The 244133-nt window shown below is 39.2% G+C and overlaps 3 protein-coding genes across 4 annotated transcripts in view; all 3 read right to left on the bottom strand.

Moving 5' to 3' along the window:
• Positions 1–28097: 28097 nt before the first annotated feature.
• fgfrl1a (fibroblast growth factor receptor like 1a) lies at positions 28098–130405 on the bottom strand. The gene is made up of 7 exons (XM_079839804.1): positions 129921–130405; positions 129603–129699; positions 91956–92228; positions 46427–46504; positions 37637–37921; positions 30471–30824; positions 28098–29946 (listed from the first exon to the last, which is right to left on the bottom strand). Exons 2-7 carry the CDS (start codon positions 129664–129666, stop codon positions 29540–29542), a joined length of 1461 nt encoding a protein of 486 aa, XP_079695930.1. The 5' UTR covers positions 129667–129699; positions 129921–130405; the 3' UTR covers positions 28098–29539.
• Positions 130406–133711: 3306 nt separating this feature from the next.
• On the bottom strand, positions 133712–231176 carry rnf4 (ring finger protein 4). 2 transcript variants are annotated; one of them, XM_079839751.1, is made up of 8 exons: positions 231125–231155; positions 230545–230616; positions 230284–230410; positions 207009–207085; positions 206867–206879; positions 206494–206617; positions 139547–139598; positions 133712–134841 (listed from the first exon to the last, which is right to left on the bottom strand). In XM_079839751.1, exons 2-8 carry the CDS (start codon positions 230554–230556, stop codon positions 134692–134694), a joined length of 555 nt encoding a protein of 184 aa, XP_079695877.1. In that variant the 5' UTR covers positions 230557–230616; positions 231125–231155; the 3' UTR covers positions 133712–134691. The 2 variants fall into 2 exon arrangements, with proteins under 2 accessions (XP_079695877.1, XP_079695878.1); XM_079839752.1 differs by lacking the exon at positions 206867–206879 and having other exon boundaries at positions 207005–207085; positions 231125–231176.
• A 4083-nt stretch (positions 231177–235259) lies between these two features.
• The window catches only part of selenot2 (selenoprotein T, 2), a 25663-nt gene continuing 16789 nt past the window's right edge, over positions 235260–244133 (bottom strand). Inside the window, exons 4-6 of the mRNA XM_079839233.1 lie at positions 240648–240735; positions 240399–240545; positions 235260–236193 (exon numbers count right to left, since the gene is read on the bottom strand). Of these exons, the coding sequence (XP_079695359.1) occupies positions 240424–240545; positions 240648–240735 (210 nt within the window). The 3' untranslated portion in view covers positions 235260–236193; positions 240399–240423. The remainder of the gene's footprint in view (positions 236194–240398; positions 240546–240647; positions 240736–244133) is intronic.

Raw genomic sequence — 244133 nt, forward strand, 5'->3', positions numbered from 1 at the left:
CCCATGCGAATAGGGCTAAAGAGAGTCGAGAAATAAGCAGATCTAGCAGTTTTTACGGCCTTTCTGAATGCGATCATGCGCTCTTTCCACAAATTACGAAAGACCTCTTGTTTTGTTTTCTTCCAGCTGCGCTCCATTTTTCTGGCTACTGTTTTAAGGGCCCGAGTGTGCTCATTGTACCACGGCGTTGGACTTTTTTCTTTAATCTTCTTTAAGCGCAGGGGAGCAACTGTGTTTAAAGTGCTGGAAAAGAGAGAGTCAATAGTTTCTGTTGCAACATCGAGTTCTTCTAAGCTATCTGGGATGCTGAGGAGATGATACTGATGAGGAAGATTATTTAAAAAGCAATCTTTAGTGGCGGCAGTGATTGTCCTGCCATTTTTTAAACGAGGGGGCGGCTTTGCAGCCTTAGCTAAATTAAGTATACATGATACTAGGTAATGATCTGAGATGTCATCGCTCTGCTGCAGAATTTCAACGGTATCAACATTTATTCCATGTGACAATATTAGGTCTAAAGTATGATTATGGCGATGAGTGGGTCCTGACACATGTTGCCTAACTCCAATAGAGTTTAGAATGTCTTTAAATGCTAATCCCAATGCGTCGTTGTCTACATGGATATTAAAATCACTAACAATTAGTCATTTATCTACGGCCAATACTAACTCTGATAGAAAATCAGCAAATTCTTTGATAAAGTCTGTATTGTGCCCTGGTGGCCTGTATACAGTAGCTAACACAAATGTTAAACGGGTTTTATCATGTACACTACATAACTTTACATAAAGCACCAAAACTTCGAAGGAATTATATTTGAAACTAGACTTCTGAGTAATACTGAAGATATTATTATAAATTACAGCAACCCCTCCCCCTTTACCTTTCAGACGCGGCTCGTGTTTATAACAATAATCTAATTGTGGACTCATTTAAAGTAATGTAGTCGTCAGGTTTTAGCCAGGTTTCTGTCAAACAGCACATCGAGATTATTATCTGTAATTATATCATTAACAATAAGCGCTTTTTAACAAATCTGTGATTTGTTAATTCTCTTGAACCTTTATTTAATTGACAAATGTACAAAGAAAATATTTCCAATGCTTTCACTGACCAACTTAATAGTATTTTGTAAATATAATTTTTTTTTTGATGGCTGCAACACACTCCAGAAAAGTTGGGACAGAGGCATGTTTACCACCGTGTCACATCACTTTTCTTTTTAATTACACTTTTTTATCATTTGCAAGTGGATTTATTTACCCAGTCTTGCCTGATATCTGCTCAATAGTCTTTGGTCATCATTGTCTGATTCTCCGTTTCATGATGGGCTGTACATTTTCAAAAAGAGACAGATCTGGACTGCAGGCAGGCAGTCAAACACATCCCTTATACGATGTTTTAGCATGTGCACAATGAGGCCTGACATTGTCTTGCTTCCCAGAAAGGTTGTCATCATTTTTATTGCAGTTTATGTCTCTGTTCAATCCCAATATACACCTCCATGTCAATGGTACCTTCACACACATGCAAAGCACCCGCGTCAAGTTAAGTCACCTTTATTTATATAGCACTTTTTACAATACAGATTGTTTCAAAGCAGCTTTACAGTTAAAAGTTCAGCGGTGGTTCATTTCTATTGTAAAAAAGGTATTAATTTGTTAATTTATCTATACAGCCGCTCTGGAGAAAACAGTGATGTCATTGTCCAGCTCAGTTCAGTTCTCATTCAATGGTGTCAATGCAGGCAGGTCAATCATTTTGTTGAATATGAATGGAAAGTGTCCCAAACTAAGCAAGCCAAAACCCATGGTATATGACAGATGTTTGCTTTTCCACATGTTGCTGATGAAAGTCTGGATGGTCCCTTTCATTTAAGGACTGAGAACTCAATGTCCGTTTTTTCCAAAAACAAGCTGAAACATGGACTCATCTGACCACAGCACACATTTCCACTGTCTTTTAGACCATCTGAGATGAGAGAACTCGGCAGCATCTCTGCATTGATCAGATGTATAGCTTCTCCTTGCGTTACAGAGATTGAAGTTGTATTTCTTGATGCAGCATCAGACTGTGTTAAGTGAAAACGGTCTTCCAAAGTACTCCTGAGCACATTTGGCTTCATTTAACACCGTAGCATGATGGTTTCTCATGCAGTGCCATCTGGGGGCTCAAAGGTCAAGCACATTCAACGGAGGTCTCCTGCCTACTGTCGTTGGGCAGTTTAACTGGTCAGGACAAAGAGACTCATGAACAACCATTACAAAACAAAAAAGCAGCCGTGGATCATCCAGGTAATGACACCGAATTAAGAATCACAGAAACTTTTGAACGGGTCATTTTTATAAATTTCAGGGGGGTTTTTTGGCTATGTACAATATCTTATACTAAATTAAAAAAGAATGCATTTTGTATGATCCCTCTTATTTTGTTAAAATTATGCATGCAGATTCTGCTAGGGGTGTGTAAACTTTTGAGCAAGACTGTTTTGTTAATAAAAAAATAAATTAAAAAAATATATATATTAGGGGTGTAACAGTACACGTATTCGTACCGAACCGTTTCGGTACAGGGCTTTCGGTTCGGTGCACGCGTGTACCGAACGGTTTCCGAATACAGTCTTTAACAGTTAACAGTAGGCTTGTTTTAAGCGCGGAACACACTTCAATCCGAGTTCCCACACGAACATATTAAGTATTTGTAAAATCCATTTTATCACGAAATACAAACGATAAATGCTGTTTTGATGCTCTTTAATGTGGCGTGACTGATCAGTCACTGATCACAGTTCAAGCGGCCACGCGGCGTGCGCGCGTGAACGCGATCATCTGTGAATGCTTGATCATCTCTTCCTAAAGAATAAACATGAATGAACATCTGAAGGTATGTTGAGACATTACTGTCACGTATCATATGTGGTGTAATCGCTCAACCAGTGTTTCCATGATGTGACCAGCGGCTTCATAAACAAACACCCCGACGCTGCTTTCATCGTCGCGGGTGATTTTAACAAAGCAAACCTAAAGAAAGTATTGCCAAACTTTCACCAGCATGTCTCCTGTCCCACACGAGGAGCAAACACACTGGATCATTGCTACTCTCCGTTTAAGAACGCCTACAAAGCTCGTTCACAGCCAGCTTTTGGCAAATCGGACCATGCCGCCATTTTCCTCACACCGGAATATAAACAAAGGCTCGTTCAAGAGCCCCCGGTGAGGAGGGAAGTCAAACGCTGGTCATCCCATTCAGAGATCACGCTACAGGCAGCTCTTGATGACGTCGACTGGGACATGTTCCGCGCGAGTTCTGAAGACGTCAGCGAGTTCACAGAAGTGGCGCTCTGCTTTATTAACACACTGACAGAGCAAGCCACACAAACAATAACTATAACGTCCTTCCCTAATCAGAAACCGTGGGTGGACAGTTCAATTCGCACTGCAGTAAACTCGCGCACCACCGCTTACAATGCCGGTCTCCTAACGGGGGATATGAGGGAGTACAAAGCTTCATGTTACGCCCTCCGGCGCGCCGTTAAAGCCGCAAAACTCCGCTATAAAGACCGAGTGGAATCTCATTTCCAACTCAACGACTCCCGGCGGATGTGGCAGGGACTGAGAACCATCTGTGCTTTTGGAACTAAATCCTCTGCAGAGGTGAGAGCTGATCCGTTACTGGTGAACGAGTTAAACTCTTTCTACGCTCGCTTTGATGGTAATCGCGGCAGCGCGACTCCGGCGAGTGACGCGTCAGAGAGAGTCCCTCAGAGCAGCAACGGTCACGTGATCTCTGTCTCGGAGGACGAGGTTCGGAGGGCACTCAAACGTGTGGATGTCAGGAAAGCTGCTGGGCCGGATGGTATTTCAGGTCGTGTTCTGCGGTCCTGTGCTGATCAGCTCGCAGGGCTCTTTACATCCATATTTAACGAGTCCCTTGCTACATCTGTTGTCCCCACCTCCTTCAAACGATCCTCCATCATCCCTGTACCTAAGATCAGTAAACCCTCTTGCCTAAATGACTATCGTCCAGTGGCTCTCACATCTTTAGTCATGAAGGTCTTTGAGAGACTCATTAAAAACAACATTTGCTCCTCCATTCCTGACACTTTGGACCCTCTTCAGTTTGCCTATCGTCCCAATAGATCGACTGAAGATGCCATTTCTCACGTCCTTCACTCCTGCCTCACTCACATCGACAGCAAAAGTGGGAACTATGTCAGGCTGCTATTTATTGACTATAGCTCAGCCTTTAACACCATAGTTCCCATTAAGCTAACACACAAACTCCTGGATCTAGGCCTGAATTCTTCTCTCTGCCTCTGGATTGAAGATTTCCTCACTGGCAGACCCCAGGCGGTGAGAGTAGGCCAGTTCACCTCCACCTCCATCACCCTGAGTGTTGGAGCTCCACAGGGCTGTGTGCTGAGTCCCCTGCTCTACTCTCTCTACACCCATGACTGTTTGTCCACACACAGCTCCACCTCGATCATCAAGTTTGCTGATGATACTGTTGTCCTGGGTCTCATCTCCAACAACAATGAGACGGCATACTTGGACGAAGTGGAGCAACTGACATCATGGTGCCAGGACAACTGTCTCTCTCTGAATGTTAACAAGACCAAAGAACTGATTGTGGACTTCAGGAAGAGACAGCATCGGTCATACTCCCCTCTCATGATCAGCGGGACACCGGTAGAGAGAGTGAGCAGCTTCAAATACCTGGGTGTGAACATCTCCGAGGATCTGACCTGGACTACACACATCCAGACACAGGTGAAAAAAGCCAGGCAAAGACTGTACCACCTGCGCCAGCTGAGGAAATTCAGGGTTTCACCAGCCATCCTGAAAACTTTCTATCGAGGGGCGATAGAAAGTGTCCTGACTCAGTGCATCACAGCGTGGTACGGGAACAGCACCAGTCACGACTGCAAAGCCCTGCAAAGAGTGGTGCGCTTATCCGAGCGCATCTCAGGCTCAGCTCTCCCGTCTCTGCAGGACATCTACACCAAACGCTGCAGAGGTAGAGCTACTAAAATCATCAGAGACATTAATCACCCTGCAAACTCTCACTTCACCCTGCTGCCATCTGGTAAGCGCTTCCGTAGCCTGATGGCAAAGACTGAAAGATTCAGGAGGAGTTTCTTCCCCCAGGCCATCAGACTCCTGAACTCAGTCACGTGACTTCACTTCACCCCCGCACACACATAAACATACAGTTTTTTAACATTAACATCCACATACTGCAATTGCACTGCACTTTACGTTCCTATTGTTACTGCGTAACAACCTGTAATAAACCTTGCACATTATACTTCTTTATATATACATATTATATATTTTATGTTAACCACTTATTTTTAAGTCTACAGTTTATCTCACTTATCATATCCACATATTTTTTATATTTTTTTTTATCTTATTTCCTATTTTTATCTTTTACTTGATTTATTTATAATTCTACTTATGTTAATACTTTTTATTCTAATTTTATTCTATTTCTATTTAATTTCTTGTAACTGTTATTTGCACTGTCCATGGAGCGGACCTGTTTACATTTCACTGCCAGTTGTATATTGTGTATATAACTGTGTATGTGACAAATAAAACTCTTGAATCTTGAAATCTTGAATCAACGGCGGAAAGACCTCAATATAACTGCTTGTAAACTAAACAATGTCATGTAGCATCACATTTACCTCAGGCAGTCATTCAGTGTCCACGGAATTTTATTCACTAAATATAGTGCATATATTTATATAATATTCATAATACATTTATACATAATATTCATTATATTCTACTTAACCTGTTAGTGATGTCTTGATTATTTCATGTATGTTTAAATAAACCTGTCATGAAAATGACAGACACTGTGTATAATTTATTAGCCTATATTTCAACAACGAATTGGATAAAAAACTATTTTATTATTAGATTTAGAAGTTATTGCAAAAACTGCCTTATGTGAAGTTTACATGTTTGTGTACTATGTTATTTGAGTGTTGATTATTATACCTAAAAATAAATAGCAACTGAATTTAGGCAAATAGTTTGGGCTCTGTTGTTAAACTTGAATAGTAATGTGCAAGTAAGGGCTCCCTATATAGTTTACAGCAATATCTTCAATAAATGTTTAGTTATAATTTAATAATTGAATTAATTTAAGGATAGACACTTTTTTTCCAGTAAATCACTGTTTAATAAAAATAAATAAAAAGCAATTTTGTAAAACTGCTGTACCGAACTCATACCGAACCGTGGCTTCAAAACCGAGGTACGTACCGAACCGTCAGTTTTGTGTACCGTTACACCCCTAATATATATATTTGTGTATATATATATATATATATATATATATATATATATATATATATATATATATATATATATATATATATATATATATATATATATAAATGTATAATACCGGTAGTAGTATAGTAATATAGTAGCAATACACTATAATATATACCGGTAGCCTACATTTCTGTTGTATGGGAATTTAACTCAATGGAATTGAGTAATGACAGAAGTTTTTGGTGAACTATCCCCTTAAAAAATGAGAACAAACCCTTAAGGACAACCAGTATGAACAATAGTAACAGTGATGATTGACTTGGCAAACGTTAGTCACTGCCTGATCTGTTTTCTGGCCTCACAGCTAGTGTATAAGATAATCTACTGAAACATAACATAAACTAGCCATAATGCCCCGTAGAACAGCAAGTAAATGAGGAATATTTACAGTTGCTGTGCATTTAAATTATGCTGCAGCCGCTGCAGTCCCACAGCTCTTATTACTTATGGAAAACCACAAGAGTTAAATGGGTTCCAGCACCTTCAAATATCAAACGCCTCCAGGTACTCAAAGTATTTTATATTGTCTAAAAAAAAATCCTCATAAATCTAATAGCTGCATACAGTGGAGTAGAATATGAACACTTTAGCAACATCTGAAGAGCTGGCCTTATGGAAAACAAGTACTTCAAGTTAATTTTATTAAGTAGCCTATACTTTACTAAAGTTCCAGTAGATTTGTAAGTATACTTTATGTAATAAGTATACCTGTAAGTGTACTGTTTCTATACTTCATGGGACTAAATTGGCCCACTTTTTAGTGTGTAAAAGTATACCTTTAAATATACTTTGTGTAACAGTAGTAAACTTTGAGTAAACAACAAGTTTACAATTAAACAGTGTTTAATTTATACTGCAACTACAAGTTAACTTATAGGTATACTAATACTCTATATTGCCAAAAGTTTTGGGATGCCTGTCTTTACATGCACATGAACTTTAATGATATCCTATTCTTAATCTGTCGGGTTTAATATGGTGTTGGCCCTTTGCAGCTAAAACAGCTTCAGATCTTCTGGGAAGGCTTTCCACAAGGAGTTTGTTTATGGGAATTTTTTACCGTTCTTATAGAAGTGCATTTGTGAGGTCAGGCACTGATGTTGGACGAGAAGGCCTGTCTCACAGTCTCCGCTCTAATTCATCCCAAAGGTTGAAATTGTGTTGAGGTCAGGACTCTGAGCAGGCTAGTCAATTTCCTCCACACCAAACTCACTCATCCATGTCTTTATTGACCTTGCTTTCTGCACTGGTGCAGGTTGTGCACATGTTGAAACAGTAAGGGGCCATCCCCAAACTGTTCCCACAAAGTTGGGACCATGAAATTGTCCAAAATGTCTTGGTATGCTGAAGCATTAAGAGTTCCTTTCACTGGAACTAAGGGGCAACAGCCAAACCCAGACTCGTCCATCAGATTGCCAGACAGAGAAGTGTGATTGGTCACTCCAGAGAACACGTCTCCACTGCTCTAGAGTCCTGGACAGCGTGCTTTACACCACTGCATCCCACGCTTTGCATTGCACTTGGTGATGTAAGGCTTGGATGAGCTGCTTGGCCATGGAAACCCATTCCATGAAGCTCTCTACACACTGTTCTTGAGCTAATCTGAAGGCCACACGAAGTTTGGAGGTCTGTAGCTATTGACTCTGCAGAAAGTTGGCGATTTCTAGTTTAGTTTTATACTGCAAGTACTAAGTTTTCTTTAAGGAACATAACATCATACTTATAGTTTATTATTTATATAATATTTCCTTTAATATTTTACTTTAAGTATACTACTATGTTCCTATTTAAGTATACATTTTTTAAAATTGAAATATACCTTTAACTCTTTCTATTTTAAAAACATTTCATGCATCCTTTTTTATCAACACTTGAATGTGGGTAAGTTTAATTTTAAAAAAAGCAAAATTTTAAACAAAAACCTGAGAAAATAACAGATTCAGAATAATCAACAAAACACAGATGGAGTAGATCAAGTCCATCAACACCCCCACAGCTTCATAGTCGTTAACCCTTCCTGGTTTGACATTTCAACATTAGACAGTTTTGATTTACATGCTGTTTGATGATCATGTTATTTTACATTTGCGTAAGCAATCTTCAATCGCTTGTTTAAACCATATGTTTTGATACAGATTCTTTAGGCCTACTATTTCAGAAGAACAGTGAAAACATGGATCAGTGGTGGGGAAGTAGATTTAAACTAAATTCCCATGTACACGTACAACGTAAAAACAGATACGTTCCTAATTCTGAGTATCTGAATTTTTATACTCAGAATTAGGAACACATCTGTTTTCTTTATAAATCCATATTTTCAAACAATATAAGTTTATAAGACAGTATGTAAAACTATGTGAAAAAATTTTTGAATAGGCTACTCAATCAAAAGATTGAACAATTAGAAGCCAAGTATACCTAGAATACTTAATTATACTTTTAAGTATAAGATCAAAAGATTGAGTCCAACTATACTTAGACCTTCCTGTAAGTCAAGTTTAATTAAGTGCACTTTTAAGTATATTTCTGAGAAGTACATAAAAAGTAGGCTGAAAGTATTAAGTATAAAGTGTTTAAAAGAAGTATACTATTAGCACACTTGAATAAACTTGTATTCAAACTTTTAAACATTTATTAATAAGGGTGTGACAGCGTAAAGTGTGCAGTGAAAGAAGAGACGGTTATAGCTTGAGGGCCTCAAAAGACAGTAGAGATTGTTCCAATGTGTCATATCTGGCATGTTACATAAGCTGCTGAGAAAGATGGCACAATTAAGCTGAGTACAGCTCCTTAAACGTTTGTCTTTGATTTGTTTAGGAAAGTTAATGTCTCAAGGGAACATGGCAGCATGACAGTCAAATGTTTTTTAAACCGCAGTTGCAGGTGGCCTGTAGTTTTATCACATTTAAACCAACAGTTACGTTAATAATGATGTTTCTTATGTCCCTATTTTTCATACTTATGTTTAAGGATTTGCATATGGGTCATTGACAAATAAAGCTTCAAGAAACGTTTTTTTTTAAATCTTTTCAAAACTGATGTAATGCATATTTTTGAGTCTTGAACAATGTTTTTAAACGTTTTAGTTGTTAAATAACAAAAAATTTGTAGTTGTTAAATAACATTTCAGTGTTTAAATTCATTGTTTGACTGTTCTTGACAGTCAATTAGACTCCCCCTGAAATTACGGCACGGCATCCTCAATAAACGTTGATGACTCCGATCGTTCGAATATTCCTATTTAATAATTATTAAATCGATATGTCATCCTCAATAAACCCGTCTCCGGCGTGTTGCCTCCGATCTTCGAATATTCCGATCTATTATGAACTCTGACCTGTAAAGTTGCCAGAATAATAATCATACACTGTTTGTTAATTGGCCAGAGGAGAACCGGCACCCCGACTGAGCCTGTTTTTTCCCAAGGTTTATTTTTCTCCATTAGGTCACCTAATGGGGTTTTGGTTTCCTTGCCACTGTCGCCTTTGGCTTGGCTTGCTCAGTTGGGGACAATACATTTTTCAACTAAATATCCAAATTATTTAATTAATAATATATTAATAATTATTTAATTATTTATTAATATCTAATTAGTAAACTAAATTAACCATATAAACTAAATTACTGATCTAATTACTGATCTAATGCCCACATTGTCACTGTATGATAATTGAAATGAGCTAGATGACATCACCATTTTCTCTGGAACGGATATACGGCTGAATAAAATTCACAAAACAAAAAAACAGCCATGGATCATCCAGGTAATGACACACAGTACTAAGAATCAATAGTTCATAAACTTTTGATCAGGGTCATTTTAATAAATTCAGCAGTTTTTTTTTTGTCTTGTGGACTACATGTAAACATTTTTTTATGTAAAATATTAAAGTAAATAGAAAATAACATGCATTTTGTATGATCCCTCTTATTAAGTTTAAATTATTCCCATTTTCACAGATTCTGCAAGCGGCTCACATACTTTTTCTTCCCACTGTATATATACACTGGCATAATATTATGACCACTGACAGGTGAAGTGAATAACACTGATTATCTCTTCATCACGGCACCTGTTAGTGGGTGCCGTGTGCAAGTGAACATTTTGTCCTCAAGGTTGCTGTGTTAGAAGCAGGAAAAATGGGCAAGCGTAAGAATTTGAGCAAGTTTTACAAGTGCCAAATGGTCCCACTTTATATTAGGCATATTATATTAGGTGGCCTTAACTACTTTGTACTCACATCAAAAATTAAGTACAATGTACTTATTGTGTTCATATTGTATTGTAAAATACTTTTGCTGATATTAAGGTGGGGTACGGGTAAAGTTAGGGACATGTGTGGTGGTATATAGGTTTAAGGGTAGGGTTAGGTGTAAGGGAAGTGTCAATATTATACATTTAATTAGATGTAATTACATGCAGGTATTTTTTTAAATGTAAGTACAATGTAAAAACATGTACACAATACGTGCATTGTTTCAAATTATGGTAACACTTTACAATAAGGTTCATTAGTTATAACATTAGTTAACTACATTAGTTAACATGAACAGATAATGAACTGCGCTTATAAAGCATTTATTTATCTATATTTATGTTGATTTTAACATTTACTAATGCATTATTAAAATCTTGTTAACATTAGTTAATGCACTGTGAACTAACATGAACAAACGATACTCGGTTACTTAACGTAACCTCGGTTCTCTCTAGAAGAGGGAACGAGTATTGCGTAAGTTCCTTACGCTACGGGAAAGTATTCTTTCTTCGAGATTTCTGAAAAACCCAAAATTATCCTTAATTTTGTAACATTGTCAACGCAGTGCGGCAGCCTGGCAGACCATAGCAGGCTATTCCAGCGTGCTATTGGCTGCTCTGCTGGCAACTGCAGCAGCCTATCGGTGAGCCCGCGTGACGTGGCGACCAATGAGGGCGCTTCGCGCCCACCTGGCTTCATTTGCCTACAGGTGGGGCGTGGCCACGTGTATATAAGCGGGGCTCACGGGCTGCATATTCGGTTTTCGTAGTTCTGAAGCGTAAAAGCCCGCGGGGCGCACGGCAAGGAACGCAATACTCGTTCCCTCTTCTAGAGAGAACCGAGGTTACGTTAAGTAACCGAGTATCGTTCTCTTACGAGAGGTTCTCTCGTATTGCGTAAGTTCCTTACGCTACGGGAACATATTGTCAACGCCGTGCGCGCCTCGCATACAGCATATGTATCCCAGGGAACCGGGGAAAAAACACTGCTCGGGCAGGGTGGCCGGTAAAGGAAACGGGCCACCACATATACGGACACTTCATTTGAACTGACGGGTGGTTACAACAGGTGGTTACAACACCCTGTCCAATGAATGAGGGAACGGCACCTGCCGGTCTCCTTCAAATTCACCACACCTTGTCTCATGAATGAGGGAACGGCAACGCCAGTCGCCTTCAAATTCACAATATCTTGTTATATGAGTGAGGTAACGGCACCGCCGGTCACCTTCAAACTCACAACAGCTCGTCTCGTAAATGAGGGAACGGCACCGCCGGTCTCCTTCAAATTCACATGAGCCTAGTACCGAACTTACTACCAGTATGTGAGCTATGTCTGCGCAGAATCACTGGGCAGAACCAACAGCCCTATTGAACTGATAACACTTTCGCCTGTAAGGCAGGAACTTCCAGATTGTAAAATCTCACGAACGTAGACGGGGAGGCCCAGCCTGCCGCCATACAGATATCGTGGATGGAAATCCCTCTGGCCCAAGCCCACGAAGAGGCTATGCCTCTGGTGGAGTGTGCTCTGACACCTAGCGGGCACTGCAGGTGTTTGGAAGCGTATGCAGTTGCAATCGCGTCCACTATCCACCTGGACAGGGTCTGTTTCGAGGAGGCGAGACCTTTAGCGCGCCCTCCAAACGAAACAAATAGCTGCTCAGAACGCCTGAAGGCGGCGGAGCGTGTGACATAAACCCTCAATGCCCTGACAGGGCAGAGGATATTGCCACCGTCCCCCTCGTCGGATGCTGGCAGAGCCGAGAGGGAGATAATCTGCGCCCTGAAGGGAGTGCCGATCGCTTTGGGGACATAACCATGCCTCGGTCTGAGAATGACCTTAGAGTCATTAGGACCGAACTCCATACACGTCGGGCTCACTGAGAGCGCGTGTAGATCCCCCACGCGTTTCACTGAAACCAGAGCTATCAGGAACGCGGTTTTTAGCGAAAGGAACCTTGGTTCCACAGTCTCGAGCGGTTCAAAGGGATGAGCCTTCAGGGCCTCTAGGACCAAGGCCAGATCCCATATAGGAACCAAAGGGGGCCGCGGGGGATTCATCCGTCTGGCTCCTCTGAGGAAACGGATGATGAGCTCGTTCCTTCCTAGCGTGCTACCTAGCGTCGTCTGAGCGAACGCTGCTATAGCCGCCACATACACTTTGAGCGTGGAAGGGGACCTGCCCAGTTCCAAAAGCTCTTGGAGGAAGGAGAGCACCCGCTGGACCCCACATTGCTGTGGGTCCAATCCCTTGGAAACACACCACTCAGTGAACACCGACCACTTAGAACTATATAACCGCCTCGTCGAGGGGGCTCTAGAGTGTGAAATCGTGTTCATAACCCCTTCGGGCAGGTCAACGGGTATCCGTTGGTCACCCATACATGCAGAGACCATCGCTCTGGATGGGGATGCCAAACTGACCCTCCTGCTTGAGAGAGGAGGTCTGCTCTCAGCGGAACTGGCCAGGGGGGTGAGTGCGACAGCTTCACCAGCTCTGGGTACCAAATCTGGTTCTCCCAGCGCGGCGCTATAAGGAGCACCGGGCGGCGCGTCTCCCTGATTTTCGCTATGACCTGGGGCAATAGGGAAATCGGCGGGAAAGCATACAGCGGGAGGCTGGGCCAAGGTTGGGACAGCGCATCCTCGCTTTTGGACAGAAACGTCGGGCAGCGGGCGTTCTCTTTTGTTGCAAAGAGGTCAAGCTCCGCTCTGCCGAATAGGCGCCATACCAGCTGGACTGTCTGGGGGTGCAGGGACCATTCTCCTGAGAGAATGAGGCCCCTGGACAGCTTGTCCGGGCCCACATTGAGGTGGCCCGGTATGTGCGCAGCTCTCAGCGAGCGCAGCGAGCTGTCTGCCCACACGAGCAGGCGTTCTGTCAGATTGCCCAGACACCTGGACCTGACACCGCCCTGCCGGTTCACGTAGGACACCACTGTGGTATTGTCCGACCGGACCAACACGTGGTGTCCTCGTATAAGCGGGAGAAACTGCTTGAGCGCGTTCTCTACCGCTATCATCTCCAAACAGTTTATGTGTAGGAGTTTTTCGTCGCTCGACCAGAGGCCCGAGGCTGATCTGCCCTCGAAAACGGCGCCCCAACCCGTGGTGGAGGCGTCCGTCGAGATGACCTTGCGGTGTGAGATGGCTCCCATCGTCACTCCCCTCTGGTACCAGTCGGCTACTAACCAGGGCTCTAGGCTGAAACACAGCTCTGAGTCACTCTGATCCTGAAGCCTCCGGACGCCCAGGCTCTGTGAGGCACTCGGGCGTTTAACCAGCATTGCAGCGGGCGCATGCGCATTAAGCCCAGCTGGAGCACAGCTGCAGCTGAGGCCATACGTTCCAGCATCCTCTGAAAGAGCTTGAGAGGTGCGATTTTGCCCGGCCGGAAGTACTCAGCCATGCGCTGAACTTGGCGCGCGCGTTGGGGTGACAGGCGGGCTGACATTGCCACAGTGTCCAGATTCAAACCCAGAAATGAGGTTGATTGCGTGGGCACTAATGAGCTCTTGGTCCAATTGACCGTGAGCCCCAGGCTGTCCAGATGGCTGAGCAGCATTGCCCTGTGGGCGAGGAGCTCGGCCTCTGACTGCACCAGGATGAGCCAATCGTCCAGATAGTTCAACACTCGCATCCCTCTTTTTCTCAGAGGAGCGAGGGCCGCGTCCATGCACTTCGTAAATGTACGGGGTGCTAGTGACAGGCCGAACGGAAGGACGGTGTATTGATAAGCCTGGCCGTCGAAGGCGAATCGTAAGAATGGCCTGTGACGTGGCGTTATCTTGATTTGAAAATATGCATCTTTCAAATCTAGGGAGATTAGCCAGTCTCTCGGGCGAGTATGCGCGAGGATCTGCTTGGTCGTGAGCATCTTGAACGATCTTCTCATAAGAGCTTTGTTCAGACGCCTCAGATCCAGAATCGGTCTGAGCGACCCATCCCTTTTTGGCACGAGAAAATACCGGCTGTAAAAGCCTGACTCGCTCATAGAATGGGGAACCGGTTCTATAGCCCCTTTGCACAGCAGCGTGGCTATTTCTGCTCGAAGTAGATGTGCTACTTCCTCGCTCACTCTCGTCTCTGTACGCGCACAGAAGCGCGGAGGGTGGCGAGCGAACTGCAGAGTGTAGCCGTGCTTCACTGTTTTCAGCACCCATTCTGATACACCTGGAATGGCTTCCTACGCTCTCGCGTGTGCCACACGGGATAGAACGGCCTCCGGGCTCAAAACGCCGCGCTTCGCGGGTTTGACGGCCTGTATAGGAGGGGCGGGCGCCGTGCGCGCGCTCTCTGTGCTGTGGGCCAGCCGATCGCTCTCGATGGCTGGCCGCCTTACACACTGTATCTCTGCCGCTTCGAGCGGGGAGTGGCTTGTGTGTGGCCCTACACTCGTCGTTCCGGCCACCTTGGGCGGAGAACAAATGGTGTGTGGCGCGGCGCATGGCGCCGGGGGCAGAATGTTCGCAAAAATGTGTGAGCGCGTTTGAGCGGGCACAACTCTTACGCGTGGAACATGACCGGTTAAGAGTGGCTGTGTGACAGCGCGTGTGGTGATTAGGCGTGGGCGCAAATAAGCGGACACGTGACCTAACTCTAGCACTCGAGCGGCCGGTGGCCGCTTTATGTGAGTGAGAGACACGGGATTTGTGGTGCTTGGGTGCAGGGGTGAACACAAAAGTGGGCACGTTTACTGCATTTGAAAACACATACGGCGTGAGCCGTGCAACCAGAAATAAAAGCAACTTCGTGATTTCTCTGGTTCGTCGTAAAACGGCGGTTGTAGACAGGCGAGAGGGCAGTTTTGCCGGCTCGTTGGCTGCATGAGAGCCATCTGCAGCAGCCACAGGAGTGGGGGCTGACAGGAAGAAGAGTTTTGACGGTGGTCCGGCCACGGCGGGACTTAACCGTCACTTCCCCCTTCTGCTAGGAGGACTTTGGAGGGGCTTCAGTTGGAAACAGACGAGAGGGCGAGTCCGCCGGCTCGTAGGCTGTGTGGAAAACATCTGCAGTAGCCACAGGAGTGGGGACTGACAGGAAAACAGAGTTTTAACGGTGGTCCGGCCGCAGCGGGACTTAACCGTCTATTCTCTCCTTATGTATAGACGCCCAAAAATACTCGAGCGCCACGTGGTGCAAGTTAGCTTTCTGTATGTAAGAAAAGCTGGCCGCGAGCCCGGGGAAGCGGACAGTAAACATTTTTATCTGCCGCGAGAGCTGGGCTCGAACTCGGGTCTCCGGCGTTTCAGCCGCTGATTTTGCCGCTGTGCTACCGGGAGGGACACAATAGCGTTCAGTTAGCGCGAGCATACGGCAGTACGTCCTCGTGCTTATTGGCAGTCGTGCGTGCATAAAAGACAGGCTCGTTACTGCAATAGTAATATTTCCAGCCGCCTGAACTGGAGAGGGGGCTGAGAAATGCTAGAGAAAGGCGGTTCGTCCGGCCACAGCGGGACGAAAACACCCTCTGTTAATTTTCTGGTGAGTGCGGCGCGCACACGCGCGCTGAACATGCTCGTGACCGTGCGCACTCTCATTCCTTGCGAACGGCGCAATCTGCGCGGTCCAACAGGGGGGAGTGCGGGTTCGTTGGAGAGCATATGTCAGCGTCATGTCTCATGACGGCGTTTGTTCGCTGGCGTGCGTGTCTTAACAGGCTCGTGTACAGCAATATGAACAATTCCAGTCGCCTGAACTCATGAGGGGACTGAGAAATGTGCGCGAGGGTGGAACAGCTCTCTTGTAACGTAAAGAGAGCTGCAGGACCGTCCGTTTCTGCCATCCCTTGTATGTAAGCGGCGCATTAGCGCGGCATGAACAGAGGGGGGAGGAGGCTCGCTCCGAGACCGTTCATTTCTACCATCCCTTGCAAGCGGCGCGGTGGCGCGGCTTGAACAGAGGGGGAAGAGGCTCGCTCCGAGACCGTTCATTTCTACCATCCCTTGCAAGCGGCGCGGTGGCGCGGCTTGAACAGAGGGGGAAGAGGCTCGCTCCGAGACCGTTCATTTCTACCATCCCTTGCAAGCGGCGCGGTGGCGCGGCTTGAACAGAGGGGGAGGAGGCTCGCTCCGAGACTGTTCATTTCTACCATCCCTCGCAAGCGGCGCGGTGGCGCGGCTTGAACAGAGGGGGAGGAGGCTCGCTCCGAGACCGTTCATTTCAACCATCCCTTATAAGCGGCGCGGTGGCGCGGCTTGAACAGAGGGGGGGAACAGCGGAGTGATGTCATCATAAAACTGCTCGAGTCGAGCCCGCAGGGTCGACATAGAGAGTTCCTCGCACTCGGGGCAATCGCCCGCGAGGAGTGCGGCGGCGGCGTGGTCACGGCCCAGACAGAGAGCGCAGACACATGGCGGTCTCTGGTGCTGAGCTGCACGTGGCACGAGCCGCAGGTGGAACGAGGCGTTTTGATAAAAACGCTCGTGCTCTTTTATGAAACGTGTGACGCAACGGCGAGAACACGTGCAATGAAAGGATATAATGCTGCCGGATAGCAGAGCAGGCACGGATGGCTGAAGGTGGCGCGATGCTGCCGGCTTCTTCAGGCGCTGTCCTCTGCTTGCTCGTCTGCACGTTCAACGGCGGCGGGTTCCAGATCCAGCGATGCGAAGGGCTTCGCTGAATAAAAGAAAATCGAATATGCAGCCCGTGAGCCCCGCTTATATACACGTGGCCACGCCCCACCTGTAGGCAAATGAAGCCAGGTGGGCGCGAAGCGCCCTCATTGGTCGCCACGTCACGCGGGCTCACCGATAGGCTGCTGCAGTTGCCAGCAGAGCAGCCAATAGCACGCTGGAATAGCCTGCTATGGTCTGCCAGGCTGCCGCACTGCGTTGACAATGTTACAAAATTAAGGATAATTTTGGGTTTTTCAGAAATCTCGAAGAAAGAATACTTTCCCGTAGCGTAAGGAACTTACGCAATACGAGAGAACCTCTCGTAAGAGAACCACGAACAGCTGTATTTATATTAACTAATGTTAACAAAGATTAACTAATGCTGAACAGAGGTGTTGTTCATGGTTAGTACATGTTAACTAATGCATTAACTAATGTTAACTAATATATCCTTATTGTAAAGTGTTACCCAAATTATTAATTTAAATGTTAGTACATAAGACCACCTAATATAAAGTGGGTCTGGCCAAATTGTGATGGCTAGACGACTGGGTCAGAGCATCTCCAAAACGCCAGCTCTTGTGGGGTGTTCCAAGTCTTCAGTGGTCAGTATCTATCAAAAGTGGTCCAAGGAAGGAACAGTGGTGAACCAGCGACAGGGTCATGGGCGGCCAAGGCTCATTGATGCACGTGGGGAGCGAAGGTGGTCCGTGTGGAGTTTGAGGTGTTGACTTGGCCTCCAAATTCCTGTGGGATGTGCTGAACAAATAAGTCCGATCTATGGAGGCCCCACCTCATAACTTACAGGACTTAAAGGATCTGCTGCTAACATCTTGGTGCCACAGCACACCTTCAGGGCCACTGACAGTGGAGTCCATGCCTCGACGGGTCAGGGCTGTTTTGGCAGCAAAAGGAGGATAATAGGTCATAATGTTATGCCCGATCGGTGTATATAGTTAATTTAAAACTTTGGGTATATAATGTATATGAAATGTAATGTTTTGCCGTGCACTTACGCATCACTTAATATTGCACATCTTTTCACTCTACCTTTAATAGTCTGTATTTCCTCTGGTCATTCTACTAACAGCACATCTGGTTGCCGTTTTCTCCTGATGTGGTGGTGTACATTCATATGGGGCACTGTAAGTGAGTGTGCGTGTGTTTACAATAATCACTTCCCACAATTACAACAACAGAAGGAAAAAAAACTTGTTGGAGGTAGTTAAGTTTCCAGGCTGCTCACCTCTTTGGAATGCAATGGAAAAACACACAAACACACACACACACACGCATATGCGCACACGCACACACTGTACCGTTGAGCAAAATAATGAAGATGGAACTAAATTAGGGTCATCTTGTGCGTCTTAAAGTGCCGTATTTTAATCCAGTAGGGCTGTGCGTATGAAAGTATGAAAGTTATAATAGGTTAATCTGAGACACTGGCACGCACAGCTGGAACTCATTAGTCGTCCATATGCAGAGAAACATGCTATCATGAGGGCTCACCTCTCCTTAACTCCATCTCTGGTAATGCAGCACTAAATCTGTTACCCTCAGTGTTCAAGGTCTCAACAGAATGAAACGTTCTCTGAAATGCTGGTGTTATGTGCATTTCACTGCATCACCGCAAATCAAGTCGTGGTTAGGCATAAAGTTTCACATGAGTAACTACAGCTTGACAAAGCCTTGAAATGGCTGTAACCGAATGCCTGGTTACATATGTTTGCCTTATGAAGCTTGTTAAATGGTGGCCAGATTGAACAGTGGCTTAATTGTTTTGTACAGACGTTGAGGATGCATTATGCGCTTCATTAAAAGACGTGCAGTTGTGTAATTCCACCATTAGGATGAAGATGACAGTAAATGTGACGGACAGTGTGGAAAAGACTTGTTAGGTTGGGAATATCAAACTTCCATAGCTCTACTGATATTGTTTATACTGTGCAGGTTTTGTGCGGCATCTTCAATAAACCCGTCTCCGGCGTGATGACTCAGATCTTTCGAATATTGCAATTTAATAATTGGTTAATCAATACGTCATCCTCAATAAACCCGTCTCTGGCGTGATGACTCAGATCTTTTGAATATGGCAATTTAATAATTGGTTAATCGATACGTCATTCTCAATAAACCCGTCTCCGGCGTGTTGCGTCCGATCATTCGAAATATTCCGATCTAATATGACCCCTGACCTTTAAAGTTGCCCGAATAATAATCATACACTGTTTGTTAATTGGCCACAGGAGAACTGGCACCCCGACTGAGCCTGGTTTCTCCCAAAGTTTATTTTTCTCCATTAGGCTACCTGATAGAGTTTTGGTTTCCTTGCCACTGTCGCCTTTGGCTTGGCTTGCTCAGTTGGGGACACTACATTTTCAACTAAATATCGAAATAAATCTAATTGGTAAACTAAATTAACCATATAAACTAAATTACTGATCTAATGCCCACATTGTCACTGTATGATAATTGAAATGAGCTAGATGACAGCACCGTTTTCTCCGGAGCGGCTGTACGGCCGAATAAAAATCTGTAGCATTATTTTCCTGTTTAAGACTGTGAAGCTGCTTTGAAACAATCTGCATTGTAAAAAGCGCTTTATAAATAAAGTTGACTTGACTTGACTTTTTTGTGAATATACTGTTAGTGTTCAGTCTATAGCTGCGTTGTTTCTTTACAAAGTGACATCTACTGGTCTGGCATGCAGCAGTTTATGCTGATCCCCGTTAACAGGGATCGTTTTAATAATGCTGTTGTCTGTACATGAAACTTTTCAAAATAACAAAAGAAAAACTTTTCAGTTTTTAGTATATCGTTGTTGTGTAAACAAGTAGGCTACTTTATACAGAAATAATGTAATTTCAGCTTTTTTTATAAGTTAAACAAGATTCAACTCATTATTTAAGTCAGTTTAATTTAAGTACTTAAAAGTTTAAGGCAGCAATTTTTTTTTACAGTATACTTTAAAATAATATACAGAAGTGTGAACTAAATGTACTTTTTTTTGACAATTAATTACTAAATGCAATTAAAATAAATTTTGACCCACAGTAGGACTAAAGTACATCTTTTGTAATTTTTAATTATGTCTTTGAACTATGGTTAAAGTGTACTGCCAAATCTACTGTAAGATGTGACACTTTAAGTGTAACACACTACAGTTTAATTATTGTCTTAGTAGTTAATTTAATTAGTTAGTTAAATCAAAATAAGTGACGACATAAGCACGGCAACAGATTATTAAAAGATAACAATTTAAAATGTACTTTAAAGTAAAACTTGAATATGTTTTTTTTTGTTACATTTTATTTTAAGGAGTTTTTGTTACATTGTAATTATATATTTAAGTATATAATTAACAACATGCTATAGAGTTAGGGTACTAAGGTTTGGTTAAGGGTTAGTTGCATGTAATTATGCTTAATTTACTGTTATTACTATGGTAAATGCATGTAACATGTTTAACAAGGACACTGTAAAATGAAGCGTTGACACTCTTTTTAATTTTAAATTATTACAAAGTGAAATTTTTAAAAGTGAACTTAAGGGTGTTAAGCGTATAGTCATACTGTCTTTAGTTAATATTATTACTTGTAAGATTTGCAGGACACTTCTTTTTTTTTCACGGGATATCCTGTTCAGTATACAGTAAGCTGTAAAATCTCATTCCAAACACATACTGATACTGAGATACTGTCTACTGAGATACACATATACAAAAAAGTACACTGAATTATTATTTTTTTATTTATTTTGTGCATGTTTTTGCATGCATGTTGTTTAAGTAAATTTTACATATGGAATTAAGTAAACTCTTCTTAAATAAGTTGAACAAGTAAAAATAAAAATAAATGAACAAAGAAAATAAGCAATTTTAACTTGGCCAGTAAAAGGTCAATTACTTTAACAAAGTAATTTCTACTTTGTTAAAGTTTCCTTTGCAATACTTTTTACTCAAACAATATAACCCTGAATTAAACCAAGTAGCCTATAATAAAGTGTATGCTTTACTTAGAAACACAAGTAAATAATACAGTAAATACAGTGAATAATACCATATCTACATAAACTCACTACCCACCCGAACACAGAAATCTCAATACTTGGTACATAATACAGTGACGTAACATTCAATGGATCTTTTTTGAGTAGGATGAATGTGTCATTTTGAGTAGAAAAGGAACTCAAAATGTCACAAAAGTTATTAAACCTAACAACAAAACCAGTGATAAAACAGTGTAAATACAGCTGGAAAATCCACCTTATTATTTATTCAAACCCCAGTGCATAATGGAAACACCAGTATCAGAAAAGTTGAGTAGTTTTAATTTGATATTTACGCTTTAATTTATACAAGCTTGAATTGGGTACTTAATGCACTTTTTTTCCTTCTTGTCTGAACTAACTTTTCATGTAGAAATTACATTCATTTTTATTTACTTCACAAAATAATTTTTATCAGGTAAATTGCTCATTGTAAGCTTGAAAACATGTTCATTACATTGGCCTGGTCTCAAGCAGTCTTGAGATTTTTGTAGAAAGCAAATGAGGTGTAAGGAAATTAATATAGTGTTAATATAGTGAAGAAATAGAGAAATTTTCAAAAACATACCACACAAAAGCGCAAAGTGAAAAAATAAATAAAATGAAACTGTCATTCGGCAACCACACAAGAAATAACATGATCAGGGCAGTATGTTAGCAAACACGACACAAGCACCACATCAAAGACTCACACATGCAGCGAATCACCAGACGGACATACAACATGGTAGCACCAGCCAGAATAAAAGCAGTGACATCAGGCCCTAATTACAGTGTTATTCTAGCTGAAACACCACGAAAATACGCACAAAGTTGGGATGACAGTGATGTTGAGTTATTTGCACTGAGCCAGGGAAAACGGAGGGGAATATTTAGATGTAATGCCTGTCAAGAGGCAAATACATTACCAACAGGAACATTAGGATATGTGTCAGACGCCTGAATCATTTAATCCTCCAAAGCTTGACACAAACACATGAAACCACATGATGAGCCTCATATTTCATACCACACATATAAATCAAATACTCCACTTGGATGGCAGGTAGAAAATCAGTCCATGAAAAGACTATTTGTCAATCCTCTTTAAACATCAATAAACAGATAACAGAATAACAGAAACATAGCATGGTATTAAAACTATATATATATAAAACTATTCGCACCAAGATAATACCATGGTAAGTATCTCATGCATCATTAAAATACCATGATATTTGGTTTGTAAGATGTGAGGAAGAAATTATTACATTACATTGTTTATTCATTTATTAATTAATTAAATAACTATTAAATATATTTATTTAATACATTATAAATACATTTAAAATAATCCATAAAAAAATATATATTTTAAATACATTACTATTACAAATGACAAAAACAAAACAAAATTGCTAAAACTTATGCTATGAGGTTTAAAATATGATATACAAACTTGTGATAATAAAATTACACTTGTTATTAGCTTTAGTTTTTTAATATTTCTATTTAGCTTTAATTTATTTGTATTTAATTTTTAGTTGTTTTAGTTATAACAGCACTAATAACTTAAAATAAAAGATGATATCCATCCATCCATTCTCCAAACCACTTATCCTTATAATCATATAATATAATAATACAAATATAAACATAACAAGAAATTATTAATAACTCCAACAATTATTAGTAATTTATATATTTCTCTATTTTATTTGTACTATTAGGTTTTCTTATTAATAACTCCAATAATGATTAGTAATCGATACATTTATCTATTTTATTACTGTTAGGTATTCCTTTATCTCTGTTAGGGATTTCAAAATAAGAAATTATTAATAATTCCAATAATTATTAGTAATTGATACATGTATCTATTTTATTAGTACTATTACGTATTTATTTATCTATGTTAGGGATTGCATGCTTCATATAGAACATGGCAGGTGACAGATGAATGTGAATGTTGAGAGATTATCATCACTCGGCCTGTCGTGATCTGCCCGGACTGGTAATTTACCGCCTCGTGTGTATCTTGAGTTGCCCCGTGCGACCGTTTCCAATAGTACGTCTGTTTTGTCAAGACATCCCTCTAAGAGGGGCGAGGTGTGAACAGACAGTATTGTACATGTGAAATGTGTCTGAACTCTGGGGCTTCAGAGGGATTTAGGGTAATTTCCTGTACTGGGTCCAGCGAGAGTGAAATTCAGCCCTCTTGTAGGCTGTCATTGTATCATGCAGCCTGAGAAAAATATAAATCAGACTTCCTTTGTTCAGCCCCAGGGTGTACAAATGAGTTGTGCTGCTTCAGTGAGATAAAGAAAACAGTTTGAGAGTTGGCATAAGTGATTGTCCAATGTTAAAACAGAGAGAGTCTTTGTGCTTTCAGCTGTAATTTATTGATTTATGCTTGACACTTCTGACCCCAACATCTTGAAACACTTTACCCAAAGCAGGTATAATTTATTTATTTGCATTGCTCTTTTGCATTTCAAATGAAGTTATGTGTCATTTGTTTTAAACAATACAACGTTAAGCATCTTTACAGTCAGAGTAAACACAGAAGCAATTTTCTTGTGGAATTGCTGAATTAAAGTTTGTAAAGATATATACATTAGCTTTAAACAACAATAAAAAGTGTCAAAATGTTAAGATTAATCTTTGATTCTGTACATGTTTAAGAAATATCTGTGTTATATGACTGTATGTTGTTTAGAGATTGTCTGTAGATTGTGATTTAGTTTTTTTTTTCTTGTGCTCTGCTCTGACAACGTTTGGCGGCCATCGTTGTAAGCGGCACAAAATCCAGCTGTTACAGCGGTAAGTCATTTTATGGAGAACTTAACACTGTAATGTAACAACGTGACTGTTTTATTACCTTTATTAGTATTTTGAAATTATGTTTTGTCTGGGTTGGTCATGTAAAAAATTAGCAAATCTTTGTTTGATATCGTTCACTATACACATATTGCCAAAAGTTTTGGGACAGCTACCTTTACATGCACATGAACTTTAATGACATCCCATTCTTAATCCGTAGGGTTTAATATGGAGTTGGCCCACCCGTTGCAGCTATAACAGCTTCAACTCTTCTGGGAAGGCTTTCCACAAGGCTTTCTTTCTTTCTTTCTTTCTTTCTTTCTTTCTTTCTTTCTTTCTTTCTTTCTTTCTTTCTTTCTTTCTTTCTTTCTTTCTTTCTTTCTTTCTTTCTTTCTTTCTTTCTTTCTTTCTTTATTTCTTTCTTTATTTATTTATTTACAGGGACAGTGCATATTAATGAACATTTCTGTCAATATGCCAGAGTTAGCCAAAAGGCTATTTTTCACCTGCAGTTTTCCATAAGTGTGCTTATTTTGGACCATTCTTCTAGAAGTGCATTTGTGAGGTCAGGCACTGATGTTGGACGAGAAGGTCTGGCTCGCAGCTCCGTTCTAATTCATCCCAAAGGTGTTCTATCGGGTTGAGGTTAGGACTCTGTGCAGCCTAGTCAAGTTCCTCCACACCGAACTCGTTCATCCATGTCTTTTATGGACCTTGCTTTGTGCACTGGTGCGCAGTCATGTTGGAACAGGAAGTGGCCTTCTCCAAATTGTTCCCACAAAGTTGGGAGCATGAAATTGTCCAAAATGTCTTGGTAGGCTGAAGCATAGTTCCTTTCACTGGAACTAAGGGGCAACCGCCAAACCCAGACCCATGGGATTGCCAGACAGAGAAGAGTTATTGGTCACTCCAGAGAACACGTCTCCACTGCTCTAGAGTCCAGTGGTGGCGTGCTTTACACCACTGCATCTGACGCTTTACATTGCACTTGGTGATGTAAGACTTGGATGCAGCTGTTCGGCCATGGAAACCCATTCCATGATGCACTGTTCTTGAGCTAATGTGAAGGCCACACGAAGTTTGGAGGTCTGTAGCTATTGACTCTGCAGAAAATTGGCGACTTCTGCACACCTCAGCATGCGCTGACCCTGCTCTGTGAATTTACGTGGATTTTGAGTTGCTGTTTTTCCCAATTGCTTCCACTTTGTTATAAATTAATGGTAAATAACAGTTGACCGTGGGAAGTGGAGACCATGGAGTAGTGAGGAAATTTCACGAATGGACTTTTTGCACAGGTGGCAACCTATCACGTTAACATGCTTGAATTCACTGAGCTCCTGAGAGCGACTCATTCTTTTTATACACCTGTGGCCATGAAGTGATTGGAACGCCTGAATTCAATGATGTGGAGGGGTGTCCCAATACTTTTGGCAATATAGAGTATATCACTATTAAATTTTGAACAACAAATAGTCCTATGTTGTTTTTAAAAATATTTTATTTTATTTTTGATACTCATTTTTTTTGTTTGTTGCTGTTCTGAGGTAAAATCATCCTTATTATCAACTCATGTCATGAATTGGTCCCACATCAACCATATTCGTGCCCCAGCTGTGATTAATGATAATGTAATTTTACAAGTGCAGACAATGTGTGACCTGCAGTCCTGTGAGTAATTACAGGAAATAAGTTAAACGATGAGGAGCCCTTGGATGGTCGAATTTAATGCAAACAATGTGTCACAACACCTGCCGAACACAATGACGACACTTCCTTCGCACTTCCTTCTGAATCCTCTGGTTTCTTTCAAGGTGCTAAAGAGGATTTTATCAGTGTGAATGGCTATATGGAACTTCCTGTTTAATTGTCAGCGTGCTTCTCCCGAATGGCTCACCTTGAACGATAAGCATCTGTGTTATAGTTTGAGGTATTTTGGATGTCTGTTGAGGCTTCAGAGGTGGTCCGAAGGAAAAGATTAACAGGTAAGGGTTGTAAAAGCACAGCCCTCGTGTTTTTCCACAGATGTCCAACATGTGAATAGCTTTGATGACCCTGATTTCATCCCGGGCTTTCATGATGTCAGCGGGGCTGTAGAAAGATTCCTTTCCTCTAAGGCAGCTTGGCAGGATGTGTAAAGAAAGGCTGAAAGACAACACCGAGATTAAGCTGCTTTTGTCATGGTTCTGTTGCGGACTTTAAAGGCTTTGGCTCAGGTCCCATCTCGTAGACACTTTTTTTGTCCCTCCACTCACTCTCTGCATCTTTCTCTTTTTGTACGCGAGGTAAACATGTAAGGAAAGCCACTGGCAACCAGTTTTCAGACGGGGTGTTTTTATCAAATGACGGGGTGCTCTTTCAAATGGCGGCTTTGTTGTCAATCGGGCCATTATGACTGTTTGAAAAAGGAGGAAAGCAAACAGAGGGTTCATTCTTTGAAAGGAACAGCCAGGTATTCCCAGGTGTTGGCCTTATAGACGCTTATGCTTTCTGTGTCTCATTGAAGGCGCTAACTCGTTGCTACATGAAGAAAAGCAAGAGCAGAATGAAGCGGTTGAGCCGCACCGGTAGTGCTTTGAAAGCTGTTTGGTACTGTAGCTTCCTGATTACACCAGGAGTTCTACTTCACTTTTAGACATGCTCACGAACTTCCCTAAGCACTTCCCCTCGGAGGAATCCCTGCCACCGTTTTGAAGTGAGCTTCACTTCACTGTCAAATGGGCGAGGGAAGTTTATGTGGATAAAGTTCCCTCGCCCACTTGAAAACCCCCGTCCCCTCGATTTTGACAGTCTACTCCAACGTACACATATCCCACAATTCAACTTGACAGATCGCGCTTAAGTGTAGTGTATGATATGTGACCCTGGACCACAAAACCAGTCATACGGGTCAATTTTTTTAAAAATTGAGATTTATACATCATCTGAATGCTGAAATAAGCTTTCCATTGATATATGGTTTGTTAGGATAGGACAATATTTGGCCGACAACTATTTGAAAATCTGGAATCTGAGGGTGTAAAAACATTTTTTTTTTGAGAAAATCACCTTTAAAGTTGTCCAGATAACAATTTTAATAATAATAAATGTTTGATATATTTAAATTGGGAAATTTACAAAATATCTTCATGGAACATGATCACATTAATATCCTAATGATTTCTGGCATAAAAGAAAAATCAACAATTTTGACCCATACAATGTGTGGGCTATTGCCACAAATATACCCGTGCGACTTATGACTGGCCAGTTTTGTGGTCCAGGGTCACACATATTATTTATTTTGAGAAGGAATTAGGGCTGGGACAATAAATCGATGCTTCGTGAATCGAGAAATTATTCTGAGATTTTCCAAATGCATTGCGATTCTCTCTCAAATCGATTTTTTTGCACCCTCAGATTCCAGTTGTAATAGTTGCACCGCGGCCAAATATTGTCCTATCCAAACAAACCATACATCAATGGAAAGCTTATTCCATTGACGTGACACTGAAGACTGGAGTAATGATGCTGAAAATTCAGCTTTGATCATAGTAATTTGCATTTTAAAATATAATAGAAAACAATTGCTTTAAATATTTCACACTATTGATGTTCTTACTGTATTTTTGATTAAATAAATGCAGCCTTAGTGGTGCTTCTTTAAAAAAAAACATGCAAAAATCTTACTGACCCTGATGTAGTTACACCATTAAACAATATATTATTTTAGCATCTGCTACAGTATTTATATGATTTATTTCACGTCTTTCATATTACACTGAATTATAAAAAAAAGTCTGCATATAAATGGTTTAAAAATTATCTCATACATTTTGTACTAATTGTAATATAATTGTATATAGTTGATAAGAAATTTGTAAATTAGTTGTAAGGTTATAATAATATTTTGCCACTTCAAAAAGTGGGTATAAAATTAGAAACATTTTATGGAATTCCAAATAAAAGATATACAGACTAAGTTTGTATCCACATAAATATGACATTCAGAAAATGACACACTCGGCATATTTTCATACCTGGTGAACAAGAGCTTTATCATTTTATGATAATGATAAAATGATTTTAATGTTTCAATGTGACAAACATATATTTTTTAAACATAAAAACAGGCCAGACTGTACAAGATTGTCCATACAAAGATAATTATGACCGTTGTGTTATTTTTTTCAACAGCGCATATAAATATTTAACACATGATATATGCTACAGTACATAGCTTACACTGCAGCTAAGGGAAGACAATGCTAGGTATACTCCATATTTGGTTTAAAATATCTAGATTATTCCCAATTCAAAGCATCAAGACATTGCTTACAAATAAATTAACTATTTTAGAATCACTTTCCGATGTTAAAACAACAGGGGCAATGGATTTAATTTTTGTCTGGGTTAAGTGCATTCCTGTATTACCGCAGTCATTTCAGCATTGACTCATTACCATGAACATCACAGTAAACACATGCACAGACAATGCACAATATGTCTGAGTTTCAGTCTTTTTGTTTTCGAAACTCTGACTCACTTCTGTAAATATTAAAAGGGCAGTCATTACATGAGCAGTCAAAGGCATTTTACACAGTATTCATTATAGTGGTCAAGCTTATAAAAATACAACTTCCCTCCCACACACACACAAAAAACAAAGCCATAGAGCAACTATGGGATTGCAGTACCTCAGGTTATTCAGAGCAGGCCCTGAAAAGAAAAGTACAAAGTTAATGAGAAACACAAGGCACCCCTTGCCAGAACGTACAATGGCAAAATCTCATTGTATCTTTAGTTACGATATAACCATAGCTCATTAATATTCTCTTTTTCCATTAAAGATACCCAAAACTAGATTGACTGAACCTACACCATTTCTTAAAATCGAAAACTACAAAGTAGACCATACCTGCAAAAACAACATCAACGTAGGCTCTCATGCATTCAATCGGATGTAACTAAATACACTGTAATTGGATCTTTCAATACCTGCAAACAATTTTCTTATGCATGCAAACGAACGTTTCACTGAGATTTGGTGCTAATCCAAAAAAAAAAAAAAAAATCCTTTTGGCCCCGTCCACAAGATTAGTCAATGGACAATTAAAATATTGTAGTGTTTCACAGTTTGAAAGCAGATACGTATCGAAGAGACAATACATTGTGGACAAATATGTGGAAGTGTTTGCTCTGTCAGCAGTGTTTACATGAAACTTTTCTCCATTTGATGACTCAAATGTCATCATTTTTTTGTTAGCCTTACCCTTTTCCACCCCACTGTTCATAAAGGGACTGGTTAGACTGCAACAACATGGCTCAATTGTCTTTCCGTTCTCAACAATTTGAGTAGAAATGTTTGTTTGAGGCAGTGGCTAACACGCTGCCGTATTTTGCCAACAACATTTTGGGTCCAAAGACTGAAGAAATATGTGAAGAAAAAACAGCAGACTGTAAGCATGAAGTACATGCTAGCATTGGTAGTGGATGTGTTGGTGCTGGTGAATTTTGCCGTCCACATGCGAGTGGGTATGTGTGTGAATGTCTGAGTAGATCTTTGGATAGACTTTGGGAGCAGCTTGGGCCAGCAGAAGCTGTTGTTGCTGCTGCTGAGCCAAATACTCCTCGTAGGTGACGGAGCCAATGTAGTCTTTGTCGGCAGCCGCGAGCGCCCGGTCTCTCGGGGGCTGCCGGTGGCCGTTGGGTAAGGTCTGGGCTGAGATTATAGCTCCTGAAGAACAGTGCTTTCTGGACTGGCAGAACCAGAGCAGGACAGTACCGAGAATAAAGACCACTCCTGCGGGAATGCCGATGATGACGGGCCAGGGAAGACTGGGAGGCAGAACAGACGGGATTGGAGAGAATGGCGGTTTTGGATCTGGATGAAGACAAAGACGTAAAAACCACAATGAGACAATGAGAAATTAAAATAAAGAATACTTTCAATTATATTTTAAACGATATTATCAATAATATTAAATAGAACTCAGAGTTAAACTGTGTCAGAACAAATTCATCTTGATAATGTCAGATAACTTTGATAGAAAGGGATGTAATTGATTACAATCAACCAATCAGCTGTCAGCTGTTAAATTTAAGCACACAATTAGATAATACCAATTTAGGTCAACCAATGACCAAGCAATGCTTCATTTTGTTCAGTCTGTGGTGTAAAAGGTCACATTAGCAATAAAGAAAAAACACTGAAGCAAAACATGGTCAGGTCAAAGTGTTTGAATAATTTTGCTCCCACATTTTTATCAATTTTACTGGTAGTCACTGTATGAAGAATTTTTGGGTATAATATGTCACAGTTTACTTTATTTTGCTATCCTCACTTACATAAATGAAAAATTGAAATGCTACAGAAGTCTAAAATGTGTCCCAGAGAATGATACTCACCAGGCAGCACAGTAAGGAAGGCACTGCGGAAGCTGTAGCCCATGGTATTGGCCCCCAGGCAGATGTACATGCCAGCGTCCTCCTCTTTGGCTCGAGTGATAAGTAGCTTGTTCAAATAGGAGCCGTCTGGCCGTGACCATACTTCACCCGTGGGCAACACAACGAAGCGATGGTCTCCGACTTCAATAGTGGAGTTGTACTTGCTCTCACCGCCTGGTTCGACCCTCTTCAACCATTGGATAACCGGCTTCACGTCACTGCGTACTTTACATTGGAAGGATGTGGTGCCACCGTAGTCTACTGTAGTGTTTACTGGATGAGTGCCCGTCAAGATGGGCTTGGAATTTGTGCGCTCTGTAATGAAATAAGGAAGATTTTATTTATAAATCAGTATTTAAACCAAGTGTGGGTCTATGCCTTTCGGATTGGTCTTTCTATTTTCTGTTCTAAAAATAGTTTTATGTTATTATGAGTGAGGAAAAAATGTCACACATTACTCTACCGAGAGCAAGATTAATAAACACCCCACTGCTAGGATGTGGTTGTAACGTCAACAGGTATAGTCACGATTTAATCTAGAGCAAATAGCAATTGAACTGGATAAAATCTTTACTACTAAATGTCACACTAGTCTTTACCAAACCAAACTAACCACTCAAACTTTAAACTCTACTTTACAACACTCCTATTCCACTCAGGAATGTATTTAAAGTAGAGATTGACCGATATAGCGTTTTCCCATAATCGGGTATCGGTTTTATAATATCAGATTCACCGATAAATGGTCGAATTGCGCATAAGACCGCCATTAAAGCAATGCGTCTGAGGGGAGATGAATCAACAACAGTGTTCAATGGTAAAATAACTTTCATTCCTTATAGTCGGGGAGCCAAAGTCTCAAAAATGGGTTGAACCTGACATGGTCTGCCATACTTTTTATTTGTGTTTTTTCTGTTAACGTTGACCCTAAGAACCAATAATTGGAGGGTCTGCTCTGCCCGAAATATCGCAAAAAAAAATTGTGGCCATTTTAGTGTATGCACCCTTTATTTTTTATCTGAAAAATTTGAAAAATGAATTTTGTCCTCAAATCCTCAGTTGGGTTGGGTAGGCTGTTAATAAATGCATTCCAGATACACAGAACACATGTGCTGACAACATCCACTGAAAAAATAACTCTTAAAAAACATTTCTAGATGATTTTGCATCAATTGAATGCAAAAAAATAGGCGTTTTCTCACTTTTTTTCCAGTATTTTCATCTTTACTTCATTGGCAATCAACTATTCCCCCAAGTTATGACATCTGTCAATATGCCATTCTTTTCACCAAATAGTATACTCATTCCACAGAAAAAAATATAATAATCCAACCAAAATCAATGGATCTGTGATGATTTCACTACTATTTGGCGATCAACAAGCTCAGAACCTCAATAGAATTTTAGGCTACTCTGGATATACTGGATATTTAACATGGTTGTTAATGTCCACATTATTAAACATCATGGCCTAGGCATCTTTTTAATTTCAACATAACCCTGTTCTCCCAATGGAAGAGTGTTGGGATCTTGGCATCTGCTTGGCAGACATCCTGGGCAAGAACTTGTTCTTGCTGCTTAGGACTGACTTTCACCCGGTCGTCCTCGCCTAACTGTGGAGTTGCATCTGTTATCATCCATGCCAGGTGGTTATACAGGTTAGAGCTCACTCTTCGGGATGTGTCCAGGTATGATATCTCTAGCTGCAGTGACGGGTCTTAAGTCATACTTCCAGGCATCCGCTGACTTCCACTGGCTTGAGCTGTTCTGGCTTCTCTTGCTTCCTTCAGGATCTGCTTACGTTGGTTCTGGAGGTCCTTCCATATTCTCTTTGCAGTGTTGTAGGAAGAGACTATGGTATCATCTGGTGTCAACTCTATATCTATTTGCATCATCTGAGGATTTTTTCCAGAAATAAAATGCATAATTCTCTCGTCTCAGGGGGATATGAGGGGGGAAAGTACCATAATTTGAATATACTACTGGGTTTCTACTGATACAAAGCTTAATGCTAAATCACTGAAGTAACCCTGAAAGTTCCTTCAAATTTGAGAGCATGCAGCCAACATTAATTTCTGCTGGAACATTCAGGATGGAACATCTTTTCTGTGGAACAACCATTATTTTACAATTGCCACCTACTTCATTGTGCCTTCTAAGGCGGGCAATCAAGAACTGACATCTGTATGAGGTAACATTCTGAACTCCAAGGCTTTCCAAGTATTTACAGAATTCATCCCTCAAAGCTGTAACTAAGTCTATGGGTCTTTGAAAAAGGGCTCATCTATCCGAGATATGAGTTGGTTCAGTGCAGCATCATTTGGAGTGGTGGCAGTACTAGTCCTTCCCTGTGAACGAAGACGCTTTGTCAGGTAGTTGGTCATGCATTCCTTGTGGTACCGGAACACCTCAGCAATCATATCAGAACACTTGTTTCCATCAGGACCACAAGTCTTGTGTAGTATCTCTTCATCTTCAAGTTTGTTTGCTTTTTCCCAAACTGCATTCTGTCTGTCATAAGTGGCGATCAAAATGAGGGATCTATTCCCCCTGGTCGTGCATGCTCTACTGATCTGCCCGCATTGTCACCATGGAATAATTGAAATGAGCTGGATGAAAGAGCTTGACTTCTGGCTTTTCAACTTTTTTCCTCGTCTGGTCAACAGTTTTAAGATCTGTGTACCTCGCACAACATTGTGTGTGCCACAAAGTATTCCTCCTCAGAAAGTCACATTGAGGTTTCAGCCCATTGTCAAGTCTGTATGAGACATCATCCTTTCTGTTGGTTACAGCATATAGGAGGGAAGGGTAGCCTTGATTTGTCAGTTTCTGAAGAGGACCAGCGTCACTGTCTGTTTTCTGACATATTATGCAAGCAGTATAGTTGGGACTGAGCAGCTTTCTTTTCAGCTGTTTGGTTAAGAACTCAGGCTTCATCCTTCATTCTTCTCCAATTCACATCACTCCTCTCCTGTTCTCTCCTGTTCACTCCTCTCCTCCACGCTTCTCCTCTTTTGTTTAATCCTCTCCTCTTCTCTTCTCCCCTCTCCACTCCTATTCCATCCACTCCTCTCCACTCTTCTCTCTTGTTCAATCCACTCCTGTACTCTTCACTCTCTAGTCTCCTCTCCTCTCCAATCCACTCCACTTCTCACCACTCTTCTCTTCTCTCCTCTCCTATCCTCTCCAATCTTCTCCTCTTCCACTCCTCTCCACTATTCTCCTCTTCCCTCTTCTCCTCTCCATACCTCTCCACTCTTCTTTCTTGGTCAATTCACTCCTCTTTTTCCTCCACTATTCTTATATCTCTCGTTCATTCCACCCCTATCCTCTTCACTCTTCTCTCCTCATTCCACGCTTCTCTTCCATTCAATCCTCCACTCTCCTCTCCACTCCCCTCCTCTTTACTGTCCCAATCCTCTGCTGCCTTCTCTTCTCACTATCTTTTCCTCCACAGCAAACCCAATAAGATCAGAACCAAATCTGCAAATGGGAAATATTGTGCATTCAGGTGAAAGAAATCATCTTGGGTTACGACTGTAACCCTTGTTCCCTGAAAAGGGAACGAGACACTGCATCTAACGACACTTTGGGGACGCTCCCTAAGCATAGCGATCAAGCAGACGCTCCATGCATCTCGTTCCCTTCTCAGGGAACAAGGGTTACAGTTGTAACCCGAGACGTTCCCTTTCGAGGGAACTCGCACTGCATCTAACAACACTTTGGGGAACGAATACCCACTAGGCCACACGAGAATCACGCCCAACCAAGTGTGAAGCTGGAACCCAGGCACACTTAGGACGCGAGCACCCTAGCGCCAGCGAGGAAGCGAGATTCCAGAAAGGAGGGCCACAGAGGATGCCATGTCTCTGGAATGAGCCCTCACGGCTATCATTGAAGGCAAATTACGCACCTGATAAGTCATGGCTATAGCCTGGACAATCCACTTACTGATTGTCTGTTTTGACGCAGGAAGCCCTTTCTTGGGTGAGCCAAAGCACACCAACAACTGGTCTGACTTCCTCCACAGTGAAGACTTCTCCAGATAAACTCTTTTTTCCAGAACTCTGCTCTGACAGGGCAGAGCAGGTGAAGTCTCCTTTCTTCCGCCGTCACGTGAGGTGGAGGATGGAAGCCCTAAAGAACCACTGACCGTGCCTCACTCGATGGCACCTTGGGCACATAGCCCGGCCTTGGAAGTAAGATGGCCTTAACTCCGCCAGGGGCAAACTCCAGGCAAGTTGGCGTAACCGACCCCGGTCCTCCACCCTCCTCAGTAAGTGATAGCAAGAAGAGAGGCCATCTTAAAAGGTCAGGTTCTTTGCCTCAGCCGACACGGTTCGAAGGGAGCCGCAGACAACCCTTCCAGAACCACTGCCGGATCCCAAGTTGGGACTCTGGACCGAGTCGCAGTCCTCATCCTCCGAGCTCCATGGAGGAAACGTACAACCAAAGGGTGCTTACCCAGAGGCCCATCACCTACAGGTGAGTGGAAAGCTGCAATGGAAGCCACGTACACCTTAAGTGTGGATGGGGTAAGACCGGCGGAGAAACGATCTTGGACGATCTCCAGCACTGAAGCCACTGGGTTGACTGGGTCCACCTAACGCTCTCTACACCAAGTGGAAAACACATTCCACTTCATGCTGTACTATCTCCTCGTGGAAGGAGCCCTGGAGCTGAGTAAAGTCTCAACTACACCTGCCGATAGGCCCGCCTCTAGGTACCAGGCCCCCTCAGGGGCCAGACCCAAAGGTTCCACAGCTCTGGCCGGGGGTGAAATATTGTGCCCCCTGCCTGAGACGGGAGGCCTGCTAGCTGTGCTACGATGTTCGAGAACCATACCTGGGTCGGCCAGCAGGGTGCTATTAAAAGTAGGCTGATCCCTTCTTGGTGGACCCGCTCCAAGACTCCCGGGAGCAGAGTGAACGGGGGAAATGCATAGATGCAGCAGCCATGTCTGTACTTGAGAGAAAACCACAAAGGGCAGTGGGATGGGTGTCGAGACGCGAACAGATCCACTTCCACTGGGCCGAACCTCTCGCACATGGCTTCTACCACCTCTGGGTAAAGTCGCTACTCCCCAGGCCTCAGCCCCTGCCTTGACAGGACGTCTGCTCCCTTTTTGCCCCCCGAGGACATATATACCAACTAGTAGTGAAATCATCACAGATCCATTGATTTTGTTTGGATTTTTATAATTTTTTCTGTGGAATGAGTAAACTATTTGGTGAAAAGAATGGCATATTGACTGATGTCATAACTTGATATGAATGAAGAAGCCAATGAAGTAAAGATTGAAATATTGGAAAAAAGTGAGAAAATGCCTATTTTTTGCATTAAATTGATGCAAAATCATGTAGAAATGTGTTTTAAGAGTTATTTTTTTCAGTGGATGTTGTCAGCACATGTGTTCTGTGTATCTGGAATGCATTTATTGACAGCCTACCCAACCCACTGAGGATTTGAGGAAAAAAAAAATTTTTCACATTTTTCTGATAAAAAATTAAGGGTGCATACATGAAAATGGCCACAATTTTTTTTTGCGATATTTCCGGCAGAGCAGACCCTCCAATTATTGGTTCCTAGGGTCAAAGTTAACAGAAAAAACACAAATAAAAAGTATGGCAGACCATGTCAGGTTCAACCCATTTTATTGAGCTTTTGAGACTTTGGCTCCCAGACTATTAATTAATAAACTTTATTTAACATAACAGCCATTTAATACACAAATTAGATATGCTACATAAATGCGTGTTATGTAGTTTAAACTTGGATCAAAAAAATAACTGAACATGAATTAAATATAACAGCCAGGAATGAGCACATGTTGGAAATAAAAGCTGACTTTAATTCTCTCTCTCTGTTGTCGATGCTCATCATTAGTCTCGTGAAGTCGCGTTCATACTACTACAAACAAATATCAGTTCTATAACATGCAAATAATTAGTATCGATATAAATAAATCTATATCGGTCGATCTTTAATTGAAAGTTTATTCAGTTATTTAGTATTTGTGAAGCCATAATATACAGTCAAACCAAAATTTATTCAGACACCTTCAACATTTTCTCACATTATCACAGTTTATTTGCCATAGTTTATAAAATGGTAATAAAATATGACAAAGATCTCTTTCAGAACAAATTTATCTTGATAATGTCAGATAACTTTGATAGAAAGGTATGTAATGGATTACAATCAACCAATCAGCTGTCAGCTGTTAAATTTAAGCACACAATTAGATAATTCCAATTTAGGTCAACCAATGACAAAGCAATGCTTCATTTTGTTCAGTCTGTGGTGTAAAAGGTCGCATTAGCAATTAAAGAAAAAACACACAAACAAAACATGGTCAGATCAAAGTGATCAAATTTTGCTCCCACATGTTTATCAATTTTACTGGTAGTCATACTGGTAGTCACTGTATGAAGAATTTTTGGGTATAATATATCATACATTACTTTATTTTGCTATCCTCACTTACATAAATGAACTATAGTGTCCTGCACCCACAAGTAAAAAATTATATCTGGTGTCTGAATAATAATCATTTTTAAATATCATGCATTCCTAATGATAAGCCATTAATTGATTGAGACAGTTTAGCTGGTGCTGCAGTGCATTAGTGCTGCTAATGGAGAATGCTAATGTTGTTTGTTAGGAATGATTAGGTAAATTCTTCCCAACACTAAACTGACAGCATGCCAGACAGCTGTTAAACCCCCCTGAACAGCATCCAGCTCCGAGACAAGTAATGTTGGTAACACTTTACAATAAGGTTTCATTAGTTAACATTAGTAAATGTATTAACTAACATGAACTAATCATGAGCAGTACATTTGTTACTTAATATAAATCCAGCTGTTCATAGTTTGTTCATGTTAGTTCACAGTACATTAACTAATGTTAACACGATTTTAATAAAGTATTAGTAAATGTTGAAATTAACATTAACAAAGATAAATAAATGCTTTAAAAGTGCAGTTAACTTATGTAGTTAATTAATGTTAACTAATGAACCTTATTGTAAAGTGTTACCGTAATGTTTAACTGTTGCTGCATGTTCATGCTTTCAGTCGACACTTTATAAGAGAATCATCAAAGAGATCAGGTGAATTACTCACGGATGACTTCCACTTTATAGGTAGCGTTGATCTCCCCGGCACGGTTGGACACGTGACACGTGTATTTGCCGCTGTGTTCAGGCGTGAGGTTCTTCAGGCTGAGAGTCCACTTCTTCTTCCGGCCCTCGCCCACCTCCTCGGGCGTCAGAGGCCTGCTGTCCTTCAGCCAGATGATGTCCGGTCTGGGGTTGCCACTCGCGGTGCACTTAAGCCTTACTGAGCTCCCCACCGGCCGGGCAATTACGCGCTTTCTCATTTTGGCCGGCTGTGTGAAGCGGGGCCGCACTATACAAAGAAAGAAAAAAGGAAAGATAAGGTTAGACAGCACCTTTCTTTTTTTGGACTAGAGCAACTTAAAACCTGACTGGAACAGGTTTCTAGCAGTTTTGTCAGGTTTACAGCCAACTTTAGTAAAACTTTTAAGTTGTGAATTTGTCGAATCTGTCATTTTTTTACTTCAAAACTGAAAAAGTAAGAAATGATTAAGAATGTATAAGAAAATCTTTCGTTTTTTTTAAATATAAGATTAAAAACTATTCAAACTGGTATTTTTGCAGTATGTTATGATAGCATATGTGTAATGCCTTTATCCTTAATTAAAAACGTCTCGGTTACGGATGTAACCCTCGTTCCCTGAGGAGGGAACGGAGACGTAACGTTAGTGACTAACGAATGGGGGTTTCGCTTAGAAGCCTATCAACTTCGAGTTTTGAGAAAACGCCCAATGGCGTGCCAATGCCATGGGGCATGCGGAATTTGCATACGTAGCTCCGCCTCACTGCGTGAGTATATAAGGAAGTACGAGGCAATATCGCATTATGTTACCTGCTTGAGGAGCCAAGACTGAACTCCTGCGTTCCAGGCAACACAGCTGATGTGGCAAGGGGACGTTACGTCTCCGTTCCCTCCTCAGGGAACGAGGGTTACATCCGTAACCGAGACGTTCCCTTTCGTTCAGTCACTACGACGTAACGTTAGTGACTAACGAATGGGGGTCCCAATATAATCCCGCCACTCAGCCGTCTTCCAGCGCCCTGCGTAAGTGTGAGTTCCCTGTCGTAAGACTAGTACGGACGAAGGACTCCCACTTAACACAGGATTACCAAGGTACACTGGGAAGCATATCCCAGTGAGGGAATGCCAAGATGCCTACCCGTGGGGAGGACTTAAGAGACACATATGACCCGGAGAGGGCTGCATATGGAAGATCTCTAGGGTACCAGCCGAAGGTGGATTTTTAACCCTAGGGGTGGCGGGGACACGCCAAGGGAAGAAACCCGCTCACTGCGGAGACTTACGGTGAAATACACATGTGGGGGTCGCCGGAGGGAACCATGCACATGGGGCACCTGGCCGGACATGAGGGTCTGGGCTCGAGAGGGCAGACTGAACTGATGTCGGCGTCGACAGTGCTGGAGGAGCTCAGGGCTCTCGGGGAGCTCACCTGAGGAAAATATCGCACGTATCCAGTCCGTGGAGTGGAGTGGCGAGCAAGCGAAGACACCTGAGCCTGGCCCATCACCGGCCCCTCGGGGGGGCGAGTACATAGTCGGACACTGGCTCCACTCGGAGATTGTAGAATCTGGCGAATGTGTTGGGTGTCGCCCAGCCTGCAGCTCTGCAGATGTCTGCTAGCGAGGCGCCATGCGCTAGAGCCCAAGAGGAAGCCACACTCCGGGTGGAGTGTGCCCTCACACCAAGGGGACATGGTCGGCCTTGCTGCTGGTAAGCCAAAGCAACGGTGTCCACTATCCAGTGAGACAGCCTTTGCTTTGAGAGAGCACTTCCCTTCCGCTCTCCACCATAACAGACAAAGAGCTGGTCTGAGGTCCTGAAACACTGCGTCATGTCTACGTAGGCGCGGAGAGCGCGTACTGGACAGAGCAATGCCAAGGCTGGGTCTGCCTCCTCCAAAGGCAGCGCTTGCAGGTTCACCACCTGGTCCTTGAACGGAGTGGTGGGAACCTTGGGCACATATCCAGGCCGGGGTCTCAGGATCACGTGAGAGTTAGCCGGCCCGAACTCCAGGCACGCTTCGTCAACCGAAAATGCCTGCAGGTCCCCGACCCTCTTGACTGAGGCCAATGCGGTCAGCAGAGCCGTCTTCATAGACAGAAACTTAATATCGACCGACCGCAAAGGCTCAAAGGGAGGTCTCTGCAGAGCAGTTAGTACTACTGCGAGGTCCCAAGAGGGTACGAGAGGAGAGCGAGGAGGATTCAGTCTCCTAGCTCCCCTCAGGAACCTGATGACCAGGTCGTGCTGACTTACCTTTTTGTTCTCCAAGAGATCGTGGTGGGCAGATATTGCGGCCACATATACCTTGAGGGTGGAGGGAGACAGCCTTCGCTCCAGCCCCTCTTGGAGAAACTCAAGCACGGACCCGATCGGACATTTCCAGGGGTCTTCTTGGCGGGAAGAGCACCAGGTGACGAAGAGGTTCCACTTCAACGCATAGGCATGCCGAGTGGACTCTGCCCTAGCGGAAGTGATGGTGGCGACCACCGTAGGTGGTAGGCCACTCAAACCTGCCGGGTCCCGTCTAGGAGCCACACGTGGAGGTTCCAAAGGTCGGGACGCGGGTGCCAATGGGTGCCCCGTCTCTGAGTAAGGAGGTCCGGTCTCAGAGGAATAGGCCAGGGAGGGGCTGTCGCAAGGAGAATGAGTTCGGGGAACCAGGTCCGGCCGTGCCAGTACGGGGCGACCAAAAGGACCTGCTCTTTGTCCTCCCTGATCTTGCACAGAAGCTGTGCGAGTAGGCTCACTGGGGGAAACGCATATTTGCGTAGGCCCCGCGGCCAGCTGTGCGCCAGTGCATCCGTGCCGAGCATGCCCTCGGTCAGGGAATAATACAGGCTGCAGTGGGAAGAGTCGTGGGAGGCAAACAGGTCTACCTGTGCGTCGCCGAACTGTTCCCAAATCAGCTGAACCGTCCGGGGATGGAGTCTCCATTCTCCCGGGAGAGGCTGAAACCGCGAGAGCTCGTCGGCTGCGTGGTTCAGGACTCCCGGAATATGGACAGCACGAAGGGACCTCAGGCGCTTCTGACTCCATAAGACGAGATGGCGGGCGAGTTGAGACATGCGGCGGGAGCGTAGACCGCCCTGGTGGTTGATGTACGCTACTACGGCCGTGTTGTCTGTCCGGACGAGCACATGTTGACCCTTCAGCAACGCTCGGAAGCGGTGCAGGGCGAACCGTACTGCCAGCAACTCGAGGCAATTGACATGCAGGAGGCGCTGGGGTCCTGTCCAGGAGCCCGCGGCTGCTTGTCCATTGCACATGGCACCCCAGCCCGTGGCAGAGGCATCCGTCGATACGACAACATGCCTGGAAACTCATTCTAAGGGCACACCGGCCCGTAGAAAGCTGAGGTTCGACCACGGGGTGAGTGTCTGTAAGCAGGCCCGAGTCACTTGGATCCGGAGCGTGCCAGACTGCCATGCCCATCTCGGGACTCGATCGCGAAGCCAGTGCTGAAGCGGTCTCATATGAAGCAATCCGAGCGGCGTTACCGCGGCTGCAGATGCCATATGCCCCAGGAGCCTCTGAAAAAGTTTCAGTGGAACCGCATTCTTGCTCTCGATTTGTCGGAGGCAAGTCAGCAGAGACTGCGCGCGCTCGCTCGAAAGCTGCGCGTACATGGCGACCGAGTCGATCTCCATACCGAGAAAAGAGATCCTCTGCACTGGGCAGAGTTTGCTCTTCTCCCAGTTGACCCGAAGGCCCAGACGGGTTAAGTGGTGGAGAACCAGATCTCTGTGTCCGCAAACCTGCTCTCGAGAGTGGCCTAGTATGAGCCAGTCGTCGAGGTAGTTCAGGATGCGGACCCTGTGCTGCCAAAGGGGCGCAAGGGCTGCCTCGGCGATCTTCGTGAAGACGCGAGGGGACAGAGATAACCCGAATGGGAGAACTGCGTACTGGTATGCCCGCCCCTCGAAAGCAAACCGTAGGAACGGTCTGTGTCGAGGAAGGATGGAGACATGGAAGTAGGCGTCCTTCAGGTCGATCGCTGCAAACCAATCGTCCGGACGAACGCATTCGAAAAGGCGTTTCGCAGTCAACATCTTGAACGGAAGCCGGTGAAGGGATCGGTTCAAGATGCGAAGGTCCAGGATTGGCCGTAACCCACCGGTTTTCTTGGGTACAATGAAGTAGGGGCTGTAGAACCCCGACCTCATTTCGGCTGGAGGGACAGGCTCGATCGCACCCTTCGCCAGTAGAGTGGCAATCTCCGCACGCATGACGGGGGCATGGGCCCCGGTCACGGTATAGCGGACTCCCCTGTAACGGGGAGGAGCCTGCGCGAACTGAATCGCGTAGCCGAGCCTGACGGTCCGGGCAACCCAGCGGGACAGCCCCGGAAGCTGAAGCCAGGCTTCCAGAGACTGCACCAACGGGGTCATACGGACAGTAGGCGTACCCCGGGTGGGGCAGCGAGGCAGCGTTACCGGCGCGGACAGGGGAGGCTGTTGGGCGTCCCCGGGTCGGAGCACGGTTAACGGCTGCGCCCTGACAGAGGAGACCAGGGAAGGACTCGCGTTCCACGGGGGTCTGCTCTGCCAGGGGGCTGGCGACAGAGAGGGACGAGAGTGGCGTGACCCGAGGGTGGCGCGCACTGCCGTCACCGATCTCTGGGGGCTCAGGGATGGGTTTGTCAGTTCTTTCTTTAACCACATTAGGGTGCTGCTGACCCGGGGGCCAGCAGCTGAACAAAAGATTCTCCCCCGGCCCTCCACCGGGGGAAGGAGCGGCCCTGCCGCCGTCTCCTGGAAAGAACTGCCCATCCCTGAGCCGTCCGCATCAGGAGCGCCGCTTAGCCTGGCGTTTCTTCGCGGGCTGCGGGGCTGGAGCGGACTGGGACGCCTTCCTGCGGCTGCCTCTGCGCGGCCCGGGTGGAGGCTGCTGCTTGGGTGGCGCAGAGGCGGAGGAAGCCGCGGGAGGACGTCCTCGGCGGCGAGCAGGCTGAGGCACCTGCGCGGGCGGTGGGGTGGAGGCAGCAGCTGACCGCCGGGGCAGGATGTATTTTATTGCCTCAGTCTGCTTCTGAGCGGCCGAGAACTGTTGGGCGAAGCTCTCGACCGCTCCGCCGAATAGCCCATCCTGTGATATGGGGGCGTCGAGGAAACGTGTTCGCTCGGCGTCGCGCATATCAGACAGGGTGAGCCATAAGTGTCTCTCCTGGACCACATTTGTGGACATCACCTGACCCAGGGAGCGCGCGGTCACCTTCGTCGCCCGGAGAGCGAGGTCGGTGGCGGCACGCAACTCATTGCTGAGCCCTGGATCAGCCCCTCTCTCGTGCATATCGCACAGCAACTTGGCTTGGTAAGCCTGAAGAGTTGCCATGGTATGCAAAGAAGCGGCGGCCTGCGCCGCAGCTCTATAGGACTTCGCCACCAGAGATGACGAAAACCTACAGGCCTTGGAGGGGTGCTTTGGGTCACCACGCCAGGACGAAGCGCTCTGTGGACACAGTTGCATCGCAACAGAACGTTCGACTGGGGGGACCCCAGTGTACCCATGAGCCGCGGCTCCATCGAGAGAGGTGAAGGCGGAAGAGGCCGCCAAACGTTCACGGGAAGACAACGGGGCCTTCCAGGAACGCGCGACCTCTTCATGCACCTCGGGGAAGAAAGGTATTGGAGGAGCGGCCGGACGGGTGTCCGAACGCGCCGCCCCCAAAAACCAATCATCCAACCGCGAACGCTCGGGCTGAGGCGGAGGGTTCCACTCCAGTCCAAGCGCTGCGGCGGCCCGAGAGAGCATGGCTGTCAACTCTGGGTCCGACTCGGGCAATGCTGGGACACCCGAAGGTGGCAGCACAGCCGAATCCTCATCCTCAGATGACTCCAGCCCACCTTGTGATGCGGCGATAGACATCACTTCCTCCTCCGCCGCGCCAAACGCCACAGTCGGGACAGCAGGAGCCGGCCCCGATGTAGACGCCTGAGCGCGGGCCGGGTCAAGTGCCTGAGAGGGGGGTGTGGGCCGAGGAACTAGCGTCGGAGCTTTATTCCACACCGTCACCCTCAGATCACCCTGGTCACCAGCCAAAGTGCCGCCTCCAGAGGAGACCGCAGATTGGGGGGGGACGGAGGGGACTCTCGTTCCGGCATCAGCAAGGAATTCACGGAGTCTCGATCGTAGCACTGAGATGGCCAGGTTCCCGCAGAGAGAACATGAGTCATCCACGAGCGCTGCCTGAGCGTGCTGAAAGCCCAAACACGTCACACAGCGCTCGTGCCCGTCGAAAGAAAAAAGCGATCTACCGCACCCAGAAGTGCACGGACGAAACATCCTGAAAAGGACGCGTCACGTGCAAGCTCTTTTGTGAGAGGAAACTTCACAGTCGATGCCGAAGCGCCCAGGGAAACACACACCAGCTGGATGCAGACCACTGCACAGATCAGCAGGCAGGAAGTATGCGATCACTGGAACGCGCCGTCACACCAACACCGACTGGAAAGCTGCTCGTCTCGAAGAAGCTGACAGAGTCTCAGAAGGCTGTAGGAGTGAAGAGGTAGGTACTCTTGGCTCCGAAAGCAGAAACATAATGCGATATTGCCTCGTACTTCCTTATATACTCACGCAGTGAGGCGGAGCTACGTATGCAAATTCCGCATGCCCCATGGCATTGGCACGCCATTGGGCGTTTTCTCAAAACTCGAAGTTGATAGGCTTCTAAGCGAAACCCCCATTCGTTAGTCACTAACGTTACGTCGTAGTGACTGAACGAAAGGGAACAGCATTTTTTTTACTGTAATACAGTAAGAAATACTAATCAGAATCTAAAAAGACTTTTCATCAAGAATAATAATAGTTGCAAATACCCAAAATATCTGGAAACATCACAGTAATGAGAATTTGGGGGAATAAAAATAGTCACATCTTAAAAATCCGTCTTTAGATTTTTGGGGGTAAAAATATTCCCCATTTTCATGACACTTGTCCAATTTAGATTTCAGAAATCTGATACCTAAATAAAAAAAATGCATACTGCTTTTCCACACTTAAGAGCTTTAAATTAATACAGGGAGAAAGGTGGAATACTGATTCATCATCAGAATTTACACAACACCGCTAACATTACAAAGAAAATAAATCTTTAAAAGAGCGGACATGAAGTTCTTGTGTGGGCAAATTTACTGAGCAAAGCACCACACCATGAATGCAATCAGACAAAGCAAACAGTAGCTCCTCTGTAGTTTCACTCTATAGTTCCCTGCTGACTGTTACTGCTCATAGCAGACTCTGAACAAACACCACAAAAGCAAACACAATGGTGAACTAAGCATCTCCCTCCCACTAGCAGCCATCAAAACTGCTACGCTCCACAGTACAAAAACAAGCAGGTCAGGCCCTGTTTGAACACTGCCGTGTTCAGCGGTGCTCCAATATCAAATCAGATGGTGGCCGTCAGAGAGGAATGGAATGCTTCCCCCCTCACACTTCACATAAATAGCCTGCTCTTTGGCTTGTCAAACGCAATTATCAAAGCAAACACTGGGCTCCAGAGGTAGGAGTGTGTGACTCCAGGGAGTAGTGGGCCATGGGAAATAGTGTGGGGACCGTCCAATCCCAGACCACAGGGCTACCTGTCAGTTCTGGGAAGATTCAGCCACATGTGTGCCAGCTTGGAGACGGGGTTTGATTGGGAAAAATAGGGGTGACAGACTGTGTGCATTCTGTCCAAAAACTTGGTGACAGGCTCAGTTTCCATTCAGTTGGTCACCACTACTATGCTACAAGAAAATGTCACTGCCCACTATAATAGAAGAAAACGTCAGCTGCTATGTTCCTATAAAACATCACTATACTACAAGAAAATAGCAATGCTTCTGTCACTATAAAATGTCACCGCTACTATACTACAAGAAAACACCAGCGCTGCTGTTATTAGAAAATGTCACCGCTACAAGAAAACATCACCACTAATAAGTATATTACTTGTAGTATCAAGACAAAAGCAGTGCTGCTACATTACTATAAAACGCCACCACTTCTAAACTACAAGAAAATGTCACTACAAGAAAATACCATCGCTGCTACGCTACAAGAAAATGTCACCGCTTTTAAACTACAAGAAAACAGCAGCACTGAAATGCTACAAGAAAATGTTACCACTCCTATACTACAAGAAAACAGCAGTGCTGAAATGCTACAAGAAAATGTCACTGCTACTATACTACAAGAAAACACCAGTGCTGCTATGTTACCACAAATGCTGTCATTGCTACAGATCACTGCTTTATGACCTTTTCAAAGACAAATAGAAGACAAATACTAAATTTAGAAAAACAATTTTTCAACTAAATATCCAAATAAATCTAATAGCAAACTAAATTAACCATATAAACTAAATTACTGATCGAATTACTAATCTAATGCTCACATTGTTACTGTATGATAATTTAAATGAGCTAGATGACATCACCGTTTTCTCCGGAGCGGCTGTACGGCTGAATAAAATTCTGCTGCATTATTTTCCTGTTTAACACCGTGAAGCTGCTTTGAAACAATCTGCATTGTAAAAAGCGCTATATAAATAAAGTTGACTTGACAAATAGGAAATAGAAGAGCTCAGCCCACCAAAATGTTTCAAAGTTCTAGTTTTTCATGTTTCTAATTTTCTAATACAATGTAAAACATAAAGTTACAATTCATGAAAAGCAGCGTATGAAACATCTTGGCAGCTGCAGTGAATATTTCCGTTGACTTCCTGCGCAGCAATTATAAATACCACGAATGAAGGAGATCAAAGGGGATCAGAGAACTGTAGCACCTTACCCAGTTTTCCTGTCAGGTCAGTGGAGTACTCGGTTTCACCAGCTGGTCTGGCACCTTCCCTCCCAGCACTGGAGTCATCTAGAGAGAAAAAGAATTGAGTATTTACATATAAAAATAGCCGCATGCATCTCTGATACTTTGATGAATATGACAATGAACTCTGAGATTGGCACACATATTTGTGTTCAATAAGATTACTATAATTCTTCCGTCAAATCACTGCAATCCTTCAACCACCTAAACCAAAATATAAAACTGTCTCCTGACCAGCTGACTCGAGTGCAAACATGATACTGTAGCTTAAAGACTTCAAATATCGACAAATATCGAGTGTCAGAATAAGGCCAGAAACATGGTTTACTCAAGTATGCTAAAGTAGATATGGCCATCACATTGCAGGGATGCAGTCTTGCTGAACATGCTTACGGTGCACTCTTGCATGGCTGGGGTGGTAACAAGCATCAGTACTCAAGGGGGTGATATAGTTTCCTTCAGATGTTTCTGTCATTAATCTGGATGTGTTCTTATTCAAGTTAACTAGCTATAAACAAGCCGACAAGATTCTTTTCAAAATGCTGGCATTTTAAAGCACAGCAACATGCAAAACTCATGTACATGTACACTGAGATATCATCAGCATTCACACAAAAAGTTTACAAAGGTGCAAATTTATGGACATTAACAAATTAATTACATTGATTACAAAAGCTGAAGATGTTACAATACATTTGAGGAACAAAAACCTTTAAAAACAGAAGAAAGGCAAAGGCAAAGATTCGCTTGGGTTTTCAATTTACTAAAATCTTAACCCTTGTGCATTGTTCAAATTCACTACCCTTTCGTTATGTTCGTGGACGAAAACATCCACTAAATTAAACTGCTTTAAAAATGTATCAGATAAAACAAATTTTCAATTTTTTTTTGCATAAATCTATGAATCAACCTCAGTCTTGATCAAAACTACTAAATGTTAAAAAAAAACAACAACAGGATTTTAACTCTTTAATTGCCAAGTTCATAAATGATGTCACTGATTTGGGGGGGGAAACTATTATTACTACTATTTTCAATATAAAATTTGATTGTGGACTGGATTTTTTTTAACCTTTTATCACAGTCTTGGACATGTCAAAGATTAGAAACAACATTGGCTTTGATGCATTGTTAGTTTTTGTGCAGTATCAGATTTAAATTTTTTGGTGCCACCTGGTTATTAACTGTAAAAATTACACATTTTACCTCTTCCCAACAGGGAAAACCATCAACAATCAAAAATGCATGATTATATGGTGTCATGGCTTTGCAATCAAAAAATGTGGTTATAATGGAAGTCAATGGGGCAAAAACAGCCACAAACAGTAAATGAGGGAGAAAAAATTAAAATCTGATGCTGCACAAAAACTAACAATGCATCAAAGCCAATGTGGTTTCTAATCTTTGACATGTCCAAGACTGTGATAAAAGGTAAAAGAAAATCCAGTCCACAATCACATTTTATATTGAAAATAAGTCATTTTGTGTAATTTTGTGCTCTTCAATATAATAGCAGTGAATAATGTCCAGCAATCAAGCTTTTTTAAAAAGAGGCAAAAGTATCACAGATGTATCCAATGTGACATGTGGAGTTTATTCCATGTTCTGGGGGAATTCAATAGGGTTTGGTGAAAAACAACCTAAAAACTAAATTCTTGCACGTTGGTCTTGGCCGATGTGCACGCTCGTGAGACTTGTGCATTTTCTTCATCGAGTCAAATATCACTGGACCAGAACTCTGTCTGATGACAGTCAGAATGACAGTTGACAGATGTAAACGCAATAACTTCTTGTTACAACGAACACAACAGATGCATTCACTTCAGAGAAGAAGGTACATGGGTTGTTTTTCCTGTCGCATTTTTGTTGATCTTGATTTCAACTTGTGTGCTTATCTGGGCGAGATGGAGAGAACTGCATGTCGCTAAAAGAATATGCACGTTGTAAGAAGAAGAAGTCCAGAGAAGACCAGTGGCCAAGGTCAAGAATTTCGCTACATAATACACTAAATTTCAGTTTATTTTCACCAAACCCTATTGTATACCTCCAGAACACTTGGAATATATGGCATGTGTTGCATGGGATCATTCTGTGATAATTTTGCATCTTTAAAAAAAAAAAAATCGCTATTCACTATTATACTGTATGGACGAGCATGTTTGAGACATTTGTTTAAAAAAAAAAAATCTTCTTTTGTGGTTCATAAAAGAAAGAAGGGCATACGGCATTAGAACAACACCAGGGTGAGTAAACAATGACTTAATTTTCATTTTAGTGTGAACTTTTCCTTTTAAGTTCTACTGAAGCTTCTCATCAGAGAAGATTTGTTCAAAATTCAAGGCAAACATTTAAAGTCACGTGTGGTGAAGAGTGAAAACTATGGCTGGAAATCTGTGGCCCTTCTGCTCTAGTTACAGCCCCAACTCATCCGTTCAGCACATGACTGGCATTTTCAGGCCTGTCAGCTCTTTGAAGCTGTCGGCGGGATGGTTTGATCTGAGAGTGTACACAGTTTAACACTCCTGCAGGAGAGGTTCCAGTCTGGGCAAAGGAAAACAGCTAATTGCTGGGCTATCAGCTTAATTACTATGGCTCTTACCCTTCACCGAGCCCCTCAAGTACGGTCACTCTACACATAGCTCATTTGTTCATGTCGGACTCATGCTCATTGCAACCATTGCGCATACAGTACATTTTCATTGGCACCTTAACAGCGGTTTCAGGATTACCTTTAGGTTTGTCATGTTAGTATAATTCATGAATGTAGTTCAAAGCGCTTTCATATAGCGCTTTGTCAGCTTATAAACCATGCACACATACTTCAAGACTTCACAATGTCTATAAAGGTGTCTGAGGGAAAAAACGAGTTTGATTCGTGGAAAGTCAACAAAACTTGGAAGAATGAGGGATGTCAGGTTTCTAAACCAAACAAACTCCTGTTTCCCTTTCATTAAAGCAAAGTGACACCGTAGCGTGCTGCATTTCACACGTTGACCATCTAGGCGTGTTCATAATTTCGAACAAGCTCAAAAGGACTTCAGTATGTTTGCTTTCATGTCTGCAGTGGAGACTGCAGTAGAAAACAGGGTCTTTTTTCCATAGGAAATCTGAGCGCAGGGCTCTGCTCCACTGGGTTTTCACCAGGCTGTGGCCTTCTAGATGTAATGTTCATTGGTGAGGTTGCGGACCAGGTACCCTCTTTTGCAAGAGTTTCGGTGGACTTTGGCGAGAGCTGCTAGGCATTAAACATCCAACTTGTGTCAGGACTTCTGAAACTGAGGACCCAGATGCAGAGTGAACAATGAAGACTTTATTAACAAGACTCTAGACAGGGCACAACAAGGAAGTGACAAGGTGTGAGTTCAAACAGCAGGGCAGGGGACAGACACCACAGGCAGGGAGGATGACCACTGAGGATGGCTTGGGAGGCAACACCAGGCAGGGCGATGGGGGGAAAACCCAGGCAGGAACACCAGGAACCTGAGACTTGATGTCCTCTCATGATGTCAGAATCAGCTCCAGTCTTGACTGCCAGGGATAAAGAGACAGTGGCCAAGGGAGACTCAGGACAGGAACCAACACAAGAGACACACAAGACAAGACAACAAGAGATAACAGACAAGAGCAAAAATAAAAACTAAGAATAGGGAAAAATGCAAACTAAGTATCAGAAATCTAAAAAGAAAATGAGAGATAAATATATAATGCAAAATAAACTATAACAAACAAGGAGCTAAATGAATACTAGAAATAAAAGACTGGAACTAGAAACAAAGAAAAATTAAAAACAAAACCCTAGCAGGAAACTAGAGAGAGAAAAATAAGACCACTAAACTAGAAAGAAACAAAATCAAAACTAGAGAAAACCAAAAAAATAAGGCTAGGGAAAATAAAGCTAAGAACTATAACTTGGCAAGATCAACAGCTATCACAAGGACAAGTTAAGCCAGACAACGAATGCACACAAATGCAAAGAACCAGCAAGGGCATGAGGGAAAGTAGCACAATATAAAGGGACCAGAGCACATGAGGATCAGGTGAGCACAATTAGTGAAACGAGGGCTAGACAAGAGGCTTGTTTGAGATGCGCCTCACCTCGCCTGCCGTTCAGCCGAGACTAGGCGGCTGCAGTGAGGGGAGGAGTGAAAAAAGTGCAGGCAAGACGGACAGTTCTCTCTTCTCGTAGTGGATCCGACACCTGCGAGATCAAAGGCGGATATCGCGGGATTCACACTCATGCGCTTTGTTGCTGATAAACTGGATGTAATTTAAGTTCTGTTACTTTTATATGAAAATAAATATTATGAACAAGACACCCAAAGTTTGTGTTATTTATTTCTATTCGAAAGACGTGTTTATCAATCATTTTGACTTTAATTAGGCCTTCATACATGTTTGTATATAAATATATATGTTTTATAAATATAACAACAATCACATAACCCACAGAGAGATCGCCTTTGTTAGAGAGTTTGGGAATATTCACACATAAAAACATGATATCAGAGTTTTAAAATCAAACATTTTTAAAAAGAACCATACATCACGGTTGTTTAAACCAATAAGCATTAAGCTGTGTCGCCAGCAAGTCGTTTCCCATCATGCTTTTGCTCAGCGCAGTCGGTGGAGAGCAACTGCGCTCAACTGCAGAATCCGACACATCCGCCTTTCGCTCGCGAGAGTTTTTTGACATAGGTCGGCATGGCATCAGAGCAAGGCGGACCGCCCTCGGACACATTTCTAACCGGCATGCATCTCCTGCTGATCACCGGTGATCGGTTCTGCGCAGATTTTGCTCATCTCAAACAAGCCTAAGGACTAAACAAGGGGGCGTGGTAAAGGGAAACAAGGAGGCGGGACAAGAGGAACACGCGGCACACACAAACAAACACAGCCATGTGCTCAAGCACAAGACAAACAAAGAAACACTAAACAAGGACAAAACAGACAAGACTGTCAGGGCAGGATCCTGACAACTTGGCTGTACCATGCCTTTCAGGGGTAGCAAAAAGCATCTGGTGTCCAAGATTTATTGTGCTTGCATGTTCGGTTTATGACCTCCAGTGCTGTCAAAAAAATCTGAATCGCTGCATCGATGAAGTTGAACAATCACCACGTTTTTCTGGAAGCAAAGCAACCACCTTCGCTCAAAGCAAAACTGTTTCCGAACACAACTTGCTAATTATGCTGTCATCCTCTACGTTTTAGATGAAGTCAGCTATGAAACTGGAGAGGGTTTGGAGACAACCCTCATGAGTGAAATCTTGACAGGAGAGACAATATGGGTGCTAGCTTTTAGGATTTACCTTGGCTTTGATTTACTGAATTCCAGCACTGGCTTATGGAAACCATTACCAACTCTACTGCTACACAGCTCTATATTAACAGCCAGCTCTAAACTGTGAAAATTTATGGTCCGTGGTCACAGCAGAGACGTTACTACATTACTGACTACAGACTAACCCGAGAATGAATAACACTAAGAAGTTGACAGATTAACTGCCTGCCGAGCATATTTATGTTCGATCGCACCAATGTATCTTTTGGCCACTGCGTATTTGGGGGTAAAAGAACATTGCTTGTGGATATTTCACAATATGAAAAACTGTGACCTGGCTCAAACGTCGCTGTTTTTATATCAATGAACCTTTTGAATTCCACCAACATTAGCTCAACATTAACTTTTTCATTTGAACATCATGAACAGCTTGATGTTAAAGCAGCTGTATTATGGTCTTAGCATCTATGAACATGAAATCACAATGGAATCTGTTTGCTTTCAAAAAATAAAAAGTTTTATTTTAAATGATTCATTATTCCAATTCATTATTCCCAAAAGTGTGTCTTTATCACTCTGTTTACTTTACAGAAAAAAAATGGGTTAGTGCAGTCAATCGATAAAAACCCCCCCAAAAAAACCCACATATTTTTCTGTAATTAATCGCAATTAATCACACCTAACATTAAAGTTTTGAATATGTTTTATATTGTAATAATTTCACATTTAATCTCCAAATTAATATAGATATTTTAAATATTTGTTTAATGGCAACTTTTTATAAAAAGGCATCACTGATACCAATACTGCTTCTGACGTCTATTGAAATTGATTTTCCCCCCTCAAGTTTAGCCATTAATTATAGCCATTACAGTATAATGGAAAGCTATATATTTTAAATTTAAGTGAACTCAAAACAATCTTCACATAAGTCCATTATAATAAATGTCACATTTGCCTGCCCTTCAATATATCAGGCATAAAAATTTCTATTGGCCCAGTCAGACCAGTTTTTTACTTGCCCTGTCAAAATGCAAAAAAGGTTATTGTTTTCATTGTTTTTGATCCTGTCTAACAGGATATAAATAAATTAAATAAAGCTTTCAAACACTTTGCAGTCTTCACTTAATAAATTAAATATAGATTAATCCTTATTAAAGCTGCAAAAGTTATTCAGTTATTCACTCTTTGTCTTTTGTTCTTTGATTAACATTAATGACAGTATCACATCTTTGATTAGCATTAATGACAGTATGACATTAGGCTGCTGCCATTTTAAGACCTGACGCACATGACCCGGATCTGGCACACTCTTCTCACAACTCTTTACGTTCATTTAAGACTTCATTTAACTAATTAAAGACAGTGCTTCCGAGTATACTCAACAAAACTGGCATTTTGGCATAATTTTGACCCCTCAAGCACTGTCTGAAGCGGCTTTCTGTGCATATGAGTGTGTCACATAGACAGGAGATTCACAGATGCGCGGCAGTAATGCACTGCATTCTCTTTTGCCTTATTGCGCTTGAATGGTTTAAAAGCATTTGCATGAATATGAGCTTAATCATATAATGTAACGTTGGCCAAAGAATAATGGTAAAAAATAGATGCTGTGTTAATTGCGTTAAATATTTTTAACACGTTAAACGTAAAAAATTATTTGCATACGTTAACGATTAATCACATGCATTAACGACAGCCCTAATATAGGGATGTCGTTAACGCATGGAAATAATTTTTTTATGTTTTATATAAACTAATATTTGAATTTATTAGTCACAAATGGTTAAACAATTACATAACAGCATCTGGAGTTTCCAGAAGGTACAAAGACTGTTGAGATCATTCTCTGATTTGCTCTAGCGGCTTCAACGTTGACCTGTTCCAAACGTCAACTTCTGAGTCCGCCTGATCACCTACAATCATTCCTACTTTGGCACAATCCCAAACAATCCTGCGGCTGAATCCGTTCTTCAGCTGTGGAGCACCAGGCAGATTTAGAAATGCCTTCTTTCCCGGAGCTGAGGACTGACCCTGCATTAAGTGTTTCCGTTTCTCTTTTAAGGATTACCGGAGCAGAGCAGAGGGAAAAGCGAAGAGCCTTGATGAAACTGTGTCTACCCTAAGGGCTTTCATGAATACCAGCTGAATTCACATTACGAAAGGAAAATGTCAAGGAAGACCTGGACAATCTGTGGAATTAAATATATGACAGAAATATAAATAACAAGACAATCTCTGTTCACTGACTAAATCCATAAAACCTTCTGGTGTGCTATAAAAACGGTTGTCAAAATTACACTCAACTATACCCTAAAATAAAATCTTGAAAAGGGGTTTCCACATCAAGTTTTAAGTTTAAGGATACATTTTTACATTAATTTCAGAAATCAAAATGTTATGAGTGTCCAGACATTGTAAATCTCTAATGCACAACAAAGTGAAACTTTTGTCTTGAAATTAATTTCTTTGGATTTTAGTGAAAGTTATGATATAAAGGCACAATATGTAAGATTTTTTGATTAATATATCCAAAAACCACTAGAACAATGTTATACTATATTTAGTTGACTTGTGTACTTACATTATACCAAACATTTCTAACAATGTTTAAATCCAGAGAAATCAGATATTTTAACCACGTCACAGCTCTGTCATTGTGTTGCCTGTCAATGACATCATATACGCGTACCATGGAATCACTAAAGATACTTTAATATATTATTAAACAGGTGAGCAACTGTTTGGAAATTTACAATTTATTTTAAATCATTTAGTATCATCCAGTTTTAATATTAATATGATATTCTAATATCGATCTAGATCAGTGCAAAAAGTGTCTCATACCAGCCACTGAGAAAACGCACAGAGTAATGTTATAACATATCTTTCATCACACTCAAATGTATTTAGAATTATTGTTTTTTTAATAATGTAAAACAGCACTGCGTTACCCCACACACGCAACGAAAAGAGCGGAAGCATAATAAAAGTAGGTGTCTCTCATTAGCATTCGCTCCAGCTGCCTCGGCTTCTGATCATTTAGGCATTCATCCGGATAGATTTGAAAACTGAGTTTTCATTTCAAAACGCTCTCCGTCCAAACTACGGTTTTCCAAAAGTTTCTCATCCCCACTGAAACGTCAGAAAACGCCAAATTCACCTTACTGCGCCTTTTACTTTTATGGAGTAAAACCCCATAAAAGCTCACAGAGATGATACAGACGTCAGACATCATAAAGTTATCACGCAATTATTCTGGCAGGATAATTTTATTTAGCAAAATATCTCACCATTCACTAATGCGTCCAGGTCGCACTTACTCGCCATTATTATGTTTGGTCTAAAATGCAACTCATCTCATGTTTCACCGCAGGACAGCAAATGTGAGTACATTTTCTGTCATCCTTGCAGGTGTGATATGAAGTGTGCAAAGTAACATATTTTAGCAACTGTGTGAAAATGAATGGCACATAACTAGCACAATAGCGGTATAAACATACAAATCTATTGGTACAATATGCGTCACATGACTAAACATGCATCATCGTTTTCAAATACCTCCGTCTTCACAGTCCACACTACAATGCGAAAAACAGCGTTTTTAAATGTATCCACTTTGGAACTTTTATTCACTTTTTTGTGAATAAAAATGCTGTCTCAGTGTGGACGGAAGGCCAAAACAGAGAGAAAAGGATGCGTTTCAAACGAAAACGTATTAGTGTGGACATGGCCTAACTCATCTATGAAGATCTATGAAGTCCGTCGGATTCCTTTCCATCAGCCAAGGTGAAGACGACAACTCCCATGAACTCATGCTCATTCACTTTGTCATCAAGCTACACCTTTGGTTTGAATAAGCGACTAGTGGCAGAAATAACATATTGTGCCTTTAATTAGCTTGCTAACTAAGATTATAGTGTGTGTGTGTTTGTTTGTTTTTGTGAGGAAAGATCACATTTGAAATGCCTTTAAAATGTATACTTTATAAGTGCAAGTCTTCCGTTTTAAATGTAGTCAAGTACAAATTTCCCACAAATAATAGTCACAATATGTAATTTTTCGCCGTTAGAGGCCGCTTAGCTTAATGACGCCTTGATTTCTCAGAGCTTTTATTCTGCCGCAGTTGTCTCTTCCGCTCATGCGTATGTGGGTTTATCATATTAAATACATTATTTGAGTGTATTGAAAGTTATGTACTAACGTTACTCTGTGCGTTCGCTTGGCGGCTACTATGATACATTTTTCACACTGCAGTGAGCTAGATCAATATTAGGCATGGTAAAACATGGTACTCGTGGTAAATCAAGAAAACCAGATTTAAACAATAAGACTGTGTTGAGCTATATAATGATTTGTTTTCTGTCGATGAATGTATCCAAACAGTTGCTCACCTGTCTAATAAAACACATAGTATATTAAAGTTTTGATGTTTTCATGGTTTCTATCAAATAAAACACCCGGTATACCCGGAATTCAAGGGTAACGCGGGTATGATGTCACTGATAGGCTACGCACGGACACGGTCCGCGTCCTGGTTAAAAATGCTTATTTCTCAGGATTTAAACATTCTTTGAAACATTTGGGATAATGCAAGTACACAAGTCAACAAAATGTATAACATTGTTCTAGTGGTTTTTGGATATTTTAATCCATATATATATATATCTCCAAGTATATTACTGAAGTAATTTTACCCATTTAAAACAAGAAAACTGTGGAACTGTCATAAGTAATTTGTACATTGTCCAACGTACTTTGCCATTATTCATAATGCTTTGGATTAAAAGCAATGCAGTTGCACAAACACTGTAACTGAACACTATGAAAGAAATACTTGAAACAGTTCAATTGTGGTTTATTTGCTCTCTCTGCACAAAACCAGATAATCAGATCTGTCAAGCTAAAACATTTGAGCAAATGAGAGAATGTTTGGAAACTAAGGTCTGAACTAACAAATCTTCCACACTTTCTGTGATTACTTCACAATGTCAAGAGCAAACTGAAACCTCAATTTCTGTGCGTGCTTGTGTGTCACGATGGATATTTGTTCAAACTGTAAATGTGTGCAGAGCTCTAGAGCGGCTTGTAACAACAGGAGTTTGATGGCATACGATTGGTGGGCTCAGTGGTAATTGCGGCCATCTGTGATAGATAAAGAGAACAAACAGAGCTCAAAAAGGTGCTTGTGCCCTGGCTGGAAACATGATTGTGAACTTAAAAACATTTAAAATAAAAAACATAAAAATCTCTAAAATGTGTTATTTTGAATTTTTCATTAAAGTGTGTGTAACTTTTGGGAGTCAATTCAGATAATCAAAATCAAATAATCCTGTTTCACCTGGAAACATGGAAGAAAAATGGTTTGCAAATATAAACTTTTTACATAAATTTACATAAATAAATAGTAGTAATAATTAGGAGATTAATCAAAATCTTAATAAAATCGCAATGTGAGCAAGTGCACTTTCTAAACCACAGAAAGCATGATTTGTCCACCAGTCATCTCAGTGTGCAATCTGAATGCACTCATGACATGCAAAAATGCACAGAAGGGAAAGTGAATTAAGGGCAGGATAAGGATAAAAACACTAACACACTAATCGTCTAGATTTCTAGGCTAATATTGCACGGCTACGAGTGTGATATTGCATTTATACAACAAGTCAAAATGTGTAAATAAATCAGAAACAACAACAGAGTGTCTTAAAACCCTCTTTTATGCAACACTTCCTTCCGCCACAGATTCAAATCTCAAGTCGAGCCCAAGCCTCCGTTGCTAATTCTAAAACAAGTAACGCAATTACAATTACTGAAATTTAAATGAGTTTGTTACTCACGTTACTCTCTTTTGTGAAAAATTTACGCAAGAACGCAGACAATAAGCTCAAATCTAGGCCCTAGCCCAGCCCATGTCTGACAGCTTATCAAAATTCTTGGCCCGAGTCTGACTGGAGCCTGTGTTTTTTTGTTGTTGTTATCCTCCCTGTTACACATTGTTGCAGCCATTGAAATAGTTCAGTTTTGTTTTTAATGTCAAAGTAGTTATATTTTATTTAGTTTCTTTATTAAGTACATTTTTTGGTTTGTTAAATTAAATTTTTATTTTTTAAAGTGACGACTAAGCGGCCGACAGTGAGTTAACCCAACGCTTTAGCCTCTCAAAACAACAATTGACTTGCCTTCCCTATGATAAAATAGTTTAACCGTTTAGCCTACTACCACCATTACCACCACCACCACCAACACAGTAAAAAGGCATTTTTGATAAGTTGAGGTAGGCTGATCGTAGGTGCTTGCATATGAAACGGGCTACACAAAAAAACATGCAGGTTGTCTTACCTCTCCGCAAAATGAATATAAATCCGATCTTCAATTCCCAAGCTATATGCACATTTAATGGAGTTCACGTCAATGAAAGCAACAGATATGAGCTGCATTTTATTCTTCAGCTTATTTCAAGATCAAAGACCTCAATATGAGAAAGAGCGACCTAAGCACTGGTGAGATCATTTAGTCTCATTAGTTTTAATGAAGATGATTGTGTTTTTGAGCATCTGAGACTTACTTCACTTGCGGCAGTTTGCGTGTTGGCTTGCTACTCATTTGCGGTGATGCGTGTTGCAGTAGCGCCTTTAAATTTGACTACAAGTTAGAACCTCTAACACGTTTATTTTTAACAATTTTCCAGGAGTGAAATTTACATATGTGGTTTAAACCAGTGTTTCCCAACCGGGGTGCCGTGTGATGAGAGCAGGGGTGCCGTGTAAAAGTCCTTCAAATATATATAAAAAAAAATGTTTTCACATTTTTCAAATAATGATCTCTTTGTAAACTTTGTTCAATGCATGCGAGTGCTGCCGTATGTTCGAATATGACCAGTAATTTTCGCCGTCATCACCCGGGTGTAGTGCCAGAAGACGCGAATGAGAAGACTCGCGCACTGTGAGAAAATTTGTCTCTGTGCACTCAGCATACACGTCTCACAGCGCGCAAATATTGAGTTCTCTTTCAAGTCTTGTTCTTGAACGGACAAACTCACACAAAAAGTATGTCAACATGTCCATCTTGATGAGTATTCTAGCAGACATAGTCTGTATATGCCTTAAGTAAACTTTATACAGTCGAGAAAGATGACGCATATCCATGCTTTAGGTCTTAAAGGGGCAGTAGCCTTTACTGCTGTCTGTTTAATGTCAAACAACAAAAGGCAAGGACATCACTCACTGCTCTTGATTGAATAGCTTTTGTAAGTTTAATAGGATTAATCTTTAATTTATACACTCAATATGCAATGCTATTTTACATTCAATCAATTTCTGTATCTGAAAACTAATGTTAGACATACCTGAAAAACCTGAAAAGCATAGTTTATTTTATTAGTATCTTTACTCAACAGTATTTATTTGTGCTGCTGCTTGTATTTAAAATATTTGTTCTTATTAGTTTTTTTATTTTTTATTTGACATTAGTCCCTTTTTTCCCTGAACATAGCAAATACTGAACCGTACCGAAACCGTGAACCTAAAACCGTGATACAAACCCAACCGTGAGCAATCTGTACCGTTACACCCCTAGCGTAACGTATGATAGGGGGTGCCACAAAATGGAGAACATTTTCAAAGGGTGCCATGACCGAAAAAAGGTTGGGAAACACTGGTTTAAACAACCAGATGCATTTACACTTGTCCAGTTTCGCCTGAAATGTTGAATGAAAAATTATGTTTATTGTGTTTGACTGTTCAGTACTGTTCATATTTACATTTAAAAAGCAGACATAAAAGTAACTTAAAAGTTACTTAAAAGTTACTTTTCCAAGTAACTAATTACTTTTAAAAGAAGTAACTAGTAACTGTAACTAATTACTAACATGCCCAACACTGAGAGTAGAGTATTATGAGAGAGAGATCGACTAAACGAGTGTATTACCTGCATCTGATATAGCATTCATTTTTCAGGTCGATGTCCATAATATCCATTATAAAAAATCAGTTTGAATGACCGCTGAGGAAAGCAATATTTTTGTCTTTTTAAAAGATTTCCAAAGACAGCGCTAAAACATCCTTGTTTACAACCAGTCACTCATAAAGACGTTCTTTGCCACCATCTAGTGGTTTAATAATGTAATTGTCGAAATCACAATCACCAACGGACCCTTTCTCAATAACAAATACAGCATATTATTTATATAAAATAATATTTATTGAACAAGAATGCGTTTTTCAGGTTCGAAAACGCCAGGAGCACTGCACTGCCTTTTATTGGTCGATGCTTTTCAATTTAGATAATTACAGTGCGCTGCGTTTTTTTTATGTTGCTAGGAAACCCCGAACCAGCTGTCCTGTCAGTCTCATCAAGGTAATGGTCACCACAACAGAAGGCCCGCCTCTCCATTCATTCGATTGGACAATAGAAAAAAAACACGATGACATCGGGCGCTTTTCCGCTCAGAGTTTATTTTTTTTCAACTTCAGGCGCTCAGAACGCTCCTTCTAAAACGCGAGACGCCCGGGGCATAAGCAGCGCGCATAACGCTCTCTGCCAACAGAAATATATTAAAAAAAGGCACCTCTCACTGCAAAAACGCATTCTCTGATCTGTCTAAGACTAAAGATTGCTTGTTTGATATTCCCCAAATGAATTCTCATGTTTACGTTGAGGAACGTTGAGTTTTTGAGGTTGAGTTGAGTTCCGTTGAGTTGAGGAACGTTAAGCTTATTGTATTATGTAGAGTAGAGTATTATGAGAGAGAGAGAGAAAAAGAGAGAGAGAAAAAGAGAGAGAGAGAGAGAGAGAGAGAGAGAGAGAGAGAGAGAGAGAGAGAGAGAGAGAGAGAGAGAGAGAGAGAGAGAGAGAGAGAGAGAGAGAGATCGACTAAATTACCTGCATCTGTTATAGCATTCATTCTTCAGGTCGGTGTAAAAGATTTCCAAAGACAGCGCTAAAACGTCCTTGTTTAGAACCCGTCACTCATAAAGACGGTCTTTGCCACCATCTAGTGGTTTAATAATGCAATTGTCACTGAAGTCAAAATCACAATCACTGACGGACCCTTTCGCAATACCAAATACAGCATATTATTTATATAAAATAATATTTATTGAACAATGTTTAACCGCTATATACATACAGTAAGAGCCAGCGGCAAATTCCCGAAGGACTGGCCGAGGTGAAGCCGTTCTCTGTCTATTTTACACATTGTAAAATAGGTTCCATGTTTATTTATGAGTCACATATTTGAGGTCTAAATAACTACATTCTCGCCTAAAAAACTGTTAAAACTACATAACGTGACACAACAACAATAATTTTGAAAACTTATGGTGAATTTGCATGACAGTCGCCGCAAACGGAGTGATACAAACAGTGAAACGGTTTGAGTGTCATTACTATGTGAATATCGCACAGCTGGAAAAGACTCTGAGCCAATCAGATTCGAGAAACTGAAAGAACTGTTGTATAACATTTTATATAACAGCATCTGGAGAGTTGATTAAAAAAAAAAATCACATTTGGTTCAATCATCACTAATGAAATGGAAGAGGACGTCAAGTGCACTGCATTGTGGTAAACAGTATTTCTGCTATGTCCCTATTCTAAATGAACTTTAATAATATTATTACACACATTACTAATATAATTTTAGAAACAATGCATTAAATGTGTGTTTTGTACTTCAGTGTATCTGTAGTAACTGATTCACTCTTTGCCAGCCTCAGCACGCCACACCAGTTAGACAGCACATTCTCCTCGTGTCTGCATTCAGCGTCTGCTTTATATCATGTTCACACTTCATTTATATGCCACGGAATATGAAAGCCGAAAAAAGTTCAGCTTTCTATCGGTATGGATGGACTGCTGAACTATGTGGGATGGTTATGGCATGAGCTGTAGGAGGACTAGCTAAGACGAGCGTACAGCCCATTCAAAGAAGCATTCATTGTTACTCCTTACAGAACAAGCTTTTAGCAACAAGAAAGCCTCCACTGTGGCATGCTGGGAGAGATAAAGACGTCCCATCTCAAGTCCAAAGCTCTGGTGTTTGTACACTAATTTAGCGGGGGAACTAAAAGTACTTAAGAAACTTTAGAATGGCTCTAAAACACATCCATAAAACATCCCTTTGAAATGACAGGAGCAAGCTGGCATCCATTCTCCGCAGTGCCAGGTTGAAAGCCGCTTAATGGCTTCTCTCCATGCTGAGCTGTCAAGACAAAAACAAGTTTGTATGGAAGACGCTGAAGAGGATTCGCGGTATGTTTCCAGGGGGTTGGCACAGGATCTCGCTTCCACTGTCCACCCTCTGCGCTCCAGCTGCCTGCCTGTAACTCTAGCAAACATCAAGGACAGGACGGAGCTTTACCGAATTAACATATCTCACATATTGATAGCACGGTGCTCCCTTTGAAACCGACACCTCCTCTCCTGCACTTTGAACCAGCCTCCGTTCTGCACAAATTATTTTGAAATAAAAAAGGCCCTTAAAAGGACCAAGACATGGGGTGTCAGTTACTCGTCGGCTAAATTAAAATCAAACAAACAGGAAACTAAAAGATTTGCATTTGACTGATAAAGCAAGGAAAATCTTAAAGTACATGGTTGTTTGATCTGTTTCCAGGAAAATGGCTGAATATGCTCTTAGTAGTAATATTATGCTATACAGGCCTGAGGTAAAATAAAGTTTTGGAATTGCATTTAGAAAGCCACTCCATCCCCTGATTTCATTTCATACAAATTCTTCCTCCAATACCTATATTCAAGTCAACGTGAAAACTTGAAAATGCTGTTTCATGCATGTAAAATGCCAGAAATAGTATTGCTTGATGCTGTCAGTCAACACATACTTTCAGCGTTAGGCTGCAGCAACACCTCGTCACATTTGAGGCTGTCAGGAGGAGTTGATAGATAAAGATATGGTGCCAAAACTGTGGAGTTTCTCCCTATCAACAATATATGTCCGGAGTTTTTTTCCAACCCCTCCTCTCTTTTTCTTTCTCGAGCTGTTTGCAGACTTGTACTGTGAGTTGCAGTGCAATCACACTTAGAGCGAACATAATACAGTGAGGGTTTTCAAAAAAGGAAATGTTGGCGACACTGGATTCATTCCACCAACGGTAAATTTAACTACACAAGTCTCTTTTTGTTAACACATTTAAAGAATCCTTTGAGTAAACTGTCAGTGTGTTGGTTATGGACTAGAGACAAAAAGAGTGTGAAAAACTACCTTTTATCCAAACTTAATTACGGCCATCCATCAAACTTACTGCAGGCGTCCGTCTCAGGTTGCTAACGTCAGTGACAGGTTTGATTGATTTAAATGTTTAAATATGACTTTTAAACTGATTTTCACTGGCACTGAGATTGAAACAACTGCATGTCATTTGAATGTTAAAGCCAAGGGCTCAGGGTTGTGTTGCTAAGCAAACTTTATTTGTTCAGCTTTAGCTGAAAATAGTTTTTTGGTCTCGCTGTACATACAATAATGACAATACCTATACTTCTACATCAAACACAAAAAGACAATATTCCAACTAATATATAATTTATGACCTACAATCAAACCAAAATGTATTCAGACATTCTTCAGTTCATCAACATTTCTCACATTATCAAAGTTTATTCGCTATAGTTTAGAAAATGGTAATAAAATATGACAAGAACTCAGAGTTAAACTGTCAGAACAAATTAATCTAGATAATGTCAGATAACTTTGATAGAAAGGTATGTAATGGATTACAATAATCCAATCAGCTGTTCAATTTAAGTACACAATTAGATAATACCAATTTAGTTCAACCAATGACCAAGCAATGTTTCATTTTGTTCAGTCTGTGGTGTAAAAGGTCACATTAGCAATTCAAGAAAAAACACTTAAGCTAAACATGGTCAGATCAAAGTGTCTGAATAATTTTGGTCCCAAATTTGTATCAATTTAACTGGTATTCCACTGCAAGAAGAATTTTTGGGAATAATATGTCACAGTTTACTTTATTTTGCTATCATCACTTACATAAATCAACTATAGTGTCCTGCACCCACTAGTAAAAATTATATCTGGTGTCTGAATAATTTTTTTGTTTGACTGTACATCACTTCATGTCCTACCCCTTGTTCAAAAGACCTATAACATATAATACAAATATTTGTTTATATATTGATTTAGTTGCTTTTGGTGTTCTATAACAATGACCAGAGGTAATAATCCAAAGACATAATTAAGTAGGTGAGTGTCTTTACTTGTAACAAGTGCATTACTGTAGACTGCCATGTCATATAATTGATAATTAAATTTAGCTTGGATCCCCCAATTTTACCTGACGTCATTTTAATTCTACTTATTTTTACTGGCAAAAAGCACCAAGATTTAATATTGTGTATTTGCCTTGTGCCGGTAAAAGGGTTTAAATGGGCACAATATAAAGCGTAGCAGTACATAGTTAATACGTAAATACAAAAAAAAAAAAAAAAAAACATTCATATTAGGAATTTATACCAGAAAATGTTTGGCAATTATGATAATTACATTTCACCACCTGTTAACGTAAAAACTAGAAGTACTTTACAGGAACAGCAAATGCAAAGTAACAAAACGTTACAAAAAGTCGTCATGTTCTACTTCACGATCAAAGCGTAAGCATCATTACGATATTTCTAAAGGCACAAACATACAACGATCAAAACATTACCAAAAAGCAGCGCACTCCACTGGAAGAGTGGAACAAACACAACAAAAGATTAATCGACTTCAAAGGGACTCGTCTACATGCCGTGTCCTCTCCTCAAACACATCTAAACTAATTGGTGCATCTATTCTCTCTGACCTCACTCTACTTGTTTCATTTCTTACAGGTTGCACGACTATGGAGGCGAGGCCCAGCATTCAGCAGCCGGACTCACAAAAGCCCACAAGCAAGCGGATAAAGACTTTGTCTAATGAGAGAGGATTCTTCCACTACACTAGCTACCAACCATAGTGGGGGAAAAAAAGCTATTATGGATCTGTAAAAGAGTGGAAACTCTGGATAGGTGTGCAGACATACCCTCAAAGGAGTAAGGCACCTCCTTCTGTGACAGACCTTTGCTTCCTTCTCTGGGAACAATGGAGGAACAAGCTTAATCCCTGCCAGATCATAATGAGCTATAAGCTTTCTTTTCACAGCAAAAATGTCCTTCTTTACTTTGGTGCTAATCAGGGACAAATGCCCCGGTCCTTTTCAGGTCTCCCGGACCTCATTCCTTTGCTGCCGCTTTCCCCTCTTGTCCTGCATTTTCAAGTGTCCTAGGTCGAAGATGAGATGGTTTTGAGATCCATGAGAATTGTATGGCTTTGGCGCAACGTATGGAAGCTGTACGTTCAAGAGGCCCCATTCCCGACTCGTCTTTCCAATTGCAGAGTGTTTGCAATTGTGCATTTGGGAAAATTAAGCAGAAAAAGGGGCTGCAGCTGCTCTTTAAAGCTAAAAAAATCAAAAGCAAGTTTTTTTGGTTGTAGCTCTAGGATGCTAGCGTGCCGGTTTCAGCACATAAATGCCTTCGTGTTCTGCAGCGGACCAGAAAAACAACAAAGAGCCCAAACCCCATTCACGGTGTGAAAGGACAAGCATCAAGACCACCGATGAAGCATGTAGCACACAGGCTTTCTTCTTTCCCTCCACTGCACAAGAAGCGAGAGACGTCTATGAGGAATCTATTAAAGCAAAATGACACATAATCGGCTTATGAAGCCAGGCGAAATGAAGAGTTGTGGGCCCCAAACCTCACATTACAGTTCAACTCCTACTGGTGTTTCCAGATACCTCCAGGGATACAAAATCTAATTTCAGCAATGAGAGATCTACAAAACGTTACAAATGAATAAGCCCTCAAATTTTACGGGCGCTTTATTATAAGCAGCACAACAAGAAACACAAAACAACCCAAAACAAGTGTTTGAAAACGTTTCCAATTCTTTAGCTTATGATCATGAGGCACTGATTCAGTCCAATCCGATACAATTACTCTGAAAAGATTCAACATTATTTCCAAAAATATACTGAAGATATAAATTTAACCTCCTTAGGGACTTGGCCTACCCAAATCCCTAAGAGGAAAAACATTTTTTTTATTTAATTTTTGTTATAAATTGATTTTTGAAAGTGTGAAACTCAGGCCCTGTGTGCTCTAGCACCCTGCAGACAGTTTTGGATGTTTCCACCAGATGGCAGCAAATACTGGAAAAAAATATTTTGTCTGTATCATGTATGCAAGATTTATTCAAATGGATCAGAAGGGAGGAATATTACCTTTTTTATGTAATTTCTGCCTACCCAAATCTCTCCAATAGTCTCCCCATATACAGTGGTAAATGCAATATCCAATATATAATGCAATATATAATTTTTTTTCAGTGTTTGCTGACATACAGTGGGGAGAACAAGCATTTGATACACTGCCGATTTTGCAGGTTTGCCCACTTACAAAGCATGTAGAAGTCTGTAATTTTTATCATAGGTACTCTTCAACAATCCAGAAAATGACATTGTATGATTTTTAAGTAATTAATTTGCATTTTATTGCATGACATAAGTATTTGATACATCAGAAAAGCAGAACTTTGTATTTGGAACAGAAACCTTTGTTTGCAATTACAGAGATCATACGTTTCCTGTAGTTCTTGACCAGGTTTGCACACACTGCAGCAGAGATTTTGGCCCACTGCAGATCCTTCTGACCTTCTCCAGATCCTTCAGGTTTTCGGGGCTGTCGCTGGGCAATACGGACTTTCAGCTCCCTCCAAAGATTTTCTATTGGGTACAGGTCTAGAGACTGGCTAGGCCACTCCAGGACCTTGAGATGCTTCTTACGGAGCCACTCCTTAGTTGCCCTGGCTGTGTATTTCGGGTCGTTTTCATGCTGGAAGACCCAGCCACGACCCATCTTCAATGCTCTTACTGAGGGAAGGAGGAGCGAGCGAGAACGGTACGCGTGATTGAGAATGACTGGTGTGCCAGTCTCAAGTCCTCTCATAAGGGAGCACGGAGGCATATAAGGACGAGCAACAAGCTTATGTTGTTTTGTTTATGTTTTGGTATGTGTGTGCACGCGCGCGGCAGTCGTCCGTGTTAGGGATGCACCGAATCCAGATTTTTGGGGTTCGGCCGAATACCGAATCCACTGGTTAAGATTCGGCCGAATCCGAAACCGAATACCGAATCCTACTCCCGTCCGCAGTCCATTATCACAGTAAACACATTAATGAAGTTAACAACGTCCACAGCAGTGTAGGGATCCTATTGACCAGTTTTGGTCAAGTTTACTAAAGGAAACATTGTCGTGTATGTTCTTCTGGCCGCTATTTCATGATGGTTTATAGAAAAATTACCCCGAGTCGTCCTCTGTCGTTTCAAAGAACAACCCAACGGAGAGCAGGAGGCGCGCGCTAGGGTTGTGCCGACATCAAGATGGAGCGCCACCATCGTGATGCCACGCCCCCGTTGCGAGTCTGCGACACACACTAATCCACTTCTATAGTATTAGTTAAACTAAAAACTTAGCAGGAATTGCTCTGTAAATTAAATTGAGAATGTAACTAATGCATATGCGATTTTAAATACTGTAGTCTATGCCAGATAGCCTATATAGCCTACATTTTGAAATCATTTGAGGCTGAAACATCCATAAGCATGCGTGTTTATTTTAGCACTTCCGTCAGTGAAACAACACAGCCTATAAAACATTTAAACGATTTTCAGTAAATAATGGTAACCTCAAGAATATATGAAAATTAAATATTAGTTAGAAAAATATTTGATTCATACTATTTCCCCGCAAAGATGCAAGATGCAAAGAAGTCATATAGCCTACCGCTCTGCGCTTTGAGAGGAATGGGACACTGAATAGACACCTTCTCGAATATCTTCGTCTTCATATGTTCTACTGATGTTGCAAAGCAACACTTGCTGTAAAAGGTCTGAAGAGCGGATTTTATCTTCCACAGGGTCAAGACATTTAGGCAATGTGATTATTCACTGCCAGAGAAAACGAAACTAAAATCACCGGCGTGTGTGTGTGAAATGCGCTATTCAAATAAACCAAACTTGACGCGCCTTACCAAGTTTAATAACAAGAACAAACTGTGTTAAATAACATTTGAAGTAAAAAGGTATTCGTCCTACAGTGTTTTTTATACTTTCCCACAGTAAAGGATGTGAATAGTTATAATAGACTTAATTATAAGCAAACGAAGGAAGAAACGTTTATAATCCCCTGCGAACATGGGTGCGACGCGAGTGAAGAGTTGGGAAAAGAAACGAGATGTCCATGTCCATTGGGATAAAATGGACTGGGCCTATTGTTCAAATTCACGGAAAATCGAGTGACCATATCCAGATAGCAAAACAGAATGAAAAAGTGCTCTCTGACCATTATTTCCTTTCTAGGCTAAAGAAAGCTTTGTGCTTCACTCCTGTGGTTATATTCACTTGAAACAGCATTCACATACAAAACACTGGGTTAGTAAAATAACGAAGTTATTTTTTTTTAAAGTAGAAAATAGTATTTATGTAAAGAGATATAGCCTATTGAAATAAAAAGAGCTCAACTCTTAAGTGGAAGGAACCTATTTTTTCCCCCTCACGTGCAACCTAGCGGATGAATCATTATTTGGGTTAATAAAAATAAAGAAATTATGGTTTTAAGAGAATAGTATGCTATATATGTAAAGATATATAGTATATTATTTACCTATTTACCTAATTCCGGTTCTTCAAAGCTAACGGATTCAGTGTATTTTCGTTTTGTCATCTTAATTTGGTAATTATTTAAGTATATATAGGCCTATTTTATTAATTTTATTTATATTTTATCTGATCTATAGATCTATAGGCTGTTTGCACGGTAAAATAAAATACTTTTTGGCTGCTGTCTGTAGATTCCTTCATGCACAACTCGTATTCTCTCGGATGTTTCATATGCAAATGTTTTAACAGCGGCTGTTGTTTAGGGTCCTTGTCATCACGAGACAAATCGGCATTGCAAATTGAACGCGTAGCTCAACTCGAATCGCCTTCTTTTGACTTAAAGTATACTGCCACGTTTTCTGTTCATGAGTTCCATTTTCACTTTCAACAGCGGCGTCATTAAGTTCGACCAGCGGGGCGCGCATAGTGCAAGCCTAGGGTTCGGGTTCGGTGGAAATAAATTCTGAGGTTCGGCAGAAACCGAACCCAGTCAAAAAGCCCAATATTCGGCCGAATCCGAACCCGAACCCTGGATTCGGTGCATCCCTAGTCCGTGTGCTTTTACTTTCATTTTGTTTATTTATTTGATTAAACTCTTTTAAATATTCGCCGGTTCCCGCCTCCTTCTTCTGAAATGCAGAAGGGTTAAATTCTACTTCTGCCTTGCATTTCCATTGTTGACTGGCTCAGTGGTTTCCCAGTTCATAGAACTCTGTACAGCTTTCTTCCAGCGAGCATATCGCAGTTCACTCTCCTCTGGGTTGATCTGAGGTTCAAATTTTTCTGAAGTGACCTCAGTGAGATCTTCTGGGTTCAGGCTCCACACACGGACCCCCTCAGTTGCTGCCATGGCAGCACCCAGAGCTGTGGTTTCAGGCATGGACGGCTTTACAACTGGGATACATAGTATGTCGTCCTGCAGCTGCATCAGTAACTGGTTAGCTGTCATGCCTCCATCAACTTGGAGCTGAGATAGATGAATACCACTGTCCAGGTTCATTGCATCCAGAATCTCTTGCGTCATGCTTCTCGCTTGCAGTGTTAGATTGGGTTTCAAGCCTTTCTTGCATGGAAATTAAAGTAAAAGCAGCCCCTCCTGGACGACTGCCGCGCGCACACACATACCAAAACATAAACAGAACAACGTAAAGTCCAGGCCTGGTCCTCTCTCGTCCTTCACCAGTGTCGCTCGTCCTTATATGCCTCCCTCATGAGAGGACTCGAGACCGGTGTGCCTCGCAGGTGACGCTCATTCTCAATCACGCTCACCGATCTCGCTCACTCCTACCACATCTCTCGCTCGTCTACCTCGCCACAGTCTCTTTTTTGGGGTGTTTATTACAGCTCAGACAATATATACTTAAATGTTTATCACTTTTAGCAGTGTTTTGTTACTTCAAAGGGTTTCCTGTAAAATTACACCAAAATTATCAACTATAATAATCCCAAATCTTTAATGCAGAAATCAGAACAAAATGTTGTTCATTTAAAGTCTCCTCAATTTTGTGAGGGCCTATGTAACACGCTGCGTATTATTATAGTCATCATAATTAAATATTAAGCTCTGTAATTTATGCAATTTTTATTACTGGACTGATGCATCATACAGTAGAAGCACCACTATTTAGTACTGAATGATTTGAGAACAATACATTCAGCATGCTTTTGAATTGCGTCAAAATGTAGCAAAACTCATCACGATTTATTCTTCACCGAGGGTTCCTCTACATCAGAGATCCCTCATCCATGACTCCTTGGAGTCCATCATCTCTCTCATTCCTATGTGACTCATATATCTGGCACACCTATCTGAGGCATGTCTCATGAATCCTCAACCCTGCAGATCGGAATGCGCCTCCTCTTTCTTCTCTTTCTGGTGTCTGTCTTCCACAGAAGGTGAAGCGATGCAGAACACCAGTGCAAGCTGGACAGAGGCCCCATTAGACTCACCCGCCTTCTCAGGACCTTCATAAACAAGGGGGTGTGAAATGTTATCCCAAGCCTCGTGCATTCAAGCAGCCTGGCTGCTTCAAAGTTTTATTTGTGTTTTTCCTTTTCCGGCTCTTTGAGTGTCTCCCTCTACCAGTGCCTTTGAAACCCAAGCTCACCCCACCTGTAACAGGACAGGCGGCATGTTTTCATAATCGTGTGTTTAAAAAGGCATCTTTATTTCCTGAGCACTATTTCCGGAGGAGTCGCTCAAAAACAATGAGAAAGGGGAGGATCCACTTGACTTGCAGTGTTGCTTTGACTATAAAGAGATTTGAGGGTTCAACATTGAATTTATCTTGACTTGCCTTGAATGAAATGTTGATGCAAGGCCAAATATTGTGGATAAGAATGTAGCAAGGTTCTTTTGAGGGCAAATAAAAGATAATCTCTTCCTCTGATTTTTTTTTTGGATGGTTTGCAAGGTCACAAATGTTTGGTTATGATAAACACATCCTATAAACTACGATCAAACAAAGAGATGTTTTGTATCACATTGTAACAATCAAGACTCGTAACTCAATCGGTATCATCGTTGTAAATTCATAGACTTGAAATCTGGACGTCAGCCAGATTTTTCTTTCCTCCATGTTTTCATAAGCCACTATTTCTCATTCTCTCTCTCCTTTGAACCATGACTGCCATTACAACAAAGCCTGTTTTTCATCTTGATGAAACAGCGTTGGGCAAAATCAGGAGGACATTTAAGGGAATGTGTGGCTCCAACTCCACACCAGTTGCTCTTCTAAAGGCTTGAACCACCTTATTTTGCCATGCATGTCACATGGCAATTGAGGCTTAGCGAAGTACAAGAAAAATATACCAAGTTTATAATATAGTCTAGAACAGGGTTTCCCAAATGGGGTTTGTGAGTTGATGAAAAGCTAATAATGAATTATATCAAATGTAAAATTGAAATAAATTATCAAAAATCAAAGGCTGCGATTAAATAACTATATAGTCTGATGCGCTGCTTGTTTCAGAGTGAAATGCAGCACTGTGTTCATTTACATGTCAACAGCTTATGATAGTGTGTTCAGTGTTTTCAGTTGCTCAGTTCACAATAAATGCAGCAAACTCCATCTCCGCATGTGCTGAGGGTTTAATGTGCATTTGAAAACACAACATGCACTAGAGTTTACTGTATTTATATATATATATATATATATATATATATATATATATATATATATATATATATATATATATATATATATATATATATATATATATATATATATATATATTCACACGATTTTATTATGCCCTTTTACGAAGTCTTGATTTTGTTTTTGGGGTGTAAAAGAATATGCTTGCATTCTTGATTGCTCAAAAAACACAATATTAAACAGTCTGGCCTGAACGCGATGAAGCCCCTACTTCCAAAATACAAAAAATGCCGTGATTGGTTAGCTTGCCCAGTGTCTTGTGATTGGCACTGCATAGCACGTGTTTGGGAAATGTCATACCCTTTTATCATAACCGCGAGTTTCATCTGCTCAGGTGTAAATATTAAGGATGCCGTCAATTTCAAAACAATTCTGATTCAAAACAAGCCTGATTCAGACTTAATAATGTTAAGAAACAAGATGATCATGTAAAATGGATTTCTTGCATGGACTTTGCAAGCACGGATTTCACAGGACGTTTCACAGTGGTATGGTTTTTTTTGGTGTATTTTTCTTATACATTTTAGATACAATATTATACACCATCATATACTTGTCCAGAAAATGTGGGGTTCAGCTGGCAAAAACATTTGTGAATCCCTGGTCTAGAAACCACATGAAACGAGGCAGGAGTGCTCCATCTTTCCATGCATGTCTCTCCACTTACATTCATTCCGATGACACCCCTTCCACCGTGAAATAACAGCTATATACCGTAACGGCAGGCTTCTGGAAGTAAAATTTCCATTCAAAATCTCCACAGACAAATAGATTTTTAGCGATAACATTTCAACTCAAGAACTAGCATGAGCTCTGACATTGTAAAGTGATTTTGCGTGCTTTTGTAGAAGCTAAATTATTTTTACAGTATATGATCACAAATTAAAAGACAAATTCTTTGAAGTAATATAACACATGCTAGCTATCAGAGTAATATTAGTTACAGGAGAGGCAACTTTAAGCATAAAAACATACTGGCATCCCATGACAAGAAATTATATTAAGGACTTTTCAAGCACTACTTTTTTGGTTTTCAAGGACTACAATCAGATATCTCAGTTATCAAACAATATCATTATTATCTTTCAAATTCTAAAAAAGGTAAATAGATAAATAAAAATAAAAAAATAAAACAAAATGAATCCAGAAATCATAATGTATGATTTTTTTACTATTTATTTGTATGATACAGCTGCAAATAAGTATTTGAACCCCTGTCTATCAGCTAGAATTCTGACCCTCAAAGACCTGTTAGTCTGCCTTTAAAATGTCCACCTCCACTCCATTTATTATCCTAAATTAGATGCACCTGTTTGAGGTCGTTAGCTGCATAAAGACACCTGTCCACCCCATACAATCAGTAAGAATCCAACTACTAACATGGCCAAGACCAAAGAGCTGTCCAAAGACACTAGAGACAAAATTGTACACCTCCACAAGGCTGGAAAGGGCTACGGGGAAATTGCCAAGCAGCTTGGTGAAAAAAGGTCCACTGTTGGAGCAATCATTAGAAAATGGAAGAAGCTAAACATGACTGTCAATCTCCCTCGGACTGGGGCTCCATACAAGATCTCACCACGTGGGGTCTCAATGATCCTAAGAAAGGTGAGAAATCAGCCCAGAACTACATGGGAGGAGCTGGTCAATGACCTGAAAAGAGCTGGGACCATCGTTTCCAAGGTTACTGTTGCTAATACACTAAGACGTCATGGTTTGAAATCATGCATGGCACGGAAGGTTCCCCTGCTTAAACCAGCACATGTCCAGGCCCGTCTTAAGTTTGCTAATGACCATTTGGATGATCCAGAGGAGTCATGGGAGAAAGTCATGTGGTCAGATGAGACCAAAATAGAACTTTTTGGTCATAATTCCACTAAACGTGTTTGGAGGAAGAAGAATGATGAGTACCATCCCAAGAACACCATCCCTACTGTGAAGCATGGGGGTGGTAGCATCATGCTTTGGGGGTGTTTTTCTGCACATGGGACAGGGCGACTGCACTGTATTAAGGAGAGGATGACCGGGGCCATGTATTGCGAGATTTTGGGGAACGACCTCCTTCTCTCAGTTAGAGCATTGAAGATGGGTCGAGGCTGGGTCTTCCAACATGACAATGACCCGAAGCACACAGCCAGGATAACCAAGGAGTGGCTCTGTAAGAAGCATATCAAGGTTCTGGCGTGGCCTAGCCAGTCTCCAGACCTAAACCCAATAGAGAATCTTTGAAGGGAGCTCAAACTAAGTGTTTCTCAGTGACAGGCCAGAAACCTGACTGATCTAGAGAAGATCAGTGTGGAGGAGTGGGCCAAAATCCCTCCTGCAGTGTGTGCAAAACTACAGGAAACGTTTGACCTCTGTAATTGCAAAAAAAGGCAACTGTACCAAATATTAACATTGATTTTCTCAGGTGTTCAAATACTTATTTGCAGCTGTATCATACAAATAAATAGTTAAAAAATCAAACATTGTGATTTCTGGAATTTTTTTTTTTAGATTATGTCTCTCACAGTGGACATGCACCTACGATGACAATTTCAGACCCCTCCATGATTTCTAAGTGGGAGAACTTGCAAAATAGCAGGGTGTTCAAATACTTATTTTCCTCACTGTATATGATTTACCTGAAGAATGAAAGCTGTATCATATATTTTGATATTTATATGTGCAATATCATGCTCATAGCCATGCGAAAGGGCTCTATATTTATATGATATGGGCTGCAGCATTAATTTGGCATGAAAAGATTGTTTTATCAATGAAATTAAACACTAATTTTACACATATTGTCTTTCAATAATTCAAGCACTTTTCAAATACCTTTTCATAAATATGTCTGTTTTCAATGGTTTTCAAGGACTTAAATTTAAAAAAGTCACATTCATGTACTTGAGTAAGGCTTTATGGAATGAGATCATAATTCACTCACAAATCCTGTACGTTTTTAGATATTCAGATAGTATTTTGCTTCGACTTGTTGTAATATATATGATTTTGTAGATCTTTGGTTTGATTTAAGATTTACAGCTCTTTATTTAATTTTTTTTTTAAATGCCAATAGAGAAAATGAATGGGAAAACCGTTCCTGAAATCATCTATTTCTTCTCAGTCTCTCAGCAATTACCCAGCCCATAATTCAAGCATCGTAATATAAGATGGACATTCATTCTCTGCTTTTATTTTACAACGATTAGAAAGCAGTACCATTAAACCGGTCATTCAGATTTTTCAGTAGAGTAACTGAGACTTGTCACACAAACCTAATCTGAAAGATACAGTACCTGTTGTCGAGAAACATAACACAGCTAGAGTACATTCTTTAAAATGGGTGATTAAGGAGGAGACAAGATTTCTCAATTAAGCTGATGAAAACAGATATGTCTTTGAATTTCAATCAATATCTAAAAAGTTATTTCAGATGGACTCTATGAAGGATGCTATCAGAGTGAGAGTGGTACTGTATTTTTAATACTGACTTGTCTAATCGAAGTCATGGCTTCAGGTTCACCTGACCCGATCAGACACAATCTTTAGAGGGCGTTTACATGTTCTTGTGGATGGAGTGTAAAGGCCTGTTCACAACAAGGATGATAACTATAAAGATAACAATAAAGATGTAGTTCTAAAAATCGTTCTCAATATTAAATAAAAGCCTAGTTCACACCAGAGCTATAACGATAATGGCACAGAGAAACAATATCGTTGGAATCACTATTAGAATGATTTTATCCAACTGATGAACGGTTAAAACATTGACAGCCAATCAAAATCCATCCTGCTGTAACGAGATTGAGCATTTAAAGTGACAGACAAGCATGTGCTTAGAATAAACAGAATGATATTGTCTGATATCGCTAATATATAGTAGTTATCTTTATAGTCTCAGGATCCCTTTTCAAAAGCTGAACTACAATATTTGTGGCAGCCAAAGATGCCTAAAACCAATACCATTAAAAATTGTGTCTCTTATACTCACCAAGGCTGCATTTATTGGAACAAATATACACTATATTGCCAAAAGTTTTGGGACGTCTGCCTTTACATGCACATGAACTTTAATGACATCCCATGCATGATCGCCAGCGCTAGGGCTATTGTCTGCTATATTTGCTTCTTATTAAATAAGAAGTAAATATATTAAAAACATTGATTAAAATTAAGATACAATTTATACAAAACAAAATTCACTTTAAAGAACGACTTTCTACAAAACAAAACTCAAATTAAAAAAATAATATTAGGCTATAATATTTAAGCATCAATATGAAGCAAAATACGTTTGACTGGTACATCTGAGCAGACATTTGCGAATAAAAGCTTTATTGATGTGACACTAGGCTCTTTTACAATAAACATGTTATAATCTGTCCAAAACAGGCCAAATAAATATTGTCTAAACATATTGTCTTGCGTCTATGACATTTTATGTTGCAGCAGGATTCATAGTTAAACAGTCTTTTTACGTTTAATATTCACAGATGCTAACAGAATAAACTTAGCCTACCACAATCAGCGGCTGAATCCGTTGCTTTGAACAGAACATGAACAGCTTTTCATGAGGAAAATTATTATAGGATTACTCCTCAACGCATCTCAAAACGATGTAGATGAATAATAGCACTACTTGATGTGTTTATTTGAGTTGATGTGTGGGCGTTGACGCATGGATCATCAGTATTTAAATCTCAAAGAACGCACGCTCTGTGGGCGTGGTCGCATTAGCGGATAATGAGACGCTCAGGAACGACGGACATGTCTCTCTTTTCAAACAGATTACATAAACACAGAATATTTGTTTTCGATTTGGTTTACATAATTTAAAACCTGACATTTCAACGTTTCTTTAGACATATGTCTCGTGTTTGTGTGATAAGTTTTCACTAAGCTACAGGTCATTTTCTGAAGAGAATCAGATTAGACATCATTGAGAGAGAGGCTGCAGATTGTGCATCATGTTTGTTTTCTTTATTTTACAAAAAGCACAACATTTTGTTTTTATTGTGACTGTACATAAAAAAATAGAAACTTAACAGACTATAATGATGTATAACACTTGCCTGAATGCTAAAAAACGAAAATTTGTTAATTTGAGTCTCTTTGGCACTGATAAGAAAAAAGGGAGTCGATCGCGCCGGCGCGACCGCCGACTCGAAGGGGTTAAAGGGATAGTTCACCCAAAAATGAAAATTCTGTCATCATTTAATCACCCTCAAGTTGTTCCAAGCCTGTATGAGTTTCTTTGTTCTGCTGAACGCAAAAGAATATATGTTGAAGAATGTTTGTAACCAAGCAGAGAGAGCAACCATTGACTACCCTAGAGAAAAAAATACTATGGTAGTCAATGGTTGCTCTATCTGATTGGTTACAAACATTCTTCTAAATATCTTCTTTTGTGTTCAGCAGAACAAAGAAACTCATACAGGTTTGGAACAACTTGAGGGTGAGTAAATGATGACAGAATTTTTATTTTTGGGTGAACTATCCCTTTAATCCGTAGTGTTTAATATGGAGTTGGCCCACCCTTTGCAGCTATAAGAGCTTCAACTCTTCTGGGAAGGCTTTTCACAAGGTTTAGGGAAGGTCAAGGGAATTTTTTACCATTCTTCTAGAAAAGCATTTGTGAGGTCAGGCACTGGCTTGGCTCGCAGTATCCGCTCTAATTCATCCCAAAGGTGTTATATCGGGTTGAGGTCAGGACTCTGTGCAGGCCAGTCAAGTTCCTCCACACCAAACTCGCTCATCCATGTCTTTAAGGACCTTGCTTTGTGCACTGGTGCACAGTGATGTTGGAACAGGAAGGGGCCATCCCCAAACTGCTCCCACAAAGTTGGGAACATGACATTGTCCAAAATGTCTTGGTGTGCTGAAGCATTAAGAGTTCCTTTCACTAGGAACCAAGCCCAACCCCTGAAAAAAATTAAAAACACACCATAATCCCCACTCCACCAAATTTTACACTTGGCACAATGCAGTCAGGCAAGTACCTCTCTCCTGGCAAACGCCAAACCCAGACTCGGCCATCAGATTGTCAGACAGAGAAGCGTGATTGGTCACTCCAGAGAACACGTCTCCACTGCTCTAGAGTCCAGTGGCAGCATGCTTTACACCACTTGGGCTTGGATGCAGCTGTTCGGTCATGGGAACCCATTCCATGAAGCTGTCTACGCACTGTTCTTGAGCTAATCTGAAGGCCACACAAAGTTTAGAGGCCTGTATCTATTGACTCAAAGTTGGCGACTTCTGTGCATTGTGTGCCTCAGCATGCGCTGACCCCACTCTGTGATTTTACGTGGCCCACCACTTCGTGGCTGAGTTGCTGTTGTTCCCAATTGCTTCCACTTTGTTATAATACCACTAACAGTTGATCGCGGAATATTTAGTAGTGAGGAAATTTCACGAATAGACTTATTGCACAGGTGGCAACCTATTATGGTACCACGCTTGAATTCACTGAGCTCCTGAGAGCGACCCATTCCTTCACAAATGTTTGTAGAAGCGTCTGCATGCCTAGGTGCTTGATTTTATACACATGCAGCCATGGAAGTGATTCGAACACCTGAATTCAATTATTTGAAGCAGTGTCCCAATATACTTTTGGCAATATAGTGTAGAATTGAAACAATAAAATTGTGAAATATTATTACCATTTAAACTGTTTGCAATTTTAATGTGCTTTAAAATGTAATTAATTCCTGTGATCAAAGCTGATTTTTCAGCATCATTACTCCAGTCTTCAGTGTCCTGTCCTGTCCTGTCCTGTCCTGTCCTTTCATCCTTGCTGAATGAAAGTAAATTAAAAGTAAAATGTTTGGTTAGTTGTTGAACAGACGTGGAAAAAAATCAATTCTCAATATCCTGGGGAATATGTATAGGGATTATATGTAGGGAATATGAATGTGAAACAATGCTCAAAAATCATAATGTTCTAATAATGTAAAAATACCAAGAATAATCACTCATTCTATTCATCTTGACAATTTTCACAATAAAATGGCATTGAAAGTAGGCTGTCTAACTTGGAAACTCAAGTGGAAATGTTCAACTCTGACTTTGTTGAGATGCAGGTACATGATGTCACACGAATGCCATCAGAGTCACAGAAAATTATCCTGTCTGTTGATAATAAACACCTGCAAAACAAATGCCAGCATTGCTATCTTGTTTATTCACATGTATTTTATTTGTATTCTCTATAATGCCATAGTTAAGACAATAGAGCGTTTCATGGTCGGAAGTCTGAGATATCCAGATCTGACCTTGAATGGAACAAAGCCTAAACCCACAAACAAAACAAGCAATGACCAGAACTCATCTGATTGTCTCCTCAATATTTTTAACAAACAACTCAATTTAATTTAATACACAAAGGTGAATAAAGAGTAAGATAAAACTGAACAAAGATGCGAGTGTTACTCATGATTTTTCATGTTCAGTAGAGCTTCACGCACCCAATGCTAGTTTGACCGTGATAGGGCCTCTTGAAGTCCAGAGGGAAACCCTGCATAGAGATCAGTAGATATCTCAAGCTCCAGTTTTCCTGCATCACGATCATTACCAGATGTTGGCTGAACGGCAGCTTCTAGGGCCCGAGCAAACTCCACAAATCGCTATAAATCACCAGGCACTTCCCAGCAGCTTCCTGCACGTCTCAATTCCACAATCATGTCTGCACTGCCATCACAAATGGACGGTAAATCTAATCTTGATCTTGTTTTTCTAGCGATAGTCAGTTTATGCAGGTGAGGGCCAACAAACACAACAACCGGGAACAGAGAACTGAAACAAAATATGAAATCTGCTCTTTCAATCTGTCTTTTCCCCCTCCATCACTCCTTTTCTTCCGCTGGTTGCTCTGAAAGCCACCTTTCTGCTCATTATCTCTGCCAATGACGCATCTGGTGCAATGATACAAATGTTAACAAAAAAGCTAATAAATAAGGCAAGGAGATGGCAGTGAATGAGTAGGTGTAGGCATTCAGGGAGTAAAAAGAAACATAGCAGCCCCAGCAGACTGGGAACATGCTTGGAGTTGGTAAGAAGAGAGAGCTGCTTAAAGCCAGAGCGGCCAATGATAAATGGACAGTAATGTCTTTCCCATCTGGTTTGAGAAAGGGCAAAGCCACTAATGAGTCCTATCAACACAGGTCTCCTGTCCTCATAGGGACATTCGATCACGAAACCACACAGGACAGAAACACTACACATGCTATTCTACTACGCAAAAGAGCCCAGATAAATGGACCTGATGTTAGGATACAAGGGCTAAGATGAAGATAACGGTTAGATGTGGACAGGCAGCATAATGCTCTTTGTGATCACCTTTGGTACGTACCATATATCAGTCCAGCACCATACACTCTTAAAAATACAGGTTCTTTATTGGCATCTACCGCTTTTCCACCGCCGGGCCGAGTTCTAAGAACAGTTTCAGTTATATTTCCATTTAAGCTCGGTTCGGCATGCCACGATTACAAATTGCTCTCGGCTTGTAATTCTCAGAGCGGTTAACCGTGCTGGTAAAATGCATGTAGTAACGTTGCCACTCAGGATTGGTCACTTGTCTGTTGCCTGTCTAACAGTTTCTCTGTAGCTGGCCAAGTGCGCTATTCGAGCGAAGTTAACAGGAAGTTAATAATAAAATGAACCAATCTAGCTATTTAGATCTTATACCATCTGTATGTTGATGGTACCATCAACTCTTGTGTTAACAAAGCAAAGACTGGCTTGCTTGAATTACATTCAAACAAGCTCTGTTATCAGCTTCACAGTGGAAAATGAAACCATATCCCTACTGGCTGTGCCGGATCAGCATGGAAAGCAATGATAACGGTTTGGCGCGATGTTGGAAAACCGGCTTATGGTTCCACAAAGAACCTTAACATCCATGGAACCTTTCCATTGAATATCAGGTTCTTTATAGTGGAAAAAGGTTAAATTATTATAATGTTCTTTACACTAAGAAAAAATTGTGATAACTGAAAGGTTCTTTGGGAAACCTAAAATGGTTCTTCTATGAAATCATGTGCATTATACCAACTGCAATCACTTTAATTCTTAGGCACAGGACTGAGAGGGCAGAAAACAATGGGCAAATGAAGGAAATGTGATCTGAAATCATGAAACTGTTTTTGAACCTGCGTTATCCACATGAGCACACAGATTTAAAATATTACCAATACATCACAGTTCCAACTCCAAAAGTATTGGTTTTGACGCTAAGTGGAAATGCGTATTACACATGGGAGGGTCTGATCTTGACATGCTTTGCATACACATGCCACATGGGTATTTTTATGGTTTAGAACCATTAACTAACAGGACAGGATTTGGAAGTGGAGGATGAATTAGTGCTTTCAAAAGTTGTCTTGTGAGTTGATGTTGTCCTGAAAACAAGGTTTCAAATGGAGTTAAAAAGGGGCTGTGGAAACCAAAAAAGCGAACGTAAAAAAAATCAGTTGAAGAGAGCAAGACAAATATCAGGAACGTCTTCTTTTTTCTTGCAGCTCGTGGTATAATGCAGTTCTGGCTTCTGTGCAGATATGTGCTTTAATTCCATGAAATATAACAAAGATGGAAAGGAAAACTGTGAAAATATTTATACAAATGAAACACGGTCTGCGTTAGAGGAGTAGGTGGGGTGTGAAGAAGAAGCCATAATAAGAAAAAGGTGTCAATATTCATCACTGAATTCAAAAGTGCGTATATAGAATAATAAACAAAAGTTCAGATGGCTTGGGCTAATTATTGAAACCACATCTTGAGAAATGAATAGATCACTTTCATGGTTCTCACTCCACAGAAGGAAACATGGATGTACCACATGGAAAACCATATAAAAGCATAACTTGGATGTTATGACATCTTATAAAAGTATTCCACCAGGGGGAATTACCTTTAAAAGCCAAAGCAAATCCTGTAACAATCTGACATCTACAAATATAAAAATGCTTTATTTTAAATGCAATACCAACATTTTGGTGTTGGAATTTCATAGAACCATGACAAAAGATGTTTTCGATATTTTAATACCAAAGCAACACCTATCAAACTACACCTCGGCCTTCACTGGCACAACTTGAATTATGTTGAAGGTGGGATGTTCCAGGGATTAGGGATTAACAAACAAGTCCAAGTTCAAGGGCCCTGACTAAACAGCATGGCGGAGACGGTTGCGGTTCATCAAAGCCATCCTGGCACATCTTGGCTGTCCAAGCACAGTGGGTGCAGCTGCTCAACTGAGGTCATCTTGGCAGCTGCCCCTGCCTCCCCCCTCCCTACCCACCCTAAGTTCAGGGGTTCGCTTTTTGCCTTCAGCTGCAAAGAAACTTCTCATTCATCCTTAATTATGAGAAGACTTTTTATACACGCTTGTTTTCTTATTCTCCTATTGCCTGCTTTGATTCTCCTTGCATGTTTCATGCTGTTTCATACTCGTTTCTTTACCTGGAGTGGGGAGGGAACAGGTAGATTTCATGTATTATATTTATTTATTTTCCTTTCTAAAATAGCTTTGATTCATTTATTTCCCCTCACTTTTTCTTCAAATTTTATGACAACTGCATTAACCTAACTGCATTAACCTGCATTAGCCAACGTTTTACATTTGCAGATTTAGGGCCAAATGTACTAAAAAGGGCAAATTAGCCTGAGAGCGCAATTCCAAAAAAGCGCAGATGGGAGTGGAAAGTTCGACATGTGATCTACTGAGGACGCACAAATTCAAGAACACAGACGCAGCCGGATCATTTCCAACACAGTGATCAATGCAATCTACCAAGCCGCAGCGCAAATTAACGTCTAGTTTAAGACATGCTTTTTTGGGGGCGGTAAATAATGGCGCAAATATCAGTAAATTGACAAGTGCAAACATTAGTTAATAACCCTGTCCATGCCTTTTCAGCGCAAATTTTCCCCTGCGTGTCTTTAGTAAATCCTGACAGTAGTTTTTTAACGGCAAAAGAGGGTTTGCGCTGGCGCAAGCTGTTAGTAAATCTGGCCCTTAATTGGTTTGGTTTGTGGAAATTTTGCAGTTTTTTAAAGCATTAATGATATTAGACATCTTGCAGTGAAATTGCATTTTGCAATAAAAAAAGAGAAATCCCTCAAGAGAAAAAAAATAAAATAAAAAAACTTTTATGGTGTTATAAATCTGTCAGAGATTGAGTGTCATTTATTATTATTATTAGTATTATTAATAATAATTTAGTATTACCTTTTATAAAGTACAAATTAATGAATCAATGAATTAATGAATTCACACGATTCCAGCATGGATATAATGCTGAGCTGCGCAATGCGATGTGACAAAAGCAAATATAACGCATTACAATCAGTGATGCTGTCTACACCGGATGCGGCATGACACAACATGACACAACATGACATATCCCCCACAGTAAACTGATGCCTTGTTCTATTCCTGATGTACTTCAAATGCTCGCGATACATCTGACATGATGAACAAAATAATTTATAACTGTCACTTTTTCTTGTCAGGTGTAGACACGGTGTAATTTGGGCCGCATATAAGCCCTACCATACAACACACGACACCCAAGCACATACAATACCCACCCGGCATTATCTCAAAAAAAAAAAGTGTATTAATATTATTTTAATTGAACTAAAAAAACAGGCAATAATAACTATAATTATCGTATGATTCATTCCTATCTTACTGCTATAATTTTCACTGTTTAATGTCATGAGAGTGGCAATATAGGCTATCCAATACAGTACATTTTTGTGATTAGTTGTATTTTGCATAAATTATATGGATGCCCAAAGTAAATTTTACTTTCATTGACAAGGCTTGTTGTGTCACTTATTGTGAAAAGGTCTCTTGACTTGATTTAGCATCAGCTTCACTTTGTCTGTTTTTTATAAATCAGACAGATATTAAATCACAGGAGATTATAAATTAGCACGCACACTTTGACACACATTATACATAGTCCTTTAACAGGAAAATGCAATAATTAACAGGGCAAAGGAAAATTATTTCCTACGCCCAGTTATCAGTAGGGCGACTGGGATACAGCAAGTTTATGTAGATGCACATGCAGGGGTCAAGATCACTAATGACCCACTGTACGCTAGAACAAACAGCCTATTCACTGCTGGGGATGATCTCAATTCCTGTAATTTAGTGCCATTGTCTTGCATTACATGGGCTCATCTAAGAGGCAAATAAAAGGATCATTAACTTAGTCCAGCTAATATACAACTCCCCCTGAAAGAGGCACTCCACCAGGGCCTCCATTTAGACTTGGCATTGCTTTAGATGGATGCTTTTGCAGTCCCAAATTACCCCACTGGTGAACATTATCATCCTTGAAGTTTAAAGTGACTACACGCTGAAGGTCCTTGGTGATCACTGCTGCACTATTAGAAGTTATGGCAGTGATTTGCCATTTCGATGGTAGACCATCTCTGATGAATGTACTTGGAGCAGGGTTCATGTCCTCAGAAAGTCAGTACAGGGTTGGTGAGATCACAAGACCGGCTCAGAGCCCCTCCTCACATAAGTGGACGGATCACACATGGAACACGGCCAAATTAGGGCCTGATTAACTTGGCGAGTGGCCAACGTGCTCATTCAGCCCTCTAAACTTTACACACAGCAGAACAAAGGTCCATCTACTGGATGACAGGTCTGAGAAAAGGCCATCGAAAACCCAGAATGATCAGAGAGTTGAGGATTAAGTATTTTACGGTTCCTTGTGCTCATTTTGAGTCGCCCATTTCTGGTCGACTGAACAAACGAAGTTGCTGTTCATGGCTATACACGTCATATTTTATTTTATTGTGTGTGGAAAGAATGATTAAAAAACTGGGTCAACTATTTAAACATCATTATGGATTTTTAGGCCATTTCTGGTCGTTGCCTTTGTGTACTGTCAATGCTTCTATTGAAAACTATTGAAAATTTTCAGATTAGGAGATAATGGGTCTCATAAATGTGTGTGGAAAATCTGCATTGAAATGTTTTCACAAACAAATCATGATTTGACTAATAACTTTAATAAATTAATTCTAAATTCATGAATAACCAGGGCATAAATGTAACACTTGCCAAGTGCCAAATGCGAGTAAAAATTGGCATATTAGAGTATATGAAATTTTGTCAGTCGCCAGTTGGCGGGTAATTTTTTTTAAAAATTCTAACAATGCAATGAACATGAACAAATCTGAACGACACTCTGTACAGTTGACGGGTCAGTGCTGCATCATCACGAAAGCTTCAGCCTTTCCAATCAAGCGCAGGAACACACAAAAGGGAATTTGTTACTCACATGCTCTGTGTGGGATGTTTAAGCATTCGAAGCGCACGCCCTGAAAGGTGCATCTCAGACAGCGAACAAAGTTGAGCTCTCTTTCATGCCTTCCTGCTCTTGAACGGACAAATTCATTCAAAATTAAAAATGCCTGTCTCTGCGAGTATCCTTAGTCGGTTATGACTTGAGTGAACGCAAACAAAAAACACATGATCCGTGCTAGCATTCGGTCTTAAAGGTCCCATGGCATGGCATTTTTCTATTATTTTATAATGTTTCCTGAGGTGTACTTATATTGTTAGTATGATTTTTACATCATAAAATGTCATAATTTAGAAATAAAAGGCATTTTTTCTATACTGATGTTTGCCCTCTGGCTGAATGCCCTGTTTCAAGAGGCGTGTCTGCTGTGAGACTTCAGTAAAAACGCCCACTGTTGTGATTGGCTGACATCATTACATTTGAATGAGTATCAGATATTGTAGTGGAGGGGGCACGTTTTAACGAGGTCTACCAGGCACGAGCCTGCTGCCAGAGAGATGGATGGACCTGAGTTCACTTCTCATCAGTTCTGTCAGTACGTCTCAGTTCAGTGAACTGTTTTAGTTACTAGAATATACTACAGGTTATTCGTCTATTTCTAGTCGGAGGGGCTGTCACTCATGTCAGAAAGTTAGTAACTCTAGTAAATTATGGATCAGCGCTGACTGGAGACGTGAACCGTTTAGAACGATTCAGTCCGATTTGGTGAACTGGTTCGGTTCACTAAAAAGAACTGGTTCAAAAGAATGATTCGTTCGCGAACCGGACATCACGGAGACGGAGCGATTGCTAACAAAGTTATTTATAGTAACTACTGAGTATTGAGAGCGCTGTCAGTCAGCGCAAGTTTTTTTTGTTTGTATCTGAGAGTTCTGAGTCCCAGTCATGGCGAGTCCGTCTTCATCCTTATTCTACAAACTTTGTAACACATGCAATGAACCATTACAGCTGTCAAGATGAACGAGTTACGAGTAAGTGTTGATTATAGCATTATTTTTAGATATTTTCCTATCACATGAAAAGCGTCAGTAACACGCATTGAGTACACAGCGCAAACAAAGACACAACAGCAGTAATCGAATGTAATCCAGTTTATTGTGGGGCAAGGCTGGCTAGCCCGGATACGCTCACACTTACCCCCCTTCTGCTTAATCTCGCGCCGCGTATGGCGCCTCCGCTGTGGGCCAGATGCAGTACTGGGGGTCGGTGATGTTGAAGGCCGACCGGCCAGTGCAGCCCGAGCTTCGGCGTGTGTGAGGTTTATCTCTAAAGAGATGTGACTCTGCCGATGTTGAGCAGAAACTCATGACTGTGCACATTTTAGAACAAATAGACGCGATGAGGACGTACAAAAACACTGACTCACAAGATAGAAAACACCGTTCTGTCGGGAGAGAGAGAAGCCGCAGCGTGTGCACGAATAATATAGTTCTGAGTGAACTTGAATAATAAGCTACACATCAGAAATCACTGATCACTGATCAGAAGGAACTGAAAAAAGACTTCTGTTTTCATTTATACATCCAAACACTGAGAAACTGCCAGCATTCACTCATTCACAAGTCATGATCTCTCGAGGACAAATATGGCGCTTGCATGGGCGTACCAAAATCTCTGGGCGGAGGAAAGGGAGGTAACCTTTCCTGTTTTGACTTCATAACAGGAGACTTCAAGATTGGCTAGTCTGGCCTGTCATTTTCTCAAAGGCAGAGAAAGACAGCCAGAACTCGGTTTACAACGATCAAAATTTCTAGCCACTTGGGGACAATATTCAGGCTAGGGGAACTCATATTAATGTTGAAAAACCTCATAAAATTACAATTTCATGCCATGGGACCTTTAAAATGACAGCATCCTAATAATCCTTCTACGGCCTGCGTTTTTAAAGCAGCAGTCCATAAGTTTTGCCTCTTTGTTGCCATCTATGTTTGAGACCTGCAATTGCAGTTATTTGTGGAGTTATCATTTATGTGGGCTGTGCATCGGCACGGCTCCTCAGCACGGATTAATCTAATGTTTCGAGGAGTTTGTGTGGCTGTCCTTCAGTCACCACACTGGTGTGGGTACTGTGCTTCAGAATCACAGATTCTACGTCTTGAAGTATGACCAAAATAATAATTTTAATAATAAGTAACATGTCTACCTCTTTTGTTCTGACCAACTGAGAAAAAACACAATAAATTGTTTATTTAATTTATATATAGAATCGTGAATTTTCCCTTTTGTGGAATGACTGGTAAAAGTTCCATTGGCAGGTTTAGTTAGTTTTAGGCCCTGTGAATAACTGTACTGAAAAAAACTGAAATCTACGCAAACATTTGCATACTCTGGGTGGCCTTATAATCGTGTTAAGATTAATTTTTAATACACATAAATGCACAGGGCAAACAAAGAGAGCTAAATGAAATGCAGGTGAAACTAACCAGTAACTATGGAAATAAAGTAGGCCATGATCGAAACCAAACATTGTTTTTTTTTTTTATGCGTACAGACCACAACGTTGTCAAAACGATCCCTGTTCACATGGATCTGTGAAAATGAGTATAAACGCTGTATTATGCTGATGCTGATATTATGCTGTAGTTGGTGACGTCACTTTGTAAAGAAACACATTGGGTCCTATAATAAACTTGGCGCAATGTGACACCAGGCGCAACGCAAGAGTTTTTTGCTAGTTTCAGCCTGACGCAGTTATCATTTTCACGTCCAGCGCCAGTTGTCCACGTCCAGTTGTTTAACCCCTTAAACCCGAAGTGTACCGGCCCCGGTACATCCCCCCGCGAAAAAAAATCATAATCAAATTACTAAGCAACCCCTCAATGTAATAACACAAAATAGATATCAGTTTAAAGTTTAGAATCTCAGCTTTTCAATGAATCTATCCCCTTTGATCAAACCACGCTGAGTTATTCCTCTAAAACGGAGTGTACTGCCGCCGGGCGCCACCTAGCTGCAAAAAAATTATTGTCATATTTTCCAAAAATCCTGCATGGATCAACATAAAATTTTATTATTATGTATTGCAAAGTGTCAAACACATCATACAGCTCAGATAGTCATGTGTCATATGTCATTTGAAAGGTCTCAAGGAGTAGAACATAATAAGCCTAATTTAGAACATTATAAGCCTAAAGCCTGTTTTCGGCTTTGACTAAACTTGAGCGAGTTTTTTGTAAGTTAAGTCCTGCAAGACCCATATGTAAATAATATACTGATGCAGTATTCATGTGGGGTTTTTCACTCTTAACTTCATGAAACGTGGAAAATGGCACATCGTTATTTACAGCAGATTCTCACGATTAAAAAGAGCCCAAAGTCACCACAATCTGTCTTTTAGATCTAAAGATATTCCTTGTTAAATTATAACACAAAAAAAGCAGCACAGATGCACATGAGCGGAGTACAAAAATAACAGTTGCTTATATTTGCCATTTTCGCTGTTAACTTCATGAAACATGCTCCGATCGTTAAAAATGGCACATCCTTATTTTCAGCAGACTCTATCGTCATTTTGCGTCATCTGAGGATTTTTTGGCCAGAGGCTAGAGACTACAGCCAATAGTAGGAGCTAGTTCCACATATTATCAACCTGCCCATAGGGGTGGGATCCCACTCACAGAATATAAATGCGCACGGCCGCTCGGCTCAGGCATTCATAACGGAGCAGTGCGGAGCAAAGTGAGCGTTTACATTTTTCAATGAATTCCTGTTAAAGTTAAGCTTCCATAGGCATGATCTGAAAACGCACCAGACTGCACACACGCTAAGAATAAATGCCGCGCTTACCTCAGCTCTGCTCAGCTCTTCGCTCTCGTGATGAATGAAATCCTGCTGCGTTTGTGCCGTGACTTTCGTTCGGCTCACTCACACTTTATTGAAAAGACAAGTTCAGTTTTTAGGTGTAGTGTAACTGAACAAAATTATTTTATTACTATGAAAATCAAAACGACGGTGGGGGCGGTGTCATGGTGGGCAAGTGATAGCCAGTGGCCGTGGCTTTGGGAGTGGCCTTGTTGGGCAGCGAAGCAATTACATTCTGGGAGTTGTTGTCTTTCATCATGAGATGATCCAGTTTAAATACACATTCATCTTCCCAGCGCTGAAGTACCCCTTTAAGAGTTGATCAAAATGGTGTTATTATATAATATCTATAATATGATATAAATAATATCGTAATAATATCATGTCTTTTATCAGCAGTTTCTCAGCATTAGATTGTCCAAATGTAATAATTTATATTTTCAAAAAATATAAAAAGTGTTCTAACAAATGATACATACTTTTTTTATAGTTTGAGTTATGAGTCTTTAAATTTGTGTATGTCACTCTGAAAACAAAAGTTTTATAAATGTCACGGACTGAACAAAAAGGCTACCTTTGTAACAAATGCTGTAACTTTTGATTACTTTATGATACCACCACAAAATATTGATGCAGGCCACATATAGGGGAAAATCACCAAAAAAGAATTTTTATGCTACCTTATTTCCTTCCTGAGTTATTGCATGTCAAATAAGAAATATTTGTAAAATAATAAAATAAATAATAATGTTTGTCTTTTATCAGCAGTTTCTCAGCATTAGATTGTCCAAATGTAATAAAAATAGAAAAGTGTTCTAACAAATGATACCTACCATTTGACTCTCCTTGCTATAGTTTTGGAGTTGAGCCTTTAAATTTGTGTATGTCACTCAGAAAACAACAGTTTTATCAATTATTTCTGGGTGTCAAGGATTGAACAAAAAGGCTACCTTTGTTCTAAATGCTGTAACTTTTGATTACTTTATGCTATCACCACAAAATTTAATGGCACAGTCCAACATCACCAAAAAAAAATTTTCTGCTGCCCTATTTCCTTACTGAGTTATTGAATGTTAAATAAGAAAAAAAAAAAAAAAAGTAGGGATGCTCCGATACTGATTTTTGCAGCCGATACGAGTACTGATTCCTTGTCACGGTGATCGGCCGATACCTATCCCGATTCCAATGCTTCACTGATTTGTAAGCTCTCTGATCACTGTTAACCTTTTTTCAGATAAAAAAAAAAAATACTATAGATGTTGCGTTTATTATATTTTTGTTAAATCTTTATGGTAATTATGTAATGTAATGTAACTATCGTTTTAATAGGGTACAAAATAAATAAATAAAAATCATTCATTATACAGTGAACATTTTAATATGCCTTTAAAATGGGGTTTCTGCATAATACTATGCATTTCAGGATACTTAATAGGGCTGGGCGATATGGCCAAAAATCATATCTCTGTATTTTTTGGTTGAATGGCGATACATGGTATATATCCTGGTATTTTCTAAATTTTTCTATTTGGATAAAAAAAATCTGTATTTTAATAATAATTTTATTTCCCATCCTGCCCAATGATGTCCTAAAAACTATGTTGATATTGAAGGCTATAAACAAATACAGTGAATGTAATGTAGGCATGCATTAATAATTTTGTTTTTTAATTCACTAAACTAAACATGAAAATAAAAACAAAAGCATATTAGCCTATATTTGATTACCCAATTATAATGGTCACTTTCATTAAAAAATTTACTTACTTGTAGGTTTAAAATTCCACATATGGCACATTTATTGTCCAACAACAAATATTTTAGAAATATGTATATTTTAGTCTCCGTCTGTTTGGCACGTGCATGCGGCGGTGCTCTTAAGGGAGTTTTAGCGGAGATTCACATGCAGAAGTCTCGTCCTCTCCTGACAGCAAAATGGACATGTTTGTATGACTTCTAACATTTACAGATGGAGAATATACCTGTGAAATGTAAGTTATGCACAGAGAAAAGCACCACATCAATCTACTGTATATCGATACTTCCCTTCTATACTACCGAACCCTTCTCCACTTCGGCCTTCAAAGCTCTCGTTTGAATATTCGCTACTACCCCACGCGCCATGTATGTCCTCACGCGCTGACGTCATCAAATTGCGATCGGTTCGTGAGATTGGCCAAGTTTAGTGAGTACCGATCGAGTCATAAAATATGATTATCGGCCGGCCGATCGATCAGAGCATCCCTATTTAAAATTATAATTATACAACAGCACATTTTTACATTTAAAAAATAAAATTAATCCTATCTGGAGAAGTGTTTAGTCTTTCCGCTCTCAAATTCCACCATGTAAATAGCGAATCCGCCATGGCGCAAGCGCAACTAGCTTTTAAAGGGAATGGGAGATGAGACTCTGATTGGTTTATTGCACGTTACGCCCAAAACACACCCATGACTCATTAAGAGACTAGATACAACCATTTTTGACCATGCGCCTGTCGCACCGGCTGTTTTTTCCGTCGTTAAACTAGCAAAAGTGGATTCGGACACACCCTAAGTGCACCTGTGCCGTGCGCTTCAGACCATGTTCTCAGATTGTTAAAATAGGGCCCTATATTCCTATTATAGACTGAATACTTAATATCCATGAGCATGATGTCACCGTTTTCACAAATGTGCGTTTTAGTTGTTTACACGATAATATAGCTTTATATAAACTTCACTTTGAAACCCATTTTTAAAAGCTTGCGTTTTCAGGCCCCCAAAATGCCATTGTTGGCCAAAAAAAAATCTATTTTTAGTTTTCGGCCCCTAAAACACAAAGAAACTGAATATAAACCTGACACTGAAAGAGTAAGAAAAGCTCATTATAGCGCGAGCAAGTTTCACTGCAGTTGTTGTCCTCTCAAAAGAAAGTTTAGAGAGTCTTTAGAGAGTCTCATGTTTGCTGAGAGCCCTTATATGAGACAGTTTGGGATGTTTTATACATTTACGCAAATGACTAACCTTGTACACACGGTCACTCATTTAAAATACTCCAAATGCATTAACATTAGAAAAAGGCTAAGAACAAATGTTTACACCTTTAGATAGAAATATTTTGTGAGAATTTCACCTGTCAGTACAAATATGACATAATGCAAACAATTACTGTATGAGACCCACTGTTCTCAAGATAAACTGCTATTTTGAGAGGTTTCGAAAAAGTAGCAAAAAACATGCTTACCAATGACAATGAGGGTGTAGTTAATGTTGACGCTGCCAAAGCCATTGGTGGCTTTACAAATGAACGTCCCAGCATCCTCTGCCTCCACCTCTTTGATGCGAAGGGCTTGCTGAAGGACCCTGAAGCGCATCCAACCGCTGTGGATGTTTCGTCCGTCTTTGGTCCACATGATGAGGGGTGGCGGATCTCCCTCCACAGGACACTGAAGTTTCATGGTGCGTCCAATTCTGATGGTCTGCCGTTGGGCTATCTTCTCTGCTACACGTGGAGGACCTACAGAAAACAAGATGATGGTAATTACTAGAGGTCGACCGATTCATCGGTTTTGCCAATTAATCGGCACCGATAGCTTATTGGTGGAACAATCGGTTATCGGCAAAAATCCACACCGATAGTTTTTCAGAGTTGCGTCCGTTGCTGGAGTGGCTGAGACGGATGCGCTGTTATTACACAGTACGAGAGCGTTGAGAATGGTCTGCTGGCATTATAAAGCACGAGAGCGGCCTCTAGAGGCCAAATAAAAACTATCACTGATGCCTTGTGTTTACATTCACACGTGAGGCTGCTCGCTGCACGGAAAGCACATGCTGCACGGAGATCGCTGACACATCAGATGCGCGTTAAAAACACGACAGCGAAACGGTATGAATACAGAGCACTACAGTACTTGTTGCCAAATAATTATAAAGTAATTAATTTCTTGACTAGATGCTCTATTAACAGGTAAATAACAGTAGTGTGTATTGTCGTCGAGACTGAGAGGACGCTAATATTAGCAGTACCTCAAGCAGTTAAAACAATGTGATAACACGCAAGTCCGACCCAAATGTTGCATATATAAAATTTGTGATGTGAGAAAGCAAACTGTATCATCATGCTGCCGACAAAAATATAAACAAAGCAGAACCGCATTCTCTTTCTAAAAAAGCAGACTGTTTAGATGTATATGAAATGGTAATGCTACAATAAGATCCCATTGTAACATTAACTAAGGTTAATAAATGCTGAGGAAGTATTGTTAATTGTTAGTATGTTCATTTCAACATTAAATTGAGTTTGAATTTTTATCTGTTAACCTTGGTTAATGCACTATGAACTAACATGAATGATCAAGGTACAATTGTATTGCTCATATTAATACATGCTGTAAAAATGTATGCATAATGCATATAGTTCATGTAAGCTAATACATCCTTGTTGCATAGGGACTTGTATAGTGTTACCTATGAAATGTACATGCATGTTTCTAGGTTATAGGTAAAGAAACAAATTTGACCTGTAGTATTTTAATGTTAAAAGAATTTGTTCTGTTAGAACTTCTCATTTTAATATTCATATATATACGTTTTTAATTTAGCACATTTCCATGGATCAGTGCTGTTTTTTTTATTTCTTGTTATAAAGTTCAGCACTGGTTTACTTATGTTTTTTTTATTTTATCCAGTATCCATTTTAAAAACTATCGGTCGATTAATCGGTTATCGGCAAGTGTGGTCCAACCTAGTTATCGGTATCAGTAAATTCCACAATCGGTCCACCTCTAGTAATTACGCTCATTGTAGGCGCAGTCTTAATATACATGGCACAAATTAAAACCCTTTTCCCTATTAAATGACTAATAAAATGGCGGGAGGAACATGTGTTGCTGGAGATGAACACTGGTAAACCAAAGAGCTTTGCTAGCGGGTTGATTAGCGCATCCCATATAGCCTTGTTATGAGATTAATCACCTATATTTCCTACATAACGCTTCAGTTACTTACGTAACCTCGGTTCCCTGAGAGGAGGGAACGAGTATTGCGTTTAGCTAAACGCTAGGGGAATTTCCTTTCCTCGAGATTTTGAAGCAAATTTTTATCCTAAAAATACCATGTAAAACGTAGTGCAGCTGCACAGCTCTCAGCAGGAAGCAGCTGCGTGCTGATTGGCTGTGCCGCTGCAACTGCAGGAACCTATGGCGAGACCACTGGGCGGGAAGGACCAATCAGGTCCCTCTAATATTCCCGCCACAAGGGGCAGCAGAATTTGCATAGCCAAGGGAATAAAAGACCCTGTCTCGCCAGGTTCGTCAGGTTAAAGGATTAGTTGACTTTCAAATAAACTTTTGCTTATAATTTACTCACCCCCTTGTCATCCAAGATATCCATGTCTTTATGTCTTCAGTCGAAAAGAAATGAAGATTTTTGATGAAAAGATTTCAGGATCTTTCTCCATATAATGGAAGTCAATAGCCTCCAAACGGTTCAAGGTCCAAATGAGAGGTTCAGTACAGCTTCAAAAGGGCTTTAAACCACATCAAACGGTACCAGACGATCAATTACTGTTGGTAATACACTAAAACGTCATGGTTTGAAATCATGCATGGCACGGAAGGTTCCCCTGCTTAAACCAGCACATGTCCAGGCCCGTCTTAAGTTTGCCAATGACCATTTATTTCACTGTTTAAGATAGCCCGTCGGCAGGCCGGGATTACATTTTGGTAGCCCTTCTGAAAAACACATAACGTTAGCCCTAGGATGTTGGGCTTTGCGAGCCCTAGCCCATACATGTCCGAGTCTGATCCCGAATCGCAATAAACCAACAAAACCACAAATAAAGGATTCTCCAGCCTTTGACAGCGTGCTAATGTTCAGTTAGATACGTACACATAATCAATAGATATCAAACGATCGGTAACAATGCAATACTATCACATATAAAAAATATTTTACTCACATAAGTGTGTTGCTTCATTAATTTATGTAATCTCATCCTGTCTGCAAATCCAGTCTCTTGTTTACAAACGAATCAGTGGTTAAATGAAAGAACAGACGTGCAATGTCTTCCCCACGTGAGCTGGATAAAGTTCATCCATGCATTCATAATATTAGAATCCGAATGAAACTTATGTGGTATGTTTTGAAATTCTATTCGGTTTAGCTCCATGTAGTCCTGTGTTATGTTACTGTGTTCTTCTGTTGAGGTGGTGTTTCACTACACTCTGACGTCATAGCCTGGCACATTCTGAGATTGATTGTTTGCTGGGCCTGGTGTCGATAAAAGCTTTTCTTTGACTAACAAGGAAGTTTTCAGCTCTGAAACTTACAGAATATTCTTATATTACCATGACATATATGTATATTATATATAAAAAGTTAAAGGGAAAGTTGTTTTCTCAATTCATGACCCCTTAATTTTTAGCCATTTCACTCTAACATTTATGTCAAAATAAAGTTGGCCACAGTTTCTGTTTCATCATCCTCAATGGTTTTCAGTAGTTCACTATGCAGTACACAGGGTGTTGGACTGAAGTAAAGCAAAAGCTTCAGGGTAGTCAACTAAGACAAGAGATCAGTTGGAGGTTTAGAGAGTCTTGGCCTTGCTGAGCAGAGCAAGGCTTCCCCCTGCCCAAGCACAGCCCTGCTTACTCCCGTTAAAAGACCAAATGCAGGAAATTGATTTTGTCACTGTTTATGTCTGCGGGGAAATTGTAACCGCAGTCCCCTGTCAGCCAGCCATGTCTCGCTGGCGTACTCCGCTACTGGACTGCATTGTTTGTGCGCTCATCAGTTGGTGGCTCCGAGGAGTTAAGAAAGGTCAGAGTCTGCAAATACTGTCGACGCTTGTTCCTCTCAAGGCTGTGTGAGTCACTCTAATAGCTGTTTACGTAAGGCTAATGCCAGATTGGATCCATTTAGCTGCCACAAAACTGGGCTTAAGAAGATCTTGCGTTGAAAAATTTGAGAAACAAATTTCCACATGCAGTCATACGCATGAAGGACATTACGTTTTAGATCTTTTCCACCATGCCTGTAATTGCAGCCATCACTCGGATAAATGAAGAGGAAGGAGTGTTTTGTCTCATTGTCAGACGTTCATCCAACACATAATCATTTCCAAATCCGTCTCAACAAATTAAATCTGCAATCTGATGAAATAGATCATCTGAAATAACAGAAGATAAGTCTGAAAAACCATCATCTGAAGCCATATGTCAGGTTAATATGACGGTATGGTGGTGTAAACATGATGTAACTAAAGGTTAAGGACACAACTTGCCGTATTAATAACTCAAGTGATCACAGGTATGCAACCCTATATGGTAATGAACAGTATAACAGCCTCAAACATGGCTGAGATAATCATATTTATAATGTATTTCTGTTTTAGGTATTTTATACCAAATGTTACAAAAGTTTTTGTAATGATGCAAACATTTTATGTAAAGTTATGTAAAATGTAGGCTAATAGGTTTTCTCTGTGTATCTGCTGTAATGACCGTTTTTTTCCACCCAACTTTTTCTCACTATTAAAATTAGCCTTCCTCAAAATGTATATCCTGGCTTTTCAAGACAGTGGGAAACCTGTTTCATTAAAAAAAAAAAAAAAAGTTGTTGAGGTGATGAATTAAAATAAATTACTATTTATTTATTCATTTAGATTTTAATTGTAATTGTTTTAACTTATTTTATAACTTCTTTGTTTTATTTTAAATCATTTTCAGACACATACAATAAAAATTTTTCTCCTTCTGCATTCTACAAAAGTTATATTTTTCTTTCATCTTAAAAAAATAGATAAAAATAATTAAAATGCATTTCAGTTTTTTTTTTTAATTATCAAAAAACTAGGAGAGTCCATAGATTAAAATAAGCAACTAAAATAATTACAATTAAAATAATTCAATTTCAGTATTCTAGAAGTTAAGAACTGAATGTTCTTCAAGGATTTTCTCCATTCCACAAAAGAATGATTTTTTTTTAAGCAATGCATTTTTGTCTTTATTAGATTTTTCCATTAAAATGTTTACTTACAAAATGTTTTCTTCTGATAAAAAAAGTTTTAACTAGCCTGGAAGTATATAAATATAATGCGATGTAACTCCATAAATTAATGAACACACTTTTGCTGGAAACTTTAGCATACCATGCAAAACATTACTGAATAGTATGTGGTTTTAAACATATTTTACAGATGCTTTCAAGACTATTATTACAACAATGTAGAATAGATCACAGAAAACCAAACCAAACCATGAGATTTTAGAGCTCTGGCAGTGACGAAGATAATCAGGATTGCTAGGAATATATAGCACAAGTGCACTATTTTGTGTCCTTATTTGAAGCTCTGCCATCTACCATCACCATCTACATTTGCAGTATGGAAAAGCAGTGCGGAAATTCTCTAAACTGTTTTATATTCTGATAGATATCAATTGTCCATGAAGTGTAACAGCAAAACAGTTTGATGTCTAATCAAAGGGGACTTCAAGTGAAAAATTTATCTCATGCCTGGTTTCACACTGCTTTGATATGAGGCAGTGCCCAGTGGGAGTGTGAAGGAGTCACTGGCACAGGTATGGAGCCAGCCTGACAACAGCACACTACTGTGTCCCACAGACACCAGTGGGTAGTTGACATGTAGATGGATGATGTTTGAAAGTGTGAAAAAGAAATTAGTCACAGGCAGGAACTCGCCAGACTCCTGTTTCGAATGGCTTTCTCATCAGAGTAAAATCTTCCTGGTGATGCGTTTCACAGATTGAAATCTCATTCTCCTTTTGCAGGACCGTACGCCCACTCTTTGAGCATATTTACGGCCCTCCCGCTCTGGGTCTTCTGTTCGCAGGTCGGTCCCGAGGCCTCTCCTCCTCGCAGACCGACAGTACTACACGATTCACAGATCAGAGGTGCGCAGGAGAAAACAAAGGCCCTGAACGTTCACAAGCAGTGCTCGGTTTGCCTTACAACTCTTCTCTCTTCGGCCCAAAGATGGCCATGATTAATGCAACAGTTTCCATACAAGTCACAAAAGTCGATGTCAGGGTCAAGAAAGCACCCTCCAAAAAGAGAAACGACAATATGGAGTATTTACAGTATTTACAATGTCTGAATAAATAAATGCTTTCCAATGCACAACAACACACATTGAAACAGCAGGGACTTTAAAAAGCCTGCACGTCTGTGTAAATAATGGGTGTGTGAGCGTATTTGTGAGGAAAGAACTCAGTGAATGAGGGGAACGGCAGGTCAAACTCTTTAAAAGGCAATCTGTTTTCTCCATTCAACAAACACATTCCCTTCTGTCGCAGCACTATACAATACGGAGGCCGGCCTCTCGTTCGCTTGTGCACAGGGGAACTCTCAGCGACTTGCAGTTTTCCATATCCCTCCTTCCCTTTTACGGCTTGTTGGCTTAAGGTATCCCAACATGCACGTCTGGAATGTCGACTAATGGGGGATTCGGTAAGAGGCCAACTCAAGTAGCATTCCATCATATACTCTCTTTTAACTCCAGCCCTCTGCCAAAAAGCCTCTCCAGGGTGAGTGCCGTAAAGAAAGCATTCCCTTAAGAATCGATATCTCTCCTTGAGCCAGCTAGATAGGGCCCTTTGGTGCGAAAGAAGTCGAGGAATAATATTTTGGTTGGCCTCGTGTAGGGAGCACAGGACATGCTTTAGAGCGCAAGAATGTGTTTGATTATCATTTCTCGAGCAGGTTTGAGCTCACGAGTGCCAATGTATTCACCATCAGGAAGCGGGTTGTGATAGAGTAAGATAACCCGCACCCTGCCTTCACTTCCTCTGTCTTTATTGCTAATCGTATTTACTTTCCACCATTAATTCCCGGAAATGTATTGTGAATATGCCCAAAACTAACAGCTCTGGAAACAGCCGAAGAAATTAAAGGTCAGAAACAACATAATATATTTTAGGTCAGATACAACATAAGCTTCCAATGAGCGATAGGGCTGTCACTTTTTATTCGATATTCGAATATGCATTCGAACATGACGTGAAATATCCGTAATCGAACTATAAATAAACTATCCGGTTTTTAAAGTGCCATGCAGAGTCCTGCATGGGTGCGGGTGAGAAACATCCCAACTGTGTCGAATACGGGACGGGTCGGACAAGGGAGAACACGGGTTTTAAACAGTCACGCGCAAACGAATATATATAAAAAAATATATGCATGTACAGTGCCGCCGCTCCCATTACGCGCAACACGCGCTGCGTGTCGGGCACCCAGTGCTGAGGGGGGCACCACAAGAAAATGCTCTCTCCACCTGTATTTCAAGATGATAAAATAATTTCAAATCCATATTAGTTTATAACTAAACTAATATGGCCCTACCAGGAGAATCACAACCGTGCGCGCGATCTGCCTGCAGTCGTCGAGATGGATCATGAGGAGTTGAAGAAAAAAATAGCCGCAAATGTGGAAGTTCATCGCTGAGGAAGCACGCAGATAACTGTGGTAACAAACCAAGCACACGCAGTTCTATCGAACGGTATTTTTGTTATGTTTCCTGAGTTTGGTCTCTTAATAACCCTGTCTTAGTACATTAAGCGTTTTCTTATAGCCTAATGGTTATAGCCTCCAAGAAAAGTAGTTGCACCTCAAAAATACTGTTCAAATAATATTTGAATATGTAGATATTCGAATTTCTACTTTTCAAACACTCCAATATATTTAAGTAAATTTTAAGTCCATGAAAATGATAGTCCCCCAAAACAGAAAATAATTGTATTGCTTACAATAAAAATACCCTCATGTTGTTCCAAATCTGTGTGACTTTTGTTCATCTTCGGAACAAAATGTAGATATTTATTACATTTTATTTAATAATTTTTTGTATATTGAAAGTCTATGTAATAAACATTTTCAAGATTCAGAAAGTTCATCGAAAAAGTAATCCATATGAATCGAGCAGTTTGATCAAAGAAGATCATCATATAATCATCATAATCATTTGAAAAAATCTAAGTTGTGCAGCACAAAACTAGACCCCCCCCAAAACTAGAGTTTGATTGCGTTAAAATCTGAGTAATTATTGTGGATTTACACCATCTTGAAGGATGGTTCATGGCTGGCTGAAAATGTAGAACAAGGAATGTAAACGTACTGAATACTGATGTATGGTGTGGTCTCTAACAGCTGGGGTTGGCCTTCAATGCATACTAAGATTTTTCCCAAGATGACACAACTGAGATGGAATCAAGTGACTTCACTTGTATTTACAGATCCTTAACAACTATAACAGGCATAAAAACAACCTCACCATTTATCATATTAATTGCTTTCTTATTGCTTATCATGAAGCCTTTTTGGGTCCAGAAAGTTCGACCCGGCAATTAACATTTGAACGCTCTGTTCAGTGAGCTCCAGAATCTGTTTACTAAAGCTGGCCAAGGATGGAAAAGAGCCAATGAGAGTTGGATGAAATGAAAAACCTCCTAAAACATTTGCCAGATTGCGTACAGGTCTCCCTCGGGGAAAGCTGCAATGAAGGGGTTTGTGGGAGATCACATGTTGACACCATGAGGTTTTGAGAGCCAACAGCTACACAAGCAAAAGACCACCATGATGACGTTAAACTGATGAGTAAAACTTATGAGGCTGAAACTTCAAAACTTCACTACTTGAAAGATGTCAATTGCATACATTGTTTTTCTTCAGTTTGTGAGAATAACTATTGCATGTCAAAACTTAGAATGCAAACTATAATTTAAAAAGCATTTGGAAAGTTAGAACAAAAACTGCAATGGCACCATTTTTTTAATTTATAATTTAATCTTTTCTATTTCTTTTGGAAAACAAACCAACATTCAAGGTCATTTTGACTTTGGGGCATCAGTGTCTTATTATGAGGTTCTGTTTTAAAATGAAACCAAAATTCAGCAACTCAATAATCAATCAATGGTAATCTATTTACACCGCTAAGCACATTTACATGTAAACACTAAAAGAAAGAAAGGCATCATTATTTTTTTAAGACCACATTTATGTGACACCAAATCCGCAACAAATCAGGAGTTTTAAGGCATGGCCAGTGTGTAAACATATAAACACATGCAAGGAAGGCCAGACCAATCATAATTCACTATGCAGATACTGTACTGTAGTCAACAGGATATGTTTAATAAATACTTTTTTTTAAAATTGACAGTATTCCTAAGGCTACAAAACTCTTGTTCTTGTCATATTTTATTACCATTTTCTAAACTATAGCGAATAAACTGTGATAATGTGAGAAAATGTTAATGTGTCTGAATAAATTTTGGTTTGACTGTAGCATAAGAAAAACTGCATATATACCAGATATACAAGTAATATATATCTATTTTGCTGTCTCATCTAAGTGCCCATCTCCTTCCCTTGTGTTTCTGTCACTGCCTGGGGCGACAAGTGAAAGTGAAGGGGAATATTCTACTTAAACAGACCATGCTCCATTCAGGTAAAGAACAGCCATTTCCCCTGCTGTCAAAAGGTCAATTGCTACCAATTGCAATAGCATGACAGTTAACACTGCCCTAAGGCTGTGGGCTGGTCATCTTTATCAGACAAGACCATCAGGAAATCTGAAATGTATTCTGTTAATCGCAAGTATCTATAAAGTTTCATTGAGGGGAAAAATCCCTTAGATTTACATTGACGGAGACATATATACAGTGAGGAAAATAAGTATTTGAACACCCTGCTATTTTGCAAGTTCTCCCACTTAGAAATCATGGAGGGGTCTGAAATTGTCATCGTAGGTGCATGTCCACTGTGAGAGACATAGGGCCCTATCTTGCACCCAGCGCAATTGACTTTGTACACGTCATTCCTATTTTGCACCCGCGCAAAGCGCGCTTTTCCCTCCACAGAAGCACGTCGCTAAACTAGTGAATGAACTTGCGCTCCCTGGGCGGTTCAGCGCAAAAAAGGAGGCGTGTTCCGGCGCAAACAATCCCTGGTGCTATTTTGCTGTTCCATTAAACAATTGCGCCACTGACCAGAAAAAACCTAGTCTAAAGTCAGTGGCGCGTTGCGCGTTGTTCATTATGCTATTTTAAGGGCGCATGCTTGACCATAATGTATAGCGTGCACAACGCGCATACACTTTGCTCATGTAATCTACACAGATGCAACAGTTATTTTTGCAAATCATAAATTGTTACACTAAAAAAATATTAACACATGAGATGACGGAAATCATTGTGGTGTGCCACGAAGATGTGAAAAAATAGGCATAAATCTAGCTTACAAATGATTCAGGCTAATTGTAATAATTAAGGATAAGACCTGTTTGCCCAATAGTGGCAAGACATATATGTATATAAGGACATCTGACAAATTGGTTTGTCCGTCAAGAACCAGGAAAAAAAATCGACTGAAAATCTGAAAAAACTGAAAGACTGAAAAAAAAAAAGACTGTGAAATCACCTTTACCATAATGTACAACATTACAACTTCACTTCTCTGTCTTTCACTGCTCTTACAAGAACATCAGTCTCCTCGGCTGTGAACCGCTCCTGGCGTGCGCCTGGTAAATACGCCATAATAATAGCAATCCATAATGGAACTTGCGCACCTGCTTTTAAAGGGAATGTTGGATGACGCTCGGATTGGTTTATTCACGTTACGCCCAAACCACACCTATGAATAATGAAGCTACTTCAGACCAACCCATTTTAGATTTGCGCCGGGCGCAAGAGCCATTTATCCCGCCGGGAAAATAGCAACAGCGCCGAGACCCGCCCACAAAGTTACTTGCGCTTCGCGCTTTGACACTTGCGTTTCAGATCGTTAAAATAGGGCCCATAATCTAAAAAAAAAAAATCCAGAAATCACAATGTATGATTTTTTAACTATTTATTTGTATGATACAGCTGCAAATAAGTATTTGAACACCTGAGAAAATCAATGTTAATATTTGGTACAGTAGCCTTTGTTTGCAATTACAGAGGTCAAACGTTTCCTGTAGTCTTTCACCAGGTTTGCACACACTGCAGGAGGGATTTTGGCCCACTCCTCCACACAGATCTTCTCTAGATCAGTCAGGTTTCTGGCCTGTCATTGAGAAACACGGAGTTTGAGCTCCCTCCAAAGATTCTCTATTGGGTTTAGGTCTGGAGACTGGCTAGGCCACGCCAGAACCTTGATATGCTTCTTACAGAGCCACTCCTTGGTTATCATGGCTGTGTGCTTCGGGTCATTGTCATGTTGGAAGACCCAGCCTCGACCCATCTTCAATGCTCTAACTGAGGGAAGGAGGTTGTTCCCCAAAATCTCGCAATACATGGCCCCGGTCATCCTCTCCTTAATACAGTGCAGTCGCCCTGTCCCATGTGCAGAAAAACACCCCCAAAGCATGATGCTACCACCCCCATGCTTCACAGTAGGGATGGTGTTCTTGGGATGGTACTCATCATTCTTCTTCCTCCAAACACGTTTAGTGGAATTATGACCAAAAAGTTCTATTTTGGTCTCATCTGACCACATGACTTTCTCCCATGACTTCTCTGGATCATCCAAATGGTCATTAGCAAACTTAAGACGGGCCTGGACATGTGCTGATTTAAGCAGGGGAACCTTCCGTGCCATGCATGATTTCAAACCATGACGTCTTAGTGTATTACCAACAGTAACCTTGGAAACGGTGGTCCCAGCTCTTTTCAGGTCATTGACCAGCTCCTCCCGTGTAGTTCTGGGCTGATTTCTCACCTTTCTTAGGATCATTGAGACCCCACGAGGTGAGATCTTGCATGATCCCCAGTCCGAGGGAGATTGACAGTCATGTTTAGCTTCTTCCATTTTCTAATGATTGCTCCAACAGTGGACCTTTTTTCACCAAGCTGCTTGGCAATTTCCCCGTAGCCCTTTCCAGCCTTGTGGAGGTGTACAATTTTGTCTCTAGTGTCTTTGGATAGCTCTTTGGTCTTGGCCATGTTAGTAGTTGGATTCTTACTGATTGTATGGGGTGGACAGGTGTCTTTATGCAGCTAACGACCTCAAACAGGTGCATCTAATTTAGGATAATAAATGGAGTGGAGGTGGACATTTTAAAGGCAGACTAGCAGGTCTTTGAGGGTCAGAATATTCTAGCTGATAGACAGGTGTTCAAATACTTATTTGCAGCTGTATCATACAAGTAAATAGTTAAAAAAAATCATACATTGTGATTTCTGGATTTTTTTTTTAGATTATGTCTCTCACAGTGGACATGCACCTACGATGACATTTCAGACCCCTCCATGATTTCTAAGTGGGAGAACTTGCAAAATAGCAGGGTGTTCAAATGCTTATTTTCCTCACTGTATATAAGCAAAATATTATAGAGACTTTTTAAGGGTGTGGACTAAGGGTGGGCTCTTCTAACAGTAAAGGCCCCGGGTATACTTGATTTTCCGCTCCGTCTCGTGCGTAATTGTGTTTGCAGACTTCGCACAGCTTTCAAAGCATACTCAACCACAGATGGACAAGTTCGACACATGCACAGTACAACTGCTTTTCTATATGCTACAAGACATCAGAGGGCAGCACTGATTTGTGTAATTTACAGTAGGGCTAGGACGGTTACCGCATTACCGCAATACCGCGGTCACGTGACGCCTACCACGGGTCTGAGATCGTCACCGCCATCACCGAGAAAAAACAAAACAAAAAAACATTGGCCTGCACATGTGTGCACGTTGTGTCTAATTCCATGGATTCATTGATTCTAATGACATGGATTGTTACTAATGTGTGTCTTATATGGATTCAAGGTTTTCTAAACAAAACTTCATCAAAACATGGAGCGAGTTGGGGAGCGCAATATGCCATTCTAACATTTCATTTGTATTGACTATTAGGCCCATACCTGTGTAATGTTTTGTAGCCTATAATTTGAATTTCATTTTACTAAAGTATAAAATACAGGCGCATAAGCAGGACCTCAGTTTTTAATTGCACAATTCTCTCACATGGTTGCGCAGCCGACAATAGCGGGTAGGTAGATAGAAGTCATGAAAGCAGAAAAAGAACGCACCGCCCGGGCAATGGGTTTGTGTCGAACACTGGTGACCGATTTCTCCCATAGCTGGCAAAAAAAAACAACGGCTTCAGAAAGAACAAACTGAGCTGGACCTGCCTCAGCCCTCCTTAGTACTGGTAAGTTTTGACTCTCTTCCAACTCTGTTTGGGAAAGATTGACTACAAATAAGCTGGGCATGCGAAATTTAATTCAATATAATCAATAAATAATCTATTGTAGGCAATTAAATATAAGGAGGCTATGTGATTCTGAAATTCCAATTTCATTAAAAGGCTATCGAAAAAGATATCCGTCTGGCAGGCTTACAATCACAGTAGTGTGCGACACTTTGTTAAAATAAATAGCCTTCGTTAAATATTTGAACCACTGAGACAAAAGCGCACACGAGATGTATAAATTAATATAAATATGTTAAAATATGTAATATAAATATAAATAATAAGTAATATACAAGTGTGAGCAGCGACACTTTGTTAAATTAAATAGCCTTCGTTAAATAGCACCACTGAGACAAAAGCGCACACGAGATAGGCATATAGGCCTATATATATATTAATATAAATATGTGAAAATATGTCAAGTCAAGTCAACTTTATTTATATAGCGCTTTTAACAATGTAGATTGTTTCAAAGCAGCTTTACAGTGTTAAACAGGAAAATAATGCAGCATAATTTTATTCAGCTGTATAGCCATTCTGGAAAAATTTCAAGTATCATACAGTGACAGTGTGGGCTTTAGATCAATAATTTGATCAGTAATTTAGTTTAAATGGTTAATTTAGTTTATTATATAGATGTATTTCGATGTTTAGTTGAATATGTAATATAAATAACATAAATAATAATTATATATATATATATTTATATATATATTTATATATACATACATACACATATATATATATATATATATATATATATATATATATATATATATATATATATACACACACATATATCTGTAATTACAATAGCAAAAGAGAAGATATATATAACTATATATATATACATACAATCACGGTAGTGTGAGCAGGGACTATTTGTTAAATTAGCCTAAATAGTCTTCGTTAAATAGCCTTGGACCACTGAGACAAAACGAGATGCACACCACACGAGATATGTAAATTCATATAAATATGTAAATGTTATAAAATATAAAAAATAAATATAAATAATATTCATATTATATATTATATTATATATAAAAGTAGCATAATATACAATCACGGTATGTGAACAGCGGGACACTTTGTTAAATTAAATAGCCTTGAGTCGTTAAATAGTCTTCATTAACCACTGAGACAAAAGCACACACGAGATGTAAATTGTAAATGTAAATTAATAGCCTGAATTTGTAAAAATATATAATATAAAAATATAAATACTAAAAATATAAATAATATATTATATTATATGCGCTGGTGTGTGCGCGAAAGTCGTTAGTTTATTGTTTGATGACGACGACTGTAATCTGAAAGTAAAAAAATATGGGAAATAAATAAACATGAACAAATAAATATATATTACTGATCAATACCGATAAATAAAAATGTGTTTGTTTGTCTTTGTTTATGCTGTTTCATCTTCAGATCTCTCAGTCGTGATCTGATCTGCTCTCTCAGAAAAAAATATAAAGACTTGGATGTAAACCATAGCCTAGTCTATATTTTGTTTTGCCAGCACTTTTTTTTTCAGATATCATTCCATTTCTGTTCTAATTGTTCCTGTCCTAAACGTGAAAAAATAAATGTAAAATAAACATGTTCCTTATTATGTTCAATTGCCTGCGCTGATGTGTGCGTGCAGCTGTGAACGAAAGTCGAGTGGGAGAAGTTTAAAGCGGTTTACCGCTGAACCGCGGGAATTTCTTGCTTTTATACCGCGGTAAGAAAAAATCCATACCGTCCCGGCCCTAATTTATAGGACAATCACACTGAGGGATAGAAGACGAAAACTAGTGGATCTGCTATTGCATGCAAACAAGAGCCAAAACAAAAACGATGGAGAATGATATGTTGCTTTGTTTACGGCTATGTATCGCTCTTGACACACTCTTTTTAGACTGCTGCACAATACATCATAATTGTGTTTATTGCCACCTAGTGGACTCAACATTCACAACATTCACATTGTGTCTGCGTGGACACAAAAAATGGGCTGCATCAGACAGTGCACGCAGACGTCCACGGACCCTCCTGATGGCGAAAAAGGACGTCACACTGACAGTGGGGAGTGCGGACGCAGAAGTATACTTAAGTAATCTCAAATCCAGCATCAAGAACAAAATTGCAACCTCCTGCAAAGCATTAGCAACCATATGTGAAAAACAGTTGAAAAAAAAGCTTGTATAGCAAAACAGTACAACATGGCAACATCAACATTTTCATAAAATGCATGATAAACTGATGAAATGTATACCTTGAACTCACTTTGGATTAAAGTGTCTGCCAAATGCATACATGTAAAGATATTGTTTTAAATGTTCACCACCAATTGTGAACATCTATTTTAAATCTATTTTAAATGTACCATGTAAATATGAAGGAACTGATTTTTCACAGGTGTTTTACTCATATTTTAAATTACTGTACTGTGGTGTGTTTTATGGTTAAACAAACTTAATGGAAAATGTACTATTACATTTCATATTTTTTATTTATATTTAATTTAAAAAAATGGAAAAGTCTCCAATTGAAAAAGTTTAACGTTTTCATTAAATCACACAAAAGTCAAAAATTAAGAAAAAAAACATGGGAAAAAAACTTAGTGGAAGTTTAAAAAAAATAGTAATGTAAGGCATAGTTACACAGGCCTTTTATCAATATAACTACATGCAATCAATTGAAAAACAGATACAGTACAAAACAGCTTCATCATGTATTGGGCTTCCAGATGAGGGGGAAAAACATGTTGTGAATGGCACAGGATCCCACAAATTGGAGCAGTGACTGAGTGAGTGGTTTATCTAATGAAGGGCTGGAGCGGTGGGAAAAGAGAAGTTTGGCTGGCTTTGCCGTTCTGCCACGGCCCCAAAGGAGACACACTTTTCTGGGAATCTCAGGACCAGGAGCCAGTAGAGTGTTGGGTGCCGAGCGGATAATGTTGCCATGTCGACCAGTCAGCAGATTCTTTAAAGTCTTTAAGTTCCCTTCGCTGTTCTGGCATTGAACAACTAGGAGCACGACATGAGCTCGTTATTCCTTCTTAAAACAAATATATTTATTAAAGTGAAAGTAAAGCAAGTACATTTTTCTTGTTTAGAAGATATTTACACACTTTTTTGAAATGTAAGGCTGAGCCGATATATAATTGTCAAAGTAGAAAGAGTCTTTGAAGGGAAAAGAATAATGCTGGTCAAAGAACCAGACCTCAATGGGACTTACTCCAGAAACATTTAAAGCTGTCAGTTCTGAGGAGCATAAACCTCCATCTCACCTTATATAACGGCCACAGGTTCACTGGAAACAAAGCGTGGTCTGTCCTTCCAAATTAACCCAGATCATGTTCGTTTTAAACAGCACCTGTCTACTCGGTGTAAACGAATTGAGGAACGAAATGTTGCAGTAAAGTCTGGAAATCAGAGTGCTGAAAAGCTATGAAAAGGACACGTTCAGCAGGCGTTGTTTTCGCAAGCTAACGAGCCAAGAACCGAGGAGTACTTAAAGGACGACATACTTCCACTGGTTATAAAGACTTTTATGAGAGCTCAATAGAAGAAACTTGGGTCTGGATGACAATTATCCAGATGTATTGGACGTGAAAGGGGAGCCTGAAAAAATACAAAGAGAGCAGAGAATTCCCAGGGCTACGACCTCAGCCGGGAAACTGAAGGAAAAGCCAGCTTCTTATTGCATGCTGGCGAAAAACTGTGTTAAAGGCCACAACTTCAATTACACGTGGCTGCTGTGGGGGCTTTATGTTTCACAGGGGGGAGACAAAAATGACCTCCACAGGGTGCCGCGTTAGCCGTGTGGACTCAACGAGGGGGACTAATGATTGAGCCCGGATTAGACGCATTGACGAGGACGATATGTTCGGGTAGCATGTGGAAAAAGAAACACAACCGGATGCTAGACCAGGGGTTCCCAACTCTTTTGTCAGCCAAACACCTTAGACGTTTGCTTGAAGTACCCACTGAAATTTTAAGTTTATATTTTAACACATGGTCATGGTTATCTGATATTGGTCATGTGACATGCAGATAAACAGATACAACTGATTTTTTTTGTAGTAAGTTTTATTTTGATTTATTTTTTATTTTTGAAGTTTCGAATGCTTAAGATTTGTATGTTTTTGTAATATTGTTTTGTTCAATAATAATTTGAAATATCACTACAATTTAAAATAACTTTTTTATGTAAAGGTTTTAAAATTAAATTTTTTCCTGTGATGCAAAGCTGAATTTTCAGCGTCATTACTCAAACAGAAGTCATTCTAATATGCTGATTTTCTGCTAAAAAAAAAAATTCTTATTATAATCAATGTTAGAAAACAGTTGGGCTGATTAATATTTTTGTGCAAACTGTGATACACTATACATACAAACAAAACGAATACGTTTATTCAGCAAGGATGCATTACATTGATTAAAGTGACAGCAAACACATGTATAATGTTTCCACAAAAAATATTAAGCAGCACAACTGTTTATTGCTGTTTTTACTGTATTTTTGATCAAATAATAAAAAAAAAATTTATTCATAATTATTCCAAACTTCTATCATATAAATCTATCTATCTATCATATACTTCTTCATCGTATAAAGGGCTGCACGACTTGGCCCAAATATTATGCAACATTTACCGTGAACTGAGCTCTGAAAACACTGTATTATCAGCTGCATGTATGTAAATGAACACAGTGCCGCTCTTCACACTGAAACACATGCCATTTAATCAGATATTTTGCTATTTTAGATTAATTTTGATTACAGCCCCATTTCTTTATTTGAATGCTACATTTGATTAAATGAAATATTAGCTTTTCATCAAATCACGAAGCCCCGTTTGGGAAACCCTGTGCAAGGCAAACAGGCCCAGCCAGTCACACATCCGAGTGTGTGCTATTTGGCCTGGCAGAGCGGCTAATTCCATTTTACCGCTCAGACAAACGGCTCACAGAGGCCCGGAATGCATGGCATGAGTAGCCCATATAAGATACCCACCCCTTCCCTCCCCTCGAACGACAAAGAATAAAAACAGAGCTATAAATGGTCGCTCATCACACACCAGTCTACAAAGCATCTGCAAATTGCGTCTTTCCACAAGACAACTGGTGGCTTTTGTAGAATGAAATGTTAAATGTTCAAAACTTAATGATGTCAGGATGACATCAAAACAGCATTGCAAAGGGAAAAAACTATTAGCAGTGTGTGCTGAAGGCACGGGTGGCCGAAATCTCTTTGGCTAATATTTAACAGCGACAGCCTCCAGCTGCCTGATAAAGGCTGAGACGAGCCTGCCCGATCACACTTCTCCGTCTTATCTGTGCTCAGGGCACTTACCCCACTTCAGATTGGAGGCCAGCACCTGCAATTGCTTACTTTTGTAATAAACATAGTATATTCGTTAACTAGGAGCTGCATTGCACTACAACAACAGATGCAGCTTCAAGCCTAATCCATATTGTAGTATTATCCACGGCATAAAGCATAGTTTAATATAATACAACCAATGTTTAAAGGTTAATATTATGAGGATCTATTGAGGATCCATTGACAGAAAATGTTTTCAGTGGAGTATAAAGACCTTACATAATGAACCGTTATGATTTTATTACCTTAGAATGAGCCATTTCTTTCTACATACACCACGGGTCCCCTTACAGTGAAGTCGCCATTTTGCACCGTCATGTTTCTACAGTTGCCCTAAACAGACAAATTGCTCTACAGAGCGCTAGATACTCTCTGCTGTCTCAGACCACGGCATATTTGTCCTGTGGCGTCCACCGTAGCTTCTCTATGTGCTTTGAAAGGGAATTGTGCAATTCACAACCTCACCACTAGATGCAGCTAAACGTTACACAGTGCACCTTTGAAAAAAATAAATACATTTGTGATCTACCATTAATTTTGTGGTCTACCATTAATTTGGAAATTGTCATAAGGGACATCATTTTTTCAGTACTTATTTCCATAAATTGTTTTATGTATATCAGTATATGATTATGATATCTCTAGAAACCAAATTTTAAAGAATATTGTGATATAGAATTTGGCTTGTATAGTGCACCTCTACAAGCATCCGCCCACAACATTTAAGCAAACCACTCAAAACTCCTTGGCAACCACAACACAACACCCTGGCAACCACCAATAACATCTTAGCATTGTGAGTTTTGTTTGAGATTTTTTTCGATTAAGAGTTCTATCATTTTTTGAAGCAAAAAAATCTTAAATCTTGCTCAATAATCATAAATCATGCTCAAGTTTACACACCCCTTGCAGAATCTGTGAAAATATGAATGATTTGAACAAAATAAGAGGGATCATACAAAAGGCATATTATTTTTATTTAGTACTATCCTGAATAAGATATTTTAAATAAAAGATGTTTACATATAGTCAACAACACCAACATTTTTTTTTAATTTGAAGATCAATGTAAATTGTACGTAATTTGACTTCCGGTACACATGTAAGTATCTTCTGTTGCTTACGAAGGGCAGTACTAAATGAAATAAATTGATATTCAAACAAAGATTTTGACATCCTGTTCAAAAGTTTCCATCCTACGATTGTATTTCCTTCTGGAGCATGTTTGAGTACCTCAATTGTCCTCAGTGTGAAAAGATGGATCTCAAAACCATACAGTCACTGCTGGAAGATGCTGAAAAAAACTGAAGAATTTTTGGGACCTGGAGGATTTTTCTGAAGAACATTGGACAGGAAAAACAAGGGACTTAAGAACAACCATCGCAAAAAAACAAAAAAAGGCCGTGGATCAAGTATTAAGGGTTCATAAACTTTTGAATGGGGTCCTTCAGCTATTTTTGTCTATATGTAAACATCTTTTATGTAAAATATCTTATTCAGGACAGTACTAAATAAAAATAACATGCATTTTGTATGACCCCTCTTATTTAGTTAAAATTATTCACATTAGGTGGCCCTCAAAAATACCTCCATGAATGATGAACATTTAAATAATAATAATTATTAACTAAAGACCCAAATCTAAAGTATCTTCCCTTTCCACTGAAAGGCCGGAGTCTGTTCGCTCCTCCTGCCTCACACATTCCACACCGTGTCTCAGCCATGACTAACCTCATTTGTTCTGTGCCGCTCTCCATCAGAAAGCGTTTCATCTACACGCTTTGCGGGCACCTGACCAGGGCAAAAAGGCACATAAGACACCTTGAGTCAAGTTGACCCGTGAAAAAGAATGGCATCCAGTACTGAGATCTAATGTAGACTGGGTGTATCATGAGCACAGCCCTCCATTTGTTTGGAGAGGTACTGAGATGCACAAGAGGAAGGGGGTTGTAGGACATTCCTCTCAAAGCTCTTATACGCTCAAACAACGGCAGCTGGGAGTGAAGGAGCGCCGGGTCGATGCTCGGGCCATGTGCTACATGTGTTCTTAATGTGCACTATAAAATCTGCTTATAGAGGGGCTTTGTATCATTTTTAGTTAAAAAAAGGAAAGTGACTGGAAAAAAGCGCCGTTTTTGGTCCAAGGCTTATGGCGTGCTATTTGCATAATGGGGTCCACATGAAGTACCTGTATAAAATTACAAACGCAGCACTTCTGTAGTTTCCCGTTCCAATCTCCCCCTTTCCCCGTCAGCTTGTCCTTGTAAAGCGCTTTAGCCCTGTATTCATTGTGGCGCCACAGGAGAAGAATACCCTGACCCGAAAGGCACGGCCAGATCTGACAAAGTGTCCATTGACTGAAAGGGAACCTCACGTGGCCAGCAATCCTGGAATATTGTCTCAAATGAATCTGTCCTCACAGCACTTGTACCTGTCAGTGTACATCGAATTTTGCCCTTGCAGGACGCTGATCTGTCATCTGCCTCGCGGTTATTTTCCTTTCCATTGCCGTCACGTGAGGGTCTTTCACTGGCGGTTCCGCCCCATGAACAACCTTCGTCTCCGTTTCCGATCCCGCTCAAAATAAAATGATCAGACCCATGGGAGCTGGCCGTGAATCAGCTATCCTGCCAAATATTTTTAGAAACAGGGCCTCTACACGAAACACAGCTCTAGTGTCTGAAACACTCATTAAAAAGCAAGTGTTTAAAGAGACATTTCACCTCAAATGAAAATACTGTTATCCTTTACCCACCCTCATTTCTTCTGTGGAACACAAGAGGAGACATTTTGAATAATGTGCTGGTTGCTCTTTTTCAACCCATTACAATGAAGACTGATGCTTTCAAGCCTCATAAAGGATGCAAAACACCATCATAGTGTCAACTGGATGAGTTTTTATGAAGTCAAACAATAATTTGGTAAGTTATTCTCTGATAATTCCGTGAATCACTTGGAAGTCGAGAGCTACATCAGTCTGATTCATGAATGAATTATTCAGTGAAAGAAACAATGTGAACCAGATCAAATTCAACGGAAATATTTCACAGGTCATCATCACAATGGGCCCTATTTTAACAATATGAGCGCATGGTCTAAAGCGCATGGCGCAGAGGCACTCAGGCCGTGTCTGAATCCACTTTTGCTAGTTTAACAACAGAAAAATCGGTCAGCGCACCAGACGCATGCTCCAAAAGAGTTGTACCTATAGTCATGGGTGTGGGTGTGTCTCATCTCCCATTCCCAGTTGTGCTTTAAAAACCATGACGGATTCACTATTTACATGGCGGAATTTGCAAGCGGAAAGACTGAATGCTTCTCTAGCGAGGAAACGGATCTGCTCATCCAATGACGCTTGCTTGCTCGTCATTACTGCAAATAGGTAGGCAAATTCTGATACATGCAATGACTATCCATTATGACATGTAGGCATTTTTATATTTATGTACACAATAATAAACTTTTACATTTTAATCCTTGAATTTTTAATATTTAAAAATGTTTGTGTGCTGTGTGTAATAAGCAGAGTGTACGTGCATTGTGCACCCGCCTATAGGCGCATATTACTAGCGCCCTTTAAAGGAACACACCACTATTTTTGAAAATATGCTCATTTTCCAACTCCCCTAGACATTGCAGTGCCTGAAAATAGGCTAACTTCCGTCAACATAACCAACATGACAACCTGCTTGCACAGGGAGCGTGCTGGGGACTATAATATCATTGTGCCTGCTGCACCCATGGCACGGCAGCAAAGTTCCTTGATTATTATGCAGGAATGAGAGTATAGTTCCTAGCCATATTGGCCTAGAAAATCGCAACTTCTCATTTTTCGTCGGCCTTAGTACATGATGTAACAACAGAAAAATTAAAAATAGCGAAAAATATCAGAAACAGAAATAAAGAAAAATATTGAAACTTTTTTTGAGCAAGATGCTAACGGTCTAATCAGATTCAATGATCTATGCTAAGCTATGCTAAAAGTGCTAAAATGGTAAAACTCAATTGTTTAACTCTAGGGGAGTTGGAAAATTAGCCTATTTTAAAAAATAGTGGCGTGTTCCTTTAAATAACAAAAAAAAAACTCTGCTGTTGACTTTAGACCAGGTTTTTGTTGGTCAATGGCACAGTCGTTTTCAGTTCCTCAAAATAGCAACATGCCAAAAATGCGCCTGTACACACCTGGTTTTCAGTTCCCATTTAAACAACATTTTGACAACTTGAACATGATAACTGCCAAGGGCTGAAACTAGCAAAAAACACTTGCGTCGCGTTTACAATATAAAGTAAACATTTTTGGGGGAACTATTCCTTTAACAAGACATACCAGAAACACAAATGTATTTCAACATCCTAAGGCAACACAGTATGAGTTTTGAGAGTTTAACTGGACCTCCAATGGACAATGGATTTGGGGTTGGGAAAATGACACCTACACCTGTTACAAAAGAGCCTCTTATATCCCCACATAGGTAATTTTATCAGGCGAGATCCTTGCAAGGGCTGAGAGACGTATAACAGCCAGCAGCAGATGAAGATTTCCACAGGTGCAAGCAAAACCGCTCTAAACCATATACTGACTTGACACTACTGGGCTACGTTTCCCAAAAGCATCGTAAGCCTAAGTAGATCGTAGAACCATTGCCACGACTTAGCTCACGATGCTTCTGAGAAACGCAATGCTGGGAGTTTTTGTTTTTTCTCTATGGACCAGTATTTTAATTGTGTTTAAAATATTCAATGCTATAGAGTGGTAAGCTCACTATTGATTTGACTGCACTGACACTATTGGATGAGAACTGAACTGAGCTGGACGACGACCACTGTTTTTCTGCAGAACTGCTTTATAGATGAAATGAACTAATTTAATATTGATGATTTTTTAGAATGGAACTGAATCAACACTTAACTGGCTTCAGCTGAACAATGACACTATTTTCTTTTAGAGCTGCAGTACAGCCGAAATGAACCGTTTGCATCATTGAATCATTTTCCTGTTGATCACTGTAAGCTGCTTTGAAACAATCTGTACTGTATAAAGCACTATAAAGGCGACTTAACTGTTCAGAAAATCTCTTCAATTTGAGGACAGATTTGAGAAGCATTCGTGATTCTCAAGCGCTGATACCACTTCCACAACTCGCACACACTTCACACATTCCAACTGCCTGGTGGATTTCAACCCAACAGCTGGCTCTGCTTTTCACTCTCATAACAGACAAAAAAACTGAAAGTTGTAAAGATTCAGCCTGGACAACCACACCATAAAATAACCATTAATGAGTGCAACACATTTAAACATATTAATTAATAAAAGAAAAATAGAAACAACACATATTTAAGTAGCAACTTTGTCTCAGATGTTTCTCCCAAAAAAATCCTATTATGTTTATAGAGCTAAATTAATGTTGATACGATAGTATAAAATTAGAAAATTATGATTTAGAAAAATAATAAAACAAGTGGCTTGAATTTTACAAAAATATATTAATTCGAAAAATAAATAAATAAATAAATAAAATTAGACAATTACTATTCAAAAATGATAATAAACATGTAACTTGAATTTAAAATAAATACAATAAAAAGGTAAAGAAATAGCTACTAGTTTACTACAGATGAACAGGTGGTTGAATAATTTTTTTTAAAAAGCTTGAATTTAAAATAAATAAAATAAAAAGGCAAAAAATAGTTACTAGTTTAATTACTTTTCAAAAAACAATAAACAGGTGGTTGAAATAAAATATTTAAAAAATACTATTTACAAAAATTATAATAATCAATCATTCAGAGCTTGAATCAATAAAATAAAATAAAGTAAAATAAAATAAATAATAAAATAAAGTAAAATTGAAATACAATAAAATTGTTGGGCAGAACAACTGTCGCATGTCCTGTCTGATAATGGTGAGGAAATCTCTCTGCATTCCACCAGTCACTTAATGTCAGTCAACTCTGCGGCTGTTGTTTAGGCACGGAAAACCTTTCACCTTGAACAGGGTATGCCAGCAGGGGAGGCATGTCATGATGTTTAAGAGACAAAGAGGTAGCTTGGTATTAAGGGGGTCAGAGGGTTACATTCCTAATTGGCTTGAAAACAAATTGCAAGAAGAAAAAAGACTGCAAACCTCCAGACTCATGCGAGTGGAACAGACGAATACAACAGTCACAAGAAGTATTTAGACACCTACGTCACGTTAAATGAATTACATTTACAATAGAAATGTATTTTTCAAGCAAACATTTAACAAAATAGGTTTGTTGATGGACACTATGAGGTATGCAATAACTTTTGCAACTTAAAGGGTTAGTTCACCCAAAAATGAAAATTCTGTCATTAATTACTCACCCTCATGTCGTTCGAGACCCGTAAGACCTCCGTTCATATTCGGAACACAAATGAAGATATTTTTGTTGAAAGCTGATGGCTGAGAAAGGCTTCAGATAGGCCTCCATTGGCATTCAGTACACTTATACTCCCAAGACCGATAAAAGGCACTTAAAATGTCGTTACAAAGTCCATCTCACCACAGTGACTCTACAATAATCTTAAGATGCGACGACAATAGTTTTTGTGCGCAAAAAAAATCAAAATAACACCTTTTTCCAACTTGTTACTGCCTTCCGTGTGTGCCTCCACGACGCGTGCGCGAGAATATGACGCAGATCCGGCGTTCGGACAGATGACCCAGAAGCGATTTGTTTACAATCAGAGGAAGACGCGCGTATCTCAGCTGTTGGATTCTACATTGATCGTGCTTTAGGTCTCGGCGTAGTGCTCAAAATGGGGCTTAAGTGTGCATTTCATGGATTCCCGAACCCCGGCGCTACGTCATATTCTCGCGCATGCGTCGTGGAGGCACACGCGGAAGGCAATAACAAGCTGGATAAAGGTGTTATTTTGATTTTTTTTTGCGCACAAAAACTATTGTCGTCGCATCGTAAGATTATTGTAGAGTCACTGTGGTGAGATGGACTTTGTAACGACATTTTAAGTGCCTTTTATCGGTCTTGGGAGTATAAGTGTACTGAATGCCAATGGAGGCCTATCTGAAGCCTTTCTCAGCCATCAGCTTTCAACAAAAATATCTTCATTTGTGTTCCGAATATGAACGGAGGTCTTACGGGTGTCGAACGACATAAGGGTGAGTAATTAATGACAGAATTTTCATTTTTTGGGGAACTAACCCTTTGGGCCCTATTTTAACGATCTGAAACGCAAGTGTCAAAGCGCGAAGCGCAAGTAACTTTGTGGGCGGGTCTCGGCGCTGTTGCTATTTTCCCGGCGGGATAAATGGCTCTTGCGCCCAGCGCAAATCTAAAATGGGTTGGTCTGAAGTAGCTTCATTATTCATAGCAGGTGCCCAAGTTCCATTATGGATTGCTATTATTATGGCGTATTTACCAGGCGCACGCCAGGAGTGGTTCACAGCCGAGGAGACTGATGTTCTTGTAAGAGCAGTGAAAGACAGAGAAGTGAAGTTGTAATGTTGTACATTATGGTAAAGGTGATTTCACAGTCTTTTTTTTTCAGTCTTTCAGTTTTTCAGTCGATTTTTTTTCCTGGTTCTTGACGGACAAACCAATTTGTCAGATGTCCTTATATACATATATGTCTTGCCACTATTGGGCAAACAGGTCTTATCCTTAATTATTACAATTAGCCTGAATCATTTGTAAGCTAGATTTATGCCTATTTTTTCACATCTTCGTGGCACACCACAATGATTTCCGTCATCTCATGTGTTAATATTTTTTTAGTGTAACAATTTATGATTTGCAAAAATAACTGTTGCATCTGTGTAGGTTACATGAGCAAAGTGTATGCGCGTTGTGCACGCTATACATTATGATCAAGCATTTGCCCTTAAAATAGCATAATGAACAACGCGCAACGTGCCACTGACTTTAGACTAGGTTTTTTCTGGTCAGTGGCGCAATTGTTTAATGGAACAGCAAAATAGCACCAGGGATTGTTTGCGCCGGAACACGCCTCCTTTTTTGCGCTGAACTGCCCAGGGAGCGCAAGTTCATTCACTAGTTTAGCGACGTGCTTCTGTGGAGGGAAAAGCGCGCTTTGCGCGGGTGCAAAATAGGAATGACACATGCGTCGGTGTACAAAGTCAATTGCGCTGGGTGCAAGATAGGGCCCATTAAGTGTTTGCATACAGTTACAGCAGCATCTTAGACACTTAACATATGATGCAATTCCATACAAAGCCACTTGTGGAAGACGATGGCATCTTTGACACAAGTCCAAGCCCTTGCAATTCAGACCCGTGTGGTGGCATGCGGCAGGCACTGTCGGCGTCTTTCTCGATGCGGCTGATATCTGGGGCAGGTCAGACACAACAGAGGCTGACGGGCAGTACAGTTAAATGCCCTGCCTTGCCTAAACAAAAGACGTTTTCGGGAACCTGCCGCATTTGTGTGCCAGGGGACGGCCTAACTGCAAAAGATGCCTTCCATCAATCAAGCGCGTAGCTTTTTTTGTTGGAGGCTGGCGTGGGCTTCTGCTGCACGGGGAGCACCAGAGCCCTCTCTGACACATGACATATACACAGCTGCTGGAGAGGCACAGGCCCCAACACAAACTGACATGCCAAATCCCAAAGAAAACAAGGGGAGCTGTCTCCAGACTGAGGACTGCTTTTCAACATCTCATTTGTAATGCAACCAAAAGAACAGCTGGGGATATGGGGGCGGGAGGCATCCCAGACTGCACAGCCAAGAAGTTCGAATCACAAAAAGGGAAGCGCTTGGAAAAGTGACACACAGGCAGACAAAACAGGAGAAATGTTATTGAAAGACCTCTGGTGTGGGGTCAGGCATGCAACCCAACCTGGCCTTCTCTCTGGTCCTCTATACTGACCTCTAACCTTTTCTACTGAGCACTGGCCAAACACAGACCACCGGCCCACAACAATGAGCTCTTCAGCCTATGCTATGACCAGGAAGTGTGAGTGAGCGTGTGAAACGTGTAGGACTGATTCCCAGCAGTTATCAGCAGACTGCTTAACAAACTTCCCATCTAACTGAGATTTACCGCTTTGGGACACACCATTTGTAAATTTGCTATTGTAAGAGGAATTTAGGAGCTGGACAATCAATGCATGCATGACATCTGAAATCGGCTTTCAAATTCCAGTCTGGGACAGCCTACATACTGGGCAAAAATGCCACCAAAATGAACAAAAATCCCCTGCCAAATTCAAGATTAAGGGGCAAAAAAATGCCATCTACTAGCTGTCATGATTAAAATGAAATGAAAAGTGTTGATTGTTGCTTTACAATTAGATTTTCTCTTTTTTTTGCAGTGAGCAATATAAACAACCCGTACAATTTTCTTATGAATGCAACGTTGAAACAAAGGCGTTTAGATTATGTTTTGTTCAGAGCACTAACTTATTCTGCACTCTTGCAAAGTTTCTCATCATAACCAACAAAGTGCAGATACAACGTACAGTCAAACAAAATGTATTCAGACCTTCAACATTTTCTCACATTATAACACTTTATTCACTGTAGTTTAGAAAATGGTAATAAAATATGACAAGAACTCAGAGTTAAACTGTGTCAGAGCAAATTCATCTTGATAATGTCAGATAACTTTGATAGAAAGCTTTGTAATGGATTACAATCAACCAATCAGCTGTCAGCTGTTAAATTTAAGTACACAATTAGATAATACCAATTTAGGTCAACAATGACCAAGCAATGCTTCATTTTGTTCAGTCTGTGGTGTAAAAGATCGCATTAGCAATTAAAGAAAAAACACTCAAGCAAAACATGGTCAGGTCAAAGTGTCTGAATGTTTATACATTTTTACTGGTAGTCACTGTAGGAATAATTTTCGGTATAATATGTCACAGTTTACTTTATTTTGCTATCCTCACTTAAACAAACTATAGTGTCCTGCACCCACTAGTAAAACATTATATCTGGTGTCTGAATAATACCTGGAATATCTGGTGTTTGACTGTAAGTAAGAGATACATTTAGCAATGTAGACAGATTCAGTGGTTATTGGAGAGAGTGCAGAACTGTTTATAATTTATTCCCTGTTTAAAGGAGTAGTTCACTTTAAAATGAAAATTACCCCATGATTTACTCACCCTCAAGCCATCCTAGGTGTATATGACTTTCTTCTTTCAGATGAACAAAATCAGAGTTATATTAATAGAATAATATAATATTAATATAATTATTATAGTAAATATCCTGACGTTTCTAAGCTTTGTAATAATGGCAGTGACGGAGTCTATTGAGTTTGAAGCCTAAAAAAGCACATCTATCCATCATAAACGTACTCCACATGGCTCCGGGGGTTAATAAAGGCCTTCTGAAGTGAATCAATGGGGTTTTTTTAAGAAAAAAAATATCCATATTTAAAACTTTATAAAGTAAAATATCTAGCTTCCGTCAGAGGGCCTTCCATATTCGTGGCCTAATGGTTAGAGTCGGACTTGTAACCGGAAGGTTGCGGGTTCAAGTCTCAGGTCCGGCAGGAATTGTCGGTGGGGGGAGTGAATAACCAGCACCCTCCTCCACCCTCAATACCACGACTGAGGTGAGACCCTTGAGCAAGGCACTGAACCCCCAACTGCTCCCCGGGTGCCGTAGCAATATGGCTGCCCACTGCTCTGGGTGTGTGTTCACGGTGTGTGTGTTCACTACTGTGAGTGTGCACTTGGATGGGTTAAATGCAGAGCACAAATTCCAAGTATGGGTCACCATGCTTGGCCACACGTCACTTCACTTTTCTTTCTTTCTCATCACTAGAACTCTAAGCGTTTTGAACTGTAAGAGGCGTTAAACTTTCTGCGTGAGTTGAATACAGAAGGTGGTCTGACGGAAGCTAGATATTTTACTTTATAAAGTTTTAAATATGTATATTTTTCTAACAAAACCTCATCGATTTGCTTCAGATGGCCTTTATTAACCCCCGGAGCCGTGTGGAGTACATTTATGATGGATGGATGTGCTTTTTTGAGCTTCAAACTCAATGGACCCCGTCACTGCCATTATAAAGCTTGGAAGAGTCAGGATATTTATTAATTTAACTCTGATTGTGTTCATCAGAAAGAAGAAAGTCATATACACCTAGGATGGCTTGAGGGTGAGTAAATCATAGGGTAATTTTCATTTTAAAGTGAACTACTCCTTTAAATTACCATTTTGTTTTTCATGCTACTAAAATAACCAACTTGAAATCGTGCTTTTCTAATGTGTAAAAAGCAATAAACGAATTCATAAACAATTCTTAACTTGTTTTGTCTGTGCAGACAACCCCAACCTGTAATGGCTATGTACATTATAGAGTTATTGTTTAAATACAGCATTAACCATAAATGCCATGTCAGATGCAGCTTTTCAGTGTAAAGATGACATGTTGATCAAATTTTAATGGTAACAGTCTATAGTATTCTGACTGATTGGAAATGGTTGAATGTTAAATGTACTTACGGAAGTGTTGGACATAGTGGTGTATTACAGGTAAAAAATGATATAAAAACGGTTTGGTTTCTCGCACAAACCGGTCGTTTCGTGTCTTAAGACATCAATGTGTCATCACGAGCCGCAGGGTTTAATATGGATTTGTCTGTGCATGTTTTTTTTCATTGATGCATGTTACCATTCACATGCATTATACGACTGACAGACTGCAACGGTCAGAGTTAAACATCTTAATTTGTGTTCTACTGAAGAAACAAAGTCACCTATATCTTGGATGCCCTGGGGTAAGCAGATAAACATCAAATTTAAATTTTGGGGTAAACTATCCCTTTAATGGAAAAGTTAATTCCTAACCCTGATGGGCACAACTGCTCGGCGGACTCATTCTTCTAGTCACACATTTAGCTAAAAGTTTGTGCAACCCCCAATTCAAATTGGGCTGTTTTTCCTCTTTTCACACTCCCATCATTACGAGCACCTCCCCCATCGAGTAACAAGATCCCGCACCAGCATCCAGGCACTGTAAGGCGCCAAGGCCAGAGAAGGAACTCCCAACCTGAACAACAGGATCTGTGAACCTCTATTAGCCACCGTAAGAGTCACCATATGCTACTCATCCCATGACCCTTTTGGTCTTTTTTATGGCCTAATCAAAATCACATTAGCCAGTGATACAGATCAATCGTAATATAATAACAAAATCCTCCAGCGCTGTCTGAATCATCCAAATAATCCACATCCAAATAATCCAGCCAGACAATATTCAAACTATTGATAGATCGACATATTGGTCCGACCAAAATTAGGCCATTTTGAGATGATTGGCATCAATTGCTACCCATTGCTGGTTAACAGAGATAAATAGCATCCACAATCTAAAGCACTGAAAATTTATTTTAAATATTTTTTGTGCATTTTTTTGAGTAAATAAGTGTGTAAAATAAATAATTGCAATTCTCACGATTGCTTATGATATACTATGATAAACTACTAATGATGTATATATATTCCTATTCAAAATTTTAGGGTCTTTTTAAAGTAGAAGTAATTTATTTTTAAAATGTTTTTTTGGGGAAAAGACTCTTTTGCTCACCAAGGCTGCATTTTTTAAAATACAGTAAAAACAGTAATTTAGTGAAATATTCTTTTCCTATTGTAATACATTTTAAAATGCAATTTATTGCTGTTATCAAAGCTGAATTTTCAGGATCATTACTTCAGTCTTCAGTGTCACACGATCCTTTAGAAATCATTCTGATATGATGATCAATAAACATTTCTAGGTATTATCAATGTTGAAAACAGTTGGGCTGCTTCATATTTTTGTGGAGTTCAAAAGAACAGCATTTATTTAAAATAAAAATAATATAAATGTCTTTCCTGTCTTTTTTGAACAATTTCATGCATTTTTGCTGAGTAAAAGTATCTTTAAAAAAAGTCTTACTAAAAGTTTTAGTAAATAACTGACTAAAATGGTCAGTAATTGACTGATATACGTTTGAATTTCAAAAGAGCTGTATATTTAAGAATACATTAAAATGAGTTGTGCCCAACCAACATCTATTTCAATTGGATCTGAAGGTGTTTGAGTTTTTTCACGGTCTGTTATATAAGGTTTGTGTCATGGTAAAGCAAATGTTCACCCAACCATTTTTCCGCCTCATTATAAAAGAATCTCTCACATCTCTCTCTCTGTCGTCTATCGCAAATGGGAGTAGGTGACACAAAAATGGCCACTATGTAAACACCATTTGACTTGAATAGCTACTTTATTGGGCCCACTTAACAACCATTCTTTGAGTCTTCCTCAATGGAAAAAAGATTTACAGCCTTCTTTACTTAAACCATTTATCCTCACGATAAACCATGCATCCAACCATCTAATTGGTACTAGTGACTGCACTTTGGTGTAGACCTTAGCCCATGCTGCACAACAGGAGGAAGTTTGAGGATAAAAGAAAACTGATAATAATCAACCCTTCCACTGTTTTGGCACACATTTAAGTGGGATGAATGGAGCTACCAACTGTGACGCACAGTAAATTAACTTCCTGGACGTTTTGCTGGTGATAAACCATGAGGTGGAAAAAAGGAAAAGGTAAAAAAAAAAGAAGAAGAGAAATTGAACGGGGAAGGGGAGGTCAGGAAAACAAATCAAGCTCTTCCTCTTGGTTTGTGACTAGTTTTTCTTGGTATTTTTTTCCCCAGAGATGCAGATTTAATGTCCATCAGATCCGAGTTCATAAGGGTGTTTATTTTGCTCCATTGAGATTTCGGATCCACACATCTCAGTGAGTATCGACATATGCTTCAAGGGTGGTCTACATCAGTGTAAACAAATCAGCGTGTGCCTACAAACACTTCAGCCCATCTTCAGAGCTCTGCCCCCACCATATGTTTCCAAAACACTCTTCTACTATCCATGAAACTCTCTTCTTCCCTACTAAAAATACCCACACACAAGCCCAATTCTTCAGTAAAAACATGAACACCAATTTCGGCATTGTTTTGGCAAGTGCACACAAAGATATTTTTGTATCATATGAGCAAATGTTGAAGTTATCTCTTTCAGAGGACATAATTCATGTTGATATCATTTGAGAAAACAAAAACTGGGAAGCTGTAACTAACCAGGCTTGAGGGTCTTAATTACAGTCTCCCAGTGTCTTGCACACAATGATATCCATTCAAGCTACAAGGCAATTGCATCATATAAACTGCACACTTTAAAATTTTTCCTGTGGACAAATTGTTGAAATTCCACATGGGATTGTAAAACTCTGGCAGGCGAACAGGTCGAAAGTGAGTCAGATGGGTTTGGAGGCACGTTGCATTTACATACATTTAAAATCACCAGCTGGAACAAGCAGCTAGTGGACGGACTCGGATGTTAATTCTCAAGATGCCTGGACCCGTAAACAATTGTGTAAAGTTTCTTTGGAAGGCGCTGCACAAACTACACTACCTTTAACAATGGAAAATATTTGTCATCTAACTCCCCTCACAGAGGAATCTTACTCCACTTGTCCTGCACTATCATTCCCAAATAACTTGAGTACTGTCCTAATATTATTCCAATCATGTAAATCAAATAAAAGTGGAAAATGCTAAAGAAACCTTTAACGTCGGAATTCGAAATAATTTACTTTCTTAATGAGTGTTGAAGGCTTTATTGTGTAGGATTCATCAGTGCACATTATTCCAAAGAAAATGGCGGAGGAAAAAAAAAGTGTCCTTTTTTATCTGAATGAAATCGACAGATATCACCAATAAAACCCAATTTTTTTGTCCGGCTGATATCACCAAACCTTCGCCAATTCTAGATGGATTGCGAATGCCATTTCATGTTGACGTTACAATATTGGTCCCAAGTTAAGATGTAGCTGTATGAGTTGTAATATACAGTAGTACAGAAACAGAGTACAAAATGTATATCACTTCTGTCAGATGGTTCAGTATTTAAATGGTTGTGGGGGGGGTCTAATACGATTTCATGCATTCTGACTTATTTACACTGTTAAAGAGTTAGATGCTCATGCTAAACATGGACAAAAAAAAAAAGTTTTTCTGTGCCAAATACACTTCTTCAGGATTCGAGTTTCTGAAAGTTTTTTTTTCCGAATATGGCAATATGACGTCATAAAGGGGCAGAATTGCTTGCATGGGCACTTCTCCCGGATGAGCATGTGCGCACACACACACACACACACACACACACACACACACACACACACACACACACACATCAGCCAGAGCAAGAGCAGGAGCGCATTCATCAAAGAGCTTCGTTCGGATTACGGGAGCAGTAGGCAGGACTGTCATTTTGTTTTTAGACCACGAAACCAACAATGTCACTAAAGAAGTGTATTTTTGGTTGTGAGGGAAAGATAACCTTGTTCAGCTTCACAAATAACCCAGTGTTAAGGAAACAGTGGATGCAGTTTGTTTTTCCGGAGTTCTGCATGTGTGTTTGTTTGTTTGTTCCCGGTCATGAGTCGAAACCACAGGCGGTGAGTGAGACTGCATCAAATGTCTGTGTTTTGTTGGCAAACTGCATATAATGCAGTTGGTAAGTGCATATAATGTAAACAACACAAACGTATAGTATACGTATATTGAATCAAAAGTTATCCAGGGATAATGCCATGATGTGTGTGTGTGCTCAAGATTCTTTAGCTCGGCCTACAGCATGCCTTCAAGAGTTCGGCTGTTTTCGGAAAGAATCGGTACAGCTTATCTATATTTTATAAATATGATAAAACTAAAGGCTCTTCGGAGATATGAAGGATGAAATACTACTCTATAGACTCTTTTTGCGCCGATGTCACAATCACGTCACGGCGTTAGCTGGAGGCAAAACAAAGGAAAAACTGGAGGCGGCCAATACAAACCAGCACAGAGTCGGAGCTCAAAATGTCATCTTGTTGTGTTTTTGGGTGCCAGAATCGACAGAGTACAGGCTCCAAATAGAAATTTTACCACATACCTGCTACTACTGCCAGACAAAAACACCACAACAGCTGTGGTTAAACGCAATAAAACGAGCGGACTGGAGTGACCAGGCGCTGGCTAGACCAGGCGCTTTAACTCATCTGTTAAATCTTTGTATTTTAAGTCTTGTACGTGTTCATTTAGCACATAGTTATAGGCATCTAATGATCTAAACTATGCACATTCATGTTTTCACCATGAAGTAGCCTAAACTGAGAAATTTTGATATTTAATTTTACAAAAAAAATTGCTATTTTAAATAAACCTGCATATAAATATCATTACTAATTTCGGCAAATACATTTTAAAAATGCCATATATCCCCTTAAAGCAGCACTAGGTAACTTTTCAACCTTCATAATATATTTTCAAAACTCTTGTGATGATACATCGACTTACAATAGGTTGAATGACACGTCTGCCATAGCCTGACGGGGTCTGTATCGTTTTTAATCGTACTTTTAAACTTCGGGTTTCGGGTAGTAACCCGAGAACAAAAAGAACTACAAAATTAGACTGCTTTACGGCATATACGTCACTTCCACCACCATCCCCACTTCCTTAAATTCGGACGTGCGTGAAAAAATCGCTCGCAAATCATTTGTTTGCCGAATGTTATAGTCATGGCCGAAGCAGCACAGAAAAATAAGAAAGCAAAGGTTTTGTCTGAGGAAAGCAAAAAGAGAAAACGAGAAAGTGATGGGATTAAAGGCAGGACGAGGATCAACATTGGGCCAGCGTTTGCTCGTTGGCGTGAGTTGAAGGAGGAGGGGCTACATTCTTGCAAGTAAATACGTAATACATACAAAATCATATTTTAGGATACCTAACATGTCTGTGATATTGGTTTATTTGTCTTTCCTCAAGCTTTAATGCAAATCGATTTTTCGAATTTGCAGATTCATCTATGGTAGCTTGATATTATAATATTGACGATATATGGTTATTACCACTCAAACATTGAATTGAAGTATCATATAGATTCTGTAAAACGGGAACCAATAGACCAGGCTACTATAATGACGCTGGCTTGTAAACGTGAGCATCGCGATCATTTGGCGTTTGAAAAAAATAAAACCCATGAAATTGTATTCATATGACATGCTGAAACATATGCCACTGTAACTGGGATGAAGACATTTCACACGAGACGCAAGCAGAACACCTGCATGTGAACTCCTGCAGTGTTCAGGGCTATCATAGTTGTCATGTCAACATATGCACGTGCGATGCATCCCCTGATGTAGAGTGACCGTTTACGACAGTAGTAGAGGACAATACTGTTTCACAACTGTAGGGGGAGCCCGAGAGCAAAAGTTACCTAGTGCGGCTTTAAAACTGTAGAGTAAAAACATTAGGCTACTAAAAAAAGCTATTTGTGTTTATAAAAAACGGGCATGATTTTTTATAAAATCACACGGAGTACCCAGAACAGCTGCTTGCATAAAGTTTAAGGTAAAAATAAGCATTTGCCTATTCTGCCTATGCCGCGAGCCGGCCCTGGGTGTAATGGCTCAACCAGAGGTAATGCTGTCAGATCGTCCATTGAGTGAGCGTGTACTGGTCGGTCAATCTGGTTCCATCCGTTAAGGTTAACTTTTTAAAATAACAGTCACGGTCCCAGACAGAGAGTGACCTTACATATTCAGATACAATTACTCCAGTCATTGTTTATAAACAAGCTCACCTTAAAAAAACTTGCTGGCTAGCGTTAGTGAAGCGATCAGGGGAATCGTTCTGCCTCCAGTTAAGCTCCGCCCACTAAAAAACGTCACAATGTTTACTAACTGAAAAAGGTTCTATAGGTACTTGAGATTAACATGAGACTGGCAGAAACTATGTGTGTTATGCCCCTTTAACGTTTTTGCTTTGAGCTCAAATAAAATCATGGCGGCCAATTGTCTGTGTATGCTTACAAACACAAATCTTTCTAGCTCAGGAGGCACACCTTAGGTATTGCACAGCAAACAAACATAATTGGCTAATCTAATCACATTGCTTTCTGCATTTCTGTTTACTTTTGGCTAAGCGACTCTGTGAAGGCCAGGGCTATGTGACCGTGAATGCCACATTGTTCAGGGCCCCTCACAGATGCAATCTGCACAGACGTCGCTCGGCCTCTCTCTCTCTCTCTCTCTCCCTCTCCAGCTCCGGTGACAGGCTGTTGAGTCTGAGGTGTACGCTAACGCAAAAGGGAGACTCCATCACGCTTCACATGCAGCCCTGATGGAGTGGAGGCAGTGAGCTGTACTATCTGCCCATCAGCGGCCCCGGCCCCCATTCAGCCCATTCTGAATGGAAATGATGGTTCATTTAAGTCCAAAAGGAAGACCGGAGAACGGCTAATGCAAGAGGACTGCATTCAACAAACAATACCAGTGACACAACCTGAAAGTCTCAAGCTCCCAATCTGCTCCTGAACTCAATAGACAAGTTAAAAAGGAATCCTTTAAAGTCCAGGACAGTTTCATTTCAACTCGACTGAATTTATACGTTTTCAGGCCATTTCAGGCCAGTTTTAAATCCAGTTATAATACATCTTTTTAATGAGTCATACACAAGCTGAACTGAACCTTGAATATGGTTTATTTTCTTTTTCCAAACTGAACATAATACCAAACATACTGCAGTTAAATCTAACATCAAATAAAGAACCATAAAGTCACATTAAGGTTGAAAATAATAAGAATAAAATCAATAATAAATAATTCTCACCAATCTATGAACATTAAAGTGAATATTTTTGATAATTTTTAAAGCACATTACCTGATGAATTGATTAAAGTTTTGATACCTGCCAAGTGTGTTACCTTTCTTGGGTAACACTTTACAATAAGGTTCATTAGTTAACATTAGTAAACTACAGTTAACATGAACTAATAATAAACTGCGCTTATAAACCATTTATTTATCTTTGTTAATGTTAATTTCAACATTTACTAATGCATTATTAAAATCTTGGTAACATTAGTTAATGCACTGTGAACTAACATGCACAAACCATGAACAGCTGGATTTTTATGAACTAACGTTAACAAAGATTAACTAATGCTGAACAGAGGTGTTGTTCATGGTTAGTTCATGTTAACTAATGCATTAACTAATGTTAACTAATACAACCTTATTGTAAAGTTTTAACTATTTTTGTTACACTATTTACTAAAACAACTATATTTTGACTCAACCTGTAGTGACAAAATTACTTCTAAACTGTTCATTAATAGGCCTTTCCAAGATTATTAAAACATAAAATGATTAAAACATAAGAATTTAAATTCTTTGACATGTATTTACACCAGTTTACAGCGAGTTTGCTGTAAAAAAATGTCACACATTTTACAATTTCAGACATTTTACAAGGGCAATATATACATTTACTCACCTCTAGCGCAGTCTGTTATGAAAATAATGTCAAAAATGAAGAAAACAATCCAAAAGAGTTCCATGCTGTCCCTATTAAAGTTCTCTGGTTCTTCAATCTATGAAAGAAATAAACCTGTTAATGAGTTGAATTACTCTAAAACACCAGTGCAATAACACAACTTCAGGTGAAATAATTGTATCACAACACAGAAGAACTCGCAGCATTAAGATATTGGATGCATGCAATAACCAGTACATGAGCATAAAAAGCAGTTTGGTTTATTTTAAAGCATGAAACATGCAATAAAATATTTCAAGTCAAAAATAAAAGACTTACCAAAAGCTGAATACGGTCATGAATCTGTTCCTCGCGACTGAAAGATGAAATATCATGCTTACATCCTGCTAAAACACTCCAGACAAATCGTGCCTATATGCACACTGGGCGCTCCATCAGTGATCCTCACGCACGCAACACTGGATCCAGCCAATTCAATCGGTTTAATTATCACGCGCAACTGTATTCCTGAACGCTCTGGCGTCATGTGTTTTCGCGCACGACACTTTTTAACACACGCGCTGATCGATCGCCGTAAACTTCTGTATTTGACAGTCACCGCGCTGCACTTCAAATCACACCGACTTCCCCTCCATAGATTCTCCAGATAACAAAAACACACAAGACAAATTATTTACAGCACCAAAAATTGTGTCAAAACGTTGTTTGAAATACCGTTAACTAAATATTTCGAAGTCCAGACACACGCAACACACACACTTGAGGAGTGTGAGACGGTCCAGCCCTACGGCCAACTTTAGACCAATCGCAGCGAGCCAATTCACTCTCACTGTTTAACTCTTTCAGAATAATAATAACAACAATAACAATTTATTACTAATATTAAGATATTACATTTTACATTCTATATAAAATAAAAACATTTGCTGTTTAATTTAAAATACATATAAGACAATGTTATGTTAAATGTATCATTTATTTGTTTATTTCAATATAATTTGATTGTGTGAAATAAATAAGTGATTAAATGTAAAATTAACACACACACACACACTATATAAATTAAATTAAAATGAATGAATGAATGAATACAAATTTGATTATTATAATCAAATGTTTTATTAATTTATTTTAATCTAATTAATTTTTTGACATTGTATTATGTTAAATTATGTTAATTTAAATTTTAATCACTTATTTATTTTTATTGTATAATATTAAAATAAGTAAATATAAATAAATTATTAAACATTAAACAATACAATTTAAATAAGTACATAAATACATTGCTTAATTTATTATAAATGTAATTTTCTTATTTCTAAATTTGCTTAAAAGTCTAGAGAAAAATAATAATAATAATGAATTAGATTAAACTAATAAATAAATGATTGAATGTTAAATTAACATATGCTAAAAATGTGAAAAATGATCAAATAAATATATGTGAGAAAGCCTAGAGTAAAACTGTAAAAAACTGTAAAAATATAAATATAATAATAATAATATTAAAAGTAAATTAGCTTAAATGAATGTTCAATTAAAATGTACTTATTTTTATATTATTATAGTCATATTATAATATCTAGGCTCACACACACACACACACACACACACACACACACACACACACACACACACACACACACACACACATTTTTTTTTAAATCTAGACTTAAGCAAATTTAGAAATAAGAAATAAATGTATAATAAATTAAGCAAATTTATTTATTGACTTGTTAATTTTATTATTTATTTTTATATGTTTTATCATGTTAATTAAATATTTAATAAATCTCATTTATTTACTTATTTACATTTTTCATGATTTTCTCTCGAATTTTTCACATACATTTTATCATTTATTTATTTGTTTAATCTAATTTTATTTTTTTATTTTTTTTTCTCTCTAGACTTTAAACTAATTTAGAAATAAGAAATGAATTAAATTTATAATAAATTAAGCAAATTTTTTTTTTTACTTATTTTAATTGTATTATTTATTTTGTATACAGTATCGTATATATATTTTTTATCGTATGTTAATTTAATATTTAATAACTTATTTTAATCTTATTCATTTATTTATTTAATTATTATTTTCATGGTTTTTTTTTAGACTTTTCCACGGACCCCGTCACTCCCCTGGCCTAAGCGATAGCATTATCTAAAGTCTACAAACATACTAAATGTGTCTTAACATGGGAGGCCCTCAGTAAATAAAGGTTTCGAGAGACAGCTGGAATAATATCTCACAACTGCCTTCTCATCAGTATGACGACAGATCCACATACATTAAATGAGGATTGCACATGTTAATGTGTAATTCTGGAAGACGTTTTAAATGTGACATTATACTCTTATGCAGATCCTGAGCACATTTGGAATACATATTCATCTAATGTAAATATGTGAGTGTTGTACTTCATAGACAATGAATCCAACAAAAGCCTCATCCAAATCGGGCTCATCACTGCCCTCAGCTGGAGGAGAATCAATCCTTCAAACCAGACATCAATAATACTTTACATTTATGAATACGCGCCGCCATCTTGTGGTGATTTCTGATACTGTCAAGATGAAACCTGTACAAGGTAGTGTTATTGTTAACTAAACAAGTTTATATTTGTGCAGTAGATTACTTACAAATTGTAGTCCATTACTGAATACAAATTACGTGATGAAAACTGTACCTAGTAATGTAATCTATTACAGCATCTGACAGCTTTATTACTTTTGACATAACTCGCTTATCACATAGATTTGAATAGGACCGTTTTGTACTACAGTAATATATAAAAATATAAAATTATTTAATTTTTTTGTCAACAACAAAATTAAGTGCATTAAACATTATGCCCGGGTTTCCCAAAATAGGATTTGTGAAGAAACTGCAGGGAGATCGTAAATTGAAATAATGAAACCATAAAAAATAAAACACAAAAAAAGATCATATAGGACATGTATTTGCTCTTGACTTGAATACTTTCTGAACATATTTAAGCAATAGGCTATTATAGAAAGGACAATTTAAAATATTTAAAAGAGTGAGAATCAATTAATGCATTATATTATTATAGCTTTGGAAAACACAGATAATCTTTTTGTTAGCTACCTAGAATGAGAAAACTGTGCGAACACTTTCTATGAAGCCCTTGCTTATAATGAATTTTGGCCCCATTTATACTTATAAGTATTACTATTCTATACATATAAACATAAAGACTCATCAAGACCTATACTGCATTATAAGAACGGTTATAAATACATTTATATTATTTGTAAAATTACTTATAAGTCATGCATGCACATGCTCATAATCCATTACACACTGATTTTTGAGTATTAGTCGTATGGTTACATTAATGTCTTTATGAAGATGTGGCCTGCATTGCTATGTTATTATATTATAGTTACAAAAACTTTAGTAATTTAGATTTAACAAATTAATATATTGTAATAGCTGTTTTTTTTCCTCATAAATACTTATTGTAATAGTTACTAACCTCTTTAAATGCATCATTGATGGCTTTAAGTGAGAACATTGGATGCAATCTTCCTAAAGCAAATGTTAAGAAATCAAGAAGTTGTGCTCATTATACATTTTAAAAGTTGTTTATTTGTAAATGTAACTAATGAACAATAATTCCTGTAATAAAATAATGGGGCAAAAAACAAAAACAAATTATTAATACAAATTGTTGGATTTTTTTTTCTACTAATGTTAAATATTAGTAAAACCCTGCAACCTAATTTTAAAGTATAATTTGAAACGGTTATAAGCAATGCCATGCATATGTCTGAGGAGATATAGATTTTTACAAATCAAAATTCATCATTTATGACCTCTAATGCAAACAATACACATTAAATACATCATTGATAACTAATTGGTGTAATTAACTATAACGGTTCTTATAATGCAGTATAGGTCTTAATAAATATATGTATAGAATAGTAATACTTACGTATAAATGAGGCTATCATTCATTATAAGTATGGGCTTCATAGTGCTACCGAAACGGTTGTGTTTGAGGAAGTCTGTACAATTTCTTTTAACAATCCATTGTTAATCAAAGTCTTAAACCCCATGAAATAAAGTACACAATCAGTGATCAAAACGTTTATTGAAATAAATGTTATGGTTTTTACAATACTAACGCCTCTTAACTTACAGGTCCTTTATACATGAAAATATATACAGATATCAACATTTAACATGTATAGTTGGAAAACAAGCCTTGCTAACTTTAGTCCCCCTGGTCACACACTGTCAGGAACAATCCTCTGACCAAAGAGCAAGTGATCGGTTTAAAAGCGCTTCTGAGGTCAAAGAGCAATCAGAACGACACATTTACACAGTCCATTGTGCCTTCAAAAATTAATGAAAATGAATTTGAATGTAAAAATACATTGGATGACAAATAATGAATCTAAATATGAACTCCCATCAAATAAAGAGATCATGAATGACAAGGTAACTGTGAATGACAGTTAAAGCTAACAAAGCGGGTAACTAAGGCTATCCAAATAAATGAGAACAGGTACTGGGGGAGGGCGAGCTCAATGTTGTCTATCCAATCACTAAAAGATCACAAATTTCACAAAACAAGAATAGAAACCACCACAGCAGTGAGCCATTTTGTTCTAAAGACTAAACTAACATTACTATATGCTACAGTGATGGGTGGTCACTCATTTTTTCCATTTCAAACTGGACCCTAACTTTAACCATTTTACTCAATACTTAAAACTGAGCAGAGTTGTGTGACAAAAAATTATTATTATAAAATAAAAAGGGGAAATATTATTATAGCAGCCAAGACCTCAAACCCAGACTACTCAATGTCAGTGTATACATTCCCAATACCCATGAACTTCAAAACAGTGTTTGTATTCACAATTTAAAAATACTTAATCCTAGACCAAGTGTCCTTTCAGTTCCAACATTCACACAAGGATGTCTTTTTGTTGTTGTGCCAAATATCATCGGCACTGATGTGTAAAATAAGAAACTGCCAGTGAAAACATGGAGCTTTGCAGCCGTTTGAGAACATACTGCAGAACTTGAGATGCATTGGTCTTACCATTAGATATATATTGGGTGATATTGTTTTTGTGTGAGTTTCTTTCTACACGTAGGGCAGCTGTGAGCTCTGCTGAGAGAGTCGCGGATGCACTGACTGCAGAAAAGGTGGCCGCATTTTGTGGAGACCATTAGCCGACCGCTGTCAATGATCTGGAAATGGGATGAAAGATTAATTTACAAAGTCAGACGTTTTGTTTAACCAGAGAAATACATCATAGTATAGACTAGAAGAAATATTTGCAGTTCAATTAAATAATTTCATCCAAAATCAAAATGGTCATTTAAAGGAGTAGTTCACTTTAAAATGAAAATTAACCCATGATTTAAATCACCCTCAAGCCATAGGTGTATATGACAGTCTTTTTTCTGATGAACACAGAGTTTAATGAATAAATATCCTACGGAAGCCCTAAACAGCCATGGATAATATTTTTCCTCTCTCTTGTTTTCTCGTGATCACGACTTAAATCTTCTCCAAGTTACACAACGATAGGGTGCCTATCACCTTACTGTGTTAGACAGTTCATATTAGCCCACATTGAATGTGTTGAAGACCTTTCGTGATCGCTATAGTTTGTGCAGTATTGTGTGCATTAAGGAATTAATTTAACTAATGTTAAATGGTTGAATGTGATTAGTTTGCTTGAAAGTGTATCTGTATTATCGTTACGTTCTACTGCAATAGATGCACGACTCAGAGCTTCACTACCGCAATAGCGTTCGGTTTAATACTAAACTTACTGTTTAACTAATTTTGATGTCACTGTATTCTGTTTGCACTTTATTGTGCATCTTTAAGACGCCATTTTAATCATAAGTCTAAGTAACTGTTAGTTTAGAACATTGTGTCACACAATGTATAGCCTAATCGATAAGAAATATGATTTATAGCCTATAAAGATGTGTAGAAGCCTATAATTTAATTCAGTGATACTGTGTAAAACCAGGGGCGCCGCTAGCAATTTTGGGCCCTATGAAAAAATATGAGGCTAAATTACCGTACCCTCTCCGCACCAAACAGACTACAAGTCAACCTAGCCATACAAAATCTTTGGCTGCCACCCAGAATGCCCTTTATAACATGCTGGTTTGAAAATACGTGAAATAAGGAAGCCATTAATCGACTAAGCACCTTTTTCTCACACACACACACACACACACACACACACACGGAGACATTTTAATGGTTTATTAACAAACTAGTGTTTTGTGTGTCAGTGTCAGCTGCAAAGATGAAGTTGAAGACTCGCCATCTCCGCGATAGTGAACAGGCAAGAGAGAAATGCACATTTCATACAGATTGCATAATAAGAGAGTGGCCCATTTCTTTTCATTTTAATGGGTTTTTAAAGATTTTTAAAGACATTTCAAGCTTTCTATTGACATATTTCTCATGTCTGTGAGGCAAGTAGCCTATACGCTGAGTGTCAGTTCCTTTATGAGACGCGCTCCAGTTCAAGCGCAGCGCCTCCATATATTGTCTGCCCTATTTGCTTATTAATTATTAAATCCAGGCAATTGGTTGATGTAACACGGTATAAATTGTATCTTAATTTTAATCAAAACGAAATTCACTTTAAAGAAAAGCTTTCTACTAAACAAAACTTTATGAAGTGGTCAAAGTCATTTCTGACACACTTCAGCTCTTCCGACTTGACGTGTCCTATCATACTCATGAACACTTTTCATAAAAAGTGGATGTACACAAAGTACAAAAGTACACAAATTATGTAATTTTATTTCAAACGAATGAGGAAAACAAAGTGGGTTGAATCCAAGCAGCTCTAAACTATTTTTAGAATAGTTACACAATAATCTGCCATCCTTCTGAAGGCACTCTGACTGCGCTTGAGCTGTTGAATGCTCTGTTGATAATTTAAACATGTTAATTACACAAATAAAATGTTGCAGTGTTTCAGAATGAAACAATCACAAGAAAACTACTTGTGTTATCTCGAGATCACAAGAACATCAAGTTATGATCAAGAGAAAACTAGATTAAAAAAATAAATAAATAATTGTAATCCATGGCCGTTTAGGGCTTCCGTAATATCCTGACGCTTTCACGCTTTATAAAAGGCAGTGACGGGGGGCCATTGAGTTTGAAGCTCAAAAAAAAAAGTGCATCCATCCAGTAATCCACACGGCTCCGGGGTTAATAAAGACCTTCTAAAGCGAATCGATGGGGTTTTGTAAGAAAAATATCCATATTTAAAACTTTATAAAGTAAAATATCTAGCTACCATCAGACTACCTTGCGTATTCAACTTACGAAAAAAGTGTAACTGGCGAGACGTATCACTAGGACGCTAAGCGCTTTGAACTTGAGATGTTACACTTTCTGCGCAAGTTGAATATGGACGGCGGTCCGCCGGAAGCTAAATATTTTACTTTATAAAGTTTTAAATATTGATATTTTTCTTACACAAATCCATAAATTCACTTCAGATGGCCTTTATTAACCCCCGGAGCCATGTGGAGTACGTTTATGATGGATGGACGTGCTTTTTTGAGCTTCAAACTCAATGGACTCTGTCACTGCCATTATGAAGCTTTGAAGAGTCAGGATATTTATTAATTTAACTCTGATTGTGTTCATCTGAAAGAAGAAAGTCATACACATAGGAGTAAATCATGGGGTAGTTTTCATTTTAAAGCTGCAGAAGGGAGTTTTTAGAAAACGTTGACTTAGCCTGAAAATTTGAACAAGCACAACTCATAGGTCACTCCCCCTTGCTCTCTACTGCGCTACAGCCCTCCCTCCACAGCTCCTCCCCCATCACAACTGAGCCTGCCGTGAACGCGCAGGCTAGTAAGCAAGCAGGCAGCTGATGACGGCGGATAAATAGTTATGGCACATTCACTGGTATGGACAAAACATCAACAATATGATTTACATTGACTTTGGCCTGCACATACTTTGAATACAAACTTGGTCCTCAAAACATTACGTATTTTGCAATACATGTAATGTAGCTATATGACGTTGCACTATTTCTATAAGTAATAAATAGCTAGTAAGATAATTTAACGGTAACTAACGTTACAGAATGCAAGTAATTATTCTATCGCTATGTAATGCTAAATAAGGTTTTCTAGTACAATATTTCAGCAACATGACAAGCCAGTGAATTAGGAGGTTTCAATAGTTGCTTTGCACAGTGCGTGACATTTTATCTGTATGTTATGCGCTAGAGTTTTGACACAGAGTCAATGGGCTCCGACTTACTTGTCAAGCAGAAATGTGGCTAACTCTGCATCGGTTTTTAATCCTTTCAGGACATGTAGCTCCCTCCACCTCGGAAAAGCCGCTTCGATATTTACCCTCGTTTTATTTCAGGCTCTATCTAACTCTTTTTTTTGTGTGTCTTTATCATCGTCAACTGTCTTTTTCCGTTTACCGGTCTTTATTTTATGAGCAGGTGCCACTCGAGGAATTGGCAGTTTGGATTGTTTGTCTGCCAGAAGCAAAGTTGCGGTACACCGGTAATCTTGAATTTGAACGCCTGTACGCGCTGTGCATGAGAGGGGTGTGATCAGCGCGCACACAAGCTTGATTGACACTGCTAAGACACTCCTCCTGGCTCTGATTGGTTGTTTCTTACCGGGAGCGATGTATTTCTGCAAATGGCAATAGGACCACTGGGAGGAGCTTGATTGTTTCACAGATTATCCGTCTCATATTCTACTGTCAGGACATAATGACAGGTTTAACAAATATGTAAAAAATACATTTTTACAAAAGTTACCTACTGCAGCTTTAAAGTGAACTACTCCTTTAAAAGACCCATACACACCAAGGACAACAAGGATAACTACAGTATAACAATAAAGATACAGTTCTAAATGTACAAGAATAACAGAGTCCACACCACAACTATCAGAACTATTTTCCCAGCTAATGAACGATGAGAACAGATGAAGAGAGAGCAGTTGTCATGTATAGGTATGAAACCACCTCACAGACAGTCTTTTCAACGACACAGCATCATTATTTCTGTGTTGCAATAATTCAAATGATCACACAAGTACTGGGAATAAAGGGTTATGGTTTGAGGTCTACGGTAGTGAACAAAATAGAGTAAATCACCCTTTGAAAATAACTTACATTGTTAATCATTTACAATGTTACACCGGTAGGTGGTGACAAGTGACTTAAAATGTATTTGTCATTGAATCATTAATTAGTTCTAAAATGCTGATTCATCCAGGAATCTTTATGAGCGAGTCATTGAATCATTCATTCAAACAGATTACATTGAAAATAAAAATATAAATAGACTGCACATTTTGTAAGAACCTCTAGTAAATGACATGTTATTTTGTTTAGTTGTCTATTCAGAATCATGTGAGAATCGTGATCTCGATTTTAAACAAAATAAATCATGATTCCCAATTTATCCAAAATTATCCAGAAAGGCCAAATAACACCACATCATTCGCCAACCAATTTATGGCCATACCAATTCATGTTTAATCGGCGAAAACAAATCTCCAACCAACGCAGACATTCGTAACACACTGATCTGGCAAAACCAGACGAAGTGTCTGTTGTCGTATATTGGCATCTGTTGTGCAGTATAAATTGGCCTTAAATAATGACAACGTTCATTTTGGTGTGAATTAACAGTATAAAGCCCAAAGTATACTTTCTCTTTAAACGCAATGAGCCTCATTCATAAAACACGAGCAGGACGAATTTGTGTGTAAATTGTTCGTAAAGCTGGGCACTGGGCAATGACGAAACATTCTGCCAACAGAGTTGTTGTAATGCATATGCGTCTAACGAAGAATACTTTGGGCTTAAATGAACTGCATATGATTATTTACCTTACTTGCACATACAACGACTTACCTCTGAATAAGCATCCATGCAAACAGGACAGCTAACAGCACCTGGTGTAGACCTACAGCCAGCAGAACACCACAAAACAAGTCAACACGAGAAGATGGAGAAATACAGACTGATCAAGTGTTAAGTAGATGTTACTAGTCATGTGACAGTATCAAAATGTAATGTTGCGCTAATTGCTGAAGCGTTTATCACAGTATACGGTATTATCATAATAAGTTGAAAAGTGTTGTCATACTATACCAGGTTTAATAACGTGTGTGTGTATATCCAGACACACACTTGAATTCTTATAACAAAAATAACTCTGAACATATAAATACAATAAAGCAATACACAAAATTGTATAAAGTTAAATAAAATTGTACAAAAGAATTATAAAAGAACAATATGTAACACTTTACAGTAAGGTCTCATTAGTTAATGCATTAACTAACATTAACAATAGCTACATTTGTTACTGAAGTTATTTTTCTTTGTTAACATTATTAAAATCTGAACTAACAATAATCAGTTGTATTTTAAGTAATGTATTATTAAAATGTTGAACTTAACATTAACTAAATTAAATATAGCTGCAAGCAGCAATACCGGGGCCAAGCGCAAAGAAGAAGACAAGACATGCCAAAATGGCTGGCAGTGTCAGATCAACTGGAGCAATGAGCAATTAATCACGTTTTAAGATGATTTTAAGCAAAAGGCTGAAAATGCATTGTAGTCTGAGAGTGTCAGACCAACTGCAACAATTAACAATTATACAGTTTAAGAAGATTAGGCAAAATGGCTGAAATATCATATATAGAGTCACTGATAATATAAGTTAATGGTTTATCACTTTTGACCAATAGGTGGCACAGATACGAAATTGATGTGGTGTGGTCAGAATAACGGAACAATGACACATGCAAAGTTTGATGCCAATATGTCAAAGCATTGCAGAGATACAGCCTCAAGAGTAATTTTGGCATAATGGCTCAACTTCGTCGCTGCGGTTTACAAAAACGGTTTCATCTATTGATGCAAAATCCCTAACTTTTTGTTGACACAGTCTGAAGATGATACGATTCGATTTTGGTGGAAATTGTGGTCTAGGATGAGTTTGAAAAAGTAGGTTTTGATCAAATAAGAACATTGAGGACAGGATGTTTGACCAAATATGGAAAAATTAGTATCTCTGTTCTCGGCATGAGCCAATGACTGTATTATGACCAGTTTCATTAAACTAGGCTAATTTAATCAAAAGTTATTAGCATGTTTGTAAATTTTGTTATAACCTCTGACCACAAGGTGGCACTGCCCCAAAACGTTTTGAGTACCTTCAAAGCATGGTGCGGAAGACATGATTTTTGGACAAACAGTTCAAAAGTTATAAGCAAAAATAGCCATTTTTTGTATCTCCGGACCAGTAGGTGGCGCTGCGCCGAAACGCTGCATGTTGCTTCAGGTCATGCTTGTGATGACATATACCAAGATTGGTTTGAATACGATAAAGCGTTGTGGAGATATAGGCTTATGAGTGTTTTTGCAACCGCTACGCAAAATTTGTGTGCGCGTTTATCAAAAACGATTTGACAAATCAACTTGATTTGCAAGATTTTTTGTCAGCATGGTCTGAAGATGATCTGGTTCAATTTTCGTGCAAATCGGACAAACCGTCTAGGACGAGTTCATAAAAGTAGGTTTTTTGGAAAATTAAAAATGGCGGGGAAATTATCATGACCGAAAATGACATCATAGGTTGCAATTGAATCGGCATGAGCCAATGACTCTATTATGACCAGTTTCAATATACTAGGCTAATTTAATCAAAAGTTATTAGCATTTTTGTCAAGTTTGTTATATCTTTTGACCACAAGGTGGCACTGCCCTAAAACTTTTTGAGTACCTTCAAGGCATAGCAAGGAAGTCACATACCGAGTTTAGTAACAATATACTAATGCATTTGTAAAATATAGCATTTTTTGACAAAATTCAAAATGGCCGACAGCCAAAATGGCCGATATGGTAAAATTGAATATCAGACGACTCGGCATGCTGTCTTGAATGTAACAAGACCACTTTTATGATTTTTGGACAAACAGTTCAGAAGTTATAAGCAAAAATTGCAATTTTTTGTATCTCCAGACCAGTCGGTGGCACTGCGCCGAAACGCTGTATGTTGCCTCAAGTCATGCTTGTGATGACATGTACCAAGTTTGGTTTGAATACGATAAAGCGTTGCGGAGATATTGCCTTAAGAGTGTTTTTGCAACCGCTACGTAAAATTTGTTTGCGCGTTTATCGCAAATGATTTGACGAATCAACTTGATTTGCAAGATTTTTTGTCAGCATGGACTGAAGATGATCTGGTTCAATTTTCGTGCAAATCGGAGGAACCGTCTAGGACGAGTTCGTAAAAGTAGGTTTTTCGGAAAATTAAAAATGGCAGGAAAATTTTTATTACGGAAAATGACGTCATATGGTGCAATGGAATCGTCTTGAGCCAAGGAATCAGAGGAAAAAAGAATTTTGTTTCTAGCCCTTATGGTTCAAAAGTTATTAGCATAAACATGAGTCAAATTTTGGACTGATGGTGGCGCTAGAGGGATTGAGTTTGAGACTCCAAATTTGCTACGGTGACATGTCAGACTGTCCTCTATTAGTGTGCCAAATTTCACAACTTTTTACCATACGGTTCTATGGGCTGCCATAGACTTCGTGGCGGAAGAAGAAGAAGAAGAAGAAGATGAATAATAAATATAGCTGCAAGCAGCAATACCGGGGCCAAGCGCAAAGAAGAAGACAAGACATGCCAAAAATGCTGGCAATGTCAGATCAACGGCAGCAATGAGCAATTAAAGACCTAGTAAGGTGATTTTAGGCAAAATAGCTGTAAAATGATAAATACAGTCAATAATAATGATTTAATGATTTATCACTTTCAACCAATAGGTGGCACAGTTACGAAATTGATGTGGTGTGGTCAGAATAAGGGAACAATGACACATGCAAAGATTGGTGTCAATATATCAAAGCAGAGTGTCAATATAGTGTCAATATGTCATTGCAGAGATATAGCCTCAAGAGGCCTTTTCATTATAAGTATGGACCACATGGCGGTGCTGTTTTGAAACCGTTTAAGCAGCTTAAAGGCATGGTGCTGATGGCCAATTTCAAGTTTCGTAATGATACACCAAATCATTTGTGAAGCATAGCATTTTATATCATAAAACTGCATTGTAGTCAATGGGAATTTCATGTTTTGTTCTATTATAGCGCCACCAAGTGGCACAATCCTATCATTTTTTTATGTGTCCTTGGAGTGAGCCCATACATGTCTGTGTCAATTTTGGTGAAAATATCTTGTGTAGTTTTGGAGTTATATACATTTATATGAAAAAACACATGAAAAATGACTGACACCTGACTTTGATTGGATTTTACACCCCCTTACTATCAATATTTTGACATTTGGGCATTATTGTATAGCTATCGACCTATGTTTCCGAACTTCTGATGCTGGTTTCGTCTCGATCGGACTAGTGGTTTCGAAGATATCAGCTAATGTTTTTAAAGTGCTAAATTACAACGCTGCACAAATAATACGCCGAAACCTGGCAAGTCTGGTATCGTTGGACTCGGCGAGGATTCAGGAGACAAAAAAGTTACTCTCATGAAAATAAGTCAATCTCACCTAAAGTTATAAGCATTTGAAAAAAAAAATTCTCCACTAGGTGGCGCTGTTTCGAAACTTCTTGGGCTCATTCAGGGCACCGTGTTGATGACCCAAACCGAGTTTCGTAACAATCCGTTCATGTGTTCATAAAATACAGCATTTTAGCACATAATTCAAAATGGCCGACAGCCAAAATGGCCGATATGGTAAAATTGAATATCAGACGACTCGGCATGCCGTCCTGAATGTAACGAGACCACTTTTATGATTTTTGGACAAACAGTTCAGAAGTTATAAGCAAAAATAGCCATTTTTCGTATCTCTGGACCAGTAGGTGGCGTTGCGCCGAAACGCTGCATGTTGCCTCAAGTCATGCTTGTGATGAAATGTACCAAGTTTGGTTTGAATACGATAAAGCGTTGCGGAGATATTGCCTTAAGTGTGTTTTTGCAACCGCTACGTAAAATTTGTTTGCGCGTTTATCGCAAATGATTTGACGAATCAACTTGATTTGCAAGATTTTTTGTCAGCATGGTCTGAAGATGATCTGGTTAAATTTTCGTGCAAATCGGATGAACCGTCTAGGACGAGTTCGTAAAAGTAGGTTTTTCGGAAAATTAAAAATGGCGGGAAAATTTTTATGACGGAAAATGACTTCATAGTGTCCAATCGAATCGTCTTAAGCCAAGGAATCAGAGGAAAAAAGAATTTTGTTTCTAGCCCTTATGGTTCAAAAGTTATTAGCATAAACATGAGTCAAATTTTGGACTGATGGTGGCGCTAGAGGGATTGAGTTAGAGACTCCAAACTTGCTATGGAGACACTTGAGACCGTCCTCTATAAGTGTGCCGAATTTCATAACTTTTTACCATACGGTTCTATGGGCTGCCATAGACTTCGTGGCGGAAGAAGAAGAAGAAGAAGAAGAAGAAGATGAAATATAGCTGCAAGCAGCAATACCGGGGCCAAGCGCAAAGAAGAAGACAAGACATGCCAAAATGGCTGGCAGTGTCAGATCAACTGGAGCAATGAGCAATTAATCACGTTTTAAGATGATTTTAGGCAAAAGGCTGAAAAATGCATTGTAGTCTGAGAGTGTCAGACCAACTGCAACAATTAACAATTATACAGTTTAAGAAGATTAGGCAAAATGGCTGAAATATCATATATAGAGTCACTGATAATATAAGTTAATGGTTTATCACTTTTGACCAATAGGTGGCACAGTTACGAAATTGATGTGGTGTAGTCAGAATAAGGGAACAATGACACATGCAAAGTTTGATGCCAATATGTCAAAGCATTGCAGAGATACAGCCTCAAGAGTCATTTTGGCATCATGGCTCAACTTCGTCACTGCGGTTTACAAAAACGGTTTCATCTATTGATGCAAAATCCCTAACTTTTTGTTGACATAGTCTGAAGATGATACGATTCGATTTTGGTGGAAATTGGATAAACGGTGTAGGATGAGTTTGAAAAAGTAGGTTTTGATCAAATAAGAACATTGAGGACAGGATGTTTGACCAAATATGGCAAAATTAGTATTTATGTTCTCGCCATGAGCCAATAAATGTATTATGCCCAGTTTCATTAAACTAGGCTAATTTAATCAAAAGTTATTAGCATGTTTGTAAATTTTGTTATAACCTCTGACCACAAGGTGGCACTGCCCCAAAACTTTTTGAGTACCTTCAAAGCATGGTGCGGAAGACCCATACCAAGTTTCGTAACGATAGACTAATGCGTTTGTAAAATATAGTATTTTAGCACATAATTCAAAATGGCAGAGAGCCAAAATGGCCGATATGGTAAAATTGAATATCAGACAACTCTGAATACCGTCCTGAATCTAACGAGACAACTTTTATGATTTTTGGACAAACAGTTCAAAAGTTATAAGCAAAAATAGCCATTTTTTGTATCTCCGGACCAGTAGGTGGCGCTGCGCCGAAACGCTGCATGTTGCTTCAGGTCATGCTTGTGATGACATATACCAAGATTGGTTTGAATACGATAAAGCGTTGTGGAGATATAGGCTTATGAGTGTTTTTGCAACCGCTACGCAAAATTTGTGTGCGCGTTTATCGAAAACGATTTGACAAATCAACTTGATTTGCAAGATTTTTTGTCAGCATGGTCTGAAGATGATCTGGTTCAATTTTCGTGCAAATCGGACAAACCGTCTAGGACGAGTTTGCAAAAGTAGGTTTTTTGGATAATTAAATATGGCGGGGAAATTATCATGACCGAAAATGACGTCATAGGGTGCAATTGAATCGGCATGAGCCAATGAATGTATTATGACCAGTTTCATTATACTAAGCTAATTAAATAAAAAGTTATTAGCATTTTTGTCAAGTTTGTTATAACTTTTGACCACAAGGTGGCACTGCCCCAAAACTTTTTGAGTACCTTCAGGGCATGGAGTGGAAGTCACATACCGAGTTTAGTAACAATACACTAATGCATTTGTAAAATATAGCATTTTAGCACATAATTCAAAATGGCCGACAGCCAAAATGGGCGATATGGTAAAATTGAATATCAGACGACTCGGCATGCCGTCCTGAATCTAACGAGACCACTTTTATGATTTTTGGACAAACGGTTCAAAAGTTATAAGCAAAAACAGCCATTTTTTGTATCTCCGGACCAGTAGGTGGCGCTGCGCCGAAACACTGCATGTTGCCTCAAGTCATGCTTGTGATGACATGTACCAAGTTTGGTTTGAATACGATAAAGCGTTGCGGAGATATTGCCTTAAGAGTGCTTTTGCAACCGCTACATAAAATTTGTTTGCGCGTTTATCGCAAATGATTTGACGAATCAACTTGATTTGCAAGATTTTTTGTCAGCATGGTCTGAAGATGATCTGGTTCAATTTTCGTGCAAATCGGATGAACCGTCTAGGACGAGTTCGCAAAAGTAGGTTTTTCGGTTAATTAAAAATGGCGGGAAAATTATTATGACGGAAAATGACGTCATAGGGTGCAATCGAAATGTCTTGAGCCAAGGAATCAGAGGAAAAAAGAATTTCGTTTCTAGCCCTTATGGTTCAAAAGTTATTAGCATAAACATGAGTCTAATTTTGGACTGATGGTGGCGCTAGAGGGATTGAGTTAGAGACTCAAAATTTGCTATGGTGACATTTCAGACTGTCCTCTATTAGTGTGCCAAATTTCATAACTTTTTACCATACGGTTCTATGGGCTGCCATAGACTTCGTGGCGGAAGAAGAAGAAGATGAAATATAGCTGCAAGCAGCAATACCGGGGCCAAGCGCAAAGAAGAAGACAAGACATGCCAAAAATGCTGGCAATGTCAGATCAACGGCAGCAATGAGCAATTAAAGACCTATTAAGGTGATTTTAGGCAAAATAGCTGTAAAATGATAAATACAGTCAATAATAATGATTTAATGATTTATCACTTTCAACCAATAAGTGGCACAGTTACGAAATTGATGTGGTGTGGTCAGAATAAGGGAACAATGACACATGCAAAGATTGGTGTCAATATATCAAAGCAGAGTGTCAATATAGTGTCAATATGTCATTGCAGAGATATAGCCTCAAGAGGCCTTTTCATTATAAGTATGGACCACATGGCGGTGCTGTTTTGAAACCGTTTAAGTAGCTTAAAGGCATGGTGCTGATGGCAAATATCAAGTTTCGTAATGATACACCAATTCATTTGTGAAGCATAGCATTTTATATCATAAAACTGCATTGTAGTCAATGGGAATTTCATGTTTTGTTCTATTATAGCGCCACCAAGTGGCACAATCCTATCATTTTTTTATGTGTCCTTGGAGTGAGCCCATACATGTCTGTCAATTTTGGTGAAAATATCTTGTTTAGTTTTGGAGTTATATACATTTATATGAAAAAAACACATGAAAAATGACTGACACCTGACTTTGATTGGATTTTACACCCCCTTACTATCAATATTTTGACATTTGGGCATTGTTGTGTTGCTATCGACCTATGTTTCCGAACTTCTGATGCTGGTTTCGTCTCGATCGGACTAGCGGTTTCGAAGATATCAGCTAATGTTTTTAAAGTGCTAAATTACTACGCTGCACAAATAATAAGCCGAAACCTGGCAAGTGTGGTATCGTTGGACTCGGCGAGGATTCAGGAGACAAAAAAAGTTACTCTCATGAAAATAAGTCAATCTCACCTAAAGTTATAAGCATTTGAAAAAAAAATTCTCCACTAGGTGGCGCTGTTTCGAAACTTCTTGGGCTCATTCAGGGCTCCGTGTTGATGACCCAAACCGAGTTTCGTAACAATCCGTTCATGTGTTCATAAAATACAGCATTTTAGCACATAATTCAAAATGGCCGACAGCCAAAATGGCCGATATGGTAAAATTGAATATCAGACGACTCGGCATGCCGTCCTGAATGTAACGAGACCACTTTTATGATTTTTGGACAAACAGTTCAGAAGTTATAAGCAAAAATAGCCATTTTTCGTATCTCCGGACCAGTAGGTGGCGCTGCGCCGAAACACTGTATGTTGCCTCAAGTCATGCTTGTGATGACATGTACCAAGTTTGGTTTAAATACGATAAAGCGTTGCGGAGATATTGCCTTAAGTGTGTTTTTGCAACCGCTACGTAAAATTTGTTTGCGCGTTTATCGCAAATGATTTGACGAATCAACTTGATTTGCAAGATTTTTTGTCAGCATGGTCTGAAGATGATCTGGTTCAATTTTCGTGCAAATCGGATGAACCGTCTAGGACGAGTTCGTAAAAGTAGGTTTTTCGGAAAATTAAAAATGGCGGGAAAATTTTTATGACGGAAAATGACGACATGGGGTGCAATCGAATCGTCTTGAGCCAAGGAATCAGAGGAAAAAAGAATTTTGTTTCTAGCCCTTATGGTTCAAAAGTTATTAGCATAAACATGAGTCAAATTTTGGACTGATGGTGGCGCTAGAGGGATTGAGTTAGAGACTCCAAGTTTGCTATGGTGACTTTTCAGACTGTCCTCTATGAGTGTGCCAAATTTCACAACTTTTTACCATACGGTTCTATGGGCTGCCATAGACTTCGTGGCGGAAGAAGAAGAAGAAGATGAATAATAAATATAGCTGCAAGCAGCAATACCGGGGCCAAGCGCAAAGAAGAAGACAAGACATGCCAAAATGGCTGGCAGTGTCAGATCAACAGGAGCAATGAGCAATTAATCACGTTTTAAGATGATTTGAAGCAAAAGGCTGAAAATGCATTGTAGTCTGAGAGTGTCAGACCAACTGCAACAATTAACAATTATACAGTTTAAGAAGATTAGGCAAAATGGCTGAAATATCATATATTGAGTCACTGATAATGTAAGTTAATGGTTTATGACTTTTGACCAATAGGTGGCACAGATACGAAATTGATGTGGTGTGGTCAGAATAAGGGAACAATGACACATGCAAAGTTTGATGCCAATATGTCAAAGCATTGCAGAGATACAGCCTCAAGAGTCATTTTGGCATAATGGCTCAACTTCGTCGTTGCGGTTTACAAAAACGGTTTCATCTATTGATGCAAAATCCCTAACTTTTTGTTGACACAGTCTGAAGATGATACGATTCGATTTTGGTGGAAATTGGACAAACGGTCTAGGATGAGTTTGAAAAAGTAGGTTTTGATCAAATAAGAACATTGAGGACAGGATGTTTGACCAAATATGGAAAAAATAGTATCTCTGTTCTCGGCATGAGCCAATGACTGTATTATGACCAGTTTCATTAAACTAGGCTAATTTAATCAAAAGTTATTAGCATGTTTGTAAATTTTGTTATAACCTCTGACCACAAGGTGGCACTGCCCCAAAACGTTTTGAGTACCTTCAAAGCATGGTGCGGAAGATATGATTTTTGGACAAACAGTTCAAAAGTTATAAGCAAAAACAGCCATTTTTTGTATCTCCGGACCAGTAGGTGGCGCTGCGCCGAAACACTGCATGTTGCCTCAAGTCATGCTTGTGATGACATGTACCAAGTTTGGATTGAATACGATAAAGCATTGTAGAGATATAGCCTTATGAGTGTTTTTGCAACCGCTACGTAAAATTTGTGTGCACGTTTATCAAAAACGATTTGACGAATCAACTTGATTTGCAAGATTTTTTGTCAGCATGGTCTGAAGATGATCTGGTTCAATTTTCGTGCAAATCGGACAAACCGTCTAGGACGAGTTCGCAAAAGTAGGTTTTTTGGAAAATTAAATATGGCGGGGAAATTATCATAACCGAAAATGACGTCATAGGATGCAATTGAATCGGCATGAGCCAATGAATGTATTATGACCAGTTTCATTATACTAAGGTAATTAAATCAAAAGTTATTAGCATTTTTGTCAAGTTTGTTATAACTTTTGACCACAAGGTGGCACTGCCCCAAAACTTTTTGAGTACCTTCAGGGCATGGAGTGGAAGTCACATACCGAGTTTAGTAACAATACACTAATGCATTTGTAAAATATAGCATTTTAGCACATAATTCAAAATGGCCGACAGCCAAAATGGGCGATATGGTAAAATTGAATATCAGACGACTCGGCATGCCGTCCTGAATCTAACGAGACCACTTTTATGATTTTTGGACAAACGGTTCAAAAGTTATAAGCAAAAACAGCCATTTTTTGTATCTCCGGACCAGTAGGTGGCGCTGCGCCGAAACACTGCATGTTGCCTCAAGTCATGCTTGTGATGACATGTACCAAGTTTGGTTTGAATACGATAAAGCGTTGCGGAGATATTGCCTTAAGAGTGCTTTTGCAACCGCTACATAAAATTTGTTTGCGCGTTTATCGCAAATGATTTGACGAATCAACTTGATTTGCAAGATTTTTTGTCAGCATGGTCTGAAGATGATCTGGTTCAATTTTCGTGCAAATCGGATGAACCGTCTAGGACGAGTTCGCAAAAGTAGGTTTTTCGGTTAATTAAAAATGGCGGGAAAATTATTATGACGGAAAATGACGTCATAGGGTGCAATCGAAATGTCTTGAGCCAAGGAATCAGAGGAAAAAAGAATTTCGTTTCTAGCCCTTATGGTTCAAAAGTTATTAGCATAAACATGAGTCTAATTTTGGACTGATGGTGGCGCTAGAGGGATTGAGTTAGAGACTCAAAATTTGCTATGGTGACATTTCAGACTGTCCTCTATTAGTGTGCCAAATTTCATAACTTTTTACCATACGGTTCTATGGGCTGCCATAGACTTCGTGGCGGAAGAAGAAGAAGATGAATAAATATAGCTGCAAGCAGCAATACCGGGGCCAAGCGCAAAGAAGAAGACAAGACATGCCAAAATGGCTGGCAGTGTCAGATCAACTGGAGCAATGAGCAATTAATCACGTTTTAAGATGATTTTAAGCAAAAGGCTGAAAATGCATTGTAGTCTGAGAGTGTCAGACCAACTGCAACAATTAACAATTATACAGTTTAAGAAGATTAGGCAAAATGGCTGAAATATCATATATTGAGTCACTGATAATGTAAGTTAATGGTTTATCACTTTTGACCAATAGGTGGCACAGATACGAAATTGATGTGGTGTGGTCAGAATAAGGGAACAATGACACATGCAAAGTTTGATGCCAATATGTCAAAGCATTGCAGAGATACAGCCTCAAGAGTAATTTTGGCATAATGGCTCAACTTCGTCGCTGCGGTTTACAAAAACGGTTTCATCTATTGATGCAAAATCCCTAACTTTTTGTTGACACAGTCTGAAGATGATACGATTCGATTTTGGTGGAAATTGGACAAACGGTCTAGGATGAGTTTGAAAAAGTAGGTTTTGATCAAATAAGAACATTGAGGACAGGATGTTTGACCAAATATGGAAAAATTTGTATCTCTGTTCTCGGCATGAGCCAATGACTGTATTATGACCAGTTTCATTAAACTAGGCTAATTTAATCAAAAGTTATTAGCATGTTTGTAAATGTTGTTATAACCTCTGACCACAAGGTGGCACTGCCCCAAAACGTTTTGAGTACCTTCAAAGCATGGTGCGGAAGACATGATTTTTGGACAAACAGTTCAAAAGTTATAAGCAAAAATAGCCATTTTTTGTATCTCCGGACCAGTAGGTGGCGCTGCGCCGAAACGCTGCATGTTGCTTCAGGTCATGCTTGTGATGACATATACCAAGATTGGTTTGAATACGATAAAGCGTTGTGGAGATATAGGCTTATGAGTGTTTTTGCAACCGCTACGCAAAATTTGTGTGCGCGTTTATCGAAAACGATTTGACAAATCAACTTGATTTGCAAGATTTTTTGTCAGCATGGTCTGAAGATGATCTGGTTCAATTTTCGTGCAAATCGGACAAACCGTCTAGGACGAGTTCGTAAAAGTAGGTTTTTTGGAAAATTAAAAATGGCGGGGAAATTATCATGACCGAAAATGACTTCATAGGGTGCAATTGAATCGGCATGAGCCAATGAATGTATTATGACCAGTTTCATTTAACTAAGCTAATTTAATCAAAAGTTATTAGCATTTTTGTCAAGTTTGTTATATCTTTTGACCACAAGGTGGCACTGCCCTAAAACTTTTTGTGTACTTTCAGGGCATAGCAAGGAAGACACATACCAAGTTTCGTAACGATAGACTAATGAGTTTGTAAAATATAGTATTTTAACACATAATTCAAAATGGCCGACAGCCAAAATGGCCGATATGGTAAAATTGAATATCAGACGACTCGGCATGCCGTCCTGAATGTAACGAGACCACTTTTATGATTTTTGGACAAACAGTTCAGAAGTTATAAGCAAAAATAGCAATTTTTCGTATCTCCGGACCAATAGGTGGCGCTGCGCCGAAACGCTGTATGTTGCCTCAAGTCATGCTTGTGATGACATGTACCAAGTTTGGTTTGAATACGATAAAGCGTTGCGGATATATTGCCTTAAGAGTGTTTTTGCAACCGCTACGTAAAATTTGTTTGTGCGTTTATCGCAAATGATTTGACGAATCAACTTGATTTGCAAGATTTTTTGTCAGCATGGTCTGAAGATGATCTGGTTCAATTTTCGTGCAAATCGGATGAACCGTCTAGGACGAGTTCGTAAAAGTAGGTTTCTCGGAAAATTCAAAATGGCGGGAAAATTTTTATGACGGAAAATGACGTCATAGGGTGCAATCGAATCGTCTTGAGCCAAGGAATCAGAGGAAAAAAGAATTTTGTTTCTAGCCCTTATGGTTCAAAAGTTATTAGCATAAACATGAGTCAAATTTTGGACTGATGGTGGCGCTAGAGGGATTGAGTTTGAGACTCCAAATTTGCTACGGTGACATTTCAGACTGTCCTCTATTAGTGTGCCAAATTTCACAACTTTTTACCATACGGTTCTATGGGCTGCCATAGACTTCGTGGCGGAAGAAGAAGAAGAAGATGAATAATAATAATAAGAACGGGAACGGTTTCAATAGGTGCCTTCGCACCTTCGGTGCTTGGCCCCTAATAAATATAGCTGCAAGCAGCAATACCGGGGCCAAGCGCAAAGAAGAAGACAAGACATGCCAAAATGGCTGGCAGTGTCAGATCAACTGGAGCAATGAGCAATTAATCACATTTTAAGATGATTTTAGGCAAAAGGCTGAAAAACGCATTGTAGTCTGAGAGTGTCAGACCAACTGCAACAATTAACAATTATACAGTTTAAGAAGATTAGGCAAAATGGCTGAAATATCATATATTGAGTCACTGATAATGTAAGTTAATGGTTTATCACTTTTGACCAATAGGTGGCACAGATACGAAATTGATGTGGTGTGGTCAGAATAAGGGAACAATGACACATGCAAAGTTTGATGCCAATATGTCAAAGCATTGCAGAGATACAGCCTCAAGAGTAATTTTGGCATAATGGCTCAACTTCGTCGCTGCGGTTTACAAAAACGGTTTCATCTATTGATGCAAAATCCCTAACTTTTTGTTGACACAGTCTGAAGATGATACGATTCGATTTTGGTGGAAATTGGACAAACGGTCTAGGATGAGTTTGAAAAAGTAGGTTTTGATCAAATAAGAACATTGAGGACAGGATGTTTGACCAAATATGGAAAAATTTGTATCTCTGTTCTCGGCATGAGCCAATGACTGTATTATGACCAGTTTCATTAAACTAGGCTAATTTAATCAAAAGTTATTAGCATGTTTGTAAATTTTGTTATAACCTCTGACCACAAGGTGGCACTGCCCCAAAACGTTTTGAGTACCTTCAAAGCATGGTGCGGAAGACATGATTTTTGGACAAACAGTTCAAAAGTTATAAGCAAAAATAGCCATTTTTTGTATCTCCGGACCAGTAGGTGGCGCTGCGCCGAAACGCTGCATGTTGCTTCAGGTCATGCTTGTGATGACATATACCAAGATTGGTTTGAATACGATAAAGCGTTGTGGAGATATAGGCTTATGAGTGTTTTTGCAACCGCTACGCAAAATTTGTGTGCGCGTTTATCGAAAACGATTTGACAAATCAACTTGATTTGCAAGATTTTTTGTCAGCATGGTCTGAAGATGATCTGGTTCAATTTTCGTGCAAATCGGACAAACCGTCTAGGACGAGTTCGTAAAAGTAGGTTTTTTGGAAAATTAAAAATGGCGGGGAAATTATCATGACCGAAAATGACATCATAGGTTGCAATTGAATCGGCATGAGCCAATGACTCTATTATGACCAGTTTCAATATACTAGGCTAATTTAATTAAAAGTTATTAGCATTTTTGTCAAGTTTGTTATATCTTTTGACCACAAGGTGGCACTGCCCTAAAACTTTTTGAGTACCTTCAGGGCATAGCAAGGAAGTCACATACCGAGTTTAGTAACAATATACTAATGCATTTGTAAAATATCGAATTTTTTGACAAAATTCAAAATGGCCGACAGCCAAAATGGCCGATATGGTAAAATTGAATATCAGACGACTCGGCATGCCGTCCTGAATGTAACGAGACCACTTTTATGATTTTTGGACAAACAGTTCAGAAGTTATAAGCAAAAATAGCAATTTTTCGTATCTCCGGACCAGTAGGTGGCGCTGCGCCGAAACGCTGTATGTTGCCTCAAGTCATGCTTGTGATGACATGTACCAAGTTTGGTTTAAATACGATAAAGCGTTGCGGAGATATTGCCTTAAGAGTGTTTTTGCAACCGCTACGTAAAATTTGTTTGCGCGTTTATCGCAAATGATTTGACGAATCAACTTGATTTGCAAGATTTTTTGTCAGCATGGTCTGAAGATGATCTGGATCAATTTTCGTGCAAATCGGATGAACCGTCTAGGACGAGTTCGTAAAAGTAGGTTTTTCGGAAAATTAAAAATGGCGGGAAAATTTTTATGACGGAAAATGACGTCATAGGGTGCAATCGAATCGCCTTGAGCCAAGGAATCAGAGGAAAAAAGAATTTTGTTTCTAGCCCTTATGGTTCAAAAGTTATTAGCATAAACATGAGTCAAATTTTGGACTGATGGTGGCGCTAGAGGGATTGAGTTTGAGACTCCAAATTTGCTACGGTGACATTTCAGACTGTCCTCTATTAGTGTGCCAAATTTCACAACTTTTTACCATACGGTTCTATGGGCTGCCATAGACTTCGTGGCGGAAGAAGAAGAAGAAGAAGATGAAATATAGCTGCAAGCAGCAATACCGGGGCCAAGCGCAAAGAAGAAGACAAGACATGCCAAAATGGCTGGCAGTGTCAGATCAACTGGAGCAATGAGCAATTAATCACGTTTTAAGATGATTTTAAGTAAAAGGCTGAAAATGCATTGTAGTCTGAGAGTGTCAGACCAACTGCAACAATTAACAATTATACAGTTTAAGAAGATTAGGCAAAATGGCTGAAATATCATATATTGAGTCACTGATAATGTAAGTTAATGGTTTATCACTTTTGATCAATAGGTGGCACAGATACGAAATTGATGTGGTGTGGTCAGAATAAGGGAACAATGACACATGCAAAGTTTGATGCCAATATGTCAAAGCATTGCAGAGATACAGCCTCAAGAGTAATTTTGGCATAATGGCTCAACTTCGTCGCTGCGGTTTACAAAAACGGTTTCATCTATACTGTCGTCCAAAGGCTAAGCGCAGTAACTACACATTTGGTCAAAATTGAGTTAAGACTTGAAATGGGCTTTGTGACATCTGTTCTGTCTTGTGACAAAGTTTGCAGGTTCAATTTTGTCCAGTTTTAGAGAAACGAGCATGTCAAAATTGCAGTAACTACAAAATCCAAGCCAATACCAAGGCAAACCGCAGTAATTGATGTTACTGCGTTCTAGCTTTGTTTCCCCGTTCTTGACACAGCAGATACTGCGGTTTCAGCCTTGTCACAATGGGGATTGTAACTTATGCGGTTTGCCCCGATCGTAACACACAGAAACAATCCTGCAGCCATATGATGTTTGAACTCGCGTTAAAACGCAAATTTTCAAAGACTGGTAAGGAAGATAGCAAAATAATAACTCATAGTAAGGCAACTGACAGCTTTATATTCAATTAACAACATTTACTAGCCAGCCGCTAGCAAATTTTGACTAAACTGTGCTGCTCTATTAAAGGCAATATCCTCTGACAACGTAAAGATAATCCGATTTAATCACGTTGGTGTTTGTTGATTCGGACATCTCGCCGTTTCAGGCAGCTAATCCAATTTTATTGACAGGGGTTACTCCTTAAAAAGTTAGCTGGGTCTGGTAACGTTATCTTGTTAGACAAAGTTACTCTAAAAGTTAGCGGCGCCAGTCAGCAGGTGACAACCGGACGAGCGCAGCCGGCCGACAGCAAGCACACTAGGTGAAAAAGTACACTTGCATAATGTACTGAAAGTACTCTATTTTCACGCACTAATTTCGTAGGCTACTTAAAATACACAAAAAAGTGCCAATCAGTTTTTTGGATTTCACAGATAGGCTAGCTAAGAATACATAATAATTATATTTTAATTATTAATTATAGCTTTAAGGGTGTAGATAGCATAAATAGGAAATGTACATGTTTGAGAATAGCTTAGAAGTTAGGCTAAAGGGAGAAGAAATACGTAAATTAACTTACTCTCTAACCTCTAATTCTAGGAAATGATGTATGGCCATATTAAAGGGATAGTTCAACCGAAAATGAAAATTCTGTATTATATAAAGTTTATTATTACTATAAACATGTATTAAGATGCATGAAAAAAAGTTGGATGAACACATTTAGTTTGTAGATACTGCACTTTGCCTTTGCAATAGTGTTTTAGTTGTTTAAGGTCATCCAAAGGCAGAGTGCAATATCTGCCTTTTGGGGGTCAAAGATCACATCGGTGGTCATGGTTTTTATCTATAAAAAATTTCTTCCTAAGAAGGCAATACATGAATGCATTACCACTAATCTACCCACAACATGTTTGACTGGCTGCTGTAAAAACTTTAAAGCCATTTTTCTCAGTTTCAGTGTTTGCGTAGTTACTGCACTTAGCCTTTGTAGGGCAGTATTGATGCAAAATCCCTAACTTTTTGTTGACACAGTCTGAAGATGATACGATTCGATTTTGGTGGAAATTGGACAAACGGTCTAGGATGAGTTTGAAAAAGTAGGTTTTGATCAAATAAGAACATTGAGGACAGGATGTTTGACCAAATAAGGAAAAATTAGTATCTCTGTTCTCGGCATGAGCCAATGACTGTATTATGACCAGTTTCATTAAACTAGGCTAATTTAATCAAAAGTTATTAGCATGTTTGTAAATTTTGTTATAACCTCTGACCACAAGGTGGCACTGCCCCAAAACGTTTTGAGTACCTTCAAAGCATGGTGCGGAAGACATGATTTTTGGACAAACAGTTCAAAAGTTATAAGCAAAAATAGCCATTTTTTGTATCTCCGGACTAGTGTTGTTTTTGGCGGCCTGTTTTCATTTTAGTTTTAGTCTAGTCTTTGTGTCAAGCAGTCATTTTAGTTTTTATTAGTTTTAGTCATAGTCATACTCTTTTTAGTCTAGTCAAGTTTTAGTCGATAAAAGTCTGAGCATTTTAGTCTTATTTTAGTCAGAATTATCTATGACTATTTTCGTCTAGTTTTAGTCGACGAAAACTAATGACATTTTAGTCAAGTTTTAGTCTATGAAAATTGTATTTTAGTCTCTTTTTAGTAATGCAATTCTATTTAACCCAGTCAATATAGTATAAGTACGTATTATAGACAAAACCAAAATATTCTTTTAGCCAAACCCATTTCAAACAATGTTATCTTATTATATTATTGTTACCTTATAGACTCAAGAATACATCCATTCCAGACACGGAAGACGCTCTGATTTGAAGTTACAACATATTTATTTTACCAACTAAACAAGTACACACACATACATTTAAATAAAATAAATAAAAACATTGAGATGTCTCTTAAGGTTTGTGGTGTTTTTTCCTGTGATTTTTGTGGCCACCTTTCTCCCCATCAATTTCCACAACACCCGTTTTATTTTCCACTTCAATGTAATAAAAGTTTTTCCAAATGTCTTAATAAGAATAAATGCATATTTAATTTAATAGGAAAATAATATCCAAATTATTATTTAATTATTTATGTTTAAAATTAGACCCACATTATAGTTAAAATGTTTTTCTGTCTTGTATTTTATCTCAAAATAAAGGATGTAATTTTATTCCACATGGAAATTAGTGGAAATAAGTGAATATAGCCTCTTATTCGCTTATGAGGTATTCATAATGCTGCGGTTATTTTAACATATATAATTGCTGCCGTTATAACGGCACATTTCAAATGTTTACGTGCTTTTCTTTCTTTCTTTGTTTGAGCGGTGATGAAATATCTTGCTCTTGTAAATACTTACCAATATTTCAGTAATACAAGTCTAGATCTTTAAAATGCATCAAAATAACAGCGAAGCACAACCGCACGGTGCTCTGCAGTGGCCAAAAAGGATATAAACCGTGAATTCTGAAGTGATTGAAAACTCAGAGATGTGGATTCAGACGGCACCACACGACCTTGGTGTTTGTCAAACAGTAATTCAGTTAGGTAATTCGGCCGGAGATTTTTACACGGGTGGTGGGAGAAAAACACTGATATTCTGCATTAAGACGACAATAAAATCACTGACTAGCTCCTGTAAATAATAAGACACCTTACAACCGCAGGACAAACAATTACCGTCCGAATAGGGCTTACGAACCCCGACTGGCCGGCCATCGGACCCGTTCACTCACCGGAGACGCCGCGCGAGTGGGATTTGAAGAGAATGATGTGGCCTGCGTCTGCGCAGTGAGACCTGATGCAGCCCCTGATTGAGACGCACAGAAATACTGCAAAATAAAAACACGACTTTTCGTCTCGTCTCATTTTCGTCAACGAAAATGAAGAGACATTTTAGCATAGTTTTTATTTTGTGAACCACATTTAGTCTCGTTTTTATTCGTCATCGTCACATGACCAGCATTTACGTTGCGTCTCGTCTCGTTTTCGTCACGTTATAAAGGTTCGTTGACGACGATATTTAGTCATACTTTTCGTTGACGAAAACAACACTACTCCGGACCAGTAGGTGGCGCTGCGCCGAAACGCTGCATGTTGCTTCAGGTCATGCTTGTGATGACATATACCAAGATTGGTTTGAATACGATAAAGCGTTGTGGAGATATAGGCTTATGAGTGTTTTTGCAACCGCTACGCAAAATTTGTGTGCGCGTTTATCGAAAACGATTTGACAAATCAACTTGATTTGCAAGATTTTTTGTCAGCATGGTCTGAAGATGATCTGGTTCAATTTTCGTGCAAATCGGACAAACCGTCTAGGACGAGTTCGTAAAAGTAGGTTTTTTGGAAAATTAAAAATGGCGGGGAAATTATCATGACCGAAAATGACATCATAGGTTGCAATTGAATCGGCATGAGCCAATGACTCTATTATGACCAGTTTCAATATACTAGGCTAATTTAATCAAAAGTTATTAGCATTTTTGTCAAGTTTGTTATATCTTTTGACCACAAGGTGGCACTGCCCTAAAACCTTTTGAGTACCTTCAGGGCATAGCAAGGAAGTCACATACCGAGTTTAGTAACAATATACTAATGCATTTGTAAAATATAGCATTTTTTGACAAAATTCAAAATGGCCGACAGCCAAAATGGCCGATATGGTAAAATTGAATATCAGACGACTCGGCATGCCGTCCTGAATGTAACGAGACCACTTTTATGATTTTTGGACAAACAGTTCAGAAGCTATAAGCAAAAATAGCAATTTTTCGTATCTCCGGACCAGTAGGTGGCGCTGCGCCGAAACGCTGTATGTTGCCTCAAGTCATGCTTGTGATGACATGTACCAAGTTTGGTTTGAATACAATAAAGCGTTGCGGAGATATTGCCTTAAGTGTGTTTTTGCAACCGCTACGTAAAATTTGTTTGCGCGTTTATCGCAAATGATTTGACGAATCAACTTGATTTGCAAGATTTTTTGTCAACATGGTCTGAAGATAATCTGGTTAAATTTTCGTGCAAATCGGATGAACCGTCTAGGACGAGTTCGTAAAAGTAGGTTTTTCGGAAAATTAAAAATGGCGGGAAAATTTTTATGACGGAAAATGACGTCATATGGTGCAGTCGAATCGTCTTGAGCCAAGGAATCAGAGGAAAAAAGAATTTTGTTTCTAGCCCTTATGGTTCAAAAGTTATTAGCATAAACATGAGTCAAATTTTGGACTGATGGTGGCGCTAGAGGGATTGAGTTAGAGACTCCAAATTTGCTACGGTGACATTTCAGACTGTCCTCTATAAGTGTGCCAAATTTCACAACTTTTTACCATACGGTTCTATGGGCTGCCATAGACTTCGTGGCGGAAGAAGAAGAAGAAGAAGAAGAAGAAGAAGATGAAATATAGCTGCAAGCAGCAATACCGGGGCCAAGCGCAAAAAAGAAGACAAGACATGCCAAAATGGCTGGCAGTGTCAGATCAACTGGAGCAATGAGCAATTAATCACGTTTTAAGATGATTTTAAGCAAAAGGCTGAAAATGCATTGTAGTCTGAGAGTGTCAGACCAACTGCAACAATTAACAATTATACAGTTTAAGAAGACTAGGCAAAATGGCTGAAATATCATATATTGAGTCACTGATAATGTAAGTTAATGGTTTATCACTTTTGACCAATAGGTGGCACAGATACGAAATTGATGTGGTGTGGTCAGAATAAGGGAACAATGACACATGCAAAGTTTGATGCCAATATGTCAAAGCATTGCAGAGATACAGCCTCAAGAGTAATTTTGGCATAATGGCTCAACTTCGTCGCTGCGGTTTACAAAAACGGTTTCATGTATTGATGCAAAATCCCTAACTTTTTGTTGACACAGTCTGAAGATGATACGATTCGATTTTGGTGGAAATTGGACAAACGGTCTAGGATCAGTTTGAAAAAGTAGGTTTTGATCAAATAAGAACATTGAGGACAGGATGTTTGACCAAATATGGAAAAATTAGTATCTATGTTCTCGGCATGAGCATTATTATACTGTATTATGACCAGTTTCATTAAACTAGGCTAATTTAATCAAAAGTTATTAGCATGTTTGTAAATTTTGTTATAACCTCTGACCACAAGGTGGCACTGCCCCAAAACGTTTTGAGTACCTTCAAAGCATGGTGCGGAAGACATGATTTTTGGACAAACAGTTCAAAAGTTATAAGCAAAAATAGCAATTTTTTGTATCTTCAGACCAGTAGGTGGCGCTGCGCCGAAACGCTGCATGTTGCTTCAGGTCATGCTTGTGATGACATATACCAAGATTGGTTTGAATACGATAAAGCGTTGTGGAGATATAGGCTTATGAGTGTTTTTGCAACCGCTACGCAAAATTTGTGTGCGCGTTTATCGAAAACGATTTGACAAATCAACTTGATTTGCAAGATTTTTTGTCAGCATGGTCTGAAGATGATCTGGTTCAATTTTCGTGCAAATCGGACAAACCGTCTAGGACGAGTTCGTAAAAGTAGGTTTTTTGGAAAATTAAAAATGGCGGGGAAATTATCATGACCGAAAATGACATCATAGGATGCAATTGAATCGACATGAGCCAATGACTCTATTATGACCAGTTTCAATATACTAGGCTAATTTAATCAAAAGTTATTAGCATTTTTGTCAAGTTTGTTATATCTTTTGACCACAAGGTGGCACTGCCCTAAAACTTTTTGAGTACCTTCAGGGCATAGCAAGGAAGTCACATACCGAGTTTAGTAACAATATACTAATGCATTTGTAAAATATAGCATTTTTTGACAAAATTCAAAATGGCCGACAGCCAAAATGGCCGATATGGTAAAATTGAATATCAGACGACTCGGCATGCCGTCCTGAATGTAACGAGACCACTTTTATGATTTTTGGACAAACAGTTCAGAAGTTATAAGCAAAAATAGCAATTTTTCGTATCTCCGGACCAGTAGGTGGCGCTGCGCCGAAACGCTGTATGTTGCCTCAAGTCATGCTTGTGATGACATGTACCCAGTTTGGTTTGAATACGATAAAGCGTTGCGGAGATATTGCCTTAAGAGTGTTTTTGCAACCGCTACGTAAAATTTGTTTGCGCGTTTATCGCAAATGATTTGACGAATCAACTTGATTTGCAAGATTTTTTGTCAGCATGGTCTGAAGATCATCTGGTTCAATTTTCGTGCAAATCGGATGAACCGTCTAGGACGAGATTGTAAAAGTAGGTTTTTCGGACAATAAAAAATGGCGGGAAAATTTTTATGACGGAAAATGACGTCATAGGGTGCAATCGAATCGTCTTGAGCCAAGGAATCAGAGGAAAAAAGAATTTTGTTTCTAGCCCTTATGGTTCAAAAGTTATTAGCATAAACATGAGTCAAATTTTGGACTGATGGTGGCGCTAGAGGGATTGAGTTTGAGACTCCAAATTTGCTACGGTGACATTTCAGACTGTCCTCTATTAGTGGGCCAAATTTCACAACTTTTTACCATACGGTTCTATGGGCTGCCATAGACTTTGTGGCGGAAGAAGAAGAAGAAGAAGAAGAAGAAGAAGATGAATAATAATAATAAGAACGGGAACGGTTTCAATAGGTGCCTTCGCACCTTCGGTGCTTGGCCCCTAATAATAATAAATATAGCTGCAAGCAGCAATACCGGGGCCAAGCGCAAAGAAGAAGACAAGACATGCCAAAATGGCTGGCAGTGTCAGATCAACTAGAGCAATGAGCAATTAATCACGTTTTAAGATGATTTTAAGCAAAAGGCTGAAAATGCATTGTAGTCTGAGAGTGTCAGACCAACTGCAACAATTAACAATTATACAGTTTAAGAAGATTAGGCAAAATGGCTGAAATATCATATATTGAGTCACTGATAATGTAAGTTAATGGTTTATCACTTTTGACCAATATGTGGCACAGATGCGAAATTGATGTGGTGTGGTCAGAATAAGGGAACAATGACACATGCAAAGTTTGATGCCAATATGTCAAAGCATTGCAGAGATACAGCCTCAAGAGTAATTTTGGCATAATGGCTCAACTTCGTCGCTGCGGTTTACAAAAACGGTTTCATCTATTGATGCAAAATCCCTAACTTTTTGTTGACACAGTTTGAAGATGATACGATTCGATTTTGGTGGAAATTGGACAAACGGTCTAGGATGAGTTTGAAAAAGTAGGTTTTGATCAAATAAGAACATTGAGGACAGGATGTTTGACCAAATATGGAAAAATTAGTATCTCTGTTCTCGGCATGAGCCAATGACTGTATTATGACCAGTTTCATTAAACTAGGCTAATTTAATCAAAAGTTATTAGCATGTTTGTAAATTTTGTTATAACCTCTGACCACAAGGTGGCACTGCCCCAAAACGTTTTGAGTACCTTCAAAGCATGGTGCGGAAGACATGATTTTTGGACAAACAGTTCAAAAGTTATAAGCAAAAATAGCCATTTTTTGTATCTCCGGACCAGTAGGTGGCGCTGCGCCGAAACGCTGCATGTTGCTTCAGGTCATGCTTGTGATGACATATACCAAGATTGGTTTGAATACGATAAAGCGTTGTGGAGATATAGGCTTATGAGTGTTTTTGCAACCGCTACGCAAAATTTGTGTGCGCGTTTATCAAAAACGATTTGACAAATCAACTTGATTTGCAAGATTTTTTGTCGGCATGGTCTGAAGATGATCTGGTTCAATTTTCGTGCAAATCGGACAAACCGTCTAGGACGAGTTCGTAAAAGTAAGTTTTTTGGAAAATTAAAAATGGCGGGGAAATTATCATGACCGAAAATGACATCATAGGTTGCAATTGAATCGGCATGAGCCAATGACTCTATTATGACCAGTTTCAATATACTAGGCTAATTTAATCAAAAGTTATTAGCATTTTTGTCAAGTTTGTTATATCTTTTGACCACAAGGTGGCACTGCCCTAAAACTTTTTGAGTACCTTCAGGGCATAGCACGGAAGTCACATACCGAGTTTAGTAACAATATACTAATGCATTTGTAAAATATAGCATTTTTTGACAAAATTCAAAATGGCCGACAGTCAAAATGGCCGATATGGTAAAATTGAATATCAGACGACTCGGCATGCCGTCCTGAATCTAACGAGGCCCCTTTTATGATTTTTGGACAAACAGTTCAGAAGTTATAAGCAAAAATAGCAATTTTTCGTATCTCCGGACCAGTAGGTGGCGCTGCGCCGAAACGCTGTATGTTGCCTCAAGTCATGCTTGTGATGACATGTACCAAGTTTGGTTTGAATACGATAAAGCGTTGCGGAGATATTGCCTTAAGAGTGTTTTTGCAACCGCTACGTAAAATTTGTTTGCGCGTTTATCGCAAATGATTTGACGAATCAACTTGATTTGCAAGATTTTTTGTCAACATGGTCTGAAGATGATCTGGTTCAATTTTCGTGCAAATCGGATGAACCGTCTAGGACGAGTTCGTAAAAGTAGGTTTTTCGGAAAATTCAAAATGGCGGGAAAATTTTTATGACGGAAAATGACGTCATAGGGTGCAATTGAATCGTCTTAAGCCAAGGAATCAGAGGAAAAAATTATTTTGTTTCTAGTCCTTATGGTTCAAAAGTTATTAACATAAACATGAGTGCAATTTTGGACTGATGGTGGCGCTAGAGGGATTGAGTTAGATACTCCAAACTTGCTATGGAGACACTTGAGACCGTCCTCTATAAGTGTGCCGAATTTCATAACTTTTTACCATACGGTTCTATGGGCTGCCATAGACTTCGTGGCGGAAGAAGAAGAAGAAGAAGATGAATAAATATAGCTGCAAGCAGCAATACCGGGGCCAAGCGCAAAGAAGAAGACAAGACATGCCAAAATGGCTGGCAGTGTCAGATCAACTGCAGCAATGAGCAATTAGTCACGTTTTAAGATGATTTTAGGCAATAGGCTGAAAAATGCATTGTAGTTTGAGTGTGTCAAACCAACTGCAACAATGAACAATTATACAGTTTAAGAAGATTAGGCAAAATGGCTGAAATATCATATATAGAGTCACTAATAATATAATTTAATGGTTTATCACTTTTGACCAATAGGTGGCACAGTTACGAAATTGATGTGGTGTGGTCAGAATAAGGGAACAATGACACATGCAAAGTTTGATGCCAATATGTCAAAGCATTGCAGAGATACAACGTCAAGAGTCATTTTGGCATCATGCCTCAAATTCGTCGCATATACAAAAACGGTTTTGCCTATAAACGCAAAATCCATAATATTTTCTTGGCACAGCCTGAAGATGATACGATTACATTTTGGTGAAAATCGGACAAACGGCCTAGGAGAGTTTGAAGAAGTAGTTTTTTAACAAATAGCAAGATGGAGGACAGGAAGTTTGACCAAGTATGGCAAAATTTATATTTATGTTCTCAGCAGTAGCCAAGGAATGTATTATGACCAGTTTCATTATTATAGACAAATTTATTCAAAAGTTATTAGCCTTTTTGTATATCTTGTTATACATTTTGACCACAAGGTGGCGCTGCCCTGAAACCTTTTGAGTACCTTCAGGGCATGGTGCAGAACTCGAACACATAACGAGTTTCGTAATTATACTCCAAAGCGTTATTTAAACAAAGGCCTAGAATTAATTTTTTTCATAATCCTGTATTTCATGTTTTTTCTATTATTGTGCCACCAAGAGATATGATACCACCATTTTTTATGTGTCCTCGGAGTGAGCCCATACATATGTGTGTCGATTTTGGTGAAAATATCTCATTTTGTTTTTGAGTTATAGACATTTATATGAAAAAACACATAAAAAATTACTGACACCTGACTTTGATTGGATTTTACTTCCCCTTAATGTCAATATTTTGACATTTGGGTATTAACACTTGGCTATCGACCTATGTTTCAGAACTTCTGATGCTGGTTTCGTCTTGGTCAGACTAGCATTCGAAGATATCCGCTAATGTTTTTTTTGGCGCTAAGTTACCATGCTGCGAAATCTGGCAAGTCTGGTATCGTTGGACTTGGCAAGGATTCAGGAGACAAAAAAAAGTTACTCCTATGAAAACAAGTCAACCACACCCAAAGTTATAAGCATTTGGGAGGGGCAATCTCCACTAGGTGGTGCTGTTTCTAAACCTCTCAGGCTACCTCAGGGCATCGTGGTCATGACCCATACTGAGTTTTGTCAACCCTATGTCAACCTAAAATGTATTACTGAGACCACAAAATATGGCGGAAAATGAATACTTAAACAATAATACTTAAACAATAGGCTTAAACAATAATATTTTATACAGACTAAACATGCTCACACACACAAACACACATTTTGTTGTAGATACAGATATGTGAAATATATGGTGGGAACAAAATGTTTACTGCAAGTTTTTTTCAGGTTTCACATTACTCATCATGTGGCACAATTGTCAATACCAATACTTCAATAGAAAGGAAGTGATGCATTTTACAAAATGTGATTGTAAATGTTATAATAGTGATTTTATAATGTCTAAATATTAATTACAGATCAATATTAGGGAGTAGTATGAGCACAAATTGATGACAATAACTTAGTAGAAGCTGTATCGTTAGATTTTAGCTCAGCATTTTATGTAATGGATCATAAATTATTGCTGGATAAATTGATTGTTTAATATGTGACAATGACTACGTTTACATGGACAACAATACTCTGATATTAATCTGATTAAGACCATACTCTGATTAAGAATCTACCATGTAAACAGTTATTTCTAATTACCTTAATCTGGTTAAAGCCATACTTGAATTAAAGGTCCCATGGCATGGCATTTTTCTATTATTTTATAGTGTTTCCTGAGGTGTACTTATATTGTTAGTATGATTTTTACATCATAAAATGTCATAATTTAGAAATAAAAGGCATTTTTTCTATACTGCTGTTTGCCCTGTGGCTGAATGCCCTGCTTCAAGAGGCGTGTCTGCTGTGAGACTTCAGTAAAAACGGCCACTGTTGTGATTGGCTGACATCTTTGCGGAGGGAGGGGGCGTGGTTTAACGAGGCACGAGCAGGCACGAGTCTGCCAGAGACGGATGGACCTGTGTTCACTTCTCATCAGTTCTCTCAGCATGTCTCAGTTCAGGGTGAACTGTTGTAGGTACTAGCATATACTTCAGGTTATTCGTTTATTTCTAGTCGGAGGGATTGTCACTCATGTGGATCAGCGCTGACTCGAGACGCGAACCGTTTAGAACGATTCAGTCCGATTTGGTGAACTGGTTCGGTTCACTAAAAAGAACCGATTCAAAAGAATGATTCGTTTGCGAACCGGACATCACGGAGACGGAGCGATTGCTAACAAAGTTATTTATAGTAACTACTGAGTTATGAGAGCGCTGTCTGTCAGCGCGAGTTTATTGTGTTTGTATCTGAGAGTTCTGAATAAACAGTCCCAGTCACGCCGAGTCCGTCTTCATCATTATTCTACCAACTTTGTAACACATGCAATGTACCATTACAGCGAGATGAACGAGTTAGTAAGTGTTGAGTATAGCATTATTTCTAGATATGTTCCAATCATATGAAAAGCGTCAGTGACGCGCATTGAGTAACGTTACAGAGCGCAAACAAAGACACAGCAGCAGTAATCGAATGTAATCCAGTTTATTGTGGGGAAAGCTGGCTAGCCCGGATATGCTCACGCTTACCCCCCTTCTGCTTAATCTCACGCCGCATTTGGTGCCTCCGCTGTGGGCCAGATGCAGTACTGGGGGTCGGGGATGTTGAAGGCCGAGCTTCGGCGTGTGTGAGGTTTATCTCTACAGATGTGACTCTGCTGGTGTTGAGCAGAAAAGACTGTATGCACATTTAAGAACAGATAGACGCGACGAGGACGAACAAAAACACTGACTCACAAGATAGAAAACACCTTTCTGTCGGGAGAGAAGCCGCAGTGTGTGCACGAATAATAAATAATTAGCTACACATAAAAAATTAATGATCACAGATCAGAAGGAACTGAAGAAAGACTTCTGTTTTCATTTGTACATCCAAACACTGAGAAACTGCCAGCGTTCACTCGTTCACAAGTAATGATCTCTCGAGCACTTGCAAGGGCGTGCCAGATTCTCTGGGCGGAGGAAAGGGAGGTTACCGTTCCTGCTTGGACGTCAAACCAGGAGACTTCAGGATTGGCTTGTCTGGCCTGTCATTTTCTCAAAGGCAGAGAAAGACAGCCAGAACTCGGTTTTACACCGATCAACATTTCTATACACTTGGGGACAATATTCAGGCTAGGGGAACTCATATTAATGTTGAAATACCTCATAAAATGAAAATTTCATGCCATGGGACCTTTAAACAAAAATCGAATTAAGACATGTGGAGTATGCCTATTTTAGTCGCATTATCGAAGTGCATTGTAGACATGTATACACCTTAATCTAACTATTAACGTCGTCGTGTAGGAGTTTTCGCCGCATTTTGTGACAGGACACACACACACACACACACCAGGCAAGTGCAGAGCGGAGGAGGGCTTTGGAACGCGAGCCCCTGTCCTTTTTAAAAATGTATCAAAAGTGCCCCTCTCAACAATCATCAATAATATTGTGACAAATAAAACAGAATTTGAATTATAATTAATATAACAGCGCGTACAAAACAGTAACAAGGCACTCAAATGTCCCGTTTATCTTTTACGTATCTGTCAGTTTGAAATGTCGATGCCATGACGTGTTGCTATGGTTGGTGCGTGTCTTGCTTGACTGCTCATTCTGACACTGCCTCCTCTATATTTTTTTCTTTGTGTTGTAATATGTAAAAGTACATTGTAAAAGTAAAATACAATAAGTTTGTATCTGTAATCTCAGATTCATAATTGTCTGCTTACAACAGCGGTCGAGAACCTCTAGGCTCGCGAGCCATATGGCCATTCAGTGAACGCCTGTTGCTCGACGGCAGAAAAAAACAATCCAAACAATCACGATTTTGAAACCTCAATTTTCATCATTAATCAAAGCTATTAATCGAAATGTAGGCTGTCAAGAAAGAGGCAAGATGGGCAGTGTCTCTTAAAAAAAAACTGAAAGACACAACATATAATATTACAAAAATAAAACAACGTAGCCTATATATATATATATATATTACATTAAAAAGTATAAAAATCACTCATTTTTATAAAGGAACACTGTCCGACAGCGACACCCGCAGGTAGCCTAAAGTTACAGTGGTTTGCCTGAGCCTAATGATTTTAACAGACCCATGAAAGTCGCACTATGATTGGCCGTCGGGTGGCATGGAGACGTAATGACGTGCCATTAATCGAGCTATGTTCTATATGTAAAACGGGAACATGAACGGAATATTCTAAAATCAACTCATGTAAACACCTTAATCAGATTATTGTCTTATTCAGATTAAGGGCAATAATTAGATTACTGCTGTCCATGTAAACATAGTCACTGTTTATGTTATTATGGAAGTTATTCAGATTTTAAAGAGCAATGTGGTGTTCCTCAAGGAAGTTGTTTAGGACTATTATTATCATCATCATTATTTTATCAATGATCTTCCTCCTGTTTTAAACTGTGCACAGACAGTCATGTATTTTGTTTTGAAAACCACTGCACAACAATGGACTATAATATCTGGAGGAATGAAAATATGGAATGATTTACTATCAGATATTATAAAATGAGTTTTACAAGGAAGGAACATTTAATGGAATTTGTTAATGGGATTTGTATGTTTAATTTTATTGTTGTTGATTTAATTAGGGCCCGAGCACCGATGGTTGTCTACATGCCAATATTTAGTCAGTTATAGTGCCACCTGTGGGCAACAGTAAACTGTGATTAACTCCTCATTAAGATTGAACCAGAATCATATTTGGTCAGTGTAATCTTAAGCCTTAGTGATGTAAAATTTCAAAGATCTTGAGTTTCGTTGAACTGAGTTTTGAGTTTGAGTTTCGTCTGTGGCATCCTGACAAAGTCTGATGTTTCTGCAAAATTTTAGTTAGTCATAGTGCCACCAGCTGGTCAAGTCAAGTCACCTTTATTTAAATAGCGCTTTCAACAAGTCCAATTGTTTCAAAGTAGCTTCACAGTGTTAACTATCTAACTATCTAACTATCCAGCTAATTTCAATTTTCATATAGTGTCAATGTGGGCAGAACGGTAATATATTTGAAATTTAGGTGTCCCCAACTGAGCAAGCCAAAGGCAACGGTGGCAAGGAACCAAAATTCCTTTCAAGGCCAGAATGGAGAAAAAGAAACCTTGGGAGAAACCAGTTTGGGTGCCAGTTGTCCTCTGGCCGACGAACAAACAGTGTATGATTATAATTCTGGCAACATTACAGTTCAGAAGTCATATTAGATAAATAGATATTCGTAAGATTATTCGATAGATTGGAGTCGTCGTGCTGGAGACGGGTTTAATGAGGGTGTCGTTTAGATGCAGCATTTACAGGGCAGAGTTTAGTTGACACGCTCTCTTCAGACATATCAGGGATGCATTGGTCATGTCCAGGTGCAGGTCCAGCATCTGATCTGAATAAAGCCCGGTAGCAGGAAGTGTGGCAAATACAAATGATTGATGTAGTCCTCCTATTTTTATATACTTAAATGCATATTGGCCACCGTGCTCTGTGTTCCTAAAGCCCCAAGGTGGTGGTGGCACAGGTGCGAGATCCCTTTCATTGCTCTTGCAGCTTTAATGTAGTTTTGTATTTTTTACTTTTTGGGACCTCATGAAGAGTCGTCACTGCCTAGGTACTGGCTAATGGGGATCCAAGTAAACAAATAAACTTAGATCATAGATGGGAAAGAGCATTCACAGCAAAACAGGCAATTTAACTAAGGAAAAATATGTTTTTTTGACAGTTATAACACATCTCTGCTTTTTTTTAGGTGTCCTCAAAGTGCCCAAAAATATATGTGTAAAATTTGTTGTAAATATCTCATTTTATTTTAAAGTTATAGCCACTTATATTTAGAGAGAATTGGCTGCATTGATTGGATTTTTTTTTTTGCCACTTCCTTCCAAAATGTTGGCTTTTGGTCATTATTGTTTAGCTATTGACCTATGTTATGTGTCTTGAAGACATTCGCAAAGGTTTTTTAGGTGCTAAAATACACCTTTTCACATACCATAAGGTGAAACCTGGCATGTTTGGTATCACTGGAATTAAGCAATGATTCAGGAGTCTAAGGAGGTGAATGCTCATTCAGGGCATTGTTCCAATGATGTATACAGAGTTTTTTGAGATATGCAAGTGTCCTCATAGACTATCATGGCAACCTGGATGAAGACAATGAATGCCCATTGTCATCTGACTAATGTTTGGGTGCCTATATTGCCATTTTCACGTGTTTTTCCCCTGTAATAGCGCCAACAAGTGGTTAATAGTTGCGATTTTTTTCATGTGATCCCAGACTGAGCTCAAATACATGTGACCTGAATTTGGTGAAAATATCTCATTCCGTTCACAAGTTATAGCCATTTTAGTAAAAGAGGTCCCGGTTACATCAAACATTTTGGCTCCCCTTAGCGACCATGAATCAAAATGTGTTTTTTTTTTTATAATTATTGATAATCATTCTCCAGAGAACATTTCTGCAGTGATTTGGTTCTGATCAGGCAAAGAACCTGGGAGTAATTTGCAAAAGTATGTTTTACAAAAAACCTAAAATATCTCGAAATTGGCGCCTGAAGGGCGAGCAAATCCGAGGCATGCATTTTGTCCGCCTTGAGCCAAGGATTCCAGCGATATAAGGCACTCGAGGCTACGCCTTACGTTTGATGAGTTATGAGCCGTTTCGTACTTTTGATCGCCGTTTCGTACTTTTGATCGCTGTAGCACCCCCGTCAGGCCGATCGGGGCGTGCTTCGGTGACGTCAGTAGTCGTTGTGAGTACTACCATCCCTGCAAGTTTCAAGTCTCTACGACTTACGGTTTGGTCTGCCCGATCAGTTTTAGCTGGAGAATGATGCGTCATGGGAAAATGAACAGTTACAATAGGGTTTCAGCCTGACACCTGACTTTGATTGGATTTTACTACCCCTTACTATCAATATTTTGACATTTGGGCTCTCGATTGTGCCTAACGACCTATGTTTCCGAACTTCTGACGCTGGTTTTGTCTCGATCGGACTAGCGGTTTCGAAGATATCGGCAAAAAAGTTTTAAGCGCTAAATTACAACGGTGCACAAACCATACGACGAAACCTGGCAAGTGTGGTATTGTTGGACTCGGCAACGATTCAGGAGTCTAATGAGATGAGTCTCGTGAAAATAAGTCAACCACACCCAAAGTTCTGAGCCTTTTTTAAAAAAAATCTCCACTAGGCGGCGCTGTTTCGAAACTTGTCAGGCTACTTTGGGGTATCGTGGTGATGACCCATACCAAGTTTTGCAACAATCCGTTCATGCGTTGATAAAATACAGCATTTTAGCACATAATTCAAGATGGCCGACAGCCAAAATGGCCGATATGGTAAAATTGGATATCCTTCGACTCGGCATGACGTCCCGAATCTAACGAGGCCCCTTTTATGATATTTGGACAAACGGTTCAGCAAAGAAAAGCTAAAATAGCCATTTTTCGTATCTCCAGACCAGTAGGTGGCACAGCGCCGAAACGCTGCATGTAGCCTCAAGTCATGCTTATGATGACATGTACCAAGTTTGGTTTGAACACGATAAAGCGTTGCGGAGATATTGCCTTAAGTGTGTTTTTGCAAACGTTATGTAAAATTTGTTCGCGCGTTTATCGAAAACGAATAGACGAATCAACTTGATTTGCAAGATTTTTTGTCAATATTGTCTGAAGATGATCTGGTTAAATTTTCGTGCAAATCGGATGAACCGTCTAGGACGAGTTCGCAAAAGTAGGTTTTTCGGTTAATTGAAAATGGCGGGGAAATATCCAAGACGGAAAATGACGTCATAGGGTGCAATCGAATTGGCACGAGCTCAGAAATTAGAGGAAAAAAGAATTTCGTTTCTAGCCCTTACGGTTCAAAAGTTATTAGCATAAACATGAGTACACATTTGGACAGGTGGTGGCGCTAGAGGGATTGAGATAGAGACACCAAAATTTCCATGGTGACATACCAGACCATCTTCTATTAGTGTGCCAAATTTCACAACTTTTTACCATACGGTTCTATGGGCTGCCATAGACTCCCATGGCGGAAGAAAAAAAGACGGGAACGGTTTCAATAGGTGCCTTCGCACCTTTGGTGCTTGGCCCCTAATAAAAAGGGCATAAAAAGGGTCTAAAAAGGCCTATAAAAAAAAGACTATAGGGTCTGAGCACTTTATTTTTGAGCTGCAGGTTGCAAAAACTTTATCAAGCCTGGTGACATGTGCATCGGAGAGGTCAAAGGTACATTTTTGCATTTTCAGCTCATTTATCATGGAAAAGTGGTGTTTTTTTTTAAACCTTTTAAACTGGTATGCCTCTACTGATGGCCCGATCTCCGTCAAAGTTTGCACGCGTCTTTACAATAATGCGACGCACATGCTCAGCCGATTTGGTGAAGTTCTGCGCAGAGCAGGCAATTTTTAGTCATTTAAATGTCATTTCGCATAGGATAATATAGAGCATTTTTTTCACCTTTATAACAGTTAAAGCGCCACGGCGTCCATAAAAGTCTGCAAGCCTCTTTAGGGTCACGTGACGCATGCGCACGCGTGATTTCGTGAAGCTGTATGCAAATCAGGCAGGAAGAGGGCCGCTTTCAGGCATTTAATGGGATTTTCCATAGAAATACATCATTGTGACCCCTTTTTAACCGTTATAGCGCCACCAAGTGGCCAATCTCCACGTCCTTTTTCATGCGGCCACAGAACGAGCTCTTACATATGCGTGCTGAGATTGGTGAAAATACCTCGTTCCGTTCACGAGTTATAGCCAATTTAGTAAAAGTGGCTCCTCCCCCTTCCAACGTTTTGGCGGCCCTTAGGGACCGTGAACCCAAATTTCCACTTTTTTTTATAACCTTTGACAATCAGACTCCAGAGAATCTCGCTGCGCTGGTTTGGTTCCGGTCGGGCCAATAACCTAGGACTAGTTTGCAAAAGTAGGTTTCGCAAAAAATCCCAAATAGCCGAAATTTTTCCCACTCTGACGAGCAAATCCGAGGCATGCATTTTGTCCGCCTTGAGCCAAGGATTCCAGCGATATAAGGCACTCGAGGCTACGCCTTACGTTTGATGAGTTATGAGCCGTTTCGTACTTTTGATCGCCGTTTCGTACTTTTGATCGCTGTAGCACCCCCGTCAGGCCGATCGGGGCGTGCTTCGGTGACGTCAGTAGTCGTTGTGAGTACTACCATCCCTGCAAGTTTCAAGTCTCTACGACTTACGGTTTGGTCTGCCCGATCAGTTTTAGCTGGAGAATGATGCATCATGGGAAAATGAACAGTTACAATAGGGTTTCAGCCTGACACCTGACTTTGATTGGATTTTACTACCCCTTACTATCAATATTTTGACATTTGGGCTCGCGATTGTGCCTAACGACCTATGTTTCCGAACTTCTGACGCTGGTTTTGTCTCGATCGGACTAGCGGTTTCGAAGATATCGGCAAAAAAGTTTTAAGCGCTAAATTACAACGGTGCACAAACCATACGACGAAACCTGGCAAGTGTGGTATTGTTGGACTCGGCAACGATTCAGGAGTCTAATGAGATGAGTCTCGTGAAAATAAGTCAACCACACCCAAAGTTCTGAGCCTTTTTTTAAAAAAATCTCCACTAGGCGGCGCTGTTTCGAAACTTGTCAGGCTACTTTGGGGTATCGTGGTGATGACCCATACCGAGTTTTGCAACAATCCGTTCATGCGTTGATAAAATACAGCATTTTAGCACATAATTCAAGATGGCCGACAGCCAAAATGGCCGATATGGTAAAATTGGATATCCTTCGACTCGGCATGACGTCCCGAATCTAACGAGGCCCCTTTTATGATATTTGGACAAACGGTTCAGCAAAGAAAAGCTAAAATAGCCATTTTTCGTATCTCCAGACCAGTAGGTGGCACAGCGCCGAAACGCTGCATGTAGCCTCAAGTCATGCTTATGATGACATGTACCAAGTTTGGTTTGAACACGATAAAGCGTTGCGGAGATATTGCCTTAAGTGTGTTTTTGCAAACGTTATGTAAAATTTGTTCGCGCGTTTATCGAAAACGAATAGACGAATCAACTTGATTTGCAAGATTTTTTGTCAATATTGTCTGAAGATGATCTGGTTAAATTTTCGTGCAAATCGGATGAACCGTCTAGGACGAGTTCGCAAAAGTAGGTTTTTCGGTTAATTGAAAATGGCGGGGAAATATCCAAGACGGAAAATGACGTCATAGGGTGCAATCGAATTGGCACGAGCTCAGAAATTAGAGGAAAAAAGAATTTCGTTTCTAGCCCTTACGGTTCAAAAGTTATTAGCATAAACATGAGTACACATTTGGACAGGTGGTGGCGCTAGAGGGATTGAGATAGAGACACCAAAATTTCCATGGTGACATACCAGACCATCCTCTATTAGTGTGCCAAATTTCACAACTTTTTACCATACGGTTCTATGGGCTGCCATAGACTCCCATGGCGGAAGAAAAAAAGACGGGAACGGTTTCAATAGGTGCCTTCGCACCTTTGGTGCTTGGCCCCTAATAAAAAGGGCATAAAAAGGGTCTAAAAAGGCCTATAAAAAAAAGACTATAGGGTCTGAGCACTTTATTTTTGAGCTGCAGGTTGCAAAAACTTTATCAAGCCTGGTGACATGTGCATCGGAGAGGTCAAAGGTAAATTTTTGCATTTTCAGCTCATTTATCATGGAAAAGTGGTGTTTTTTTTTTAACCTTTTAAACTGGTATGCCTCTACTGATGGCCCGATCTCCGTCAAAGTTTGCACGCGTCTTTACAATAATGCGACGCATATGCTCAGCCGATTTGGTGAAGTTCTGCGCAGAGCAGGCAATTTTTAGTCATTTAAATGTCATTTCGCATAGGATAATATAGAGCATTTTTTTCACCTTTATAACAGTTAAAGCGCCACGGCGTCCATAAAAGTCTGCAAGCCTCTTTAGGGTCACGTGACGCATGCGCACGCGTGATTTCGTGAAGCTGTATGCAAATCAGGCAGGAAGAGGGCCGCTTTCAGGCATTTAATGGGATTTTCCATAGAAATACATCATTGTGACCCCTTTTTAACCGTTATAGCGCCACCAAGTGGCCAATCTCCACGTCCTTTTTCATGCGGCCACAGAACGAGCTCTTACATATGCGTGCTGAGATTGGTGAAAATACCTCGTTCCGTTCACGAGTTATAGCCAATTTAGTAAAAGTGGCTCCTCCCCCTTCCAACGTTTTGGCGGCCCTTAGGGACCGTGAACCCAAATTTCCACTTTTTTTTATAACCTTTGACAATCAGACTCCAGAGAATCTCGCTGCGCTGGTTTGGTTCCGGTCGGGCCAATAACCTAGGACTAGTTTGCAAAAGTAGGTTTCGCAAAAAATCCCAAATAGCCGAAATTTTTCCCACTCTGACGAGCAAATCCGAGGCATGCATTTTGTCCGCCTTGAGCCAAGGATTCCAGCGATATAAGGCACTCGAGGCTACGCCTTACGTTTGATGAGTTATGAGCCGTTTCGTACTTTTGATCGCCGTTTCGTACTTTTGATCGCTGTAGCACCCCCGTCAGGCCGATCGGGGCGTGCTTCGGTGACGTCAGTAGTCGTTGTGAGTACTACCATCCCTGCAAGTTTCAAGTCTCTACGACTTACGGTTTGGTCTGCCCGATCAGTTTTAGCTGGAGAATGATGCGTCATGGGAAAATGAACAGTTACAATAGGGTTTCAGCCTGACACCTGACTTTGATTGGATTTTACTACCCCTTACTATCAATATTTTGACATTTGGGCTCTCGATTGTGCCTAACGACCTATGTTTCCGAACTTCTGACGCTGGTTTTGTCTCGATCGGACTAGCGGTTTCGAAGATATCGGCAAAAAAGTTTTAAGCGCTAAATTACAACGGTGCACAAACCATACGACGAAACCTGGCAAGTGTGGTATTGTTGGACTCGGCAACGATTCAGGAGTCTAATGAGATGAGTCTCGTGAAAATAAGTCAACCACACCCAAAGTTCTGAGCCTTTTTTAAAAAAAATCTCCACTAGGCGGCGCTGTTTCGAAACTTGTCAGGCTACTTTGGGGTATCGTGGTGATGACCCATACCAAGTTTTGCAACAATCCGTTCATGCGTTGATAAAATACAGCATTTTAGCACATAATTCAAGATGGCCGACAGCCAAAATGGCCGATATGGTAAAATTGGATATCCTTCGACTCGGCATGACGTCCCGAATCTAACGAGGCCCCTTTTATGATATTTGGACAAACGGTTCAGCAAAGAAAAGCTAAAATAGCCATTTTTCGTATCTCCAGACCAGTAGGTGGCACAGCGCCGAAACGCTGCATGTAGCCTCAAGTCATGCTTATGATGACATGTACCAAGTTTGGTTTGAACACGATAAAGCGTTGCGGAGATATTGCCTTAAGTGTGTTTTTGCAAACGTTATGTAAAATTTGTTCGCGCGTTTATCGAAAACGAATAGACGAATCAACTTGATTTGCAAGATTTTTTGTCAATATTGTCTGAAGATGATCTGGTTAAATTTTCGTGCAAATCGGATGAACCGTCTAGGACGAGTTCGCAAAAGTAGGTTTTTCGGTTAATTGAAAATGGCGGGGAAATATCCAAGACGGAAAATGACGTCATAGGGTGCAATCGAATTGGCACGAGCTCAGAAATTAGAGGAAAAAAGAATTTCGTTTCTAGCCCTTACGGTTCAAAAGTTATTAGCATAAACATGAGTACACATTTGGACAGGTGGTGGCGCTAGAGGGATTGAGATAGAGACACCAAAATTTCCATGGTGACATACCAGACCATCTTCTATTAGTGTGCCAAATTTCACAACTTTTTACCATACGGTTCTATGGGCTGCCATAGACTCCCATGGCGGAAGAAAAAAAGACGGGAACGGTTTCAATAGGTGCCTTCGCACCTTTGGTGCTTGGCCCCTAATAAAAAGGGCATAAAAAGGGTCTAAAAAGGCCTATAAAAAAAAGACTATAGGGTCTGAGCACTTTATTTTTGAGCTGCAGGTTGCAAAAACTTTATCAAGCCTGGTGACATGTGCATCGGAGAGGTCAAAGGTACATTTTTGCATTTTCAGCTCATTTATCATGGAAAAGTGGTGTTTTTTTTTAAACCTTTTAAACTGGTATGCCTCTACTGATGGCCCGATCTCCGTCAAAGTTTGCACGCGTCTTTACAATAATGCGACGCACATGCTCAGCCGATTTGGTGAAGTTCTGCGCAGAGCAGGCAATTTTTAGTCATTTAAATGTCATTTCGCATAGGATAATATAGAGCATTTTTTTCACCTTTATAACAGTTAAAGCGCCACGGCGTCCATAAAAGTCTGCAAGCCTCTTTAGGGTCACGTGACGCATGCGCACGCGTGATTTCGTGAAGCTGTATGCAAATCAGGCAGGAAGAGGGCCGCTTTCAGGCATTTAATGGGATTTTCCATAGAAATACATCATTGTGACCCCTTTTTAACCGTTATAGCGCCACCAAGTGGCCAATCTCCACGTCCTTTTTCATGCGGCCACAGAACGAGCTCTTACATATGCGTGCTGAGATTGGTGAAAATACCTCGTTCCGTTCACGAGTTATAGCCAATTTAGTAAAAGTGGCTCCTCCCCCTTCCAACGTTTTGGCGGCCCTTAGGGACCGTGAACCCAAATTTCCACTTTTTTTTATAACCTTTGACAATCAGACTCCAGAGAATCTCGCTGCGCTGGTTTGGTTCCGGTCGGGCCAATAACCTAGGACTAGTTTGCAAAAGTAGGTTTCGCAAAAAATCCCAAATAGCCGAAATTTTTCCCACTCTGACGAGCAAATCCGAGGCATGCATTTTGTCCGCCTTGAGCCAAGGATTCCAGCGATATAAGGCACTCGAGGCTACGCCTTACGTTTGATGAGTTATGAGCCGTTTCGTACTTTTGATCGCCGTTTCGTACTTTTGATCGCTGTAGCACCCCCGTCAGGCCGATCGGGGCGTGCTTCGGTGACGTCAGTAGTCGTTGTGAGTACTACCATCCCTGCAAGTTTCAAGTCTCTACGACTTACGGTTTGGTCTGCCCGATCAGTTTTAGCTGGAGAATGATGCATCATGGGAAAATGAACAGTTACAATAGGGTTTCAGCCTGACACCTGACTTTGATTGGATTTTACTACCCCTTACTATCAATATTTTGACATTTGGGCTCGCGATTGTGCCTAACGACCTATGTTTCCGAACTTCTGACGCTGGTTTTGTCTCGATCGGACTAGCGGTTTCGAAGATATCGGCAAAAAAGTTTTAAGCGCTAAATTACAACGGTGCACAAACCATACGACGAAACCTGGCAAGTGTGGTATTGTTGGACTCGGCAACGATTCAGGAGTCTAATGAGATGAGTCTCGTGAAAATAAGTCAACCACACCCAAAGTTCTGAGCCTTTTTTTAAAAAAATCTCCACTAGGCGGCGCTGTTTCGAAACTTGTCAGGCTACTTTGGGGTATCGTGGTGATGACCCATACCGAGTTTTGCAACAATCCGTTCATGCGTTGATAAAATACAGCATTTTAGCACATAATTCAAGATGGCCGACAGCCAAAATGGCCGATATGGTAAAATTGGATATCCTTCGACTCGGCATGACGTCCCGAATCTAACGAGGCCCCTTTTATGATATTTGGACAAACGGTTCAGCAAAGAAAAGCTAAAATAGCCATTTTTCGTATCTCCAGACCAGTAGGTGGCACAGCGCCGAAACGCTGCATGTAGCCTCAAGTCATGCTTATGATGACATGTACCAAGTTTGGTTTGAACACGATAAAGCGTTGCGGAGATATTGCCTTAAGTGTGTTTTTGCAAACGTTATGTAAAATTTGTTCGCGCGTTTATCGAAAACGAATAGACGAATCAACTTGATTTGCAAGATTTTTTGTCAATATTGTCTGAAGATGATCTGGTTAAATTTTCGTGCAAATCGGATGAACCGTCTAGGACGAGTTCGCAAAAGTAGGTTTTTCGGTTAATTGAAAATGGCGGGGAAATATCCAAGACGGAAAATGACGTCATAGGGTGCAATCGAATTGGCACGAGCTCAGAAATTAGAGGAAAAAAGAATTTCGTTTCTAGCCCTTACGGTTCAAAAGTTATTAGCATAAACATGAGTACACATTTGGACAGGTGGTGGCGCTAGAGGGATTGAGATAGAGACACCAAAATTTCCATGGTGACATACCAGACCATCCTCTATTAGTGTGCCAAATTTCACAACTTTTTACCATACGGTTCTATGGGCTGCCATAGACTCCCATGGCGGAAGAAAAAAAGACGGGAACGGTTTCAATAGGTGCCTTCGCACCTTTGGTGCTTGGCCCCTAATAAAAAGGGCATAAAAAGGGTCTAAAAAGGCCTATAAAAAAAAGACTATAGGGTCTGAGCACTTTATTTTTGAGCTGCAGGTTGCAAAAACTTTATCAAGCCTGGTGACATGTGCATCGGAGAGGTCAAAGGTAAATTTTTGCATTTTCAGCTCATTTATCATGGAAAAGTGGTGTTTTTTTTTTAACCTTTTAAACTGGTATGCCTCTACTGATGGCCCGATCTCCGTCAAAGTTTGCACGCGTCTTTACAATAATGCGACGCACATGCTCAGCCGATTTGGTGAAGTTCTGCGCAGAGCAGGCAATTTTTAGTCATTTAAATGTCATTTCGCATAGGATAATATAGAGCATTTTTTTCACCTTTATAACAGTTAAAGCGCCACGGCGTCCATAAAAGTCTGCAAGCCTCTTTAGGGTCACGTGACGCATGCGCACGCGTGATTTCGTGAAGCTGTATGCAAATCAGGCAGGAAGAGGGCCGCTTTCAGGCATTTAATGGGATTTTCCATAGAAATACATCATTGTGACCCCTTTTTAACCGTTATAGCGCCACCAAGTGGCCAATCTCCACGTCCTTTTTCATGCGGCCACAGAACGAGCTCTTACATATGCGTGCTGAGATTGGTGAAAATACCTCGTTCCGTTCACGAGTTATAGCCAATTTAGTAAAAGTGGCTCCTCCCCCTTCCAACGTTTTGGCGGCCCTTAGGGACCGTGAACCCAAATTTCCACTTTTTTTTATAACCTTTGACAATCAGACTCCAGAGAATCTCGCTGCGCTGGTTTGGTTCCGGTCGGGCCAATAACCTAGGACTAGTTTGCAAAAGTAGGTTTCGCAAAAAATCCCAAATAGCCGAAATTTTTCCCACTCTGACGAGCAAATCCGAGGCATGCATTTTGTCCGCCTTGAGCCAAGGATTCCAGCGATATAAGGCACTCGAGGCTACGCCTTACGTTTGATGAGTTATGAGCCGTTTCGTACTTTTGATCGCCGTTTCGTACTTTTGATCGCTGTAGCACCCCCGTCAGGCCGATCGGGGCGTGCTTCGGTGACGTCAGTAGTCGTTGTGAGTACTACCATCCCTGCAAGTTTCAAGTCTCTACGACTTACGGTTTGGTCTGCCCGATCAGTTTTAGCTGGAGAATGATGCATCATGGGAAAATGAACAGTTACAATAGGGTTTCAGCCTGACACCTGACTTTGATTGGATTTTACTACCCCTTACTATCAATATTTTGACATTTGGGCTCGCGATTGTGCCTAACGACCTATGTTTCCGAACTTCTGACGCTGGTTTTGTCTCGATCGGACTAGCGGTTTCGAAGATATCGGCAAAAAAGTTTTAAGCGCTAAATTACAACGGTGCACAAACCATACGACGAAACCTGGCAAGTGTGGTATTGTTGGACTCGGCAACGATTCAGGAGTCTAATGAGATGAGTCTCGTGAAAATAAGTCAACCACACCCAAAGTTCTGAGCCTTTTTTTAAAAAAATCTCCACTAGGCGGCGCTGTTTCGAAACTTGTCAGGCTACTTTGGGGTATCGTGGTGATGACCCATACCGAGTTTTGCAACAATCCGTTCATGCGTTGATAAAATACAGCATTTTAGCACATAATTCAAGATGGCCGACAGCCAAAATGGCCGATATGGTAAAATTGGATATCCTTCGACTCGGCATGACGTCCCGAATCTAACGAGGCCCCTTTTATGATATTTGGACAAACGGTTCAGCAAAGAAAAGCTAAAATATGCAAGATTTTTTGTCAATATTGTCTGAAGATGATCTGGTTAAATTTTCGTGCAAATCGGATGAACCGTCTAGGACGAGTTCGCAAAAGTAGGTTTTTCGGTTAATTGAAAATGGCGGGGAAATATCCAAGACGGAAAATGACGTCATAGGGTGCAATCGAATTGGCACGAGCTCAGAAATTAGAGGAAAAAAGAATTTCGTTTCTAGCCCTTACGGTTCAAAAGTTATTAGCATAAACATGAGTACACATTTGGACAGGTGGTGGCGCTAGAGGGATTGAGATAGAGACACCAAAATTTCCATGGTGACATACCAGACCATCCTCTATTAGTGTGCCAAATTTCACAACTTTTTACCATACGGTTCTATGGGCTGCCATAGACTCCCATGGCGGAAGAAAAAAAGACGGGAACGGTTTCAATAGGTGCCTTCGCACCTTTGGTGCTTGGCCCCTAATAAATATAGCTGCAAGCAGCAATACCGGGGCCAAGCGCAAAGAAGAAGACAAGACATGCCAAAATGGCTGGCAGTGTCAGATCAACAGGAGCAATGAGCAATTAATCACGTTTTAAGATGATTTGAAGCAAAAGGCTGAAAATGCATTGTAGTCTGAGAGTGTCAGACCAACTGCAACAATTAACAATTATACAGTTTAAGAAGATTAGGCAAAATGGCTGAAATATCATATATTGAGTCACTGATAATGTAAGTTAATGGTTTATCACTTTTGACCAATAGGTGGCACAGATACGAAATTGATGTGGTGTGGTCAGAATAAGGGAACAATGACACATGCAAAGTTTGATGCCAATATGTCAAAGCATTGCAGAGATACAGCCTCAAGAGTCATTTTGGCATAATGGCTCAACTTCGTCGTTGCGGTTTACAAAAACGGTTTCATCTATTGATGCAAAATCCCTAACTTTTTGTTGACACAGTCTGAAGATGATACGATTCGATTTTGGTGGAAATTGGACAAACGGTCTAGGATGAGTTTGAAAAAGTAGGTTTTGATCAAATAAGAACATTGAGGACAGGATGTTTGACCAAATATGGAAAAAATAGTATCTCTGTTCTCGGCATGAGCCAATGACTGTATTATGACCAGTTTCATTAAACTAGGCTAATTTAATCAAAAGTTATTAGCATGTTTGTAAATTTTGTTATAACCTCTGACCACAAGGTGGCACTGCCCCAAAACGTTTTGAGTACCTTCAAAGCATGGTGCGGAAGATATGATTTTTGGACAAACAGTTCAAAAGTTATAAGCAAAAACAGCCATTTTTTGTATCTCCGGACCAGTAGGTGGCGCTGCGCCGAAACACTGCATGTTGCCTCAAGTCATGCTTGTGATGACATGTACCAAGTTTGGATTGAATACGATAAAGCATTGTAGAGATATAGCCTTATGAGTGTTTTTGCAACCGCTACGTAAAATTTGTGTGCACGTTTATCAAAAACGATTTGACGAATCAACTTGATTTGCAAGATTTTTTGTCAGCATGGTCTGAAGATGATCTGGTTCAATTTTCGTGCAAATCGGACAAACCGTCTAGGACGAGTTCGCAAAAGTAGGTTTTTTGGAAAATTAAATATGGCGGGGAAATTATCATAACCGAAAATGACGTCATAGGATGCAATTGAATCGGCATGAGCCAATGAATGTATTATGACCAGTTTCATTATACTAAGCTAATTAAATCAAAAGTTATTAGCATTTTTGTCAAGTTTGTTATAACTTTTGACCACAAGGTGGCACTGCCCCAAAACTTTTTGAGTACCTTCAGGGCATGGAGTGGAAGTCACATACCGAGTTTAGTAACAATACACTAATGCATTTGTAAAATATAGCATTTTAGCACATAATTCAAAATGGCCGACAGCCAAAATGGGCGATATGGTAAAATTGAATATCAGACGACTCGGCATGCCGTCCTGAATCTAACGAGACCACTTTTATGATTTTTGGACAAACGGTTCAAAAGTTATAAGCAAAAACAGCCATTTTTTGTATCTCCGGACCAGTAGGTGGCGCTGCGCCGAAACACTGCATGTTGCCTCAAGTCATGCTTGTGATGACATGTACCAAGTTTGGTTTGAATACGATAAAGCGTTGCGGAGATATTGCCTTAAGAGTGCTTTTGCAACCGCTACATAAAATTTGTTTGCGCGTTTATCGCAAATGATTTGACGAATCAACTTGATTTGCAAGATTTTTTGTCAGCATGGTCTGAAGATGATCTGGTTCAATTTTCGTGCAAATCGGATGAACCGTCTAGGACGAGTTCGCAAAAGTAGGTTTTTCGGTTAATTAAAAATGGCGGGAAAATTATTATGACGGAAAATGACGTCATAGGGTGCAATCGAAATGTCTTGAGCCAAGGAATCAGAGGAAAAAAGAATTTCGTTTCTAGCCCTTATGGTTCAAAAGTTATTAGCATAAACATGAGTCTAATTTTGGACTGATGGTGGCGCTAGAGGGATTGAGTTAGAGACTCAAAATTTGCTATGGTGACATTTCAGACTGTCCTCTATTAGTGTGCCAAATTTCATAACTTTTTACCATACGGTTCTATGGGCTGCCATAGACTTCGTGGCGGAAGAAGAAGAAGATGAATAATAATAATAATAGGAACGGGAACGGTTTCAATAGGTGCCTTCGCACCTTCGGTGCTTGGCCCCTAATAATAATAATAGGAACGGGAACGGTTTCAATAGGTGCCTTCGCACCTTCGGTGCTTGGCCCCTAATAAGAACGGGAACGGTTTCAATAGGTGCCTTCGCACCTTCGGTGCTTGGCCCCTAATAATAATAGGAACGGGAACGGTTTCAATAGGTGCCTTCGCACCTTCGGTGCTTGGCCCCTAATAATAATAATAATAGGAACGGGAACGGTTTCAATAGGTGCCTTCGCACCTTCGGTGCTTGGCCCCTAATAAATATAGCTGCAAGCAGCAATACCGGGGCCAAGCGCAAAGAAGAAGACAAGACATGCCAAAATGGCTGGCAGTGTCAGATCAACTGGAGCAATGAGCAATTAATCACGTTTTAAGATGATTTTAAGCAAAAGGCTGAAAATGCATTGTAGTCTGAGAGTGTCAGACCAACTGCAACAATTAACAATTATACAGTTTAAGAAGATTAGGCAAAATGGCTGAAATATCATATATAGAGTCACTGATAATATAAGTTAATGGTTTATCACTTTTGACCAATAGTTGGCGCAGTTACGAAATTGATGTGGTGTGGTCAGAATAAGGGAACAATGACACATGCAAAGTTTGATGCCAATATGTCAAAGCATTGCAGAGATACAGCCTCAAGAGTAATTTTGGCATCATGCCTCAAATTCGTCGCTGCGGTTTACAAAAACGGTTTCATCTATTGATGCAAAATCCCTAACTTTTTGTTGACACAGTCTGAAGATGATACGATTCGATTTTGGTGGAAATCGGACAAACGGTCTAGGATGAGTTTGAAAATGTAGATTTTGATCAAATAAGAACATTGAGGACAGGATGTTTGACCAAATATGGCAAAATTAGTATCTATGTTCACGGCATGAGCCAATAAATGTATTATGACCAGTTTCATTAAACTAGGCTAATTTAATCCAAAGTTATTAGCATTTTTGTAAATTTTGTTATAACCTTTGACCACAAGGTGGCACTGCCCCAAAACTTTTTGAGTACCTTCAAAGCATGGTGCGGAAGACATACCACATTTCATAACGATAGACTAATGCGTTTGTATTTTAGCACATAATTCAAAATGGCCGAAACCAAAATGGCCGATATGGTAAAATTAAATATCAGACGACTCGGCATGCAGTCCTGAATCTAACGAGACAACTTTTATGATTTTTGGACAAACGGTTAAAAAAATGATAAAAGCAAAAATATCCATTCTTTGTATCTCCGGACCAGTAGGTGGCACTGCGCTGAAACGCAGCATGTTGCCTCAGGTCATGCTTGTGATGACATGTACCAAGATTGGTTTGAATACGATAAAGGATTGCGGAGATATTGCCTTATGAGTGTTTTTGCAACCGCTACGCAAAATTTGTGTGCGCCTTTATCAAAAACGATTTGACGAATCAACTTGATTTGCAAGAGTTTTTGTCAGCATGGTCTGAAGATGATATGGTTCAATTTCTGTGCAAATCGGACAAACCGTCTAGGACGAGTTCGCAAAAGTAGGTTTTTTGGAAAATTAAAAATGGCGGGGAAATTGTCATGACCGAAAATGACATCATAGGGTGCAATTGAATCGGTATGAGCCAATGAATGTATTATGACCAGTTTCATTAAACTAAGCTAATTTAATCAAAAGTTATTAGCATTTTTGTAAATTTTGTTATAACCTTTGACCACAAGGTGGCACTGCCCCAACACTTTTTGAGTACCTTCAAAGCATGGTGCGGAAGACACATACCAAGTTTCATAACGATAGACTAATGAGTTTGTAAAATATAGCATTTTAGCACATAATTCAAAATGGCCGAGAGCCAAAATGGCCGATATGGTAAAATTGAATATCAAACGACACGGCATGTCGTCCTGAATCTAACGAGACCACTTTTATGATTTTTGGACAAACGGTTCAAAAGTTATAAGCAAAAATAGCCATTTTTTATATCTCCGGACCAGTAGGTGGCGCTAGGCCGAAACGCTGCATGTTGCCTCAGGTCATGCTTGTGATGACACGTACCAAGATTGGTTTGAATACGATAAAGCGTTTCGGAGATATAGCCTTAAGTGGGTTTTTGCAACCGCTACTAAAATTTGTGTGCGCGTTTATCAAAAACGATTTGACGAATCAACTTGATTTGCAAGATTTTTTGTCAGCATGGTCTGAAGATGATATGGTTCAATTTCTGTGCAAATCGGACAAACCGTCTAGGACGAGTTCGCAAAAGTAGGTTTTTTGGAAAATTAAAAATGGCGGGGAAATTATCATGACCGAAAATGACATCATAGGGTGCAATTGAATCGGCATGAGCCAATGACTCTATTATGACCAGTTTCAATATACTAGGCTAATTTAATCAAAAGTTATTAGCATTTTTGTCAAGTTTGTTATATCTTTTGACCACAAGGTGGCACTGCCCTAAAACTTTTTGAGTACCTTCAGGGCATAGCATGGAAGTCACTTACCGAGTTTAGTAACAATATACTAATGCATTTGTAAAATATAGCATTTTTTGACAAAATTCAAAATGGCCGACAGCCAAAATGGCCGATATGGTAAAATTGAATATCAGACGACTCGGCATGCCGTCCTGAATGTAACGAGACCACTTTTATGATTTTTGGACAAACAGTTCAGAAGTTATAAGCAAAAATAGCAATTTTTCGTATCTCCGGACCAGTAGGTGGCGCTGCGCCGAAACGCTGTATGTTGCCTCAAGTCATGCTTGTGATGACATGTACCAAGTTTGGTTTGAATACGATAAAGCGTTGCGGAGATATTGCCTTAAGTGTGTTTTTGCAACCGCTACGTAAAATTTGTTTGCGCGTTTATCGCAAATGATTTGACGAATCAACTTGATTTGCAAGATTTTTTGTCAGCATGGTCTGAAGATGATCTGGTTCAATTTTCGTGCAAATCGGATGAACCGTCTAGGACGAGTTCGTAAAAGTAGGTTTTTCGGAAAATTCAAAATGGCGGGAAAATTTTTATGACGGAAAATGACGTCATAGGTTGCATTCGAATTGTCTTGAGCCAAGGAATCAGAGGAAAAAAGAATTTTGTTTCTAGCCCTTATGGTTCAAAAGTTATTAGCATAAACATGAGTCAAATTTTGGACTGATGGTGGCGCTAGAGGGATTGAGTTAGAGACTCAAAATTTGCTACGGTGACATTTCAGACTGTCCTCTATTAGTGTGCCAAATTTCACAACTTTTTACCATACGGTTCTATGGGCTGCCATAGACTTCGTGGCGGAAGAAGAAGAAGATGAAATATAGCTGCAAGCAGCAATACCGGGGCCAAGCGCAAAGAAGAAGACAAGACATGCCAAAATGGCTGGCAGTGTCAGATCAACTGGAGCAATGAGCAATTAATCACATTTTAAGATGATTTTAAGCAAAAGGCTGAAAATGCATTGTAGTCTGAGAGTGTCAGACCAACTGCAACAATTAACAATTATACAGTTTAAGAAGATTAGGCAAAATGGCTGAAATATCATATATTGAGTCACTGATAATGTAAGTTAATGGTTTATCACTTTTGACCAATAGGTGGCACAGATACGAAATTGATGTGGTGTGGTCAGAATAAGGGAACAATGACACATGCAAAGTTTGATGCCAATATGTCAAAGCATTGCAGAGATACAGCCTCAAGAGTAATTTTGGCATAATGGCTCAACTTCGTCGCTGCGGTTTACAAAAACGGTTTCATCTATTGATGCAAAATCCCTAACTTTTTGTTGACACAGTCTGAAGATGATACGATTCGATTTTGGTGGAAATTGGACAAACGGTCTAGGATGAGTTTGAAAAAGTAGGTTTTGATCAAATAAGAACATTGAGGACAGGATGTTTGACCAAATATGGAAAAATTTGTATCTCTGTTCTCGGCATGAGCCAATGACTGTATTATGACCAGTTTCATTAAACTAGGCTAATTTAATCAAAAGTTATTAGCATGTTTGTAAATTTTGTTATAACCTCTGACCACAAGGTGGCACTGCCCCAAAACGTTTTGAGTACCTTCAAAGCATGGTGCGGAAGACATGATTTTTGGACAAACAGTTCAAAAGTTATAAGCAAAAATAGCCATTTTTTGTATCTCCGGACCAGTAGGTGGCGCTGCGCCGAAACGCTGCATGTTGCTTCAGGTCATGCTTGTGATGACATATACCAAGATTGGTTTGAATACGATAAAGCGTTGTGGAGATATAGGCTTATGAGTGTTTTTGCAACCGCTACGCAAAATTTGTGTGCGCGTTTATCGAAAACGATTTGACAAATCAACTTGATTTGCAAGATTTTTTGTCAGCATGGTCTGAAGATGATCTGGTTCAATTTTCGTGCAAATCGGACAAACCGTCTAGGACGAGTTCGTAAAAGTAGGTTTTTTGGAAAATTAAAAATGGCGGGGAAATTATCATGACCGAAAATGACATCATAGGTTGCAATTGAATCGGCATGAGCCAATGACTCTATTATGACCAGTTTCAATATACTAGGCTAATTTATTCAAAAGTTATTAGCATTTTTGTCAAGTTTGTTATATCTTTTGACCACAAGGTGGCACTGCCCTAAAACTTTTTGAGTACCTTCAGGGCATAGCAAGGAAGTCACATACCGAGTTTAGTAACAATATACTAATGCATTTGTAAAATATCGCATTTTTTGACAAAATTCAAAATGGCCGACAGCCAAAATGGCCGATATGGTAAAATTGAATATCAGACGACTCGGCATGCCGTCCTGAATGTAACGAGACCACTTTTATGATTTTTGGACAAACAGTTCAGAAGTTATAAGCAAAAATAGCAATTTTTCGTATCTCCGGACCAGTAGGTGGCGCTGCGCCGAAACGCTGTATGTTGCCTCAAGTCATGCTTGTGATGACATGTACCAAGTTTGGTTTAAATACGATAAAGCGTTGCGGAGATATTGCCTTAAGAGTGTTTTTGCAACCGCTACGTAAAATTTGTTTGCGCGTTTATCGCAAATGATTTGACGAATCAACTTGATTTGCAAGATTTTTTGTCAGCATGGTCTGAAGATGATCTGGATCAATTTTCGTGCAAATCGGATGAACCGTCTAGGACGAGTTCGTAAAAGTAGGTTTTTCGGAAAATTAAAAATGGCGGGAAATTTTTTATGACGGAAAATGACGTCATAGGGTGCAATCGAATCGCCTTGAGCCAAGGAATCAGAGGAAAAAAGAATTTTGTTTCTAGCCCTTATGGTTCAAAAGTTATTAGCATAAACATGAGTCAAATTTTGGACTGATGGTGGCGCTAGAGGGATTGAGTTTGAGACTCCAAATTTGCTACGGTGACATTTCAGACTGTCCTCTATTAGTGTGCCAAATTTCACAACTTTTTACCATACGGTTCTATGGGCTGCCATAGACTTCGTGGCGGAAGAAGAAGAAGAAGATGAATAATAATAATAAGAACGGGAACGGTTTCAATAGGTGCCTTCGCACCTTCGGTGCTTGGCCCCTAAATATAGCTGCAAGCAGCAATACCGGGGCCAAGCGCAAAGAAGAAGACAAGACATGCCAAAATGGCTGGCAGTGTCAGATCAACTGGAGCAATGAGCAATTAATCACATTTTAAGATGATTTTAGGCAAAAGGCTGAAAAACGCATTGTAGTCTGAGAGTGTCAGACCAACTGCAACAATTAACAATTATACAGTTTAAGAAGATTAGGCAAAATGGCTGAAATATCATATATTGAGTCACTGATAATGTAAGTTAATGGTTTATCACTTTTGACCAATAGGTGGCACAGATACGAAATTGATGTGGTGTGGTCAGAATAAGGGAACAATGACACATGCAAAGTTTGATGCCAATATGTCAAAGCATTGCAGAGATACAGCCTCAAGAGTAATTTTGGCATAATGGCTCAACTTCGTCGCTGCGGTTTACAAAAACGGTTTCATCTATTGATGCAAAATCCCTAACTTTTTGTTGACACAGTCTGAAGATGATACGATTCGATTTTGGTGGAAATTGGACAAACGGTCTAGGATGAGTTTGAAAAAGTAGGTTTTGATCAAATAAGAACATTGAGGACAGGATGTTTGACCAAATATGGAAAAATTTGTATCTCTGTTCTCGGCATGAGCCAATGACTGTATTATGACCAGTTTCATTAAACTAGGCTAATTTAATCAAAAGTTATTAGCATGTTTGTAAATTTTGTTATAACCTCTGACCACAAGGTGGCACTGCCCCAAAACGTTTTGAGTACCTTCAAAGCATGGTGCGGAAGACATGATTTTTGGACAAACAGTTCAAAAGTTATAAGCAAAAATAGCCATTTTTTGTATCTCCGGACCAGTAGGTGGCGCTGCGCCGAAACGCTGCATGTTGCTTCAGGTCATGCTTGTGATGACATATACCAAGATTGGTTTGAATACGATAAAGCGTTGTGGAGATATAGGCTTATGAGTGTTTTTGCAACCGCTACGCAAAATTTGTGTGCGCGTTTATCGAAAACGATTTGACAAATCAACTTGATTTGCAAGATTTTTTGTCAGCATGGTCTGAAGATGATCTGGTTCAATTTTCGTGCGAATCGGTCAAACCGTCTAGGACGAGTTCGTAAAAGTAGGTTTTTTGTAAAATTAAAAATGGCGGGGAAATTATCATGACCGAAAATGACATCATAGGTTGCAATTGAATCGGCATGAGCCAATGACTCTATTATGACCAGTTTCAATATACTAGGCTAATTTAATCAAAAGTTATTAGCATTTTTGTCAAGTTTGTTATATCTTTTGACCTCAAGGTGGCACTGCCCTAAAACTTTTTGAGTACCTTCAGGGCATAGCAAGGAAGTCACATACCGAGTTTAGTAACAATATACTAATGCATTTGTAAAATATAGCATTTTTTGACAAAATTCAAAATGGCCGACAGCCAAAATGGCCGATATGGTAAAATTGAATATCAGACGACTCGGCATGCCGTCCTGAATGTAACGAGACCACTTTTATGATTTTTGGACAAACAGTTCAGAAGTTATAAGCAAAAATTGCAATTTTTCGTATCTCCGGACCAGTAGGTGGCGCTGCGCCGAAACGCTGTATGTTGCCTCAAGTAATGCTTGTGATGACATGTACCAAGTTTGGTTTGAATACGATAAAGCGTTGCGGAGATATTGCCTTAAGAGTGTTTTTGCAACCACTACGTAAAATTTGTTTGCGCGTTTATCGCAAATGATTTGACGAATCAACTTGATTTGCAAGATTTTTTGTCAGCATGGTCTGAAGATGATCTGGTTTTATTTTCGTGCAAATCGGATGAACCGTCTAGGACGAGTTCGTAAAAGTAGGTTTTTCGGAAAATTCAAAATGGCGGGAAAATTTTAATGACGGAAAATGACGTCATAGGGTGCAATGGAATCGTCTTGAGCCAAGGAATCAGAGGAAAAAAGAATTTTGTTTCTAGCCCTTATGGTTCAAAAGTTATTAGCATAAACATGAGTCAAATTTTGGACTGATGGTGGCGCTAGAGGGATTGAGTTTGAGACTCCAAATTTGCTACGGTGACATTTCAGACTGTCCTCTATTAGTGTGCCAAATTTCACAACTTTTTACCATACGGTTCTATGGGCTGCCATAGACTTCGTGGCGGAAGAAGAAGAAGAAGATGAATAATAATAATAAGAACGGGAACGGTTTCAATAGGTGCCTTCGCACCTTCGGTGCTTGGCCCCTAATAATAAGAACGGGAACGGTTTCAATAGGTGCCTTCGCACCTTCGGTGCTTGGCCCCTAAATATAGCTGCAAGCAGCAATACCGGGGCCAAGCGCAAAGAAGAAGACAAGACATGCCAAAATGCTGGCAGTGTCAGATCAACTGGAGAAATGAGCAATTAATCACGTTTTAAGATGATTTTAAGCAAAAGGCGGAAAATGCATTGTAGTCTGAGAGTGTCAGACCAACTGCAACAATTAACAATTATACAGTTTAAGAAGATTAGGCAAAATGGCTGAAATATCATATATTGAGTCACTGATAATGTAAGTTAATGGTTTATCACTTTTGACCAATAGGTGGCACAGATACGAAATTGATGTGGTGTGGTCAGAATAAGGGAACAATGACACATGCAAAGTTTGATGCCAATATGTCAAAGCATTGCAGAGATACAGCCTCAAGAGTAATTTTGGCATAATGGCTCAACTTCGTCGCTGCGGTTTACAAAACGGTTTCATCTATTGATGCAAAATCCCTAACTTTTTGTTGACACAGTCTGAAGATGATACGATTCGATTTTGGTGGAAATTGGACAAACGGTCTAGGATGAGTTTGAAAAAGTAGGTTTTGATCAAATAAGAACATTGAGGACAGGATGTTTGACCAAATATGGAAAAATTAGTATCTCTGTTCTCGGCATGAGCCAATGACTGTATTATGACCAGTTTCATTAAACTAGGCTAATTTAATCAAAAGTTATTAGCATGTTTGTAAATTTTGTTATAACCTCTGACCACAAGGTGGCACTGCCCCAAAACGTTTTGAGTACCTTCAAAGCATGGTGCGGAAGACATGATTTTTGGACAAACAGTTCAAAAGTTATAAGCAAAAATAACCATTTTTTGTATCTCCGGACCAGTAGGTGGCGCTGTGCCGAAACGCTGCATGTTGCTTCAGGTCATGCTTGTGATGACATATACCAAGATTGGTTTGAATACGATAAAGCGTTGTGGAGATATAGGCTTATGAGTTTTTTTGCAACCGCTACGCAAAATTTGTGTGCGCGTTTATCGAAAACGATTTGACAAATCAACTTGATTTGCAAGATTTTTTGTCAGCATGGTCTGAAGATGATCTGGTTCAATTTTCGTGCAAATCGGACAAACCGTCTAGGACGAGTTCGTAAAAGTAGGTTTTTTTGAAAATTAAAAATGGCGGGGAAATTATCATGACTGAAAATGACATCATAGGTTGCAATTGAATCGGCATGAGCCAATGACTCTATTATGACCAGTTTCAATATACTAGGCTAATTTAATCAAAAGTTAATAGCATTTTTGTCAAGTTTGTTTTATCTTTTGACCACAAGGTGGCACTGCCCTAAAACTTTTTGAGTACCTTCAGGGCATAGCAAGGAAGTCACATACCGAGTTTAGTAACAATATACTAATGCATTTGTAAAATATAGCATTTTTTGACAAAATTCAAAATGGCCGACAGCCAAAATGGCCGATATGGTAAAATTGAATATCAGACGACTCGGCATGCCGTCCTGAATGTAACGAGACCACTTTTATGATTTTTGGACAAACAGTTCAGAAGTTATAAGCAAAAATAGCAATTTTTCGTATCTCCGGACCAGTAGGTGGCGCTGCGCCGAAACGCTGTATGTTGCCTCAAGTCATGCTTGTGATGACATGTACCAAGTTTGGTTTGAATACGATAAAGCGTTGCGGAGATATTGCCTTAAGAGTGTTTTTGCAACCTTTACGTAAAATTTGTTTGCGCGTTTATCGCAAATGATTTGACGAATCAACTTGATTTGCAAGATTTTTTGTCAGCATGGTCTGAAGATGATCTGGTTCAATTTTCGTGCAAATCAGATGAACCGTCTAGGACGAGTTCGTAAAAGTAGGTTTTTCGGAAAAATCAAAATGGCGGGAACATTTTTATGACGGAAAATTACGTCATAGGGTGCAATCGAATCGTCTTGAGCCAAGGAATCAGAGGAAAAAAGAATTTTGTTTCTAGCCCTTATGGTTCAAAAGTTATTAGCATAAACATTAGTCACATTTTGGACTGATGGTGGCGCTAGAGGGATTGAGTTTGAGACTCCAAATTTGCTACGGTGACATTTCAGACTGTCCTCTATTAGTGTGCCAAATTTCACAACTTTTTACCATACGGTTCTATGGGCTGCCATAGACTTCGTGGCGGAAGAAGAAGAAGAAGAAGATGAATAATAATAATAAGAACGGGAACGGTTTCAATAGGTGCCTTCGCACCTTCGGTGCTTGGCCCCTAATAATAATAATAAGAACGGGAACGGTTTCAATAGGTGCCTTCGCACCTTCGGTGCTTGGCCCCTAATAATAAGAACGGGAACGGTTTCAATAGGTGCCTTCGCACCTTCGGTGCTTGGCCCCTAAATATAGCTGCAAGCAGCAATACCGGGGCCAAGCACAAAGAAGAAGACAAGACATGCCAAAATGGCTGGCAGTGTCAGATCAACTGGAGCAATGAGCAATTAATCACGTTTTAAGATGATTTTAGGCAAAAGGCTGACAAATGCATTGTAGTCTGAGAGTGTCAGACCAACTGCAACAATGAACAATTATACAGTTTAAGAAGATTAGGGCAAAATGGCTGAAATATCATATATAGAGTCACTGATAATATAAGTTAATGGTTTATCACTTTTGACCAATAGGTGGCACAGTTACGAAATTTATGTGGTGTGGTCAGAATAAGGGAACAATGACACATGCAAAGTTTGATGCCAATATGTCAAAGCATTGCAGAGATACAGCCTCAAGAGTCATTTTGGCATCATGCCTCAAATTTGTCGCTGCGGTTTACAAAAACAGTTTCATCTATTTATGCAAAATCCCTAACTTTTTGTTGACACAGTCTGAAGATGATACGATTCGATTTTGGTGGAAATTGGACAAACAGTCTAGGATGAGTTTGAAAAAGTAGATTTTGATCAAATAAGAACATTGAGGACAGTATGTTTGACCAAATATGGCAAAATTAGTATCTATGTTCTTGGCATGAGCCAATAAATGTATTTTGACCTGTTTCATTAAACTAGGCTAATTTAATCAAAAGTTATTAGCATTTTTGTAAATTTTGTTATAACCTTTGACCGCAAGGTGGCACTACCCCAAAACTTTTTGAGTACCTTCAAAGCATGGTGCGGAAGACCCATACCAAGTTTCGTAACGATAGACTAATGCGTTTTTAAAATATAGTATTTTAACACATAATTCAAAATAGCCGAGAGCCAAAATGGCCGATATGGTAAAATTGAAAATCAGACAACTCTGAATACCGTCCTGAATCTAACGAGACAACTTTTATTATTTTTGGACAAACGGTTCAAAAGTTATAAGCAAAAATAGCCATTTTTTTGTATCTCCGGACCAGTAGGTGGCGCTGCGCCGAAACGCTGCAAGTTGTCTCAAGTCATGCTTGTGATGACATGTACCAAGTTTGGATTGAACACGATAAAGCGTTTCGGAGATATAGCCTTATGAGTGTTTTTGCAACCTCTACGTAAAATTTGTGTGCACATTTATCAAAAACGATTTGACGAATCAACTTGATTTGCAAGATTTTTTGTCAGCATGGTCTGAAGATGATCTGGTTCAATTTTCGTGCAAATCGGACAAACCGTCTAGGACGAGTTCGCAAAAATAGGTTTTTTGGAAAATTAAATATGGCGGGGAAATTATCATGACCGAAAATGACGTCATAGGGTGCAATTGAATCGGCATGAGCCAATGAATGTATTATGACCAGTGTCATTATACTAAGCTAATTAAATCAAAAGTTATTAGCATTTTTGTCAAGTTTGTTATAACTTTTGACCACAAGGTGGCACTGCCCCAAAACTTGTTGAGTACCTTCAGGGCATGGAGTGGAAGTCACATACCAAGTTTAGTAACAATACACTAATGCATTTGTAAAATATAGCATTTTAGCACATAATTCAAAATGGCCGACAGCCAAAATGGCCGATATGGTAAAATTGAATATCAGACAACTCGGCATGTCGTCCTGAATCTAACGAGACCACTTTTATGATTTTTGGACAAACGGTTCAGAAGTTATAAGCAAAAACAGCCATTTTTTGTATCTCCGGACCAGTAGGTGGCGCTGCGCCGAAACGCTGTATGTTGCCTCAAGTCATGCTTGTGATGACATGTACCAAGTTTGGTTTGAATACGATAAAGCGTTTCGGAGATATAGCCTTAAGTGGGTTTTTGCAACCGCTACGTAAAATTTGTGTGCGCGTTTATCAAAAACGATTTGACGAATCAACTTGATTTGCAAGATTTTTTGTCAACATGGTCTGAAGATAATCTGGTTCAATTTTTGTACAAATCGGATGAACCGTCTAGGACGAGTTCGCAAAAGTAGGTTTTTCGGTTAATTAAAAATGGCGGGAAAATTATCATGGCGGAAAATGACGTCATAGGGTGCAATCGAATTGTCTTGAGCCAAGGAATCAGAGGAAAAAAGAATTTTGTTTCTAGCCCTTATGGTTCAAAAGTTATTAACATAAACATGAGTCCAATTTTGGACTGATGGTGGCGCTAGAGGGATTGAATTAGAGACTCCAAATTTGCTATGGAGACACTTCAGACCGTCCTCTATAAGTGTGCCAAATTTCATAACTTTTTACCATACGGTTCTATGGGCTGCCATAGACTTCGTGGCGGAAGAAGAAGAAGAAGAAGAAGATGAATAATAATAATAATAGGAACGGGAACGGTTTCAATAGGTGCCTTCGCACCTTCGGTGCTTGGCCCCTAATAATAATAATAATAGGAACGGGAACGGTTTCAATAGGTGCCTTCGCACCTTCGGTGCTTGGCCCCTAAATATAGCTGCAAGCAGCAATACCGGGGCCAAGCGCAAAGAAGAAGACAAGACATGCCAAAATGGCTGGCAGTGTCAGATCAACTGCAGCAATGAGCAATTAATCACGTTTTAAGATGATTTTAGGCAAAAGGCTGAAAATGCATTGTAGTCTGAGAGTGTCAGACCAACTGCAGCAATGAACAATTATACAGTTTAAGAAGATTAGGCAAAATGGCTGAAATATCATATATAGAGTCACTGATAATATAAGTTAATGGTTTATCACTTTTGACCAATAGGTGGCACAGTTACGAAATGTATGTGGTGTGGTCAGAATAAGAGAACAATGACACATGCAAAGTTTGATGCCAATATGTCAAAGCATTGCAGAGATACAGCCTCAAGAGTAATTTTGGCATAATGGCTCAACTTCGTCGCTGCGGTTTACAAAAACGGTTTCATCTATTGATGCAAAATCCCTAACTTTTTGTTGACACAGTCTGAAGATGATACGATTCGATTTTGGTGGAAATTGGACAAACGGTCTAGGATGAGTTTGAAAAAGTAGGTTTTGATCAAATAAGAACATTGAGGACAGCATGTTTGACCAAATATGGAAATATTAGTATCTCTGTTCTCGGCATGAGCCAATGACTGTATTATGACCAGTTTCATTAAACTAGGCTAATTTAATCAAAAGTTATTAGCATGTTTGTAAATTTTGTTATAACCTCTGACCACAAGGTGGCACTGCCCCAAAACGTTTTGAGTACCTTCAAAGCATGGTGCGGAAGACATGATTTTTGGACAAACAGTTCAGAAGTTATAAGCAAAAATAGCAATTTTTCGTATCTCCGGACCAGTAGGTGGCGCTGCGCCGAAACGCTGCAAGTTGCCTCAAGTCATGCTTGTGATGACATGTACCAAGTTTGGATTGAACACGATAAAGCATTGTGGAGATATAGCCTTATGAGTGTTTTTGCAACCGCTACGTAAAATTTGTGTGCACGTTTATCAAAAACGATTTGACGAATCAACTTGATTTGCAAGATTTTTTGTCAGCATGGTCTGAAGATGATCTGGTTCAATTTTCGTGCAAATCGGACAAACCGTCTAGGACGAGTTCGCAAAAGTAGGTTTTTTGGAAAATTAAATATGGCGGGGAAATTATCATGACCGAAAATGACGTCATAGGATGCAATTGAATCGGCATGAGCCAATGAATGTATTATGACCAGTTTCATTATACTAAGCTAATTAAATCAAAAGTTATTAGCATTTTTGTCAAGTTTGTTATAACTTTTGACCACAAGGTGGCACTGCCCCAAAACTTTTTGAGTACCTTCAGGGCATGGAGTGGAAGTCACATACCGAGTTTAGTAACAATACACTAATGCATTTGTAAAATATAGCATTTTAGCACATAATTCAAAATGGCCGACAGCCAAAATGGCCAATATGGTAAAATTGAATATCAGACGACTTGGCATGCCGTCCTGAATCTAACGAGACCACTTTTATGATTTTTGGACAAACGGTTCAAAAGTTATAAGCAAAAACAGCCATTTTTTGTATCTCCGGACCAGCAGGTGGCGCTGCGCCGAAACGCTGCATGTTGCCTCAAGTCATGCTTGTGATGAAATGTACCAAGTTTGGTTTGAATACGATAAAGCGTTGCGGAGATATTGCCTTAAGTGTGTTTTTGCAACCGCTACGTAAAATTTGTTTGCGCGTTTATCGCAAATGATTTGACGAATCAACTTGATTTGCAAGATTTTTTGTCAGCATGGTCTGAAGATGATCTGGTTCAATTTTCGTGCAAATCGGATGAACCGTCTAGGACGAGTTCGCAAAAGTAGGTTTTTCGGTTAATTAAAAATGGCGGGAAAATTATTATGACGGAAAATGACGTCATAGGGTGCAATCGAATTGTCTTGAGCCAAGGAATCAGAGGGAAAAAGAATTTCGTTTCTAGCCCTTATGGTTCAAAAGTTATTAGCATAAACATGAGTCTAATTTTGGACTGATGGTGGCGCTAGAGGGATTGAGTTAGAGACTCAAAATTTGCTATGGTGACATTTCAGACTGTCCTCTATTAGTGTGCCAAATTTCATAACTTTTTACCATACGGTTCTATGGGCTGCCATAGACTTCGTGGCGGAAGAAGAAGAAGAAGATGAAATATAGCTGCAAGCAGCAATACCGGGGCCAAGCGCAAAGAAGAAGACAAGACATGCCAAAATGGCTGGCAGTGTCAGATCAACTGGAGCAATGAGCAATTAATTACGTTTTAAGATGATTTTAGGCAAAAGGCTGAAAAATGCATTGTAGTCTGAGAGTGTCAGACCAACTGCAACAATGAACAATTATACTGTTTAAGAAGATTAGGCAAAATGGCTGAAATATCATATATAGAGTCACTGATAATGTAAGTTAATGGTTTATCACTTTTGACCAATAGGTGGCACAGTTACGAAATTGATGTGGTGTGGTCAGAATAAGGGAACAATGACACATGCAAAGTTTGATGCCAATATGTCAAAGCATTGCAGAGATACAGCCTCAAGAGTCATTTTGGCATCATGGCTCAACTTCGTCGCTGCGGTTAACAAAAACGGTTTAATCTATTGATGCAAAATCCCTAACTTTATGTTGACACAGTCTGAAGATGATACGATTTGATTTTGGTGGAAATTGGACAAACGGTCTAGGATGAGTTTGAAAAAGTAGGTTTTGATCAAATAAGAACATTGAGGACAAGATGTTTGACCAAATATGGCAAAATTCGTATCTATATTCTCGGCATGAGCCAATAAATGTATTATGACCAGTTTCATTAAACTAGGCTAATTTAATCAAACGTTATTAGCATTTTTGTAAATTTTGTTATAACCTTTGACCACAAGGTGGCACTGCCCCAAAACTTTTTAAGTACCTTCAAAGCATGGTGCGGAAGACACAAAACAAGTTTCGTAACGATAGACTAATGCGTTTGTAAATTATAGTATTTTAGCACATAATTTAAAAATGGCAGAGAGCCAAAATGGCCGATATGGGGAAATTGAATATCAGACGACTCAGCATGCCGTCCTGAATCTAACGAGACCACTTTTATGATTTTTAGAGAAACGGTTCAAAAGTTATAAGCAAAAAAAAAAAAATTGTATCTCTGGACCAGTAGGTGGCGCTGCGCCGAAACGCTGCATGTTGCCTCAGGTCATGCATGTGATGACATGTACCAAGATTGGTTTGAATACGATAAAGCGTTGCGGAGATATAGCCTTAAGTGAGTTTTTCCAACCGCTACGTAAAATTTGTGTGCGCGTTTTTCGAAAACGATTAGACAAATCAACTTGATTTGCAAGATTTTTTATCAGCATCGTCTGAAGATGATCTGGTTAAATTTTCGTGCAAATCGGATGAACCGTCTAGAACGAGTTCGCAAAAGTAGGTTTTTTGGAAAATTCAAAATGGCGGGGAAATTATCATGACCGAAAATGACGTCATAGGGTGCAATTGAATCGGCATGAGCCAATGAATGTATTATGACCAGTTTCATTAAACTAAGCTAATTTAATCAAAAGTTATTAGCATTTTTGTACATTTTGTTAAAACCTTTGACCACAAGGTGGCACTGCCCCCAAACTTTTTGAGTACCTTCAAAGCATGGTGCGGAAGACACATACCAAGTTTCGTAACGATAGACTAATGAGTTTGTAAAATATAGTATTTTAGCACATAATTCAAAATGGCCGAGAGCCAAAATGGCCGATATGGTGAAATTGAATATCAGAAGACTCAGCATGCAGTCCTGAATCTAACGATACCACTTTTATGATTTTTGGAGAAACGGTTCAAAAGTTAAAAGCAAAAATAAAAAAAAGTTGTATCTCCGGACCAGTAGGTGGCGCTGCGCCGAAACGATGCATGTTGCCTCAGGTCATGCATGTGATTACATGTACCAAGATTGGTTTGACTACGATAAAGCGTTGCGGAGATATAGCCTTAAGTGAGTTTTTCCAACCGCTACGTAAAATTTGTGTGCGCGTTTATCGAAAATGATTTGACAAATCAACTTGATTTGCAAGATTTTTTATCAGCATCGTCTAAAGATGATCTGGTTAAATTTTCGTGCAAATCGGATGAACCGTCTAGGACGAGTTCGCAAAAGTAGGTTTTTCGGAAAATTCAAAATGGCGGAAAAATTTTAATGACGGAACATGACGTCATAGGGTCTAATCGAATCGTCTTGAGCCAAGGAATCAGAAGAAAAAAGAATTTTGTTTCTAGCCCTTATGGTTCAAAAGTTATTAACATAAACATGAGTCCAATTTTGGACTGATGGTGGCGCTAGAGGGATTGAGTTAGAGACTCCAAATTTGCTATGGTGACATGTCAGACTGTCCTCTATTAGTGTGCCAAATTTCACAACTTTTTACCATACGGTTCTATGGGCTGCCATAGACTTCGTGGCGGAAGAAGAAGAAGAAGATGAAATATAGCTGCAAGCAGCAATACCGGGGCCAAGCGCAAAGAAGAAGACAATACATGCCAAAATGGCTGGCAGTGTCAGATCAACTGGAGCAATGAGCAATTAATCACGTTTTAAGATGATTTTAGGCAAAAGGCTGAAAAATGCATTGTAGTCTAAGAGTGTCAGACCAACTGCAACAATTAACAATTATACAGTTTAAGAAGATTAGGCAAAATGGCTGAAATATCATATATAGAGTCACTGATAATATAAGTTAATGGTTTATCACTTTTGACCAATAGGTGGCACAGTTACGAAATTGATGTGGTGTAGTCAGAATAAGGGAACAATGACACATGCAAAGTTTGATGCCAATATGTCAAAGCATTGCAGAGATACAGCCTCAAGAGTCATTTTGGCATCATGGCTCAACTTCGTCACTGCGGTTTACAAAAACGGTTTCATCTATTGATGCAAAATCCCTAACTTTTTGTTGACATAGTCTGAAGATGATACGATTCGATTTTGGTGGAAATTGGACAAACGGTCTAGGATGAGTTTGAAAAAGTAGGTTTTGATCAAATAAGAGCATTGAGGACAGGATGTTTGACCAAATATGGCAAAATTAGTATCTATGTTCTCGGCATGAGCCAATAAATGTATTATGACCAGTTTCATTAAACTAGGCTAATTTAATCAAAAGTTATTAGCATGTTTGTAAATTTTGTTATAACCTCTGACCACAAGGTGGCACTGCCCCAAAACTTTTTGAGTACCTTCAAAGCATGGTGCGGAAGACCCATACCAAGTTTCGTAACGATAGACTAATGCGTTTGTAAAATATAGTATTTTAGCACATAATTCAAAATGGCCGAGAGCCAAAATGGCCGATATGGTAAAATTGAATATCAGACAACTCTGAATACCGTCCTGAATCTAACGAGACAACTTTTATGATTTTTGGACAAACAGTTCAAAAGTTATAAGCAAAAATAGCCATTTTTTGTATCTCCGGACCAGTAGGTGGCGCTGCGCCGAAACGCTGCAAGTTGCCTCAAGTCATGCTTGTGATGACATGTACCAAGTTTGGATTGAACACGATAAAGCATTGTGGAGATATAGCCTTATGAGTGTTTTTGCAACCGCTACGTAAAATTTGTGTGCACGTTTATCAAAAACGATTTGACGAATCAACTTGATTTGCAAGATTTTTTGTCAGCATGGTCTGAAGATGATCTGGTTCAATTTTCGTGCAAATCGGACAAACCGTCTAGGACGAGTTCGCAAAAGTAGGTTTTTTGGAAAATTAAATATGGCGGGGAAATTATCATGACCGAAAATGACGTCATAGGATGCAATTGAATCGGCATGAGCCAATGAATGTATTATGACCAGTTTCATTATACTAAGCTAATTAAATCAAAAGTTATTAGCATTTTTGTCAAGTTTGTTATAACTTTTGACCACAAGGTGGCACTGCCCCAAAACTTTTTGAGTACCTTCAGGGCATGGAGTGGAAGTCACATACCGAGTTTAGTAACAATACACTAATGCATTTGTAAAATATAGCATTTTAGCACATAATTCAAAATGGCCGACAGCCAAAATGGCCGATATGGTAAAATTGAATATCAGACGACTTGGCATGCCGTCCTGAATCTAACGAGACCACTTTTATGATTTTTGGACAAACGGTTCAAAAGTTATAAGCAAAAACAGCCATTTTTTGTATCTCCGGACCAGCAGGTGGCGCTGCGCCGAGACACTGCATGTTGCCTCAAGTCATGCTTGTGATGACATGTACCAAGTTTGGTTTGAATACGATAAAGCGTTGCGGAGATATTGCCTTAAGAGTGCTTTTGCAACCGCTACGTAAAATTTGTTTGCGCGTTTATCGCAAATGATTTGACGAATCAACTTGATTTGCAAGATTTTTTGTCAGCATGGTCTGAAGATGATCTGGTTCAATTTTCGTGCAAATCGGATGAACCGTCTAGGACGAGTTCGCAAAAGTAGGTTTTTCGGTTAATTAAAAATGGCGGGAAAATTATTATGACGGAAAATGACGTCATATGGTGCAATCGAATTGTCTTGAGCCAAGGAATCAGAGGGAAAAAGAATTTCGTTTCTAGCCCTTATGGTTCAAAAGTTATTAGCATAAACATGAGTCTAATTTTGGACTGATTGTGGCGCTAGAGGGATTGAGTTAGAGACTCAAAATTTGCTATGGTGACATTTCAGACTGTCCTCTATTAGTGTGCCAAATTTCATAACTTTTTACCATACGGTTCTATGGGCTGCCATAGACTTCGTGGCGGAAGAAGAAGAAGAAGATGAATAATAATAATAATAGGAACGGGAACGGTTTCAATAGGTGCCTTCGCACCTTCGGTGCTTGGCCCCTAATAATAAGAACGGGAACGGTTTCAATAGGTGCCTTCGCACCTTCGGTGCTTGGCCCCTAATAAATGCTTTAGAAGCATTTTTCATTGTCAGTTTATGTTAATGAATTAACTAATGTTAACTAATGCAGCCTTATTGTAAAGTATTACCGATATATAAAAATAAAGAATCATAACATTTTCAGTCAGTATCCAGAGCATGTTGTAGTCGAGATTAAAATATAAAAAAAATTAAGTTTGGAAATAAACAGCTTACTAATTCTTAAAGTATTTGACGCTGTGATGAACACCAATGCGAATACAAAAATCTGAACGGCTTTTTGAAACATTTAGCACAGCTGCTTTGTTTACAGGGTTTCAGGGGTAACAACTGTGTCTCTGACAGATCTGATGGTGCTGATGGAACAGCAGAGTAAATGTGCATTTTTGATTCGTTCCACCATGCACTTCTTGTGTGTGTTGAGCTTGTTTACATCAGTGCACGTGCCTCTTTGACGCAGCATACAGTGGTGTTGTGCATTTTAAAGGTCCCATGGCATGGCATTTTTCTATTATTTTATAATGTTTCCTGAGCTGTACTTATATTGTTAGTATGACTTTTACATCATAAAATGTCATAATTTAGAAATAAAAGGCATTTTTTCTATACTGCTGTTTGCCCTGTGGCTGAATGCCCTGCTTCAAGAGGCGTGTCTGCTGTGAGACTTCAGTAAAAACACCCACTGTTGTGATTGGCTGACATCTTTGCATTTTATATGAGCGGAGGGGGCGTGGTTTATCGAGGCACGAGCAGGCACGAGTCTGCCAGGGAGACGGATGGACCTGAGTTCACTTCACATCAGTTCTCAGCATGTCTGAACTGTTTTAGTTACAGCATATACTTTAGGTTATTAGTCTATTTCTAGTCGGAGGGACTGTCACTCATGTCAGAAAGTTAGTAACTTTAGTAAATTATGGATCAGCGCTGACTGGAGACGCGAACCGTTTAGAACGATTCAGTCCGATTTGGTGAACTGATTCGGTTCACTAAAAAGAACTGGTTCAAAAGAAAGATCGTTCGCGAACCGGACATCACTAATGTATCAGAGACTGAGCTCAGCGATTGCTAACAAAGTTATTTATAGTAACTACTGAGTTATGAGAGCGCTGTCAGTCAGCGCGAGTTTATTGTGTTTGTATCTGAGAGTTCTGAATAAACAGTCACACCGAGTCCGTCTCTTCATCATTATTCTACCAACTTTGTAACACATGCAAAGTACCATTACAGCTGTCGAGATGAACGAGTTAAAAGTAAGTGTTGATAATAGCATTATTTTTAAAATAAAATAAAAGCGTCAGTGACGCGCGTTGAGTACACAGCGCAAACAAAGACACAACAGCAGTAATCGGATGTAATCCAGTTTATTGTGGGGCTAGGCTGGCTAGCCCGGATATGCTCAAGCTTACCCCCCTTCTGCTTAATCTCACGCCGCGTTTGGTGCCTCCGCTGTGGGCCAGATGCAGTACTGTGGGTCGGGGATGTTGAAGGCCGAGCTTCGGCGTGTGTGAGGTTTATCTCTGCTGATGTTGAGCAGAAACTCATGACTGTATGCACATTTTAGAACCGATAGACGCGACGAGGACGTACAAAAACACTGACTCACAAGATATAAAACACGAAAACACCGTTCTGTCTGGAGAGAGAGAAGCCGCATTGTGTGCACGAATAATAAATAATTAGCTACACATCAGAAATCACTGATCACAGATCAGAAGGAACTGAAAAAAGACTTCTGTTTTCATTTGTACATCCAAACACTGAGAAACTGCCAGCGTTCACTCGTTCACAAGCAATGATGCAATGATCTCTCGACGAGCGTTTGCATGGGCGTGCCAGATTCTCTGGGCGGAGGAAAGGGAGGAAACCGTGCCTGCTTGGACGTCAAACCAGGAGACTTCAGGATTGGCTAGTCTGGCCTGTCATTTTCTCAAAGGCAGAGAAAGACAGCCACAACTCGGTTTTACACCGATCAACATTTCTATCCACTTGGGGACAATATTCAGGCTAGGGGAACTCATATTAATGTTGAAAAACCTCATAAAATGAAAATTTCATGCCATGGGACCTTTAAACGGTTGATGGGAGAAGTATTCTTAAAATGCATTCAAAAAATTGGAATACTTTGTAATAAATAATTATTCACAGTATTTTGAAGTGACAATATCATGCATGTTCATTATCGTGATATATTTTATTAGCATATACCGGCACATGTCTAGATGTTATCTTCGTGTAAAAGTTCAAAGCTGCATCCACAAAATGTGCATATAAGGATGAAGATTATCGTTTAGCATAGGCCGATCTGTGTAAGATGTATGTACCTGGCCCGTGAGCTGGCATGTAGGGAGGACAGTAAACCTGGACTGAGTCTGAGACTGGACTCTTCCTCTTCATCACTGCTCAGTACGTAACTCTCTGTACCTGGTCCACGTCTGCTTTGCACACCTGCAACACAAACATGAATGTTATGACACTTTTAAAAACTCATTTCACTAAGTATTACAATAAGTATTCTGTGAAGTGGCACAGTGTCATGTTATTTGAAATCCACCCCAGATTTACTTTATGTTTAATGAAAACTACATTTACACTAGCTTTATTTTATTTTATTTTAATAACACGTTTTTATCAAAAACGACTCACAAATGAAAAGTTTAATTGCATCAACAGAATAAAACAAGAATGATACATTACCATCTTCCACAACCTTGAGATGAGAGAAGGGAGAGACAGAATGAATTAAAACCCCCTTCATAATACCAAAGAACAGAAAGCACATGCTTCAGTCAAACCTTAATTATAGTACAAATGTTGAATACAAGTGTAGAAGACTCACCACAATAGAATCATTATTGGTGAGGTCAACAACCGCAGGTTCAGATCCTTCACACGTTAAATCTACCACATCTCCACCTTTGACAAGACAGCATGAAAGAGAAACAAGTTGGCATAGTCTGGATCAGGAGATGTTCAGTAAGAATCTAAGGGCCTGTTTACACCTGGTCTCTTCATGCGTTTTCACTGATTGGAAGCTAACCTTTTTGTTAAAGCTCTTACCTTGCCACATATACACTATATTGCCAAAAATTGCACAGCCACAAATCACAGTTCTCATGCAATACGGGGAGGAAGCAAGGTCTTGCTGAAGCGAGAAATGGTGCAATGTTATGCAAAAGGCATGGAAACAACTAATAGTGTGTCAAAACTGAATGGAGATTATCAAAAATATTGTATTAAAAGGAACGCTATATATAGAAAAAAAAGCCATTGTGGTGTTTAAAAACGGGTATTTAAAGCTGTTCTGTAGTCTCAAGAACTGTCTGAAATAAAAGGATTTTCATTCAGGACAATGCACCACCCCATGCTGCAAAAAACACCACAGGCATAAAACAGTTTGAAACGTATTTCTAAACCCACTGTAAATGTTTCTCTTTGTGAGCACCTTTGTGAGGTGGCTGAAACGCAGCTTTACGCACAACTGCATGTTTGCAAGGAGAGGTTCTTGAAACTCCAGATACAGCAGCCGCTTCAAATACCCGTCTGCTGCACAACAGTGGCTTTTTTTTATAATGGTCCTTTAAATCGAATACATTTTTGACAGAAACTTTCCTTAAAGGTCCCATGGCATGAAATTTTCATTTTATGAGGTATTTCAACATTAATATGAGTTCCCCTAGCCTGAATATTGTCCCCAAGTGGATAGAAATGTTGATCGGTGTAAACCCGAGTTCTGGCTGTCTTTCTCTGCCTTTGAGAAAATGACAGGCCAGACGAGCCAATCCTGAAGTCTCCTGGTTTGACGTCCAAGCAGGAGCGGTTTCCTCCCTTTCCCCCGCCCAGAGAATCTGGCACGCCCATGCAAACACTCGAGATCATTAACGTTACTTGTGAACGAGTGAACACTGGCAGTTTCTCAGTGTTTGGATGTACAAATGAAAACAGAAGTCTTTCTTCAGTTCCTTCTGATCTGTGATCATTGATTTCTTATGTGTAGCTTATTATTTATTATCTGTGGACACGCAGCGGCTTCTCTCTCTCCCGACAGAACGGTGTTTTTGTGTTTTCTATCTTGTGAGTCAGTGTTTTTGTACGTCCTTGTCGCGTCTATCTGTTCTAAAATGTGCATACAGTCTTTTCTGTTTAACATCAGCAGTCACATCTTTAGAGATAAACTTCACATACGCCGAAGCTCGGCCTCCAACATCCCCGACCCCCAGTACTGCATCTGGCCCACAGCGGAGGCACCAAACGCGGCGTGAGATTAAGCAGAAGGAGGGTAAGCGTGAGGGTATCCGGCTAGGCTAGCCAGCTTTCCCCACAATAAACTGGATTACATTCGATTACAGCTGTTGTGTCTTTGTTTGCGCTGTGTAACGTTACTCAATGCGCGTCAATGACGCTATTCATATGATTGGAACATATCTAGAAATAATGCTATACTCAACACTTACTAACTCGTTCATCTCGCTGTAATGGTACATTGCATGTGTTACAAAGTTGGTAGAATAATGATGAAGAGGACTCGTGTTTATTCAGAACTCTCAGATACAAACACAATAAACTCGCGCTGACTGACAGCGCTCTCATAACTCAGTAGTTACTATAAATAACTTTGTTAGCAATCGCTTCGTCTCCGTGATGTCCGGTTCGCGAACGAATCATTCTTTTGAATCGGTTCTTTTTAGTGAACCGAACCAAAATCGGACTGAATCGTTCTAAACGGTTCGCGTCTCGAGTCAGCGCTGATCCATAATTTACTAAAGTTACTAACTTTCTGACATGAGTGACAGCCCCTCCGACTAGAAATAAACTAATAACCTGAAGTATATGCTGTAACTACAACAGTTCACCCTGAACTGAGACATGCTGAGAGAACTGATGAGAAGTGAACATAGGTCCATCCGTCTCTCTGGCAGACTCGTGCCTGCTCGTGCCTCGTTAAACCACGCCCCCTCCTCTCATTTAAAATGCAAAGATGTCAGCCAATCACAACAGTGGGCGTTTTTACTGAAGTCTCACAGCAGACACGCCTCTTGAAGCAGGGCATTCAGCCACAGGGCAAACAGCAGTATAGAAAAAATGCCTTTTATTTCTAAATTATGACATTTTATGATGTAAAAATCATACTAATAATATAAGTACACCTCAGAAAACACTATAAAATAATAGAAAAATGCCATGCCATGGGACCTTTAAGGCTTTATCTGACCGAGTTCTCCTGTGCTGTAAATGACTCACAAATCTTATGATAGTTCGATAATCTCCATTCAGTTTCCTCACAATATCAGTTGTTTTCATGCCTTTTGCATAACATTGCACAATTTGCACTATTTCATGCTTTTCATCTTCAGAGAGATCTTAACCTCTTCGAGGTTTCCATTTACCTGACAAACTATTGAACAAACCTGTCTGAGATTGATATCAGTGATCTAAAACGATATGGAGAAATAAACACTTTCTTTGAAAAACTAAAATCTGAATGTTTATTGTACTGAAATCCTACTGATAACAATTTCAAGGCACAGAAAGGCAGTAAAAGCATTGTTAAAATAGTCCATGTGACGCCAGTGGTTCAACCTTATATAAACGAAGCGACGAGAATACTTTTTCTGTCCAAAAACAAACAAAAATTATGACTTTTTTCAACAATTTAGTTCTGGCATGTGTCAGTCTCGTACGCTCCCGCGCATGCGTCATGGTGCTCACGTGAACAGCATCGGCTGCCATACATCTCAAGAGCGCTGCACTGTATTTACAATGGAAATTGCGTAGGAGACTGTCACAGACGTGAAGAAATTGTTGAATAAAGTCATTATTTTTGTTTGATTTTGCGCACAAAAAAAAAAAAAAACAATTCTCGTCGCTTCATAACATTAAGGTTGAAGTAGGGCTGGGCGGTATGTGAATTTTTTGGGGGGATAATCGCCTTCAAAAATATCGCGATATCTGATAATATCATCTACTCCGCACTGACCCCGCCCACTCGCGCCATTGCTCATGTCTGTGTCCAAATTTTCCAGGCATAAAATGGAGGACAACGGCTTAATATCCAAGAAAAGATGCACATTGGTAATTTGGCAGTATTATGGATTTAAACCAAATGCAAATGGTGAACCAGCGGATCCAACAGAGGCTATCTGTAGGCTGTGCAAAAAAAAAGTAAAGGTTAAAGATGCGCAGACCACTAATCTCCGCAGCCATATCCACATACCCCATCCAGCAGTAGCGGCCTCATTTGAGCCCCGCTCTGCAGCCGCTTCTCAAAACGGGAAAAGATCTAGTTTAACTCCGATTGCTTCTGCGTTCGCTTGTGGAAAGTACGATAAATCCAGTTTAAAATGGAGATAGTGCACTCTAGCTGTGACCAGTTTTCTGGTTAAAGAGATGATGCCTCTTAGTCTTGTGGACCAGGCAGAATTCCGGTCCATGCTTCAAACTTTTGACCGGCAGTATGAAGTACCCAGTCGGAATTATTTCTCAAGAACAGCTATTCCAGAGCTGTATAATACGGTGAAAACTGAGGTTATGACTAACATCAGTAGCGCGGATTACGACGCTCTTACGACGGATATGTGGTCGAGCAGCAACACGATGACACCTTACATGTCAATTACTGCTCATTACATAGACAAAAACTGGGTACTACAATCAAACTGCTTCGGAACGATTTATGTGCCTGAGAGCCACACAGCAGATTATTTGGCAGATAGTCTCTTGGAGAGTGTTAAAGAATGGGGCGTCGATGAAAGAATTTCATGCATCTCCACAGACAACGGAGCTAATGTCGTTGCAGCAGTGCGGCAACTAAAATGGCCATGGCTTAATTGTTTTGGGCACAATTTTAATGTCGCCATAAACAATTCACTTCAGAAGGAGAAGGCCAGTACAGACCGAGCATTTGGTGTATGCCGGGCCATTAATGGGGCTCTCGTGAATTCGTGAGAGCGCAAGAGGAGCTTGACATCCCTAATCACTCTCTCATAACGGTAAAAACATTTTATTTTAATATTATTTTGGTAACACTTTAGAATAAGTTTTCATTAGTTAACTACGTTAGTTGCATAAAATAATAATGAACTTGATGTTATAATGAATTATTTTCATTTCAACATTTACTAATATGCTTGATTATTACTATCAAAAGTTGTAGTATTTGTTAACATTAGATAATGCACTATGAACTGACCATAACAAAGATGAATAGGCCATTTTTCATGGTTGGTTCATTACATTAGTTAACAAATTAAACCTCATTGTAAAGTGTTACCATTATTTAAAAAAAAAAATAATTGGTTAAACAAATGTTAAATTAAAAGATTGCTATAAAAAAAAAAAAAAATAGACACTTTAAATTCTAATGTTATTTGTTTTGTTTATTAATTAATTGTAGGACTGTCCAACGCGCTGGGGCTCGAAGCTGAAGATGACAGAAAGGATTCTGGAGCAGACTCCAGCAATATGACAGGTCTTTGGTAGTGGACGTCGGCTTTTGTCATCTGCAAACTTAGGCCAATTTATACTTCTGCGTCGGACCTACGCCGTATCCTCCACGGCACAAGTTACGCGTTGGTTTTCATTTATACTTCTGCGTTGTTGTCTGCGTCAATGTGCAATTCCACATGCAGACGCTAGTAGGCAGTGTCCTCGGGCATGATAGTGTAATCAAGACAACAGCCGATTGCCGAAGAAGAAGCAGCTTGTTGTGTAGAATGTGAACATTCGTTGTCGGAGTATCCAGCAGTGAGATAGCGGCTTTTCTTGCAGCGTGAGTTGTTATATCTATTACAAATTAAGCCTCTCTAGTTCATTAGTAGAGTTAAAGGGGCTATATGCGTTTTTCTGAAATTTAAACTCGCGACTGACACCTGTGGCCAAAAAACAGAACTGCTCTCATTTTCTGCTCGCTCTCGCAGTGGTGGTGACGTCACATCCGCAGACAGCGCGGGAAAAGACGACCCGCCAGAAAATATGAAAAATAGGATACAGGCTTATAGGTGCACCCACTGTGAGCGGACAAGGTGTCAGTATGCTCATCAGGAGATCTTTGAGTCATAAATGGTAAAATAAAAAGGCTATTGTTACGTTTATTTTGGGGAAAAAGTTGCATATAGCCCCTTTAAATAAGAGGCAATCTGGTGCTGGAATGCGTTTGTGAAATTATGCAGAGCTCGTGGGGCTGTTTTCAGTAGCAGTGGCTCGAGCAATCGATTGCTGTTGCGGAGAATTCATTCACGAAATGTACCCTAATGTGTCCCTGTTCTTGATATGCAATCACTGATTAACATATTTGGTTTTAATGAGAGAATAAATAAACTATACTCAGCGGATCTATGTATTTATTTACTAACATAAAGAATGTCTGGACTACAAAATATTGTTTTATAGCAGACGTAAGGAAGAAACTATCATCCCTTTTCTGGACCAACACACACTCCTATCGCAGATTTATTTATTTATTGACCTGAGGGAGAGGTTCTGGCAGACCAATCACGGCGCTTGCGGTTTGCCTAGAATTGACGCGTTGTTACATTTTTGGAGAGGTGCGCATCAGGGTACGGCGTAGGGTACGCGCGCATCACACAGCCTACGGCGTAGCTACGGCGTACACTCGGCGCAGAAGTATAAATTGGCCTACGTGGCAAGATATTTCCGTTCTGGAGTCAGTGATCAAAGGACTGAAGCCTTTAGCAGACTTGACCGACGTTTTGTCAGGAGAAACTTATGTTACTGTTTCGTCTGTCACCCCAGTGCTACAACACACACGTCGTGTCTTAACGGAAAATGATGATGACACACAATTGGGTAAAAAAATTAAGACTGGCCTCTTGGAGGAATTAGACACCAAATATAACAACCACGCAACCCAAAAACTTCACAGAATCAGCACTCCTTGATCCCCGCTACAGAGGTGGATTTAATTTGAACGAATTAGAGCAAACCAAGACAGAAGTGCTTGATGCCATTACAGAGTGCCATCGTCACTCAAGCCCGGTAAATCACGAGAACATGGAAGAACATGCAAACACCAGCGCTCAAGAGGTGCCTTTGAAGAAGAAAAAAAACACACTGAGTGATCTCCTTGGAAAGACCAAAAAAAACACCTACGAGTGAGGCGGGTCGGGCAGCGGCTGAGCTCGCGGCCTATCTTTTGGAAGATGTAATTGATGGAGAGGAGGACCCACTTGAGTGGTGGAAAAATAATGAAAGCCGATTCCCGCTCATGTCTCTCGTAATGCAAACATTTTTGTGTGTGCCTGCAACAAGCAGTCCTGTCCTTCAGAAAGGGTTTTTAACGCAGCAGGTCAAATTGTCACCCCATTCCGTAATGCTTTAACCCCAGAAAAGGTTAATATGCGGGTTTCCTGTCTAGAAACCTGCGTTAGATTGTTGCGTTAATGTTTTATAAATGCATAGGTTCAATTAAATAACGTGGTGTTTAGATTATACATTTTATTTTTGAGAACTAGCCTAATGTATTTTTAAAAAATTAAATCATATTTGTTTTAATTTTGAATGATAATTTAGATTTTTGATGATTTTAATTTTTTTTTTAAAAATGCATTTATGATACGCAACTAAGACATGCATGCAAACCACAGTTAGCCTACGTTTTATAGGTTAAATTAAATAACGAGATGTTTGGATTATATTTTATTTTTAAGGTGTCTAATTAAAAAAAAAAAAATCAATTGTTTTAATTTTGAATGATGATTTAGTTTAAGATTTTACTGATAATTTTAAAAAAATGCATTTATGATTTTCATACGCAACTGTTAAGACATGCTTGGTAAACCACAGTTACTGTGTTTTACATATCACCTACATAAAGTTATTTTAAGGTGATTTACCCATAGTTTGATAAAAAAAAAAAAAACGTTTTGAATATGTTACTGATAAAAGCAATTTGTCTAAATGATTTAATATCGTTCACATTGTGTCCTGAATAAAATAATTTTTTTTCCAAAGGTTTCGCTCTCTCGTTTTATTTTTAGCGTTAGTATTTTAAATGTTTTCCAGGTTTCCATGTTTGATTAATATTTGTATTATTAATAGGCTATTCTATTTATAATTTAATAGCCAATAATATTTTTTAGAGCTGTTTAAAACATTTAGCCAAGCCAACCTATGTCTTGTTAATTTGTAACGTGCTTCTCTTTGCGCATGTATAATGAAAACAGACACAACCAACGTCTTATCCATACACTTCAATGTTTTGCTTTAACACATATAGGCTACTGTAGCTATGCATCAAAAACACTAAAAAGGTAAGTGTATGGTAACTACTAAGCTATTTATAATGTTTTTGGCAGCAATGTCAATGCAATGCAATGCAATGCAATGCAATGACAATGCAATGTCAGCAAAGTGGAGAGGTGGTGGTCCAGTGGGTTAAACCACTTAACTGATATGCAGAAGGTTGCTGGTTCTATTCCAGCGGTCACCACCAGTGTGTCCTTGAGCAAGGCACTTTACTCCACGTTGCTCCAGGGGGATTGTCCCTGTAATAAGTGCACTGTAAGTCGCTTTGGATAAAAGCGTCTGCCAAATGCAAAAATATAAAATATAAATATAAAATGTCCTGTGAGTTTATCAGTCGTCATTTTTACGATACTGTCGATTATCGTCTGATACCACTGACTGTTATCGATATCGAGATATTTGCGAGACATCGTCGATATACGATAATATCGTCGTATCGCCCAGCCCTAGGTTGAACCACTGGACTCACATGGACTGTTTTAACAATGTTTTTACTACCTTTCTGGACCTTGAAAGTGATAATTACATAACTGTCTATGGAGGGATCAGAGAGCTCTCGGATTTAAACCCTAGGAGTCTGAGCTCTTTTGGGGCCCTTTAGAATTTGACATGCTCTGACATGTGCTTTTTTCAGTTGCTTATAAACACATTAATGGCAAGAGTGTAATTACACTGTATTCAGCACAAACTGGGCTACCATAATATGTGAGCAACATGTATGTACATGCTTTTATTTTTTAGAGAAAGGTTTATGCACGTTTTTTTAAAAAACTAAAAAAAAATTGTTCTTTAAAAGTTTTAAAATTAAGGCCTCAAAACACACAATAGATGTGTCCACAAGACTTTTGACTAATGGGTGCATTTGCCTAGAGCAGTGGTTCTCAAACTTTTTATACCAAGTAACACCTCCGAAAATATTTAGCTCTCCAAGTACCACTATAAAGACCAACAATAAAATACAGTAGCCTAACTATTAGGCCTAACTATTCAGCTACATCTCTGCACAGTTCAAAAACGAGGCAGTTTATTCCTAATAAGAATATATGTATTGTTGTCAACCACTTTAACATTGTAAATAACACAGTTTGTACATTAACACTACACTGTGCTTACATACAGGTAAATAAAATAATTGAATAATGATTAAATTAAAATGCATTGTACCTAAAAGTTAAATGAAAACTGTACTGTACTTAAATGTAAAAAAATCTATTGCATTTTAACATTACTTTATTTAGTGATTCCTCTGCATACCACTAGAGGTAGCTTGAGTACAACTAGTGGTACTTGTACCACACTTTGAGAACAACTGGCCTAGCGTTTTTGCTTTAAACTGATGTGAGAAACATTGAGCCTACTCATGCACAAAACAATACACTGATTTAAATTTTGTAAGACAGTTTTTCTTCACAAAGACAGTATGCGATGAGGCGTGATAGCTAATGAATAAAGCTGGAATCACACCTGAGAGGACAAAAGAACATAATAGCCCACATAATGAGCTGCATAATGAATGAGATTCAGGTATGTGACTGAGAGCAACAGGACAAAGGACATATATATTATATAATGTACTTATCTAGTTTGTACTATTTTTTGTTTTTGAAAGTAGTCTCATGCTAAAAATTTTTAATTAAGATACAATTTATACAAAACGAAATTCACTGTAAAGCAAGCAATTCACTTTCTACAAAACAAAAAATGTACTTTCTACAAAACAAAACTCCAGATTCATTTAATTAGAATGTAGTCAAAGGCCTATTATATTTTAAATGATCAAAAGATTTGACTACACTGAAAAAAAATGCTCTTCTTATTTAGTTGAAAATGTTACTTATCTTGTAAAAGCATCTTGATTTAAGAATGTTTAAATATTTAGACTAGAAACAAGACAAAAATGACAGCATTTTTTATTTTATTTTATGTTTTTGAAAGTAGTCTCAAGGCCTGTACACACCGGGACGAATATCGCAAGCGCTTATCGCCAGCGTTTTTCGTGACGTTTTTCTGCCCATCTTGAGTGTTCACACCCAAGCGATTTTCACTGGCGATGCGCCGAGTGAACGTGCACATTCAGTAGATGCGCTCCCGGTACACAAGGTGGTGCTGCGGCACTTTATGCCTCTGACACTCGCTTGTCACACAGAAAAAGAAGAGAGACAGTATTTACGTGCTTGCCAAAACCATAGACATATGTATATGGCCAAAACAATTCACACACTTTTTGCTAACTGGCAAGCAGCATTAGCAGTTCATCTTCTTCTTTGTCTACTTACTACTTCTTCGTCGTATCAATGTGTGCTCGGCAAGAGCGTTTTGTGCTTGAGCGCCACCAAGTCGTGTTTTACTGTCAACTTTCTACAAAACTCGATAAAACAAACGTATTAATATTAATTTATTGATATTAAATTTAAAAAAAATAACATTAGGCTATAATATTTAAACATCAATATGAAGAAAAATACGTTTGACTGGTACTATATTTATAGCATCTGAGCAGACATTTGCGAATAAAAGCTTTATTGATGTGACACTCGGCTCTTTTACAATAAACACGTTATAATCTGTCCAAAACAGGCCAAATAAATCTTGTCTAAAATCTTGCAGTATGGAATTTTATATTGTAGCAGGATTCATATTTAAATGGTCTTTTTGCGTTTACTAATCACAGATGCTAACAGAATAAACTTGGCCTACCTTACAATCAGCCCTGAATCCTTTGCTCTGAACAGAACATGAACTTTCATGAGGTGAATTATTCCTCAACGAGTCTCAAAACGATGTAGCTGAAGTAACGTTACAGCGCTTCACTAGATGTTTGTATGAGTTGATGTGTGGGCGTTGACGCATGGATCGTCAGTATTTGAATCTGAAAGAGTGCGCGCTCTGTGGGTGTGGTCGCATTACCGGATAATGAAGTGGCTAGCGGGTGACTGACATCTATCTCTTTTCAAACAGATTACATAAACACAGAATATTTGTTTTCGATTTGGTTTACATTGTTTAAAACCTGACATTTCAACGTTTCTTTAGACATATGTCTCATGTTTGTGAGACAAGTATTCACTAAGCTAGTGTTCCTTCTCTGAAGACTATCTGAATGAACGTCTTTGACAGAGAGGCTGCAGATCGCACTGCATGTTTGTTTTCTTTATTTTGCAAAAAGCAAAACATTTTGTTTTTATTGTGACTGTACACAAATTAAAAATAGAAACTTAACAGATTATAATGATGTATATAACACTTGCCTGAATGATAAACGACAGCGTTATTTGAGTCTCTTTGGCACTGATAAGAAAAAAAGAGCCGGATGCGCCAAAAATATCTTCACTTGTGTTTCGAAGATGAACGAATGTCTTACGGGTTTGGAACGACATGAGGGTGAGTAATTAATGACAGAATTTTTTTTTTTTTGGTGAACGATCCCATTAAGTTGAAATAATTCAGGCTGATGGCGGCAACAAAAGCATATATTGCTATTGATTAACAGCCTTGTTTCTCACAGTAGGTCGGTCTCTTTAACAGTTTATAAGTTATTGTTCAAAATCAATTTCCCTATGGAGAAAAAAGAATTGGATTTTTCCTTCCGGAAACAGACTGTTGCACTCTATAGAGGTTGCTCTAAATGTAGCTAATTCAATGCAAATCCAGCTCATAAACTGAAAAGGAAACTTCAGAATGCTGCCCAACTGTGATGCAAAGAAATTGCTTATATATTGTTCAAGGCTTTGCATAAACACGTTATTGTTGTTCATAGGGTCTTTACTAGTGATGGGACGTTCAACAACGAGGTAGAGGTCTGCATTCCCATGGCTCTACATTTCCAAATCAAAGACGGTAGCGGTCGGTAACTCTGGTGTACATTGGATAGGAGTGGGCGGTCTGAAAATAGGGCGGCCGCTCCGAAAACTTTCTGCAATGGTGGCGTTCACACAGTTCTCCGTTTCCTGCCCTGAGCAATCTGGCAATATATGTTCTTTGCATCCTGTCCATTAGTGCACCTTCAGGATTTTGGAGGAGAGACGTTCAGTAATAAAACTTTGTCAGTCAGCGAACATTCTGTTCTTGCATGGATGTTAAAAAAAAATTACTACATTTTGCAGTAGCTATAAGCTAGTAAGCCGACAGTTTTAACTTTTGTATTTTTGGCAAATAATTTTGAATGACAGATGTCGTATTTGATTTAGCCTATTTTTCTCTGTGACATTTTTTAAGATGTTGACAGTATCATAAGACAAAAATAACAAATCAAATTATTGTATAGCCAACATTTTATATTTGTTATCCCAGTCACTCTCTTTCTTTAGGGGAAATTTAAATCTGGAAACGAGGTCTAAATTTAGCAGGATCGGACGGGACGGGGCAAAAGTCATTCTAAACTGAGTGAATTTTAAGCGGGAGGGTGTGGAACAGAACCTTGCGGGAGCGGGACGGAAAAAAACAGTCCCGTGCAGACCTCTAAACCGAGGCTTCAAAGCTTGTATCAAAAAAACGAAACATCTCATCGCGAAGCACTGTACCGGAGCATGATTCGTTTTGCCATAACCACGTGATCTGTGACATCCGAAGTTTCATTTTTGCACACAACCACGTGACTGCTTCGTATTCTGATTTTAAAAAAAATAATAATTGCGTGATTCGCGAACCCCTTAATAAATCATAATACGAATAAACATTTACATGGTTTTGTGCATGTTCAATCCCCAGTTCACAAGCACTTCAACTGACCGTTCCACAATAATTTTCATTTATTTTAATAATATATGCCAAGCCTTGACTATGCATAAACTCATAGGGTTAATTAGGACAAGCTTATATGAAGCCAACCATGTGTTGACTGAAGCAGATTCATAAAAACTGAATAGTACAACCACTGTACTACACACGTTAAGTTATAAATGTTATATATTAGAGAATAAATGTTATTATATGAGGGGCTGTACAAGCCATAATACATTCTGGCATTCACATACATATATTTCTACTCTCTCACACTCATACATCCTCCTTTCACATACATATTTTTTTTTCTCTCATAGTCAAATTTTTTAAGAAAATGTGTGTATGTAAGAGAAAAATGTATACATGTGTGAGAGTATAGTGGAAACGGAAGGCAGGTCATGTGCGATCACGTTCAGCTTCTCAGCGCCGCCGACATGGTCCATTTTTTATTGTTTGGATGAAATACAGGTTTGTGTGTTTTATTTCATCTATAAAATGGTTGATGTGGTGTAAATCATTGTATTTAATGCAAGGCAAACTACACTGACGCGATATCGGTCAAATAAACGAGTGTCGCACCAGTCTTTTTGAATTATGGAAAGAAACTCTTGATGCCTTGCATAATTTAAATGATTTATTCCTAAAGATACTGAATATAATTACTTTGGATTTTGAAATATGTTCTCAGAACTGTGCACTGATTGTTTATGGCCAGGTTATGGAATGGAAGCACTCAGATAGCATCTGTCGGCTATGAGAGAAACGCAGGGTGGAGATCTGAAATGAGTTCCCTGCCAAACGTGAGCCCATCTCCGGCACGAGAATCAGCATCGTTACGGTGGAAACGTAACAGAGACCGGTTGATTACACTTGAATTACTTTCAAATGTGTAATTTTTACTTCTAAAATATTTGTTACACGAGTAGGGGACTATTTTTTTAGGCATTGTAAATATGGTATAAAATAATAGGCTGTGTGTTAAGAACTGGTTGTCATAAACCAGTGGTTGTGTGGAGTATTTTACAAAGGATTAACATTAGACATGTTATTCCCAACCGGGGCCGTAGCCAGTTATGAGGTCACCGAGGTCCGGACCTCGGTATTTTCCAGAGGTCTATATAATAAATGTTGTGAAATAAATGCCTACTATAGTATTAACTACTTTAGTGCAGTAAGGATATAGCACAGCACCAAGAGCTTCTCATCGGAGCTGCCTCAGCGGTCTGTCACCGCGCTCGTCAATGGCAAAATAGTTTAATAATATTTATTGAATATTTTGAGGAGATCTTTTGGTACTAAATACTATTTGTGCAATAATTATGGTCCATGAATGACCGCTTAAAATATGTTATTATTTATATTACAATTAGTGTAGTAATTAAGGTTAAAATCGAAAATTCCAATGCAAAGAGACAAATTAGAGTCATTTTGTGGCTGGAAAAATAATAATTTTCACTTGTAATGCCATTACCCTCAAGGTCCCTGTATGGCTCTTTAATAAATATACATGTATCTAGTTGCTCCAAAAAAGTATTGCAGATCATAACTGCTTGCTTATTTTTAGGTTTTGCATTTGAATACATATTTAGACATGACCAAACTAGATTTCTTTAACCCTTAAATCCATGACTGTTTCGCCAAATATTCTTACATATTCGGGTCTTTAGCGACCCGGATCTATATCTAATAGTGAGGTGTCGTTCATGAACGATTCGTTCATTTTGAACAAATCTTTAATATGACTCGAGAACAACGGGTTGTCTCAGAGAGCGATTCGTTCATTTTGTGTTGACTGTGCATGCACAACCTCCCATATGTTCTGTACAGGAAACAGAAAAGATAAGTTCATCTCTCGAGACTTGGGGTTTGAGTCATTCGTTCATCAAGTCCCAGCCCCATAGGTAAGGCTATGCAGTCACCAGAAACAGAAAAGATCAGTTCATCTCTCGAGTCTTCTCGTTCGTTCAAGTCCCCATAGACTGAATGCAGAAACCATTAGGGGTGTAACGGTACACGTATTCGTACCGAAACATTTCGGTACAGGGCTTTCGGTTCAGTCCACGCCTGTACCAAACGGTTTCCGAGTGCAATCTTTAACAGTTAACAGTCTGCTTGTTTTAAGCGCGGAACACACTTCAATCCGAGTTCCCACACGAACATATTAAGTATTCAGTCCATTTTATCACGAAATTCAAATGATAAATGCCGTTTTGATGGTCTATGTGACGTGACTGATCACAATTCAAGCGGCCACGCGTGAACGCGATCATCTCTTCCTAAAGAATAAACATGAATGACCATCTGAAGGTATGCTGAGGATACATTACAACTTACTGTCACATATCATATGTGGTGTAATTGCTAAATCAGTGTTTCAATGGCGGAAAGACGTCAATATAACTGCTTGTAAAATAAAAAATGTCATGTAACGTTAGCATCACATTTAAGTTACCTCAGGCAGTCATTCAGTGTCCACATAATTGTATTCACTAGAGAAATCAACTCTTTCACTAAATATATAATCTATATTAGCCTATATATTCATTATATTCTACTTAACCTGTTAGGGGTGTCTTGATTATTTCATGCATGTTAAATAAACCTGTCATGAAAATGACAGACACTGTGTAGGCTATAAATGATTATATTTCAACAACGAATTGGAGAAAACTATTTTATAATTAGATTTAGAAGTTAATGCAAAAATTGCCTTATGTGAAGGTAACAGTTTTGCACACAATGTGTTATTTGAGTGTTGATTATTATTAGGGCCGTCAATCGATTAAAAATTAATCTAATTAATTACATACTCTGTGATTAATTAATCTAAATTAATTGCATACATAATTTTTGCTGTGAAAGTATTTTAAATATTTCAATTCAAATGAATCGATGAATAATCAGCATTAGTGACATTAAAGTTCAAAAACTCTTTTATTATTATTTTCACTGTTCAAATATTGGCCATAACAATAAACAATATGACCCAATATGCTGAGGAAATAAATTAAAAAGTGCTTCAGGAAGATTTTTTTCACTGTACATACAATCAGGGCTTGACATTAACTTTTTTGCTCACCAGCCACTGTTGCTAGTGGTTTTCCAAGTTACTAGCCACTTAGCATTTTCACTGGCCACAATTTTGCTGCATGGAAATTACATTTTATATGATTAAAGTTGAATTGGGCATGCTTAAATTACTAGATTTTGAGTCATTTTACTTGATTTAGAAGATTTAAAACCCTTTCAAACTTTCAATGAAGAGTGACCACCCAAATCAAGACTATATTGTATATCAGCAGGTATGCAGGTGGGCAAGGGGTGGGCAATATGGCTAATATGAGAAATTGAATATAGGCTAAATAAAAGAACTAAGAAGCAAATTACAAAAACAATAATACATTTCTTTAAAAAAAAAATACAGATACAGTAGGTTTATTTAATATGTATACATTTATTTAACACCTGTAGTTGTTTGATTAACATTAATGACAGACAGGTATTCATTTGGGCTGCTGAATGCATGGACGTTGTAACGAGTAGGAACATAGTGTGGCCCCTTTAAGAGTGTGCGCTCCCTGTTGAGAATGCGTATCAATAGTACAAGTTTGCAGTGTCGTGGAATGCATTCACCACGCAGTTTTTCGCGTGCATATGATACGCACTTTATGGCGCGTATATGACACGCTCTTGGGTAGGATAGTGGACATTGCAGGACATCACAGTTTTATCAGCACTTCCATCAGGCTACGTAAATGTTCCAATCAATGATCCAGGCAGCGCGTTCTCGTCTCCCTCCTTCATTTTACAGCTAAGGGTCAAAGTCCAATGGATTAATCTGCTTCTTTTTTTTTTTTACGCGTTAATTTCGATTAATTAATCTGAGGAAAAATAACGCGTAAAAAATAAAATAAATTATTTTGACAGCCCTAATTATTATACATAAAAATAAATAACAACTGAATTTAGGCTAATAGTTTGGGCTCTGTTGTTAACCTTTAATATTAATGTGCAAGTAAGGGCTCCCTATATAGTTTACAGAAATATCTTCAATAAACTTTTAGTTATAATTTAATTAATTCAAGGACACACTTTTTCAGTAAACCACTGTTTAATACAAATAAATAAAAAGCAATTTTGTAAAACTGCTGTACCGAACTCGTACCGAGCCGTGACTTCAAAACCGAGGTACGTACCGAACCGTCAGTTTTGTGTACCGTTACACCCCTAGAAACCATTAATCTCTTGAGTCTCGTTCTTTTCTCACGTGACGTGACAGCCGTGTTGGATACAGAAATTAGTTAATTCCTTTACAGTCTATGGTTAATCCACAACCTTCCTTACAAACAAGGGAGTAGTTTTTTTATATTTAGTTCCGTTTTTAGCTAGTATAATTGATTTTCATATGACGCCTGGACACATTGGGTTGCTCAGAACGGATAGGCATAACAAATGTTTATTGCACATATCTTCTGATGATTTTATAATAACAAATATATTAATTTAATTAAATATTAAAAAATGTATTAAAATATATTACAACATGCAACATATACAGCATTACAGTCGTATTATTGACTGCGAGACACTGAACAGGGAAGCGGTCACGTGAAAAAAGAACGAACGACTCGAACGAGAAGAGAGAAGAGAGATGAACTAATCTTTTCTGTTTCCGGTGACTGCATAGCCTTGCCTATGGGGCTGGGACTTGATGAACGAATGACTCAAACCCGAAGACTCGAGAGATGAACTAATCTTTTTCTGTTTCCGGACGCATGTATTGCATACGAGGCTGTCACGGCCCAGATCAGACATGATGACCGAACTAACGGCAGCGGCTCATACCTGAAGACACGAGAGGTGTACTATCTTTCCAGGAAACAGATGTGATTAAATGTGAAGTGAAAAAGGAAAGAACGATTTGGATCGGGAGGTGAGGTGAACTAACAGACTGCATACATAGCCTGAAGACCCAGCTTAAGCAAATAATTAATCTTTCACTTTTCTCAAAGTTTGGCCATGGCTGCATTAGCTTAGAATACATTTTTTATTCCAAAAGTACTAAATGTGTTGAAAAATGTAGCATGCAACATTTTAATTAGATTCTGCTGAAATGAACGAAATGACTTGAAAGATTCGTTCATTTTGCTGAACGAGATTCAAAGATCAGAGTCAGTAAAATGATCCGAACTTCCCACTACTAATATCTAACATGGATAGATCTATACAGGTCGCGATAATATATAAAACTCCTGATATTAGAGCAACAATTGCAGAAGAATAAAAATAAAACATATTTCGTTACCTTTTGGAGCTTAGAAGGGTTCAGTTTGAGCAGATGTTTTATACCATCACCACTGTCCTCGTCAGAACTCATTTCCCAGTACATTCTGCATCTGGATCATATTCACGATCTCACGCATATTCTCAAATCTCATTTTCAACGTCTTGAAAATCAATATTTTGATCACTGACAGCTTCCTTAATCAGATCCACCATCAAGTGCCAGTGACTCTAATATTTGAATGTGTTCAGTACTTGCTCTGCAGTAAATTGCTGAGCCATTTCAAGTTTTACAGATTATAATTATTATTGTTTAGTTTTCGGTCTGCGGTAAGTATGAGTGAAACGTCACTTCATTACTGTGTATCAGACATTGCCACCTTGTGGAATAAAGGTGAATTGCAGTTTTCATCATTATAGATTAATTTATTATTGTGCAGGAAAAAAAATACATACAATCTTACACACCTCTGGTCGTTAGCGACCCAATACAATTTTGACAAAAAACTAGTGGAAAAACAGGCATTCAATTATAATTTTATAATTTTTCTCTTGTTATATTGTTTAAAATGGATTGATTGAGGAATACTAAGAAGGCTGATGTCTAACTTTAAAAAATTAATGACGAGGAGGGCAGTGAATGACGTCTCGGGTCGCTAAAGACCCGAGGTATGCATTTAAGGGTTAAATGTGAAATTTAAAAATGTTAATAACTTACATCCTAATATTTTTAATGATACTTATATAAGCACACACAAGTGAATATTAATGAATGCAAGAAAATATAATTAAACCCAAGAAAAGTTTAAAATAGCTAAAAAGACAAATGTATTTTTCCTTATGTACAGTAAGCGATATGCATATGAATTGAGACTAAATCAAGATCAAAATCGATATTTGTGCCAATAAAAAAAATATCAGATTTGTCTAGTTTTACATAAACTCCAAAAACAGAGATGATAAATGAACTTAAGAAATCACAGAAATGAAAAGACTACAGTCCAAGCTCAGCTTTAGGGGGGTATTGACAAATAATCTACTGCCCACTGACATGGTTTTGAAAGCTATTTAATAATAATAATAAATATGTTGGCCTTTAAACATCTTAAAAATGCACATATGTAGATCAGAGCAATCAAAATCTAACAGTTGATGGTCCCCCTTGACTCCATAATTGAGAAACAGCTGATGGTCCTCCATAATTGAAAAAAAAAATACTATGGAAGTCAATGGGGACCATCAACTGTTTGATTACCAACATTTCTTTAAAATATCTTCTTTTGTGTTCAGCAGAAGGAGGAAATTCATATAATCTTTTTTAAAACAACTTGAGGGCGAGTAAATGACAATTTTATTTTTAGGTGAACTATCCCTTTTAGGGAGCACTGCTTAAAGCACAACTCCGGTGAAAAATGAACCTAGGGGTAATTAACACATGGTTACCGAGTAGATAGTTCTCTGGGATGAGTTTTCATGAAAATCAAATGTAAAGAGTTTCATCTCTAAAAACAGATTAGCTTATAACGCTAGTATATGGGGCATAGAATAAGTCAAATTAAATCGCTAGTTAATACCACCAACAAGGCTCAAAATAGCTTTTGAATGAACAGTGCTTAGAATGAACAGTGTTATTGTTTAGACGCTGATATGGGGCCTATACCATGAAGCTGGTTTAGCTGGCTAGCCAGATATGTTTAAGCTTAGTTTGTGCCAATCCTGGGTTTAAGGTACCATTAAAGTGGTTTGGCTTTTAGCTGTGTTCATCTCCATAGTAATTTACGCTCCACAGCTAACCTGCTCCAGGGCAGGTTATGTTCTGGATAAGAGATCTCAAACTGAAATTGGACCAATCAGCTGTGAGCAAAGTGACACACCTCTGATGCAATAAAGTCACTCCCCTGTTTCTACTACAAATTAAAGGTCACTACATAGCAAATGGCTATTAAAGACTTAAACCTCTGGCTTTTAACAATGCTTATTTATAATAATAATAATTTTGAATTATTTAAAAATAATTTATGTAATTATTATACCCTTAATCAAATACACATGTATAATTTTAGTAAATCAATCATTAATATGCATTTTGTTAATATTAAAATAAATAGCTTATATAAAAAGGTCATACAAATAAGCTTTAAATTCAATAACTAAATCTATAAAAAATTACATGTGAGCATAAATGTTCAATTCTCTCTATATATCAACTAAATTAACTTCATAACTTTTACTTGCATTGACGTAGAAGATTTTTCTTAAAGTTGTCCTCGACAGCTCTTTTCTTCTGTGTAAATTTGTTTAAATTCTTAATATTTTTAAATCATGTATATTCTGCAGAAGAGTGAAGTGAATCACATTGCTTCTCTCGTGAGAAGTGAATCTCAGTTTTACTGATCCACAGCATGTGATTGGCTGTTCTGATGATGTCACAGCTAAACTCCTAAACTCAGGATCAAAGCCTGAGTTGACAGAGAAAGTTGATGATCAGCATCATGGGACCAACAAAGCCTGAATAGATTGGTTTGGTTTTGTCAACTCGAAACTAATCCTGTAACCCTGAGTTTGTTAAACTACCATCATGGTACAGGCCCCTGGTCACCATTATAATTATCATAATAGTTATTGTTCTTGGTGTGAATAAACTTTAAGAGTGCAACAATAGCTACTGGGTCTGCATATTTTGGGGTTTTTGGCATTTTACAGTGTCTTTCAACTCTCTCTGTTCGTGGGCATCTAAAATGAATCAATAATTGATTAAACAATACAAAAATGCATTAAAATATTCATATTTATTCATTTTAACACATATTTGTCCATGCTAAACATTCCTCATTTATTTGTGATTATAAATAAGATGCTAAAATTGTTATTTATACAGTGAAACTGTCATTCAGTGTAATGGATGACACTGTGGTGTAACAGAGAATTTGCATTACACTGAATGAAAAAAGCATTACCCTGAATGATGAAACTTCTACTTCAGCTTATATTGCAGGCCATCAGCTGGCCACCTACATCAAACAGTGAACTTGACCAGTAAAGTTAATCACAATTATTCACATCATCTACTTATTTTTCAAAAATTCTAACAATATAAACATTTTTTGTCATTTCACTGAATGACATGCGTTTTTTTTTTATCTTAGAATACCACAACATGAAAAAGGTGGAATTATCAAATATTTAAGAGCAATAAATTCACTTTTCTGCAGCACCACATGGTCTTCAGGGTACCTTTTGATGATGTCACAGACTGTCAAATGACTAAGGCTGTGTTCGAAATCGCCCCCTATACCCTTAAATAGGGCACTATTTGAGTGAACATCCATTTTTAATGGTGTCCGAAACAATAGTGGACGTCTTTGAGTGCACTTATTCAATCCCACCATGCACCGCAATAACGAGTGTACATTAGATGTACGCGCTGGAGAATATGCTTGTTCGATGCCCGATCGGCGTATGACAGCAAAGTCCCGCGAGAGCATTTCGAGAGCAAACGAGAAACAACTCCTTATGCGTTTGAAACGTTCTCTCACTCAACCAGACGGTGTGCTCTCAACGCACTGAGAGTCGCGCACTGAATGAATGAACTTACCGCTGTCCGATTCGCCCTATGTACCCTCATTCTCCATTACTCCACTACTCCAAAAACGAGCCAACAAGCTTAAAGTTAACCATAACTCTTTACTTGTGTGGCACTGAACTTACTTGGAAAGGGGAATAATAAAGTAACTAATAAGCATTTAATTAAAAAAAATAATAATAATATTTGTAGTAGGCCTATATATTTCATACTTTATAGTAGGCTACTATTAATATTATGGGAGTCAGAAGCAAAAAAAATGTCGGTGGGTCCTTTAACAGAAACATTTTACTGGAGTAGATGCAATTTACAAAAAATATATTTAAATATATCGGCTTGTTTAAACGTCTGGTTGAGGAAGACACACCTACGGAATACACAATCTTCATCAGCAGCAATAGTGTAGGGGTAAGACGCTTAGCGTTAAGATTTGACGCAAATTGATCAGAGGTTCGAATCCGCCTTTTACCAAACTCGCACTGATCCTTTTTTCCATCATATATCAGATCGGAAAGGAATTTATTTTCTATGAATATGAAGAAAATATTAGAGAAGTGAAAATAAAGCTACTAACCGATTTAATCAGTGTTTATCAGGGTATGTAAATAGACGTGCTCAATTGGAGATGATACAAGTGAGTGGGCCCAATATCATTGGTCTTAAAAAGTGTGTGAGTCGATGCCATCTCCTGGCGAAACGCGGGAATTCCTTCAATGCACGGCGCGACTCACAGTGCATTATGGGTATTCTCTAGCCGTCGAGCATACATCGGTTGCAAACTCGTTATTGTGGTGCATTGTGGGATTGTATGAGTGCACTTAATAACGTCCACTATGGTTTCGGACACCACTAAATGGCTGTTCCCTCAAATAGTGCCCACAGCTGAATCAATCATCCATCCATCTTCCGAACCGCACTGGTCCAGCCCAATATCATGCATACAGGTATAAATGATCCTTTTTAAGATGATTATTATATTGTTTGATTAAGGTTACATGCTAGTTTCCGTAGCATAGTTCAGGATAAATATTTTCATTATTACTGGAGCTGCCAAACAGCAAGCACAAACTGCAAAATCGGCAGCCTTTCCGGCGACTTAGTGTCCGAAATCACTCACTCGTTTTCGAAGTGGACTATATCAGTGGACTAATGTAGGGAATAGTGAATGAGGGTATAGGGGGCGATTTCGGAAACAGCCTATCTGTTTTTTTATATGATTTCAGAATGGCTTCTTGATCCTGTTACACTGAATGATCTCTTGCAAACTGGATTTTCGGGACAGAAGTCCCCTGGTTATTTAAATACTTAAAATAATTAAGACATAGTCCTTTTAATATAACACAGCCAACACATATTTGAAAATGCCAAGAACTTTTTTACTTGTTATTTTATACATTTATTTAAAGATGTAATGGCAAAATTAAAGTCCGGACCATTACGCTGAATGACAATTTTACACTTTGGAACATTATTTCCCCTAATTGTTGACATTTTATTTTGACAAAAGTTATTTGAAATGGTAAAGTAGCCACTTTACTTGTATTTAACATGTTTTTTTTATGTAAATAAAATGACTTTTGTAAACATAATTTGATGCGGACACCAAAATTATGACTCTCGTCTTTGACCCAAATACTAAAGCTATATCACAGAAAATAAAAATAAAATCAACTCTTTATACTGGTTAAATAAACAATCCAATTTGCTGGTTAAAATTAGCCCAACCTGTGTTCTGTCCTGTGTTCTGTCCTTTAACCCAAGTGCTACCCAGCACTTGGGTTAAAAACAAGCCAAATATACACACATGTATGTGAAAGGAGAATGTATGTGTGTGAGTGCCAGAATGAATTATGGCTTGTACGGCCCCTCATATTATTCTCAGACTTAGATTTATTCATATTGTGTAAGTTTAATGACACGTGAAACATCTATATATACTTTTATTGCCTTATATGGGTTTATAGCACAAACTGAGTTATTATATGAAACAATCAAGTAATGGCTGGGTCGTCTGGGACGCAAAGGCAGCTTTTCCACCTTTTGACCGCGAGATGTCATTAGTGTGCACCATGTTGAAAAGCTTCGAGTAATGAACCGTTTTTCGGCACAATTTGGTCAAAGACTCGAACGCTTCAGAAAGCCTCGGTTTCCCATCACTAGTCTTGACACTAAACCGCTGCATGTTGTTTTTGTGGGAATGAAACACTAAGCATATCAAATATGGAAAGCGAAAGAAGTGGCAAAACAAAAGTAGCAAACTCACTGTTAGTTCTGTCACTTTCCAGCACATCAATGGTCTCCATCACTGTCTGAGACATCTGGGCCCGGTTTCTCTTTCTGCTGACACGCTGGGAACATGCAGTGGAAGATGTCCGTCTTTTTCTCTGGCTCTAAAACCATGAGACACACGTGGTTATCATAGTACAACTGTTGTGCTACTGTTATTGTTTGGAAGGGAAGCTGCGATAGTTTAAATTTAATCAGCACTAATCACGTGAGTGGTCACATGGTCAGCCATACTCACAGCATTACTCATGATGACTCCTATATGGCTTGAAAAATCACTTAGAAGATAATTCCTCGAAACTGATAATAACTGTTCAAACACAAATGAGTCAGTTTTTAAGGGCACAATCCGTTTAAACACTGTATTTATTCAAATCAACATTTCATTTTACTCCTGACGACACTTGCACTCGTTTTAAATGACATGTAACTTAGCCTACTATATTCTCACAAGATATAACCCTTGTGTCAAATATCATATGTAAACAAACAAGCGAGTTGAAACATCTGCATTTAACCAGCTAGACTTATTAACGTAAGACTAGCATTCCTAGAAACCTGTGTCGTAAGCATTGACAAAAGACGCGTGTTGTTACTGTTATTTTGTTAAAGAACCTGTCAAAAAGTGTTTTAAATAGTAGCTAGTTCGCTAACTAGCTAACAGGGTCTCCTCATTGTTAGCTGACATCTAGCTTGATTTTACAAATGTGCGTTTGGTTAAATTATTATTTAATACTTAAGTATACAACCTTTTATATTTAACCATTACATATTAAATTAACATTATCGTAAGTTTTACAGAATAGCCGGTTACATACTCGACACTCTTCAGCAGTCAGCCAGCCTTTAAAAGCTACAGCACAAATACAGTAGAATGAGACGCACAGTTCTGTGCCAGTCACAGCGCCATCTGTCGGACTGTAAGTATTATCAAGGACGAAGAAACCGATATGGGATAACAGGACTGTAACAAAAACTAAGTACAGATATTTTACATGCAGATACAAAATGTAGTCTTTCAATTCCATTTCTTCATATACTTAAAACTCAAAGATTTTGCAATAACAAATACATGAGAAAACCCTTTAGTCTCCATATATTTTGTAAGTAAAAGAAGATCAAAACAAATAAATGAGTAAATAAAAATCTTATTACAATATTAAATACATCAGTTAAGTATGGGTACTGAAGACGTCACTTCCGCTATGAAATATAGTAGCCTAAGTAGTAAACAATAATATAAGTTAAGTAGGCTATTTTTTTGTAAATAAAGTGTTTAAAAAATATATATTATTTTTATTATTTTGTGTTAATTTGTGTTCTGAAGATGAACGAAAGTCTTACGGTTTGGAACGACATCAGGATGATGAGTAATTAATGACAAAATGTCCATTTTATGGGTGAACTATCCCTTTAATTGAAACTAAATATTTTCCAAATAATATTCAGACAAATTAATAATATTCTTCATGGTATAAATTGTGTCTATGCAAATAATTACAATTTTAGGATTGGGGTCCCTTACAAAAGGGTCATCATATTTGGGGGTCCTTGGCATCTAAAAGGTTGAAAACCTGCTATAGAATCATCGTCTATCTTCAAACTGGGTGCAGCTATGAGAAAAACACTAAACAAATATAAAATTAAATGTAAATTTATATAGGTTATATAGGCTGTAAAATATTCTTTACTCTTTCACAAATAATAGCCCATGGGCCTGATGTCATGTGACCTAAATTAGGACGAAATCAGACCCAATTCACAGTTGACAGATGTTTTCACAGCATGTAATATGTTCCTCAGAGAGCTACTGACTTTATTTTATGGAAATAGTCAATTGTGAAGTACATCAATGTTCAGTTTTTAAATGCTCATATCAAGTACCTTTCCTTTTGCTTTTAACGTTAAGATAGGCCTACTTCATGTCTAGATATGATGCATGGATGACTATGAACTATTCCAAGATTAATAAACACTGAGGTTCAGTTTCATGATACAGTTGTGCTCATAAATTTACACCATACAAAGAAATGACGAACACATGCAAAAACGAAAGAAACAATGAAATATTAATAACTGATTATTATAGTCAATGTATGATTTTTTCCTGAGATTTTTGTTTTTCAAAGCATTTAAATAAAAAAATAAAACCTGTATATCTGTAGGTAAATACCCAAACCAAGTATAGTGTTTTGTTATTCCCTCAAATTTTAAATATTTAATAAATATAAAATATTTTCCCCATATTTTGATGGTTTAATCGAACTTGTAGGGTCATTAAAAACGTCCCCTCCGGACATCTCTTTTGCCACTACTGTCACAATAGGGAAGAAAAACTTGCAACTTTAGTTTCATGCTGATTTTAAACATAATCCAATACGCTGAATTAGAAAATATTCACATTTTGTTGAAAACGAAATATATGTAATTTAAAAATTTGGTTTCTATCAAAATACTTTTATATTGTAGCTGACAATATAAAATATTGCTGTATTTTAGTAGGCCTACTTCACCTATTAAAACACATGTTAAAACTGAAGACATTGCACTGATTTATTCATCATGTTATTCAAAAATAATTCAATCAAGCACAAACAAAAACATACATCATGTTGTAACTCAATTTATACACCGATCAGGCATAACATTATGACAGGTGAAGTGAATAACACTGATTATCTCTTCATCACTTCACCTGTTATATATTAGGCAGCAAGTGAACATTTTGTCCTCAAAGTTGATGTATTAGAAGCAGGAAAAATGGGCAAGCGTAAGGATTTGAAAGAGTTTGACAAGGGCCAAATTGTGATGGCTAGACGACTGGGTCAGAGTATCTCCAAAACTGCAGCTCTTGTGGGGTGTTCCCGGTCTGCAGTGGTCTGTAACTATCAAAAGTGGTCCAAGGAAGGAACAGTGGTGAACCGGCGATAGGGTCATGGGCGGCCAAGGCCCATTGAAGCAAGTGGGGAGTGAAGACTGGCCTGTGTGGTCCAATCACAGACGAGCTACTGTAGCTCAAATTGCTCAAGAAGTTAATGCTGGTTCTGATAGAAAGGTGTCAGAATACCCTGCATCGCAGTTTGTTGCGTAGGGGGACTGCATAGCTGCATACCAGTCAGGGTTTGACATGTACCACCTATCGAAGCATTGTTGCAGACCAGTATTCCCTGGTGGCTGTGGCCTCTTTCAGCAGGCTAATGCGCCCTGCCACAAAACAAAACTGGTTCAGGAATGGTTTGAGGAGCACAACGAGTTTGAAATGTTGACTTAGTCTCCAAATTCCCCAGATCTCAATCCAATTGAGCATCTGTGGGATGTGCTGAACAAAAAAGTCAGATCCATGGAGGCCCCACCTCGCAACTTACAGGACTTAAAGGATCTGCTGCTAACATCTTGGTGCCAGATACGACAGGGGTCTAGTGGAGTGCTGTTTCGGCAGCAAAAGGGGGACCAACACAATATTAGCACATAAGGTTATGGTTAAGGTTATAAGATTAATGTACAGTGGCAAGAAAAAGTATGTGAACCACTTGCAGAATCTGTGAAAATGTGAATAATTTTAACTAAATAAAAGAGATCAGACAAAATGCATGTTATTTTTTATTTAGTACTGTCCTGAATAAGATGTTTTACATACAAAGACAAGACAAACAAATTGATGAATTTATTAAAATAACTCCCTTTCAAAAGTTATGAACGATTGATTCTCAATACTGTGTCGTTCCCGGCACTTGTTTTGTGATGGTTGTTCATGAGTCCCTTCTTTGTCTTGAGCAGTTAAACTGCCCGATGTTCTTCAGAAAAATTTTGAGATCCATCTTTTCACACTGAGGACAATTGAGGGACTCAAACACTAAAAAAGGTTGAAACATTCAGTGATGCTCCAGAAGGAAACACATTAAAGAGCTGGGGAGTGAAAACTTATTGAATTTGAAGATCAAGGTAAATTGTACTTAATTTGTCTTCTGGGAAACATGCAAGTATCTTCTGTTGCTTCTGAAGGGCAGTACTAAATGAAAAAAAATAATAAAAGAAAGATATTTAAACAAAATAAGAAACATTTGGACATCATCCTGCTCAAAAGTTTTCACCCTCAGCTCTTAGTGCATCGTGTTTCCTTCTGGAGCATCGGTGTGTCCCCAGTGTGAAAAGATGGATCTCAAAATCATACAGTCCCTGCTGGAGAGGGTTCAAATAGGCAAAAGATGCTGGAAAACTGAAGAATGTGCAGGACCTGGAGGATTTTTCTGAAGAACGTTGGGCAGTTTAACTGCTCAGGACAAACAAGGGACTCATGAACCACCATCACAAAACAAAACAAAACCAGCCATGGATCATCCAGGGAACGACACATAGTATTGAGAATTAATGTTTCATAAACTTTTGAACTAGCCTGGCGTGGCCATACTCAATTCTAGCATTTTGTGGGCGGGGCTAAATTCGGCTGGCATCCAGGCTACTTTTGAACAGGATTATTTTAATAAATTCTTCTATTTTTTTGTCTTGTGGACTATATGTAAATATTTTTTATGAAAAATATCTTATTCAGGATAGTACTAAATAAAAAAAAATCATTTTCTATGATCTCTCTTATTTTGTTAAAATTATTCACATTTTCACAGATTCTGCAAGTGGTTCACATACTTTTTCTTGCCACTGTATATGAAAACAGGATCACACTTTAGTTTAGGGTCTCACTATTAACTACGACTTTTGCCTCAAATTCCTAATTACTACTTATTAATAATTAGTAAACTAGTCAAGTTTAGGTATTGAGTACGATTAAGGGATATAGAATATGGTCGTACAGAATAAGGCAATAATATGTGTTTTACAAGTACTACCGGTAATAAACAGCCAATTTCTAATATGCATGCTAATAAGAAACTAGTTAATAGTGAGAATTGGACCCTAAACCAAAGTGTTAACAAAAACAGATTATGAAAATAATTCAGTCACATTTTTTATATATTTGAATCTTTATTTTATATCACTGTGAAATGGAGTATAATTTCTACTCTCAATGCAACTTAATCCCAACTATCGGTATCACTTTTGTTACAAATTCACAGAGAGGTACACTAAACTATCAGGGGTACATTGCTTGCCGCCATATCTATATGGAGAGAGCTGGAAAATATAAGGTGTCTTTGGAATTCCCATTCACATTATCTGATATGCAACACTCTCAATCACACCATCATTAAGACGACTGCAGCCGAATCCCCCGGTTTACTCTGGCAGTGCTAATTTATACAGTTAGCAGACAAAAGGAAGATCTGGCCTTAATTCCCCTCAACAAGCACATGCAGTACTTATGAATCTAACCAGCAAACCTGTGACAAACACAACAACAAAAAATGTACCACTTCAAGCATTAAAAAAACAAACAAACATCTAACTCACTCTAACAAAACTGCATGTTTCCGCAGTACACAGACATTCCCACTAATTAAAAAGTCAGACACCCCCGAGTACAGTACACTCTACACCAGTGCAAACAAATTATCATGTTAAAGGTCATTTAAAGCCATCTACATTAAGAAAACATCACAGTTGCCCTTGAGAAAGATGGAACATTCCCTTCTATTTCAGTTGAAAGCACTTGTTAAAAACAGAACAACCCTGACCAAAGAAAAAAAAAAACCTAACTTCAGCATTCAGTAATAAATGTAGTGCATTTAGCGCTCATGTAAATCTCCTACAAATGCATGAAGTGTGATGCTCTGAAGAGATGTAGTCGATCCAAAGGTTTGTGTAGCTGGGCAGGAGGAGTGTGTGTGGTGGCCGAGCATCGAGCCTGTGCTCACAGCGTGCTGTTTGCAGCACAGGCCTTCATTATGCCACAGTCCACAGTCCCTCTGAACAGAGAAACAGCTCCGGAGACCTGCAGACGAGAAGAGGGCACTTGATAACACTCTGGGGTTGAATTATGCACGCAGCATCAAGTAGTGACGAAAGCAGTTTTTTAAAAATAGCTTTTACAGAATTTTTTTTAAATGCATCAATTGGGAAGAACTAGATTTTTATTTTTTCCTAGAAAGGAAAATCTAGGCAGGACTTCCTGCATCACTTTTCTATGCTGCCAAAATAAGGCAGAGTACAGCAAAATAACAGCAGGAAAGCACGTCTCTATGTCGAAAAAACCCCCGCAAAAAAACCAAACATACAGCATGAGCTGATTAGTCAGATTCAGGAGCACGTGACTCTTGCGCTGGTTCTGTTAAAGGTTAGTTCACCCAAAAATGGAAATTCTGTCATGAATTCCTCACCCTCAAGTCGTTCCAAACCCGTAAGAACTTTGTTCATCTTCACAACACAAATTAAGATATTTTTGATGAAATAATCAAAATATCTCTCTGATCCCCTCCATAGACAGTCATCTAATCAACACTTTCAAGGCCCAGAAAGGTAATCAAAACGTTGTTAAATTAGTCCATGTGACTCCAGTGGCCCAATCTTAATATCATTAAGTGAAGACAATACTTTTTGTGCGCAAAAAAATAAAATAAAATAATGAATGTATTCAAAATGTCTTCACGTCTGTGTCAATCTCCTACGCTGTTGACGTAGTAACTTCAGAGTTACGTCAGAGCTACGCCAGAACACCGGCTTACCATTGGTCGAAGCGGTTCACATGAGCACCACAACGTATGTGTGTGATACTGATGCAGGAGCTGATGCAGGAGCTGTAAATTACGTAGGAGACTGACATAGACGAGAAGAAATTGTTGGATTAAGTCATTATTTTTGTTTGTTTTTGCACACAAAAAGTATTCTCGTCGCTTCATTAAATTAAGGTTGAACCACTGGAGTCGCATTAAATAACTGACAATTAATTTGTGTTCTGAAGATGAACGAAGGTCTTACGGGTTGGGAACGACATGAGGGTGAGAAATTAATGTCAGAATTTTCATTTTTGGGTGAACTAACCCTTTTAAGTATCCTTCACAAATGCTGTATTCAAAACCACATACTAGCATACTTCTCTTACTAAATTTACAATATTGTTCTATCGCAGAAATAGTGAGTATTTTGCTAGTATGTGGATCCGAATTCAGCCAAAGACTTCGCAATCTGAATTAGTCAGAGCGGTTACTGAATCAACAACTGCTTCTTACTTCTTATTTGTGCTATTAGACTCCCCCTGAAATTGCCACATCGTCAAGGCATCCTCAATAAACCCGTCTCCGGTGTGATGACTCCAATCTTTTGAATATTCCTATTTAATAATTGTTTAATCGACACGGCATCCTCAATAAACCCGTCTCCGGCGTGATGACGCCGATCTTCCGAATATTCCTATTTAATAATTGTTTAATTGACATGTCATCCTCAATAAACCACGTCTCTGGCGTGATGACTCCGATCTTTCTAATATGACCTCTGACCTGTACAGTTGCCAGAATAATAATCATACACGGTTTGTTAATTGGCTAGAGAAGAACTGGCTACCCAACTGAGCCTGGTTTCTTCCCTAGGTTTATTTTTCTCCATTATGCCACCTGATGGAGTTTTGGTTCCTTGCCACTGTCGCCTTTGGCTTGGCTTACTCAGTTGGGGACACTAAATTTTCAACTAAATATCAAAATAAATTTAAGTACTAAACTAAATTAAATACATCAACTAAATTACTGATCTGCCCACATTGTCACTATATGATAATTGAAATGAGCTAATGACATCACTGTTTTCTCCTGAGCGGCTGTACAGCCGAATCAAATTCTGTTGCATTATTTTCCTGTTTAACACTGTGAAGCTGCTTTGAAACAACTTTATTTATATAGTGCTTTTTACAATACCGATTGACTTGAGCATCCTCATTGCCTTTCCTCACATATCAGCTCCACCCCCTGTAGGATGCAAGGGTAGGGTGCAAGGGAAGAAACACGTAATACACATGGGCATGATGTCACCGTTTTCCCAAATCACGTTTTTGTATGATAATTGTACAATAGTTAATAAAAGATAATGCCATCGTTTACAAAAAGTTGCACTTTGAAACCGTGATTTCATGTACCGATTCAGACGGGACTAACATCTCTGTGTTTATTACAGAGGTGGGAGTGTGTGTTTTCTGGATGTGGGCATTACAGAAGGTCATGTGCTATGCTTGTGTGCATTACGTATGAAGCATATGGGCCAGATTTACTAGACAGAGCAAATTAACATGAGAGCGCAATCCCAAAAAAGCGCAGATGGGAATGGAAAGTTCTGCGTGTGATTTACTGACGACCACAAATTAAAGAACACAGATGCAGCCGGATCATTTCCATAATGACCATAATCTACCCATTAGCGTCTGGTTTAAGACATGCTTTTTTGGGGCGGTAAATATTGCCACAAACACCAGTAAATTGACGAGTGCAAACCCCAGTATATCACCTTACATGATTAATTTAAATACTCTTCTCGCTTAAATTTTGAGTCTGAAAAGGAAACTCCCAAAAATGCATATGCAATAAGATCAGCTGCAAAAATAACCGTCCACATCTATTCAGCGCTAATTTATCACTACGTGTCTTTAGTAAATCCTGACAGTAGTTTTTTAACGCCAAAAGAGGGTTTGCGCTGGCGCAAGCTGTTAGTAAATCTGGCCCTATGTCTTTTAATTTATTTTTTGATACATAAATAATAAAAGCATGACAAAGATTGGTGCACAAACGATCAAAAAACATATGAGGAGAAGCATTAGAATAATACAACATCAGCAATCACATACATTCACATACAGACAGACAGGATTGGATTTCTCAGAGGACCCTTGAGTTTGCCTAAACAGTAGGTAATTTGCTCTGGAATTTTTACAGAGGTTGTTAAAGCACAGACTTGGCAGATTGGGACGGGATTAAAATCGCAAAGTACGTCTGTAGCCCAATTCGGACGGTAATCATTTCTCATGTGGACATCCATAAAAATTAATTTGCATGCCACCTCATTGATAAAACTTGGGCATTAAGATGGCGATTTATTCACGGTGGAGGAACGAGTTTTGTGACCCTGCAAACCTGGGAAGTGGGAACGCGCTGCTCATGTTGTCAGTCGCATGATTGTCTGTTGTAAATAAAATGTCATATGCTTGGAATAAGAATAATACATTTCTATTTAATTTAATAATAGGAAAATATCCTAAATATTATTTAATTACTTAAATATCCTGTTTAAAAAAATAGGAAGATATAGACACATTAGTTATATTTTATATTACGCATTATATATTCTGTCTTGTATTCTCTCAAAATGATGGATGTCATTTCAAATATGTGGATATGAGGACAGTCAAAGTTGTCAGCTGGTTCTCCAGGCGTGATTTGTGTTTTAGGAAATAAATGAGTTAATACCGCCTCTTATTTACATTATGTAAACATTATGCTGGTTGGATATTTAAAATTCCCATTTCAAATGTGCATTTCTTTATTGAGCGGTGATGAAATATTGTTCTTGTAAATACTTTACAGCATTTCAGTAATAAAAGTGTAGGCTACATCTTTACAATGCATCCAAATTACATCAAAGCGCTATGGTGCGGTGCTCCGCAGTGGTCAAAAAGGATATAAACAGTGAATTTTGAAGTGATCTCTTCTTGAAAATTCGGACAGCAATTCAATTACCACATGGCCTTAGTGTTTGTCAAAAAAGTAGTTAATTCGGCCGGTGATTTTTACAGGTGGTGAGAGAAAAACACTGAAATTCTGGATTTGGACGGCAATAAAATCACAGACTAGCCCATGTAAATTATGAAAATACCTTTACAACCCTATGAGACACAATTACCGTCCGAATAGGGCTTGTGAAACACTGATTTCTTTAATGTCCCCCTGGAAAACTATTTGAATAGGGTTTTTTGGTGAGTATAAGAGACTTTCAAAAGCATTCATTCTGAACAGTACTTTTGAACAGTAGTGCAAATTCTATATTGAAATAACATGCAAGCAACAGAATCAAGTTTTGCATTTAATCTGTAAATCTAGGGAAACACCTGAACTGAAAGCAACAACAACAACAACAAAAAAGGTGATTGTTAAACATCTGCTATGCTTGTACATGCTGTGACACACATTGTGACGTCATTGTACAGGTTTTACCACTCACATGTCTCTTGGCAAAAACAACAGCACTACGGTGAGGCAAAGTTCATCTTGTCAACCTGATTCATCTTAAGGTGGTTATCCAAGATCTGGAAAAGCTCCTGAATGTTGGGGACGTATCCTGATTGCAACTTGGACCAAATTGGTACATCTAAAACAGAAAGATAGTGATGCATCTGTGACATATATACATATATTGTTCATATAAATACTTGAAAGTTTTTTTTTTCTCTGGTCATCCAGATTACATTACCATTCAATGTAATCTCAAAAGCTCCTGTCGAGAGGAAATGGGTCTCCAACATGTTACTAAGGAAGAATGCCATAAGGCAGGAGAAAATCTGCAAAAAAGACCATCCACCGTGAGAAACTTTCCACCAGGTTTAGATTGCTTCCTATTAAAAACACTACGCAGACAGTGGACTAAACGCAGTTGATATGAAATGAAAATTGACCCATCTCTGTAATTGATCTTACTGTGAACAATTCATCTGTGCATATGTTTCAGTTTAATCCTTTTACATCTTGTACTTCTTAATCAAAATCCTCCAGTGAAAGGACACTTCTCCAATCATTTTGTCTGCTTAAACCCGCCCCTTTCTGACAATTGGCTGCAAACTTTCATTCAGATCGGCCTCCATCCGGTCAACAATGGATGGACAGAACCATGTCCCGCCCAGAGCTTCACTTTTTCCTCATCTTGTTATGTTACAGCCTTATTCAAAAATGGATTAAACTAATTATTTTCCTCAAAATTCTATAGACAATACCCCATAATGACAACGTTAAAGAAGTTTGTTTGAAATCTTTGCATTTTATATATATATATTTTTTTTTTTATTATATTATATTATATTATATTATATTATATTATATTATATTATATATTATATTATATTATATTATATTATATTATATTATATTATATTATATTATATTATATTATATTATATTATATCCTATATCCTATATTATAGCGCAATGTATCCTCGTGCCCATATGTTACCTCAGACAGTGGGTTTCCTTTTCTCGCAAAATAAAAGGTGTGTGTGTGGACATACAGTAAAATAAAGTAAAAGTGGAGTGCTGCCGGTCACGTCACGTGATGAAGCGTAAGTGGGAGAGATAAGGAAGGCTGCCCGGAGTTGGAGGATGCGCCAGCGACGTATAGCAGGCAGGGCAGATGCAGTGCGTATGGAGAGCGGGAGCCCCGCACGCCCGTCCGTTGTGCATTCACACACTGGCAGTGTTTGTCTTGCGCAGCTGAACCGTGGCTCGTGTGTTGCAAATACAGACAAATATTGTCTGTTCGGTCACATTTTTTCCGGTGTTCTCCTCGGAGCCCTGTCTGTCTCATGCTTTGATTTATGATGGGCAGCATATATCTACTGCAAATGCGACCGCTTCTAGTTTTAATAATTTAAACATGCCTTTGAAGTTTGGGCAAAAACTTCTGGCAGTGTTGTGTTTTCGTGTATTTTTTTCTTTTTCTTTTCACAGCGCTGGATGTCATATGGGGATTGTAAAACACACGGAACACTTCATGGTGAAATTTGTTAATCAGGTCAGCTGAATTAAAGCCACAGTGCATTGTTCTGATCAAAATTGACAATTAACATGAAAAATGTTACGCCAATGTGTCGGACTCGGTAGACAGCCAGTTAGGAAACAACTTCTACATGATGCAACATTTTTTTTAATACTGTATCCTAAATTGTGGATGATTAAGCTATATGCTGAAGTAAATTTCTGGAATGTTAACGATAAAAAAAAAAAACAACAAGAACCGTACAGAACCGAAAACCGTGACCCTAAAACCGTGATACGAACCGAACCGTGGGTTTTGTGAACCGTGCCACCCCTAATATATATATTTACGCTAACCTAAAGGATTATTAGGAACACCTGTTCAATTTCTCATTAATACAATTATCTTATCAACCAGTCACATGGCAGTTGCTTCAATGCATTTAGGGGTGTGGTCCTGGTCAAGTCAGTCTACTGAACTCCAAACTGAATGTCAGAATGGGAAAGAAAGGTGATTTAAGCAATTTTGAGCGTGGCATGGTTGTTGGTGCCAGACGGGCCGGTCTGAGTATTTCACAATCTGCTCAGTTACTGGGATTTTAACGCATAACCATTTCTAGGGTTTACAAAGAATGGTGTGAAAAGGGAAAAACATCCAGTATGCGGGTCCTGTGGGTGAAAATGCCTTGTTGATGCTAGAGGTCAAAGGAGAATGGGCCGACTGATTCAAGCTGATAGAAGAGCAACTTTGAATGAAATAACCACTCGTTACAACCGAGGTATGCAGCAAAGCATTTGTGAAGCCACAACACGCACAACCTTGAGGCGGATGGGCTACAACAGCAGAAGACCCCACCAGGTACCACTCATCTCCACTACAAATAGGAAAAAGAGGCTACAATTTGCACGAGCTCACCAAAATTGGACAGTTGAAGACTGGAAAAATGTTGCCTGGTCTGATGAGTCTCGATTTCTGTTGAGACATTCAGATGGTAGAGTCAGAATTTGGCGTAAACAGAATGAGAACATGGATCCATCATGCCTTGTTACCACTGTGCAGGCTGCTGGTGGTGGTGTAATGGTGTGGGGGATTTTTTCTTGGCACACTTTAGGCCCCTTAGTGCCAATTGGGCATCGTTTAAATGCCACGGCCTGACTGAGCATTGTTTTTGACCATGTCCATCCCTTTATGACCACCATGTACCCATCCTCTGATGGCTACTTCCAGCAGGATAATGCACCATGTCACAAAGCTCGAATCATTTCAAATTGGTTTCTTGAACATGACAATGAGTTCACTGTACTAAAATGGCCCCCAGTCACCAGATCTCAACCCAATAGAGCATCTTTGGGATGTGGTGGAACGGGAGCTTCGTGCCCTGGATGTGCATCCCACAAATCTCCATCAACTGCAAGATGCTATCCTATCAATATGGGCCAACATTTCTAAAGAATGCTTTCAGCACCTTGTTGAATCAATGCCACGTAGATTGAAGGCGAAAGGGGGTCAATTATTATATATATATATATATATTAGGGGTGGGAGAAAAAAAAAAAAAAAAATCGATATGCCGATTTATCGCGATATTTCCGGCCGCAAGACGTTACCGATACTCCCGCGTCTTTTAAATCAAAAGTTTGGGTCCATTTTGGATTTTTAAGTGACGATACAAAAAAAGCTGTCTCGGAAAAATCAAATACAATGGCAACACAACCAACATGCATTCCCACCTTGTGCGCCATCAGTGAATCAGCCTACGCTGGATGACATTTGTAAGGCAAAGCTACCTTTTTCGATAGAACTGCTTGTGCTTGGTTTGTTACCACAGTTATCTGTGTGCTTCCTCAGCGAAGAAGTTCCACATTCGCGGCTATCTTTTCTTCAACTCCTCATGATCCATCTCAACGACTGCAGTGCAGGCATATCACGCGCGCGGTTGTGATTCTTCAGGGAGCGCGCGGCCACAAATAAACTGATATGGATTTGAAATTATTTTATCAACTTGAAATACAGGCATATTTTTGTAGAGGTGTTCCTAAAAATATGTATATATTTTTTAGGAACACATCTACAATATACATATTTTATATACATATACACACATATATACACACATATATACACACATATATATATATATATACACATATATATATATATATATATACACATATATATATATATATATACACATATATATATATATATACA

This window comes from Gobio gobio (genome assembly GCF_949357685.1).
Source record: "Gobio gobio genome assembly, chromosome: 16".
Taxonomy (NCBI): Eukaryota; Metazoa; Chordata; class Actinopteri; order Cypriniformes; family Gobionidae; genus Gobio; species Gobio gobio.

Bases quoted from the DNA above. Each gene is read 5' to 3' on its own strand.
- fgfrl1a (XM_079839804.1), bottom strand. From the start codon at position 129,666: ATGGAACTCTTTTGGATTGTTTTCTTCATTTTTGACATTATTTTCATA. The intron at 92,229-129,602 runs GTGAGTAAATGT...TGTTTTCTGTAG, and splicing joins CATAACAGACTGCGCTAGAG to GTCCTCCACGTGTAGCAGAG. The intron at 30,825-37,636 runs GTGAGTAATTCA...ATTTCATTACAG, and splicing joins CTATAAAGTGGAAGTCATCC to AGCGCACAAATTCCAAGCCC.
- rnf4 (XM_079839751.1), bottom strand. The intron at 207,086-230,283 runs GTGAGTTTGCTA...GTCTTGTCAAAG, and splicing joins GGAAAGTGACAGAACTAACA to GTGGAGATGTGGTAGATTTA. The intron at 134,842-139,546 runs GTAAGTCGTTGT...TCCCATTTCCAG, and splicing joins GCATGGATGCTTATTCAGAG to ATCATTGACAGCGGTCGGCT.